We start from the raw sequence: 288,358 nt of genomic DNA on the forward strand, positions 1-288,358 counted from the left end.
GAGGATCCGAGGGGGCGGGCTCCCCTGGAAGTTCTGGCGCTGGCAATCCAAGTCCTTTGTGGAGGTCTTCTCCGTGTGCTCCCAAAAACTTGTCTCTATCTTCCACTGTTTTGATTTTGATCTTTCTCCCTCTGTAGGTAAAGGATAATCCTTGTGGAAACTCCCACCTGAAGATAATTGCGTTGCTTCTCAACAGTCTTGCCAATTCCGTGTAGTTAGATCTAAAGTCCAGCAACTGCTTAGGAATGTCCTTGTAGATTTCAATTCTCTTGCCCAAAATGTCTAGTGACTTTTCGTAGTGCAGGCCCAAAATCTTGTCCCTTTCCCCCTTTGATCTCAGTGTTATCAAACAATCTCTGGGCTTCTCTGTCCTTCTGACTCTGCCAAGCCTGAAAGCAGATACAATTTTAAAGTCTTTTTCCTCTAACTTCCAAAACTTGGCAAATTCCTTAGTTAGAAATTCAATAAAATTATCTTCTTCCACCTCTGGTATTGACCGTATCCTCAAGTTGGTCTCCCTGTTTCGCAGTTCTGTCATCAAAAAGTAAATCTGATGTTCTCCAACTTGTTTGCTGAGTGGTCTTACTTCTTTCTCAAGTTCTTCCAATCTTTGACTAGTATCTTCAGCCAGTTTACGATTTTCACCTACAGCCTCCTTTAATTCTCCAATAGACTGGGCATTCTGTGCAACTTGTCCAGTCAGCTTATTCAAGCTTTCTGTGTTCTGTTCAATTTTAGCTGTATGCAAATCAGCCTTCTTGTCCAGAGCCTCCAGTTTCTCCAAAATTTTCTCCAAGACAGAGCTACTTGTCCCTGAAGCCATATCTCCCAGGTGCAGCTCCTCTGTCTCACCCTCCCCTGCCTGTATTAGGGAGGCCGCCTCTATGTCTGGAGGCAAAGTGGAAGGCAAGGCCGGCACAGAAGATCTACGCTGTGAGGCTGCAGATAAAGTTAGAGTTGTTTGTTTAGTCCTTCCTCTTCTCCTTGCGCCACTCATTCCAAAGTTATCTGTAATCCAAGGTCAATCCAAGTTGTTCCCATGAGAAAGCAGAGTCCCAGATGCAATAGTCAAACAGAGGCCGGGAAAGGGAAAGTAAAACAAAGTCACTGCTGTAAGTCCAAAATCCTCTAGAGGGAGCTTAATACGTCTTCAGGGAAAAGATCAAATCCAAGTTAAACTTATAAATTTAAATCCATGTCTATCGCCTCCACAATGTATTATTTTTAGCAGAGTAAAACTTAAAGCAAAACAGTGTTTCTTACAGTGCCTTGACTGCAACAGTTTCAAAGTATCCAGTTCCAACTCAGAATTTTTCAAAACCTGAATTCAATGTATCCAAAGTTGCAAACTGGTGCTCATCCAGGCAGCTCCAGCACCAGAGATTCTTATTTATTTTATAATCCACTGGTACCACAGAAGAAGGATATCAGTGCACCCCGAATATGACCAGCAAAAGTCAATAGCTCAAAGTCTTTCACTCAGAAAACTGCTTTAACAGGGTGCCAGCATTTAGTTAACGCATAACTTTTTGTCTCCACTCCTCCTGCTCTTTGCTTAAAGTTCAGTATAGCGGGAGATGGGCTTCCTGCTTATCCTCACTCCGTTTTCAGCCAGATTTCAACTTTTTAAAAAAGTTTTAAAAGTTTCATAAAGTTCTCAAAAAGTTTCAGAAAGTTGACAAAAGTTTCAGAAAGTTTTCAATGTCCAAATTTACTCACGGGTTGTAGTTTCCAAAGTTCAGAAAAGTTGCAGGAAGAAAGGACAGCGCTGACCGGCAACAGCAATGCGGCTTCACTTCGCTGTTTGCGCAACGACCCACAGCGCCGCTACCCCCTCCGCGATCCGGAGCCCCTTACGGGGTCCCTTCAACGTTTTGGGGGCTGCTTCTGGCGCCCGCCGGGTCCCGAGACCACAGGCTTCTGCCACCTGTGGTTTTTCTAAATGGGTCTCCGCTTCGCCGTAGCGGACGACCCGTTTACAGCGGAGCTCCCTTCTCCTTACTCGGAGAAGGCAGCCATTACCGGTCGCGCCGCCTCCGGAATGGCAAAATAACACGACAAGAGATTGAACAGGCCATCCTGAGTCTGAAACAGGGCAAATCACCAGGGCCAGATGGACTGACCTCTAACTACTATAAGACATTGAAGGATTATTTGATACAACCTTTGTTGGAGGTCAGTAATGAAATAATGGAGGGGAAGAAGGCGCCTGAATCGTGGAAAGAAGCATTTATCACATTGATTCCAAAGTCAGAAACTGAAAAGACACAACTCAAGAATTACCGTCCCATCTCCCTTTTAAATGTGGATTACAAAATATTTGCAGATGTTTTGGCACGAAGATTTAAGAAAGTTTTAAGTGAGATAATCCATAAAGACCAGGCAGGCTTTCTCCCGGGCAGACATATGTTTACTAACACAAGGAACATCATAGACATATTGGAACTTTTACAAACAAACATAAACACTAAAGCAGTTTTAATTTTTATAGACGCGGAGAAAGCCTTTGACAACATTTCTTGGAAATTTATGAAGGGGAATTTAAAAGAAATGGGAGTGGGACGGGGGTTTGAGAACGGGATTGAGGCAATATATTCAGAACAAAAGGCTAAACTGATAGTTAACAATGTGGTTACAGAAGAGTTTAAAATTGAAAAAGGTACACGACAAGGCTGCCCGATTTCCCCATTACTGTTTATTTCGGTTCTGGAAGTGCTCCTGAATATGATTAGGGGGGACCGGTTGGTGGAAGGGATTCAGGTCGGAGCGAAACAATATAAACTTAAAGCTTTTGCAGATGACCTAGTTCTGACATTACAGGAGCCGGAGTCTAGTTTGAAAAGAGTACTACAACTGATTCAAAACTTTGGTCGAGTGGCAGGATTTAAGTTAAATAAGCAAAAAACTAAAGTTTTGGGGAAAAACATGACAGATATTGAGTTGGAACAGCTTCAGAAAGAGACAGAACTAAATGTGGTTAAAAAAGTTAAATACCTAGGGGTAAACATAACAGCAAAAAATCTGAGTTTATTTAAAGATAATTATGAAAAATGTTGGTCAGAGATTAAGAGAGACTTGGATAGTTGGTCAAGACTAAAACTTTCTTTGTTAGGCCGAATAGCTGCCATCAAGATGAATGTATTGCCAAAAATGTTATTTTTGTTTCAGACACTGCAGATTGTAGACAAGACAGAGTGCTTCCGGAAGTGGCAGAAAGATATTTCTAAATTTGTCTGGCAGGGCAAAAAGCCCAGAATCAAATTTAAAATATTAACAGATGCGAAAGAAAGAGGGGGCTTTGCCCTGCCAGATTTAAGGTTGTATTATGAAGCTGCAGCTTTCTGCTGGTTAAAAGATTGGTTACTTCTTGAAGATACGGATGTCTTGGATTTGGAAGGTTTTAATAATGCGTTTGGATGGCATGCATATTTATGGTATGATAAAGTTAAGATAAATAAGGCCTTCAAGAACCATATTGTCAGAAAATCAGTTTTTAATGTCTGGACAAAATATAAAGACTTACTGGAGAATAAAACTCCGAGGTGGCTGTCACCCCTGGAGGCTAAGGCTCGGAAAAGAGCCAATATGGAGGCCAACTGGCCAAAATATTGGGAGATAATAGAAAAGGATGGTGACAACTGGAAATTGCAGAGTTTAGAAAAGATGAGAGACAAAGTGCGAGACTGGTTACACTATGCTCAGATTAAAGAAGTGTTTAAAAATGACAAAAAGCTAGGATTCCAAGTGGAAAAGTCAAAGTTAGAAACTGAACTGTTAGAACCTAAGACTAAGGTACTTTCAAGAATGTATAACTTGCTGCTGAAATGGAACACACATGACGAAATGGTAAAATCAACAATGATAAAATGGGCGCAGGATATTGGGTATAATATTATGTTTGAAGATTGGGAAAGGTTGTGGACCTCTGGGCTGAACTTCACTGCATGTAATGCGTTGAAGGAAAATGTGATGAAAATGATGTATAGATGGTACATGACCCCTGTTAAACTGGCTAAAATATACCATTCGTCTGATAGCAAATGTTGGAAATGTAAGGAAAATGAAGGAACATTTTTTCACCTCTGGTGGACCTGCCCTAGAGTGAAGGCCTTTTGGGAGAAGATATATAATGAATTAAAAAAGGTGTTTAAATACACCTTTACTAAGAAATCAGAGGCCTTTCTCCTGGGTATTGTCGGCCAGAGTGTGTTAAAAGAGGACAGAACATTCTTTTTGTACGCAACAACAGCAGCAAGAATATTAATTGCCAAGAATTGGAAAACTCAGGAGCTACCCACTGTGGAAGAATGGCAGATGCAACTGATGGACTATATGCAATTAGCCGAGATGACCGGCAGAATTCGAGACCAGGGAGAAGAAAGGATGGAAGAAGACTGGAGGAAATTTAAGATTTATTTACAAAAATATTGTAATTTGGCTGAGTGCTGAATTGGATGCCAGTGCAGACAATTGTCTACCATTAAATTAGATTTAAGGCTGAATTATATGTCAAACCAAATTAAGATTATTAATTAAGATGAGTTAAATGATAATTTGTTTGAAATTAATTTAATAATGATGTAAGTGTATGCGGGAGGTGTGGGGGAGTCCCATGTAACAATTGAGAGATGTTAAATGGACAATGATAAGTGCTTATCTAATATATGCTTTATTTGAAAACTTTAATAAATATATTATAAAAAAAAAAAAAAAGAATGGATAGGTTTGATCTTCTTGCAGTCCACGGGACTCTCAAGAGTCTCCTCCAGCACCATAATTCAAAAGCATCAATTCTTTAGCGATCATCCTTCTTTATGGTCCAGCTCTCACTTCCATACATCACTACTGGGAAAACCATGGCTTTAACTATACGGCCCTTTGTTGGCAAAGTGATGTCTCTGCTTTTTAAGATGCTGTCTAGGTTTGTCATTGCTTTTCTCCTAAGAAGCAGGCGTCTTTTAATTTCATGACTCCTGTCACCATCTGCAGTGATCATGGAGCCCAAGAAAGTAAAATCTCTCACTGCCTCCATTTCTTCTTAGGCTCCCCTTTAAACCTTGTGACCTATTCTGCATGTTGCTGAAATGTGCACATCAAATTCATTGATTTGTGTGCTAGTCATTTCTGAAGCAGTGGATCATGATGAGATAACACCTGTCTTGTATCTGAATTGTTTTAATGTTTAAATGTTTTATTTAACTGCAGTAATGCAAAAGTGCTTTTCCCTTTATGCAGATTTCACACATCACTACATGTAGTGATTGTGCAAACAAGTAATGGATTATCTCTCATAAGGGAACGGTGGTAGCTCAGTGGTAGAGCATTTGCTTTGGATGCAGAAGGTCCCAGTTTCAACCCCTAACATCTGCAGAGAGATGCCCCATGCCTGAAACCCCAGAGATCCACTCCTAGTAAATATAGACTGTATTTGGCTAAATAGACCAATGAGGGCTAAATCCAACCAAAGTTAACCTCTTTCAAAGTTTTGCTGGTTTCAATGGGAGAAATATAAATGTGTGCCTAACTCTTCAAAGTAAATAAACAGCACCTGAACCATCTGAATTGTGCTCTGTATTTCATTTCTACATTGGCAGTTGTCTTTATGACTAAGCAGAATATGACATCAATTGCAAACATCACTATTGTTAAAAAGTACCACTGCTGGCTGCAGAATCTATTATTAAAAGAATACTCAAAGTATAGATAATATACAGAAACAGCCAGACACGTTTTTCTCAGTGCCTCAGATATTATACATTCCTGTCTGTTTCATGCATTTTGAACTTTGCTTTAGAGTCTAAAGGATTGCCTACCCAAGTTCTGACATTTTTGCTTTGGGAAACAACATTTCTCAAGGAATCTTTTTACTGTCTTCATCCACCATTGATGGTGGATGTTAATAGTAACAGAAGTAGCAGCTAACATTTTAGAGCCTCTATTTTGTAGTGTAAGCATCCCTGCTGATCTGCTTTTGGAGCAAAGAGGCCTCCCTTACCCATAAAAAATAATCCTCCATTTTCAGCTGTCAAAACAGAGTGAGCTAATGGGCCACTCTGATAAAGGAGAGGAAGAATGGTCCCTTTTTCACATTTATTTTTATTTCTTCTACTCTTCCTTGGCCTTTTACAGGCAATAAAACACATAACAAACCTTTTTCTGGAAGTGCAAGAAGTTTTAGAGGTTTTATTTGAACCAAAATCCATGCTTTAACAAGAAAGGTGTTACTAAGTTTCCCTTATAGGTCAGGCTTACTGTTCAACTAAACACATGTTGTGAAGGATTAGTAAAGGTGAACATAGCTGTTTTCTCTTCAATTCTGAAATAGTTTTAAATTTTGCTTGTGGCTGAAGAACCCTAGTATTCTATGGACTGAGAAAAGAAGCTATTCTATTTTGGTACTATTTGTCCCACTTTGAGACGTGATCTTCCAAAAGTTACATACTTAAAAACCAATAGAGAGAAACTGTTTAGGTGTCACTATCAACATTCAGAAAGAATTAAATACAGATTTTAATATATATATATATAATGAGAATGATGGAATGCCCATTGGACTCCGCAACAAATTCTCATCGGACAGATGTAGAAATATAGTTTGTGTGCCTTTTACCAGCTCCATCTGGTTCACCAACTGTGGCCATTCCTGAACAGGGATAGCCTAACTGCTGTGGTACATATGTTGATAACTTAAAAGCTGGAGTGTTGTGATGTGCTCTATCTGGGACTACCCTTTAAACACCTGCTGAAAACGTTTCTATTCTGCCAGTGGAGGAAACTTTTTCTATTCTGCCAGGCCTAGGCAGGCAATTAAGAATACATCTTTCCACAATAGTTTACCAATGTCTGGTTTTAACTTCTTTATTGTAAGGTTTAAAGCTGTTGTGATACATTTCTATGAATAGCAACATACAAATATTTCTTATACATAAATAAAGTCTATTGAACATTCTTTCACAGACATTCTACGGACATTTGGGTAAGATTTCTTCCTTTTATTTTAACAAGGAAAGAAGAGAGAAAAGCACATGTATGTGCAAAGACAAAACAGAATCCCAGATTTGTGATTTGCTTAGATTTTGAAGACAGAATTAGATATGACATCTACATGCAGCTGGTGATGGAAACATAAGCTGTGTCTCCCCAATCATTTTCTCTAATACAAATTATCCTTGTTTGTGTGCTTCTCCGGCCCATTTTAAATCATTGGCTACTAACAGAATGTGGCACAGCACACAATGTTATGACATCTGAACATGAGTATGTGTACCAGACATTATGGAAGAATGGGGAAACCAAACACACAGCTGCTATTTTTGGTGCCAGATGCTTGTATACCATCATGTTTAGTTCCAGCCTACAGTGCTTTCAAGATCACAGTTTAATTTAATTTGCTGAACTTCTAACAAAGACTAATTAAACAGCACAAAAAAACTTATCTATTCATATGCATCTGAATATCATCCACTGCTCTCCCTCTGCTGTTCGTTGCTGGCTGAATGATGTACATCAGAAAATTAAATTGCCAAAGTACTTGATATAAGAAGCACTGTAATGTAGGCACAAATCATAAAGATGTTTACCCTGGAGAAATTGTGTCCTAGAATGCACTTGAAAGTTATATGCAAGCTGACCCATAGAGTGAAATCTCTTTAAACACTGCCCTGGGCAATGGCATGACCTTAAAGCATATTACAGCTCCAATAACTTGCTTTGCATTTTATGGAACTGCTTGGAAGAAATAATGCTCTTGGAAGAAATAATGCTAAAACAAAGGATGCAGTCTAGATTATAACAAGCACAACACTAACAATGAGAAATAGGAGGGGAATTTTGTTTGGTTCACATTTTAATTCAAAACATCCTAATTCTCACACTTTCTAATACAATATGTAAACTGGCACACAGCTATCCTTTGAAATTCACTTTTCTCTGAATTTGTGGTGCTGTTCTCCAAATAATGTGTACCAAAAAAAATGTGTATATTAGGGAAAGTCTACATTAAAACTGAATATTTTGGTGAAAATAACAGACAAAAATGCATATTTGGGGAGTTAGAAAAATGTGTATTTTGGTTACCACACTCCTACTTATGGGCATAGACATTGCCACTTGAGTCAAAGTGTACATGTATCATAAACTATCACAGAATGGATTTACTGGGAAAATCCATAATCAAATTCTGTAGAATCCCTTCCAAAGTAGTTTAGAATCTAAAAAAGAAGTCAAAACAGAAGTAGAAAATAAAGACAAATAACAAAACTCTGCAATTGATGGAACACTTATACATTATTGAGTTTGGGAAGTGGAGTACATCAACCACAACATTATCTTTAGATTCCCCCATTGTTGCTGGGAAATGTTTAAAAACACAAAGAAGAGAAAGGCATCCTATTGAGTATAAGCCAATTTGATCAGCAGTAAATAGAAAGGTATTATTAATAATGTGAAGAGGTCTGCATGCTCAGGGACAGATGAGATTTTATTTGTGTAACCATTGTGAGAAACTCCTGGGAGAACAATGAAGAGGTCCTCAGAAGGCCTTGTTTACGCACTATCACCATACCATAGAAAGAGAAAAAAGTGATGTCAGATGGGAAAAAAGAAGCTTTTGGAACTTCAGAATACAGGAAGATTTGGGTTTATTAACAAGCAAGAATCATGAGCCAATTAGGATCTTGATGGAATTCTGTTCTTCAACAGAAAATGAACAAGTAAAGAAAAACAATGATGTGCTTCTCAAAAATAACATGCTACATAAAGGAAGGCACAGATCTGATAAATATGGATGTACTCAAAACTGGAAGGAATAGCAGTATTTTTCTCACACACTCCAGAAGTAGAAACATAAAAACACTTGGTTATGCACAGCATAAGCTGATGCCAATGGAAATTTGAGCATTTCAAAAAGGACTTTTGCTTCCATCTTTGGAATATACTTCTTTGTTCCTCTGCTCTGACAAGATATTACAGAGAAGAGAACCACTGGCATGATTTATGTATTTGGAGGGCATGCTTATTTTAGAAAATAAAAAGAAACAACAAGAAGCCTGGTTTCCACAGTAAATTGAGATAGGGAAACAACCATATTGGATGAACACCTCAGGGAAATGATTGAGCTATCTGAATTTTAGTCAAGGAGGAAATAAGGGGAAAGTTGGGGCTTTTAAGGAAGGTTACAGCTGCACTGTGAACAAACCTCTGTACAGTATACAATAACAACTATATGAACCATTTCAAAATGAGGCATAAAGACTTATTATCTGAACCTTCTCAGAAACAGTCATGTTGGGTTTTGAGTGTGATTACTTCATCCTCTCTTCTTATTTAAAACAATAGCATCTACTGGTAGCACCTGTGTCGATCACACAGGGTCCCTGGATGTTTCACCGTCTATTGATCCCTGTGCCACCACTTTATTTCTCGCTGCCACCACCCAGGCCCTACCTGGTACAATACTGAGTCCAGTCAGGGTTAAATTGGAACATAAACTTCTGTTTATTTATTGCAGTTTAACAAGCGTGTGGTTTCATAAACGGTATCAGTCAATTACAATCATAGGGTGCCTATCCAGACCTATAACTTCCTGCTCTCACTCACTAAACCACCTCTCAGATATTTACTTGTCTTCCTTGCCCCAAACTGTTCCTGACTCAGCTTATTTCGCTACACTAACTCAACCTACCCACAGACTCTATCCCAATTCACTCCCACTCCAACCAACCACCCAACTCCCAATGAACTCCCCCTTTGGCCCTCCCAGAGCTGGTTTTATAGTCCCTCTGACTCCACCCCCCTGGGTTCTGATTGGGTAACCTGTTTAACTATTTCACCTCCAGCACTCTCATATGTTAACATCACAGCACCCTTCCGAAAAATTGTTCTAGCTGGTTATAAGCTTAAATGATGAGCCTGATGCCTACTATTTAGATGTGAAGTGACCTCACCAGATGCTAAGTGACCTTGCTCTTTCTTCACTGAGGTAGCTAGCCTTTGCTGCCTTTTTCTTCCTCTCCCACTGCAGTAAGTCTTGCCCATAGCCTACCTCTTTACCCATTCTTCCGCTGTTCCTTCCTTGTTCCCTTGTTCCCTTCCCGCTTGGAACCCATACTGAATGCTCTGCCCTCCACACCTTTATACTACTGCTAGTTGAAAGTGTCCCCTCCAGTACAGTTCTCAGCCCAGCCTTTTCTGGTCTGTTTGGCTCACTTCCACAGCTGACTTTTGGACTGAGAGCATGGGCAGGAGGCTGCTGCACCACCAACCACTCCTGACCATCAGCCATGATGCCCACTGTCACCTAACCTAACCTATTTCAATAAAGCTGTTGTCAGGATAAAATGACAAGGGATGAGAGTTTATGAATGGACGGATTGTAGGCCCTCCACCTTATGCTACAGTATGGGTTATATGAAAAGATCATCACCAAGATACAAAGCACCCATGCTTTTTTATTTTCTCTTCCATTATCAGATTTTATTACTACTATATCTCTATTAATATGAGGTACAGATGATAAGAAAGCAAGGGAATTAAGATCAACATTTTTGTTTGATCCACCATGTATTCGGTGTATTGGTGACGACTGTGGTATTTTCTTTTTCAAATACGTAGAATTTGTGAAACCACAACAATGTTTATGCTCTCATCATGTTCCATGTCTGCACTGATGCTTCATAATGCTTTTCCTCTGGTCGCTTCTCTACCACTCTTCAATTTCTTATTTTATTTTCATAAATCTTTCATTTTCTTCTAATTTTAAAAACCTCAATAAAAAATTATATGAAAAAATGAAAGGGGTTGGAGTGAATCACCTATGCCACCTTGAGATCTTTGGAGGGTGTACATGATAAAAAATTATGAATACTGTAAATTAGATTTGTCATAATATGGCAAAGTATACCTGAAGGGCTAGCAAGTGAGAAATTAAATTTCTGGGGCCCTGAATTTCTTGTTCGTTGGACCTTGTCTTGTTCATTTACACCCTCTTCTCCCCACCACCTACTAGTAGAAACACATGCAAAGTTGTAGTCACAGAAAGAAAAGAAATCAAGTAGCTGTAAGCCCACTGTTTGAGAAAAAGGGAGATCAAAGGAAAATAATACTTAGCACTTCTTAAGTACTTAACATGTCCAAAATACAGTGTAAACATTCAATTAACTTAAGATACCTCCTTTTATTTTTATTTTTTTAATAATGTGGAGGAAAAAGTAGGCTAGAAATGCTAATGTGTACATGTGTTGCACCGTCATTACCAGTTGTTAATTAGCAAAAGGAGGAGGCGAAATCTTTGCTACTTGAAAAGGTTCAAGCGAAAAGGGGAATCCTCTCTCAAGGATACTGAAAGACCATGCATGTGAAGAAAATGGCTATTTTTAATCCTTCCAAATTAGTATCTTAGCAAGAAGAGGAAGAAAGGAAATCACTAGTATAAATTCCCCAGTAATCAGCTCTGCCAGCCCACACTGTCATGCCTTAAGTTACAAACTGCACAGACATCCCATGAATTTGCTGAGATATGACAAGCATGGTAATTATCTCCTTTCTATAATGAACCAACAAAGGATCTCAGTTATCCCAAGTTATATTTGAACTATATATTTACCATGGATACAGGACATTCTTTAGGCACCATAACCCTTCACTAAAGGCAGGCCACATACTAAAGAGAAAGCCCCCTCCTTATCTTGACTACAGAGCCAATAATTACTTCCCAGGACATCTTCTTTCTTCACCCATAACCAATAGCAGGTTTATCCTTTCATCCACTTAATGTGGAACCCATCAAATGTACAGGCATGCACTGCAAATGTATGTTTCAATCAGAAAATGGCAAGAACATTGCTGTAGTCCACACATTTTTCGAATGTTCATAGAAGAACCCTAACATGTGAAGCAGGCTTAAAGGTAAAGGTAAAGGTACCCCTGACCGTTAGGTCTAGTCGCGGATCACTCTGGGGTTGCGGCAGTCATCTCGCTCTATAGGCCAAGGGAGCCAGGGTTTGTCCGCAGACAGCTTCTGGGTCATGTGGTCAGCATGATTAAGCCGCTTCTGGAGAACCAGAGCAGTGCACGGAAATGCCGTTTACCTTCCTGATGGAGCGGTACCTTTTTATCTACTTGCACTTTGACGTGCTTTGTTGAACTGCTAGGTTGGCAGGAGCAGGGACCAAGCAACGGGAGCTCACCCTGTTGCAGGGATTCGAACCGCTGACCTTCTGATTGGCAAGCCCTAGGCTCTGTGGTTTAGACCACAGTGCCACCCATGTCCCCAGCAGGCTTATTTCACACCATTTTTCCAGTTAGGAAGAGGGGGGCCTCCTGCACCTGCAAATAACGACAAAAATAAATTCTGCTCCAGAAGTTGCAAAATCTCTTGAACGCTCTCTTCACTATTCCTTCCCTCGTCTTCCCTATTGTAAGTTATGAAAAAGCATCAGATGATGTGATGGCTAATAAACCGAGCAACATCATTTCCACCACCACCACTCCAACATAACTTAAATGTGGATGTGGCAAATTACATTTGTGTGAGATAACCCGTGAGGTAGACTTGGAGATCTTGAGAATCCTATATGCTGTAGAGTCACTATTTGTTTCAGTTTAGCCAACACCTTCGGGGTCCTGATGAACAGTAGAATAGAAAATCTTCTCTGAAATCCTGCAAAGTGTCCTTGATGAAACCTCTTGATATCATGTACCTGTGATTTGATTGGCAAGACAAGGGATAGGTTACTTGGCTTCTGCGCTCAAGCATGGGTGCTGATAAGTTCACATGATTGTGTATAAGAAGGTGGAGATGACTCACATTAGCCTTTGAAGCCCACTCTTAAAATTATTTCACAGAGCCTTCCAAATAAAAGCAGAGCAAAATAACACATGAGGACAAGGAATCTTAACCAACAATAAGAGCTAGTGGAGGCACCCACATTCATGTAGGTAGATAACAGCACAATCATCATCATGGAAACACGATTTGTAAGCATACCACTCTATTCTCTCTGTCCTATTGATCTTGAAGGGCCATTATTTCTTCCATGCTTACTAAAATATAAAGTTTTACAAGCTCATATTTATTCACAGTTGTCAACCACTTATGCAACTTTAGGTATGTGCCATAGAACAACCTCTGTTTATGGTGACTCAAGAGTACAGAGACCTATAATATGAAGATAGCTGAAGTCACTATTTCTCAAGGCAATATTCAAGGCCTCTTACAAGTTTTGCTCGTCTGTTGTTATATTTTCCATTCAATTTTAAAAACAAAGCAGACTGGAAGGGTTTGGAATAGGTACATTAGCTTTGGAGGAATTGTCAATTTGACTACGGTAAGAGAGCAAAAGTGATTCTACCCCACCTAAGATCTTGTTTGCCAGACTAGGGAGTAATTTTAACGATATAATTTACTGAGATTTCTTGGTATCAATACACCCTGGTATCTAAATAATTCCACTCAAGGCAGTCAAAGGCCTTGAGAATGTCTGTCATAGAGGACCCTTTTTCCCCCTTTCCTATTTTCAATGACATTTAACAATATCTAATTGGGTCCATTATCTATTGGCATGAAACAAAGCCAGCCTCATGCAGGGCAACCAATTTCTTCGAGAAGTGTTTTATACGATTGGCTAGCAGAAAAGTAAATATCTTGTAATCCTGATTTGTAATTATCCTTGTAATCATCCTTCTTGATGGTTGAAAGGATAACATCTTTTTGAGGACTTTATGAGTATAGTAACTATTCTAGAGAGAAACCAGGTTCTGGGAATTTGAGTTTCTTTTAATCTATCATTAAAGAGATGGAGTATGTAAGGCATTAATATATCCTTGAATCTTTTGTAGAATCCGGAGCTAAAACCATCAGGTCAAGGAGTTTTGTGTAGTTTCAGGTTTTTAAAGATGGCCTCAATTTCGTTTAGGTAAATAGGGCTATCAAGAAATTGTTGTTCACCGCTGACAACTTTGACTAAGTTGTCAGAGATAAGTCTGCTAAGAATTGATTGTCTTAACTATTTTGACTATGCAAAGTATAATGATTGAAATAAAATTTCGTTTAGGTAAATAGGGCTATCAAGAAATTGTTGTTCACCGCTGACAACTTTGACTAAGTTGTCAGAGATAAGTCTGCTAAGAATTGATTGTCTTAACTATTTTGACTATGCAAAGTATAATGATTGAAATAAAAAGCAGAACATTCAGAACATATATCTTTTGATGAAAAGGTTATGCTACCATCTTTTTGTGATTCTATGTACTTTTGTTTCTGATTTCTTTTTTCTACATCTATTAGCAAGCAATCTTGAGGTTTTTGTTTCCATATCCATAAGAACGCCTCTTACAAGTTGGCAGCACTTATTTTGGAGTTTGTTTATTTGTTTTTGCTTCTCTCGTTTTGCAGCTGTTATTCCTATTTATTGAACACATTTCTCCCGACTCTCTTATTCGTTCCTTATGATCTGCATTACATTTCTCCCTTCCTCTGAATATATTCAATGACAAACCTCAGCTGTTAGCCCAGGCAGAAGGATCATTAGTGATGAAAAAGCTAATCCGTCACAGATATAATGCACTATGTATGTTTCATACGTCTCATAAATCATCAATTAGTCTAAAGAACCTGAAGTCCTCCCTAGAGGGTAGCAAATTCACAGGATGTTCTCAGACGGTTCATTTAGAACTTTAAATGAGAATGCGGTGCAGTATGTGTGCTCAGCTATGCAGCTTCCACGGGATTTTTTGGAGGAGTGGGGGTCATTTACCTGCATATTTTTTTCTGCTGCCTCCAATGTATCTGTCTGTGTCTTCAGAAAGGTACATCACGGCCACCAAGGTTTGATGAACAGGTAGTTAGAGTCCCAATAGCAAGGTCTCATGTGAACTTCACAACCCACCAACCAGCAGTCACCAAATTACCAATTCAGATGATGTTAAAATAGCATAAACTGGCAAATAGCCCTTCCTATTGAATCAGCAAAGAATCAAAGGTAAATGAAATAGTAAAAGTAGCATCTCATGTTCCAAAATTCTTGTCTCTCACTTCCATGCTTGAAGCCTGTTGGGAATGTTTATATGTAGAAGAATGACTACATGTCACAGCCTGCAAGTTTCTGCTGTTTCAGTCAAACTTCAGAAAGTCAATAACCCAGTGCAGCACATCACTCATGACCACAGACAGTGTTCTGGATATTGCCCATGGTATCAGTGGAGAAGCTTGAAGACATAATTGCCCTGCATGTTCCAAAAGGTTATCATATGGGAGGCTATCATATGATACAGGACAAGCAATTTAGATTACAGCTCAGGTGCATTTTAGCTCATTGTACAAGCTCCCTTTTACTCATTTTTCTACCCCTCTCCGCCCAAAAAAATAAAAAATAGAAATGGAGACATATAATTAGATTTCAACCCGAACACACACCCTAAAAGCATGCCTTTACATAATAGCCCTCCCTTCCTGTGCCAAGGGAAAAAACCCAAATCCATAATGCTCCAAAATGATTATTACATCTATTCTGCTCAGAAATATTGTACTTCCAAACAATTCCCAGTCTCCCTAACAGTAACTCATTCATGATGCAACTTTGAACATATGGTTCAAAGTATATAGATACAGAAAATATTTTTATTTAAAAAATATTTCAATTCAAAATCCACATGGTCTATATTTCAAGCCATAATTTGGTCCTTATCACTTTCTTCTTGCTTTTTGCAAACTTAATTTCAGATTGGGGTAGTATTGGTGGAAGATGGGCTGTTGTGGAATGGGGGTGGGATAACTTGCTTATTTTCCAGCCCTGCTCTACTTCATAACTGAAGTAAATACCTAGTAATATAAGCCAGTGAAGCCTGGAGGGGAAGAAAGCGGTGGCAACTGTCTGCTGTGATTTCTAAATGCTATTTTCCCAGAAAGGCAGGCTTTCGAAGAATGAACAGGAAGATCCTCAACCCCCACCTCATCATTGATGGTTCAGTGGTAAAAGTATATATATGGTTCTGACCTTTAGATGACTCCCTTCAGGATTCCTTCCTTGCCAGTTCTTTTGAAATATGAAATTAAATTCTGAGTTTAGCTGTTGAACTCTTGTCCTACAATTGACGAGCTTGGTTCGGAACAGTGGCGGGCAAACTCATCTGCTTTTACTGGCAGCCCTTACGCTTCCGGGTGGAGCAGCTGGGAGTGGGAATCCCCATCACAACTCAAGAGGCGTTTTGATGCCCTGCTTCAGTCTGATCCTCCAAGAAGACACTAAGAGAGGTGCATTTCAATTCTACAGTGACATGAGTGGAAAGAAACTGATCCATGCCCAAGGCTACCAACTATGCTGCGTAGAAGAGAAGGGATTTCAACCTGGTGTCCCCACTTTCAAACTCAGCACATCACCCTCGGGGGGGGGGGCAGAAACCTTTCTGTGCCTATAGGTCACATTTGCAAACCAGAGAAACTGTCTGGGCACCATACACAAACTCTGCAACCAGTGTGCGGCAGTGTGATGTAATGGTTGGAGTGTGGAGCTCAGACCTGGAAGATCAAGGCTTTAATCCAATGTAAAGCCAGTGTAATACACTATTTAAGAATAGAATTAGAACAGAATAGAATTAGAAGGGACCCTGGAAGCAAACTATTTAATTAAATCACTAACAGTTTTATATATTGCCCTTCGCTAATAAGGACAACATTGGTTTACATCAATAAAAATATAATACAATTAAAATCAAGTATAACTTTTAAAAAGCACCACAGTTCTGCAACTCCAACAAACAGAAAAATGCTGCATTACTTTTATTTATAAAAGTATTTATAGATCATCTCTCATAAAATATTATGGCAGTTGTACAGCAGTTTAAAACCTAAAAACCATTAATTGCAGTTCAACAGAATTGTGAAAATGACTGGCTACTCAAGAAAAGTTCCTCACTTCTGTATGTATCTAACTGTGAAAATAAATCAATTAGCAAATCTTTACCCCCCACTCCTCCTGTGTGTGTGTGTGTGTAATGTATATATGTGTGTATATGAGACCAGAGATACCTCGGTGGAGAGAGAATTTCACAGAAGTGGAGCCATAACCAAAAAGGCCCTTTTCCAAACCCCCTCACTGCATACTTCACCCTGCACAGGGACCACCAGGAGGGTCTCAGAAGTTAGTTAAGTTCCTGCACAAGGGATGGGATTACTTGCAGAAAACTAGATTCTGTAGCTAATATGCTGTGTGGCTCCTTCGCTGCAACCATTTTGGAGCATCTGGACTTAGAATGTAGTGTCTACCCCGGCCCCGGCCCCACATTTTCATGGAGGTAGAAAATATATATATGGTGATGACACTCCTTTCGTAAAAGCTAGTTTATGAAATATTACAGGTTTCAATGTGTCAAGGTAGAATCTTCCTAGAGAACAACTCCCAAGCGTTTTGTTGTAACTGGCAGCTCATTCTCTGAAAGATTTTTCATGGAAAAGTAGTGAAATCAAACATATGGGCAATGTGTTTGCTTGCCATCTGGATTCACAGGTCGGGTTTGGATTCAAAGGCTTTAATAGGATTAGGTTTCTCTGTTGATACAAGAGATTATAGTACAGAAGAACAGCCCACAATCATCATCGCAATCATTATGAGCTTGTCAGGGATGGTCTTGTGTTGGCTGCATCTTAACCTATTGCATGCCCACTCTTGTATCTTAAGGCCAACAATATTATTAGTCTTCTCACATAGAAGCTATTCTTTGGGTGCCGATTTCTCACCACTATTTTACAGAGCAGAAAGTAGAGCAGAGGAACTGCCAAGCCCTACAACGTTCGGGGGGGGGATTTTATGTTGAAAGGCAATGGACAGAAACCCCTTTCCCAATATGACTCTCTAGACTAGGAATGGGGGAATCTGTGGTTCTCCAGATGTTGTTGAACTACAATTCCCATTACCATTATTGACTCTGTTGAGTGGTGTTGATGGATGCTGAACACCAACTAACATTGGGGGCCACAGGTTCCCCAGCTCTGCTCTAGACTATATCATATGTATAAGCACAAGTCACACCATTTCTAATTTTATGAGGCTGTCACCCTTATGTGAATGAGCATGCTGAAGTCATCAGGTGTCTGAGAGGTCTGAAGGTCAGGTTCACTGAGAATATATTCAGAAGATTCTCAAATGCCCAAGTAATGAATCCATTTCTCCTGTAGATTGATTATTAATCAAACTGTGCTCCACACATCATGATCTTTAAGGAAAACCTAATAAAATATTGTAAACTGCCTTTTAATTTGATTATGGAATTATATAAATATTTAGCTTATAAAGAACAGAGTAAGAGATAGCTCTAAGTACAGTAATACCTCTGCGAATGTCCGCCTTGTCTAGCGTCCATTCTGGCAAACGTCCGTGGCAAACCTGGAACTACCAGAACGGGTTACTTCCGTTTGCTGCTTGCACATGCGCAGAAGTGCTAAATTGCGCTTCACGCATGCACAAAAGCACAAACCGCTCCGCACGTTCACAGACACAGGGCTTTGCCCTGTGTCCTTTTCGGCTAGTGGCCGGGGTTCCAGAACAGATCCCGGCCGCAAATCAAGGTATGATGGTAGAAGAGATTCCCTTAGACCTGTCATGTGTATCATGTTAGGGAAGATAGAAGTTACTGTTACATTTCAAGGGTCAATTCAGAACACACTGACCATAGGCAGTGTATGGTGGTGACCTTGCAATTCTTGTGTGTAACAGCTAATATTTAACAAATTGAGAATGTATTTGCTAAAGATTTACAATACCTTTGTAATCATTCCTTTGGGAAAAGTTCATAAATGAGACATGCCCTGGCTGTTGCATTCCAGTCATAGTAAATAGTAAATATACTTTGAAAAAGTTATTAATTCCGACTTATTAGAGTTTGTTCCACTTAATAAGTCCCCAGTTGGACTCAAGCAATTATGGAGGAAAGGGATCCCAAGAGGCACCTGTATTACACTTGAAAGCTTTCTCCAGATAGTGACATTCACTAATGGATGAAAAGTGTGATTCAATTCCTGTGCCTGGCAACACAAAAAGTTGAAATTTGAGTGGAATGCTTTCTTTGAAATAATATTGGCTAAAACAAGAATCCCTCTATGTGAAATCAGCCTTGCAAATACTTAGCTGGTCACATACAGTGAACAAGAATTGTTCCCAATTGATTAGGATGTGTCGGGGGATGAGAGACAGAGACAGAGACAGAGACAGAGAAAGACAGACACACACACATACACACACACACACACAGAGAGAGAGAGAGAGAGAGAGAGAGAATCTTTTGAGGAACTCAAAAGACTGTTTTGTTGGAATAATCAGATTGTGGATAATTACTGCTGGGAAGGACATTAGGATTATAAAATTACAGTGGTACCTCGGTTAACAAACTTAATCCGTTCCTGAAGTCTGTTCTTAAACCAAATCTGTTCTTAAACCAAGGCGCACTTTCCCTAATGAGGCCTCCCGCCACCGGTGCCCTTCCACTGTTCAGCTTCCGTTTGTAGACCGAGGTAAAGTTCACAAACAGGAACACTACTTCCAGTTTTGTGGAATTCATAAACTGAATAGTTCGTAAACAGGACTGTTCTTAAACCGAGGTACCACTGTATTTTAATATCAGTAAGAGAAGTCCACTATTCCATAAGAAAACAAATTTGTACGGGGGGCAGAAGAGGCAGGATTTCATCACCTATATCAGGGGTAGGGAACAGAATACAGCCAGCAGGCCACATCCTGAGCTCACGCCCTCATCCCCCACCACAAACCTCTTTTGTAGGTGGCTTGGGCCTCCCACCTCCAATCACCTGACATCACCATGGTGTCAGATAACCCAAATTCAAAGGAAAGAATTAGCAGTCCACTTGAGTGTACAGTCGTATCTTGGAAGCCGAACATAATCCATTCCAGAAGTCCGTTCAACTTCGCAAATGTTTGGGGGGGAAAGCGTGGCTTCTGATTGGCTGCAGGAAGCTCCTACAGCCAACTGGAAGCTGCAGAAGCCCCGTTGGCATTCGGCTTCCAAAAATAGTTCACAAACCGGAACAGTCATTCCAGGTTTGCAGCGTTCAGGAGCCGAAACGTTTGAGAACTAAGCTGTTTGAAAACCAAGGTACGACTGTACTCCCAATTCTTTCCATTCTTCTTTTGCAGCCCAGCATGAATTCAAGCTGAGCTCCAAATGACGATCACTGCCCATCAGTACTGACTGAAAAGCTTGCTTTTGGCAAGGGACTGGCCACACTTAGGAAATCCTTAAGATTGTACAATAATGCTATGAAACAAGAGAACCTATATAAGGGATGTTTCTTTTTCAATGAGGCTTTTTCAACTTACATTCTCCATTTCAGGTTTACGGTACTTCTTTATTCTATGCTGCAAAGAAGGCGCTGTTTTGCATGCCACTTCCTAAATGCAGCCTTGTTTAAAAAACAGGAGTGTTCTTAGAGCTGTGAGTAGTTCTTTTTCCTTCAGGATGTGAAGTTAGGAGGAAGGGTGACCTTCTTTCCAATCTTGCACCTAGCATATCCGAAAGGACCCTCCTCAATAGAAAACGGTATGGATGCACAAATTGCAAAGGATTCCATTACCAGACTTGGAGGAATTAAGATGCAGAAGGCTGTGTAAAGCTATATAAATAGCTACATAAAGGTGTGATATAAATAGCTCCATTAAAGGCAAATTGTCCTAGGTAATGCATGGTTAATGGGCCCAAAAGAAAATTTGAATTCAAGAATTTCTGAAAAACTGAGGGACTGATGTCCATTAAGCATCAAGCAGTACAAAACATTCCAACATGAAGATACCCAGGACTCCCCCCCCCCCTCAGATGGAACTCACAAGAACTCAGTTCTAGCATCTCTGAGGTGGCAGCCATTGCTATTATAAGAGAACAAGGGAGGTGTTCATGGTGAGTTCCGGCACCTCTTTTTCCATAAAAATAGCACTGAAGATACATTCTCCTGAACTATAGCCTAATGCAGGAGCTTCATTCAAGTGATCCATAGTCTGGGTGTAAAAAGAGTGTTAAATCATACAGCATCTAGCACAGTGTGCTATAATTGCTGCAACGGACAGAAAAATTAGTAAGACCACTTAAAAGGTTTGGGAACCACTGGTCTAATGGATAACACTTGAGTTTCACTGTGTTACAAATCTCAGCTCTGTGGACAGAGTGGCATTGGGTGCACCATTCCAAATAGTCTTCTTCTTCTTCTTTGGCAATCATTCATAGCTGAGTAAGAATGCCTTCCATGAACATGGTTTTAACAGTGAGTCCATAAGAGACTGTGCAGGCCAATTCTGGATCCGCATGTCCTTCCACAGTGGGGACATAGGTTTCTGGGTGGGAGCTGATCACAGTGAGGGTTTGCCAAGTGTGTCTTCCTCTTAGCACGTTTCTCCCTTACATCCTGAGTTTGTGCTTCTTCAAAGCCCATGACACCTTTGGTAAAGGCTGTCCTCCAACTGGAGCACTCGCAGGCCAGTGGTTCCCAATTGTTGGTGTTTAAACTATATTTTTTAAAAATTTGCCTTGAGGGAGTCTTAAAAGACTCTCTCCAAATAGTACTGACCAAGGACCCTATAATCATGTAGGTGAGAAAACAAATGTATAAGCTTTAGGGTACTGAAGTTTTCAGTTGAGGTGATCACACTTTGTGATTTGGTATAAGGCACAATATTGTAACATCATAAAATCTACAATCCTTCTCCCCTCTTAAAAAAAAAATGCCTCCTTTTCTTTAGCAATAAGCTCGAGAACATGTGGGTGGTATCAGGTGAACTTTTAAGAAGCCAGAGCAGGATATCCAGGAAGTGGCCCTCACCACTCTACCTGGTTCACTGTTCATTCTCTCCAGGATAGCAGAAATGGAATTACAGAAAAGAAAAACAAAAACAAAAGTAAAAATGCAAACACTTTGATTAGCAGAATTTATTTAAATCCAATAATTTGCTTTTTCCTGATAAAGAATTTGAATACGGGTCAGTGCTAGGTACATACAATTTTGTTTTCCATGGGCAACATTGCAGATGCCATCTCGAGACATGTGAGGATGGTGCAGTTCTGATCAAAGCATCAGAAAAGGCAACAATGAAAACATCACCCAGCAAATTGAATCTGAACAAATGATGCAATCACGAAGTCACCAGACCAGGTTAATCAAGATGAACAGGGAGGAGGAGAAGTAGAACTGTTTTGGCACTTAGCAGAGGGATCCTGAAGCTAGCAAGAGACCTTTTCTCTACCATTGGCACTGCTGGGAAAGGAAAAAGCACAATGAAAATAAAAACAGAACAGCAAAGGAACATGGCCAGTCTGTGCAAGCAAAGACAATGACAAGAGAATATTCTGTTGGGCTGGTAGCAACTGTATAAAGGAATTATAACCACACAAGTAAAACAATTACTTTGAAAGAAACGTTCAAATTAGCAGAGTCCTGCCTGCAGTCTTACAACCTGTTTGTCTGGTTTTGATCCAGGCAAGTAAGAATTTTGCAACAGATTTTGTATCATGGGCTTATAGTACATGATATCCCCCAATCAAGATGGAAGCCAGAACATTATAGAAATGTGGAATTTCAAGCAAGGCAGAAAAAAACCAAGACATAATTCAAGGCCCATTTAGACACAGTAAAGGAACGTGCATATACTGCTTTTCCTTATACTGCTTTTGGGCATGAGGGAGTAATTGATTTGGTTTCTTGTTTTGTTTTTTCGAATCGTCCAATCCAACCTGACGCACCTGAACTTGTGGGTGGATCGGAATGCCAGGTCAGATTTTCTCCAGATTTTGCAATGCATTTTCTGTGCACAAAAGTACATAATTTATGTAAAAGATGTGTACAAACTGCATATTTTACAGATGAAGAGCACTGAAAAATGTGCACTTAATGTAAAAATGGCAGGCAATGTGTACAATGGGACAGAATGAGTCTGAACAGATGGGCTAGACCAATGATTGAGTGCCAATGAGACCTAAACAAAATGGAAATAGTTGCTCAGCCAATCTCTAACTCCATGATGGCCTATGAGGATTTTCAAGATCCCAATGACTGGTACCAATGAGAGCTTTGTGCCTAAAGCTAACTGCTGTCTGGGTGGGATACATTGCTGCAATCCTTATGAAAATCTACCTCCTGTGTTTAGTACTGGGTGGGCCTTTTGAGTTCCCATCTAAGTGGCTATAAGTTTCAAGGGCAAGGGGTCTGGTGTACAATCTTTCCATCTGGGCAATTTTAATAAATGAGATTTTCAGCAAAGTCTAATAATAAAAGTGGAACATATGATTACAATAGTCTAAAAAGCCTTTTTTCCTGAAATCAACATGGCTAAATTAAAATGTTTTAAAAGTTAAACTATTCTCAATCAAATGGTGGTAAACCAAACAATTCTGGTTTGAAATCAGCCATCGACTTGAGTACTAGAGTTGCTTCTTTCGTAAGATCTTTGTTCAGGTTTTCATCTGGAATCATCACCACTTGCATTCCCGCTGTCAGTGATGCCTTGACTCCATTGGGGGCATCTTCAAAGACAAGACACTGAGAAGTAGAAAGAAAACAGAGTACCATAATCAGAAAATTGATTCTGCGTATATCCAGAAAATGAAATTATTTGGCTTTAATTCCTTTTTTTAAAAAATAATTTTTATTAACAGGCCAATCACATCACATTATCCTAATCACATTAGTTCCAAATTATACAGCCAAATTTTAAATTTTGTTGGGGGTACCCATACATCAAGCTCCGCACGAGTCCAAAACTCCGAACGAGTCCAAACATCACTTATATTACTGCTTTAATTAGACAGTTCTATCCAGTTCAATCCAGATAGTCCTTTATTACTTTCTTTCTCTTCTTGTTGTTATTGTATATTCCTTTCTTTGCGATCTCTGATAATTTTCACAAGCAGATTGAAAACAGGCATCTATTTGGCTTTAATTCCTAGGTCATATAGACATTTTTTTTACAGTCTTCAGGGAATACTTTACTTAGAAAATAGTTTAAGAAAAAATGTTAAACATATGCATATACACCAAAAGAGACTTCTTCACACAAGTGCATAGTTAACCTATGGAAATACCTGTTGAATTGTGGAACTGTGGCTTTTTGATCAACATACCGCAATGTCACACTTAATTTCATTAACATTTAGTGGCCGTAGTGTGACACAAAAGCGGACATCATTCAAAAAGTCACCACTTCCTTTTCTGTGCTTCTTCTTCCCCCATGATTCACCCATGAAAATGGCAGGAAAGAACTATATGCCAAGATACTGCCCCCAATATCATCCTCCAATTTTCCTTCTTAAACGGGTTGCAAACAGATTCCTTTGGGAAGCAATTAACATGGAAATGAGCACTAAACTTTTCAGATTTCCAGACGTGGAAATTATCCGCTAAGGAAACATTGGGAAAATGGTGTCTGAATGCAGTCACAATTATGGCCACCAACTTGGATGGCTTTAAAAGAGGATTGGACAAAATCACGGAGCATTGGCTACTAGCCATGAAGGCTATGCTTTGCCTTCATGGTCAGAGGCAGCATGTTTCTGAATATCAGTGGCTGAAAAGTGTAGGAGGGGATAGTGATGTTGTGCTCAGGTCCTGCTTATAGATTTCTCAAAGGCATGCAGCTGGTCATCGTTAGAACAGGATGCAGGACTAGATAGGCCATTGGCCTGATCCAACAGGCTCTCCTTCTCTTCTCATCTGCAGGCAATGATCCACCAGAAGCAGGGAAAGGCGGAGAGTAAAGTCCTTCAGACTCATTTGGGTAAACAGCTTCCTTCAAAGCTCACTAATATGCCAGTCCTACATGCCAGTTCCTCATAGAATCGTAGAGATGGAAGGAGGAGGAGGAGTTTGGATTTGATATCCCGCTTTATCACTACCCGAAGGAGTCTCAAAGTGGCAAACATTCTCCTTTCCCTTCCTCCCCCACAACAAACACTCTGTGAGGTGAGTGGGGCTGAGAGACTTCAAAGAAGTGTGACTAGCCCAAGGTCACCCAGCAACTGCATGTGGAGGAGCGGAGACGCGAACCCGGTTCCCCAGATTACGAGGCAACCACTCTTAACCCCTACACCACACTGGCTCTAGATGACCTTAAGGGTCATCTAGCCCAACCGGCTGCAATATAGGAAACCTGCCCACAGCTAACCCTGGGTGGGCTCAAACCACCAACCTTCTGGTTAACAGAAGCACTGACCCATTTCTCTACAGGCTCTCGTGCCAATTACATTGCTGACTCTGACTGCAGCCTCCACACTCAATGGTGTTCATGGGCAATTATGACAGATTTCACCATAAAAACATTTGATCCAGTAAGACAAGCAGCTATTTCACATAATATTATTGCAGTGCTGTGGCTAGAACTGTGCATTATTGTTGTCATTACAAAACAAGAACATTATAGCCAAAATATTTCTTATCCGTTTACTTATGTATTCCTCAGTTCTCAACCAGATACAAATTTTAAGGGGGGGACGATGACATTTTATTTCAGTCATTCTTATTCTTTAATAGGGAACCAATTCTTTATTAAGCAATAAATACACATCAGACCTGTATTGTGAAAATTAAATGAGCTCATTTTGTTACTAAAATATCACTGTTCTGTATCCTCCCCCTTCAGTTAAGTTGTAAATATTAGAGATTTATATCACCATAAGAGAACAGAATCTCTTGGTCTACAGTTTGTCTCAAATGATGCGTTAGGACTTTAGAAAGAAAAGGTCAGAATAAAACAATTTAAGTGCTAACTCTGAATTTATAAATTGAAAATGCAAGGCAAATATTTCAGTAAAACTTACTACACAATTATGGTTTTTTAATACAACAGTTTAGCTACCATTGCATACTACAATCTGAAGAAAAACATTCCATATTAATAGACGTTTCATCTTAATGCGACAAGATTTCAGTGTCTATTTTTCTTCTGATTTCCTGAAAAAAATAATAGAAACCAACAAATGCATTTGGTCAACAATCTTGTGGAAGGTTTGCATAAAATGTAGAAGTCCATCAGAAACCATTTCGTCATGTGTTGAAATGAATTTTTGCAGGGGGTGGGGGCCTTGGTTTCAGTTCCCCAATTCTGGTTTCAGTGCTTGCAAGAAAAGAGCACAAAAAAGAGAAAGCAAACTGGGGGAGGGGGAGCCATGCACAAGCGCTTTGAACATCTATAGTCAGCATCCCTCAGCCTTACCTATTGTGCAGGGCTGCTGAGAAAAATAGGCTAGCTCCAAGTACACTGCTCTGAGCTCCTAGTTGGAAGGCAAGTAATGCATGAGATGATAGATAAATTGATAACCTTGTTCAGAAGGCATCTAAGGAACTCTGGTGGTTCGCCTCACATTGATTTTATAGAACAAATTAATTATGTCAGTACAGGAAGGTGTAATATATTAAGCAGTAATTAATTTCACTTAAATGAGGAAGTTTCTAAAAGCTTTATAATATTCCCTGAAATACTGAATTCCTTAATAAATTAGTAATCAAACCAACATCTAGTATTCAAGCTTGCCCATTCAGTGGTTTGGTAGGATGTTTGCCTGTATCTGTGCATTGCTAAAAGGGTGTTCTGTTCTCGTTGATAACGATATTTGCCTTTTCCTTTCCACAGCCTAATGTGGCACAGTCAACAGTACCCTTAAGGATGCAAAATACTGATACATGAAAGTATTTTAGTCCTGGATCAAAATTAAGAAACACGGCATTTCCCTCACAGACTTTAAATTGACTCCTTTGTGAATAAATGTAAGAAGTGTTTTCCTTGCAGACTGTAAATTGTCCCCATTGTGACTAATTATTCATATAAAAAATTCTTGGAGAAAAGGAAGAGGACATCTGGGACACTGATTAGAATCCATATGTATTCGGGGCAAGCATTCTTCCCAACAGGGAAGCCAGACTTCTGAACGGCATTGATAAACGGGTAATAGGATGTCTGAAGGAACAATCATGCCCCCTGCCATTAAAAGATTCCTCATGCTTCTACAAAGCCACGGCACAATGAATCTTCTGTTTTCATGAATCCTGTATCACAGGTGAACCTGCAACAACCTAGCTCCAGTGATTGTGCAGCCTGCTGTAGGGATGCAGCAATCTGTTCATTTGCAGACCATAATAAGGCAGGGCCAGCACTGGACAAAATTCAATTCCTCTGAGTTGGATGCATATCAGAGTCTATCCAGGTAGAATCTGGCCCTTAAGCTTCTGCTCATGTAAACATGTTGGAAGGAAGGAAGGAAGGAAGCTTTGCTTCTACCACCCAGGTCTAAAATTTCCAGAGGTTCAAACTAGGAGTAGAATATGCTCAGTAACTGGGAACAGCAGCATACAGTTAAACAAAACTACAGCTATAAATCTATTTGGTTTTAAAGTGGAAGGGTGATTCCTGGCAGTGACACTAGGGGAAAGAGAATTTTGCAAATCAAAACTGATGAATTTCCATGCAAACTTTGAGGATGACTCAATACTAACTTGTCTCTGAGTTTGGCTGGCAATACAAATCTGAGCACAAATACAAGGACATGGCTTTAAGTGATGAAACATCCCAAGGAGATGGCTAATCAGAGAAGCACAAAGGAATTTAGAAGCATGCACTCCAAATAGCCAAAGATACTGAATACAGAATAAACAGGATTTTAGTTCACCATCTTTGGAAATAATACTTTATCCTCCAGTTGGTGAGGTTACCATCAGTGGTGAAGCTGCATGGTCCGGCGCAGTGGGGGGTGCGCGGCGCATGTCCGGGGGGGGGCAGCCACGATGGTACCCCCTCCCCAATGGTGCTGGGGCAATGTGCTCCCCCTGCCCCACCAGTGGTTACCATATGGCGGCTATGTCTACTTAATCAAGCCATAGTATGGCAGAGTTTCACTTAAAAGGTGCATGAATTCCTGACCCAGTAATGACCTTAAAATATATATCTCCCATATTGCTCAAACATGGTTTTAGCCCAACATCTAGAAAACCTGTAGAAACTGCAACTGGAGCTGCTGAGGGGGAAAGAGAGAGGCATAAAAGAAATGAAGTTTGAAGGATATGGATGGAGATGTCCTCATGCTATTTGCAACCACTTCATTTAATGCCCAATCTTTTTACATGGACTTATCAAGGTTCAGTCTTGCTAAGGTGTTCCCCCAGGAACTTTCAAGTATCTAAGCCAGTCTTCCCCAGCCTGGTACCTTTGATATTTGAATTTCAGCTCCCTTCAGCCACTGGCCAATGTGTACAATAGTCAGGGATGGTGGATCCCCTTCCCACAGGAGACAATGATGGCCACCAACTTGGATGGCTTTAAAAGAGGACTGGAAAATTCACGGAGGAATAGGCTATCAATGGATACTAGTGGTGAGGACTATGTTCTGCCTCTGTGATCTGAATACCAGTTGTCGAAAATGCTCTTGTGCTTGCAGGTTTCCTACAGGCATCTGGTTGGCCACTGTGAAAACAGGATGTTTTTGGACTAGATGGATCACTGGCCTCATCCAGCAGGCTCTTCTTATGCTCTTATGATGGTAGTTGAAGTCCAAAACATCTGGAAGACACCATGTTACAGAAGGGTGCTCTAGGTGCTCTTGCTATTAGTCTCAGTTGACAAAACTCTCAGGAAATTATTTAAAGTCACCTGTTTCTAAGCAGAACCCAGGATTATCACATCTCTTCTCCAGGCATTTCCTGTTCCCTGCCATAACTTGGCACTCTCGGACAAGTGCTTCTTTTGCTCATGCTCAGATTACAATACGAGAAACAGAAGAAAAAGGCCAGACCCATACCGACACATTTCTTAATCATCAGGTTTCAAAAGTATGCATCTAAATGGATATAAATGCTATAGAATCATAGAGTTATATAATTGTAGGGCTGGAATGAACCACAAGGGTCAACTAGTCCAACACTCTGCAATTCAATAATCTTTCGTCCAACATGGGGCTGGAACCCAAAACCCAGAGATTAAGAGTAATCAGAGATTAAGACTCATTCTCTACTGACTGAGCTATCCCATCAGTGGTTATCAGCCCAAAAACTGCACACAGCACATTTATTTGTGCCTTATCCATCTAGGGACTGGCCTCTTGTGTCCATCAATATATCAGCGAACAACAATGAAACAAAATTGATTTCTAAAGTCTTCTAAAAAAATACAACTGAGACACAATACCTTACAATCTGCTAATATGAATTCTTTTCAATTTCTTAACTTCTCCCTTCACAAAGCATCTTTTCATTTTCACTAAATTCTCTTACTTAGTTTTCATTTCAAGTTGAAGATTAAAGACATTTTCACAAGAGATACTAAGAATGCTTTAAAAATATCTCAAATTAGCCACTAGCAAATATTAATTTTAAAATATTAACATACATTCTGGGTAATGTAGGGTTTTAATTTGAATTACAAATGCCAACCCTCCCTACCAACACCCCTGGAAATAACGGAAGAATTCCTTGTGATAATGCCTTAATATTCTTTCAGTCAGAGACTACTGACTGTTGGTATTGCCAGTAATAAGGACCCAACAACATTGCTAGGCTTTGAACAGCTGCTGTAAAATTCTGGAAGAGCTCTCCTGTCTGTGGGCTTTGTGAACAATCTAGCTAGTCTGAGACATAAATCCACACTCTTCAATTTCCCACTGCATTCAGAAAGCAGAAAAGGGAACAACTCTGACATACTTGGCCTTTAGATCCTTCTGCGTTGCACAAAACACCATTATCAAGGCTGTTCAGAAACTTTTTCTTTAATCCACACAGTATAAATAAATATACTTCAGTACGTCCCCTTGAAAGATCTAATTGACTTCCATGATGTCATTAAGCTTATTGTATGAAAAACGACAATGACTGTGGAATGCAATATGCATAATGGAAAAGCTTAACTAATTCTTTGGAACCGGAGGCAATTAAAACACTTAATTACCAATAAGCTGGGAAAATGACCCATAATTATGGTGGCTTTAATGCTGCAACAAATAAATGTACCTAATCTTCCTTTAGTTTTTATTGGTACTGACACCTATTGTCAACATCCCAGCAGTATTTTGAATCAAATGATGGGAGTCTTGCAGAGGTCACTAAAAAAAAAAAAGGACTCACAGTGATGACCAAGTGCCCTTTCCCCCTCCCTATTAATATACTAAATCCAAGGATATGAGAATACTCCAGCAGTTATTAAGAGTGCGAGCTGGAATGCCACTTTGCCTCTCAAAAAGACTGATACACTTATATTTTGTTTGTTGTTGTTTTCTTTCTCTGTACCTGAATCCAACACGACTCCTTTGTCTATTGTAAGAATAACAGTTGGGTCTAATAACATTTTTTCTTATAACAACAAAGCACAGAGACAAGACAATTAAGCATCATTATGTGGTATCAAATATGTCCCCACATTGGTTCTTTGCTCCAACTGAGGCTTCTGTCACTGGAATGGAGAGGGAGACAAGTTCTGCCAATTCCCCCTGCTGCCACTGCAGCACCTCCAATGCTTCCTGGAACAGATTTTGAGGAGACAGAAGGTGTGCTGAGCAGCTAATTCCATCCCTGACACTTTATCATAGATTTGTCCTGTCCTGTTGTGTGCCACAACATTCAATCTACACAAAAGTCAGGCGTTTCAGGTTTGACTCTGAACTGTATCCTGCCTGACTTCAGACTTGGTTACTTGAATTGACCCTGAACCTTGTTCCCTGACCTTTTGACTTTGGATCAAACCTCAGATTTTGAACTTTGGACTTAGCATACCGACTTGCTGCCAGGTAGTAGGCCAGGGGTTCAGGACAGAGTGCTTTAAGTGAGTATGCAGCCGCATATCTTTTTCTCAGCTAGTCTATATGTTCTGAGTTTTTCTTGTTGATAAAATCTTCCCACTTCCAAAGCAGATTCTATTGCAGTTGAAAATGCAACATCTAGTGGGACTATAAAACGAGTAAAGCATCTATTGATTAAAGTAGGAGTCCCCAAGCTTTCTGGGCCAGTGAGCACATTTAGAATTTTAAGAAAGTGTTATGGGTGTGGCGTAACACAAAATAGCTGCCACGTCAAAAAAAGCAGAAGAAAGTCAAGAAAACAAAATGCTGTTTGTGTGTTTTTTCATTAGCAGCAAAAAGTTGCCTACATAAACTACTGCTTCACTGATTCGCCCAGCCTTTGCTCAGAATGGAAGGAAGGTGGGTGTCTGATTTTGCATCCAGTGAAATGAGAGCATGTTAAAGAGGTTTGAGACATGTGGAAGAGACAGAGCCTGTGCAAATGGGACCTCAGCAGGAGCAAACAGTTTCTCACGCACTGTGAATTCTGAGATGATATTTTCACAGGAAATACTGGTGGCACACTGGCACTCACAGGTGACAAGTGGCAAACCCCCACACCAGTTTTTAAAACATGGAATTTGATTTTGAAATAGAACTAAAATAATGACAACAAAAATAAAAGAAGAAAAATTTGTGACAGTATAATAGGGCCACTGATTAAGCAAGAATGTAAACCCACTGATTACAGATCTTAGTATAACATTACAGTGGACCCTCCGTATACAAACTTAATTCGTTCTGGGGGTCCTTACATACCCTGAAAAGTCTGCAACATGAGGCGCTGCTTCTGCGCATGCGCGGTGCAATAGGACGCTTCTGCGCATGCGGCGAAACCTGGAAGAATACACTTCCGAGTGTGCCACGTTTGCAACCTGAAAGTTACGTTACCCGAAGGTAACATAACCCGAGGGTCCACTGTAATAAAGTTGTGGGACAATTAGAGTAAAATCCTAAAGAGAATCACTGACCATTGACAGAGTTTGAATGTATATATTACGCAGCTAAAGCATACTCAGAAATAGGTATTTAATTTAGTAGCTATGTACCTCCCGTTTTACAACTGCAGGAGGATATAAGGAAGGAAAAATGCCCAGTGAAACCTAGCAAGGCTAGTTCCTCCCCACAGCAATTTATAAACACTATTTTCCTTCAAAAAATATTTTGCTAGGCTTTCCAGCATTGGGATGCATGGGCTGTCTGTACAGAAACAAAATGAGAAAAGGTTGATGTCTAGTTTATTGGGACATTCATAAATGGCTTAAGAGACTCTTAAACAGAACAATCTTACTTTCTTAGTAATCTTACTCTCTTAGTAATCTGACTCTTAATTTTATTTTAGTGCTTTCTAGACAAGTTATTCATCTCTAGTATCAAGAACAATCTTAGCTTTCAGTGCTATCCTTCACTGTGGAGAGAAAGAATACTGCAATAGTTTAACTGGATTTCATCTAGTCCTGCTTGAGTGCTACAATTAACAGCTATTATTTTTCATAATTTGAAAAAAAGCAATAGGAGATGCCTAGAAATGTAAATGTAAAGCCAGGGAATGGGTGGGGAAAATGGTTTTGGTATACAGAATACAATATGATTGCATCTTATGCAAGGGGATGGGTGCATATATGCCAAAACACATATACTAAAAGTGCCCCTTGGAACTGCCCCCATGTGAGCATCCTCATTTTCTGGAGCTGGCATACCAAGCGGGCTCAGGGATGCTCTCACAAGATCTCACAGGGTCATCCAAGTTCCCACAGAATCTCACGAGAGCATTCCAGAGCCCGCACTCTGAGCAGGACTTGTGTTGTAAGCAAGGAGGAAAACTTGGACGCTCTTTCTGTGCTGGGAAAACCCAGCCTCAAAAGAGCTTGTAAGTTCCCCACCTTGCAAGCATTTAATTTGCCCAATTTCAACCAGCTGGCTTTCAACTGCACAAGGTTGAAATCAGGCAAGTTAATTGTGCCAAAGATGCAATTGTACTATATACTGCAATAATTGCGGGATCGTGGATCTATAGAAATCAGGCTTATTGGCTCAAAAAGTGAAAAATGTATTTTTACATTTTATTATTACTACTACTCTTGATATCATAAATTAGGTACAGAGCACACAGCTTTTTTCAATAAGCCTAGTAGCTACTTTCTATAGAGCTACACTGCTGATATATATTAAGCTCAATAACATGGTTTGATGGCTATGAAAGCTAAGATTGTTCTTGATACTGGATATGAATAACTTTTGTCTAGAAAGCATTAAAATAAATTAAGAGTGAGATTACTAAGGAAGTAAGATTGTTCTGCTTCAAGTCTTTAAAGCCATTTATGAATGGCCCAATAAACACTGAGAAGGTATAGTAGACATTCCATTAAGCTTTTGATAAGAGTGCAGACACAATGAACATCTCTATGCAGCTATGACAATAATTTGGAAGTACTGCATCAAAGCAATTTTGCAGTGGGGAAAATTCTTCCAGCTGATTCATATCTGAAAATTGGTTTTAAACCTGAAGAAGTTTTAAAGACACTTTGGAAAAAGATGAATTAAGCACTGGCACAAGCAGTGGGAATGAATTTTAAAAAGTTCCTAGCTTCTTTCACCAATTTTATACCATTTGTGATCATAGAAGCAAACAAAAAAGCCGCACCCAGACACATTTGTTCTTGTTGCTGCTGCTATAATAATAATAATAATCTGTTTCCATCCCTGTTCAAAACAGCATCAAATAGTGTAATCTTTTAGCATAAAAAGTTATCCCTTATGAATTTTTAACACTGTCCAAGGAGAATAAAATTAGCATTTAGCTGCCTACTGACAAAGCACCTGGTGCCATTCACAGATAAACTCCACAATCTGCCTTGCAGTTCATGGATTAACAGGTAAAAATTGTACATTTCATACATCACCAATATAAATTTGCTATACTGATACGAAGACCTAAGGATATGTTGACAAGGACTCAACTTCAAAAATACAGCTTGTTCACCAACCATGATAGCACACTGATAGTACGGTATGTATCATTTTCTATTAATCACTGAAGTACTTTACAACAAGAGCTGTATAAATAGTGAAGTGTGGGGAATTGGTGAATTCTACTAGCGCAGTACCCTACCTGTTGACTACTATGTCACCTGCAATTCTACAAAGAACCACGTATACCACCTTGAGCCCCGTGAGGTGGGTTGCTACAATCTAGTCATCAAAGCACTTTTTGGATCTTCTGCTGGGTCCAACTCTGGAGAAGTAAAAGGGGAAGGGTCAAAATGCATTTTTTACCTTTTAAATCAAGGATTCCATTAAGACAGAAATAATCAGCTGCCTAGATCCTGTAACTAAGACTACATCAACAGGCAAGGCATCACAGTATGACTTCATATGGGCGCACAGTTGTAGAACACCCAGTATATGTGTTGTGGATACACCACCATTTGTTGGTCTAGCTATTGATCATCTCCCCTCAAATAGTTTGTGGATACCAGCCATTAGACCAAAGTCACAATCTTCCTGCAGAAAATTATTCAGTGCCCTTTCCTTATCACATATTCACTGTGAAAACCATTTTTTTAATGCCAGTGCTCTGCAACCTATGGGCAATTAAATGACTAGTTAAAACCATAAGCTCCCACGCACATACAGACTATATTTGATATTTGGTGAGGAGATAGTTCAGAGCACTCCTACCTAAAATAGAATCAGGAGTTTGAAGTTTAATATTCTCTATAAAATTCTTTAAAAAACATAAAAAAGACGACTTTGGAAACAGCAATTTCAAAATGAGCCTATACAATCTGTTTCAATCTAGAGCTGTGCAAGTTTGTTCCTTTAACTGCTTGCAATGTTTTGCTATTCAAAAGGTACAGACATGTGCCTGGGTATCTTTTCATTCCTCAAGAGCAACTACAAAAATGCTTGGCCCAGTTCCATTTGGTCAAATTTCAACCTAAAAGATGCAACACATGGAGGCTATGTAATCCTAGACATATGACAATAGATTAAAATGCTATTTGAATGAGCTTTGGGTTACTGTTAAGATAGTTTTGAGATAATTTAAAAATAAAGAGCTGTGTGCTGTCAAGATGTGCAAAAATAGTTATTTGTACATTATTTAAGAAGATACAAAATGGAAATTCGAAGTGCACAGTTTTAGTAATGTCATGATAAACCTTTTGTATTATTCAACTTCTGCTTTTGATGTACAGAATATCTAGAAAAAAGGGAGAATGTGTTTGAGTGACCCACTTAACAGCAGTCCTATTGAAGTACTAACGAATAAATGAATTTTAAATAGCTACAATATTTGCAATTTGGGGCTCCTGCTGTGTAAAGCGTCTGAAGAATTAGGTTTTAAAGGAACAAAAATGCTGCTTATTTTGGTTCCCCAAAGGGTGCGTCTCTCTGTTTGTGTGTGTATATATATGTGTGTGTGTTTGTTTCTGAACTTTCTCCCTGCCCAAGAGGAGTCTGTAAACCCATATACAGTGGTAGCTCAGGTTACATACGCTTCAGGTTACATACGCTTCAGGTTACAGACTCTGCTGACCCAGAAATATTACCTCAGGTTAAGAACTTTGCTTCAGGATGAGAACAGAAATTGTGAGGGGCCACTAGGGGCGCATCGGAAGATGGCTGACAATAACATCTCTCCGACCCACACGAGGTAATTAGGAGGCTGTGATGGGAGTAAATAGCCTCCCTACCCCCCCAAGGTTGTGGGGGGGCTGCCCTTGCCTGCTGTGCCCTATACCACCCCCGAATTTGTCAGGATGGGGACACTAGGCAGAATGCCCTCCTGTGGATCTCAGCGCTCCTGGACGCTGTCTCTGATCCGCGCCTCTAGCTGCAAGAACTTCAAAAGAAACAATTAGGAGGAAGCGAATGCACATATTTCAAGGAAGGAGGGGGAGTAAAGAATGCTAATTGAAGAGATCTCTGATAAACAAGACGGGTCGGAGGAACAAGATAAATCATGAGAAGATACGCCAAGGCAAAGGGACTGGATGGGGGAGGGGAAAAAACTTTCCTTTCCCCCCTCTAAGTGATTAACCAAGAATCCCCACCCCCCACAAGTCAGAAATGTCGTTTTAATGACTCAAGTTGTGGATTTATGACTGTGTGGAGATAAATTTTCTAACCAAAGCATGTTTTAAGAAGATCGTGGAAAGTATAAGAGCTTTGGAATGACGCAGTTAAAAATACCGTCGCCATGTTGGCAAGTTCTGTCGGAGGACTTAAGTCTGGGAGGAGAAATAGAGCTGTTTTTATATTGTGGGTGAGACTCCTCAGAGGGACTTAAGAGCGACAGTTTTGCGAGATTAATGATGGAAAGAGCGATGTTATTTATGAAAGCGATGATATATGGAAACCATCTCGATATGAGGATTGGACGAACGGAAAAATTCACACAGGATTATAATTGGTGTTTATCTGCTTAAGGAGATTATCAGAAGAGATCATAAAGAAAAAAAGAAAAAAATATACGAACAAGATGAGATGTGGAAACAGCAAGATAAGACTGGATAGAATTATGAACTTTATTTGGACTGATTTGGATATTAACGCAGTAGCAAGAAGATGATCGGAATCCCCCTTCGGAACTTGAAATATGGGTCCCCTCAACAAAAATTTAAAATTCGGCTTTGTAATTCGGAATTTATGTGATGTGATTTGATTTGATTTGATTTGATTGGTCGGTTAATAAAAATTATTTTTTTAAAAAAGAGAAAACAGAAATTGTGCCGCTGCTGCCGCCGCGCGGTGACAGCACGAGACCCCATTAGTTAAAGTGGTGCTTCAGGTTAAGAACAGTTTCAGGTTAAGAACGGACCTCCAGATCGAATTAAGTACGTAACCAGAGGTACCACTGTAAAACTAAATGTGTGTTCCTGAACATTCTAACAAGGGATTGAATATTAGGAAGGAAGGAATAGCAAGAGCAACCCATATAGAGCTTCATATACAGATGGACAGAACCAGTCTCTTGAGTTTGTGGGAACAATCCTATAGACTTTGGAGGTGGAACGCAATTTCCACAGAACTGCCAAGGGACCTGTCAGATTCCAAGAGAATCTATAAAGAAGCTGCATGTTCCACTAAAATAACCCCGAAGTGGAACGTTGAACAAGGGGGTGAGTGGAGTCTTGAGTCAACTTAGAAGGTGAAGGCTTCACCTTAAAGGCTTAAAGTTTGAAGAACAGTAAGCTGTGGAAACCTTGAGTTGGCTACAGGACTCAACTTGTTTCTTTCGTATACAGTGGTACCTCGGGTTACATACACTTCAGGTTACATACGCTTCAGGTTACAGACTCCGCTAACCCAGAAATAGTGCTTCAGGTTAAGAACTTTGCTTCAGGATGAGAATAGAAATCGTGCTCAGGCGGCCCGGCAGCAGCAGGAGGCCCATTAGCTAAAGTGGTGCTTCAGGTTAAGAACAATTTCAGGTTAAGTACGGACCTCCGGAACGAATTAAGTACTTAACCTGAGGTACCACTGTACTCTGTTAAGTTATTGCTGAAGCCTATGTGACTGTCAGGGGATATTTTCTATACCATTGTCCATAGCCGTCATGTATGTATAAAATGTAGCCTGGTTGAATCAGGACATTTTTGTTGTGCATTTGGTGCTCCACAGATTGCACAGAACCATTGTTGTCACACTGCCCTTTTTACCATCCACTGGAGCTGCAGCACTCTCTTATCTCCAGGAATACAGCCAATCCTTTCAGCCAGCAGCTCAAGTCCAAAAAATCAAAATGCACACTTCATAGTCAAAAATGAGGAATTCCTATAATCAACTCATAATGTGTAAATCATAGAAAGGTAAAATGTTTCATAACTGCTGGATTACTCTGATATTCAGATGTTTACATAAAGGTGATATTTAGGTAACTGCACACAGGCACATCGTTCTTTTGATCTCTATATTGAGTTACTGCCACTATACAATGGGAAAACTCAATGAAAACAAACTAAGCAGTAGCGCAGATGCAAGGTTAAGGTGAGCATCATTTGAAGAAAACAAGTCAGCAGCACAGAAATAGAAATCTTTACATTTGCATGTCTTGAATGCCCTTCAGTGAGCTGTTAATTAGAATACTCGGCAACATTCGCTGTTGCATAAACACTACTCCATTTTGAGGGGAAAATAAGCAGCTTTTTTTTTTTGGTACAGAGGAATTCACAGAATGTATTTTTACCAAGGTGTAGGGAGGGAGAAGAAATGATAACTTTATTGTGTCTATTTGGGATGTAATCAAGTGAAAGGATGTATTTCTTGAGCGGCAGTTGGATAGAAATGATGTGATTCTAAAGTAACGAGGTCATATTACAAACGAGGTTATCCCAATTCTTCCAGATGGTTGGCATGTATTGCTTAGAAGACAGTACTCTCAAATTTATTTGAGACATTGCGTGTGAGGAGACCCTGCAATATTGCTATGACTTTTTGGGTCAACATTTAATTATGCCAGTAGCTCTCCAAACTCTTTCAGGAAACAAAGGGGTTTCTCAGGAGCATATGGGGCAGATATGTTTCTCTGAAAGGTGCCTTGCTATTGCTCTTTCCTTGGAATTCACATCTGCAGGGCTGTATCTATGACCAGTTCAAGAATAACTACAATGAGGTCCAATGGTAATGGCTATGCCCTAAATGAACTGAAAAGGGCATAAGAATCTAGCTCAGTGGTAGATATACCAGCTGGAAGCAGTCATAGCTACTCTTATCCCTTCACAAAGCTACATTTCCCAGAGTCTTCTGGAAAACGGACTTGATTGTTAAACCACTCTGACAATTGTTACTCTGTGAGGGGAATAGGGATATCCTAGCAACTCTCAGTTTATCTCTTGATAAACTACCACTTCCTAGGATTTTTTGGGAGAAGCCTTAACTGTTTAAAGTGGTGCTGCTTTAAATGAGTGCAGATGAAAAGCTACTTTTAAAACTGAGGGAAGATTTGAAGGCCAGTTTGTGATGACTGTGTAGAAGGCCTGAAGAAGAATTAACAAATCTCCCTGGGCTCTAGATCATGGCATTTGTTCCACTTACAAAGATACTGGAAAACGTAGGGACTCTGAAGTGAGGAACTGAAAACTCTGATCAAGACAAGGTTCAGGCTGCTAGCATGGGTGGCTGGGGGAACTGTCTTGTCTGCAGGGCTCTCCCTGCCAGATAACACAGCTGATGCAGTACTTCAGTCTCCCTGGCCTTAAGAAGGGAAAGATTACAGAATAAGTCAAAGGCCCCTTAACAAGCCAACCAAGCTTTTCAAAGGAAACAGAACCTTCCACATTCCAGGTCTTGTCTGCCTACATCAAGTTTCCATTTCTACACAGAGAAAACATATCCTGTAGCTGCCTTAGCATGGCCCTTTGGAGCTGTCCAAGGTACTGTTCCTTTTTGGTCTCTTGCTTCACTGGAATTTTGAGCAGAACATTGACAGCTTTCCCAGAAAACCTCAAGCTCTCACAAGAAACATCTCCCATAGTTCAGTGTGTGTGTGTGTGTGTTCAGAAGTCTGCATTTTGGGTAAGCCCCTCCATAATCAGCCTCTTATTCTCTCTCTCCCCTGCCCTTTCCGGTTTTTGGTGGAGGAAACTTTCAGAAAAAGACAGACTGTACACAGTACAAAACATGACTTTATTTAAAATAATTTGCCCATATTCCTCTGATAATTAACATTTTATGAGAATTTCCCCCTCCCCTGGGTTTCTATTATTTTAAGTTCCGAATTCACTTACAGAATTTGCAAGACTGTTAGCACCTTCGAACGCGATGGCTTAGAGGCAGTACCACTGGTTTAGGTGAATAAATTTTCGATGTTTGCATGGTGACAACTGCTTCATACATTCTGCTTGCTTTGTGGGAACTAATTCAACGACAGTGTAACATTCTTAAAATATGAAGCGTTCACAGAACTGGCACATATAAAAACTGCCATAGATGAATCCTTCTGATGCCTGCAGGAAATTAGATTCGAACAAATACATGCTAATATTAGTATGAGATTTATAAACAAATGTTGTTCTCCATCATTCACATCTTGCTCTTCAGAAAATGCTTACTGCTAAGTATATCAGCTCTTATGCTTGACACACCAAGCCTGCAGACATAATTAGAATCTATTACACAGAAAGAAATATTGTTTAAGAAGTACATAAAGTTGTGTGCATACAGAAAGTTATATCCCTCTAAAATTTTATTTTCTCATCCTTGAAACAGATGCATCAAAATGCCTTTCTATAACTACACCAAGCTATGGCATTTCATTATTTATTTATTTTCAGATACGATTTTATTGTGCATGAGGACAGTGGCCTTGAAGAACCAGGAGCCTGGATCTAAATTTGCAGCAAGGAAGTCATGGGATTTCCTGCAGATATATTGACTGACCTTCACATATTTCTCCATTCATTCTTATATCATTTTAATGTCATGGTGCTAAAAAGCAGTGTAATTTTCATTAGTTTCCTCCTCTAGCATTTAGACGACAATTATGTTCAGTCTTCAATGTTTTGGGTTTTCTTATTACGAAGTCTATTTATTGACCTTCCCAGCTGCTTGTCTCAAAAGAGATTTGCTTCCTTGCAGGGGATTATTAAATTCTTATTCTCTTTTATAGGTGCATTTATTTTATGCTGCCTTTACGGCCAGTTTGAAGTCAGTGAGCCATTAACAGAGGGCACAAAGTGCATTTCTTTCAGGATCAAGGACACAAGTTTCCTTAAACATTTACAAGGGCAAGCTACCGAAAGGGACAAAATGAATAGGAGATAAAAGGTCTTAACTCTTAAAGCAATGGGTGTCATGCCATTTGTTGAGGTGAAATGGAAGCATTCAGAGACATGCGAATATCAGGTACTGGAAACAAACTATGGGGAAGAACTGTTGTCATGCCACTCTTCTTGAAGGCATCTTGTTTGTCACTGTCAAAAAGAGGACCTGATGGATCCTTCTTGAGAAGAGGTGAATGTTTGCTCATCTCCAAAGAGCAGGTTCAGCTGTGCTTTGAGTTGGAAAGCTACCCCCAGAAGCATCTTACCCAAGCAGGGGAAGTTAGCAATCCATAAATAGGAAAAATGAAAGAAAGAGACTTGCCACCTGCCATAAGCAGAGCTGAATCTAGCAGTCATATATATTCCCAACCAAGAACACTTCTGTCTTGTTTGACTCAGTATCAGTTTATTAAGTCACGTGATTCAGTTCATTAGTGACTCCAGGTACCTGTTTACAACATCCGCAGCTTCATGTAAATTAGACGGAAAAGCGAAGTAGCGTTTATCAGTGTGGAGATGGTACCTCAGTTAAAATCCCTAGGAAGACGCCATCTCTGGTTTCATGTAGATGCTAAACAGGATTATGATAGAAGTCAATCTTGTGACACCCAAAATCTTGTGGCAGACGACCAGTAGGACTTCTATAGGAATATTCCTGTAGGATGGAATGGAAGTGAAGTGCAGTGGGCCCAGCTTCTATCTTAATCTAGAAGCATAGCTGTCAACTTTTCACTTTTTTTAAGGGAAATTCCCTTATTCTGAATAAGATTCCTCGCAAGAAAAAGGGAAAGTTGACAGCTATGTCTAGAAGATACTAGAATTGTGTTGAAAACTACCCAGAGAGATACAAAATCACCATAGACATGTTCTCATTGTCATTCTTCCAATATAGGATACCCACCCATGGTGGTCAAATATAGATGGATATTTCCCCAAATATAGGTGGGGGGAAATTAGCTTAGATAAGGAATGTTTGATGCTTGATGATTAGCATTCACTGAAGTAGGAGCAAAGGCTAGCAAATTCCACAATAAGGAAGATGGTCTGGGTTCAAGAAGGACATATTAAGGAAATGACATGTTGTTGAATATGAGAAGCTGTCCAGCAACAAAGCATATGATTTCTTTCATTATTTAAAACCCTACTTATCATACAAAGTTTTAACTCAACAATCTTGAATTGCAAGCAGAAAACCGGGCAGGAAACGGTAGAATAAATATTAGAAGTTGCAAGAGAGGCTGTTTTACTAACACTATTTTCTGAAGAGCAAATTAAAACTCAAATATCAGAGTTGACAGGTTCGTGCAAAAGCTGCTGAAACAAACTGTGACTGAAAAATTAACATGACTAGCCTTATTTTTTAAGCCCTCAAAAACGTGAGGTTGCCAAGGAAATATCCTTACTCCCAATAGCATTATAGGAATAGCTGTGGAAAAGGGGATGAGAAAAAAGAAATTAGGCACGTGATTCCCTGGAACTACAAAAACAGTTCTGAGATCAATGAGGCTTTACATTTCTCATATAGCAATCCCAAAATTAAATAGCCATGTGTTCTGAATCTAAGGGGAGTCTTCAAAAGCAGCAAATATGCAAGTCCCATGTATGAGTATGGGCAGCAAACTAAATCATGCCCCTTGATATCAAGTAACTGAACAGTGCAAAAGAATTTAAGATGAAAATTCTTAACCAATAATAAAAAGATAGGGACTTTCAAACACACAAGGGGAGAATATTGAAGCAGGCCTTGATTATCAGTCACTTTAGGTAGACGGCTATGAAGATTTTCCCCAAAAGCTTGAAATATATTAATTCTACCACCATGTCTAGCCATTTTAAAGGGCAGAAAAGCCTTGTTTTCAAAAACATTTACAAAGTAAATGAAATATTCTTTGGCTAACAAAAAAATGTCTATATATCTATAATGGAAAAATGCAAACATTCTCTTTAAAAAGCTAACATACTGACAATTGGTTATGAAAATGATCAAGTTGTTCCATAGCGATTTTTAGAAGTATTCCATGTAAAAAGCTCAAAGGTTTAGATATTGCTTTATATATCTATAAGCTTCTCAAGGCCAGACCTTGTAACAGTTGGCTTTTGCAGTTCCAGAGGTGGGGAACTCAGCCGTGGGCAGCTGTGGCAATGGCAAAAGATAAAATCTGTGATTACATACAGGTAAAGAGCAGTGCTAGTGTTTCTGTTCTTAAAAAAAAAAGTTATCCTAGCAGCATTTAAGGGTGGAATTTTTATCATTTGAAAACAAACTTTTCCAGGCTGCAGTGTATTTAATCCGATACATGAAACAAAACAGTTAAAGCTTGTAGCAAATAATATTATGGATAAGCTTTTTCAAGGAGAAAGCAAAGCATGAGCTGGATAGCTCAGTTGGTTAGAGCTTGGTGCTGATAACACCAAGGTCGCTGGTTTGAATCCCCGTATGGAACAACTGCATATTCCAGCATTGCAGGGAGTTGGACCGGATTATCCTCAGGATCCCTTCCAACTCTATGATTCTATGATTCACATGTGGAAGCTTCTTTGTGAGGTTTGCTTTGTGTAAGAAGGGATGTTTACACTGTTTGGGCTAACCCAGCAGAGGTTTCCCACCACCAAAGCTACAGTTTCCCACAAGAATGACGCAACCTAGTATCACTGTGCAGTTTACCTACAAAGTACCGTATTTTTCGCTCTATAAGAGTAAGACGCACCAGACATAAGACACACCTAGTTTTTGGAGGAGGAAAACAGGAAAAAAAATATTCTGAATCCCAGAAGCCAGAACAGCAAGAGGGATCGCTGCGCAGCGATCCCTCTCGATGTTCTGGCTTCTGGGATAGCTGCGCAGCCTGCATTCACTCCATAAGACGCACACACATTTCCTCTTACTTCTAAGGAGGGAGAAAGTGCGTCTTATAGAGTGAAAAATACGGTAATTCAGCAAGATTCTTCAAAGTAACGATACATGAGCTTTGACCACAGTGACAACATCAGTTGCCTAGGATTTCTTCTATGGCCAGAATTGATAAAAAAATGACTAAGAGCAAGGTGACCACAAGGCAGCATTGTCCTGTGATTACACATTCTTATAAATGTACCACTATGCAAGGAAATATAAAACCACAGGAGAAACATTTACTGAACACCAACTTTGCATTTCCTGTACTTCTGTCTCCAACATATAAATCTGTTTCATTTCCCAGCCCCAGATATTCTGCAGTGCAATGTCATCTCAAAGAAAGATTTCCCCTGGGGGAAACCGATTGTATACTCATGCTCTAAATAATAGCAGCAACAGAAACTGGCCTTGTTAAAGCAAGTGATTAGATCACACTTTTTAATACGAGGTGCCTAAATCATGGGCAAAACTTATACTGGTTTAACACCTTGGGCTAAGGGTGAAATCCTATGCACCCTCACCTGAGAGCAAGTCTATTGAACTGTGAGTAGATATGTACAGAATTGCACTGTTAATTTCCTTTAAAGCTATATTAGGTTAGTAGCAATCATGCAGCACTGTGTGAACAGTACTTTTTTTCTCAATTAGTCACTGCCACTATTTAATTTTTTTTTTTTAAGCTTTGGATTAATCTAATCAATTTAAGCATGCAATCATCACCAGTACAACCCTATAAACCACTTACATATAGCATTTCTTATTTCACTAACCTTCTCAAGCTGCTCTATTTCTGGTGGAAATGAAGTGTTTGTAGCTAAAAAAAAAAGCAACCCCAAACAAAACAACTTCTTGCAAAGCATAAATGGAAGCAAACATTGGTGCAACCTCCCCCTTAATAATAATAAAAACTCCTGATCTATTCTTCTATTCCACTCAAAATGTGTTACAATTCCATTCCTACAGATGCATACGCAGTGACAAAAACAAATCCTTTGGAACAGGTAATGTCAAATTCTGAAAGGTTGGTAGAGTTAATTTTTTTTACAGTTCACAACACAACTGATCCTGGAAAGACCTTATAATGTCAACAGAAGGTCAGCATTTGAACATCTGTACTGAGTATGTGTGATCTGGGTGTTCAAGAACAGCAGTATTTTTAAGAGAGTTTGCCAATTAATGTCATCTGGTGTTCTGTACCAAAACTGCAAATCAGGCGGAAGCTCTGCAAATAGTAATGGAAACGTTATTGTGTGGTGTATTTATTAAGAAACACAAAAAGAGTAGCAAACATTGTTGTTTTGTCAGGCTATGCAAGCTTTTAATATCTCTAGTCATTCAGACTTTCAATTGAGATTTATTAACCTGTCAAAACAAAAAGCAATTTTAGAACATACACAATTGCAGTTCATTTTAGCACATTTATTGCTCTATAAACAGTACATCCAGTCTTGTCTTTTAAGGGGGCTAAACTCAGGTTTCTCTTCTTGAAACAAGCAATTTCTATAATAGGAAAGTTCTGAGGGGGATGGCAAACACAAAAGCAATGCAATCCACAAGGTACATATTAAAATAAATTGAATTATATTTTTCAGAATTTCTAATACAGCATCCACTCTGATTTTAGAGGCCTGCTTTCAGGGCATATTAACAATGTAATCCTAAACATACCTACTTGGAAGAGAAATCAATAGAACCAGGGAATCTGTGTCATATAACTTTCAGAGTATGGGAAAAAGCCAAGTGATAGCAATTCTTACATCACAGAAGCAACTCAAGTTCTTGCTTCTATGTAAGCATACAGAGGACTGAGGCTAAAGTGATATATTGAAATAGGTACCCACAGGCCATCCCTAGGTCATCATGCAGCAATTAAAGAACATCATACACAGTATTTTGAATACAGAACATGTATATCAACTATACTGAAGTACAGGTATCCCTTGTTCTTCCAACACCTGCTCTGCTCCTAAAGCTACTATTCTTATACGCCAAGGTTTTGTTCTGTGCCGACACCAAAATCCTTTTATTAGAATATAAAACTTTCACAGATGAATTTCTTCATCCTTGGAGTGACATTGAGCCTGAAGTGCTTTCCCAGTAATCGCTTTACGCAAAGCCAAAAAATCACATACTAGTCTCACATGGTGAATCGAAGGATCAGTCATAGCGATTGCTTCTGTTTTTAACAACTGGGTGAAAGAGGAACTTTAGATCTTTTAAAAACTGTTTTGAGAAACAACACTTTCCTTGCTCAAAAACATTTATTGTTTAGAAAGAGGTGGTTTAAACCATTTCACGTCTCTCTCCTTCCTTGTGTGTATCTTAACAACTCTGATAGGAAAGGAACAGCTCGATAGAATTTTAGAAAAAATTATCTAAAATACACAACACAAATACGACCCAGCATAACCAAAATCCATATATTTTTGCTTGTTTCAATAATCAACATTTTTTGGTTGCCACCCACCCAGCCCCCACATTCCCTGGCATGCATATACTTGCTGATTGAGAGAGGTCTTTCATGCTCTGTGATACTTAGAGGGGTGTTTTTCGTATTCTGCTGGGCTTTGGGGCAGGTAGCAGCTGCACTTCTGTTAGCTCCAAAGCACAGCATGACATAAGGCAATTCAGGGAGTCAACAGGCCGGGGCTAGGAATTGGTAGAGGTTTTCTATTTGCAAATAGAAGTCTTGCAAATATTCGTTGAGGCATTTAGCTCGTCCAAAAGGAGCTAAAGTATCAAATCAATCATGGCCACAAAGTTATGTTCAATTATGCACAAAATCAACAACAGACTTCAACAGGAAAAGTCAGAAAATTAACCCTTCAAGTCACCAAAGTCAAAGCGAAACAGAATTTAATAGGCTGTGCACAGCTCCCTGCTGCAACAATCTGTCTCATGGCTCCAACAGAGTGGGGGTGGGGTGGGGGTGGGTTAACCTGCCCTGGGTTGACCTGGGAACCAACCCCACCCTGGATCCTGTTCCTTGTATCTCCTCCATCCCTCCCAACCAAGATCAGGGGTGCCGCCCTGCTCAGAATCGACCCCCTGCTCAACAGCTGCAGAGGCAAATAATCTGTAAATTTTCAGAAGAATGGGAGCAAGGACTAGACTTAGTTGTGACTCTTGGTGACAGTTGAGGAGAAGCCCAAAGCTAATTTGACTCAAGGGGATATAGAGGCATGTGACACAGAGGCAGGAGACTTGATTATCTAGCACAGGCTTCCTCAACCTCTGCCCTCCAGATGTTTTTGGCCTACAACTCCCATGATCCCTAGCTACCAGGACCAGTGGTCAGGGATGATGGGAATTGTAGTCTCAAAACATCTGGAGGACCGAGGTTGGGGAAGCATGATCTAGCATTTGCCAAACAAGCAGTAGAACTAGAAAAAAGAAAAAAGCACAGAACAGACAAGAACAAGTTGATACCTTAACATCCCTTCCCCAAAGTTCTATGGTGCGAAAGTTCAAGATACGGTCCCTTCAATTAGATGCTAGGTCACTAAAAAGCATTCCCTCCCCTCACTCTTGTGTTTTCCTTATAAAGTAAGATTGAAAAAAATGTTCCGGTTTTTCAGACTCAAGATACGCAGCATTTTTAAAACATACAAATCTCTGCAGCACTTTGTCTCAAGATCCCACTTCAGCTCAGATAAGCCCCAAATCTTTCCTAAGTGGCCCTGCTTCAGTTCTTGATTCCGGATTTGTACAAATATTTTGCATATACAACTATACAGATCCAGATATTTATGTATACATCTATATACAAACACAAAAACTGAATAATGGATAACAATGCAAGCAGAATAAAGTAGGGTTTAGGCTTAGTGAAGGGGGCTCCAATCCTAATCCTAGTTACTTGGATTAAACCCCATTGAATTCAATAGGATTTAGGTCTGCATAAAGGTAAAGGGAGCCCTGCATAGACATGGTTAAAATTGTGCTGTTATTTATTTTTTTATATTTAGAACTATCTAACACAAAAGAATTGTTCGGGTGGGAAAACCAACGTCTCTACACTGTCAGCAAAACTAAATAAAGTTTAATATAATTTAAAATCCATGATATTTATTCCCTGTTTTAACCCTGGTCAAACAAGCAGGTTTCTTTAGCTTGGATTTTGGTGGCCCAAGAATAGGAGAAGGTTCCATAACTGGGGACCAGCCACCCAAAACACATTTATTATGGCCTTTCTGCTTGAATCTGCTTCACAGGTAATAGTATTAAGGTGAAGGGTTTGATGCATCAGATATTATTATACAAATGGGAACAAGGAAAATCTCTGGGCTCTTCAGTGATTATTATAACTATTCAAATTATTATTATTATTATTCAAATCCCATTATGAAAAGTTTCTGCCTTTTCCCATATATACAGTACATAGTAAAGAGAATATCCCAGGTTTCATAAAACTGAAGCCTAGGACGCATTTGGCCGTCAAACAGTACTTTATAAATTACAAATTTACAATCAGCTTATAATTGCACTATATTCATGGCTGCTGTCTACTGAACTAATATAAGATAAGATACTTTGCCCTCTTTACGCAATAAATAGTTTGTTAGTGTTAATAAACTATACCATGTATGCGGCTTTGTTGCCAACTGAGAGACAGTAATATAGAACAATAATAATAAATATAGCCCTGGCACCTCATAAACTGCAGACAAGTTAGAGAGAAACATGGAAACCCAAATATCAGGATACTTTTAAAAGCAAATTTTTGCAATATGAAATCGTTTGGTTTTTTTTTAAAAAAAAGGTCTTAAAATAAAGGCTACGGCAACAAAACAAAATGCATTTGGCCTTTCTGAGTTTTCTGCAGACCCCTTTGGAATAATAAATTAAGAGAACAATAAAAATAACGCTTACAGAGCAATTCCTTTGTTCTAAACCTGTGGAGATGTGCAGTTATGACAAGCACTGGGGCAATTAAAAAAGCATCTTCAACTATAGAGGTAAGATCAATACACTGAATCTTTTTAAGAAGAGGATTAATTCATTGCTTGCCACAACCCAGAGCACCTCTTAAAACATTTTATGAGAGAATTCCTGTAAATTAAACCTAACTATTCAATGATTGTTCTGTTGGCAATGCCAGAAGTGCTAAGGGCCTTGGAAAGAGGAAAAACACAACTCAGTGAGTAGTTTATCATGAAATAAAGTTCTTTTTTCTCTTTTTTTTTGCTTTCCCCACCCTCCCTACACAGCTTCCTATGGATAATATGCGATAATACATGTAATGAGCTCACTAAAACAATTAGCAGTATATCTCCAGCGACCTGCTAATCTGAATATAATGTTTTTTACCAAACAACGCATGCTTTCACACCCACATCACATAGAGGGGGGAGAGGGTTACAAAATGTAATTTAGTATTCTGCCTCATATTTCATGAAGTCCCTTACCAGCTGCTTGATATATTATCAAGACGAGCGCAAGCACATTCAGCCCCCTTGACAGGGGCACCCCAAAGAATATAAGCAAATTGTAACTCTTTCCTTACGTCACCACTAGTACCTAAGAGAATGGCAATGTTGACCATATTTTCGCTATAACAATGGCTGACGTGTTGTGGATATATAACAGAACCTAGGCCAATGGTTAAATTGCTTTCAATACAGGCAATATCTCATCCCACCACTCAAATAAATAAAAAGCAGGCCAGCTGGAGGTGAGGAATTTTGTAGCTGAAAGTCTTATAATCGAAATAAATTGCAAATGCCTCCAGAGTCAGGGTGTTAGATCAGGGTGGTCCAACACATGGCCCTTGAGACCTTTTTTGGTGGCCCTTGGCAACATTCGATGGCCTCACGTTGTCTTCCCAAGCTGGGTAAGCGAGCTGCTGGGCTTTGGGAATGAGGTGTGAGTAGTAACAATGATGATGAATGCAAGCTTTAAAACACAAGTCAATGCCAGGTACAAAGATAACCTACAAAGCTTTGAATAACTCTTCTGTTGGGCATTTGGTTGTGGAATTGGAAAAGGGAAATAGTCTCAAACTGGGGAGAGAAACTTTGCACTGACAGCTCAAAACTGGTAGGGTTTTTTTCTCCAAGGGGAAAAGACATGGGGCTTTCATATCAATTCCCTATAGGTGAAAAAAACCGCTTGAGGTGGGAAATTTTAAGTTGAAAAAGGACACAAAATGTTTCAAAAGCCATTTTCTTCAGCTCATACACAGCATACCCCAGGTTGCTTTGGGCTGGAGTAGAGTATCCAGAACTCTGATATTCATGTGGTTTAAGCCCAAGTGCCTCAATTCTTATCTTTAAAATGGGAATGAATACAACCAATTGTCAGTTTTATGCTGAATACGAATAAGGTAAAAATAGTGAAGGAGCATATGAAAATGCAGATTTCTGCTCTGCTACCAGGTTAGACAACTGCTTCTTCCTTGCAGTGCCCTGCAAGGTTTACGATTTGCCAGTTTCTGCTAATTCTTAGTACTCAATAGTGACAAGCTCTTGTGAAACCGAGGCAGTGAAAAATACTGGAGGAAAACATTCCATATTACAAACCAAGCCTTGCACTTGATTTAAAATTTAAAGTGGGAAATGTATTTGTAAGGAAGTTTTAATGGATACAACTAACGGGAGTTGCATTAGGGCAGCACAAGTTACCCCATTATACACAGCTTGCAAACCATGCATCCAGGGGCATATAAATAAAGAGGTTTGGAATGGAGAACATGCCTTTATTTAGTGCCAACTTGCACTCAAAAGTTCAGTTCAGCTCTCTGGTCTAATGCAGAGTTTCCCAAACTTGGGTCTCCAGCTGTTCTCATCATCCCTAACCACTGGTTCTGCTAGCTAGGGATGGTGGGAGTTGTGGTCCAAAAACAAATGGAGATCCAAGTTTGGGAAAATCCTAGTCTAATGCAATCTATTCAAGGGATTATATAAATAAGTAAAATGAGTTTTAGACTTAAGCTTCATACTGTTTCAAGCACTGTGGGGCAGGGTTGACATGCACAGGGCTCCCTTGTTCCAATTATAAGTAAGAAGCCCCAAACCAGGGACAACACCTGCCTAGAAAAGGGTGAGGAGACTTGGTTCAACGTCTTGAATTAGTGGTAGCCAGCCTGGTGCCCTCTATATACTGCTGTTTTAACCACCCACCCACCCCAAAAAAATCCCTGACTACTGGCCCTGCTGGTAAGGGGCTGATTAGATTTTTCAGTCCACCATGTTGAGAGTACCATATTGCCTTCAGCCAACTGAAACCTACACTGTAGAACAGAAATTTAGTATCTATCATCTAATCAATCACAAATACTTTAAAAAGTTACAGTTAATGAAGTTGTTGCCTAGTTGAAAACCCAATTTTGCATTTTGCTTCTTTACTACTGGGCTCAGGAGGCAAATGTCTTTACTCTGTTTCAGATAAAGGACATACAGAAATAATGTCATGTTCAACACTCAAAACAAAAACATCATGAAACGTGTTACAAAATGTCCTATTCTGAACATTTAGAAGAGATTGCTTGCACTCATAAACAAGAGCTCAAATGTTGCAGGTGGAAAACTCGGTGTCCAAACAGTTAGCACCCAGATTTATAAATATATTGGACACACTTAAAACACTCCTGTTCATTTGTAGTGTACAGCAGCAAATCGATACACATTTGCATTGCAAACCATTATACACAATGAAGAAATAGAATCTTTGCCAATACTTTCCCACTTGTTTTTTTTTTATAGTTGCTATCAAATCTCACATAGAACTTACTATATTATATAAAGAATGAAAATCAAAGCATGACCTGGGATTATACACTGCCGCTTTTATTAATATGATTATTCCTACCTTTTCTGGAGGCGGAGGAGGGTTAAATCTCTTTGCACAGACTAAAAACACATCAGGCTCTGGCTTGCCAGCCTTCACTTCAGGGTCATCTCCCAACACAATATGATGAAATAAATTAAAGAAGTCTTTGTGTCGACTTGTTTTCATTTCAAATGTCACCCGAGATGAGCTGGTGGCAACAGCTATGGGTATGTTGTGTTGATGTAGATGGTGGATTAGTTTTTCAACACCTGTGAAACAGAAATATATATATATATGAAAGTGTTAAAATACACTTGTTTGAGCAAAAACAGAGGAACTAGATTTAGTGGAGTTGTTCACCCCACCTTCTGAACTTGATTTAGTTAGTTCTCTTTCCTGCCTTCATCAAAAGACTAATGGTTGATAATAGACCTATTTGGGTGTTTCTACCTTGTGTGGGATGGTTTTCGTTGCTACCTCCTGTATAACTCTTGAGAGTCCCACGGATTGCAAGAAGATCAAACCTATCCATTCTGAAGGAAATCAGCCCTGAGTGCTCACTGGAAGAACAGATCCTGAAGCTGAGGCTCCGATACTTTGGCCACCTCATAATAAGAGAAGACTCCCTGGAAAAGACCCTGATGTTGGGAAAGATTGAGGGGACAAGGAGAAGGGGATGACAGAGGACAAGATGCTTGGACAGTGTTCTCGAAGCTACTAACATGAGTTTGACCAAACTGCGGGAGGCAGTGGAAGACAGGAGTGCCTGGCGTGCTCTGGTCCATGGGGTCACAAAGAGTCGGACACAACTAAATGACAACAACCTTGTGTGGATTTTAACTGTATGAGGGGGAACATGTGGCTGCACCTTCTGCCACTGACATTACATCCTCACTGGTTGCACCACCCATTGCTCATCTATTTTAGTCCTTGTCCATAGAAGTTCTATCTCTCTAGTCTTGCATAGCTTTAAAAAAATAATTCTGTGGTCCCCAGGGCTGCAAGTGGTGGGAAAATGTCCCCTCCACAGAAAGAATCCTGTTGCTATAACAGGTCCTTGGTGGTGGGCTGCATTTCTCATACATGAGTTAGTCCCTGTCTAAGCCAATGGAGAGTCTGTCTCAATAAACTTGCACAGGGGGAGGGAGTTTGTAGCCCAAAAAATGGCGCAGCAAATGCTCCAAGGACCTTTAAAGCAACAGAAACCTTCATCCCTACAAGCTGATTTCAGCACTATAGTATCGCTTCTGTTTAGCAAGTAGAAATACACAGTACAAATGAACTGAATCTGAACTTTTTTTAAAAGGTGATGGATTTTTTTATGAAAAAAGAAATAGCAAAAACAATTTTGAATATGAAACAGGAAAGTAAAAAAGGAAAGTTTTCTACTGCACATCCTTGCAGGTGTATAGAAACCACAAAGTGCATCATACTACATAAAATCAAAATAGTATGTAGAGAAGACATCTGTAGAATAAAAGGAACTGTGTTGTAATACATGAACTTCTGGCCAAAAAAAACCAAATAAAAGGAAGGGACGTAATGCATATTTAGTAGGTCTGATGTAGTTAATAAAGCTGAAAGGATCAAAATATATAAACCTCAAGAACTTTAAACAATAATTAGTCACATGCCAAATTTAGAACTCTGAACACAGATGTATTTTTTTAAAAAAATCCTGACAGAATTGAAGTATTTCTCATGGGACAATAGAAGCTTTCAGAAAGGAATAATTCAGCATTTTCCATTTGACAGCTCTGAAAAATACATAAAATAACACAAATTAAACTTTTTCTTGTGGCTTTATTTTTCCCCTGGTGCTTCTGCTCTTTCTAGTCTGCTGAAACTCAAGTAGCAGCAATTATTTTGGTGAGAACGATTCTCTTATTTACATATTTTGCTTTCCACAATGTATTTGCATTTATGCTCTGATATTAAGGATACATATGGGGCTCCTCAATTCAATGGGGCTTTCTTTTGATTTGGAATGCACAGCATTACACTGCAAAGCATGCACAAAAAACGTGTGTTCATTTATGTATTATTTCCATATACAGACAGCTTGCTACCTGAAAATCTTGAAGCAGTTCACAATAGATAAAATACATATATAAACCACAGTACGTACAATAAAAACTGTGTCAAATTATTCACATAAAAACTGAAATATAACCGTAAACTTAAACATAGTAACACTATAAGATCGAAGAGCTTTACACAGCAACAAAATGTAAAATTCCAACAAACCAACTTTTTGCACAACCACTCATGCAATCTCATTCACCACTACTTTTGCACAACCACTACAATCACTCACTGCTTCAAACATTATGTCTGTTAACCAGCCAGGACATTCATATACCACTTGTACTCAACAATATGCCATACAAATTTATTGAAATGCTAGTATTATAAGCTTTTTTTTCTAGCAACTGGTCTGTCCTTATTTTTAATGTTGTAATGTATATCAGTATGCTTTCTGGGACCCTCCAAAACAGCAAAATAAGTTTAAATCCAATTGCACATCTTGACAGTAGAAAATCCAGGTCCCTTTTGTTTAAAAGGGAGGGGGGAATGTTTAGGAGGCATTTCACCCTCTCTGCAGACTATAATTAATGCAGTGACACTTTACAGAGGTCATTAAACTTCCTTGCCAACCATTATTTTGAAAGAAAAACTATCACTTTTATTCAAAACAGCAATAGTTTAGCAAATGTTTACCAGTCTTTCCACTTGGGACTTTGCAAACCCAGGTGAAAGGATAAAAGAATTACTACATAAAGCCTCAGGATACATACATGAAAAATGAAGCAGTCTGCACATCACTTAGAATTTATTTAAACACTTTTAAACCCTTCCACCTTTTTTCTTGTCAAGCGGGTCTGTGTTAAACATTTAAGGTATTTTCAAATACTGTGGTATCTGTGAAGCTGTTGGGGATAAAACATAACTGATTAATGCCAGGGTGGGTTGATTTAAATCATGCCCTTTTAAATAAATGATTCCAGTCAAGTTTCCCACAATATTATTTTTCAACCAAGTATGGATACTAATTAGCTCCTGTAGCAATTTTAGAATATTGATATGCAACTAAATATATCCTGTATACTACCTAGGAAAATAATGCAGAACTTTAATCATATGGCCCCATGTGCCTTTTGCATTATCTGGGTAGTTGGGGGCAGCTGAATTCTGAAATGCGTGGATTTCTGAGCAAATCCAGGAGCCAAGAGATTTCTAGAAAGGGCTTGTAGTTATTGGGCATAACATGAGATCAACAATCAATAGTTCGCTTGTTTGCTTAGCAGTCACAAATAATCAAAACTGATTATATTGCAGACCTCATCTATTTACAGGGATCTTCCAGGTTTCTCTTTCATTTTCTTAAAAAACCTGGTTTTGACCAACTTTCTTTTCTAATGTGTCAATGATTCAAAATAGACTTCAACATGTTTCCATCAAATTTAAATTTCACTGCAGGCGGCTGGGGACGGACACAGTGGGTTTTTTAAAGAAGGAAAGCAGGTTTTGTTTTGTTTTTACAAAAGCAATTCTGATTTCCAGTGCCAGGTTTATGTATAAGCTAAACAAGCTATAGCTTAGGGCCCCACTCTGTTGGGTGCCCCCAAAATTTAATATGAATATACTTCTTAATTGCATTTCAGTTCAGCAATTACTTTGATAACATACATATTTTGTTATGTGCAAATGGCATTTAGATACCTATAAGGTCCATAAATTACCATATAGAATATATTCAACACAAAAAACAGTGAAAATTTGCTGTTGACAAAGGACAGCTGGACATATAAAGGGACCCATTATCTTCAGTAGCTTAGGGCCTCATCAAACCTAAATCCAGCCCTGCTGATTTCTGATTGACATGAGCTAAGAGAATAGCTTGCTCTATACTTTATCAGTTTGGAGCATCAGTGGAAGTGGCTATGAAACTAGCATCACATCCCACACTATAACTAGAAGGGCTGGGTATCTCAGATTTTAGGATCACAAATGCAGTACTCCAGACTTCTGTAATTAGCCCTTTGGACTCTTCCCAGACCGTACCCCATCTCCTTAGAGAACTTCACTGGCACTGCTCCATTCTTCTGCCTGGCTAGAATGTGTCCCTGAGCTATGATAATGTCCCTGAGCTACGAAAATGCCTCTTCTTTAAAGGGATACTGTTTGCACAAGGGTCTGGATGGGGGATCTCAAAGTTTCAGTGAAAAACAAAGTAGATTTGGCACACCTTTAAAGGCCATATTCTGAAAGATCTACAACAATTTCTACAAGCTGATGTTATGTTAACAATACTAGTTTACACATATTTTCCCTTTCTTATACCTCACATTTACACCTTTGAATTGCATGGAGCATAAGATGTGTACAAGTCATGTATTTTCAGTCCACCAGATGACCCCAAATCCTGCCACTATAGCATTAACATTTGATGCTTAATTTTTCTAATGCTTAGATTCTCCCAGTTACAGCAAACATCACTATGAAACTTTGCTTACAGGCATATTCAGCATTGCACTGACTTTGGTAGAGGGTCGATTTTTTCAGCTAGAGAAACAGAAGTGGAGATAATATTGAGAGGAGTAATTTTTTTCCGACACTTAAAAACACACCATTTACTAGCTTTACTTATGATCCAACTGGGCTGAGCAAGCAGTCCTTAAAGGGTATTCAAATCCTTTAACATATTAAAAGCAAGTCTCTAGCACAATTTTTGACCAGACATTAAGTTAAGATAATGTGGCACCAGGCGCTGTGCAGTTGGTGCTGACCCATGACAGGGCCTTTTCGGTGGTGGCTGTGATGTGCATATGTTTCCAATATTGTGGTTCGAGGACCTGATCCCTGCTTAGTGAAATGAAGACACACGGACACGTAATATAAGGTTAATGGGCAAGAAAAGGCCACAACTTTATTGATTACAGCAAGTGAAAAGGTATTGGCTTAGGCATTGGATCACAACAATTGACTCCACCCACTCAAAGAGGGGTGAGCCTAAAAAGGGGGTTTATTCACCAGTAGGTGGAGCCTGTTGATGCTAATACAACTATAAGCTCTCCCCTGATGTCACCGAGGGTCGTGCCATGGCCCCCCCCCACACAGGCATCGGACAGGATCCACAACCACCGGATTCCTTTAACGGAATACCCAAAATTGAAGGCGTAGGCGATGGCCACACCTAGCCCTTCCACACACCACAAACACATTCCAATGCCTAACCTACCCACCAATACCAAGAAAGTTGTGACGATTGCTACGAGGTAGGCAAAAAAACCACAAGGCCTAATGCCAAATGGAAAAATTCCTACCAGGCCCCCTGGACAACCTGGGCGACCAACCTAAGGTCCATAGCAAGGCCAAGAGAAAAAACCAAAACCCTGAGCTCTAGGGGAGTGAAGGGTGGGTGACTCGCGACGGGAAGGCGGAAAATGAGGCCGCATGGCTGGCACAGTAGCAAGTTGAGCTGCAAACCCCGCCCCCTCCAAGCCACCCGATTGGGGGCTTACCTGTGGGCGAGGTGCGCCAGCCAGGTGAGTGGGGGGAGCAGGGGGCAACGCCCCCTGCATGAGGCAGACATCGGGTCCCGCCCACAACCCCTCCCCTCTTTGCAAGAGGAGAGGCTTTATCAGTTTCAGGACAAATACTCAGGCATTTGGTGGCTGAATAATGCTGTTCCTGGCAACACTGTAGGATTTTAAAACTGTTAACTGTTTTAGTAAGTTTTTAAAGAACAAAAACATGGATGTGTTTGCTGCCCTGGGCTCCTTTGGAAGGGAATGATATAAGTTCAATAACAATATCTATATAGGAAGGCCTATACAAAATATGGGGACGTGGGTGGAGCTGTGGGTTAAACCACAGAGCCTAGGACTTGCCGATCGGAAGGCCGGCAGTTCGAATCCCCGCAACGGAGTGAGCTCCCGTTGCTACCCGGTCCCTGCTCCTGCCAACCTAGCAGTTCAAAAGTACGTCAAAGTGCAAGTAGATAAATAGGAACCGCTCCGGCGGGAAGGTAAACGGCGTTTCCATGCGCTGCTCTGGTTCACCAGAAGTGGCTTAGTCATGATGGCCACAGGACCCGGAAGCTGTACGCCGGCTCCCTCGGCCAATAAAGCGAGATGAGCGCCGCAATCCCAGAGTCAGTCACGACTGGACCTAATAGTCAGGGGTCCCTTTACCTTTTTATACAAAATATGGGAACACTGAACTTCCATCATGTTCTTACTTGTTGACCAATCAGACTTACTTTCTCTGTCTGTCCCTGTCTCTTTGCATTTCCTATCAGATAGGGCTGCTAGGCTAAAATTAGCAATCTAGAGAATATTGTGTAAGAGGCACTTAGTCATTTTCTGCTGCTTAAGACAGATGATTAAAAACTGTGTCTTGGTGGGGCAATAGCTCCCAGGGATTTAGACATCAGTATAACAGAAAATGTAAAAACTGTAGAATCTGTTATGTTTTGGTCTTAAATAGGAACAGATGTACCAGAGATGGATTCTCAATAGGAACACAATCAATTATCTATTTCTTCTGTTTCTTTTAAAGTAAAAAATTTTAAAAAAGTCTCCATCTACAACAATTCTATGCAAATCCCTAGAACTGCAGGCTCAAAGCAGAGAGCCTCCATTTTTAAATGTGTGACAAAGTAGCACAAAGCAGTTCTTGGAAAATCATTAACACATCCATTTGGAAAGTTACTCACATTTCAACAAGCAATATAAATTAAAGCATTATTCCCAGTGGAAAATCCAGTAAGCAACAATTGTCTTTTTAACTAGCTTAGGAAGTAGAACACAATAAACAGCAGCAACAGAAAACATGGAAAATGATGGCAGTATTGTGGTATAGCTCTCTGCTATATCCCGTAGCTTGCCAAACACCACTTTATAGGACAATTACAGGTTCAAGCTGGGGGGGGGGGCACTTAGGTTCCCATCATTTTGGAGAGAGGCAGACTAGTAGGTGCTGAGTTGCATATTGGTTTCCCATCACCAAGGTAAAATAAGCTTAAAACTATTTGGAATGTGCAATGGCCTTAAATAACCATTCCAGAAATTCTGTATTTTCTGCTATTATTATTGACATCGTCATCATCATCACAAACTCCCATTAAAAAGTCAAATATAGGGATATTATTGGATATTGTCTTTTTTGCACCTTTCGAAAAGCATTACTTTATTATGCATGACTCTTTAAGTGAAGGCAAGCAATGGCCATAGCACTGGCTTTCAGATTCTGGTATGTAGAAACTTTGCATAAATGGGGAATTAAGAAGAATAAATGCTCCATACTGTTGATTTCCCAATTCTCCTGTAATGAAGAGTGGCTCTTGGATATGACAAGAGTTAATTATTTGTATGTAGGGGTCAATCCACAGACAGGCTATATGGCCTATTTTTGTCCATGTGATGATTATGCATGTGAATGCATGGCTGAATGGGGAAACATCTGAGTGAAACAACTGGAGCCATTTTCATGAACTGGAAAACATGCAGAAAGGGAGAACAGAAGCAGCTCCCATTCCATCAACTTTCTTAACATACACTTAACATATCTGCATTCATTTTATATATAAATTGATTTTTTATGAAAGAGCAATAGTTTATTTGCTTAATATAGCTATTCAACCCCTAATTAATGCATGGTGTGGATTCAAAGGTCTAGAAACTTGAGTATGGCATACTAGATGTGCATTATTTTTACTCACTACTGATGCCTTCCTTCTTCCAAGTCCTCTGGCATAAGCAAAGAGCTTGTGCAAGGAAAGCTCAGGTGTCTCATATTATGGCAGGAGGCAGAAGCCAGGGGCAAGAGGACTTACACCACTGGTCTTCTCCAATGCCCAGCACAAAGAGAGAGATTAGACACTCTCCTTCTCTGAAGTTCTTCTCCCCCCACCCCCTGCAAGTTTGTTCTTTGTTTTTAAGAAAGCAGGAATGATGCAAGTCACTCTTGTTGCTTCTGCAAAAACCCAGCCAATATTTGTTGTGTTACTGCTGTATTCTGCCCAGTTGGCACTGACCCTTAAAAGGACTTTCTCATTGGTGGTTTCCCATTTGTGGTGAGCTGAACCCCTCATTGTTAACATTCAGGACAAATTTAAAAACATTCTTTTTCACCCAGGCATTTGGTGGCTGAAAGAGACACTGTTCCTGGTAACTTTGAAAATATAAATTGTGAGAATGTACAACATGTTGTTAAAAGTTTTTAGAATGCTTTTATTGCACTGTTTGCTGATTTGCAGGTCCCCCCCCCCCGATTCCTTTGGGAGTAAGAGCGATCCAGCACTACAACAATAGTCACCCCTCCCAATGCACATGCCAAAACACTTGACAGGGGGGTCATGCCTGACAATGTGGAAAATGAACACAGACACACATCCTAAAGACAGTATTCCCTTTAATAGGTAGAGGGTAGGGTAACATTGTTTCTGGGCATCCATGGGACACTACAGAAGGTGTGGAGAGGCCTGTGAAAACAGCTATCAACAGCTTAAAAACACACGGCAACTAACCATACATGCATTCAGAGCTGTCAAGTAGAACAATATCACATGTTCTCTCCCCCATATGCAAGAGACAGATGGCATTGCTGAAAAGTGCATCATATTTATTCTTAGAAGACACCGCAGTGGGTTTTTTGAGAAATAAAAAAAAAGTTCAATCTTCCAAGGTGATGAGGAAACAACCAGGCACCAGAGAAAAGCATTTTGTGAATGTAACTATTCAAATTCAAACTGCAAGATTTAATTGGATATGCACACATTTGATTAGAGGAAATACAACCTGGCATCAATGCAGCTGTGGGGAACACTTTTTCTTGCTTCGTTTTACTTTCATGAAGTAGTTCTTCTATGGTTATCGGGAGGTCCAGGGCATCTCGCATAATGGTTAATCCCTCCAATGTCTTTTTACCCATTGCTAAGGATTTTACATCCCAGGTATAGGTTTTTCCAAAGCGGTTGCAGATTTCTTGGAACACAATAGTATAAAGACGTTCAGTATCTGAGGAAATAAAAAACACACAATATTAGTGGCATGATGTCAGAATGGGGCGTAATTACAAATTATGTTGCATTCTTGGAGGGAAAAGACAGCGCTCCTATTGGTGAACATGTTGGCAAGAATAAAAGACAATACAATAGGGTCTTGAACTCTTGGCCATAAGAAATTCATCTTGAACATCATGTAAGCCTTTTCTGACAGGCAAAACTAATAACTTCTGACTTAAGGTCACAGCCAGGCCACCCAAATCAGGGTGCCACATAACCTTTAACATTAAATACATGGCAACAAGATTATAAATTCACATTCACACTGCTATAGAAGACAAACCCTCATATTTTCAAAACACACTATTGCAGGCTGCAATGCACAATTACGTCTTTGGAACATATTTGTGGAAGAAAAAGAATGCCTTAATTGGGAGGTAATCTTTATCTTGGAACTGAAGATAACAAATGAAGAAGGAAATCTAGTACTCAAGGGATGTCATTACATATTCTATTTAAACTATAAAGTAATTTATTTTGCAAGCCTTTGAACAGGACTTTAAAAGTTCTTCAAAAGATGCCACAGTCTGCATTATATTGCCAGTGGCACTGTTACATTTACATCTGACTAGATTTCAATTACAACCCTATAACCTATAATCAAGGGGGTTTAAGAGCAAGTAAGTTCTCTTCAGGGCACACTCATGCATATAAAGTTTCAGCCCAAGGAACCAACCTTCTCCTGAATTCATTAGTTTAGAAAAAGGCAAGCAAACATAGCCATTATGGTACAGTTTTATTGCGGCTCTTAAAAGCAAAGTTGTTGAGCACTTGTCCCCCAGTAAGGTTAAGGGGTCTAATTTCTTTAATTTGAGGCCTACTACACAAAAATACAAAGGTAGGTTGACACCACTGGTTCACGTGATGAAGATTCATTGCTATCCATTAGTCAATCATCATGGCACATTTGGCCATAGCATTCTTGACTTCTTTTTTAGCATTGCCTTAATGTACCAGTAAGGGTTCAATTATACCACTGCAGCTGGGAGTGGTCAGTTTCCAGTTCTTGAAATATGAAATGACATCACAGGATGCCAAAGGATCTCATTACCTTCAGCATCACCTTGAATGGTGACAATGTAGACCATTTCTTATACTTCCTTGGAGGAAAAAAAGATAGTTTCCCCAAAAAGCATGTCCAACTAATCCATTAACAGTCATTCCATTTGGCTGCAGTAGAGCTGAAGACCAGCTTAGATGAAGTGTCATTTGGCTCTTCCCCTTCTCAAACTGTCTCCCTCAATGGCCATATAACTTTAACAAGTATTAGTTCCTGAATTTGCCTGTCTTCCTGTTTCCTTCCCATCTTCTCCTCATCTCTGCTGTATTATAATCTATTTATCAAAAATCTACAATAAGCAACAACAACAAACAGTAGATGAGCACCACCTGTTTACTTCATGCGAGTTTCCAACTCCCAAGTGGCTCGCAACTCAACATTTCTAGATTCTGCATTCTTATCATGAACCTGACTTTAGCTGCAGTAATTTCATGCAGTAAGCATTTGAGGTCATTTCAGCAGGTCAGTTTGCTAGTGCCCAATGGAAGGGTGATCCATATACCTCACAGAAGCCATTACATCAGACTATGATAGAGGAGTGAAAAGACAGAAGTGCAGGGCTACTATCAGCTCTGCTGAGAAGCTGTCATCTGGCAGCAGACATTACATCAGGCTGCAGCAGAGGGAGGAAGAGAAGGGATGCAGCCTCACTCTATCATCACAGCTGAAAAACCAGCAATTCTTGAATCCTCTCCCTGAACTTTTCCAACTTTTGTGATCAGAATCATGGATTCCTCAAAAGCTCACAAAGTCTCAGTCAGCACTATTCCAGTGAATAGGCTCGAAAAGATGCCATGACTGATAGCCTGATGATGCATGCAATACACAAACAAACTCATACCCTGTTCATTTGGCACTGCATGATGCTCACAGCAAGCTTATGTGAAAAGGAATTGGCAACATAATTAAGATGTGTATCCTTATTTTTAGTGCTGAAACAAGTTCTGCTTCTATCTTGGTTCAGGGAATCACTGATCTACCAAGAGATTGAGGATGACTCCTTTCTATTCTTATACCCTTCAATAATATACCAAAATATAGTAGAAATAATGATCACACAAAAATGACAATAAAACCTAGATTTCATATTAAGTCTAGTTGCAGGCCTATTCATAGAAGCAAAATTCCCACAATGAAAAGAAAAGAAAAAATCTCCTGAATCTGGGCTTGAAAATAGATGGGCTATAATTTTGGAAATTTGTTCAGAAGCATCTTCTGCTAGATTAAAACAATTACACCAGAGAGACCCAATAGGCACAATGATTAACACTAATTTCCTCAGTTGGGTTGTGTGATAAACTGTCCCCAGTGTAACAAGCATATCTGAATTCTGAATATTGTTTCAAAGTTCCTATAGCACATGCTACACATATATTGGGAGTGTAGTTTAAAACCATTAAAATGGATGGAAACTCAAAACAATTAGCAACCTCTGAATGATGAGTCAAAATTCTTCAACAATATATTAAAAGACAGGCGCAAGCTACACATATTGCAGCACTTTTTTTTAATAAATCTCTTCTGAAATAAAAATAATAATGTGATTGCCAACAACTAAGGATTGCAACTAATTTAATCAAGCAATGATTTGAAATTAAGTTTTTTGATTACCACTTAACATAATTCAATGAAAGTATCTATAACTCATCCTAATGGGGAGCAGGTATTCTATTCTTTTAGGCTTTAGCTGCTGCAAACAAGTTTTTTGCCATATTATTCAAGACAGCATAAGTACTTGCTATAAATGGATGCTACTGTATGCACATTATGTTTACTGTTGGTTGGGTGTAAAAAAAAATGCTTGTAGTTTGCTTCTTGATTAAAAATGTAATTCACTACTGCAAGAGTTCGGTTGTTCAAACACTGTAGTATGGTCACAACTGTTGTCCCAAGAAGGCTCAAGCAGAGAATTATTATTCTTATATAGTTAATCCTTAAAATATGAAGCATAATCACACAAATTTAAAGCGTACTCACACTAATTCATTTAACAATTTTTACTGTATACAATGGTGTTTGGCTAAGGAAGTTTGTAAATTTAAGAATTTTTCAACCAGGCAGCTTTTTGAATAGTCAGGTCTCTTAAAAGCCAGAATGGGGACTATTCAATACTTTTTCATACTTGCATCTCCGGAAGGGGGTATTGGTAACGGATAGTCATGATTCTGGTATCATGAAGGTTCAACTTTTGACTTAAACCCTTAAGCCTATCTGCACCACAGATGAACTTATATCTGAGGGTTGGGACAAAATCACACAAAAAATATTTATTTTCAGTAGGATAAAAAAATTCCCACCACACCCCCAACAATGACAATACTGGTTACAAAGTAACCAAAGAACAAAGTAACACATTGCAAACAAGCCATGTGCTTCAGTCCCTTAAATCTTTTATGCAGTTTGGTGAATTTTCCTCTCTCTGGTCCCAGAGAGAGATCCTAAGCTTGTTCATCATTGCAGACCTTTTCTGTTACTAGCTGCCTCTGATTTCAAGTTCTGCTATGAGATCTGCAGCTCAGGTTTTTGGGGATGAGTCATCATGAACTCTTTAGCACTGCAGGGAGGTGAACTAGATCAGCCTTGTGGTCCTTTTCCCACTCTATAATTCTATGGTTCCAATATTAAGCTGTGATTATTAATCATTTTAAAAGATCTATAACGCCTCAGTGGTGCTTTTGATTTAGTTATCACTTTAAGGATATAGTTTAATTGTACAATGATTGCCACCCTCAAATCCTTTTAATGAAGGGCAGTGTAACAATGTTTCAAATAATAAAATGTGAAGCACATTCTACCCATGTATAATGGGCTGCTTCAAAATCATCTTACCCAGTCCCCACAAGCTGCAAGCGAAAACAACCAGTTTCAGATTAATGGGAACCAATGATTCATCCACCTTCACACAGAAGTAAAAAGAGCCAAGTGAGAAAAAGGAAAGCAAGACCACAGTTTTTACAGATATATATTAACACTTAGATTCAGACGGTGGTGCTGTAAGACAAGGAGAAGAACTGCGAGAAGTCTCAAAAGCTAGGTTTACAGCGCTGATTTGCCCTAGCTCAAAGCACACTGGGGAACTACTGTAAAGCTGAATGTCCACAAGTTAAATGTGCACAGATTGCAGGCTTACTCTAGAAACCAACCAAATAGCCACCAAATAGCCACTTGAACCACTGGATAACAATGCACAAAGGAGGATAGAGTGAATGGACAAAAACTCAATGTTTATCTTCATCTTGACAGAGGTTGGAGAAATACCCATATTATAACTGTTGTTGCAGAAGGCAATGGAGGGATTATATCAAGCTAAGATGAAAAAGAACTTGTGACAAAACCATATCAATACATTTCCAGACCCATATGACATTTGTTCTTTTTATTTGTCCAAGCCTTTTAGATGAGCTTTATTTGAAGTATTTTTACCTGGCTCTTAAATATTAACAAAGAGCAGCAGGAAAGTTATTTGACATTGCTGAATTTTGTTATTCTAATGTTTTGTTTTTTAAAAAAAACCTGTTAGCCAACTGGAAAGGCTATTCCCCCAAATTTAATATATAAAATAAATAAATGATATTCATACATTCTTAAAAGAGAGATGAAATCACTTGTAATTTTAAAAAGGGGAAATTTTAGCCAGCTAACTTACTACATGATTGGAAGTTAGCTTAAGTAAAATGTACTATTAAAATGTGCTTGACACGTTTTAAATGGATCGCAAACTTAAGAACAAATTATCCCATATTACTAACATGTTGATATTCTTTTGAGTGTCAACATGTATGTATGGAAGGACAATGTGGTATACAATATATACTTGCAGAGAGTCCTTCACCAAATGCTCCTAAGAAGACTTAGCACTCAGGCATGGGATAAGAGGAGAGAAAACTGGATAATGAACAAGAAGCAAAGGGCTTCCTTTTTTCTGGGTATGTGAGTGAGTAAGTGACCATTGCAATTGTTTCATACAGCCTTACATACAGTTACATTAAACACACTAGTGTTTAAGACCCTAAACAACTTAGGCCCCAAATATTTGAAATACCACTTCTTTCTGTACTGACCCCACCAGGTATTAAGAGAAGGCAGAGAAGGCCTTCTTGGTAGCTCCGCTGTTCTTAGAGGTTCAGGGTGGGTGGTGGCTCAGAAGAGGGCATTGTCTATGAAAGCTTCTAAATTGTGGAATTCCTTCCTCACAGATGTATCTGGCACCTTTACTACAGTTTTCAGCAAATGATGGAAGATATAAATCTTCATTCTGGCCTTTGACTCCCAGCATGTGCGTTTTTAAGAACTACGCCATTCCCGTGACTGCAATTATTTTTAGCTGTTTTTAAATACTGATTTTTAAATTGTGGTAACCTGCCCTGGAACCTGCTAGTGAAGGGCGGGTAATAAATTGAATACTACTACCAATAATCCCTGTTGGATCAAAGGTCCCATCAACTAAGTTCAAATTATGCACTACATTCCTTTGCAGAAACCAAATGAATGTTCTAGAAATATTTTGCATGTACCCACCATTTCAAGGAGGCCCCTCTCTAGTATCTGCATGCAAACATAACCTGAGGGGAACAGTCAGTACAAAAAATTACTCAATGAAATACGAGAAAAATATTGCAGCAGGCACCTTTTTTGCTTCAAAAACAGGCATGCAGAGCTTTTACTGGCCTAACCTTAACAAGATGAGAGTCTCATAGGCCATCTATTTCCATTAATTAGGCCTCTAGGCAGCAGTTCTCAGAGAGAGATGGGAAACTGAAGCACAAAATAATTATAACAAATTCCATTAACAAAATTGTTCGGTGTGAGGGCTTTTTCCAACTGCAGCTCTAGATGATATTAGTATACTCTAAGGAACAAATGTCCACAATACAAAGAAAGAATACCTTAACATTATGGAAAAACCTTCTACTTTGTTCTCCCTACTGCTATATAAAGGATAATTTTAATCACCATTTTTGTTCAAAGCTTCTAAAGGTATTTTTTTCTTTTACAATACAGACAGTTTCATGTAGTTATCCTTGATGTTGTGTCAGCAAGTCCTTTATAAACTGCTATTGTATTAAGATGTTTATCACTTGGTAATAAGAAGCAAAACAACATTTTTAAGAGTATGAGGAGGCATTTAAGACAAGCTAGTTAATTCAGAAAGGTGTATTATTCTGCCATCACTGCATTTTTTTAGTATAGAAAAAGGGGAGGAAAGATCCAATTCATAGATCTGATTTAACTGGTACTTATTACAATGGGAGTCCGATTAAGGGCTCAATGGATGATAGCTGGATCGCCACAATAGACAAAACCATTACACTGTACCATTCAACAACCTTCAAAGAAAAATTTACTGGGCAGCGTAACTGATCAATAAGCTTCATTTTAGCCAGCCAGCTGAATAACCCTTATGGCTTTGCTTTACTATAACAACTCTCTATCAGATATACTCCCAACAAATAGCTTCTGAAGTTATCTGCATTTACTAGACTGGTGGAGCTCTGCTTGTCTGCTACTGTCAAGAACTAATTCTACTCTGGGCGACATTTCAAACCACCAGAATTTCTCAGTGTGTGTCAAATAAAATTTCAAAACAACTTAAGACATAACTCTGTAATTTCCTACTTCAGCAACCCTCCACTGTGATAGTCCTTTGAAATTCCTGCACCTTTATACATAACAGGCAGGAAGTCCGTAAGATATATAAGGAAGGCGCCAGACGAACCTCACTGGGGAGAGCATCCCACAATTCTACATTCCTGTTTGGACAAAATGGACTGTTTCAAGAAGTGGCAGAGAGACATTTCTAGATTTGTCTGGCAGGGCAAGAAGCCCAGAATAAAATTTAAAATACTAACCGATGCAAAGGAAAGAGGTGGATTTGCCCTGCCAGACTTTAAACTCTATTATGAATCAGCAGCATTTTGCTGGCTGAAAGAATGGCTGCTCATTGAGAACACAGACATTTTGGATTTAGAAGGCTTTAATAACGTTTTTGGGTGGCATGCATATCTGTGGTATGACAAGGTTAAAGCACATAAAGCATTTAAAAACCATATTGTCAGGAAAGCATTGTTTAATGTCTGGATAAGATATAAAGACTTACTTGAAAACAAAACCCCAAGGTGGTTATCACCGATGGAAGCGAAGGCTCAGAAAAAGCTCAATATGGAGGCCAAATGGCCGAAATATTGGGAGATTTTGGAACAAGAAGGAGACAAATTGAAATTGCAGAGTTTTGAGAAACTAAAAGATAAAGTGCGAGACTGGCTTCATTACTATCAAATAAGGGAGGCCTACAATCTGGACAAAAAAATTGGCTTCCAGGTGGAAAAATCAAAATTGGAAACAGAACTGTTAGATCCCAAAACTAAGATACTATCAAGAATGTATAACTTGCTGTTGAAATGGAATACTCAGGATGAAACGGTTAAATCTGCTATGATTAAATGGGCACAAGATGTTGGACATAACATCATGTTTGCTGACTGGGAACAGTTGTGGACCACAGGTATGAAATTTACGGCATGTAATGCCTTAAGAGAGAATATTATGAAAATGATATACAGGTGGTACATGACACCAGTCAAGCTTGCAAAAATCTACCATTTGCCCGATAATAAATGTTGGAAATGTAAAGAGACTGAAGGTACATTCTTTCACCTTTGGTGGACATGCCCAAGGATTAAGACTTTCTGGGAGATGATCTATAATGAAATGAAAAAGGTATTTAAATATACATTTCTGAAGAAACCAGAGGCCTTTCTTCTGGGCATGGTCGGACAATTGGTGTTAAAGAAGGATAGAACTTTTTTTATGTACGCTACAACAGCAGCAAGAATACTCATAGCAAAGTACTGGAAGACACAAGATCTACCCACCTTGGAAGAATGGCAGATGAAAGTGATAGACTATATGGAATTGGCGGAAATGACTGGCAGAATCCGAGACCAGGGAGAAGAGTTGGTGGAAGAAGATTGGAAGAAATTTAAAGATTATCTACAGAAACTTTGTAAAATTAAGGAATGCTAAAATGATGTCGGAATGAAATGAAGCGGTTTTAGCAATAATGTTAAAAAGGAGTATGTAAAAATGGATTCCTAATAGATGAAAATATAAAGTTATAATATGTTAAGATAAAGAATTAAGATAAAAACAAAGAGGGAAAGGATTTGCTGAATTAACCATTTGAACTGGAATACAAAAAAGGGAGGTGTGAGGAGGTCAGGGAAACAAGTAAATGAAAGGCAAGGTATGGAAAGATGGATTTATTTTTAACTGTTTTTATTCTTTCTGTATTTTGTATTTTTTGTTTTCTTTTTTCTATTTCTTTATTACTTTTGTAACTTCTTCTGAAATTTTAATAAATATTATTTAAAAAAACAACAACAATTCTACATTCCTGTTCTCGTGTTACCACCTTCTGGACCTCACGTGGAAGAGACACACAAAGAAGGGCCTCAGATGATGAATGCAGAGTCCTGGTTGGTTTATATGGGGAGAGGTGGTCCTGAGCCACTTATTGCCAGTGCTTGCAAACCCCCTTTGGGCCAAGCAAATTTTTTCTCTGCCCCGCAACTGGTGACATAAGCAGGACAGATGGATGTGGCTTGGCCAAAATAGCCTTGCAGGCCAAAAGGGGAAGACTGGGAGGTCTAATTAGGCATCAGGCCGGAGATTCCACACCCCTGCTCCAGAGGATACTTTTCACCGATGAAGTTCAGATCATCAGATGTTTTGTTATAGGACTGGTTATGTATAGAGTAGACTTTTGGGGCTGAATTCAACTATTTAGGTGTGCTAGCAGGAGCCAGTAAAATGAACTCTCCCCCCCCCCCCCATGAAATGTTTGTGTTGGTGGGACAATTCAAAGTGTTGGTGGGACAATTCAAATCATTCCCTTTGAAATCAATGTGGCTTATAACATATTCTTCTTCTTTGGCGATCATTCATAGCCAACTAAGACTGTCTTCCATGAATAAGGTCTTAACAGTGTGTTACTCACAACTAACTAAAGTCCCGATGATTTCTGTGGGTCTTTCCTAAGCATGGCTAAGCCTAGACTCAACTCATTCTGTTTCAAGAATTTATTCAAAATCCCTTCTTGCATGAGATGAAATGTAATTGCCCACAGATAATTAGCCTATTGTCAACATGAACTTCTGCCTTCCCTTCCCTCCACACAATGCAGACTGTCAGCCCAACAGTTCCAAACCCATCAAGCCAAGACAGGTATTTGAGAAGGCTGTGGAAACAGAAGCATTATTGTTGCTTGCTGTAATGAGCCAGTGGAGAGAGCACCTTTGCCCTTTAAAGCCAGGAGAGAATATGTGCTTGGTTCTTGCAGTACTACTATGCCCCTTTCAATTTACCACATCATAAAATTAGAGCTACCCAAACAAAAAGACTGCAACAGTGACAAAAAGATGTGAACCTTTTTATCCATTCAACACAGTGGTTAAAGTCTTAAAACTGTCTCCAGGTTTACATTACAATTAGTTTTTGCTACCAAATACGTGCTTTGGAAAGCAGAAGCTTCTTACTTCTGAAAAGTTAAGAGACAGAAGCCCTAGTCTTAACTTTTCTTTCAAGGAAGTGGGATTGAGTCACATGGCCTTGTATTCCCAACCTGCACAATTCAGGGTTGAAGGTTAGAAAAGGATATACACATGTCACTGTTCCTAACTACTGTGCATTTAGTAGTATACGCAGCCTTCTCTCACTTTCAGCCTAACCTATGGAGGTTGGAAGGTCCATTTTTTAAAAAAAAAAAAAACCACACAAATATCCGTTAGGCGCATTTCTAACCCACTCTTCATCCTAGGGTACCAGAGTAAAATATAATAATTCAGCAAAAAAAATAGAACAATTAAAAATTCAATAAACAACCAACAAATTAACATATGCCATAAAACATTAATGCATTGAACATGATGATAATGAAAAGTTCAGATAAGAACTAACATTCCTCTTTAACCAGGTCTTTGGCTAATTAACATCTGATGCCCTTTTAAATGTGCTGTGGAATGAGAAATAATTGGGTTGTCTTTGTCCTTATTCTTATTGTGCACTTTTTTGGTTTTTATATTGTAATTTTATGTTGTGAACCACCCTGAGATCTAGAGGTATAGGGCAGTATACCAATTTATTGAATAATAATAAGAGGCAATTCACACATTTATGACAACAGGAGTGACTGCCTGCCTCTATGACAGGTAAAATGTGGGCTAGATTATGTTAATGTTAATTTGGCTGACTGACCAAACCCAGAGTACTTACTAATGGTTCCTCATTATCCTGAAAAAAGGGACAAGTGGGGTGCCACAGGGTTCTGTCCTGGGTCCAATGCTGTTCAACATCTTTATAAATTACTTGCATGAAGGAATTGAGGGGATGCTCATTAAATTTGCAGATGACACCAAACTGGGAGGGGTAGCTAATGCTACAGAAGACAGAATCAGAATCCAAAATGACCTTAACAAATTGGAGAACTGGACACAAGCTAACAAAATGAATTTCAATAAGGACAAATGTATGGTTCTGCACTTAGGCAGGAAGAACCAGATGCACAAATATTGCATGGGGGGCACTAGCAGTAAATGTGAAAAGGATCTAGGGGTCTTGGTGGACCACAAGCTTAACATGAGTCAACAGTGTGATGCAGCAGCAAAATAAAAAGCCAATGCTATTCTAGGTTGCCTCAACAGAAGCTTAGTGTCCAGATCAAGGAAAGTAATAGTAGCACACTATTCTGCCTTAGACCACACTTGGAATACTGTGTCCAATTCTGGGCACCACAATTTAAGAAGGATGTTGACAAGCTGGAACGTGTGCAGAGGAGGGCAACCAAGATGATCAAGGGTCTCGAAACAAAGCCTTTTGAGAAGCGCTTGAAGGAGCTGGGTTTAGCCTGGAAAAGCCTGCTTTAGCCTGGAAAAGAGGAGAGTGAGGAGATATGATAGCCATCTTCAAATATCTTAAGGGCTGGCACACGGAGGAGGGAGCATGCTTGTTTTCTCCTGCTCTGGAGGGTAGGACTCAAACCAATGGCTTCAAATTGCAAGAAAGGAGATTCCTACTAAACATTTAAGAGCTGTTCAGCAGTGGGATAGACTGTCATGATAAATAGTGGACTCCACTTCCTTGGAAGTTTTTAAGCAGAGATTGGATGGCCATCTGTCATGGATGCTTTAGCTGAGATTTAGCATTACAGGAGTTGAACTAAATGACGCTTGGTGTCCCTTCCAACTCCAAGTTTCCATGGTTCTATGATTCTGTGTATTGTTTCAGAACCACGAAGCCAGGAAAAGAAAGCGTTACCACACAACTGTAACTTTTCCATACAAAGCAAATTTCTCAGGTCTGCCCTTTACAAGCTAGAAGAAATCAAAGAGATAGCCATACCTACAACTTAGGACTGCAAGTGTAAAAAGAATGGCAATGTGGGCAAACATAGCAGGGTGGCCATTAGCAACTTTATTATTTACTTCCTGAGATATATGCATAATGGCAAGGTGGAGAACTATGGAAACATGCAATGCACTGCATTTTCTGTACAGTAAAGGGGGCAGATAATTACGATTACGGATGGAAAAGGTGTGTGTGAAAGGACTGAATAGCCCATTCTGGATCATATTAAATGAAAATGCCTCACCTGAAAATAATTACCTATGCTGTTTAATTGCATCATTTGTAAACACCAAGAGAAAATCAAGGGCTTATTCAGTTACAAAGAACTCTGTTAAGTACAGGGTCGATGTTTGTAGTTAGGACAAGTTAAACTTCACTGTCAGTTTTAATGCCTTTGATTGTCACGGTGAAGGTAAGCTTAAAATCACCAGAAAGGAAAAAAAGCAATGTGTGAAAAGTCCCTCAGAGAAGTATTCAGATTAAATCAAAATGTAAAAACTACAGCAAAAAGAGCCCATAAGTGGATAACTGAGGAGGGTCAGATTATTTATTGATTGGGGCTTAGGTTCATTCTCTTTCATTTGCTCTAATACTACATTACAGCATTTTCTACTCTTTTGATTCTTTTCACCTGCTGACTACAGTCTCTTTGCAAATCTATACCCTTCAACGGATTTCTTTAAAAAAACAAACAGGTAAGGCAATCTGTCAAATCTTCACGAAGTATAGAAATATGCCTCTTAGTCCAAAATCAAATCAGAGGAAAGCGAAACTATGATTTACAAACCCCTTAAATTGATGCAGTCACGACCCTTTCAATGGATGACACTTTATTTCAGTGGAAGCCAGGACTGCTTTGGACATTACTTGTCCCTACGTATATCCCCACTGCCGCAGGGCCAACTGCTATCAGGGATTTCAAGTTGTGCTGCTGTTACTCATTAGCAACAAAGGTTTGCCTCTTCAGAACATTAAACACTGTATCCATTCCAGCAAGTCACTTGCCCAGGGTTATCAGCAAGGCAAGCAGCATGCCAGGACTATCATTCTCTGACAAATAGGTCAGCATGGACGGATGAACTGCTAACGTTTTTGATCATTTTGTTTTGTTTTTGTCAGTCGTTGCTTAAAAAGTAACTGAATTTTCTGCTACAAGTGCAGAAAGTCAACTAACTCCATTTCCCATGCTTATGGAAAATACCAGAACTATCTTCTGATTAGAGCTGGGAAGGCTTGGGGGGGGGGGGAATGGAAAAATTGGGGGGGGGGAATTCCGGGGGTTTTCCAGGCCTTCCCATCTCTACTTCTGATACAGAAAACTGGTTGCTCTTCAGAAAAATAAAGGCTACATAGCATAATATGGCTGTTTTTTCAAGTAAGGGAATCCCTTACAATTAGAGAAATAGGAAGTGTTTTGAGATAGCAAATGTAGAGGAAACATGGAAGACCATTGTAATTTTGAGGAGTTCGATGACTTGTCTCTTTCCCTTTTACATCCCTGGTTTAAGGTTTGCCGATTCATGATACAGCGGTACCTCAAGTTAAGTACTTAATTCATTCCGGATGTCCGTTCTTAACCTGAAACTGTTCTTAACCTGAAGCACCACTTTAGCTAATGGGGCCTCCTGCCGCTGCCACACTGCCAGAGCACGATTTCTGTTCTCATCCTGAAGCAAAGTTCTTAACCCGAGGTACAATCTCTGGGTTAGTGGAGTCTGTAACCTGAAGCGTCTGTAACCCGAGGTACCACTGTAGTATAATTTGTTTTTCACACACCTGTGTCAGAAGTTTCCTGGGTCCCCTGTGTTCTAAGTGCTGATTGGCTAATGGGGAGGATACCCAGGTGTAGGAATTGAGTTGGAGACTCTCAGCTGCTCCGCATTCCTGTTGAGTCACACCCCTTGTCCTGCGCTGATCATGAATGACGCCTGCTAACCAGGTGCAATCAATCAGATTAAAGTGGGCTATAAAAGCTGTAGGCTGAAGGGGCTCAGAGAGCTTCTTCACAGATTGGGGTACCAGGTGCTGTGAGACTGTTGGCTGGGGTCTCTCTCATTGCTCTACCTGGAGCTCCGGGCAGCTGAAGGGGAGGATGTGTGTGACTTCTGTCTGGTATGCTATAACTTGTGTTTTGTATACCTGCTGCTATCTGTTAACCTTATGCAAATAAAGCATTACAGTGGTACCTCAGGTTAAGTACTTAATTTGTTCCAGAGGTCCGTACTTAACCTGAAACTGTTCTTAACCTGAGGCACCACTTTAGCTAATGGGGCTTCCTCCTGCTGCCGTGCCACCGAAGCACAATTTCTGTTCTCATCCTGAAGCAAAGTTCTTAACCTGAAGCACTGTTTCTGGGTTAGTGGAGTCTGTAACCTGAAGAATATGTAACCTGAAGCATATGTAACCCGAGGTACCACTGTACTTATTCTTCATCCACTGGTGTGCTTATTGGCTACAGATCTGGAAAGAATGCTGCCTTTGGCAGAACAGCAAAGAGGCCTTGAAAACAAAAAATATGGCAGGTCACATTGGCCTGTGGATCAGAGGGTCCTCACTCCAAGATAAGGAAAAGGGACACAGTTATGTTATTCAGTCACCTGAACAGGACAATGAGGAACACAATTTATGAAGACTGCTACTTTAGAGCTTAACAAGATTAATTGCATAATAAAGAGGAATTTACACAGAAAGGTGAACTTAAACTGAATTGGTACTATTTGCTATGCTGCAGGAGAAAATTCACCTAGGAACCAAACTCCCACATAGAAACGCATACTAACTCGATACACAATAAGACTGCTATCCATTTCCTTTTTAAACAGCCTCCAGCACAAGTTCCGTAGAAGAGGCCTAATGAAATTTATTCGTTTGAGCCAAGTAGGGTAAGTGTATTGATAAAAGAAAAAAGAAAATGGATAATTCAAATTAAGTACACATGCAGAAGAGAGCTATTTCTGTAAACAAGACTGCTGTAATTTTTTTTTCCATTCTGGTTCTTTTCGTATTATCTGTGGCAACAAAAGTGAGCTAATAACTTGAAGGCCAGGCTGAGCTCTAAGCTTAACCATAGGGCACTTACACTTTTCACCAAAAGATACAATAGCTCAATAAGCAAAGCAGCTCTTAATGTCCAGAATTTCATCTCCACCCTAGGGAGTACAGAAATGTTGGCTTGGTTTACCAGCTGATTGTTTAAAGCTAACTCCTCTGTTCTGCAATGCCCATCAGAACATGCAGAGGACTTGGAAATAGGTATGGTCTTCTTTAACTTGAGAAGGTAAGCACTTAGGGAGTTCCTGACTCTCATTAAAGACACATCAATTAAGAATAAGTAGCTCTAAGCAGGAAACTAGAAGAACTTGATCAGGTGCTCTATTACTCCAGCTACAATCCTTTTATCAACTTCATAAGAGATTAGCCAACTAAGTTATACTCACTCGACCTACTAAAATCAATGGATAAGTGAGCCATGACTAACTTTGATTTTAATAAGTATATTCACAGTATGAATTAGTCAGATATTACCTGAAGCTTTTGGGGTCCTGCTGTATTCCTAAAGTAACGTGTTTGCAAAATTACCTTTCTTTTGTATTGTTCAAATATACATTAAAAGCAAATGGCCCCACCTGTCCTCATCAGGACTCCAAAAATGATTTACTATTGATGCTGCCACAGAGACTGTCACTTTACAGATAGGTCTCTGCACATTGGTGGGGCATTTAGCTCCATTCAAAACAATTTTCAGTCACCACTGCCAGACAGTAAAACTACTAATAAATATATAACATCTCCCCACAGTGTTTCTAGTTCACACTAAATACTTTGAAGAACTCCAAGTGAGTCTTTACGCTAGATTAGGGTAGGCAATGTGGTTCCTTCCAGATGTTGCTGGAGTCCAACTCCCATCAACCCATCCCATCATCCTACTGTTTATGCTAGCTATGGCTGAGAGAAACTGGGATTCCAACATCTAGAGGGCACCATGTTGTCTATCCCAGCACTAAATAGGTTTTCTCATTATTAATTCCTCAAGATTCTCTAGTTTGTATGCAAGCATTAACTGCGGACAGCAGAAAACCGGTTCTGATTACTCTAGCTCTACGTAGAAAAGTGTTCACAGAACCAACATTTAATGTCATGCCCTCTGCTTTTTGGATAGCCGCTATACGAAATTACCCTTGGAACAGCATTGTTGTGCCTTTTGTAAAACTAGCACAGAAGATGTTATCCATTATATTATTCAGTGTCCACTTTACAAAGGTCCCTATGAAAAATACTGGCCGGAGTTTAGTTGCAGGAAGAACTTTGCATGTCTTTGATGTTTTGATAGTTTTCATTATATTACATTTTGTGCTTCTTAATTTACACTGACAGCCAGGAAATTAAGACCTAAATTTGAGACTCAACTCCGGTTTGTTTATTTTGCTTCCTATTTTGCTGAGGTTTATAGCTAAACAAATATAATTAGTACTTACTCACCACTAGACGCTTGACACTGATACCACTGACAGAACTATTCCCTCCAATTTGTCATGGGATTGAATGACAGCATGTTTCATAACATTAAAAAAATGAAATTTAGATTTCCATTCACTTAGGGATTTTGAAGAGCAGTTGCTGTGCATCATTATGTTGGTCTGTGCAGCCAGACACATATACCAAGTGCTAATTTCATCATACTACTTTCTAGCCAAATCTTCAATGTCAGTTTCACAGACTCATTCAAATGTCTAGATTAGCCAGAGATTCCATAAACCCCAAGTGCTATACAAAAATATGTTGCTGCAAGCTTTGGAAAGCTCCAGCACTTACTTGGGATTCCATTTTATCCAGGCAGCCCACAGAGTAAAAGTGAACATACAGATATGCTGTTAAATTTAATTGTAGTACAGCCTAACAATTTTTTCCTCGGTTGGGGGCTGCTCTTGTAAATGTAACTTACCACCTATGCTACAAGTATTTACTAAGAATCGGAATGTTTGCCTTTCTTCTTCTGCCCCTTCTCTCCTGCCCACACATACATAAAGATCAGCTTCTCTTCTTTAAAATTATTCAACAGTACATCAAAATTTTAATTCAGTTATTCCTACTCCCCTGGCGTTGTGCTACACAGTAAAGTGTGCTCTGCTTTTAAGCTGCCTAGCTAAATCTTGTTGCATATGCATTATAGAAATTAGACTTTGAACAGAATTTTAAAACAGCATATTAGAATTCAGATAGACTTGTTCTGCAATTATAGAACTATTCAGGTTTCTACTAGTAATAAAACACTAATAATCTTACAAAAAGTGGGAAGCTGATGTAGCATGTTTTCTTAGCTCTAAAAGTTTAAGGATTTTTATCATTTAATCCAGTGTTCCTTCTTATTGCTTATAATGAGAAGGCTGCAATCCGATATCTTAGGGGTAGTGTGCCTCATCTAAGGAGGGAGGGAGAAAGAGAGAGAGATCTGGCTTTTCGTGGTTTGAATGTGGTCACAACATTTTTCTCCTGTATCCAAAGAATAAGAAATGTAATATTTATCCAGGATGTTCAGGAAGAAAACCCTATAACGAAAAGAAGTCCATGTAAACACAGAGCAGCACCAAGTCTGGAAAACAAGTCCAAAAGTATGGAAAGATCAGAAATCAGTTTGAATGAAAAAGAGAGATGCTAGCTTAAATACAGAGAGCAACCAAATGCCAAACAGTTATGGAACCCCTAGCAGACTGAGCTTGAAGAGAGGGAAAAGGGAGGCAAACACCAGCTAATGAGAAGATGGAAAATGTGGACTTTTCAATCAGCATCATATTTGGGAAGCACTGGGTCTGTATAAATTCAGTAAGAAAGATTAAGTGATATTAGGAAATAAAATAACTAATTTATCCAAACTGCACTCCCACAACCACAAGGGAAACATCTGTGAAAAGCATATCTCATTCTCTGACAATATAGCACTCTCTTCAACAGTGGATTTAAACAATGGGGTTGTTGTTTTTAACCATTAAACATATTGTTTAATGTATGCAAATATTTTTGTTAAATGTGCATTCTTTATGGAAGAATATGCTGCAACACTTGCACTAGATTCACTAGAAACCAGCTCTCTATAACATCCGAACAACTGGATAAAACAAGTTTTCACAACACTGGCAGTGTCCAGGATGCACCAAATTTTGCAAAAACATCAAATCCTTATCTTAGCTACTTACAAATAAATACTTGGTTGAAGTTGTTAAAGAGCTCAAAACAGAGGCTGAAATAATCCATATGTTATTCAGTACCTGCTTAGGTATATATTTAAGTCATTATCACAGCATCCCATTGTGTCTGTGTATTTGGGATCATGTGGTACATTCTAACCCCAGTTATGAGAACACTCATTTCCCCATCATAAATATTGGTTTAATTATGTTTATAATGTATTTTTGGTAAATAAAAATGGAAAAACTAGAGAATCAGTTGCTCAAACATAGAACCACCCAAACAAAAGGAAGAAAGAACACTATTTCAACCTAACCTATGTGTTAATTCAGGCTTCCTCAACCTCGGCCCTCTAGATGTTTTTGGCCTACAACTCCCATGATCCCTAGCTAGCAGGACCAGTGGTCAGGGATGATGGGAATTGTAGTTTCAAAAACATCTGGAGGGCCAAGGTTGAAGAAGCCTGTGTTAATTCATACAATGAATGAGTAGGAAGTGTCAAGGTTTATTGTGGCTCAGTGTGTTTGGGAAGTTATGGAGGAAACCAATATGAATAATGATCATTGTTTGGAATTCAGGATTGGCATAGACATGGTTTCTATGTGGATTTTTAAGAAGGCTGGTTCAGAACCATTTAGGCATAAATAACCAGAAACTGTTGGGTCTTGAGCTGAGTTTCAAGATCCTGAGCAGATTTCTGAAAACGTTGGTATAAGGTATACTAGAAGCAGCTTTTCAGGCTACTCCTGAATAGGAGAAGTAACTGGAATACAATTCCATGGTGGACAGATTAATGCAGTAAGGAGCACAAAGCAGCCTTCTAAAAGGTCAGGCATATGTTGGAGGGGAAGTTTTAATGGAATACCAATGACAAACAGCTATAGTTAAAAGTGTTCTCAAGAAGGCTAAACAATATAGCTGGAGGCAAGTTTGTGGAAGCCTCTTTATAGATACACCAATTGTGTTGCTTTACAGGCAGATAAGGAAACTGAATGTTATCCAGTATTTTAGCTTTGATTACTGAGGATAAGAAGCTGCATATAGCGAATGTAGAGAAAACTGAGGTGCTGGTGGCTGCTAGAATGCACAAATGTCTGCATACACACTCAATAGGAATGTGTTCATAGCAAGATGGATAAAGTGACCAAGAGGAAATTAAATTGAAGATTTAAGTAAGTTAGGAGAAATTGGGAGGGTTGTGGGATTCTAATTTTATCAGCGCAAAACTGTGGGTATGGTGTTTTCTAGGGAGATTACATTCTAGGGAGATTACATTGAATCTTTTTTGGAAAACAGATACATATAGTCTCAAGTTACAATTTTCTAAGTCTCATATATATACACATACACACACAAACACACACTTGGAAGCAGCGTATTTTGTATACAATAAATAGATGTAAAGTGTTACCAAATCCAATGAAAGAGCTTTTTAGGTAGTACATGATGGTGGATAGGAAAACACTATTGATGTTCTAGTGTGCATTTATTATATCTATTAAGAAGTACTGCTGTCAGGCACATGTATCTGCCTCAGGGTCCTTATTGTGGAAACTTAATGCTATTCATACAAAGACTGTGGTATAAGGTGTGATATAATGTGGTGCAAAATCAGAATGCTCTTTAAATGCCTGGTTGTTTGCTTTATGTGTGGGAATGGGTGCTTTTGATCTGGGTTGTGAGTTGAGAGGTAAAAAGTCATTGTAGACCAGTAGGGTCCAAGAATAACCATAAAGAATATTTTTTCCTGGTGGGATGAATGGTGATTAACATATACAGAAGGGTCCTGGAAGCCATGGCATGCACAGATGAGTATAGCTTTTCTATGTCCCAATGTTTAGGATTCAACTATCCAATTGAGTTTCAATAGCAATGGTGAGCATGGTGGTTATGAAATATAATTTGTTACTTTTTGGGGGGTGGGGGAGATTCTGAAACACAATATTACCTTTCAAAGAAAAAGTTGGCTTTTAGTAATCTAAGGATGTGAGACCCAGTAGGGCACTGGGCTTAAGTCACACCTTGTCTTGGTTGTTGGCGATTGAGAATAGGAGTATAGGATGCAAGTGCAATCTGGGAAAGGAAATATGGTTGCCGAATTCAGAATTACAGTTAATGGGTCTTTGAGTCTGTTAAACTTCTGTTAAATTCTAACTCACGTAGCATTTGCTAGTAATGAGATAGCAGATCAGACAGCCAAGGACACTTTGGGGTATAAAGACTTGACACTGTGTTGCCTTTGTCCTCTCTGAAAGTAAAATGTTGGGTCAAGCGGATGAGTGATGATCAAAAATTATGGAAAGCAGATCTCACAAGTGAGAGGTAATTTTCTTTGGGGAGATTTCTGGATATTTAACCAGCAGCAAAAGATGAAACAAGTGGGCCTGTTTAGGATTTTGGCATGGCACTGTACGTTTTTGGAGTAATTTATTCAATGTCAGATAGACTGACACTTTTCTTGTGAAATCTGTGAGTTGGAAGGAACAGTTGACCATGTGGTATGGGATTGCTTGAGATACAGGGGATAAGAAGAAGCCTATCCCCTGGAAGCTGAATGGCTTGGGCATTATACATTCATCTTTAAGACTTTTGCAGGGGAGGGGGCAATATTTGAGGTCCAATGCTATCAATTTTGTGGACATTCTTAGGTGATACAGTACTATACTTTTTGAACAACTGTAACTGAGTATTATTATAGCAAGAGTCTGGCAATAACAGACACTCTCCTTTTTGCTATTAAAATCTGAGGAGGAGAGGGAGATTTCAAGTTGTTTGTTTGCTTCTACTGTCCTAAGTTTTGCACCCACCTTGTGTTTGTATCTCTGGCAATGAAGATGACATATCATTTGGAACCTGGAAGGATTTTTTTTAAAAAAAAAATCAACCAGCTAATTAGCACTGGACACATCACATTTTTCACCTTTCCCAGGGCCAAGGAGGACTCAGTTGCACTTGGTTGCCTAATAATTCATCACAACTTGGCAGATGTGCTGGTGGTGGATGAAGAGCCAGGGAGCTGATTAAAAGGCAGGAAATATCACTTGTGGCATATAGAAGAAGTTAGGACAGCTAGCTGACCTGTTGTTGCTTTGATAGTGGGGAAAATGTCAGACAGGTAGCATTGCTGGGTGGCTGTCATATCCTCACAGAATGTTAGCAGACTTGTCAACAGGAGCAGCTCAGCTCTGTGCCAGCCCCTGGAGGCCATTTTTGGTGGGACAGCCAGGCCACAGGGGCAAGAGCTCCATCAATGGCCTAAATTGTTTGGGCAAATCTTGTGTAATTAATACCTTGCCTATTTAATTCAATTAATAAAACTGTTTCCCATTACAATCCAATTAATTTGTGTGTCTTCCAATGGTACTCACAAATCACTAGTAATTATACACCCAACATGGGTTTACCCAAGGCTTTTTATTTGCACTTGAGCAGATATCCTCAAGCACAAAACAAACATACATTGTAGCATGTACAAAAGGGAAAACCGGCTCCAAATGCAGCTGGTCTTTCAAAGGACAGCAAGAATTAGCCCTATAATTTACCACTTTAGAGAACTTTAAGCCATATCTGTAAACCATGTGCTGCAGCCTTCAAACCAGACGCAATGTGTAAAAATCTTGCAGTAATTATGAATAATCAAGTACGAGAAATACTCCTTTGTTGCAATACTGCTGCTTCCCCACTTTGAGATTTTAAGGCAGAGCGGGTCAATAAATTACCTAAATAAATAACATGTTAATACCATACTGACACGTATCGGCCATAGAAAATTTCTATCTTCCGCAAACAGCTTTGCTAATATTTCCATGTTAAGTATTTATGGGGAGAAACTTGTTTTCACTGTATTCTATGGGCACAACATACTTAATACAGGAGTCCCATCCAGCAAACAATTACACTAATATTCTATTCCCAATGTGAACCAATGCCTTGGTTACCACTGCAACCCTGAAGGCCATTTAATCACAACTGCAAATTTTTCAAGCAAGTGCTCTCATTGTGATCAATACCAAACAAATGCAAGACTATCCTTCTGTTTACAACTCTATAATCAAATAATAGGAAACAAGCTGCCATTGCTGCCTACTTCACAACCTTATGTGAACAAGTGAATACAGTATAGGATTACAATATCCGTTTAGAATTGCAATCCTAGACACATAATTGCTATCAAAAGTCCTGTTCATTTCAGCAGAACTAAAACTACCATATTTAAAGTCTAAAGTCGCCTCCAGATGACTCATTTATTTAATATTTTATTTCATAAAATTTAGATGCTGCTAGATTGTAAAAAAAACTCAAGAGTTTACAAAAGGAATAAAATTATCAATAAAAAGAGTTAAAAACATTCAAAAGAAAATAAAATCAACAATAAGCTAAAAACAAATTAAAACTTGTCAACAATCTACATTTATGAGTAGGCCTATATAATCAATAATGTTTTAGCAGGTGCCGAAAAGAGTATAGTGAAGGCAGCTGCCTGATGTCAATAGGAAGTGAGTTCCAAAGTGTGAGAGCCGACACACTAAAAGGCCGATTTCTTATAAATGCAGAACAAGTATTATGTGACACCTTTCCGGATCCAGTTTATCATGCATTTATTAATTTGTCAAACCTTGCGTTAAACCAGCTCTTTGTTGAGCCTCCATTCTGAGGGTCTGCAGGGAGGTGAGAGGGCACTGCATCATGAATCATTGTTACCCGGTGCTACCTGCCCACCCACCCCCATCACCTTTCTTTGCTATAAAAAGACCGATTTGGAGAGGGAGGCGGGGAGCAGGAAAGAGACAGCAGCTCCCTTTCATTCAAGTTCATTCGTGCAAGCTGCGTTTGCTGCTGCGCGACCGAATCCCATCCAAAAAACAAAACCATGCAAGAAGCACCCCAAGTGACCAAACCGGGTTATCCCCATCCACACCACCCCTGTCAGCGTGTGCACCGTTCTCCAAAACCTGCCCTTCTTTTGATTTCCTGTTTGCGGAAGTCACGCTCTAAATAGGCGCGCGCACAAGACACATTTGCACAGCCCCTAAATAAATGCAGTGAGACGACGACAGCCTGGGCAAATGCATTCAAATTCCTGGAATTGGGCACGCGGGGGGGGGGGGAGCGAGCATGTCCACACACTACTCATCTGCGTTTTCAGACCAGCGCCTAAGAAATGGGAAGTGGGTGCGGGGTGGGGAACTGAAGCACCACATGAGTAGGGATATCGCCGCCCTTCTTTGCACTTTTGCTCCGTGACCCCGCCGCCGAGGGCAGCCCGAAAGCCACGCGCCCGAGCTCTCCACAAGCCCCGCGGCGGCGGCGAGAGGAAGCGCGCACTGCTTAAGTCCCAGTTACTATTACTATACCCGGCAGCAAGAGTGGAGCGGGAAAGGGAGAGGAGGGCGGCGCGCTACACACCCAGGAGGAGACCGTCCATGTCAAAGATGAGGTGAGTGACGGGCTGAGGCGACGTCGGAGGAGGAGGGCAAGCGGGCGAGGCCATAGCGCTGCAACAGCGACCCCCGCAAACAGCAGAGCGATAAAAGACAGCGCCAGGCTCGCGGAGGGAGGGAGGGAAAGGGGGCGGAGCGCTGCGGCGAGGAGATGGGCGGCCGGAGAGGCTCTGCAGTGCGCGTGCGCCTCTGGCGGTTCCACTCGCGTCCCGCAGATTGTTGGGGAGGGAGCGGGGGACAAGGGAACACCGAGCGGTGGTTTGCTGACTTGTTGCGCATGCGTGCCTGCGCTGCCCGGCGGCTCTGCTTTTTCCGAGGCGAGGAGCTCAAGCGTCGCGGTGGCAATTTCAAGATGGGGAGGAACGGGAAAGGGCGTCCGGTTTCGCTGCGCGCGTGCGCACAGGATGGGGACCATTAGCATTTCGGCGGCCGCTGCTGCAAACGCGCCTTTGGGAAGCGAGGCTGCGGGGGAGAGGGATAGATAAATAAATGAATAAATGCTGCGCTGGAGAAGGAGGGGAGGGGGGCTTCGCCATCGACACACAATGCACAAATGCGTAGTGCACGCCTCAAATGGAGTTGCGTCGTATAAACCAGAAGCAGCCCAAGGAGGCATAACAGGTCGACGCTAGGGCATGGATACAGGGAAGTAGTAAGCGGCGTTTTAGATCCCGCACGTTTTAATCCCAAGTAAATGAATTTGGGAACGCAGCGCTAAGGTACAATAGTGTTTAACTTCGGGGTGTTTTCAGGTCAGCGTGAAGGCAGCGTGTTCCAAAAGTAGTAGTATGCAAAGGGTGAGAGCCGCGGCTGCTTACGTGGGAGCAGGTGGAGCTCTCTAACCAGGAGTGCTAATGTGGTTTGAACTATGTGCTTTTCTTTGGGTGCAGAGTTGCTACCTAACAGTGCAATCCTATACATGTCAGTTTAGCAGTAAAACCCAGGTCAGCAAGCTTAGGATTTCACTTTTGCATGTCAGAAATTAACGATAAAAGACTTCCAAGGTTGCAGTCCTAAATACACTTCTCAGGAACTGAGTTGAACACAGGCATGTGTCCTTAGGAGCAAACGTGCAATCTGCTCAAAAATAAAGTTGCCTAATTTCACACACACAGCCAGCAGCTCCCCACCCCCACCCCTTCATTTCGTTATCTCACTATCGTCTGAATCCCATCTTTGCCCCCGAGTAACTCAAGGCATTTATAACGGGGTGTTTCATTTATCCACAAAACAGCTAAATATTGAGATAGGTTGAAAGATTGTGAAATGAACTCTAAGGCTGCAGTGCTAAAAAACCTCATCAGTAAGTCTCTTCAGTGATGCTCCCTTTTGAATGAACTGTAAGCTACCCAGTGAGTTTTAGAGCTGATCAGGAACTTAAACCTTGGATTTGTGTACAGACACACACATCCCAACACCACATCTACCTTTACAGGAGGATGGTCTTTTATTCTGAGAGGCACATTGTGTGGTGGATTGAGCAGCAGTTGCCAGCTTTTGGGGTCCTTGGGGCACCGTTGCATACTGAAGAAACTGCCATGATGAACACCACACCCCACTACAACCAAGGACACACTGCAACCTATTCAGCCTCCAATGGAATATTTGTTCAAGTCTGATTTTAGTGGTGGGAGAGGACCCCTCAAGAAGCAGGGAAGACTTCTGTGGGTATTTGAGTGCCTGCAGGTACCTCACTGGCAACCCCTGGTTACTGTGATGATTGTGATTACATTGTGATAATAAAATGGGCGGAACTCATGAGCTCCTTGGGTGGAATTCATGAGTGCATTTAAAGCACTATGATACCATTTAGCCATAGCTTCCCCCAAATAATTATATGAACTCTAGTTTGTTAGGAGTGATGAGGGTTGTTAAGGAGACCTCCTGTTGCCCTCCCAGAGCTACAAGTCCCAGAATTCACTATGAAGAGGGATTGATGGTTAAACCACTCTGGGAATTGTAGGTCTTTTAGGGTCTCCCAACAGCTCTCAGCATCCTTGACAAACAACAGCTCCCAGATGTATTTCTATCAAGACTTTATGTGGTATCATGGTGCTTTAAATGTATGGCATGAATGTAGCAAAGGATTGGCTGAAAACGGTGCAGGTAGAAAATTAAATGCATGTGAATGAATTCTCTACATGCAGTCGGTCCTTTTAGAAGGTGTCATCTGTATAAAATTGCTTGGGGAAACAACTCCCTTCTGCACTATTCTGTTAAAATAGAGATGGAACATAATAGGTTATAATGTAGCACCCTCTCCCTCACCAAAATATCTTATTGAGTGTTTGCTACATAATAATTATATGTTTTGGATCTTGGCTTTGATCCAGGGAACAAGGGACATATTTATGGGCCATTGCTGCCGCCAGGAAACAAACAATCACGAGTGCCTGCTGTTGCATAGTAGTAACATTTATAGGTAACTACTAGCTTCATTTGTGGAACAGTCAAATTGGACTGTGGACTTTAACCACTGTATTCTTCTTGCTTCCCTTTTTTAGAGGGAAATGTTTTTAAATGTGTTTGTTTTCCTCTGGAAGAATGCCAGTCATTGCTTTGAGTATGGGCAGGGCTTGCCACAGAGAGAGAAGGAGAGATTAAATTGGTTTCCACAAGTTCAGGTTGGCTGTGTGGGGCTGTTTTCACAGAAGAGGTAAGATAATGACATCAATGAAGCTTCAAAGTGTGCCGTGTGCTATTCTGTCATTTCAGATTCTGGACTTAATGGTCTTACTGGGCAGGGAGTAGGATAGGGGAGTCTCTAAGTGGTAACGTATATTACTTTTTTGTTCTTCAAAATGCTTTGTTTTTGGGATGTGAGGGCGATCTGGCTGCGACATCTGTCACCCCATTGATCGCCAGGGTTGATTCGGCTGATCTGGCTGGCTAGGTGGGTGTCCCCTTCCTCCCTCACCGCTCCACGTGCGTCCCTCCCAAAGCTGTGCGCTCGGTGGAAGAGGACGACCATCCCAGATAGAAGGAGTGTACCGTTCTTCGGTCAAGGGTATACGATAGCTGCGCTCCCCTGCTAGAACCTCCAAACAAGCCCAAAATGCTTTGTTTTGGGGCCCTCCTCATTCTGCTGAGTGAGGCCCAGGACATCTTCTACCCAGGTCTTCCCTTGATGGCACCACTGAAAGCATGTTTTGTATTTGCTGCTTTCACAGAAAACAGCCCTCAGGGTGAAGTAAATGCAGCTGCCCAGCAAATGAGCCCCAGACCTGGAGGTTATCGCTAGAAAATTCTTTTATGTCCAAGCAATCCCGAATATGTCATCTAGCTTTTATCGGAGCGATGCCTACAACTTGATAGCATGGCACGAATACAGAAAACTTTTCCTTAGGATATAATGAGGCATGACCTGTTTCAATAACAGTTGTGGGAACATTCGGTGTAGGGAGAGAAGTAGAATAACATCTAATGAGCTGTAGCTAATGAGCCATACCCCTTTACCTGTTGTGTGCTCGGTGAGATAGATGGACATGAGCTACAGAAATATAATCTTGTATTTATTCTCTATTGGCAGGTCACATCTGGAAACTCATTTATATTTTGCCCCATATGTGCAATGCTTTAGAAGTATCTTGCTTTAAAGCATTTAAATTTTATCTCATCAGCTTTCAACATGTAATGTGCAACCCGATCCTATGCATGTTTACTTGGAAGTAAGTCCCACTGTGTTGATTGGCATTTTCCTGCAGTAAGAGGATTGAAATCCTACTTGGCATTTAAATACCACCTTTCAATGGCCAAAAAAACCACTAGCCAGGCAGTTTTGGAAGAAAAGGAAAATTTTCTTTTTTAAAAAAATATGCCAAAAAACGCTTCTAATAAAATCAAAATAATCAAGGGAGATAATTAAATCAGAGGACAAGGAGAGGAAAAACAACACCAGGAATAACATAATCTTCCATGCCTATTAATTTAGCTAAAGAAAGATGTCTTGCAGTACAATATTATGTGTTCCTACTATGCCCAATGAGGCCATACACCTAGTTAAAATTACAGTCTGAAGAAGCCTTCTAAAGATTCTAAGATACTAAACTTGGTAGACCCTACTAGAGAGCCATTCCCTAGAAATTCCCATAGCTGTTTTTTCATCACAATAGGACATGGGTACACAACATGGTGCTCTCTGGTGGTTGGACTCAACTTGACCAGCATGGTCAATAGTCAGGGATGCTGGGAGCTATCTCTGCAGTACGACATGTGCTGAACATGCATCTGTCTAACAGACACTAAAGACAGTGAAGATGACACAAGGTGAAGGTGACATAGGGGAACAATGTCATCTTACACTATTTAATGGAGCAAAAATACAGACTTATTTTGGAACAGGTCTTCTATAAGATGATGGTGATCACAACACAAAAATACAAAATGAGAACACAAAATACATGTTGGCATCCATCTGTCTCAAAAGACAGTGGAGTGTGCCTCTAGGGGCAAAGTCAAACCGCTGGAGAATCACAGCACCCACCATGGCTGCCGAGACCCATAACTCATAACTGCTGGCTCCCATGTTGCTTTTGCTGCAGGGCAATGTGTATGGAGCTCCTGGACTGCCCAGATGACAATACCGTTTTCTGGCCTCAGTGATGTGCTCCAAAGGAAAGCAGACCAATACATTTGGCACCAGGTTGGGTGAAGGAGTTGCCAGAAAGAGGCATACAAGACACCACCCAACCATCTTAGGGACTCCACTCTTGTGTAGGGTTTACTCCTTTGCTTTTTCTTCTTCCAAGTATGTGCCACAAGGCTGTGGGTACAAATTTTTCCTTGGGTTTACTCCCAAAGCCTTTCTTACGAAAGACTATAGCCTCAAGGCAATGGAGGCTTAGAATCAGAGTTTTCCTTTTCCTGGGCTACCTTCCCAGGTTTACAAGCCCCATCTGCTCCTCATTTCCCTTTACAGCACATGCATCAACTGCCTTCTTGACTCTTGGAGGCACTGTTAGTCTTCTACTGTCTTCACAGGCAGAGGAAGTTCTTAACTCACCGAGAGTTTGAGACTCATTGGCTATCCAGTCAAAGCTATTCCCAGGGTGTGGCTGCTGTCACATGCTGACAGCTTCTAGGAGCCAAAGGTGAGAACTGAGTGCATGTTGAGGAGCCAAAGGTGGACAAACTTTCAAGAACTTCTGTATGTACTGATGGGCTAACACAGCTTTTGGGTGTGTAGAGGCAGTTTGGACCTGTGTTCAGTGTAACATGTGAACAATCCTAGAATTATGGCATATCAAGTGGTAGTTTCCTCTTTGGAGCAGATCCAAAGCTCATAGAATCATAGAATCATAGAGTTGGAAGAGACCACAAGGGCCATCGAGTCCAACCCCCTGCCAAGCAGGAAACACCATCAGAGCACTCCTGACATATGGTTGTCAAGCCTCTGCTTAAAGACCTCCAAAGAAGGAGACTCCACCACACTCCTTGGCAGCAAATTCCACTGTCGAACAGCTCTTACTGTCAGGAAGTTATTCCTAATGTTTAGGTGGAATCTTCTTTCTTGTAGTTTGGATCCATTGCTCCGTGTCCGCTTCTCTGGAGCAGCAGAAAACAACCTTTCTCCCTCCTCTATGTGACATCCTTTTATATATTTGAACATGGCTATCATATCACCCCTTAACCTCCTCTTCTCCAGGCTAAACATGCCCAGCTCCCTTAGCCGTTCCTCATAAGGCATCGTTTCCAGGCCTTTGACCATTTTGGTTGCCCTCCTCTGGACACGTTCCAGTTTGTCAGTGTCCTTCTTGAACTGTGGTGCCCAGAACTGGACACAGTACTCCAGGTGAGGTCTGACCAGAGCAGAATACAGTGGCACTATTACTTCCTTTGATCTAGATGCTATACTCCTATTGATGCAGCCCAGAATTGCATTGGCTTTTTTAGCTGCCACGTCACACTGTTGGCTCATGTCAAGTTTGTGGTCAACCAAGACTCCTAGATCCTTTTCACATGTACTGCTCTCAAGCCAGGTGTCACCCATCTTGTATTTGTGCCTCTCATTTTTTTTGCCCAAGTGCAATACTTTACATTTCTCCCTGTTAAAATTCATCTTGTTTGTTTTGGCCCAGTTCTCTAATCTGTCAAGGTCATTTTGAAGTGTGATCCTGTCCTCTGGGGTGTTAGCCACCCCTCCCAGTTTGGTGTCATCTGCAAATTTGATCAGGATGCCTTTGAGTCCATCATCCAAGTCGTTGATAAAGATGTTGAATAAGAGCGGGCCCAAGACAGAACCCTGTGGCACCCCACTAGTCACTCTTCTCCAGGATGAAGAGGAACCATTGATGAGCACCCTTTGGGTTCGGTCAGTCAGCCAGTTACAAATCCACTGAGTGGTAGCATAGTCAAGACCGCATTTTACCAGCTTCTTTACAAGAATATCATGGGGCACCTTGTCAAATGCCTTGCTGAAATCAAGGTAGGCTACATCCACTGCGTTCCCTTCATCTACCAGGCTTGTAATTCTGTCAAAAAACGAGATCAGGTTCGTCTGACATGACTTATTTTTCAGAAATCCATGCTGACTATTGGTGATCACAACATTCCTTTCTAGGTGCTCACAGACTGTTTGCTTAATGATCTGCTCCAGAATCTTCCCTGGTATTGATGTCAGACTGACTGGGCAGTAATTATTTGGGTCCTCTCTTTTCCCCTTTTTGAAAATAGGGACAACATTTGCCCTCCTCCAGTCTGCCGGGACTTCGCCTGTTCTCCAGGAATTCTCAAAGATGACTGCCAGTGGTTCTGAAATCACATCTGCCAGTTCTTTTAATACTCTTGGATGTAGTTCATCTGGCCCTGGAGACTTGAATACATCTAGACTAGCCAAGTATTCTTGTACTATCTCCTTAGTTATTCTGGGCTGTGTTTCCTCTGCTGAATCATTTGCTCCAAATTCTTCAGGTCGGGCATTGTTTTCTTTATCGGAGAAGACTGAGGCAAAGAAGGCATTGAGGAGTTCAGCCCTTTCTGTGTCCCCTGTTTGCATTTCACCATCTTCTCCTCTGAGTGACCCCACTGTTTCTTTGTTCTTCCTTTTGCTACGAACATACCCATAAAAGCCTTTTTTGTTGCTTTTAACCTCTCTAGCAAGCCTGAGTTCATTCTGTGCTTTAGCTTTTATGACTTTGTGTCTACACGTGCTGGCTATTTGTTTGAATTCCTCTTTGGTGGTTTCCCCCCTTTTCCATTTTTTGTACACATCCTTTTTTAATCTTAACTCAGTTAAAAGTTCTTTAGATAGCCACCCTGGCTTCTTTAGGCACCTTCCATGTTTCCGTCTCATTGGTATTGCCTGAAGTTGTGCTTTTACTATCTCCCTCTTAACAAACTCCCAGCCATCATGAACTCCCTTTCCTTTTAGTATTACTGTCCATGGGATCTCACCCAGCACTTCCCTAAGTTTTATGAAGTCGGCTTTCTTAAAGTCGAGAAATTGTGTCCTAGTATGCTTGGCTGCTCCTTTCCGCTGTATAGTAAACTTCAGAAGAGCATGATCACTCGCACCTAATGATCCTTCCACTTCTACCCACTAACCAGGTCATCAACATTGGTTAGGACCAGATCTAAAATGGCTGTTCCTCTTGTTGCTTCTCCCAATTTCTGGACAATGAAGTTGTCTGCAAGGCCAGTGAGGAATCTGTTTGACCTTATGCTCTTGGCTGAGTTTGACATCCAACAAATATCCGGGTAATTGAAGTCCCCCATTACTACTATCTCCCTTCCTTTTGCATGCTTGGCCATCTGTTCCAGGAAGGCATCATCTATGTCCTCCGTTTGGCTTGGGGATCTATAGTAAACTCCCACAATGAGGTCACTGTTATTCTTCTCTCCCTTAATTTTGACCCAAATGCTCTCACTTTGGCTTTGAGGTTCTAAATCTTGGATCTCTTCACAGGTATACACATCCCTGACATATAACGCCACTCCTCCTCCTTTCTTGTCTGATCTGTTTCTCCTTAAGGAAGACAAACGTCTGAGACTAGAGGCTTCCAGCACAAGCTGGACATTCTCTTTACCAAGTGCTCATACTTCAACAAATTGCTATTGTTCATGACATAGGCTCTGCTGATGTTGCAAATGCTGATGGCTAACTACCATGGTCATTAACATTATTAATTGAATATTGCCCCTTGTTAAAAGTGATCACAGTTAACCAAGCACTTAATGTGAAATATAAAACAATTTGTTTAAGCATCAAATATGATTGATGAATTTATCATCAATATCATGATGTAGCTATCTCTCTCATACCCAGAGCTGCTACAATAATGATTTGTTGTATAATTATTTCATAAATGTTAGACATGCCATTTAAACCAGTCCTTACCAGAAGCTGTAACAAATTAGTGTTGTGTTTAACAACTATATTTGACAGCTTTCTTTCACATTCTAACATAATAGTTTTCAATAGAACATTTTAGCCTAACAACTTTGCCCTTGTCTGGAGCAGAAACAAATTAGCTTAATGTAATTTTAAAAAGATGAATTAAATAGCAAGATGTTCAACATTAATATTGATATATGTTCTAATGAAGTAGGAAGACCAACATCCCGAGGCCAACTTCCTGTATTATGATTATCCTTTCTTATATTGTGAACTGCTTAGAAAATAGGAAAATGAGATATTTTGAAAAGGAAATTTCAAACCTAAAAACAGGCTCTTCTATCAGTGTTACCAGACGTTTTCTGGCAGACATCCTATTCCTTCAGAAGCTATATAACCAACAAAAACATCATGCTTTCCCAGTTACTGTCTATCCATGCTAGAGAATGTTTTACACATCAAATCTATGTCTCTCATACTGTCGTTAAAGATATTTCCTTGTCAGAAATTGTTACTGATGCATGTGATCTGTCAACAGCAGCAGCAGTAAAATCTTGCTGGTTCATTTTAGGCAGGAGGTAGATGTTGTTTTTTACAGAGAAGTAGTTTGAGAAGAGGCATCACCTCCTATAATTTACAATGCACAATTGTTTTGTCCAGCTGTTGACTTTGGTTAAAAAGATTTTTTTTCAGGGTTTTGCCACAATTCAAAAACTGTTTACCAGAGCAAAGGTGGTTTGAATACATCTGCCAGATTAAGATGAATGTATTGCCAAAAATGTTATTTTTATTTCAGTCAATCCCAGTGATAAGTAACACAAATTGTTTTAAGGATTGGCAGAGAGACATTTCAAGATTTATCTAGAGAGGCAAGAAGCCAAGAATAAAATATAAGTTATTAATTGATCTTAAAGAAAGAGGAGGCTTCTCGCTACCAGATATAAAACTATACTATGAAGCCTCTTGTCTGTGCTGGGTAAGGGATTGCATAACATTGAAGAATGTAGATTTACTAGATTTAGAAGAACATGACAATAGATTTGGATGGCATGCATATCTGTGGTATCAGAAGGCCGAGGTACACAGAAGCTTCCAGAATCATATAATAATAAGAGACAATCTTTAAAGTTTGGGGAAAATATAAATATCTACTAGAACAAAAAACACCATTGTGGCTTTCGCTACTGGAAGCAATAGCATTGAAAAAAGTAAATGAAACCCAACTGGGGAACATATAGAGAGCTGTTGATGGAAATGGATAATAAATTAAAATTAAAACAATATAATGAAATAAAAGAAGAGGTAACAGATTGGTTACAATATTTTCAATTATGTGAAACACTTAAAAATGATAAAAAGAAAGGATTTGCGTATGAAATCTCAAAATTTCAGAGGGAAATAATAGAAAGTGATTATAAATCATTATCAAAAATGTATAATATACTGTTGGAATGGGAGACAAAGGATGAAGAGGTGAAATGTGTAATGATAAAGTGGGCAAAAGATGTGGGACACAATATACAGTTGACAGACAGATTATGGAGAAATGATATAGTATTCACAGCATGTACAACACTCAAGGAGAGCTATATGAAAATGATGTATAGATGGTATTTAACACCAGTTAAACTATCAATAATGTACGAAACAAAAGATGTTGGAAGTGTAAAGAGGTAGAAGGTACATTTTACCATATGTGGTGGCAATGTAAGGTCATAAAAAGCCTTTCAGAAATGATTTATAACGAATTGAAAAAAAATGTTTAAAATAACCTTTGTTAGAAAACCAGAAGCGTTTTTAATAGGTATAATAGGAACAGATATACCGAAAGAATATAAAGCTTTATTTATGTATGCAACAACAGCCACATGGACATTGATAGACCAACAATGGAAAGAAGAACAAGTCCCAACTAAGGAAGATTGGGAACGTAAATTAATGGAATATGCTGAAATAGCCAAATTAACTGGAAGACTAAGAAATCAAGGGGACAGCAAATATAAAATAGAATGGAGAATGTTTATTGCATATTTACAAAAGCATTGTAAAGAAGTTAACACAGGAGCAGGTTTTTTAAAATCACTTGTAGTACTAAGTACAATGTTTGAATTTGGAAATATTTAAAGGTAAGAAAATTATAGACATGTATAACATAAAATAACACAAAAGAACTGGGGAAGGGAATGGAGGGAAGTCAAAGGATTTGAGGAATCCCAAAATATGGATTTAATATGGTATGTAATGTCTTATTTTTATTGCATTTGTTTATTAATGTATGTGAAGATAACGTTTGATTGTGAAATATATATATGAATAGCTCTGCCAGAAGCAGCAATCTTATGTTTCATACAGTGGTGCCTCGCAAGATGAAATTAATTCGTTCTGCGAGTTTTTTCGTCTAGTGAATTTTTCGTCTTGCGAAGCACGAAATCCCATAGGAATGCATTGAAATTCAATTAATGCGTTCCTATGGTCAAAAAAAGTCCAAACAAAGCCAAATTTGGTACAACAAGAGTTTATTAACTGCTCTTTAAAGTCACACATACTGTAAAGAGCATTTCAAAAATTGAAGGAACAATAAATTAAGTTTCTAAACATGACAGAAAAACATTTAAAAATCAACAAAGTGTACAGTACATTTTCTAAGACTCTGGGGGACCACTCGAAGAAGGTTCCTCTTCCACTCTTTGCTTCTTGCTGAAGAACCTGTCCATGGTCTGCTGCTTCATCCGCCTTTTCAGCACCTCCCTGAAAGGCGACATGACCGTCGTATCAAAAGTGTTCGCAAGGTCATGTGCCACGTGCTTGTCAGGGTGGTGCCGCTGTGCAAAAGCCTGCACATCCTTCCACTTCATGCAAATGTCCCTCAGTTCTTTGGAGGACAGCCGTTCCTCAGTTGCTTCCTCCTCTTCCAGCGAGGCCTGCTCCTGCGCAGCCTCTGCCTGCAGTTCGACCAGCTCCTGGGTGGTCAGCTCGTGGTCGTGCTCCTCCACCAGCTCACTGACGTCCTCCTCTGTGACCTCCAGGCCCATGGTCCTCCCCAAGGCAACAATGTCCTGCACCACTGTTGACTCTGGTGCATCAGAGTCACTTGGTGCCACACAGTCCGGCCACAGGCTGCGCCAAGCGCAATTCAAATTTCTCTGGCTGATCCCGTTCCAGGCCGTGGTGATCATCTTCAAGCAGGTGACAATGTCGGAGTGGTCCTTCCAGAATTCCCGCAGGGTGATGGTGGTGCAATCAGTCACCTCGAAGCATCGCCTGAAAAACTCCTTGGTGTAGTTTTTTGAAATTGGCGATGACCTGCTGATCCATCGGCTGGAGCAGTGGCGTGGTGTTAGGCGGCAGGAACATGATTCTGATGAAGCTGAACTCCTCCAACAAGTCCAACTCAAGGCCTTTAGGATGAGCAGGAGCATTGTCCATCAGAAGCAAAGCCTTCAGCGGCAGGTCGTTGTCCAGCAGGTACTGTTTGACAGCAGGGCCAAAAGCAAGATTGACCCAGTCCACAAACAGCACACGTGTGACCCAAGCCTTACTGTTGGATCGCCACATGACACTCAGCTGCTCCTTGTCGACCTTGTGTTGCTTGAAGGCCCGTGGGTTCTCCGAGTGGTACACCAGCAGGGGCTTGATCTTCAGGTCGCCGCTTGCGTTGGCACAGAAGAGCAGGGTCAGACGGTCCTTCATGGGCTTGTGGCCAGGCAACTTGGCCTCCTCCTGTGTGATGAAAGTCCTTTTGGGCATCCTCTTCCAAAACAGCCCAGTCTCGTCGCACTTGAAGACCTGCTGTGGAATGTAGCCCTCCGTCTTCACAACCTCCAGGAACTCCGCTGCAAAGTCTTCAGCCGCAGGAACATCAGAACTGGCAGCCTCTCCATGCCTGACCACGCTGTGGATTCCAGATCTTGTCTTGAACCGGTCAAACCAACCTCTGCTTGCCTTGAAGACTTCTGGCTCGCCTGAGGTTCCTGGCTGTTCCTGGACGAGGTCTGCGTGCAAGGCCTTGGCCTTCTCACAAATGACGGCCTCAGTCACTGTGTCCCCTGCACGCTGCTTCTCTTCTAACCAGATGAGCAGCAACTTCTCGACCTCCTCCAGAACAGCTGGGCGGTTCTTCACTATCCTAGTGACTCCCTTGGCTGCATCAGTCGCAAGGATCTTCTCCCTCATCTTCAGGATGGTCCCGATGGTCGATGGATTCCTCCCATACTCCCTGGCGAGGTCTGTCACACGCATTCCACCGTCGTGCTTCCAGATGATCTCCTTTTTCATTTCCAGCGTCACCTTCTCCTTCTTCCTCTCGCCGGCCTCTGCAGCAGCAGTCTTCTTGGGTCCCATGGCAGCACAGCTCCTACCTTCGCAAACTCAAAAAAAAAAAAATAAAAAAAATCAGTGCTTCACATCCAAAAAATTCAAAAACACCCAGCCACCCACCACACAGAAATTCAAACCCAGAACCAAGTCCTTGAATTCCAAACACCCAACCCAAAATCCAAAAAACCCCAAAAAAGTTTTAAAAGTTTAACTTACCAAATGGCTGCAAAAGAAGTTTTGGAAAAGCTTCAAAAATCACCAAAGTCTTCAAAAACCTCAAATGGCTGCAAAAGAAGTTTTGGAAAAGCTTCAAAAATCACCAAAGTCTTCAAAAACCTCAACTGTTCCCCCAGCCACCCACCCACCACACAGAAATTGCAAACCCCTCCCCAACTGTTGCAAACCCCTCCCCAACTGTTCCCCCAGCCCCTCCCCAACTGTTGCAAACCCCTCCCCAACTGTTCCCCCAGCCACCCACCACACAGAAATTCAAACCCAGAATTATTATTTTTAAAAAAACAACATGGCCCAATGGTCACAGAAAATCATAAAAATGCAGAAAAAACCACACAAGCTCCCAGATTCTTGCAAACCCCTCCCCAACTGTTCCCCCAGCCACCCACCGCACAGAAATTCAAACACAGAAATTTTTTTAAACAACAGCAGAGTGGCCCAATGGTCACAGAAAATCATAAAAATAAAAAAAACCCCACACAAGCTCCCAGATTCTTGCAAACCCCTCCCCAACTGTTCCCCCAGCCACCCACCACACAGAAATTCAAACCCAGAAATTTTTTTAAACAACAGCAGAGTTGCCCAATGGTCACAGAAAATCATAAAAATTCAAAAAAAAAAAATCACACAAGCTCCCAGATTCTTGCAAACCCCTCCTCAACTGTTCCCCCAGCCACCCACCACACAGAAATTCAAACCCAGAAATTTTTTTAAACAACAGCAGAGTGGCCCAATGGTCACAAAAAATCATAAAAATGCAGAAAAAAACCACACAAGCTTCCAGATTCTTGCAAACCCCTCCCCAACACCAAGTCCTTGAATTCCAAACACCCCAACCCAAAATCCAACCCCCCCAAAAAAACTTTTAAAAGTTTAACTTACCAAATGGCTGCAAAAGAAGTTTTGGAAAAGCTTCAAAAATCTCCAAAGTCCCCAAAAACCTCAAAAAAGGCTACCACACCGCGTGCTATGAGTTGCTCCTCGAAGTCGCAACTGCACCTCTTCAAGCAATGCACCCTGGGTATTAACGGTTTTACGAAAAAGGAAACAAACTTGCAAGACGTTTTCGTCTTGCGAAGCAAGCCCATAGGGAAATTCGTCTTGCGAAGCACCTCAAAAAACGAAAAACTCTTTAGTCTAGCGAGTTTTTCGTCTTACGAGGCATTCGTCTTGTGGGGCACCACTGTATTGTCTTCAGCCATTGGCTGTGGCAGCACAGGAACTCTCTGTCTCCTGCCCAACATGACCAAATTGTCATGCTGATGGTTTGTTTTGAATGGTTCCAGGACGAGTTCAGCTGCTGCCAGGACCATATAACACCAGTCCTAAAAGATCTACATTGGCTCCCAGTACGTTTCTGAACACAATTCAAAGTGTTGGTGTTGACCTTTAAAGCCCTAAATGGCTTTGGCCTTGTATACCTGAAGGAGTGTCTTCGCCCCCATCATTTAGCCCAGGCACTGAAGTCCAGTTCTGAGGGCCTTCTCGGTAGTTGCAACCGCCCTGTGAAATGCCCTCCCATCAGAAGCCAAGGAGATAAAAGACATCTGAAGGCATCCCTGTATAGGGAAGTTTTTAATATTTGATGATTTACTGTGTTTGATGTTTTAATTATTTGGATGCTTACTAAAGTGGCAGGGGCAACCCAGTCAGATGGGTGGCATATAAAGAAATGATGATGATGATGATGATGATGAAAGGTCTATGATTATTTCATCATTTCACATGTTCAGTTTCCAACTCAGCCATATTTACTAGCCTTTTTCTTCTTCTCTCAAACCAGTTTTGGTAATTTTGCAACCGTGTTGTAAATATGAAATGAAATGAAATTTATTATGGTCCTAGACCAGATTCACATACTGTACTAAGCGAACATAAAACACAATAGAGTTAAGTTTGAATTAACAATTGGATATGACAATAAACAATATGAATATGACAGCCATTGGAAAAGGCTACGTGTTGTAAAGATGGGTTCAGAGCAATAGGCCAAAATCTTCATGGATTATTTAACTTATATTGGAAACAACCCAGTTCAGTCTTGTGGATCTGATGCTTCCTTCCACATGTACAACCATCATGAAAGTGGCTAGGTGCAACACAGTCCATCAGAGGCTGCTCCATGAGGCATATCATCTCCTTACATACTTATGGTTTTATGACACCACTTGCACTTTCCCCCAAAGGTGATTATGCCATGGTATGGTGACACTGCAATACAGAAACACTTTATGAAACCAGGTTGCCAGCTGTGTACTATTACCTTGCCATGATTCTGTGTGTCTTGCTATGATTCTATGTGATCTTGAATGGGGTCATTATTTCTGTGAATCAGTCATAAATGAAGCTGTGGGGAGGTTTTATGTGACTCTCTTGTTTCTTTGTTTTGTTTTTATATCTGGTATCCATAGGACCTAGGGCCCTCGTACCTGTGGGACCGCCTCTCCTGGTATGCCCAGCGGAGGACCTTAATGTCCATAAATAACAACACTTTTGAAGTCCTGAGCCCCAAGGAGGTTAGATTGGCCTCAACCAGGGCCAGGGCTTTTTCAGCTTTGGCCCCGGCCTAGTGGAATGCCCCACCGCAGGAGATCAGGGCCTGTGGGATTTGACATCTTTCCGCAGGGCCTGCAAGATGGAGCTGTTCCACCTGGCCTTTGGGCTGGACTCAGTCTAACCCCCCCTCTCTTTTCTTTATTTTTGATAGAACCCCTTATATGGGATTTGTATATAAATTCTCCCTCGGCTCTTTTTGCTGGCCCATGTAGGATCAGCATGGATAGTTGGCCCCGGTGAATATTTGACGTTTTCTCCCCTTATGGCTTTGATCTATAGGCTACCACTAAAATGAAGCTGCATTTTAAACTGTATTCGAACTTATATTTAAATAATATATATGTGTGTGTGTGTGTGTGTGTAATGTTTTTATGGTATTTTATTCAGTTTTAGCTGCCCTGAGCCCGGTCTTGGCTGGGGAGGGCGGGGTATAAATAAAATTATTATTATTATTATTATTATTATTATTATTATTATTATTCAGACTAAGTTCAGGAATCCTGATCAGCTTTGAGCTGAAACTGATGCTTTCAATGAGTTCCCTGCACTGCAGGAGATTGGACTAGATGACCCTTGGGATCGCTTCCAACTCTACAATTTTATGTCAGAAAGGTGGCTTGGGGGGTGGGGAAGCAGGAAACCCATTTCTTTGCCTCCTTTCTTTATTTCTTTCAACTAGTAAAGTTATGTGATGTAAACAATCCCCTTTATTATCCCACTAATGCTGCTACCAAATGTGGAAGATTATTATAGCTACCATTATGTATTGCTTATTATATTCAATACCATTTCTCCACTGCCACCATATATTTAAAATACCATCCAATAATAAACCTTAGTTCACTCACCGTGGGCTATGATTAACTGTGGTACAAAACACTACAGGCAGACCCAGATTAAAGCACAACAAAAATGTAAGCTGTATGTTATTATTGATTAACTGAGAATATAAGCAGATGGTTATGTTTAACTAGGAAGGTTACTAATCGTTTTATCTGTATGCCATCTTTCCACAAAAGAACAGTGCTCAAAATGGCTTACAAAGGACAGAAGAGCAATATTAAGACTAGAACATAATAGCCACACACATAACAACATACAAAGATATTTCAGTAATATAAAGGTAACATTAGACCTCCAAGCAATAGCAAAAATAACAAAGGAGCTGGACAGTTTCATCTTACATGCTCTCACCTTGGACACTGATTCTGGGCCAGAGGAGCTAGGATATGGAAGCGATTTTGCAGCTCCAAAGACAAAGTGTGGCTCATGACTGTCCTGTGCATCACATTCCTCCAGTGAGGTTAGTCTCTTGCAATCTTCCTCCTCCTCCCTAGGGGGCACCCCATCTGTGGTGTTGTTCCATCACAGTCACTCAGCTCTTGAGAAATGCTGCATGTTGTCCTGTAGCTCCAAGTGTGACTAGGCAGGCCTCAAGTTGCTGTACCTTCTCTTCCAGCAAGACAACCAGCTTGCACTTGCTGCAAGTGTGCTGTTGCATGTTCTCTGGCAGAAAGACAAACATAGCATAGGTGTTTCAGGTCACTGGAGCAGCTCCCTCACCCTCCATGTCTCTTGGTCCTATACACTGTGAGACAGTACTTTGGACCTCCCTTAAACTCCTTCACAGTGAGTGGAAGGGGACCCTCTTCCCATCCTTTGGATCCCCTGGGAAATTCAACAAGCCTGTTGTACCTGGAACTGGGTGTGGAAAGTGCAGCTGAATTGGACACAGCTGTGGACAACCTAAGTACTATCCACCTTGGGCCTGCCCATAAAAAGCAAGTCTAGAGTGAGAACCTAAGGTGATAGCCACTGTTCTCATGAACTATTCTTCTTGTGAGACTTTTGTGAGTGACCCAAGGGTATGTTGGACCCTGGGTGACAACCTGCAGGCTGAGAGGGAGGGTGCATCAGAAGATAATGAATTGATATTTATAGACATTTAGTAACTTTGTACAGTCGTACCTTGGAAGTCGAACGGAATCCGTTCCGGAAGTCTGTTCAACTTCCAAAACCAAATTGTGGCTCCTGCAGCCAATCAGAAGCTGTGGAAGCCCCATCAGATGTTTGGGTTACAAAAGAACATTTGCAAACCGGAACAATCACTTCTGGGTTTGCGGCGTTCAGGAGCCAAAACGTCAGAGTTCCAGAGTGTTCAGGATCCAAGGTACTACTGTATTAATGTAACCTTTTTAAAAAGCAAGAGATCGTTCAGCCTGCAGTGGTGGAATTCTTGCCCATACATGCAGAAAGTATGTGCTTTTTTGAATGGCTTTTTAGCCTGCATTATAAAAGGCTTTTATAAAATAAAAACAACAATATTTTGCTTTAAAAGGTACTTATCATTGGAAATTTTCCCAAAGAAGAATTGAACAGAAGGTAAAATTTCAATGTGTGATATCTCTTGTCACTCACTAACGTGAGGGGAAAACACATGTAATCTGGTACAATTCATGAGGCTAAAATCATTGGAGAAATGCCCCCCGTTTGGATTATTTCAAATGCCTTTCTGGCCAAGGTTAATTGCTGCATGACACAAATTCAACAGGTGCAACTTGTAGGAGCAACAAATCTTACATTAGCTGAATTTTTACCCAACATGCTCTTCTTAAATTCATGAAGTCTCTGTAAAAGAAGAAAAGCTTGACAATCCTACCTTAAGGCTCTGAATAAAGTCACCATAAGTACTCGAGCACATAAGCAAAAGTAGGATACAGCTGTCAAGGTGAACACAGGAACTTTCAAGATAAAGTATTATTTCCTTTATCCATACCCCTCAGCGTCCAGCTGACAGTATTTTCCCATACCTGAAATTTCCATGAAAGTTCTTAGCTTCATGCTCAAAAGCAAATTTATATTACTATCCTGTAGGTGCAGGTGATGTCTCTCCACAGAAAAAGACAACGTCTGGAGATTACAGTGGAATCTAAGCTTTTGCCATATTTACTCCTAGGTGGACACAGGTGGCTCTACGGGAGTTGTAGCGCATCTCAGCTTCTGAATAAACTGGGAGAATTTTCAGCTTTCTTACTGGAGTCTTATGTAAGATTTCCAAATCTGTTGGCGCTCGGGACAAAGGGAGGGGTGCAGATGTAGCACAGCCTGTATTTCATTTCCTCAGGGCCATCCTAAGTCCTGTGTAATGTAGACTCATTAAAACAACACTGTAATTAAAACAGGAGACCTGGGTTGTGAGATCACGAAATGCATGTGTAAACAGATACATCTTCAAAAGCTGTTCAAAAATCTGAGTACAACTACAGATGGGATCCCCCATATTTCAGCAGGGAACACATTCCATAACACCAGTGAAAAAGCCATGTGTGTCAGAATCTGTTCAGAACCTTAGAATCAAAGTCTGAGAGAAACATTAAGCAGACAAGGCAACAATGAGAATTCAAAGAGAGGGCTCAGCTAAACTGAGGCAAGTATAGGCCACTGAGTGTAAGCTTCCTTTTTGGACTAGTGGCCTAATACTTGGCAGGGGGGGAAACCACTTCTCTCGGTCTGTAGAAGCACCAGCCTTCACTATCATTTCTAACCAAAGCCACTGGTATAAAAAATATGGCTTATAGAATTTGTGCAAACATTGCATTTTGTTATTGATTACAGCTTTATTCTTATACTTAATTGTCTAAGAATAAGCCCTATGGAACTCTGTTGTACTCACCTTTGAATAGACAAGCATAAGATGTCTACAAAGCAAAAATGTATGATACAATTCATCACTGCTTTTATGTTTACAAACTATTTTTTCCCTGCTTTCACTTAGTTCTAATCCTACAGGTAACTTGCAAATCCTAGATCAGATCAGATCAAATCAGATACAGTTTGGGAACAGGTTCCATGAAAGATCATGGATCCATCCTTTTGTAGGCCACCTAGATAATTGTATTTGTGGACAGTTATCTAAAATGAAATAAGAGTAATTATAGTAAAAGACTTCAGCTTGTGAAAAATCAGGTTTGGGGTAATAAATAGTATCTCTAGATTTTTGTTTTGTTTATTATTTTAAATTGGACATTAATAATAATAAAAACCCATAGAAAAATGTCTAGAAGAAAAGCACTGAGTACATCCCAGTAGTTCCATCTGTTGGGAAGTTTTCAAATTATCATCTCAGAAACTTCTCCTATACCCCATGGCAATTGTTATATGGAATGCCACAATTTCCCATCCTGTCTCCAAAGCTATTTAGCATCTATATGAAACTCCTTGGAGAAATGTGTGGGATTCTGAAGTGTCATCAGTATGCTAATAACACCATGCTCTGTTAATCTTTTTCATCTAATCCAGGCATAGCAGCTGACATTCTGAGCAGGTATTTGGAGTCAGTAATGAACTGGGCGAGAAAATAAACTGAAGCATAACCCAAACAAGACAGAGGCGTTTGTGGTAAGTAGTTCAACAGTTCCGGATTTTTGTTTTCACTTCTGGATGGGTTTTGCTCTTCCCTTTAAGGATTGGGTTTTGTAGTTTGGGAGTGCTTCTGGACCCTGCTCCATGTTGTTCAGGTGGCCTCCGTGACCAGGTGTGATTTTAATCAGCTTTTGTTGATTCACCAGCTGTGTCCTCTTCTGGGAAAAGAAAATAGTCATCCATGCCTTAGTAACTCTCGGTTAGAATACAATAACATGCTTTCTGTGAGTCTGCCTTCAAAGCTTCTACAGTTCCCCACACCTGGTCCAAAATGTGGCAGCCAGGGTACAACAGAGAGAAATCATTGCTTTGAACATATTGCAATAGTGCTCAGAGATCTGAATTGGGTATAAATTTGTTTCCAGGCACATTTCAATTGATGCCTACCCTAAGCGGAGTGGGCCCAGGTGCCTGAAGAATCACCATATAAATCTACTGGTGTGTTAAAGTTGTCACTGGAGGCCTTTAAAAAATATTCACCTGACATCGAAAGTGAGGGGGATAGCCAAAAGTGAGGGGGATAGTGATACAGCCTTCTCAGTGTCTGGATGGAAGTTACTTCCTAGAGATGTAACAAAGGCACCTTCTTTCTCTCCATCCAACAATAAGATAAGGTTGCATGCCAAGGTCCTGTGCCCCGCAGTTCCCTATTGATTAATAACACAGACATGCGTATTTAGGTTAATGGTCTAAAACAGGCCACAACTTTATTGGTTACAGATGTGAGTGGTATGGCTTAGGCATTGGGTGAAGCCAGGCTATATCTTGACTCTTGCCCATCTGCAGGGAATTGAACTAAGGGTAAACGACCAGAAGGGTGAGCCCTATGACTTACATCAAAGGGGCACCCCGAGGGGTTCCCGTTGGGGTCGTGGCATGGCCCTAGCCCGTGTTTGGGCTTTGGACAGGATCCACACACCCAGATCCCTTTGACAGGATACCCTTATCGAGGAGGTGCAGGCAGAGGCTACAACCTCCCCTCCCTTAAACAAAGGCTTACCCAATGCCTAGCCTTACAAAGTTGTGACGATTGCTAGGTAGGCGAAAACCAATGGCCGGTGCCAATTCGCCAAGTGGGAAAATTCCTACCCGGCCCCACCAATAAGGCAGCTGACATTTTTCCATAGCAAGGTTGTGTCATACCAAAGCTTAAAAAGAGGGTGGGTGGCTTGGGAGATTTGGTGAGGAGGCAAGAGAGGGAAGCCCTCCTGGCTATGCCCCAAGCCAGCATAGATTGGCCGGGTGGGCATGACACGGCTGGGAGTTGGTGCGAGGGGGGCATCAATCCCCCGCCCCTGAGCCGAATTACCGCAAGGGCCTCGATGTCCAGCCTCGATGCTGCCCAGCATGAAAGGTGAATGGTCCTATAAAAATTTATCAGGCCTTTAGAAGAGGGTGGTGAAGAGATAACTGTCAATAAGCTACAACCTGCTGCATTTTCAGGCCAAATTTGGCTAATTGTTAACTAATGGGGCCTTGATGGATTGGTTTAAGTTTTGTTTTTGTTTTTTTGATACCGCTAAAATATTGGGGGGGGGGGTTCTGTTGCTGTCTTGGGTACCATTTGTGGCAAGGCAAAATACAAATGTTTTAAAGAAACAATTAAAACTTTGAACATGATAACTTTATTTCCATTTTAATCATGTTTCTGGACTTTTTATTCTTTAAGGGACAATGGAAACAGTTTGGAGAACTAGCATGTAAAAAAACAACAATTTAAGAATGTAGGAAGAGCTTGCTGGATCATGCAATGATCCTTCTAATCCAACACTCTGTTACAGTGGCCAACCAAAAGCCTATAAGAAGCTTAAAAGCAGGGCATAACTGTACTCATTTCAGTGACTGGCATTCAGAGACGCATTGCCTCTGATATGTGCCCTGTAAAATTTCATTTTACATTAATTTTGTGGTAAAACTCAGTTTTGGCAGTTAGAATCTGAGGGTCGATGATGATGATGATGATGATGATTGGTAAGTTACTTTTTAAGTTACCTTGGCTTGCCCTGGGACCTTATGGTGAAGGGCAACAAATAAAGAATAATTATTTCAAAGGTTTTCTAATGGTAACGTGTCAAAGTGGAAATAATTCCCATGTTCCCTTCAAAAAGTCACATCATAAAAAGCATTGATCATCAAAGTAACTTTCCCAAATAAAAAGAGATTCTAACAGCCCATTCTTGTGCAGAATTATGCATGATCAAGTTGGTTGTTCTAGAGCAAAATAAGGTAACCGGAGAAAATTCCAATACAAAACATTATTGGGTTTGTTGTGTGTTTTGTGTTACAAAAGGCAGAAAACCCTTTCATAACTTTTTAGTCTGATGGTATGGAAAAAGCAGTGGGATTCCCAAGAACAGCCTTTGCCTGCTGTGAGACACTGATTTCTTTCCAGCATTTATACCATGGTATGCTCAAAAAAGGGGGAAAGAAAAGTTAAATTCAAGAAATTTGTAATTTTTACCTGGAGATTGATTTTCCTCAGAGTGAAAACTAGTAGGTTGTAATGTGTTTTCTTAAGATATGCTGTGTCACAAGCCTTAAGTTGTGAAATATGTAATGTTCCTTGATGACATATGTTATATAACAAAGTTAATGTGTAATTTGACCTACCCAAGGCTGTCTGGTCATGAACTGGAAATAAAAAACAGACTTAACACTGTTACATTATGTGCATGGTTTTGGAATTTGGACTGTTCTTTCTCTTACAGGTCAAAGCAAGATAAGTAACTGTATTGAGAAATTGTCCATAAAATGTGTTAATAGAGCAGAAGATGAAAAGATAAATAGATAAAAAGAAAGAGGATGTTTTAGTACACATGCAAAAGTACCAAAAATACTTTCATATATCTTTCATCAAAATGGAGAAAGAAGTTCTAAAAGAAAGCACAGTGTATTTTATCATCTTTAGGGAAAAGTGGAACCAACATTTTGCCATTTCAAGTAGAGTGACTCCCATGATGTAATCAAGATCTTAGACACAAAAATGACATAATAATGCATGTAGGTATTTTCAGAATGGGATTACAGTGGTACCTCGGGTTAAGTACTTAATTTGTTCCGGAGGTCCGTTCTTAACCTGAAACTGTTCTTAACCTGAAGCACCACTTTAGCTAATGGGGCCTCCTGCCGCTGCCACACTGCCAGAGCACGATTTCTGTTCTCATCCTGAAGCAAAGTTCTTAACCCGAGGTACAATCTCTGGGTTAGTGGAGTCTGTAACCTGAAGCATATGTAACCTGAAGCGTATGTAACCCGAGGTACCACTGTATATTACTTGGTTTTGTTTATTATTATTTTTTATTTTGATTATTATTTATTAAATTTGTATGCCACCCTATACCCATAGATCCCAGGGTGGTTCACAACATAAAATTACAAAAATTGGTTAACCTTGTTGTTGTTGTTGTTGTTGTTGTTGTTGTTGTTGTTGTTGTTATAGTAGTAGTAAAACCAGCAGCAACAACAGCTCTAGGATGTATCTAGAATGACACTAATCAAAATAGGTGCCATGGGGGGGGGGTGAGAAGCCGAATGCCCCCCAAATTTTCAATGAGGATGCCACCCCACCCACCACCCCGATATTTTGCTGCCTGTGGCTGGCTTCCAATTAATCCCTCTCTCAAACATACATTCATTCACAGTGGCACCATAGCCAATTTTCCCCCTTACTATTTCTGAACTATCATTTCAATATACGTAAAGGCCTATTTGTGTCATAAAGAACTGATAAAACTCTCTGTTGACTCTGTCAAACTTCTTAATGAGAGAAGTGAAGCAATGCATTTTCACTCTTGAATCTTCCAAAGAAATATGTAAATCTTAATACCATAAAGATATTGTTCATTTCTAGATAGAATTGATTTTGTTTTGTTTTTAATATGTTTTATTATGGCTTATTTCTTTCAGGCTTTGTAAGACCTATTTGGCCTTTCTTCTGATTCTTTACTTATGGAACTTATTTATTATCTTAAAGACCTTAATACTTTAATTCTTGGGTTTCTTTTCCTAATCCTATTATGTTTTCATTTTTATTTACTTAATAGTTTGCCTAGTTAAACATATTCAGTCGTTTTATTATTCATAAATAAGAGAGTAAGCCTATGAATTCATTTTTTCTCCAGTGTTCTATACATAGCTGTCAACTTTCAGATTTGAAAATAAGGGATCAGCAGCCTTGAAAATAAGGGATCAGCAGCCTTGAAAATAAGGGATCAGCAGCCTCACCTGTCCCGGGGACAGTCTACGGGATATCTAACAATCCGGGATAGCAGCAGGAAACAGCGCTGGAATAAGGGAATTTCCCTCAAAAAAAGGGAAGGTTGACAGCTATGGTTCTATAACTCGGGAATATGGAGTTCATTTAGGCGGCAGTCCTGCATATACAGGCACCCCCCCAAGTTACACGGGGGTTACGTTCCAGGGCCCTGTGCTCATAAGTAAAATTGCAGAATGTGGGGAGGACACTCTAAACATGCTTTAAACACCCCAGCTGTTGTTCTATCTTCAATCCATAGCAAAAATACGGCATCCATTAATATCCGCAACTAGAATTGAAGCTCTGAGGCTGGCAGAAGGCTGGAGGATGCATGGGAAAGTGGGGGGCTGCTGTTAGGGAGAGAGGCTGAGCAGCCTAAGTAAAGCCCCACTGTGCCTCTAGTCTCTTTGGGGCTCCCTTCACCCTCACAGATGTCCTCTTTGGGCTCCATGGAGGGTCTGCTCGTGAGCCATGAGGACTCTCCAGCTCTCTCCCACCATTGGGGGGGCGGAATTGAATGATTAAATTATTTCATGGCACAGCACATATATGTGGTCATACGCAAGTCGGTCGTGTGTAAGTGGGGGGGACGGGGACGGCACGCCTGTACTTATCTCCAGAGAAAGCCACACTGAATTCAAGAGGATTTACATCTGAGCAGGCATGTATAGGATTGTGATCTTAAATGGGTTGGATCTATTCACACCCAGCGTAGATCCACTGAAAGCAATGGGTCTTGTCAGTCATGATTGGATTCAGCCCAGTGTGTTTATTGTAATCTCAAGGGTCTTAAGTTAGTCACAACCAACAAGGATCACTGCTTTCAAACTTATTTTCCAAAAAGCAATGCTGCCATCTGGGGGTTGGGAGTGGGGTGGGAAGAGGGGGTACCAAATCCCCAGTTTAAATATCTGGGCAAGTCCTAGGTAATAGAACAATTTTACATTCTCAAACATATGTTGTGTTTCTTAGATGGCAGACTCAAATTTATTGCTACAGTTTTATGGATTATTGTGTGGCTTTCCTTGTAAGTCTCTCTCTCTCTCTCTCTCTCTCTCTCTCTCTCTCTCTCTCCCTCTCCCCCCCAATTTTAAGTTATATTTCAGGTGTGGGAAACCTTTGATCATGCAAATATTGCTGAACTTCAACTCCCAACATTCCTAGCCATTAGCTATGCTTGCTGGGACTATGGGAGTTCTAGTTGAGCAATATTGGCAGGACAGGTCAAGTCAGTTTATTGTGTTTTAGCAGACAGTCATTATACACATGAAAACAACAACAACAACAACAACAACAACAACAACAACAACAACAACAACAACAATAGAGATTTGCAATTCTGCTCCATAACCTTTAAATGTTCCTTATATCTGTTATACTTCATGCTCTTAGAATTTTGTAACAAGTGACTAAGAAATTAAATGTGTTGTTATTGGTGGTGGTGTTTTGAAATTCTTTCTACCCACAGTTTTGTTGAGCTCTTTGCAATTGGCAAGTTGAAATATGTATGTCTTAGGTAGTTTAACATTTGTTTAATTAAAGATTGATTTAAAAGCTGACAACGATTTCTTCCTTGGATATTTTCCATAATATAAAACAGCCACAATCTCTTTCCTAATGTATATATGTAATTATTGCTGTAGTTTACAGGTAATTAATAGTGTCTATGTTAATTGGGCTTCATACTGTCTACTGAAACATTCTTTTAGTAGCTTTATTTGTAGTACCAGGATATTAACAGGACTTTTAATTAAATTGTGCTTTGATGAATATCAAATTCACATTTTATTTGGGCAACACAACAAATGATTCTTTGCTTGTGGAAGGCAGAGGTTGAGTCTCCAGTTTTTCAACCCAGGACTAATTTGCACTGCAAATAAACATACTTGGATTAATGTATTTGGTGTTTTCTGAGAACAGGTTTTTGTTGGTTTTGTTTCTTTTGCATTTTGAATCAAAGTGGTGCACCAGCAAAACATGTCCACTTGTGTCTTGAATTAATGATGCATCTCCTTTAATGGAAGCATGCAAACATTAAATGTCTAGACAGATTACAATATTCTGTATTATTGTAGAATTATGCAAGCCAATTGATGCCATTGCTTTGACTATACGCCCATCTACTTTGGTGAAGTTGTTTAAGACATTAAAATTCCCAGGACGTCAAAGTAGTATGAGTCCCTTGTTATTCATGTAAATCTGCCTTTCCCAAGCTGGTGCTCTTAATGTACTTTGGACAACTTCCATCAGCCTCACCCAGCAAAAGCAATAGACAGGGATGGTGGCAGTTTTAGTTCAAACAAGGTTGGGGAAGATATAAAATCTGAGGCTGCCCCATATATCTGATTAAATGAGCATTTGTTGATTTATTTATATAATAAATGTTCACTCTTGTCTCTCTTGATACCACAGTGTTGTTGTACAACTGTAAATCAGATCTAAGACATTCCATATAGCCTGGAAGTTCAGTAGGTGCATGGAATTTCATTTGACTTCTCCATCATGGATTCTTCTCCTTTTCCCTAAGAGTAATTTAGTATTTTCATAAGATTCTTCTTTTATCATGGAATTCTGTCCTTTAGCAGTCACAAGCCTGACATAAGCACTCTTAGGATTCTCCTCAAGGCTAGTTTCCAAACCTTATATTCAGACACTGGAACCAGACTGTCATGAGTGAGAGGTGGCCAACAGCCCGGAGGAATATGCCAGGGCCAGAATAAGGAGGTTATTAATTTCAGCCAGATGCTGAGGCAATTACATTGGAGAAGAGAGCAGCAGGCAGTCTCTTACAAGGGTAGAGACTGTGAGGATAAGCTCAGAGATTAGCTATATCCAGAATTTAAACTCTGTCCTGCCCATAGTATTTTTAGAACTGGATGACCTGCCGGATACGGACAGAGCCTTCTAAAGGTAGGATTGATCAGCTCCTATTCTAGAATTCTGAAGGATTGAATGTTTACCATCCCTGTACTCTATGCTCACCAGAGCCACAAAATGAATGAAATTGGCTCCTTCTCAGCCAAGACTTACTGAAGTGTCCACATACAGTAGGGGTGAACAGCATGCTGCTCTCCAGATGTTAGACTACAATTCCCACTTTCCCTGACCTTTGGCCATGCTGGCTGGTGTTGATGGGAATTGTAGTCCAACAGCTATCTCTGACACTGGCTGATCTGATCTTTTCAACTCAGTTCAGAGAGAAGTGACAATGTACAGGTATTTTGAAAAATTGCTGATGCTCATTTGTTTTGTGGGATGGATTAAAACACATACACAAATGTACACTCACCCGAATGCTTTCTACATTTGTTACCTTATATTGTAACGTGCTCCATGCTTCCCTGAGTATAATGTTTGTAGGTCAAGGCTTACCTCAGTGTGGCCTTCTGTGGAAGGAGATGCTCACATCACTCCCCTCTGACATGGTTTTGCCCCAGTGCCTTCTCTATGAGGAAAAGAAAAACACTATGTTTGTATTATGGTGATGACATTGGTTGAAGCCACATGTGAATCTTGAAGGAGTAGACCAGTGAGAAGATGGTCCCTCCTACGTCCTGCCCCAGGATGCTATCTGTGTCATGTGATTGGCATCTGAGGTGACTTTGAGTTACAGCACAGCCAGATGTCTCAGGGATCTGCCACAGATCATGTATGGGAGACAGTCTTCTAATTGCTTCCTTCACCACCCCACAAAAATAATAAAATGAACTACCGAAATAACAGGATACCCAGAACCTAGCTTCACATGTCCCAGTGGGCAGAACATAATAAGCATATTTGTTCAAACACACAAATGCCCATTGTTGGGTGTGTGGCCCAATTCTTATTCACTCCATGTCACTCCATGTACATTTTTAAATTCAAAAATTAATTATATGCGATTGTTAGTTATAGGCGTTCCTAGTGTAATATGGAATATTTTATTTTGTCAAATCTGACAAGTTTAATACTTGCCTTTCCTAGATACTCTTGATAACTCCTTGAACCAATTAATTTCTCACGGTTCCTTCTGTATTTATATGTTGATGTATTCCTCTGAATATTGATTCTCTTAGTAATAACATCTTACATGCTAAACAAGAAAGCCAGGAGCAACACATCTAAAACACTTCTGCGGAATATTGAATTAAAGAAACATTGTAAAAATCAGGCAGTTATTCATTGTTTTGAAAAATGTGTTAGGGGGTGAAAATGGATTTTAAGGTTCTTCAAAACAAAGTGGGCTGCATCTGCTATGTGTTTCTGGAATGATCAAGTGATGACAAGCAGCTAATAGGTGAGAAGACTGAGCTTACTACTTTCTCAGCCTGTGAAAGTATGTGTACAGGATTGCAGATACTAATGAAGTGTCAATTTATTGTGTAGAAGACCAGAGGGGAGTGGGAAGATAGCAAATATTAGAGAGATCATTGTAAAGGAAAAAATAATATAGTGTGGTGTGATGGAATCAATCTCTGAGCATTCTTAGGCACAGGAGAAGGGGGGAAAGGTTTTGTATTATAGGTTTAAACTGTTCATTCCCAGACAGGTTGAACATAACATTTCCCGTGTAGCATCTTGTATTGTTTGTGCTCTGTTGGCTCAAGGGTGGTTTCTATCAATGGGTGTATTTCAGTAACTGATGCTGGGCCTATACAGTAAGATTCGTTTGAAAGCAGGTTTACTGTCTCCGATGTCAAATGCATATTCAACAGGTTGCAATAACATTGATCCCTCCTGCCCTTATCCCTGGGCTCATAAATCTGTTTGGGCTATCAATATCCTTTATACTAATAGCAGACCCATTCTCTGAGTACTGATCCTTATCAAGCCAACATCTGCACACAAGGGAGAGATAGCAACAGGCTTGGAGAAAACTCAAGCTTTGCACAACAACAACAACAACTTTAGAAAAATATTGAATATCATGGGAATCATATTTGAACAATATGATCCTGCTTTGCAGGGATGCTGTGTGAATAATGTTATGCAACCACATGAACAGGACGGATTATGTGGCTCTTTCCCACTTGATTGGCAACTTCCTTCCCTGCATCCCTTCTCTGCAGGGTCCATATTGCATGAAAAAAGACCCACGCAATCATCCCTTCTATGTGTTCATGTTATCTGCACGCCTAAACCTGAATGGTGGGATAGTACTACAAAGAATAGATGCCCCATGCACTGGAACATGTGTGAAACAGCAGCATAGTCTGCCTTCAGCTGTGGCATTCTCCCCCCCCCCCCCCCGCGTAACATTTTATTAAAACTGGGAATCCTGTCCACCACCAGAAAAGGGCATTGCTTCTGGTGAAAGTCTTACACTAAAAGTGAAGCTGAACACTTAAGTCGGTTTCGTTACAGGATAAGATAGCAGCTAATGCTTTTGCTTGCTTGTGAATGTTTCATTTTGCTTAGAGTGTGGCAGACGTCAATTATTTTTAATTAGACTGGCAAGCCCTTTTCCTTGAGGCTGACACAGTGACACCTACGAGGAATATTGTGCTTCTCAAACAGAGGCATTCTTTGCTGTCATCAAGTATGCACATTGGTTTATTGTTATGGAACATTGTGCAGTACTGTGCAAACTGTACTCTTCAAAAGATCTGGCTGGTCTTCAGGACTGCAGTTTTCTTCCCCAGAAAATATGAAAGGAAAAGGCAGATGAAGCAATTGCTTCTTGCTGAATCAATGTTCACTGCCAAGAGCATTTCAAGCTTTTCATTCCCTTTCTTCAGGCACAAACACACACCCAAACTTGAATCCCCTTCAGGTGTTTGTTTATTATGTTATCCATCTATCATGTGCCTCCCTTGCTTCAGCCTGAATTTATGAATGGATGTTTGACTAGGGAAAATCTGCAAGTTGGATCCTCCTAACAGAGGGTCCATGTTGTGCTCGGCCCTGAAACTCTTCCCTAACCGGCTTGTGGGTGGGGCTTGCTCCACTCGAAATCGGTGGTGCCACAGTTATGCCAGTGGCCTTCAGCCAATCAGCAGAGTGGCAAGGTTGGGGGTTGGGGGTATTTATTTGTCAGTGTGACGTAGGGACCTCCTTTTGCTTCACACTGCCAAACACCCGCCCGCCCACCCACCCATTAATTAGGTCATGTCTGGCCTTGCTTTGGACTTCAGTTGGTCGCCTATTTTGGAATTGGGGCCGGGTAGGAATTTTTTCCAAAGTGGCAGATTGGCTGTGGCCACTTGGTTTTTGCCTACCTCTTAGCAATTGTCACAACGTTGTAAGGTTTGGTGGTTAGGCATTGGTTTAGGGGAATGTGGGGAGGGGAGGTGTGGCCATCACCTACCAGTCCAATAAATAGGATATTCCGTTAAGGAATCTGGGGGTCTGGATCTCGTCCGAAGCCTGGAGAGGGGTAGGATCATGCCAGGACCCCCAGGGGTGAGCACCAGTCAATATACACTGACGGAGATCCCCCTGCTGGTTGTTTACCCTTCCAGGCTTCCTGCAGGGTGGGGCAGGAGCCAGATATAGTTTGAGACCAATGCCTAAGCCAATACCAGTCACATTTGTATATTTTAATAAAGTTGTGGCCAAAATATGCCCATTAACATTTAAACTAAATTCTGTCTCCACTATGTCTTTATTTCCATTGGGGATGGGTTTTGGGGCTCGAAGCACAAGCATACAGCTGTAGGCACATAAACTTTCATGTGATCTGAAACGCTATATACTGTAAGTGGAGCCCAGTTCACATGGAAGCTGACACATGTAGGTTTTTTCCCCCTTGATGCCTCTCTGTTTAATTTTGCAAGCCTTCTGTATGTCTCACATATGTGACCCCGATCACATCTTTAGTACAAGTTCAGTGCACAGTGTAAGTTTTTTCGACTGCCGTGTGCTCCCTACTCTTCCACTCCAAGAGAATGGTCTGTTTAGGTCTTCATATCCCGCTCCTGTGTTTGGGGTTTCACAATTTTATGGAGCTCTCAAGAAGCTGTTTGTTCACTAGTTTGGAGTGCACTACTTTGGGCTTGGGCAATGCCTTGCGTGTCAAGGCCCCGAGACCTCCCCCCATCTGCTGAATATTAAAACACATGGACACCAGTATTTTAGGTTAATGGGTGAATTAAGGCCACAACTTTATTGGTTACAGAATGTGAGTGGTATTGGCTTAGGCATTGGAACTGAACCGACTATATCTGACTCCTGCCCGCCATGCAGGTAGTCCAGTAAGGGTCAATCACCAGTAGGGGGAGTTCTGTTGATGTTCATCAACTGAGAGCTCCTCCAGGGTCCCCGCTGGGGTCGTGGCATGGCCCTAGCCCATACCAGGGCTTCGGATGAGAGCCACATCCGCGGATCCCTTTAACGGAATACCCTTAAAGAGGAGGGGCAGGCGATGGCCACAACCTCCCCTCCCATGAATCAGGTTTTACCAGTTCCTAAACCGCCAAACCTTACAAAGTTGTGACAATTGCTACGAGGTAGGCGAAAACCAAATGGCTGGTGCCAATTTGCCAAGTGGAAAAATTCCTACCAGGCCCCCTCAACAGGTGGCCAACCGAGGTCCATAGCAAGGCCAAGGTGTCGAACGCATGAAAAGAGGGTAGGAGGGTGGTTGATACGGAAGCAGGAACCAAGAGGAAACTCCCCGGCCACATGGCTGCTTAAATGCTGTAAGCCACCCCCACCCTGGCCAACCAGATTGGTCAGCCGGGGGCCGGGACATGGCCGGCACCCCTCTATGATACGGGGGCACTTCCAAGCCCCCACTGTGCACAGGGAGAGCATGTGGCCTGCCCGCAACACTGTCCCACAGGGAAGTGGAGCGGCCTTCTCAGCTTCCTTAAACAGACTGTCAGTTTCACCAGCATAAACAACTATTGGGTTCTTTAGGTATCCTAAAATCATGTCCTCACCTTCGCCTAGATGGAAAATGTGAATATACCTTAATACTACTTTATGTCAGATGGTAATTCCACAGAAATTTTTTTTTGCCAAGAAAGAACATTTTGGAAAAAAATATTCAAAAGTCCTTGAACATCATCTAATATGTGAAAGATTGACTCCTATTGTTTGCTACATTTCAGCTTTTCTCTTTCAGCAAAACTATGAAAGGAAATATATTAAAATGTTTTAAAATGCGAAAGGTTGGACTCAACAGGCTGCTTCTAAACTTTAATAACATGAGTAACTGCTAGAACTGTGTTTCCTTTTCATGGTGTTCTCATTGTAATGGCAAGGTCAATTATTATGCCGATTATGAAAATAAATATAAAGCAACATTTTACATTGTTTTATATAAACAACAAATGTATAAAACAAATTTCTTTTATCAAACAGGTAACTTTTTGAAGCATCCTTGCCCTAAAGCAGCAGAATGATGATCCTTCTTCCTGTGATGCTTTATCTGTGGCCTGTAAGCAATGCTATTAACGAAAGGATTTCAAAGCCCAATATTGTATTATTCATGGCTGATGATCTTGGCATTGGAGACCTGGGATGCTATGGAAACACAACTTCAAGGTTTGCCAACATACTTGATGATATATATGTACATTTGGCTTTAGCTTCGAAAGAGATTGTTCTGGGCAGAAAGCTTGTGGAAGATCACAACCACAATTGTATTAGGAAATAGAAACATGTCCCATGGTTTGGTTGATTCATGCAAGTGCTGGATTGGTGGTGTTAGTCCCATCCTAATCCAAGTAAGGATTAGTGAAACTGGTCTCAAGGGGATGGCTTTATGTCTCTTTCCCCCCACTTGTGCCACTACTCATAAGAAAACAACAGTAAAAATCCAAAGGGCAGCTACCTAAGCAGCAGAAAATAGCACAATCTTTTTTTAAAGGTGTAGCAACAGACCCTCCAAGTGTCCCTATATCCCAGGGACAGTCCCGAATTTATAAAACCCACCCTGGTTTCTGATTTGATCCTGGAATGTCCGCTTTTCCTTAGAAATGTCGGAGAAATGTTGGATGTGCGCACCGACCCCTCTCGCTCTCCAGGCTTCAGGAAGCTATCAGCAAGCCTGGGAAGCCCGCGGCAGTTCCCGCAGGGCTCCCTAGGCTATGGATAGCAGCCTGCTGCCCAGAGTGCGGGGCGCGCTGAAGCAGAGCGCCCCGTGCTTCGGGCAGATATCTACAGCCTAGGGAGCCCTGCGGCAGTTCCGGAGCACGGGGCGAGCTGAAGCAGAGCGCCCCGTGCTTCGGGCAGATATCCTTTTCTCCTCTAAAAACAATGGTAGGTGCATTTTTAAAAGCTCGGGCTTCCCCCACCCCAGCCCTGTGGCTAGGGGGGGAAATATTTTTTTTCTTTATTTCCCCCCAAAAAAACTAGGTGCGTCCTATGGGCCAGTGTGTCCTATAGGGCGAAAAATACGGTAAATGCAGAAATTCCAAACAGTCCTCAAAGATAACCCCATGTACATTACAGTAGTCAGAGCACAAACACACACATATAGACTGAGAGAACAAAACTATCATGAAAATACATCTTTCTCTCCCAAATATTTGAGCATAGACTAGAAGAACGAAGAAATACAATGGATTGGGATATATGAGTTGCAGTTTGTTTCAGAACACATAGCCCTTAAAATTTAGACTCACTTCATGCATCAGGTTGCAAGATTAAAACGCAGACATGTTGGTTCTTAGTGTATTGATTTTGATTTGATGATTGAAATGTTAAAAGAAAAAAGGACTATGGACTCAGCTATAAAGCCGCAAATAAAAAAAATAAAAAAGTGTGTTGTAAAGTTCAATATACAAATGTGAAACTAGATGGAGACAGTGAGCTATGCCAAATTCAATGTATTTTTCAAAATGTATTTTTTTTAAAAAAAAGCATTTTCACAGCATTTTTTATATGTGTGTAGATTCCACCTATAACTGGCTGCAACCCTAGACAAATGTAGATACACCTAATTGCATTCACTCCAATGATCAAAGGTGCACTCAATTCACCATAAAACTTGGCTTCATGTTGGATTTGTATGACACCAACTGATGCACTATAAACCATAATGAGAACTTTAAATAGTCTGAACTCACTCGTGTTTACATATTCAGAATACATGCCCTTGAATTTGTCTTCTTTTTTCCCTCCAGGACTCCTAACATTGACAAGTTATCTAAAGAAGGAGCAACACTGACTCAACACATAGCAGCCGCACCACTATGCACCCCAAGCAGGGCATCTTTCTTGACAGGCCGCTATTCTGTCAGATCAGGTAAAGGATGTTCTTACGCCATTGTTAGATATCAGGGCACAGCAATTCAACGTAGACATGGAGAGGAACAAAGCAGAAGAGCCACCACTGCACCCCTTGTACTGCTGGGTCTTGGCCAACACAGAAGGCAAGGGCACCTTAACTTGTCCACCACACCAGCTCCAGGCTGGCATACCTGTGGAGTCTGATGATCAGTCCCTTGGGGGATCTGCAGGGCTCTTTGACTAGACTTAACCATTCAGGGTGCTTTACTTTTACCTTAGACATGCATTCATTGGTTTCAGTGCGTCTCCTCATCTGACTATGACCAGCGTTATATATCACTTAAAGTGTGTGCTAATGAAAACTGGTTTGCCTCCTATTTGAAATTATTTTTTGATTCCTTCAGGAATGGCTAGCCTGCACAAAGTTGGGGTCTTCTTGTTTTCTGCTTCTTCTGGTGGACTCCCTATGGAAGAAATAACATTTGCTAAAGTTCTCCAGCAGACTGGTTATTCTACAGCTCTCATAGGTATGGCTGATTAATATGGTTCTTTTATCTATTGGTCTTAAGAAATTTATATCCTGCTTTTCTGACCCAGACTTGTCCCTCAAAGCAATCTACATGTTAAAGATGGGCTATCAACTAAGTAAATGAAGCAATTAAGAAAGAAAAAAAAAACTGGAAATGCCTACAGCAATTCCAAACAATAAAATGCAGTCACTGAGACTTTCTGAAATAACTCTTTTTTTGAAAATGACTTTTCAATGCAGGAGACAATTCTTTGGGGTGAGGTTAGCCATTAGTGTAGGGACGCAGGTGGCACTGTGGTCTAAACCACTGAGCCTCTTGGGCTTGCTGATCAGAAGGTCAGCGGTTCGAATCCCCATGCCGGGGTGAGCTCCCATTGCTCAGTCCCAGCTCCTGTCAACCTAGCAGTTTGAAAGCACGCCAAAAAAAGTGCAAGTAGATAAATAGGTACCGCTCCGGCGGGAAGGTAAATGGCATTTCCATGCACTGCTCTGGTTTTGCCAGAAGCAGCTTAGTCATGCTGGCTACATGACCCGGAAAAACTGTCTGTTGATAAAGGCCGACTCCCTCGGCATATAGAGTGAGATGAGCACGCAACCCCCGTGTCATTCCTGACTGGACTTAACTGTCAGGGGTCCTTTACCTTTACCTTAGCCATTAGTAGTAACAGCAGCCCCACACCTTGCCTAAACAGGAAATGGCAGCATTGGATCTGTGAGATGGTTATAGTTCATCTGAAAAGAAGATAAGAAGCATCACACCCCACTGTGATCAGTGATCAGGAATATCTAAGCCAAAACTAAGCTTAATGGGAAACAGAACATTCAGGGGGACGACAAACCCACCTAGGGGCTGTGCCCCCTTTTGTAGGATCAGATACATTAGCAACCAAAAATACTGGCCTAACTTATCCAACCTGATTTACTTTCCACCATGAGGGTAAAAATAAAAACAAAATAATGGCATCTGCATTTCCAAATGCTTTTGAGGAAACTAGGCACAAATTTAAAAATGAGAATGTTCACTGAAAACAATTGATAGCCTTTGCATTCGCTTGTAAATTCAAAAGTGCAATTCCTGAAAACGAGATGCTGAACACATTCTGCAGTTTCCATGGATATTATGGTCATGGAATAAAAGGGGGGGGGGGGGGAGAGCGTGGCAGATATAAAGGTATTGGATCCATATGTTTGTAGCCCTAATCTTGAGTCACTGTTTCAAGATCCCATATTATTTGTTTGCTTTTTTTTTCATTTGAAGAGTTTATACATTGCTCTCCAAACAGTAGTCCTTTAGCCTGGCTAACATACCTCTCAGTCAACATGACAACAATAAAACATTGATCGCTCACATAAAAATAAAACAGAAGAACCAGAGAATAATAATAGCAAGATTAAAAGAATGGTTGTTTCTTGCTACATTATTAGATAAATATCTGTAATTTATCCTATTTTATTTATGAATCTTTTCTAAAGCATTTACAAACTGCTCAATGTTTTAAAATCCCTACTCAGTATGCAACATGAAAAACCCAATATCATTAAAACAAATGTGCAGCATAAAAGCAGTAAAACAGTAGTATAAAAACAAAGAAAAATAATGCATACACAGGGTCTGATCTAGTGGGTCAGCGAAAGCCTGGGCAAAATGTATGCCTTTACAAGATTTCTGAAGCAACTAATTGTAATATACACACATACACACAGCTTGATTGCAGCCCATAGAACCCAAATGTATCACATATGGAAGATGGAAGGGCATTCCATTGTATAAGGGAAACACCAGGAAATGCTCATTTTTGATAACTGCCCTATGATGTTCTGTAGGGTGCTGTACTGCAAGTCAAATTTTCCCCAGAATATTCTAATTTACTCTCTGGAAGCTAAATAGATGTAATGCTCGAGTTGTCCTTGGGTTATTAAATCATGTGTGCTTTCTTGATGGGAAAACTATAGCACGGATCTTGAAAGCTCTGTTAATTTCATTATTACAGTCATCTACATTCACTTCAATTAACTTATTCATGGAAGCAGCTTACAACTCACCTTGCCATCTAGCCGGCTTTAAATTTACTCGCACAAAAGCAGTCATTTTAACTTGAAATGTAATGTTGATATAGCGCTGCACTTTGATGATATGAGGCCTTACCGCTCTGCCTGGCACCCTGTGAAATTCCAAATTAATTGTAAGAATCGGAAAATTCTCTGAAGAGTAAGAACAAAGAACAGGAGCATGAGAAGAGCCCTGCTGAATCAGGCCAAAGCTATCTAGCTCAGGATCCTTCTCTCACAGTGGCAAACCAGATGCCTGTGGGAAGCCAGGAAGCAGGACCTGAGCATAGCAGCTGTGCAATGTCCAGTAGAGTGATGAAAACTTGCACAAAAGATGCTTTATTTATTTATTTATTTATTTATTTATTTATTTATCTATTTGTTTGTTTATTTATTTATTTATATCCAGCCACTCTGGGCAGCTTCCAACAAAGTATTAAAATACAGTAGTCTGTTAAACATTAAAAGCTTCCCTAAAGAGACCTGCCTTCAGATGTCTTCTAAAAGTTTGGTAGTTTTACATCTTTGTGAGGGCGTTCCACAGGGCGGGTGCCACTACTGAGAAGGCCCTCTGCCTGGTTCCCTGTAACTTGGCTTGTCGCAGTGAGGGAACTGCTGGACCTCAGTGTCCGGGCAGAACGATGGGGGTGGAGACGCTCCTTCAGGTATACTGGACCAAGGCAAAAATTGCACAAAATTTGCACAAAAGAGGAAGGAGGTGTACCAGTTGTATAGATATATACATACAGTGGAAAAGATACAAGTCTACATTTTATTTAAATACCTGTTTGAAATATGTGTCTTTCCCCTGCATTTAGGAAAATGGCATCTTGGGATTAACTGCAACAGCAGTGATGACTTCTGCCACCACCCTTTAAATCATGGATTTGATTACTTCTACGGGGTGCCTGTGAACAATGTTAGGGACTGTAAACCTGGTCATGGAAGTGTGTTTAGTGCTGGACTGAAGATGCACACTCGTGCAGCACTCCAGATCATGGCAATTGCTCTGATCTCCTTGGCGGTTCTGAATTACATTGGCCTTGTCAGAGTTCCCTGCAGAGTACTGGGCTACTTCTTCTTAATAGCTGCAGTGATAGTTGGAGTTTTGCTGCTCTTCTTTTATAACTTCCGGAATCTTAACTGCTTCTTGATGCGAAATCACAGTATTATCCAGCAACCCTGGAACTATGAGAACCTCACACAGAGATTCACAGAGGAAGCCAAAAGATTCATAGGAAGGTAAGGGTGTTCATTTTTAAAGTGTTCGAATTTCAGAGTGATGGCTTGTTTACAGAGGTGCCTGTGATTTGGCAGGTGAACAAAGCACTACTCATTTCCCATCCCTTTGTGGCATTATTGTTGAGAGGTAACAAATTGAGCGTGACGACAGGAAAGAGCCATATATTTGTAGACACCCTCTAATTCAGCCCAGAACTTCATCTGTGTTCATTCAGAAATCTCTGAGGTTCAGCTCCTTGCATGAATTCTTACTCTTCTCTCCCCATCCTGCCTACAAACTACTGTCCAAAGTTCCAGTCCTTTCCTTGAATTCCTGCTCTGATCTCTAGGCCCTGCCTACACATTCTACAGCTCAGGATCGCTGCTCAGCTTGTTGTCATGAAGTCAAATGGCGGCCATCAGCTTACCAGGGACACAGAAAATCTCCTGGATCTGCTGTCTGTGTAACACCACAAATGCAGGCCTCAGCACATGGCTGGTAGTTAGTGTTAATGGTGGTGACTCACAAATTTTGCAGCTTGCTCTATATAATATAGAAAGATGTATTGTATGCTAATCTATTTGTTCACCTAGCCAAATATTGTCCACTCTTGACTGTCAGCAGCTGTCCATGTTCTCCAGCAGAGGTCTTTTGTAGTCACAGTGCATGAGTTGGGGGCTGGGTGGGTGCTACCCTCACAGCTGTGGAGGCTCTGCTGCTTGCCAGGACCAGGATGGTTTAGTGAAGTGGTGAGGAGAGCACTAGGTTGGCAGTGGCTCAGGAGGGTGGGGAAGGATCATGTGGTCTCTTGTGCTCACTCTTCCTTTCATAATTGGAAGTATTGCTAATGATAATTTGATGGTGCAGTGAACCGGACTTTGAGGGCCAACTCAGACTTCCTCCAAAATTTCATGGGAATGCACTATGAAGGGAGATACCCTGAGGAGAAGCAACCCCCTGTTTAGATATACAGATGTGGGTCCCCAGTAGGCTTGTCGTTTTTATTTATGCAAGGAAAAGAGGTCTAGGACAGGCGTAGGAAAACTTGGCCCTCCAGATGTTTTGGGACTAGAACTCCCATCATCTCTAGCTAACAGGACCAGTGGTTGGGGATGGTGGGAGTTGTAGTCCCAAAACATCTGGAGGGCTGAGTTTGCCTATGCCTTGTCTAGGAATTAAGTGTTGCACTCTACTCTGCCAGAAAACTATAATTTGGAATAGCATTCCACCCTGGAAGTTGTGTTTGATATATTGGTGTTGACTCTGGCACTGAAAAAAAACAATAATGAGGTGCCTCTGAGCATGTGCAGAGTACTTTCCCCTCTGTACTGCAGAACCACAGTCAACCCTCATACATCTGCAAGGACTTCAGGAAAGGACTTCTGGGATTTGACTTCCCAGCTCTGGGTCTCTGGGAGGTGTCTTCTACCTGTCTTCTACCTACACATTTGTGTCCACAGTCATCAACCTAAATCTCCTATGCCTTCACCACCATCCTGACTTGCCATCCCAGTCCTGTAAGCAGCAGCACTGCTGCACCCAGCCTCATGCGCCATGGCTGGTCTTTTGTATCACCTGTTTTGCTAGGCATTGAACCTGGGGTCTTCTGCATGCAAAACATATTCTCCAGGTATGGCCCCACGCTGGGCTGGCTGCTAAAAGGCTAGCACGGTGAAGATGCATTTTGCTAAAGTGAGCACCTCTCTAAAAAGGAAGACAAACGAGACATACATGAGTCCCAGTTATATCCAACAGAACTTATTATTTTCCATCTATATAGCACATTAATTTCAATTTACAAGTGGTTAATGGTGTAAAGACAGCAGCCCTCATGTGTTAATTATTTTAATTAACACTATAGTCAGTGCATTTGACACTCATGCCTTACTAGAGCAGTCTTTAGGAGATGTTACCACTTTTAAAGGGAATTTACTTCTTTCAAATTAGTCTAGAAGCTATTGTTTTCTCAGTGCATTTCTGCACTGGGATGACGAGCCACTACTGTTGGATAAAAAGAAACAAAATCACATTCACCTAACTCTAAATAGAAAAAAAGAATGCTTCTTAAGCACTTTTCTTTTAAAAATTGGTGAAGCTTCTGATTTCTCTGAAATTTTGTGTGGCAAAAGCTTAGAAAACCGTCTGTGGGGTAGCCCACAAGAATTATGAGTGAAACGTTTGTTTTATATTTGGGATAATAGAGAATGGAGAATGTGTGCATTTGCAAGAAGAAGAAAAGTTGGACATTTGCTTGAGACTGACAAAGCCTGTTTATAGTCTCATGGATAGCAAAGCATATATCATTCTCTGATGCTGTATATCTGAAGATTTAAGGCTGTGAAATAGGGATGAAAAAGTAAATGTCAAAAATGTATGTAGCTGTTTGAGGGCATAGAAAAATGACTCTGCATAGGAATAGATAACTGAGACATACAATTATTTTGTTTAAAAATATATAAATCTTAACCTTTGAATGGAAGCCAAGCTCTTCTCATTTCTATTCTATATTTGAACAAGATAGTAAAACTCAGCTTTTATTTGTTCCTGACACTTCAGGTTTTTATTTTACACTCATGTTTAAATTTAGTCCTACTTTTAAATGCCATTTTGATATGACACACTTAAAGCTATAAAATGGGAGCTGTACCAACATCAAACTCTCTTTGGCTTAAATAATATTTTGTTTAAATGGCACACTTTTCAGTTTTATAGTTACAAGCAGGGCATTTTTTCAGCCGGAACCTGCCAGAAGTCCTCTTAGGTGGGCGCCATTGCCATTGTAGGAGAACAAGGGAGGCGTCCATTTTGAGTTCCGGTGCCTCTTTTTCTAGAAAAATAGCACTGCTTACAAGTATATGTAGTTTACTAGTGAGAAGGCCATAAAGCGTTTCTTTTTGAGGTATGAGCTTTTAAAAATAATAGTATATAACAAGCAATTCCATAATTAAAGAGTGCAAAATGAGTACATAGGTATGCAGAGAGGGCATTATTGGAACCTGGCAAGTCCCATATCCTGGCCTGCTGTTCTTCTGCTTTGCTATTTCTGCCTATTCACCTGCCCTCTATGAGGGAGAGAAAGAAACAGAGAGAGCAGTAGGATCCCCATGTATTTTCTTACTATGTGACATGGTGACAACTGAGCCCATTTGCAAAGAAATAAAGAGAAGGGGGAGCAGTAAGGAAGAGGAGGAGCCCAAACAAGGAGAAGGTGTACCAACAGCATCCTATGGTACCCTCCAGTTGGCATGGTAGAGGCATTCCATAAGTCTACAAATCTGCATTAACCCATAACCAGTGGACCCAAAATCCATTTTTTCCAGGTACTTACTTCCATCCCTTGCAAGGCCTCCAAGTATTTATCATGAGGCATTTTAATCCAATTCACATTTTATCAAAAGGGAAATGGTCAAACTTTAAAGTTTGACATTTAAATTCAATTCAAGGTGGAATTCAGAATGTATCTGCAGATTTTTGACTTTTTGAGAAAAATTAACAGGATATTTTTTACTGTTCTTATTTTATTTATATTTGTATTGTTTTGTTGCTTTGCTGTTCACCAGCCTGGTGTCCTTAGGAAGTATGCTAGATTGAAATGTAATATTAATAAGGATAGCAATATGGCTCCTGGCAGATTATGCTTGAGGGAATGCAGGTCTCAACAGAAGAATTGTTGCTAATCTCTGTTGTAATGCCACCTTTATTTGGTTCAAGGAAGCCTGGCGCCAGTTTCAACAGGCCTGGCACTCACTAGGCATAAGCAGTATGAGGGAGAGTAACTACAGCTACTTGCTGCAACAGCTGAAGAAACAAACCTATGCTGCCAATTCTCTTATTGGTCTACTTGCTGAAACAGCAGCTTGAAGGCTCCTTTCCTCCATTCAAGCTTTGGGATGGTAATAATAGGAGCCATGTTGGACACCAGAATGGTACAATTCTCAGAACCCTTAACAAACACAGTTCTCAGGATTCTTTAAGGGAAGCAATGCACTTTAAATGTGCTTTAAAGGTATGGTGTAAATGTAAACAATTGCTAATGGAGGCCACTCCATTTCAAGCATATTGATGCTTCTTTCCTTTCCATAAAACAAGACATACATGAGAAAGGAGGATGGGGGGTTACTCAGGTTCTTTTTATCTCAAAAACTGTGACACACACACAGAGAGGAATATATTTAACCACCATGAAGAAGAATTATTCATATGTTAAACAATGTTGTATTGGACTTCTAAGGTTTCATGGCCATATGAATGTGTATGATGTTTTCTTTATTCAAGCTCAGAGTTTACTTTATTGTCCCCTCAATGAATAAAACTTAAGGTGTGTTGAGAAAGGAAGGTCTTGGTAAATTGTGTAGAAGGGAATGGCAATAAATTTTCAAAGGAGCTGTTTGCTGAAGTGCTTCAGTTAATAAAACAGGACTTTAACTGTTATTGTCAAATCTCCCTCCCACTTACAAGCCGGTGCGCCATTCTATTTTCAAGGTTACAGAAGAGGTAATCAGTTATGATCCCCACCAGGGTTTGGTGTAAGAAAAATAGCCATCTCTGATTTTCTAATCGAAAGGATATTAATAGGTGAGATTCTTTACCTGAAAGCTAGCTGTCAATCAGTGCTGGTGGACTGAAAAAGCAAAAGCAGTGAATGATTTTAAATCCATTGGTATGAACCATTGATTAGATACCTGTTCTTGGAGTAAGAATTCTGTGTTGTAGTGGCATCTTTTATATTGCTTCTGGGGTTGTTATCTCCTGAAAATGGGCATTTGTAATAGAAGTGGTGACTTGTACCTGTCCTGTATTTATCGCTCTAATCCTATGTTCCCATTAGATGCCTGTTGCAAGAGATATAAGTTCTCCTTTGCTACTGTTTTTAATCAACCTGCCTTAGTTATTTGGTCCTACTACATGGGAAATGGGATTGCTGTCTTGCAATTTTAGCTTTGGGCTCTCAAGATCTCTGTTTGATTCATTACTATGTGGTAGATGACAAGAGTTAAGCATTTCCATTCCCAGTCACAACTTCTTGCATGGGAAGGAAGATGACAGAACATCGCTGTCTGGATAATATGTATAAAATGATTTTTTTTTGTACAAGACAAATTATGCAACATGTAATTGTTTGTGTATTGTGTTTATTATGATTTATAGTGCAATCCTACACAGGTCTACTCAGAAACAGGATTCACTAAGGCTTATGGGTATAGGATTGGAATCTTTATCAACTAATAAAATGTACTTATTTTCAAAATGTATGCCCTGCATTCTCAAGGCAAGAAACCCTTCCACTGGTGGCTGGTGTGAGAAATTCAGGTCTTGATCCTCGGTGCAAGTGAAGGGATCTGTTACGAATCATTGTTCTCACTCCTGACACTTTAGAGGACATGGTTTTACAATGAGAAAGCCAAATTTTGTTGCACGGAACTTGTTGTTTTGGGTTCCTTTGGGAGGAAAGGTTGGATATAAATTAATAAATAAATGGGAGTCAAGTCACAGAAATGACCTCAAATATATCTGAATGGTGGAACCAGAATGACCCAAGAATTCTCTAGAGAAGGTGACCAAGAGAAAAGCTCCAAAAGCTGTTTTTTATTTGTATAAGGGTGGCAATGGTTTTTATGTATGCCTTGCATTGCAATTCACTGCATATTATATTCTCTCCTCTCTCTTTTTCTGTTTCAGGAACACCAATGCACCATTTCTTCTTTTTGTGGCTTACACTCAGGTCCATACAGCTCTTTATGCATCCCAAGCTTTCAGAGGAAAAAGCAAACACGGATTATATGGAGATGCCCTGGAGGAAATGGACTGGAGTGTAGGTATGTTATGTGGCTTTATATCACCTGAGTTAATTGCCTTTTAGAAATATATGTAGCTTTTTTATTTATTTATCTGAAAGCATTGCTAAACTGCTTAATATGTCAGAATTCTCCAAGCGGTATTTATTTCACAACATGTATACAGCCCTTGGTCATAATAAAACGTCAGAGTGCTTTTACGAAAAGAGTAAAACAATAAAATTATCAGTAAAAAGCAGTTAAAACAATTATTCGGAATATTAGAAAAATAATTAAAATCAATAATAAACTAAAACCCGATAGAAACACAGGACAGCTTCTGAACTTGTCTGAACAGGCTCACCTGAACAAAAATCTTAAGCAGGTACAGAGAAGGTGACTGCCTGATGTCCATAGGCAGGGAGTTCCAAAGTTCCTGTGCTGCACACTAAAATATCTGTTTGTTACAGCCTTCCCAACTTTATCCCTTTTCACACATACAAATGAAACACTGGCAGCCAGCTGGTAGAGACTGCACAGGTCTCTGCCGGCACTTGCAGCATCTAAACCTACTGTCAGCCTTGGTTCCCTTTTGAAATCAATGGCAGCTAAGTGTGCTTCTCCTTCTGCTAGACTGTATCCATTAGTTAATGCTAGTTATTATTTTGAATTCTAACATACAAAGTGGTGACTTTTCACAAAGGATGGCATAAGACAAACAAGAAAGAGCAAGAAATTGCTCAGGGCACAGAGTCTCGCAATGCCCAGGCATCCAAGGAGTGCTAATCTACCCGTTTCTGCAAAGGGTCCTGATTTATTTGTCAGCGTATTGGAACGACTCTCCATTTCTAGAGGTAATCATCTGTGAAAACAAGTTCGTGCTTGAAACAATCAAGCTGAAGAGCAGCAACACTAAAAGATAATATTCACCTTTCATTCCTCCCACCCGTTCACCCCCAACTCATTTCTGGTTCAATAAAGCAAAGTACAAAATTATTTTCAGTAAACAATGCCACATTTATTAAATTACCGCAAACTGACTTTCACCTCTGCAGTAGATGCCTGCTTTATAAGGAACGCTGAAATGGCACGCTCTGATTGCAAGTGTACAGAGTTCAACCTCATTCACATTTCTAGTCCAAATTTAGCACCAAACTTCCGCTTATGAATTGCAAGAGCAATACAAGGCTACAGTGATGGGTCTCTCCCCCCCCCCCAAGAATGTAGTTTTCTCATGGCAACTAGTATTAATATAGGAATGTAGGAAGATGCAGGAACGTAGGAGATGATGAGGATTGATGCTCTACCCAAAATTACTGTGTAATCTTTATTGAAACACAGGAAATAGTGGTCTACCACTCAGAATTCAGTAATTTTACCAATAATTTCTCCAGGATTTAGTTGGCTAATACCATAGATCTTCTCCTAACTCATATGTTTATGGTGCTCATTCTTTTTTAGCCAGGAAAGCAGTGGCACTCATTATCCAGTTTTTCAGGTAAACCCATAACTATACTGCAAGGTTTTGAATACAGGGACCTGTGTGCAGTCTTTCATTTCATTGTAAAATCAAGTTACAGTTTTTGCATAGAAATGTAATGATACCAGTTCATTGTGGAAATATATCACTCACAAACATTCAGGCTTACTGATTTTTATTTTTATTTTGAAATTCCTCTATAGCATGTGTGATAGTAAAAAACGTATACTGGGCAGTTTTGATACCATCACTGAGTACTGTGGTAGCAATTAATCTTGAACAAATCCAACAAATAGTTGTATTGTTCAGAAAACAATGGGAGGCACTTTTTTGTTTGCATAGTCATTTATCACATCAAGAGACACGCGCAGACTTTTTGATACAATTGAAAACAGCCAGTGAGTGATGAGATGACCAATAAATTGGAAGGGAATAAACCAACATATCCAAAGCTATGATGGATGTTCCCACTCCCTGACTGTTAAGGCATTTATGAATTGCTATTTGAAGTAGTTTGAAAAGTGAGGCTACAGTCATCAAACACTGACTCTTGTAAGCAGTGCCGGATTTACATATAAGCTAAACAAGCTGTAGCTTAGGGCCCCACTCTCTTTGCCCCCCCCCAAAAAAAAAATCAAAGTAAAAAAAACCTGGATGTACATTTCCAAAATATAAGATAAAAAACAAATAATATAAAACCTACATACAGCAACAGTGTTTTGTGTTGTGTTGGCTCCTATGATGTAAGTAATGCCCCTACTGCTTGCCTGCTCTCTAAAATATCACTAGTTTGCTCATTTCTATATATAAGGTGCCTACATTCTGCATGTGCAAATGGCTTTATATATTAGGTCCATAAATGACCATATTTCATATATTCAACACAAAAAACAGCAACAATTTGTTGTTGACCAAGGACAGCTGGACATATAAAGGGCCCCATTACCTTCAGTATGGGATGCGGGTGGCGCTGTGAGTTAAACCACAGAGCCTAGGACTTTCCGGTTAGAAGGTCGGCGGTTCGAATCCCCGCGACGGGGTGAGCTCCCGTTGCTCAATCCCTGCTTCTGCCAACCTAGCAGTTCAAAAGCACGTCAAAGTGCAAGTAGATAAATAGGTACTGCTCCGGCGGGAAGGCAAACGGCGTTTCTGTGCACTGCTCTTGTTCGCCAGAAGCGGCTTTGTCATGCTGGCCACATGACCCAGAAGCTGTATGCCGGCTCCTTCGGCCAATAAAACGAGATGAGCGCTGCAACCCCAGAGTTTGCCACGACTGGACCTAATGGTCAGGGGTCACTTTACCTTTACCTTACCTTCAGTAGCTTAGGGCCTCATCAAACCTAAATCTGGCCCTGCTTGTACGACTACTGAAGAGCAAGTAACTTGAATATAACTATTGCTCAATACCGTCATTCATCATTGCATTAATATTTGGTTAAAACTTTCATTGACTGTAGATCTGTTTCTTTAAAAACCCACATTTCTATGGCTAGAAATGAGCGTACTTGTGTACTATGTAGCAGCACTCATGACATTGTTCTGCCGGTATACATTTTCCCTCCTTTTCATTCCCTGAGAGAAACTAGAGGATTAAGCAGTCTCTGATGGTGATAATCTATTCTAAAAGTGCTAAAGTCTGTGACAGCCCCAGTGGTATCCATTCCAAAGCTGTCAGCTTGAACGCCTTTGCTCAAGCATGCTCAGTTTTTCCCAAAGAATAGCAATGACCAAATTCAAGTGAGTGCAATCTGTAAATGTTGTGAATGCTGATTTTTGTACTGGGGTAAGAAACAGTGCACAGCTACAGGTCCGATGTACCATCAACCACCTAAAACAGTAAAGCACGTAGAATCTGTTGTGAAGGCCAGCTGTCCACCTGATATGCAATCTGAAGTTCATAGACAGATAGGATTGCAGATATGACAATGTTATAGGTGTTTCTACTGTTTCAATGGCAGTTACACCTCTGGGTTGTGCAATATGGTATTGGTCCTCTGAATATTTGTGGCCTGTTGTTTTATTTAAAGCATTTGAACCTTTACACCATAAGATATTTGACAGTTACATTTTTTAAATGATTTTTTCCAAACAACAACACCCACATACATTTAAAGAATTATAGGGATCATGCAGTCATGAGATAGTCCTTTCCACAGCATCAACTTAACAGTGAACATAAACAATGGTTCCACGTACAGAAAAAGTGAATTGGAGGAATCCCTTTCATGGGAAACAAAAGCTATTCTTGTAGACCATTAAGGGCTTTATTCATCATGCATCCAAGTCAGCAGAAAAGGATAAACTTTGGACAGCCAATGATATCTTAGTTCTGAACATCAGAAACTTGAAGTTAGAATTTGCCTGTCAACTAGTTTGATATACAAGGCTATTTTTTCCTGACAGGTTGCATCAGTGATAATGTCCTAACAAATATATTCATACATTTGCTTTTAAAAGTTGGAGGTTTTTTTTAAGGACATGTAAAGGGAATCAAAGCAAGCTATTATGATACTGCCAAAAACATCAAAGCTGTTTTGTAAGAACCGGAGCTTGGGGGTGGAGGATTGTATTTAAGATTCTTTCTTGACACAGCTTTGCTTTTGTTAATTGAGTTAATCTGTAAACAGTGGACAAACTGAATCTTCACTTTGCTGCATCAATAATGTAAAAGTATGGGTCTTTTTTTAAAAAAAAAAATACAGAACCTTTGCAGTCCTGTGCACGCTTCCAGAACCTGATGCTTCTTTGGACTGTACTGAATGGTTCAGTGAGCATTTCCTGGAAAAACATTATGTGCTGCATGAGGGTGGGGAGGATGTGTTCTGAAAACTCATTGCTCTTACATTTCTCCCCAGCATTATTTGCAGATGTTCATAGCTCAAATTTCAGCAGTGCCCTGTGCAACAGTCAAATTTGGTGCCCACCCCCACCTTCCCTTCTACATCATAGTTGTGGCACCCGTGAGACTCTGTACTCGGCAGGTTTTGTTGTTGTTGTTTAATCATTTAGTCATGTCTGACTCTTCGTGACCCCATGGACCAGAGCATGCCAGGCACTCCTGTCTTCCACTGCCTCCCGCAGTTTGGTCAAACTCATGTTCGTAGCTTCAAGAACACTGTCCAATCATCTCGTCCTCTGTCGTCCCCTTCTCCTTGTGTCCTCCATCTTTCCCAACATCAGGGTGTTTTCCAGGGAGTCTTCTCTTCTCATGAGGTGGCCAAAGTATTGGAGCCTCAGCTTCACGATCTGTCCTTCCAGTGAGCACTCAGGGCTGATTTCCTTCAGAATGGCTCCCCTTTATCACATACACAGCCCAACAAGACAATGACAATAATCCACCAACAGCATACAAATCAATATGGCTAACCTGATCCAAAACACCCACCCACCCACCCCACTCACACACGAAAGAAAGATCACAACAGCCAATCACAAACAAACAACCACACCCTAGGCCAACCCCAACCTCTCTCACCACCAAAGAAATACAAATGAACAGCAGAGAACCTGCACGAGCAACGCTGACACCAAACCCTACATATATTAAGCAAACTAGAAACATCGCCACCCGACCCCACCCCCGCCCATCTTTCCCCCCTTCCCCCCCCAATGCCTCAACAAATGAAACTGTTTTGTAAAAATGTTACATGGAAAAAATACGAGAGACATTACACATACTTCTGTAAAACAAGAATTTTTTAAATAAAAAAATAAAAAAGAATGGATAGGTTTGATCTTCTTGCAGTCCATGGGACTCTCAAGAATCTCCTCCAGCACCATAATTCAAAAGCATCAATTCTTCAGCGATCAGCCTTCTTTATGGTCCAGCTCACACTTCCATACATCACTGCTGGGAAAACCATAGCTTTTACTATATGGACCTTTGTTAGCAAGGTGATGTCTCTGCTTTTTAAGATGCTGTCTAGGTTTGTCATTGCTTTTCTCCCAAGAAGCAGGCGTCTTTTAATTTTGTGGCTGCTGTCTCCATCTGCAGTGATCATGGAGTCCAAGAAAGTAAAATCTCTCACTGCCTCCATTTCTAAATCTGATTCTGTTAGCATGAATTGGAAGTACATATATGTTGAACTAGGAAAACAATAATATGTGTATTGGACAAATTTTTGCAAATATTGGTTTGTTGCTGATATCTGTAGAATTAATTGTTGCCATCTCTGGAAAATTAGATTCCGATTGCTCCATTCCCATTGCTGAGGATTTTTACTCAGAAAAGCTCTTTCCCCTTTCAGTCAGCACACAAGGATTCTTCAGATTGCGGAGAACACATATGTGTTCTATGGTACATCCTGTAGGCTACTCATTGCCCATCTGAGGAAATTGTGCCCTGTACAGAGAACCAACTATAGTAATCAATCTGTTCATGCATAGATGTTTATTGGGGAAAAGAGTAAGATGTATTTGAACTATATGCCTTAAAGCAAAATGATCAGATCACATAAAACTAATATAATACCAGTGATTTGGGATGACTTGTCCCATCTCAAATCTGGCTGTCTTGTAAAATGCACAGCATTCCTTTAAGAGAGCTTTGAAATGCATGAGGCATGAGTGGTGCATATTTGGCTTCGAGGTGCAGCAATAAAGTCAGCGGTGTGACAACCAAGTAATGTGACCTTCCAAAAAATATGTCCAAGATTGTGCAAGGTCTATTTCTGTCAAGGATTGGCGAGGAAGATAAAGCAATACACGAGCAGCTTTTTGTGGATAGTTTGCAAGAAGCAACACACATATAGCTGCCAAATCCCTTGTCATTAGAGGATGAAAGTATGCTACTTAGCTCTATGGAGAAGTATGTGCTTTGCATACAGAAGGTCACAGGTTCAAATCTCCAGCATCACTATTTCAAAAGATATTTTGTGGGAGGGCTGGGGCAGAACTTGATCAGCCGGTGCTGTCAGTCAGAGTTGATGTTTCAGACAGAGTTTAGCAGCTTCACATATGTTTGAAAAGGGGGCGGGGAATAGAAAACTGAGATCAGAGGAGCAGAGGTGTAGAGGTGTAGAGGATTCCGTGGTCCTGAATGGGGTAACTGTGCCCCTGAAGAACCAGGTGCACAGCCTGGGAGTCATTTAGGACTCACAACTGTCTATGGAAGCGCAGGTCAATTCTGTGTCCAGGGCAGTTTTTTACCAGCTCCATCTGGTACGCAGGCTGAGACCCTATCTGCCTGCGGACTGCCTCGCCAGAGTGGTGCATGCTCTGGTTATCTCTTGCCTGGACTACTGCAATGTGCTCTACATGGGGCTACCTTTGAAGGTGACCCAGAGTGGCTGGGGAAGCCCAGCCAGATGGGCAGGGTATAAATAATAAATTATTATTATTATTATTACAACTAATCCAGAATGCGGCAGCTAGACTGGTGACTGGGAGTGGCCGCCGAGACCACATAACACCGGTCTTGAAAGACATACATTGGCTCCCAGTACGTTTCTGAGCACAATTCAAAGTGTTGGTGCTGACCTTTAAAGACCTAAACAGCCTCATTCCAGTATATCTGAAGGAGCGTCTCCACCCCCCATCCTTCCGCCCGGACACTGAGGTCCAGCGCCGAGGGCCTTCTGGCGGTTCCCTCACTGCAAGAAGCCAAATTACAGGGAACCAGGCAGAGGGCCTTCTCTGTAGAGGCACCCGCCCTGTGGAATGCCCTCCCACCAGATGTCAAAGAGAACAACAGCTACCAGACTTTTAGAAGACATCTGAAGGCAGCCCTGTTTAGGGAAGCTTTTAATGTTTGATGCATTGCTGTATTTTAATATTTTGTTGGAAGCCGCCCAGAGCGACTGGGGAAGCCCAGCCAGATGGGCAGGGTATAAATAATATGTTGTTGTTGTTGTTGGTTCGCTGCTACTTCAGCAATGGCAGCATATTTCTGTTATTTTTCCGCACAATCCTGATGTTGTCACCTGCCAACACACATATTAACCCAACATCCACATAGCAATAGCTGCCATGCTCCCCTAAGGATCTCCTGGGAGCAATCTGGAGCAGTTGGAGTATGCAAAGTGACTCTTGGTATACGGATAAATGTGGTACAACGAGCATCTCCCTATTTCTATCTGGAAAATATGTGGAAGGCATGCTTCTGCCTACCTAGACTTCTGCTGTCTTCTTTATGAAGTCCATTTCTTTCCTACTCCTTCTTCCCTAGATCATATTGGCTGCCCTCTGTGATGGTAGAGAAGCTTGGCCAATATCTGCTGGAGTGTCACCATCACTACTGCAACCAAATCCTTTAGCACATATGTTGGAGTGCTTTGGCAGATAAGAAACTAAATGCAGCTAAATCTATTGCTGCTTCTTGCTGCTTCCTAAATCCAAATGTCAACCAGAAAGACAGAGAGCAAAGTTTACCTTCAGCAATGTGAGACTCCCAAGAGGGGAATTCATAATTAGGCTCCGTTTTCTTCTTCTTCTTAACAATGTCTGCAAAGAGATTCATTCACAGCTTGCATTGTATACAGATGGCAAGTACAGAACAAGCTTCAAGTGTCTTAACAGCATTAAGATATACAAAGCTAATAGGGCAGTGTAGTGCAAGGCAGAGATGCAACAGTGCCGGCACCTTTGTGAACAGAAGGGCAAATTAAGGGAGGGAAACACAAAAGCTGGCCACAGTTTCTTCACCAGAGTTACACATTGATGGTAACGAAAGTGATAAGGAGAAATAGGGAGGTGGGATGTAAACTAGCAGCAAGATTCCATAAATTATATAAATATTGGATAAGTTGTTTGCATATTCAAAGCAGAATCTTATTTCTAGATATACACACAACAAATATGTATTACACAGCGATTGCAACAATAAATATTCAACCTGCTTCCCCATCTCTGTATTACCTTGTAATACTGTGGATATCCTCATCGGTGAACATCCCCTGTGGGTGTTTTCTGTTGCGTATTGATAGTCAGTTTGGGTGCCACTGTGTATTAGGCCACATATAAGACCACATATTAGACCTATGGAGGACTGCTCAGTGCATGCTGCTTGCTTTGAGATAAATAAGGATCATAATAGATGACCTCCTAAATAAATAACTGACATGCACAGGATGCCTTCATTATGTCAGTAGGCTCAGTGTTGTCGTGACTTAGCAAGAAATTAATGTAAGATCTTCTTGAATTCACCTTTCTCACCATAACCAGGTATGATAGAGTTGTAGTCCACCTGGAGGCTAATAGGTTCCCCATCCCTGCTCTAATACGCAAGGAGCCATGACACATTCATGGAAACACAGGAACAGCCAGCACTTTCTCCATTGATTCTTATACAGAATTATGCAGGCTGGAGGCAGAGGAAGCTTTGCTAAACTGATTTCTTCTGTTTATCAGCGATTTGCATGCAAAGATGCTGACATTTATGATTTAGAAACCTGAAAAGCAACCACCGAAGAAAGGGTTGTATCTTTCAGAGGTTTGTGTTGTAGTTGGGGTTTCTGTTCCTTGACAGGTTCTAATCATGGAAGAAATGGACAACCTAAGCTGGGAAGGTCATGTCTTTGGGGGCAAATCTTAAGAACAACTAATTTTGACTTATGTGTAGGGGAGCCTTTATGTGCCTTCTCAAGAGGACAGTGAGGGGAAGAGTGGTGTAAACTTTGGCCTGCTAAAACACTGCCAGTTTACAAGAAATTGTGCTGAATCACAGAACTGTGGAGTTGGAAGGGACCCCAAGGGTCATCGATTCCATCTCCCTGCAATGCAGGAAGGTCAAGTAGATCATACATGACAGATGGCCATCCATCCTCAGCTTAAAAACCATAAAAACCTCCAAGGAAGGAGAGTCCACCACCTCTCACAGGAGTCTGTTCCACTTTCCAACATCTCTTACTGTCAGAAAGTTCCTCCTGATGTTTAGTCGGAATCTCCTTTCTTGTCACTTGAAGCCATTGGTCCAGTTACAGAAAAGGAGATCCATGATAGTGGTTCTGCTATTGGAGCCAGTGTCTCCCTTGAGAAAAGTCTCAGTGAGCTGCCTCTGTGTTGCAAATATCCTGCCGTCTTCCAATCTCATAAGGAGATTGCCATACTCAAGGGCATTTCTTCACTGTACTTTCCTTTCAAAAGCATTGTCCATCTTCCCCCCTGTAATTCCTCTTGATTCTTCAAGAGATACTTCAGAGTAGATGAAACCGCAAAGCTTTCCACTGAGGGGGGGGGGATCAGTACTAGAGCTTATGTGCATCAAATAGCATTGAAGAAGAAATAATTTTAGTATGTGCTTCTCATCAACTTCCAGTGCTATGGTGCACTGAAAAACCTTACTGGCCATAATTCCAAGCTCTGGTATTTTGCTTGGTATATCTTTCCCCCTTCCATATGCACAGGACTGAACTCATCTGTATATATCAGGGATGAGGAACATGCCTTCCAGATGTTGTTGGACTCCAGGACTCCGCAACAGCTCCAGTGGTCAGGGATGCTAGAAGTTTCAGTCCTACAACATCTTGGGGGCCAGAGGTTCCTCATCTTTGGCACATATTCATCTTTCCTCTCTACTTCAAGTGCATACATCTGAATATGTTAAGTTTTTGTTTACAGCAGCTGATGCCTCAACACATTTTTAGCTAGAAAGTTCTTGCATGAAAATGAAGTATTTAAGCGTCAGTAGTTCTTCTGTATCAGTGCTGGGCTTAAGGAATTTTGCCTTTCTTATTCTTAGCATGCAGATAGAGGTGCCATTTAGAAAGGTAGCCTTTCCTCCCCTTCCCCATCCTGTCACTGTGTCATAGTCTTAGGTCTGTGGGTGGTTATTTCCCAGGAGCGCCCCAATCTCTAGGCAGTTCCACAAAGTGCATAATGATAGTAAGGATTTAAATGGGCCAACAAAATAGCTCAGTTGGTCAGAACATGGTGCTGATAATGTCAAGGTTGCAGGTTCGATCCCCATATGTGGAAGCTGCATTTTCCTGCACTATAGAGGGTTGGACTAGATGATCCTCACGATCCCTTTCAACTCTGTTGTTCATTGATTTGACACACAAAGAATCCTAAATGCAGGTAGGTAGCTGTGTTGGTCTGCCATAGTCAAAACAAAATAAAAAATACCTTCCAGTAGCACCTTAGAGACCAATTAAGTTTGTTATTGGTATGAGCTTTTGTGTGCATGCACACTTCTTCAGATACCATGGACTTCCATTTCATGCAGCTCAGTGTGGTGCCTTCCATCGTTCTAGTCCTAAATGCAGGTAGGTAGTTGTGTTGGTCTGCCATAGTCGAAACAAAATAAAAAATTTCCTTCCAGTAGCACCTTAGAAACCAAAGCTCATACCAATAACAAACTTAGTTGGTCTCTAAGGTGCTACTGGAAGGAATCCTAAATTCATTAATCATTTTGCCCACAAAGAAAACTGTGCACTTTGCACTTAAGCACTGTGTTAAGAAGACTAATGTAGTTATTGTTCAATTGTTGTTTTAAAACTATTTTATTGTAATAGTTTTAGAGCAGGGCTTTCATAGCATTATATCAGAATCTGGACAAACTATGGTTACTCTTACCTATGGTTGAAGGAAGCCAACTTCAAACTACGGTTTATATGAAGCTAGCTTGTATCAATAGAATCTAGTTTAAACTAGTCATAGTTTAGCACTATGTACAAACCCTAAGCTAATGTGAACTGAAGATTGCAGCAAAACATTCTGAGCTCCCACTTAGAGCTGCACCAGAGGTGGAGAGAGTAGGTGTGAGTGCAAGAATCTGAAGCTCACTCACAATCCATTAAGGTTAGATCATAGTTTATCATTATCTCAGAATGAGGCCATAGAGTAACTTGGCCTATGGGCACCTTTCTGAATTGCACCCACTCTACCTTTGTGCCAACATCTTTGATATAGATTGTTGTGAGAAGGGCCAGTGGTTAGATGATCTGGGCTTGCAGCAGAATGTCGGACTTTGTGGTGTTTTCTTCCTCCAGTCCAATCTTTGAACGTATCTATTTTTCTAGGTGTATTTTTGAGTGTATTACATTTCTTCCTTGGATAATAATGTAAAAGTGAAACATTCTCCAAGCCATCCCAGAGGCCTCTTTAGGTTCTATTGTGTCACAGTTCTTCACTCTAAAAATTAATGAAATTCGGGCACAAAGAGACTTTTCATGAAACAGCACCTGCAGGTCTGCCACCTCGTCATAATTTAAGCAAATGTGAAGTAGGATTTAAAGAGACTGCAGGAATGATATTTTCTCCTTCAGCGCTTTGAGAAGGGATGTAAGTGGACTTTAATGCTTACTTCTATTACTGACATCAAAGTCAAACTTTTAAATAACCAACCCACTCCACTAATATATCTACTAATTAATAGAACCATAATTTAGTAGAATGTGCTCCAGTTTGAGATATTTAAATCATGGGCTAACTACTCAAAGGAAAATCTCAACGTTACAACTTGTTTACTCAGTGAATTGTGTCCTTCATGATGTGTGCCTTGCTCACATAGGGTGTGTGTGTGAGGAGGGGGAGAGAGATTTGCAACTTTTTTGTTTTCAGAATTTTTGCTGAAGAATAAGTGCTATTCACGGATGGAATAACACAACTGCCACATCTAACACTTATTCCTTCAAATTTGCATTTGGTCTTATCTGTATTCATTTTAAGTTTTATACTTTAGAACGTAGATAGCATTTGTAACTAAAAAAGTGTTAATCTAATAAAAACAAGGGAGGAAAAACAAGATGAAATACAAGAAAAGACAGGGGCGAGCATTTTATGTCAGTATCATATATATTCATAAATATATCCTGGATGGTCCCCACCACCACTACCACCATAATATGGAAAGATGTAAAGCTGTCATTGAACACCTCTCATTGGACAATTTGTTATACTGCACCACAATCCTGAATTTGCATGAAGCCAGGATGGGATAAGGGAGCAAAAGGGAAGGCAGACTGCACAACACTAGTGGTCATGGTATGGGAGTGAGGAGGGAGATCCATAGAGGGGAAAGTGCTGGTTTAAAACAATGGCAGAAGTTTAATCAAAACAGGTGGAGGAAATTGAAAAGAAAGTGGCAGCTTTAAACATCAATAGATATTTAACTAAAGCAGGGATTGGGGAAATTGAGCAGAAATAAGTGGCAATTTTAAGCAATGACAGAGGTTTGAGCAGAGTGAAAAGGGGAAGACACTGAGGGGGAAGAGGTTTGAGTACAGCAATATGGAAGTTATGAAAGGCTCTGTTGCATGACCTTTTTGGTTTTAGCTTCTGTGTTGAACCCATTTCTGCTATTTTTCCTTGATGAAACTGGTTTTTTTGTGTTTTGTTGGGCCTCCCCTACTACACTACTAGTTTCAATAAACACCAGCTACCGCTGGCCACAGCTTTTCCTATATGTTTCTCCCCATGCAGGATAGCCTCTTTTTTCTCCCTTTGTTGGGCAAAACTATAGTCCTCTTTACTTCAGCAGGTGGAAGGAGAGGCTTTCGAGAGAAGCTTCTGGGTTGTACCTGCTTCAAACCTATTTTGACATCTTCATAGTGACAGGAAGAATGTGACTGTACTTTTTCAGGAAGCAATTCCTTTGTGATTTGAAATGTGAGAATTTCTCTTAGACTGCAAACAATCCATGCCCACTCCCCTGGGGGCAAGCCCAACTGAAGTCAGTGGGAATTACTTCTTAGTAACCTGTATAGGTTATTATACAACGATTGTGCTATCGCTGACAGAGAGCTTCCTTAGCAATTTATTCTTGAGAAAGAGCCATATGAACAAAATACATTAAAATCTACACAATTGTAAATGTTGTAAAATGACTTTATTTTTATTTTTAAGTGAACATAAAACATTTACAATAGGACTATGAATATTGTTACTGGTATTGTGTCACAGCCATGTAAGTAAGAGTTGTAAAAGCACTTAAAGGGCATTCCTATTGTGTGTGTGTGTGTGTGTAATGCATTTATCGCACTGGCTCATGTATTACATTTCTATAATGTTGCTCATTCCACCTGTCACCTCTCAATACTTCTGAGCTCATTGTATATAGTATGATCATAAAAACACCCATTAGATTTATTTTCACTTAAAAGACGCAGACATTGCCTTATTTGTCCTTCATTCATCCATCCCAGTCTTCACAAAGGAAATAGAGAGGCAAGTTCTATCTTATTTTCATGACACCTATTTCTGAGGAGCAACAAAATGTGCAGTTTTGAATGTCGTCACATGTCAAATACAGATGAGAAATGATTGCTTCTAAAAATAACTTGTCATTTTATCAGGTTTTGTTTTTTTATTCTTCACTCTACTGCATCATAACCAGTTCACTTGCTTCTTTCTTGTGTTACTGGGGCCATTGGTAAAACAAATATAGAAGCCAATAAATTCCCCTTTGATTGTTTTTCATGAAATACTGAGGTCCGGAACAGGTCATACTTCACCAATATATTATTTCCGCATCTGTAACATATCTAGAATGTAGAGATGTGAAAGAAATTTGTGTCAGTTTGTACCTCAGGGTAAATCTGCCTAATTCACACTTTCTGAAACAATAGTCCTCATGAATATTCACCAGCATTTTAGCACAAAATTGTGCTAAAATGCTGATGAATGTTCATAAGGACTTAGAAAAGAATAAGATATGCAAATGTGGAGAACTGAATTTAAGATTCGAAGAATGAGAACAAAGAGAAACCAAAATTGACAGTTTCTCCCATCCCTACTAGTATGCTATGGCCAAGCCAATACAGTGGTACCTCAGGTTACATACGCTTCAGGTTACATATGCTTCAGGTTACAGACTCCGCTGACCCAGAAATATTGCTTCAGGTTAAGAACTTTGCTTCAGGATGAGAACAGAAATTGTGCTCTGGCGGCGCGGCAGCAGCAGGAGGTTCCATTAGCTAAAGTGCTGCTTCAGGTTAAGAACAGTTTCAGGTTAAGTACGGACCTCCAGAACAAATTAAGTACTTAACCCGAGGTACCACTGTATTGGCAACAGCATCGCTGCTAAGGAGATGTAATGATCTCCATTCAGGGAAGGAATTTCATCCTACACCTTTTCCTCAGCACCTGGATTATTATTTGTTATTTATTTATTTGTCGCCTTTTCCACAAAGTAACCCAAAGTGACTTACACAATAGTATAAACATTAAAACCAATTGTAAGAAACCAGAGCAGAATAAAAACCTAAATAAATAGGTAAATTCCATACATATAAATGACAGGTCTAATGCATACAAGCCTGAATTTGACTGAACACTAATGGGAGCAAGATACACTTCCAGACATCAAATCTGCCTGATCAATTACAGAGAGATCCATCTAGCTCTTGTGGATCCATATCAACCAGCTACAGAGTGTTTCTCTTTTCGCGTTAAAATAGATATATATGAAAAAGCTGATGTGGAAAGTGTCGCTTATTGCTCATCTATGGAGTACTTGGTTTTTGTTTGTTTGTTTTTTAAAAAATAAAATCTATGGTAAGATAAGTGTTACCGGTCTCCACCGGAGATGCATAGTTCCACAAAACAAGGAAATGGGTGAATTGAGAGAAATGTAACAAGTCTATGTGACAAGGAACTGCCTGGCAGAATAAAAAGCGAAATAGCTATTAGGTCTGCACTCTTCTGTGAGGAAGAACGCTGGGCTCTGAAGTTGGATGGGAACTGGCTTGAAATGGAGTGCAAATGGAAATGTCATGATGAATCCTGAGAAGTCTGAAGATGCACTATGTTTAAGCTGAAACAATTAATAGAATTGTGAATGTAGCGGTGAATGCAGAAAAAAAAAAGGGAAGGATCTTGTTTGGGCATGCAAAAAGACACACACACAATGAAATACTATATAAAGTTGTACTTTGGAAGTCGAACAGCCTAGTTCTCGAACGATTTGGCTCCTGAACAATCAAATCCTGGAAGTGACTGTTCAGGTTTTTGAACGTTCTTTTGGAAGCCGAACATCTGATGGGGCTTCTGCACATTCTGATTGGCTGCAGGAACTTCCTGCAGCCAATCAGAAGCCACGCTTTGGTTTTCGAACGTTTTGGAAATCGAATGAATTTCCGGAACGGATTCCGTTCGGCTTCCAAGGTACGACTGTATATCTATTTAAAAGTAAGTCTCATTGTGTTCCTTGGGGGTTATTCCCAAGTAATGGGGTTGTAGCCTAAACATAGATTACAGGAAAGACTAAAAATTAAATAGATTTGATTCTCTCCCCCCATGTATTAGAAGTAGTGTAACTACTGGCTGGAGAGAGCAGGTGCATAAAAAGGCTGCTCTCTCAATCAGATACTTATATAACATAATATCTTTATTTTCTGGCTACATGTTGTAGTGCCTAGAATACAGGCTTTACAGCAAGGTTCAAATGTCTTCTCAGATATATAGCACTTATTTACTTCATGGTGTATCTTTTTGGCCATTTTATTTCTAATCAGCTTATTACAAAAGCCTTCATCTACATTCTGTCATCTTAAACATTGTCATCTAAATTATGGAGCTTTATCCTGAGATGGTGTTTGGGCTGGTGTTTGGGACTGGGATGTTTGATCAAATGCTGAGGCCCCCAAACCAGACACCAGATACTGAATCCACCCATCTCCAAATTTCCTGAGATTTTATTACCTCTTTCAGGATACTAGAATCCAGGGTCATCCAATGATGCTGAATGTTGAAAGATTCAGGACTAACAAAAGAAGGTAGTGCATGGTTAAACTATGGGATTTGCTCAGTTGGTTACTGTAATGGCTTTAGGGGTTGCTTGTGCGTAAGTTGCCGCCGCTCTGGGCTAGGTTGGCTGGTTAAACCATTTCTCGCTGGACAGCCATCCACTCCGTGGCTGTTCAGTCACTGGCAGAATCCGTCAGTGGGCTTTTCTTAAACCTTTTCCAACATAAAAGTTGTTTGACGCCCAGTCTCCTCCTACTCTCCCTGCGCGGAAGTCTTCTGCGCAGGGAGGGCGTGGGTAGCGGAGGACCTGTGCTCTCCCCGCTGGTGTCCAGTGAAGAGTCCCGGAGCCTGCTCTCTGCTTCCCCCATTGGCCCCCCTCTATCCCTGGTGTTGCGCTGATTTTCTTCCCCAACAGGAGACCTGCCTCTCTCCCTGCTTGGCCCCTCTCCAGCATCGCTGTGGAGCCTCGCCTCCTCCTCTAGTTCCGATGGCAGTTCCCTGACAGTTACAGTGTGGTACTGATAGCACCAAGGTTGCAGGTTCAATCCCCATAAGGGGCAGCTGCATATTCCTGCATTGTAGGGGGTTGGACTAGATTATCATTAGGCTCCCTTCCAACTCTGATTCCATGATTCTAAGATGTATTGATGTTATCAACTTGGATGGCTTTAAAAGTGTATTAGACAAATTCATTAAATTTCAGGTTTTCCATGATGGTTATGTTCTTCCACTGACAGAGGGATTTAATAAGTTTTTATCATCCCCCCTCCTTTTCCTTATATTTTTAAAGGGCAGATTCTCCATGCATTAGATCAATGGCACCTACGTGAGCAGACCCTTGTGTACTTCACATCTGATCATGGGGCACATGTGGAAGAAATATCAGCCAACGGAGAAGTCCACGGAGGTTACAATGGAATATATAAAGGTATGAGCCATTTACTGTTCTTACTATTGTGTTTTACAAGAGCTGGGGGGAAATGTACGATTATAACCTTCTTCTTCTTCTTCTTCTTTGGTGATCACTCGTAGCCGAGTAAGATTATCTTCCATGAACACGGTCTTAATGGTGTGTCCATAGGTGACTGTGGAGGCCAATTTTATCCTTCCAATTTTATCCATATATCCGTCCACAGTGGGGACATGGGTTTCTAGGTAGGAGTTGATCACGGTGTGGATCTGCCAAACGTGCTTTCCTCTTAGCACATTTCTCCCTTTTGTCCTGAGTTTCAGCGTCTTCAAAGTCCATGACACCTTTGGTAAAGGCTATTATGCAATTGGAGTGCTTGCAGGCCAGTGTTTCTCAGTTGTTAGTGTTTATACTACATTTTTTAAGATTTGCCTTGAGAGAGAGTCTTTAAAACTCTTTGGTTGACCACCAGCATTACGCTTTCCATTTTTAAGTTCGGAATGGAGTAGTTACTTTGGAAGACGATAATCAGGCATCCGAATAACATGACCAGTCCAACGAAGTTGATGTTGAAGAATCATTGCTTTGACACTGGTGATCTTTGCTTCTTCCAGTATACTGGCATTAGTTCGCATGTCTTCCCAAGTGATATGTCTTCCCAAGTGATTTTTTTGGAGACACTGTTGGTGGAATCTTTCAAGGATTATAACCGTTCTCAAATGCTCTATGTTTTTTTCATGAAAGTGAATATACATTTAGTATAAGACTGTGAATGTTATTGCTTTTGAGATGTCACAGGCATATAAGTAATAGTTGTAAAACTTTAAGAACATATATTAAGTATGTGCATTTACGTAACACATTTATCACTGATATTCAAGTGATAAATTTTATACAGTGTTGTTTATTTCAACCCAGTGTCTAGTAACCTTATTGTGTAGCTTCTGTTAACATGCATAAAATCCTAAAAAGACACCCATTAGATTTACTTTCTCTCAGAATAAGCACATGCTCTCTTACAGTGTATTCCTAATGACCTCCACTCAGAAAGAAATCCTATTAAATTCAATGGGGCTTACAACCATATGAGTGGGGTTAGAAGTTTAGCTTTATTTGTGTCTCACTTATCCATCCAACTCTCATTCTACAGGAAGGAAATAGTGATGCAAATTCTGCGTTATTTGGGGAGAATGCCTTGCCTAATGAGACCAGCTGTCCAAAGAACTGCAATCTTGAACAGCCTTTTCCTAACTTCAGGCCCCTAGATGTTGTTGGACTACAACTCCCATTATTCCTGACTACTGCCTCTACTGGCTAGGGATGATAGGAGTTATAGTCCAACAGGATCTGGAGACTCACAGTTGGGAAAGGCTGATCAAGATAATAGCATGAATTCGCATAATGAAACAGGCTCACATTGCAAAAAACATCATCAGTAACAAAAACTCTTGACTTGAGAGGACTTAGGCCAGCCAGTAGCCCATCAAGTCCAGCATCCTGTTCTCACAATGGCCAACCACATGCAGCTTGGGAAACCTGCAAGCAGGATTCAAGCAAAAGGGCACTCTCCCCTCCTGCGATTTCCGGCAATTGGTACTCAAAAGCATTACTGCCTCCAACCAGGGAGGCAGGACATAGTCATCATGGCTAGTAGCCTTTGATAGCCCTCTCCTCCATGTATTTGTCTAAAACTTCTTTAAGACCATCTAGGTTGATGGCAATCACTGCTTTCTATAGGAATGAGTTCCATACTTTAACTATGTGCTACATAAAGAAGTACCATATTTTTTGCTCTATAAGACTCACTTTTTCCCTTCTAAAAAGTAAGGGGAAATGTGTGTGCGTCTTATGGAGCAAATGCAGGCTGCACAGCTATCCCAGAAGCCAGAACAGCAAGAGGGATTGCTGCTTTCACTGCGTAGCGATCCCTCTTGCTGTTCTAGCTTCTGAGATTCAGAATATTTTTTTTCTTGTTTTCCTCCTCCAAAAACTAGGTGCGTCTTGTGGTCTGGTGTGTCTTATAGAGCAAAAAATACGGTACTTTCTTTTACCTGTCTTGAGTCTTCCAACATTCCACTTCCTTGGATGCCCACGAGCTCTAGTGTTATGAAAGAGAGACAAACATTTTTCTCTATCCACCTTCTCCATGTCGGGCATAACTTTATTATCTTCTATTTTGTCAACTCTTACTCTCTTTTTCTCGAACTAAAAAGTTCCAAACACTGCAATCTTCATAGGGGAGTTGCTTCATCACCTTGATAATTTTGACCACCCTTTTCTGAACATTTCCCAACTTACCCTTTTTGAAGCGACACAACCAGAACTGTATACAGCATGGCTATTTGATATTTAAGAAGCATACAAAAATCACAGTAAACCACACACGTTCATCCACTATTATAAATTCCCTTTTCACTTCTTACATTATTTTTTTACTGTAACATGTCATACTTTAAAATTCATAAATTAATGTAAGGCTTGTTCTTCTTATCAGAAGAAGCAGAACTACATCAGCATCTGAATTGAGTACCTAATTAGTTTAATGAGCTTCCCAAGCTTGAGAGAAAGTTTAGAAAGCTATATTAAAATCTGGTTGTGCCTGTTTATAGAGTATTTTTGGAATTAAATTTTATTAAAAAATTAAACAAATGAATGGCTGTGTGATTTGTATGATTAGGTAATTAAAAAGGACATTTTGGAAAATGTGATCCAAATGTTTGAATAAAATTATTAATTGCTGCTAGAAAAGTAAAACAGAGGGTCCCATCTCTTAAGTGTAGATTTGTATGTTACCATAGTGACACGGTTGCTGTTTCCCTGTGGAAACAGCACTGCTCCGTTAATGTCTATAAATAAATAAGAACATGAGTTGGATGAATTACACTATTCCTTTCTATACTAGCTTTGCTCCTCTAACAACAAATGAGTTAGCCCTATAGAATTTTGGATATCATGATAACAGCTGCCAGAATAGCATAAGAAGGCCCATGATAGATCAGAACAAATGCCTATCTTTCCCAGCATGCTGGTCTCACAGTGGCCAACCATATGACTATGAGAAGCCCACAATCAGAACATTAACTCAAAGCATTCTCCCAGTCAGGTTTCTGTCATCTAGTAATTAGAGGGTCATATTGCCTCTGTTACTGGAAGTAATATGCCCAATGTGTTGTTGGATGACTAGAGTGGAATTCAGCACCACATTATCATTGTTGTTCCAATGATGATGAAACAAACTCCACTCACCCTTGTGCTGTTCTGGGAGGTTCCCTCAACCCTCGAGAGATTATTTGGGGTGGGGTGGGGGAGGCAGGGAAGCCCCATTGAACTAGTGGAGCTCATTGTGCTGACTCCTGCTAGCGCAACTGTTTAATTGAATCCATCCCAAAGCCCCAGTATCCCTGATCATTGATTGGCCTTGCTGGCTGGGGCTGATGTGTATTGAGTCCAACAACAAATGGAGGCCCATAGCTTCATCACCTCTATCATAGGTGCCAACTCCCTGGGGCCCCGGGTACCTGAGCACCTGCAAAATTCCCCATGAAGGGGCCGGGCACCCACAAATTTTGGTGCCAGGGCAATGCACGCTGTATGGCACCCACAGCCCAGGGCACCCACAGTCATTGGAACTCCTGACCTCTATCATCCACAGGCATCTATTCTTCTGCACATTTTCTGGCCACCCAGAGTCAGGCATAGAGGGCAGGTTTTGCAGCCATGTAAAGTCCATGACTTTACTTTTCCATGAAGATATGACTGCCACCCATTCCTTTTACAGGAGAAAGTAAAGGATTGCACACTATTCGGTTGGGGCTTAAAGCTGATCTTTGCCCCTGGTGACTACAGATCTGCTCCTATATTATTATTTATTAAATTTATCTACCACCCTTCATCCAAGGATCACACAGCAGTTTTCAATATAAAGACAGAAAAATACATAACATATTAACAAACGAAACACACACACTCACAGCAGTTTAAAAAGGCATAGATTATTTAATTAGCTAAAGGCATGGGAGAAGAAGAATGTTTTTGCCTGGCACCTAAGATGGTGCCAGGTGAGTCACCCTGAGGAGAGCATTCCATAAGTGAGGAGGCACTACAGAAAAGGCTCATTCTTGTGTTTCCATCCTCTAGAACTCTTGTGAAGGAGGGACATGTAGGAGGGCCTCAGCTGATGATCACATAAGCCAGCAATTTATCCCATTCTGTCCCATTCTGAGTTATTTTCTTGGTCATGCTAGGATGAGGAAGACTGCTGGGAGCCGTTTAGCTACTCATTCTATTTTCTTTGCTTTGAATGATGTTCACCAATCCTGGGAATAGTCTCTCACCACACATTTCTGTTTAAATATTCAGAACCATATTTACCTTTTCCTTTGTCTTGTACCGTTTGCTCAATATCAAAATATAATTTGATCTTCAATGTTTAGATTAAGAAGATTGATTTCAGAAAGGTCTCTGCGTGTAGTTAAATGTTTAACTAAGTATGCCCAAGTTTATCCTGATATGTTTTCCTTTGGAAATAACGATTATTAAGGCCTAAGGTCCAACATATCAAACATTTTCTACTCTGGACTATAGAAAACCAGAAGAGAAAATAAAATAAAATATTGCATGTGTATTGTTCGTGAGTTGAACCATGTGGTTATTGGTTTGTCTAAACAGAAATTGTAGCATAATTTTCTATAAATATAGTGTTTGCGATGAGGATTCTCAATAATGTATCTTCCATATATGAACATGTGAAGATCAATCCAACCAATTAACCCTCTCATCAGAGATACCACTATCTGCTCAACAGTAATTGGCACTAGCCTAACTCGAAAGCTCTCAGTGTATCTTCACAATTTGAACTCAATCATTTATCATCATGCACAGCCAGATCAGAACCAATAATGAAGCATAAGAGCTTTTGGAAATAAAGTGCCTGGCTGCAGCTAGTGGGAATCGGATAAAACGAAATGGCATCAGCTGTGTGGACTGAAAACTCTGGTTGTGAGGATAGTCTCAACAGAACATTTTCAGCTGAATTTATTTATTTGTAAAATCAATTATATCTTGCCATTTGGCTCCCAAAGGGTCCAAGGAGGCTTGCAATTAAAAGTGCAATTTATACATGGTTAATATAATAACCATTAGGCTCTGTGGTTTAACCCATAGCGCCACCCGCGTCCCATTATAATATATTATCTGAAGAAGTGTGCATGCACACGAAAGCTCATACCAAGAACTAACTTAGTTGGTCTTTAAGGTGCTACTGGAAGGAAATTTTTTTTTTTGTTTTGAATATGAACATTACTTAAAAATGAATTCCTTCTGTCCTTATGAAACATTGTTCATCTTGAATTTCTATTTTGCACATTTGGGATACACTGAATACTCTCTAGTCTGCTCAGTCTCACTTTCAAAGTCTGGTTAGTTTAGTTTCAATGCTGCTGCTGTTGCAACTGCCGTTTTTATTGCTGCTGTGAATATCATGCCATTATCATCTTTGTTCTCTTTCATGGTTATTCTAGTACCTGCTCACGAGACCGGATATCCGAAGTATCTCTATGTTAGTTGAATCAGAGGTTATTTAGACATAACCTGGCCATAAACACAATTATTGCCAATTTTATTTCCATTCTGTTGAATCCAATCATGGTTCATTGAACCTGATCAGATCGTTAGAGCTTAGTTAAAACAGTATTTTACATTTTATTTTAGCTTACTTTGTGACTGAAGAGCAACTCCAGCTGTCCCTGTCCCTGTATTCTTTTGAATGCCTTGCATTGCGTGGACAGGCGGAGTCCCCAGATCCCGCGCAGTCCCCCCCGTCATGTGGAATAACGACTCAAGACAACGTGCTATGGGATTAAATTGGCCACAGCTTTATTAAATTTCAAATGTGGGTAGACCTTGGCTCAGGCATTGGGTGTTCTCCCTCCCCAGTCCCCAGCCGGGGACCTAGGGAGCATCAGGGTTATCCAGTGTGTGTGGGGGGGGATGGGCCGGCTCTGGAGAACATATGTTCAAGCAGAGATAGCCGCCCCCGTTACGCCGCCGCCACAGGGGAGAGCAATGACGACCTTTCGGCGTACGGTCAAAGCCTCCCTTCAGAAACCCCTTAAACGGGGAACCCTGGTATCGCCGCCGCAAAGAGGAAGATGGACAAAGGATTCCGCCCAAGGCCTGATACCGCCAAAGTTGTGACGTTTTGCTACGGGAAAGGCGAAACCTGCCAATGCAGGGAAATTCCTTTCCGGCCCTTTAACAGAGACCTTAACGTAGCAGCGCCCGCATACCTGTGAAGAAAAGTTAACCTGCAAAACCTGTGAAGAAAAGTTAACCTGCAAAATAAGACATTAACTGAGGGTGGGTAGGGTGGGAGAAGCTCTGGAGCCAAGTGAGGATTCCCAGGTAAGATCCTCCCTCTATTGTGTGGGCAGGTAATCCCTCCCCTACCTGGCCTGGTCTCCTTGGCAATGCTTCCCCCAGGTGGGATTGGACAACTGACTGAGGTAGGCAGAGACCTCCAGGTATCCCACCTGAGGGAAGGCAAAGCCAAGCCTATGCTGTTGGAGCCGCTCCAGATCTAGGGGCTGCACGCGTCCACGCAAAGGGCGCCCCCCGTTTTAAGCGGGGAGCGGTCATTATCTTTCACGTTCTGTACACTAGAATTAAGTGTTCAAAAGGCCCAATGGCAGGACTTCTGGGTTTCATGAATTCCCTGACATAGCTCAGGGATGACCCTCCCATCAGGTAAAACTGTGTCAGATGCTGGGGCAACAGGAGAAGCTCCCCTGTCATTCCAGTCTGTTGGAGGAAAGAGCTGGGGATGTTAAATGACCCATATGTGCTAGGCTGCTGTCACAAGCACACCAAAGAGCCCTCTCATGTCACCAGTGCTGAAGTAATATTGCACTACCACTCCAGTGGGCTTTTGCATGTGGAATGCAGGGAAACGATCTTGCTTTTTGCCTCAGGCAGCAATATGTCTTGGGCCACCCTGACACAGCTCAAGGGCATTCCTGAGACTTGTGAGCAAAGCAGTTTGGCATTCCATGAGCTTCTCAGGCCACGCTCAGGGTAGATTTATGTATTTCAACATTAGTGTGCTGTCTTTCACATCTGACCCTGCCAGTGCAGCTCGCAACATATTAAAACTATAAAACTCAGCAGAACAATAAGGGTCACCATCTACAGTACCACACACATAAACACCCAATTGCACCAGCAGCCATTTAAAGCGTTATATACCTTCAGTCAGCACAGCGATAAAATCTCCAAACCATGGAACTAAAAGTATGACAGATATCATATTTATGTATTATGTAAACCTGGCCCTGCTAACAGTTTTGTCTTACCCTGACACTAAGGCTGGGCTGAGGCATGTTACAGAGTGCCTAAACTCTGCCAGAAAAACTCTGGAATTACATAGCTCATTTGTCCTGAAAACATGGCAGCTTCTATGGGCTGTGGGCTTTGGACTACCTCAGGATTCCACAGTTCCCAGAGCAACAGGGTTGTGTTCAGCTAAATCAGGCTTCCTCAACCTCGGCCCTGCAGATGTTTTGAGACTACAATTCCCATCATCCCTGACCACTGGTCCTGCTAGCTAGGGATCATGGGAGTTGTAGGCCAAAAACATCTGGAGGGCCGAGGTTGAGGAAGCCTGAGCTAAATCATGGTGCACATGAGACAACTTCTTCAAGCACAATGAAATGTCCCCTCCCTCTCCTCTTCCTGTGAACCTCCACTACTCCCAAATATCCTCCAGATACTTGGGGGAAACCCCAGAGCAGATTTGAGCAGTTGCAAGTGGGGGGGGGAGGCTGGGGCGGTGTAGGGGAGGGAAATTCTGTTGTGCTTGTGGAAGTTGCTCAATGCACACAATGATTTAGTTGTATTCAACCATTGGAACCAACCTTTGAACATTTTTGTCTGAGCTATGATTGGTCTTCAGGACTTTGGCAAGAAAAAAAAATGCACAGCTTGATTCTGATATGGCTTGCATAGCTGTTCGACAATAGCTTCTCCCTTATCAAACAGGAAGGTTCACACTGAAATTCAAAGTGAAACTACTAAATATTCAGTGCTTTAACTGTCCAATAAGAGAGATTGAAAGCAGCTGATATTTTAACATTGGGATTTTTTTTCCTTTTAAAACTAGTTTAGATTTTTAAAGCCGTTTTTATGGGTTTGATCCTTAACATAGTTGTCATCTTCAAACTGCACACAGTATACTATTTGTGATCAAAATATAACAACACAGCTGAAATGAAATAACGTGTGGACTTCATCGGCCCTGATTTATTCTTTTGAATTTCCCTGTTCATTTCTACTGGGCTAGATAATAGAGTAGTTGAACATTGCTTTGAACTTTTTTTAGTGTGGTTTTAACTCCTAAACTTCTCAGCTGTTTCCACTTGTGATAATTGCTATATTGACATGAAATGAAAGACTGCCCTTGATCCAACATTTTAATTCACTGAAGAATATTGCATTCCTAACCTCACATTCAGCCGCAGCAAAAAGAAACACAAACTACTAGCATATTGATTTTAAATTTAATTCAAATTATACTGTCAAGAGGATACACCTATTGTTGCTATCACTTGCTGAAAAATATGGCCTTTTCATTTCCTGAAATAATAGATCTTTCTACCAGTTCTTTGGTTGCCTTTCATGAAATTCTGTTCAGATTTTTTCTGGCCAACACATTCCAAACAGATAATATATATATATTTTTGGAGCCTTTGAAATAATGCATATTCCATGTCCATTCTACATTCTCATACTGTGTTGTTGTCTGCCTCACAAAAGCATGCTTGCTATTCATTCTCACTCATGAAGTGGGGATTTTCAGTTTTGCTTCTTTCTCTCTTCACCCCTCATGGGGTGTTGACACTGAAGGTGACATGCTCAAGGAATGTTTGGTAAGGTACAGAAAGGCAGCAAACAAAGCTGTTGACTGCAATCACACGCCAGATGAAGAAAGAGAAGCATTAAATAATGTTAAGTGTGCAAAATGCATTTACCAGTGTTTTTGGAGACTGCTTTACTGGTTCAGACCAAAGGTCCATTTAGGCTGCAATCCTATACAGTGGTACCTCTGGTTGTGAACGGGATCTGTTCTGGAGGCCCATTCGCAACATGAGCAGAACGCAACTTGCACCCGCGTGTGTGTGCGGGTCACGACTCGACGCTTCTGCGATCACACGTGACATCATTTTGTGCGCATGCGCGAGTGGCAAAACCTGGAAGTAACCCTTTCCGGTACTTCCGGGTCGCCGCGGGACACAACCTAAAAATACTCAACCTGAAGCAAAAGTAACATGAGGTATGACTGTACTCATGTTCCTGAGAGTAAGTCCTATTGAAATCAATGGTGCATACATTTGAGTACACATAAGTAGGATTTCACTGATAGTCCACTATTATATCTGACATCTAGTTGGTTTTGGAAAGTCAGAGTCTGACACTAACATATGGAATTAAGAGGTATAGTAGCTTTGTAAACATGGACAAAGTTCTTTCTAATCCCCTTTCAACATGGTTTAAGTTGTGTTTACTCTTTCCAAACCATCCATAATTTTAATAAATCTCTAGTATATTGCCTGTGGGTTAATTGGCAGAAGGCAGCTCATGCAACTATGCCTTTATTGTCGTCATCTCCTCTAAAGTACCCTATACCTCCCCCCCCCAAAAAAACCCCCATCTCTCTGTCAGGATGCTGTCAGCAGCTCCCAGCTGGTTGCCCAGGAAATTATAAAGACAAGGAAAACTTTCTTACCATCCTTTTTTATTTCAGTCTTTACAGAAAGAGGCTATAGAACCCAGCCTCTTGGATAATGGTGTTGTCCAAAGTGAATCTCCACTGCCCCCCGTCTCTCCCACTTCCTCGTTCATCATTCTCATCGTCTCCTCTATGAGTGCTGCTACGTGCCCTCTGTCTTTGAGTTCTTTGCTCGCTTACTTTTAAGGCTCGCCAGGTTCTGGGAGATGGAAGGTCTAGAATGCTTTTTAATAACGTGTCAGCTGGGTGTTGTTCCAGCTGTCCCATGATTTCCCAGCTTTTCCCCTCATCTGCCTCTCAGCTGCTACCTCCCTCAACCCCCTGTTGTAAATCTATACTGTCTTCCTCTTCCTCCTCCCTGGAAGAGTTAGGATGGAGAGGCAGTCTCCACCATTCCTCCTCTGCCCAGTCCCTGACACTCTCCAAGGTCAGTTCCTCACCCACCCAGAAGTGCATCATACAGAGCTGCAGTGGGAGGTGGGAATCGCTAAACACTGGACAAAGGGATCTTGTGTCAGTAGACAACTAGAGTAAGATGCCTTCTCCCTATTTCAGGCAATGCTCTCCTTGTATTACAGTCTCACCCTCTCTCCTGATAAGCACAGCACTGCTGTTGATGTGGTACCCTTCCCTGGCAGCTACTTTCTTGAATGTGGATGGGGGGAAAACCCCCGGAGAAGGTGTTCCAGAGGAAGGAAGGGGAAAGAAAGATACACAGCCATCAAATACCATCTCTGAGCAGGGCCCCGGCTTACCATTAGGCAGAGTGAAGCAGCCACCTCGGGGGGCAGATACTGGGAAGTGGGCAGCAGCCACGAAGGGTTGAAGAACAGAGCTGCCTTGCCGCCCCTGAGTTGTTTGCTCACTGAACTGTCTTGGAGAACACTGTCCCATCATCAATGCTTAATTAAGGTTCAATTAACAGTCCAATTGGCTTGTTTATGTAGTGTGTGGGAGAGGGCAGACTCCATCTTTTCCTTCAACGCAGTCAGCAAAACATATTGAGCTTGCCTCGCCTCATGGTCATCTTTATTCTAAAGAGCCACAATTTCTTGGCAGGAAAAGATCTCTGTCTCCTCCCCACAACAATCATCTTCTCATTCTATTATATCCTTTAAAAAAGAAAAGAAAAGCTGGTGGCCGCAACTGCACACAGTTCAGTGTTCCAAGTGTTGCTGCAGCATAGATTTATAGAATGCAATTATAATACTCGCTGCTTTATTTTTCCAAACCATTCTAATATTTCCCAACATTTTCAGTGCTGCAGCACATAGAGAGGTAATTTTTGGTGAGCTAATAGCATCACAACCCTAGGATTATTTTTGTGTGGGGTCACGGACAATTCAGTTCACAACAGTATTTAAGTTAAATAAGCATTTTGTGGCTCTTTTGGGAGAGATGCAAAATAAGCTGGAGTTTATACTTCAGAAAATAATAATTCTTCAGTTGGGCAAAACTTCCACTTTTTAAAGGACATAATCGTGCCATTGCTTCCTTGCTTCTGGTACATAGGCTTGTGTCCTTTGGCAAAAATCATCAATCAGGGTTGCAGTAATGATGAAAAACTATCTAGCTCATAAGGTGGTGGAATCCATTATCTTAAATATTTTTATTCAAGATGCTGCCAGAATGGTGGCCTTACTTATGTGAACAGAAATTTGGATCATATAGCCTTCATGAGGGATGGACATGAAAAACCCACCCATCCTGTTCTGGTACTTAGACTTCTCTCTACCTGGTGATGTTGTTGTTGTTCTGAAGTATGTCTCACTATGGCTAGTCTGAGAAAGATTTATCAATTAGGAAACAATACAAAAACCAGAATCCTAGTTTCCCCTTGAAATTTCAGCTTTCCACTACAATTATTACAATATCAGTGGGTCCACACTAAATAAAACTTAGTTGACTACCATCTTTTGTGCCCACTTGCAGATTGGGCAAGCTGCATGTGTTATCTTTTCAGAAGAGATGTATAAGAGTGCAACCTGATTCAATAGATCATGAATTTATTATTCATGTGAGTTTGGGCTGATTTGTCTGTTGATTAAATTTATGCAAGCAAAAATAATCACTGTAAAGCCAAAAGTGTACATCCTTTGTTATTAGGCAGTGTACAGGAAACATTTTCTTCCTGTGTGTGGGTGTGGGAGAATGTCTCTTTTAAGGTGGTGCTTGCATCTTCAACTTTCCAAGGACTTTTATTAAAAACAATGCTGTTTTTTAAAAGATCTGCTCCATGATTAATCATGGTGCTGTATCTAATAATTGAGACAAGAGTAAGACATCAAACATTTTACTGTAAAAGCTCAAAGACAGCAACAACAGCAAGACTTACTTCCTTGGTCTAAACAGTGTTTCATAATCCTGTCCTTAAACTGGCGAGGCTCCCAGTTGTGCTAAAGGTAGGCTGCCTACAAAGTTAACAAATGGGGCACCATTTGGGTTGATAACAAGGTTAATGGATCAATCTGGCAAATTGTTTGATTGGACTATTACAGGGATGGAGAACCTGTGGCCTGCCAGATGTTGTTGGACTACAACTCCCCTCACCCCTGACCATTGGCCATGCTCTCTGAGTATGATGGGAGTTGGAGTGCTATAACATCTGGATGTCTTCAAGTTGCCCGTCCCTAAATTTTGTAATCCTTTTTCTCTAGGTGGAAAGTCTACAAGTTGGGAAGGAGGGATTCGAGTACCTGGTCTTCTCCGCTGGCCTGGAGTGTTTAAGCCTGGCACACATATTGATGAGCCCACAAGTAATATGGATATATTCCCCACAATAGTTAAACTTGCTGGAGCATCACTGCCCAGTGACAGGTATGGAATGTTGTTTCATTTGTCATAAAAGACATAACATCCAAAAATAACAAACCTCTGCTGCCTTTGAAGGCACTTTTAACAGTCCTAAGGATAACTTGTTCTCAGTATTATTTATCATGTCTTAAACTAGTATGTGTCAGGCATTTCTTCAAATAATAACTGGTTCATAGTTGCCACTTCTTTCTTCACATTGTATCGAAACCTTCTCCATTGTCTCATTCTGAACTTCGGTGTTTCAGCTCCACAATAATTGCTTTACTTAAAATGACCCCAAATCAATTGCTCACCTTAGATGTCTCACTACTAACAGGAGCTGATGTATCCTGTGAGGCAAGTGGTCATATATAATGTGTGAATATCTCCATATTCGTAAAGTGGGCTGAATGGCCCTGTGGAATGTTCTATGCACATAGGTCATCATAACTGCTTCAAAGGGGGGTTTTTTTGGGGGGGGGAGTTGTTACAGTCAAGCTGCCTATAAATTTTATTAAACAAGCAAATACAATCAGACAGTAAAACTTTTTCTGGGCTTCAGCAAGCAGGTATTGCTGAAATTCCTCCATATAAATTCCTCCACATTTAGCATGGGACGTCAAGGACAAGAATTGCAGTTTACCTTTCTCTATGATGTGTTGAATTTCTAAAGAAATTGTATATACATTTTACTTTCTTATGTCTTTTACTAGTATTTGCACAACGTAGCAGTCAAGTCATTACTTCATTATAACTATCATTTCCTCACTGTGGCTATGATGAGTAAAGGAAAGCCAGTTTCCATATTTTATTTTATCGGTGGTGGTAGTAGTAGTAGGATTTTCCTAAGGGAGCAGTCACTCATCTAATTAACCCAGCTTTTCCCCACTGAAGTCATTTTGAATGCTGCAGGGCTATTCTAAAGTGAAAGGTTATCTACTGCTGCATTATTAGTATATTTAAGCTGCAATCCTATATCCACGTACATGGGAGGAAGCCCCGTTGAGCTCTTTGGGACTCAGATCTGAGCAGTCATGAATACAATTGCTCTGTTAATAAGCATGTTGTAGTGCATACTCTTAATACATGATGTAATGCCTAGGATGTTGGGTTTAATTTTAGTGGTTTAGGTTCAAATGCTTCCTGATTCTGGATCACACATGCAGGTCTACCACTGGTTGTTGTTGTTTAGTCGTGTCCGATTCCTCATGACCCCATGGACCAGAGCACATCAGACACTCCTGTCTTCCACTGCCTCCCACAGTTTGGTCAAACACATGTTAGTAGCTTCAAGAACACTATCCAGCCATCTCGTCCTCTGTCTTCCCCTTCTCCTTGTGCCCTCAATATTTCCTAACATCAGGGTCTTTTCCAGGACATCATTTGATGATTTTGCGAACATTGAAAAATAAGGTTGACATGAAGCTTCTATCTGTACTGTATTTTCTCTGATGGCTCTTTCATGCAGACCATTTGCTTGATTTTGTTCTCGTCAAGTGCTTAGGTTGCGTTTGAAAATTCATCTTTAATCATTAAATAGAAGGAGTAAACATTCAACAAGTCACTGTCTCAGGCCAAACTATGTTATAGGGTTGATGTGAAGATAAAATACAATAAGGTTAGGTATGCCATAATGTTACCTGAACCTTTTGTACAGGACATCAAATGAGAACATGCTGCATTAGACCTGCCTTTAACTTTGCTACGACCATATCATACGTAACACTATTTTTAAAGCTGTTCTTGCCGACTGCAATGATTTGTCATTTCCACAGCATGCTAAATAGCTGAACTTTCAGGTTCTCCATAAGCCCTTCAGGTGCTTTGATCTTTGAGTTCCGTAATAGCATCAGTAGGAGTGTTTTAATTACTTTTTCTCTTCGTGGCTGAAGAAGATGGGTTTTTCTTCCTGACAGTACTCTATACCTACCTTACACGTTCCTTTTGATCAAGTCATAGATACTTGGGCGTGATGCCAGCATCAGTCTGCTCTTTCTTATATACACTCAATAAATCACCAGCTGTGAACTTTCCCCCTGCAGATCTAAAGTAATACTAGCCTGACAACTGGTGTTCATTTACATCATGCAAATTTAAAAGTCACCCCACCCCCCTGATCTAAATTCAGAATATCTTTTCTACTCTTTGCTTCAGCTAGCAAGCTTTTTCAAAGCAGACTTGCCATATGCTGCTCTAGGCTGTTTTTCGGGTTCAGTCATTTCTCCAATTACCAGTGCACAGATAGGCAACATTTGGTTAGGGCTCTAATAGTTCATGGCAGAGTCCTGGGAATCCCAGCAATGAAAGCTTTGTCAAGAGGGTAGAAATGTAGCTCTTATGGTTGTAGGTGAAAAGTGAGAAAAAATGTGTTTTAAAAGTTAGTTTGCTCTTGTGATGAACCCATTGTCCTGCCTGACATGGACATAATTGGATCTAAAACTTATTGGGTACTATTCAACTAAGTAAACTTTATAAATTCTTAGACCTGACTTAGTAATATTGAATAATTTCAATGGGTCTTAGGTGAATACCACTGATGAGAAATGGAAATCTGCACATATCTGGCACATTCTATTTTTGAAGTCCCCTGCCAAATAATTGACAATACAGTTCCTATTAACTCAAATATTTTGTTTAAAAGATTATCTATTTATTTCTTATTTACAAAATGTCAGTACTCAACACATCTTAGGAGTATTTTCTTACTTGTAGCCAAGTAAGATTGTCTTCCATGAACACAGTTTTCATCCCTTTTCGCCCTGAGTTCATTCTTCATCAAAGTCCATGGCACCTTTGGTAGAGGCTATTCTCCAGTTGGAGCTCTCGCAGGCCAGTGTTTCCCAATTTTCTGTGTTTAGACTGCATTTTTTATGGTTTGCCTTGAGAGCGTCTTTAAACCTCTTAGTTGTCCACCAGTATTTCTCTTTCTATTCTTAAGTTGGGAATAGAGTAGTTGCTTTGGAAGATGATAATCAGGCATCTGAACAACATGACCAGTCCAACAAAGTTTATGTTGAAGAATCATTGCTTCAACACTGTTGATCTTTGCTTCTTTCAGTACACTGACTTTTAGTTCGCTTTTACTTAGGAGTATAGTAATATAGGTGAAGGATGCCACTCAGTGAAAGTTAGGCTTCCTTGTTCTACCAGAGCCACTGGGAGTTAAGCATGCCCACTAAGTTAAGCTGGATAAGCTTAGTTTTTCTATAATGTAGCAGGATCAGCCCCAAAATATAGAAGATTACAATTCTATGCATGTTTGCATATTAAGAATCAATCTTCATATTACTTTAATACCCTTTTAGTTTCTAGAACATGGTGCTAAAGATTCATGTACTATTCTATTCTACATGAACATAATCCTACAGAATTGAGGGACCATTTCTTTGGGCTGCCGTTGGTCCTGGCTCTAATAATTGAGCTGCCTGGAGCAGAGTCCATAGGATGCTCGCCTTCAGGCTAACACAATTGCTCTGAGAATGCTCCACTGTTCAGGCACCAATTAATCTACCTTCATGGTATCACCTGAATCATACCATTTCAACCTGATGCATAGCAGGCTGCTCCTAGACAGTATCTGTATCACCAGCTGCCCCCAAGTCCATCTGCAGCTCTTTTGCTTGCTCTGTCTAGAGGGCGCAGCCTGGAATCTGGACCATATTGCCAGAAACTAGAATAGGCTGCCACACAAATCTTCATATTCTTTTAACATATAGTGCTCCTGTTTGTGGATTATAATTGCAAGCTGCTTTGTCTGAAATCTTGGCTAAAAAGTGAGATAATAAATATAATGACTAAATGAAGCATAAAACACACACACAGGGGATATTGCAAAATCCATTATGGACTTGAACACAGTATTCTTGAAGTCACTAGCTCACAGTGAAGAAGTGGGTTGATGCACCACTATGTGAAATTTTCAGGGTTTATGTTAAATTGGTTAGGGCCATTCTTTACACTTGCTTATTTCCCTTTTGCGAATCACTGACTTGCATTCTCACCTATTGTTGGTGACATGTTCAACCAAGCATTCTGAGCGTTTTCTCCCATTGCTTTTCGAGATAATAGGCTTTGAATCACCCCTCTTCTTCCCATTTAACAGACTGAAATATTGATTCCAATCCAGCATTGCAATGGGTTGGACTAGATGACCATTGGGTCCCTTCTGATTCTACAGTTCTATATTTGATAATATAGACTGTGCTAAACCTGCCAACCTAGCAGTTCGAAAGCACGTCAAAGTGCAAGTAGATAAATAGGCACCGCTCCGGCGGGAAGATAAACGGCGTTTCCGTGCGCTGCTCTGGTTCGCCAGAAGCGGCTTAGTCATGCTGGCCACATGACCCGGAAGCTGTACGCCGGCTCCCTCAGCCAATAAAGCGAGATGAGCACCGCAACCCCAGAGTCGGCCACGACTGGACCTAATGGTCAGGGGTCCCTTTACCTTTACCTTTACCTAAACCACATAGAGAATTCTTGCTGATGCTTAAGCACCTGATCATTACAGAGTACAATCCTTTGTGATGGTTTACTTCTTTCAGTGTTGATTTATTATAACACAGTTTTAATGACTCCAGACAAATTATCCAAGCATTGGCAGTCCTTCTTCATCCCCCTCTCAAATGTGATTGCTCCAAAAGCTGCTTGCCATGCAACCAATTACAGTATAAGATGCCCACTTCAGCAGCCAATTAGCTTTCAAGCGACCTAGTCCATCCCATTTTGCCAGGGTATCAAACTATACCGAGGGCAAAAAAGGCAAGGTCACTTTTACTTTTATGCAACACACACATATACATAGCACCAGCTGACAGACCAGACAGTGGCATTTCAGCAGAACTGCAGTCAAGAGACACTCTGGTACAACTGATGATTTATCAAATGCCTGTGGGAAAAGACAGGACTGGAAGGGTACAGGATGTGAAAGATTAGATCCATCATTGCCTTGGGACATCCAATATAAATAGTAATTCTGTCATGCTTCCATTTGTCCAGTCGTCTTGATGTGTACAGATTTCATGGAAATACAACCCTTTGGAATGCCTTTCTTCTTTATGCTGCAACACTGTAGTCGTCACTCTGGTTTTTTAAATAGAGGCAGTTGCAGCACTAGAAGAAAGTGCTTTCCCTATTCTTTGTTCCATGCATTTGTTAAGAATGCAGTGATTTAATTTGAGACATTTGGGCGGGGCTGGCATTGGGAGTAGGCATTCTTGGACACCTGAAAAGGCCCACACCCATGCAGAAAGCCCACTGTCGACTCTCAGAACCCTCATTTGCGTGGACAGGGGGACTCCCCAAAACCCTGGGCGGCCCCTGTGTGTATTAACAGCTCAAGACAACGTGCTATGGGATTAAAATTGGCCACAACTTTATTATGTTTCAGATGTGGGTAGACCTTGGCTCAGGCATTGGGCGTTTTATCCCTCCCAGTCCCCCTCCAGGGATCTGGGGAACATCAGGGTTATCCAGTGTGGGGGGGGTGGGCTGGTTCTGGAGAACATATGTTCAAGCAGAGAGAGCCCGCCCCCATTACGCCACCGTCACAGGGGAGAGCAATGACGACCTCTAGGCTTACGGCCAAAGCCTCCCCTCAAACAACCCATTTAACGGGGAACCCTGGTATCGCCACCGCAAAGAGCAGGGGGGCGTGGGTCACTGCTGCATGCCCCCCCATTCAGGGAAGATAGACTAAAAGATTCCGCCCAAGGCCTGATACTGCCACCTGAGGGAAGGCGAAGCCAAGCCTGTGCTAATGGTGCCATTTAGGGTCCAGGAACACAAAGGGAGCCCTCCATTTAATGTGGGGAGCGGTCATTGCAAAAGTAAGGAGATTGAGAAGGCTCCTCTTGCTCTTCTCTGGGCAACTGTGCTATCAAATGGGCATCCGTCAGTGACAGTGGGATGGATCTTGGCCCACTGGTGGAATTTGGCCAAGGTCACCCAAACCTGAAGCCAACACCACATATATATATGAAATCTATTACACTGGTCCTGGGGTGCAAGCCCTGAGAGCACGATTTGCATCCAATATGCTTCAGAGCATCTTCAGATTTTTAATATACAATACGCTTCAATCAAAACATGCTCCAGATTGAGTTAATTCTCTGTAAACAGTTGTAAATGTTGTGATTCACACCATGCCAAAACTGTAGCTTCATTTCCGCCCTGTGAGTAAATATGAGATATTTGAGAATTTAATGAATGGAAACATGTTTGGTTAGCTTATAACTTCAACTCTTACCTTCTCTGCCAACAAATTGAATGCTGTACTCTCTTATTGAATGCATGAAGCAATTTGTTATGTTATGAATTGCATGGGCCTTATGCATGTGTATGGGTTCTTTTTTTAAAAGACAAAATGAGCCCTATAATCAGGAATAATCTCTGGAAACACATGACTTATACTGATCAAAAAGAATCAGGCTTGGCTAACAGTCCCTACAAATTATAAGATACCTCCCAGCTACCTATTTATTGAGCAGCCATCCTGATTTTCTTACAGAGAGGTTAGATTATATTTGGACTTTATTGAGCATTCATTCTCATTTGTTTGAAAGATGGTTATGCATTCATCTTGATTTGCTTGTGGGATGTTTTCACATCTTCCTATCAATCAATCTCTTTATTATCAGTCTTTATACAAAGAAAGTTTGTATAAATGCATAAACAATACCAAGCAAAACAAAATAGAGAGCCACAACAATAAAATGGCTAATGACTGTATTATACTATAGAATGCCAGGAATATAAAGCAAAATTACAAGTTTGCTAAAATTAGTCCTTGGTGGGGGGTTTTTTACATGCAGCAGCACAAAATTTAGCTAGCCTGGAAGAAATGAATATGTTCTGATGTGAAAGGAACAACAACAACAAAAACTCACAAAATGCATCTGGGAATTTCCATAAAAATGGTTCAATAAAAATCTTACGTATATCATAAAAAAGAGCAATAAATAAGGACATGAGCAGGGACATTTGCATTGATAATAGGGGAATTTTGGGGGGAACTTCCCTCCAGAACTGCTGACATTTTTAAATAGAAATACTTGTGAGTTATAGATTGGCCTAGGATTTAAATACGTGAAATTGTATAATATTAAGGATAGAAGTCAATATGAAAAGAAAGAAAGATGTTAATTGACTAAGTAAATTTTATGTGAAAATAGTTTTGGAAAACTGCTATAATGATTGATATGGAAACTCAGCTGCGGGGATTTGAGGAAGTCACTTAACAATGTTAACAAAAGTGGAATTATTATAGTTAAGATAAATGTTTCTTTGTTTGTTAGTTTGTATTTGATGTTTTCGTTTTATTTGTTTGTTATAAATTTGGAAAACCAATAAAAAAATAGGGGGGGGGACTGCTGACATCTTCCCATTAGTCGTTCATCGACCCCACACTTTTAACTACATTTCCCTTTCACTTTACAAACTGGAAAATGTCTGGAGTTTTTTTGCTTATTTTTTAAAAGTGGACTTGTTTAATCCACTTGAAATGTGCAAACTGAGAGTTCTTGCTTGCATCTGAATCACATAATCCTGATAGACTGGAGGTGACCTAACTTGGAGCATGAAACTCAGGTTTGCTTTCATGTAATGTGATAACTGGTCATAACACTCTTGCTGCAGTGGTATCTGTGAAAAGTATTTCTTAAGAAATGGAATTGCATAGTTAGAACTCCTTTTCAGCCAGGCAGCTTATGGGTTCTGCTCCCTGATTTTGAAATGCTTTCTCATTCAGAATTATTGATGGACATGATCTGATGCCCTTGCTTCGAGGTATTGCTCTCCGATCCAAGCATGAATTTCTCTTCCATTACTGTAATGCATATTTAAATGCAGTGCGCTGGCATCCAGGAAACAGTAAGTAAAATTGTCTGATCCCATTTTAAATATTTTATGCAATTTTTATTGCAACTTGGAAAGAATTGGGGGCGGGAGAGAAGGAAGGCCTTGGGCTATGGTTACAAATAAATTGCTTGAAGTGCCTAACCCTTCTCCTTATTTCCTTTATCTCTGCTATTCTTTTATCTTAGTGAAAAAGCCAGTTTCTATAAAGGAAACAATTTGGTATTGGATAATTAATTTCATGCAGTATAACAAAGTTTAACATTGTCACTGTGCTAAAGCCTCTAGTATCAGAACAAATTTTAAAACTTTGGGCAGAGTCTGTTACATGGGAATACGGGAAGCCGCCCTATGCTACCTTAGCAATGAAGAGGCCTTCTCCACCTGGAAATTTTGGTTCCTTTCTAGTATATCCATAAAGGCCCGCTAGGTGTGATATACTTTTTAGTCTGGTTTATTTTGACCTCTGCCTTTCAACCTAGAGGCTTCCACGGCTAACAACAAAACAAAACAGCAGCAGCAGCAAATAAAAAAAAAGGGTAAAACCGAATCATAGTTAAAAACTAAATTACAGTGAAATAAAAGCAAAAACAGCAGAGCAGCAAAACAAGAGCCATAAATGCAGACGACTACAATGACAATAACAACAGCAAGAGCAATCAAAGCACAAGGCAGCATATAAAATATCATGCATTAAAAGAGAATGGGATTTAATTTTAGCTGGCAGCCAACATGGTGAGCACCAGCTGGATGTTCCTGAGCAGAGAATTAGTTCCCTGGGTTCCACAACATTGAAAGGTCTATATTCAGTCATCATCTGCCTAACCGCCAAAGGTGGGAGGATCCTCAGAAGATCCTGAGAAGATTATCGTAAGAGCTGGACAGGTTTGCATGAGGGCAAGTGATCCTTCACATACCTATCCCCAAGCCATATATTAGGAATGCCTTCCACCAGCTTCAGATGGTAAGACAGCTACAGCTGTTTCTGGTATAGCATCGAGGCTAGATTATTGCAATGTGTTCTATGTTGGGACGCCCTTGAGGTTAGTCTGGAAGTTGCAACTGGTGCAAAATATGGTGGCTTGACTGCTTGTTGTGTCAGGATATCACCAACACATCAATCCACCATTGAAATAATTGCACTGCACGCCAATTAGCTAATGGGCTTAGTTCATTGTGCTATTTTTGCCATATAAACCCCTATACAGTGGTACCTCCAGTTGCAGACGGGATCCGTTCTGGAGCTCCGGTGGAATCCCAAAGTTTCTGCAACCGGAGGGACCACTTCTGCGCATGTGTGAGCGGCAAAAACCTGGAAATATACTTCCGGGTTTGCTGCTTACGTATCCCAAAGTTTACATCACCGGAGGGATACGTAAGTGGAGGTAGGACTGTACAGCTTGGGATCAGGATATCTGAAAGATAATCACTCCACATGTACTCAATCCATCACTGCACTCTGCAGTTGAGGAGTTGAAGATGTCCATTCTGCACAATGTAGGAATTGTGCCTTTAGTGTTGTGGCACCAGCCTTTGGAATCCTCCGTTGTATTTCTGGTGCTTACTGAAGACCTTTCTCACACAACAAGCCTTTTAACTCAAGTTCTTACCCATTCTGCATCTGTATTGTATTGTAATTATTTTTAAGTTGTTTGTTATTGTTTTATCACTTGTGTTTTGCTGCCCTAGGCTTCTTTGAGAAGGAGGGTGATCTATAAAATGAATGAATGAATGAATGAATGAATGAATGAATGAGTAAGGGCTTGGCAGTCAAAGCTAGCACATTGAATTGTGTCTATAAAATAATAATAATAATAATAATAATAATAATAATAATAATAACAACATATATTCCAATTACTGCTTAAGCAAAAGTGCTGGCACCATATTCCCACCCAGTTGGTGGTTTGACTGCATTGTACATAAGTCTTGAATGGTCACCCTATGTCCAATGCATTTCAATAATCATATGGATATTGCCAGGGTGTGGATAATTGTGGCAACCCTACTTCTGCCCAGGGAGGACTGCAGCTGGTGTTTAAAAACTGTTGAAAACTACTTTGTACCAAAGATGTTGCTTGACTTCCAACATTAAGACCAGTTCTAACATGATGCTCATGCTGCAAATTTGATCTTTATGGGGGACTGAAGCCCACCCAGAATACTACTGTCCAGGTCCTTTGAATTATCTGCTGTTGTCTGGGTTAATCACTCCCTCTCCAGTTTATTGCATTTTAGCACCTATATAAAGCTGCTGAGAGACATCAGCCAGGGAATTTGGAACATGGTGTCCCCAATATGTGGATGACACTCAATGCTGTCTTTTCATACTCTTTGCATATTTTCATAAGCATCTGCCTGGCCATCTGACTGGCCACTGTGAGAACAGGATGGTGGATTAGATGTACCAGGGATGAGGGAGATGGCCAGTTCTAGACTGAGTTACATTCCCCCTTATGCCAGTTAGGGTCTTCTTGACACCTGTGGCATTCTCTCCTCTTGAAAGTTTGGTTGTCACCCTCACTACTGAGTGTTCGATGGTACCTTAAGACATATCTCTTCACTCTACCCTTTGGAAGTATTTTAGGTCAGATATGTTGCCTTCTGCTGTAGTGGTTTAGACACTGCTTTACAGTAATGATCAAGGTTTAAACTTTTTAAAATAAATAAATAAATGGATGTGTATTTTGTAAACTACCCAGGAATCTTAAAAGTTGAAGTGTGGTTTAAAAACTGAACAAATAAATGCATTATTGATCCTAGGCATCTGCTTAGCACTTCTATAGCCACACATGTGTTGGATGAAAAGGAGTGAGAGAGTTGTGCAAGCTTGGAAGTGAGATGTCATGAATATCAACAAGCATGCTAATGACATCTCACTCCAAATCCAAACTTGTCATTAGGCAGAGCCAGGTCACCAGTTCTCACAAGTTCACAGAGACTGGGAGAGAGAAGTACAGGGACCTAGGAAGAGGAAAATGATGGCAGGGTATGTGTAGGGGTAGAGATTTAGCCTCTCAAAAAGAACACAACAAACAGATCCAGGATTCAATCATTCTCCTCCACTTCCCTTTTTGATTCCTCTGAATGGTTTCACCATAAGTACCATTTGCTGCGTGAGAGAGAGAGGGTTCTTCAGACATCCTTCTGAGTTCAGTAATATGTTTCTAGGAAGAATGAGATGCTTCCTTTGAAAAGCCACAGTGGGGAAAAGAGCCTTTCCTTGGCCTCGTCTCAGGTCTTTTGGAAAGACATAGCAGATTTCCTCCCAGCATGTTCCCAAGTGCAGAACCTGCTATTCTTCACTCCTGTTGCATCGTCCGCTTGAGCTTCTTCACACTGTGTAACAGATAGATGCCTGGCCGATTGCAGCCCTGATATTTTCACATTGCTTTATCTGGGGAGCAGAGGCAAGCGGTAAAACATTGTTCATGCCTCTTTCAAGCTGCTAGCCTCCAGAGAGAACTTGAGCGACTGGTCTCTTGTCCAGTACCGATCTTCATTTTTAAAAAAACCCTTTTCCCTGTGGACACAATAGAAAAATGTTCACAGAGAACATTCTCAAGATACCCAAAGGTCCTCCATGTGGGCTTATCTCCTTCCAGCACACTACAGTTATACAAAGAAAATATCTCTGCAGTTCTTTAGCTCTCTTATTCTGATGTGTGGTTGATTTTATCAGGCTGGGCATTCACAGAATTGCTTTTTGTGATGGTTTTGTTGTCATCTCTCTGCCTTTCCAGTTTTTCAGCTCCTCTGTACAACACCGCTCTCATGCTGCAAAATGCTGTTGGTAAATAATAGGAAAATCGCAGCATAAAATTTTGGTCAAGGAAATGCACTGCTAGCAAGTAAAGGCACTGAATAGATATGGTACCAAATCTGTTGTTGCTGTCAAAATGGCAGCCATGCACTTCCTTCTCCCAACCTCACTCTCTTTAAAAACTGAACATCAATACATTGCCTTTCTGTTGGTTTTTGTTAGGGGCCATACATTTAGCATCTCATCTACTTTTGCCCCCACCTCTAAACACATTTACATCAAAGTAAACCTTACACTGATATCAGCAGATGTTATGTCCAGCTAAAGTATGTTTAGGAACACACATCCTTAGCTTTTCAAATGTGATGTACAAGTTTCATCGTCATCTGTTTATTTCAGCACCATCTGTTTATTTGTATATTACGTCCCTAAAAAATTGTGCTCCAAGTGGCTAACAGGCAGCATATCAAATGAAGGATAATAATAATAATAATAATAATAATAATAATAATAATAATAAATATAAATTTAAAAAGACCCATTGAACAGGACTTTCCCAGATAAGCATGTATTTCAGCCTTCAGGTTTTGTTTTTTTGTAACTTACCAAATGTGTGGTATGCATTCTGTATATGATAATGGTTTTGAAAATTATCCAAGCATCCTAGAAACATGTGATCCTCTTCATTCTCCCTTGAAATGTAACTTTTAATTTATCTATTCCCCCCCCTAAGTTTCATTTCATTTTATTTTTAAGTTAACTGTGAACACAGTGGACTTTCTGGCCAACTTACAACTTACATATATTACATCAAATTTCATGTTATGGTAAGCATTCAAAAGTGGCTGACAACACATACATCTTCCACCAGATCTTGCTTTTAGGCATGGTCATTTATCATATCTAATAATCACAGTATGTGTGTCATACCAAGCTTGCTCAGGATTCCTTTCACAGGGTACTGAGAACACATGTTCCTTAGGCTACACTCATGTTCACCATACATAGGAGGTTGCTAATTTCTGCACCAGCTTCTTCCCCAACCCACCCCGCCTGGATGACGCAGATGCTTTAGGCTGTAACAGTTCAGAGCCACAACAGGAGAATTTCAGAGTTCCTATTAGAACAGTGCTGGGGCTAAGACTCTACCAAATAAGGAATACAATAATAAGTTGTTAGCGCAGATCTGCCTGAATGATTCAACTTGTTCTAAGATGAGAATGCTTCCCCCATTTTCATTGTTCTCTCTTCAGTGCAGATTGCGCCATTGTTGTATATGCTGTGCTCATCGTGTATCAGAAACTCAGAGACAATCTTTTCCTCTTGTGGTATAATATAGGGTGCCCGAGGCTGTATGCACGCCTTTCCATTTGCAGTGCAAAGAAATCCTTTTCCTTAGTATGGAATTGTGCCTGCGGATCTTCAACATGCTGCTTTTAATCTAGATTGGTTTTAGATCCTGGCATCTACCAATGATGGCTGTGGTTACTTGATATGCATATGAAAACAGTCCCCTTGATTAAGTTCTCCACACCACTTCCTCCTTGCATGTGCCCCAGATGAATGAGGAAGGAAGTGGTAACTGCGACTGTCGTATACACCCACCCACAATGCCAATGGGCAGTCTGGATATACTCCTCCATCTATGTTCAAATAGACCCACTGGGAATCAATCTGCACTGACATTTTATTTTTGGACAAAACTTTTTTTTTTAACATGCTATTCAGGGGCATAAAATGTGCAACAGGTCCAGATTGTGTGTGGACTAGGTAGAAGAAAAGATATTCATGTACACTAAATGTGGAGTGTAATGTCATGTATAATGTCTTCCTAGTGCCTCAATGAAAGGAGAAACTGCATGTGGTAATTCCCCCATACCTATTTTTTCAGCCTGTTTTGGTACCCGATCCTTTTCAAGGTCTGCATTTCTCTGTTCTCAGATGCGATTTTTATGTTATGGTTGGAAAAATTAAAATAAAGGAGTAGGGTTTTAAAATACCATGAGCAAAAGCTCTGGAACTTTATTGGCCTATGAATCAGAGTTATTAAAAATGTATTGCTTTGACAACTTCATTACAAGGAGAGCAGTCACCCGATAAGGAGCAGATCTGTGGTTACGTGGGACATTTGCATCACTCAAACTCAGGGGATCGTTTAATGGCCATTTACAGAGTTGTAGTCATATTGGAGCAAATGAGTCTATACTAATGTGTATGGCCGCTGAATCTCATTTTCTAAGGTATTTTTTTCTCACTGAAGACAAACAAAGTTAATATAAACAGATATACCCAATAATTCCTTTGTGTCTTGTAAACATTCTTTGGAACTATGCATCAAAAAGATTTAATAAGTCTAACATTGGTTTAGTATTCATAAGAAAAGCATTATTGTAATGCTGATAAATGCCAAGACAATTGATTCATCAACAACAGTATATCTGGGTTTATGTTACCTATCAAGATTCCTTTTCTATACTACAAACTTCTGTTTTATTAAGAAGAAATAAATATATTTCTCTTTTATAGCACATACTTATATCCTTTTGGGGGGGAAAAACAAACAACACAAATATTTTAAAAAATCCAGCATAATGTAATCATTAGTGCCAAAACAGGATTGGGTAGCCTTGGTTCAAATTCCTACTCAGTCTCAAAGCTCTGTGTGTGTGTGTGTGTGTGTGTGTGTGTGTGTGTGTGTGTGTGAGATTTATTTAAAAGAATTATACTCTGTGTTTCCCTTCCAGAAAGGAGTTGCTCTAAATGGCATAAAGACATAAATGGAAATGCAAAAACAACCCTAATTCCACCCAATAAAACACAAATTATCAAACTAAGGACAGCAGTGGAACACAGGAACACAAATTGCTGCATTCACAACCAGTACATTAAGCAGTAACAGAATCAAAAGCTTGTTTGAATAGGATTGGGTTGTATCCAGGGCTTTTTTTCAGTTGCGACTTACAGAAGTCTCAGGTGGGCGCCATTGCCATTGCAGTCATACCTCGGGTTACAGCCGCTTCAGGTTGCGTCTTTTCGGGTTATGGACCGCTGAAATCCGGAAGTACCAGAACGGGTTACTTCCGGCTTTTGGCGGTCGTGCATGCACAGAAACACTAAATCATGCTTTGCACATGCGCAGAAGCGCCGAATCGCAACCCACAGATGCACAGGTGCGGGTTGCGAACACTGCGGGTTGCGAATGTGCATGGATCATGCAACCCGAGCGTCCCCTGTTTTGGAGGGGTCATGGTATGGAGCTGCTATGAACCGCCCTGAGACCTTCAGATATAGGGCGGTATATAAATTCATTCATTCATTCAATCAAGCAATCAATCCATCAATCAAACAATCAATTAAAATATGGAGTGTGCAGAAGGGGCTCAGGGGGATAGGAAAGAAAGTGGACATGCCAACCAAAGTGGAACCACATCAGTGAAGCCATATGGGAAGCCCAGGACAATACTCCATACACACTGCCCAGACTTGTGCCCCAGGGAGGTCACTTGGTTGCTGCTAATGCAGCGGTTTGACTTCTCCCCTGGAGGCACACTCCATTGTCTCTCAAGACAGATGGATGCCAACACAACTGAGGAATGCTCCCTGTTGTTATTAGATAGCAACGCCATCTCTCTCCCTCTGTGTAATCAATATTATGTGATTTCCACAATCAGGACATAGCTAACATCCTATGGTAAAAAGATGGTTTTCAGATTTGGTTGTCTCTCTAATTTTGTGTTATGCCATGTTCTCCCTGGCAGCAATTTTGGGTTATACCATGCCCCCATAGCAGCCTTAGCTTAGGCCACACACTGCATGGCAGCCATTTTGGGACTCCCTCCCTCACAACCTTCTGCCCAAACTTGAAATATTCTCACTGGTCCAAAACAATTAGAGACACCTGACATACCAGGTGCCACCACAAAGAAAGACTTCTCATGCATTGCCACCAACTGTGCCTTACAAAGCAAAGGTATACATGAGTGGGGCACAACAGCTGATCTTAAATGACAGATTTCTTGAAGGGGAGAGAGTCCTTCAAGTACCTTGGCCTCAATCTGTATAGATTGTATAGAGACATACACATGCCAGTGTAGCCAAGAAATATTCAGCCCGCACACTATAGCTAGCCATGTTATCTGTTTTCGATTACCAGCAGTCACTGGTAACTGCTAGTAGTACTAGTTGCAGCAAGCTGATAAATTCCCATTTCTGTCTAGTCCAGTTCAGTTCTTCTGGCTGACTTTTCATCTTGATAGGAAAAACACAGTTACTAGAGCATACTTTTGCTTCCTTGAACTTTATCTAATATTTTGGTCCTTCAAATGCAGGAGTAAGAAATAAGGAAGCAGTACATTTGATTCACAAAAAATAGATGACGTTCTAAGCATATGATATACCAAAAGGTTGTTAATTGTACTCGCTGTCATCTGGCAAATGAATGCTACAGTAGTTTCATATGTGAAATGTCAAATGTATTCATTATGCTTACATTACTACACAACACAGCAGAACGGAGCAACAGGCTTCTCAGAATGGATATTGCCTCTCTCTCTTTTTCTTTCAGTTTTCATTAATTTCTTTTAGAGAAGCAACTTCTCACTCCCCTAGCTCAGGACACACTATAGTACAACCTAAACTAGTGGAATTGCATGTGAACCCTCTGCTGTTTAGATAAACAGGATTCTTGTTACACTGATGCTGGGCCACTGGGGATGAAGCACACAAACTATAGAGCTTATTCGGTTTTCGGGTGTCGGTTAGGGCTCCACATGTAGCCAGAGATAAGCTAGCAGGTGAAGACAGGAAAGGAAAGGGAAAAGACTATGGACTTTCCATTCCACTTCTGGATCTTCTGCGTGGGTGAGAACAACAGAACACTTGGCTTTTTAAGTTTTGTAGCAGAAAATTTCTGTTGGCGTGAGTTGTTCCTGTATGGTAGCACATTGTTCAGGGGCCTATGCATAGGTCATCTGGCTGTGTACTTCCTGGAAGTACCTACAAAATGCAGGCATGTTTCACTTGCAATAGTATAATGATACTCCAGACTGTGTAAGTTCACATTCCCCTTCAAAGTTGCCACCTGGATACACTCTAAGGAGCTTCCAGGAGATGTTTTTCTCCTGGGTAGCTACAGGCTGACTTTACAGCTGGCCTGGAGAAGCTAACCAGGCTTCCCAGTGTCTGTTCCACATGGCCAAGAGAGCATATCTATAATTTAAAATATGGGTAGTCTGGAAATGGCCTGAGATAGTCCCACTGTGCCATGCTATTTCTCAACAATTAGAAACAAGTAAGAATAATGAAGGTGGAGATGTACCTCAATAATATGAAGAGGATCTAACACATCGGAGAAACAAAGTGGAACATATTATATACAACCTGGCAGGGTTCTTGATGACAGCCATACAGCAGTGCTTTAAAATTCATTTATTAGTGATATTTACTGATGCACTGAATGGGTTCTGAATTAAAACAGCATAATTAATTGATTAAAGTTTAACGCAGTGGGGAAGTGCGTTAGAACTAAATACTGTTTCTAGCATCAGTTTGAATTAAAACCATCCTGAGCTAAAACCATCCAGAGCTAAATTAGGAATGTCTGTGAGGAGAGAGAAATGTTGACAGGTCTGAATTATCATATATCAACACAGATGTTTTAAGGAGGCTAATTCATTTTTTAAAAAAGAAAAACATCGGCACTGTAAAATATATTTGTGAAATCTTTTTTCTTTCTTTCTACGTCCAGCCTGTTGAATTATGGATTTACATAATAGAGTTTAAAATAAAGTAAGTCATTCACACATGTTTGTTGCAAACCAGAAGGGACAACAGACATAATTAATAACTGTGTAAATTATTTATTTTACACAATTAATTATATCATTGTTACATTATTACTTGAACAATTTATATACCACTTTCCACTCTGAGTTCCCCAGGAACAATATGCTGGTATGTTAAATACAAGCGCCTTATTAACAGCAGAGTTCAGTTCAGGCATTTGAGATGCAGATATTTACAAGTGGAAATCTCCCACTCATTCCTCTTTCCCAATACAGATATGTTTAACCTGACATATTGCTCTGTACACAGTTCTTCCCTAGTGTAATCATCTGAATTGACTCTATTAGTACCATTTTTAAACTTAAAGTGCAGTAGATCCTGTGCACTTTTCCAAAATATATTTAATATTTTTTCTATAAAACCTTATCTAATACCTGAATACTTTTCTATATAAAAACAAGTTCTATGTAGCTGTTGATTTTGGAAAAATTGTTCTATTTCCACCAGGTTGTCACAACTGCCACAAAGTATACATCAAAACCTATATATTTTAGGAGAAAATTACATGCTGATGAATTTGAGGTATATTTTAAAACAAAAAAATAAATTGCTGCAAAAAATGTGGAGAACCAAATCTAGATTTAGAAAGATGAAAAAATAAAATTGTTCAATTCAGCCACCTCTGCTTCAAAAAATAGTTTTGTGCACAATCTACTTTTGTGAACGGAGGATGGAGTTACTATAGATGAATATCTTCTCCATGGTCTAACAGTTGAATTAAACAGGGTTTTAGTTAAACCTATAAATTCTTCCGAAGCCTTGGTTCTCAAATCTACTAATTTGGAACTTACGAGATACTAAATTAACCAAATGGCTTTTAGTTGCTATATTGGCCGGGTGGGTTTTTCTAAAAGTGCTGCAGGAATTCATGGAGATGAGGAAGTCCACTTTGAGCATTTATGAGATTAAAGTGAAATGAAAGAACTCTGCCAATAAAATGTAAGCACCACTGTCTTCCACAATAAAAGGAAAAGAAATATAGTAACCTGAAAGCTTTATTAGAAATCTCCATCCATCAAGGCAGAGGACTAGGCAATGTAGTGTGAGAACTGCAGGTGGGATTTACCAAGGAAATAATAGTGTGTTCCAGTTCTGTAACCCTTAAAAAATGTATAGTGTATTTTATTTACATGCATAGTTTTAATAAACTAGTAGAACATAACAGACAGCGGAAAATGGGGGCAGAGAAGGCTGTCCAAGGAATGGATTCTTGCATGCAAATTTTAATTTTTGGTGTGGGTTATGTTGAGAGCGTCAAGTTCAACTAAATTTCAATCAGTATAGACCCATCGAAATTAACAAACATGACTAAGTTAGGTCCATTCATGTCAGTGGGTCTACTCTGAGTAACACTTAGTTGAATGCTGCCTACGAATTGCAAAAGGGACAGTAGCATTTAATGCCAGGCAATTCATTTAACCTAAGTAATTTCGTTGTCCCTGAGAGGGGGCAATGACAATAAAGATATTATTATTAATTATTATTATTATTATTATTATTATTATTATTATTATTATTATTATTATTGTTGGGGTGGGTAAATAGTAAAAAGTTAGGGAGAGGCTGTAGCTGAATGGCAGAGCATCTGCCTTGCCTCCTAATGGTCTCATGTTCAAAAATTAAAGCATCTTTCATGGCTTCAAATTATATTCATATATTAGGGAAATCATGGACATAAATGCTTATATAAACTTATTTAGTGCAATATTATTGTTTAAAGAGAACATTGACTGAATTACAGAATGTCTGGGTACACATTCAACAGCATAGTTAGTAAACCATGGAATGAAGAAACTTAGAGATTGTGTAATATCCCTTTACCACAGCCACACCAAGAAACAAATGAGTCTTTGGGTGCCTGCTGTGTTTGCCTTCAGTTGCTTGAGTCACCTGGGCACCACTCATTCTACAATTGATTTTTATTGTACTTTAAATTGAATACAGTTGTACCTCGGAAGTCGAACAGAATCCGTTCTGGAAGTGTGTTCGACTTCCAAAACGTTCGGAAACCATGGTTTGGCTTCCGATTGGCTTCGGAGGCACCCAATTGGAAGCTCCTACCGCCCATAGGAAGCCATGGAAGCCACGCCAGACATTCAGGTTCCAAAGAACATTCACAAACCAGAACACTCACTTCCAGGTTTGTGGCTTTCGGGAGTCAAAACGTTCGACTCGTAAGGCTTTCGTCAACCAAGAGATTTAATGGTTGAAAGTTTGGCACTGAACTTAAAAGACTCTCTCTCTCTCTCTCTCTCTCTCTCTCTCTCTCTCTCTCTGTGTGTGTGTGTGTGTGTGTGTTTGTTATGTGAAGAGCTATGCCAGTGTAACCTTATATAATTGGAAGTTTCTTATTTCTGAATGTCTGGTTATCCCATGGGCTATTTTGAGATAAACGAGTTCCAAAGCTTTTGTTCCACCTCCACAGGCATGTCTGGTCAATATTTTTCTTAGAAACATGTTCTTCTCGTTTTCTTTTCTTTTTGAATTCTTTCCTTGACCCCACAGGAGATTAGTTTTAGTTTTCCTCTGCATGAGAGATGAGGACCCATAGCTCTCCAAATGTTGCAATCCAGCTCCCATCAGCTCCAGCCAGCATGGCAAAGAGTCAGGGATTATGGGAGTTGTAGTACAACAACATCTGGGGGACCACAGGTTACTCATCTGTGCTCTGGACCTTGACCTCAGCCTAAACATGTCTAGAAAACAGAAAAGTTGGCATAAGTATCAGAAAACCCAAGCATGACCCTGACTGTCAGAACAGCTAAAGGAGGCAAAGCAAATGGGAGTGCAGCTCAGCTAAGATTCCTTATTATGCTTTTTAATTTTTCCATTTAATGGCCACCGTGAAGCAGCCATGGAGGAATTTGTGTGACACATTTTGGATATTTGACTTGGTAACTGTGAAATTACATAACTGTCAAAGGGGAGGAGAGCATTTCTAGTTAAGCAGATATTGTCAAACTGCTGAGATGGAGTCTAAGAAAAATTTCCTCTAATCAACTGATGCATACTTCTTCTCACGCTATTTTCTGTGGAAATGTGTTTCTCTTGACAAGCATGAAAAGCCGTCATATGATAGTTTATTGACTTTGCTTTGTGTTATCAGAGGCATTGCAATTGTTCAGCCCTGAGGAAGACTTATTTATATCCTGATGCATTCTGGTCTTGTTTGACTGCTGGTCATCTTCCCTCTGTTTCAGGAAAGTAGCCTACCTAAAAATAATTAAATTGTAGTTTAATTATGTGGGTGCCAGTTATATTAAAAAAATTAGCAGACCTCAAATAAATGTATTTTTTTCTCCATACTAATGCTGTTTATTACCATCTTCGACTTCAAACAAGCAAATGCAAGGCATTTTCCTGCTTTCCATTTGCTGATCTTTGGATGCTGAATATAATGTGTGAATACTATTAATGAGTGACGAGAGAAGTGGATAGGGTAGACCCAGAAAATTTTGCTGACATCCTATAGGTTAGAGCAAGCCTGGTTTTGTTTTGTTTTTTCTTTCCTGAAAGTCTGCCTAAGTCTTGCCTGGGAGTAGGCCCCATTGAACTGAATAGGACTTATTTCTGAGTAATGTGGCTAGGATTGTGTAATCAGTTTGCACCTATTCATTTAAGGTGGTGCTCAATGAAGTAGTTCCTGCACCGTCCCCAAATTTTCTCTGGAAAAAGCAAAGAACACTTCTAGGGAGCACACAGGGAGACAAGTGTGCCAGCTTGCGCCCACAATTAAGGGGGTCGGGGCTGTACGCACGCCTTGCATGCTGACATCACTCGTGCATGCTGCATGGCATCTTGACATGTCGTGTGCACAACTGCCATGAAATTTTATGGGGGTGCTGGTCCCCTCCTTGAAAATTGGGAGGCATGGTCCCCCGCCCCACTAGATGGCGCCTTCAGGGAGAGGAGAGGAAGGGACACTCTTTAGCACATCCATAAGTCCTTTCACTAATAGAACTACTTTACTGTATATTATATATGCAAATTTGTGTCATGGGCTTTGGCCCCAAGTCTTTGACTTAACATGCTGGTTTAAGACTCTTATGGAACAACCTACTGAAAGCCAGGGATGCCCTGATGCACCTGATCCCATTTTCAAAACAGAGAACATTTTTCTATTTCTTTTTTGCAGACTGCAACGGCACACTGGGAAGGAAGTCTATGTGTTAAAATAGTTTGATTCTTCATTTACGATTGCAGATTTCATTAAATAATGGCATTGAACAATTCCAGTATCTAATGAAGCCTCACTCTTAACAGGAATTTACCAGAACAAAGGGATTATTAATTGCTGGAAGATTAATTCAATCCTTGCAATGATCTTCTGACACAATGAGATTATATACCAGCTGGGAGACGTACAGAGAGCAGCCTGCCTTTTAATGACCGGCCTTATAACAGTTCATCAAATTTACAGATTACAATTCTGACAGCTCTTTGTGTCTGACAGCGTATTATATTGGTCATTCCACTAAAGTAGCATCCAGCTAATGCATTTTACTTTTCTATAATGACGAGAAAGGCATCTATTAATGCTCTGTTGCTGTTGTCAAGCATCACAGCAGCATTTCACAGTCACATAATGCAGTGGAGCATTATGACATTGCTGTGGAGCTGAAATTTATTTCCCCCTCACACTCCTTGTGCGCTGTTTTGATGCAGCTCCTTCCTAAACCAGTTTCTCTGGGCTTTTAGCATGCTTCTTACCTTCCCTCTTGAATCCCTTACGAAGCTTTATAGATTGTTTGCTGCTTCCTTTGACTCCACTTATGGGCATGCTCAGCCTCCTTTATAACTGTCTGGATTATGAAGACAGTTCGAACTCTGGAGAAGAGAAAACTCAGAATAACACTGCTTGTCCAACACAACAGTACTTTTCAATGCATTGCCATATCTCTGTCATTGACCATCTAGATGTTTTAATGGTTTTTAGCAAGTACTGTACAAATGACAGGTTGAGAAGCAGCATGAATTGCCACGCAGTGAAGGATTCTCCAGCACCCGCACACCCCACTCATACCTTTTGAGTTGCCATAAAGGGGGTAACACAGGACTGAGCCTTCAGAATCGGCTCCTTGAAAAGGAACAGGCTTGCTTGGCATAGGAAGATAAGAACGGGAGAAGGGGGTTGCCTTTTATTTGTAGATAGGCTGTTTTCGAACCTAATTTGTTGTTGTTGTTTAGTCGTGTCCGACTCTTCGTGACCCCATGGACCAGAGCACGCCAGGCACGCCTGTCTTCCACTGCCTCCCGCAGTTTGTTCAAACTCATGCTGGTAGCTTGGAGAACACTATCCAACCATCTCGTCCTCTGTCGTCCCCTTCTCCTTCTCTGTCGTCTTTCCCAACATCAGGGTCTTTTCCAGGGAGTCTTCTCTTCTCATGAGGTGGCCAAAGTATTGGATCCTCAGCTTCAGGATCTGTCCTTCCAGTGAGCTCTCAGGGCTGATTTCCTTAAGAATGGAGAGGTTTGATCTTCTTGCAGTCTATGGGACTCTCAAGAGTCTCCTCCAGCACCATAATTCAAAAGCATCAATTCTTCAGTGACCAACCTTCTTTATGGCCCAGCTCTCACTTCCATACATCACTACTGGGAAAACCATGGCTTTAACTATACGGACCTTTGTTGGCAAGGTGATGTCTCTGCTTTTTAAGATGCCGTCTAGATTTGTCATACGCCCAAGAAGCAGGCGTCTTTTTATTTCGTGGCTGCTGTCACCATCTGCAGTGATCATGGAGCCCCAGGAAGTAAAATTTCTCACTGCCTCCACTTCTTCCCCTTCTATTTGTCGAACTTAATTACAGTGGGAGAATGTTTCTAGTGGAGGGTTTAATGGGGGACATTAACCCTTCCCTTCCCAGATATGACCCCCCCAACTCCAAAATTTCCCCACACTTCAATTAGGCTTGCAAAAACCTTCCTATATGGCTTTCCCCCACCACACACCCCAAGACTAAAATCTGCACAGGGGCAGAAAAAGGATCTGGTACTGTGTAGCTGGTTGGAGAGGCACCAGTACTGCATCACCCCCAATGTACTATCAGTTTCCCACCCCTTCCCTAAGATGACTGCTATTGTCAAAGCTGACCTTACTGGCAGTCCTGTTTTAGGATTTAGGATTTAGGGTCCACCTTCCCCACTTAACCATCTAATAAGTGAGCATTGCTTTTGAAGCAATCCCAATCATTTATTTGGCGCTGCATTGCATGTGGGGGTCGCTGTTTCTGGACCACTGTCTGTTTCACCTTAGTACCAACTTCTTGGTGTCTGCATGGGCAGGAATACAAAAATTACCCAGTTTTCCTTCTTAGGAAAGTTTTAAAGGCACAAAGCAGCACATAAAATATACTTTTATCCATAGACATTTATTTCCTCTACCTCCTGTTATTCTGAAAGTCTCTTGAACAAAGAAAGAAGATGAATTAATATGTGGGAAATAGTCTGTCTCGATGGCCTGGTATGCTTTTTCAGAATAGTAGGGCAGAAGAGAATGCTGCTTACATTTGTTCCAGCAAGGCAACAAGTGAAACCTTGTTAATGCCCCTTAGGATTTTAAAAGTGTGATTTATTGTCTGCGCAGGCAATTCAGTCTCAGAGATCCTCTGCATTTTCAGATATCCAAGCTGCGCCCAGGGCTTTTGTTCCCTCATCTCCTGTAGCCCTCTCACCCACAAGACCTTGATTATTGAGTGTAAGTGCAGAGCAAGTCAACGAGAAATTTCCAAGCTCTGTCAGCTTGCCACTGAATAGCTTTCCCATAGCTTATATTGAGAGCAATGATGTATGATAGAAAAATGTCTCATGTGGAATTAACTCTTGAAATACATTCACTGTCAGTATTCGGAGCTCACGTTTTCATTTGATTAAAAAAGAAGAAGGCAGTTTGCAAGTCTAATGTTAAAACCAGCTCCAGCTTAATCCACTTCATCTGTTGGGAAAGGTGGAGACGTGGTGTTGTGATGTTCCCAGTTGTATAAATACCGGTAGTTGAAGGCACAGCTTAAACAATGCATTTGTTTTCATTTTTGATATAAATATACAAAACACAAAAATCCATCTAAAATGCCTCAAGTACAACAAAAACATATTAAAATAACAATAGATTAACTGGAAAGTCAAAACCATATTCACCTGATGCTAAAAAGATAGTAATGTCGGTGCCCAGGCACACTTCTTTGGGGAGGAAGTTTCATAAATGGAATGCAGCCATTCTCTTTCTAGTCACCATCTAGATCCTCTCAAGTGGTAGCAGCACCTGAAGGAAACTCCCAATTGAACTCCCAGTTTCCTATTTCCTATTCTCTGCCATTTTGTGTGTTGCATAGTGAATCATAATTTTTGGACAAGAGCATTTAGAAAAAAATATTAACATTATAGATGCTTAGCAGATAATAAGCATGCATTATCTGTGGTGCTAGTAGTATAATGCAGGGTTCCTGTCTGTATAAATTTACACAAGTAACCTTACTCTTTGGAGATCTTGAAGTACAAAAACAGTTACTTGGGGAGATTGGAGAAGTTGTGATTAAAATGTGATATTCATAAATGTGACTAGTAGACATGTGTCAGAGCCGCCCGAGGTCCCAGCTCACAAAGGACCAACGCTGCTTCGTTGTTAAGTACAAAAGTCTTTATTGAAGTTCAGTTTCACTTCCAGAGCCACAGCGCGCAGCTCTACGTCTCAACTGTCAGACCGCTGATGCTCCGTCTGAGTCTCCTCCCCCCTGACACCAATTTAAGATTCTAGCCTTACTCCACCTCTTCCTCAGTTCCTTCCGCCTCTGGTTCCGCCTGGCCGTTGGGGTCTCGCCCTTTCTAGACTCTTCTGACGCTGAGTCCCCTGAGCCTTCCCCCTCCCTCCGGCGGGCTTTAGGAGCTGGTTCCCCATCCGGGTCTCCTGCTGTCCCCCGCGCCTGTACATTTGAACTTGGTGCGCGCGCCCAGCCGGTAACTTTTCTCCTGACCGTTTCACTGCTGCCGTCACTGCTTCCCCCTCTGGGGGGGCTAGCTGCAACTGACCTCCCCTCCTTTGGAGGTGTGGTCAGCCCTGACTCACTTTCTCTCCCCGCTGGAGGAGACGCTGGCCCTGACACATGTGACTCTTCCCCCCCACTGCGCTCTGGTGGGGAAACTGGTCCTGATCCCCCACTGCTGCTTTGGGGTTCCCCTCTGGCTCCTTGTTTCTGGTGCGTCCCCCCTGGGACCCCCCTTGCCCTGACCATCGGCGCCCCCTTCTGGGAATCTTCTGATTCTCTGGAGAAGCTCATGGAATCTCTCGGGCCACTGTCATACTCCCCTACGCTGCCCTCGGATTCTTCCCCTTCGCTCTCCATTTCCTCTCTCCCCAGTGCTCCTGCTCCTGAGCCCCTGACAACATGTTATTCCTATGAAGACACCATGGAGGGTAGATAGGATTAAGTGCAATGGAGTTTGAGATTCCAAGATGGTAATATATTACCCCGGTTAAATTAGCTAAAATGTACAGAGTGAGCAACAAAGCCTGCTGGAAATGTAAATTAAAAGATGGTGAACTCTTCCACATGTGGTGGACTTGCGAAAAAATGAAAAACTTTTGGGACCTGATTTATAACGAAATGAAAAAAACTGTTTAAATATACATTCCCAAAGAAACCAGAGGCCTTCCTGCTAGGGATAATAGGAGATAAAGTAAAAAAAAGAGGACTAAGTTATTTATGTATGCTACGACTGCTGCTAGGATTCTCATGGCCCAGAAATGGAAATCCCAGGAGATCCCAATGTTAGTGGAGTGGCAAGTGAAGATGTTTGAATATGCGGAGTTGGCGAAAATGACTAATAAGATTAGACATCAAAAAGTAGCAAAGTTCGAAGAGGAGTGGAATAAATTTGTAGTATATATACGGAATAATTGTAGAAGTTTAAAAACTGTAGCAGGATTAACTTAAATCTTGTGATGTGGGTGGAGGGTAAATAAGAATCTGTGGGGGTAGGTGTTAATGTGTGGAAGCTGAAGCAGGGAAGAAAGGAAGTCTGAGTGCGAGAAAGCACAGTGTAAATAAGAAAACACTAAGATGCTGGATGCAAGAGTTTATGTTTAAGTGGACTTTGTTTTTGGAAATTTGACTTATGTGCTTTTTTGAGTTTGCTTTTGAAAACTTAATAAAAAGTATTTTTTAAAAAGAGAGAGAGATTCCAAGATGGTGAGGGAAATCTCTTGCAATAGAAGTGGAGTAAGATGTTTTGGGGGAAATGTTTTTTACCCCAGTTTGATCAGGTACTTTATCCCCACCCCCACCCCCTTTTAAAAGAAACAACAGTTTTATGAAAGCACAGCCCCACTCACCTTCACTGCTGGTGCCTGCATGTACAGTCCTGACAGCAGTGTCAGTAGCTCTTGGGGAAATGAGCATTTTAGAGGACTCCTGGCAGCTACCGAGTGTCAGAAGCGGAAAGAAGAGGAAAGAAATATTGATCTCTCTCTCCCCCCCCACCAGAACACCATCCTATCAGTGACTAGATATATGGTGTTGGGAGGCAGGGAGAGGGGCCTTGGAGGACTGATCAATGGTTGGGTTGGGGAAAGGGGTTCAAAGTGTCCAAGAGGATCTGAGGAATCGCTGGTTTCAGATTCATTCTTCATTGGCCCAGATAAAAATCTGAGCTGCAGAAAAACAGTTGTAATGCTTTCCTTTCCATCCCCAATGACAATGTTCTCTCAGGATATGACATCTGTGTGTTCAGTGGAAAGGAGATTCTATGCACATGCAAAGGATTGAGCAGTCCCGTAGAGAGATTTTCTCACGGAGATGTTTCTGTTCTTTCTGAGTAGTGTTGTGGGAGCAGATAAGAGCATAAGAAGAGTCTTGCTTGTTCAGACCAAATGCCTGTCTAGTTCAGTATCCTGTTCTCACAGGTTGTGAGGGCGAACACACACAAAGAGGTTTGAAGGGGAGGTTGAATGGATAGTTCACACAGCTTGCTTTCATGTGTCAAACTGAAAATCTGCCAAACATCCCTTGAGTATTTTCAAGAACTGGTGATAACCAAATCATAGCTTCACATTGAAAATCGTTGTTTGTTTGTCAGAGTGAAAGATGCACACGCCAGAGAATTTTATAAATGGCTACTGTGTGTGTTCTTTCATTTCTGATAGTTCACATTTCTGAATATAACTTTGTGACGTATCTTCTACGGTTATTTCTCTTTTCCCCTCCTCCATTCTTACAGGTAAATCTATCTGGAAAGCATTTTTTTTCACTCCAAATTTCAGTCCAGGAGATTCCAATGGCTGCCATGATGATCACGTGTGTTTTTGCTATGGAAAATCAGTCACGTACCATGACCCACCGTTGCTTTTTGATCTTTCCAAGGACCCAGAAGAAAAAAACCCACTGACACCAGAAACTGAGAGTCATTTCCATGAAATCATTCGAGTCATTCAACAGGCAGTGAGCAACCACAACAAGTCTCTGGCCGTGGTTCCGAACCAGCTTTCCCTGGAAAATATGTTGTGGAAGCCCTGGCTTCAGCCCTGTTGTTCTTCCTTCCTCCAGTTTTGCTATTGTGACCATGAGTCAAGAGAAAACAAGAAATTGCCAGAAGCATGACATCGCTAATGTACAATCTCACCGATGCTTTGGGGATAAACAAGATGAGGGTGGGGAGCAGATCATACTTTGGCCTAAAAAAATGAGCCTCCTCGGTGGTTTTGCTCAAATAGTCAGTGATGTGCAGTGATACTAGTGCTGTGCAAAGATTGCTCTCTCAGATTCACAGTTCCATAAACAGGCCGTGCATTTTCAAGGATGCTTGCAGAGGGATTGATGAAAGTGTATATGTTTTCAGAGAAAAGCAGGATTCCAAGGAATGGAGCAAGCAGCAGCACCATTATTAACACAGTGGGGACACCATCTTTTTTTATCCCCAATGCTTTGGTGTCATGTCATGATGTAGCATCATTCCCAACAAGTTCTTATAGGAATATATGGCAGCCTGGCTGACTGGCTGCAGAGCACAGCTGCTTCCACCCTATTAAAATGGCCAAGACATTGGCTGAGGGGACGGTGGGGGGCAATTAAAGGAAGATGCTGATAAACCCCCTCTTGCTCTGAAAATGTATACACTTTTGTTGGGCCCTCAGGGAAAAAAATGCACAGTGATGCTGCAAGCTCTAAATCAGGGGTCAACAGCCTAAGGCCCATGGGGCACAAGTAGCCCACAGGGATCATTTAACCGGCCCACGAGCCGCGCCCAATCTGAGCCGCCCACTTGGCGAGTCCCCGCACGCTGTGCTAAATTGGTGCAGCACGCCGTGGGGACTTGCTTCTGCGGTGTCAGAAATCGTGTCTGTGCAGACGCCGAAAATTGTGGGCGCTCGCACGCAATCCAGTCCACAGAGGGATCTCTGCTGGAGTGAACTGGCCCAGGTAAGGTAAACCTTGCCTTGCCCTGCTCTAAATGATACCATGTTCTGCAAACATATTATAGTTTAGTTTCAGAACACTTGTAGGTTACTAACTTCATAGAGACATTACTTTTATTTTAAGTATCTAGTTGAATACCACCCCATCCCTCCATTTAAGCTAGGTTTGGGACACATCTGTATTTCCCCTTCATGTGTATTTCCCCACATGCTCCAGATATACATGGCACAAAGTGGTTTACACCCATTATTGTTCTTCAGGGTTTCAGATGACAAAGACATTGACATGTTAGGAACAAAGGGAATGTTCAGATGTCACTGCAGTTGCACTACCTACATGGACATCTTGTGACTGGAAGATTGGGCAAGTATAGAACAGCATCAGAAGAGCCTGCTGAATGAGGCCCATGGCCCATTTAGTCCAGCATCCTGTTTTCACTGTAGCCAACCAGATGCCTTTGGGAAGCCTGAAAAGCAGGATCTGTTCAACAGCATTCTCGCCACAGCCCCCTTTAAGGACCATCAACTGCAATGGACATGTTATTATCAAGCGTTAGGTTCAAAGGGTCAATGCAACTGTCTTTGTGGTGGCCAAATTACTTGAAGGGATGTTCCTAGATGAGTCACCCAGATTCCTATTCCCTTGTTACCATATCCCTTCTACTAACTTCTGTGTCACGCCACCCAATGGCATCTTATATAAAGACAAGGGCTTGCCAAAAAACATTTTTTACCTGAGGCAATGGACAAGATGCTTCGTCTCCCTAATTCCTGATCACACAGGCAGCAGAATTTTATTTCCACAGTGATGAAAGTGGAGAGCATCCTTCACTGAACTTGAAGGCAACAGGACAGTTTAGGGTGAGCAGGGCAGGCTGTGTGGCACACATAGCCCCACCACCCAGGATTTGCCCCCAAAGGTGGCCACCTCATTCTACCTAATTTTAGGGTTGGCTTTGTAACTTGAAAATGAACATACGTACTTCCTTCACAGTTTGAAAACAAAATAGGGGAAAGCATCAACTTATGACTAGGATGAATAATATCTCATTAGATGATTGGCGCTGTTGGAGAATGGCTGATAATATTAATTATTCACAATCATCTCTGAACAACGTTATAATAATACTGAAGCACTTTATGTTACAACATGAGGCATTTTAATTATTTTGTAGTGCAGAGTGCCAAAACGCATAGCTATTTGTAAATCTCTTACCTTATTAATGTAAATTATTCAAACTATTGGGTCATATTCAGTGGCTTTTGGAAATGAAATTCTCAGGACATGGACAGTGCATGGCTACTCAGAAGTAAGTGCTATGGAGTTCAGTGAAACTTGCTCCCAAATAAGTGCACCTAGGAATTCAGCCTGAGAGAAAGGCAAAATTAATAAGCACTTATTTTAAAAGTCTAAATGTAAAACTGCGCATTTTGTTGAAATTAAATAATGGCCATATCATAATAATTTGACAGATGCTGTGATTATGAAGCATCTCTTAATAGTTTACAGAGAAATATCATGGTAGACAAACAGGTTGCTATTGGATGAGTTGTTCTTATCCAAGATAAAGGATGGGAGAGGATAGGAGAAAAGAAAGGAAGTAATAGCTGAGAAAGTGGTTGCAAAAGAGAGCAAAACGGCCTAAGAAAGTGAGGCTGGGAAGGGGTTTGATGCAGGTAACTGGCTCATCCAAGCTGATCAGAGTCATTGCTGCTCCTTCATAGCCTAATCTTTCGCTGAGATCTGTATTTAATAAACCATGGGCCTAGTTCATCCCCACATACTTGTGTCTTGTGCCTGCTCTGGCTACAAATCTGTGCCTTTAGGCTTCCAGTAAACAGTGTTATGTACAGAGGCCATGTTGCTCATCGAAAACCCAGTGCATTTTTGCCCTTGTGTAGTTTCCCTTATCCCTTAACCCAGTGGTTCTCAAGCTTTTTTTCTCTGTGCCACACTTCCAGAAGAAAAATTTTCTCGCACTACACCAACTTTTTTATTGATAAGAAATTGGAAAACATAAAGAATCAGCTCCTAGCAGTGCTTGATTTATAACACAGAACACAACTACTTTATAGTTTTCTCGTGGGACATCCATAAAAAAATAGAAAGCAATGCAGCTACATGAGAACATGAATCATTCCCAAAATATAATTATAAATGAGTCTCTTACATTTTTATCTTAAGTATGTATACAAACTCAAAGAGCTGACTTTTGCTGTTTAATCTCATGTATATTTGGTCTGATTTGAGACAAACAAATTCTCATTTCTTCATCAACACAAAGAAGCTTTTCTCTTTTCTGATCTTGCATGTTTTGTCAGTGTTGAAAATCCCTATTCAAAACAATATGGAGAATTGTAGAAAAATAGCCAATGCTATTGAAGAGATGCATAGATACTGCCCCCCCCACTATACCATACCAGTAAACTAAATAAAAGTAAAGGACCCCTGGACGGTTAAGTCCAGTCAAAGGCAACTGTCAGGGGTGGCACTTATTTCTGCTTTCAGGCTGAGGGAGCCAGTGTTTGTCTGGGTCATGTGGCCAGAATGACTAAACTGCTTCAGGTATAATGGAACACCTTGATGGAAACCAGAGCACTTGGAAATGCCAGTTACCTTCCCACCACAGCGGTACCTATTTATCTACTTGCACTGGTATGCTTTCGAACTGCTAGGTTGGGACAGAGCAACAGGAGCTAACCCTGTTGCGTGGATTCGAACTGCCGACCTAATCAGCAAGCCCAAGAGGCTTGGTGGTTTAGACCACAGTGCCACCTGTGTACCATACCATACTATACTTACTATACTATACTGGAATGTTTAAATATTTCTTTGATTGTCCTTGAATCATCCCACCACACTTGTCATCCTCTCCCACCACATCAGTGTGGTGTGTCACACTTTTGAGAATCACTGCCTTAACCTAAACCAAAGCTTTCCAAACTGTGTGTCATGACACGTTAGTGTGTCAGCTACAGGGTGTAGGTGTGTTGTACAAATACTCCCCGCGCTCCTCCTGGGGCTGGAAAGGGGTTTGTTTAACTTCTGGTTTGCTAGGAAAACTGAATTACTGTGTCGCAAAATTATGCATGTCTAAAAAGTGTGGCACCAACATGAAAAGTTTGGAAAGCTCTGACCTAAACCCTTGTTGTTCCAGATGCATGCCAGGCATGTATGTATAATATCACAAAATAATAATTCTGGGATAACCAATGCAGTCTTTTTATACATTGCTATTGAAACATAGGTGATGACCATTCAGCTTGCTTGAATGCTTTATTTAATCACAGGATCCATTGACTACATGGAGCCTTGATGTTTGTTTTCTCTTCTTGCCAGAATTGTAAGTGCTTTCCTGCTGTTAAATGTCTATAGATGCAGTAGATGTTTTAAAAAGGCATTGTGCACCTTCTTAGCTTATTGTGCTTACATCAAACAAAAGTAAACAACAACAAAAGCTGTATATCTTTCGAAAACCCACTTGCACTTCTTGAAGCAAAAAACAAACGTTTTGTGGATTCTCCCTGTGGTCTTCCTGACATCCTACATGGAATAGCATTTCTTAAGCATTGTTTTCAAAGGCCTCTGCAGTACCCTGTCCTGAATAGTCTTCCCAGCTCCATGCTAGAGATTGTAAGCCAAGAAGAAAGAAATTCTTGTTATGCTGAGAGAATCATGATAGTGCTGACCTTTAAAGCCCTAAACGGCTTCGGTCCTGTATACCTGAAGGAGCATCTCCACCCCCATCCTTCAAACACTGAGGTCCAGCTCCGAGGGCCTTCTAGCAGTTCCCTCACTGTGAGAAGTGACGTTACAGGGAACCAGGCAGAGGGCCTTCTCGGTAGTGGCGCCCACCCTGTGGAATGCCCTCCCATCAGAAGTCAAGGAAATAAACAACTCTCTTACTTTTCAAAGACATCTGAAGGCAGCCCTGTTTAGGGAAGTTTTTAATGTTTAATGCTGTATCATGTTTTTAATATTCGGTTGGGAGCCACCCAGAGTGGCTGGGGAAACCCAGCCAAATGGGTGGGGTAATAATAATTATAATATAGGCTGAGGGGTCCTGCTTCTTCTAAAGGGTTATCATGGTCATGGGAATTTGGATGAAGTTGTTGCTTTTTTCCGTAGAGGACTGCAACCACTTCTACAATGAGCTTATGCAGCCAACCAAGTGACCTTTCTTTTTCCACCTAGAACTTTGAAAGCAACTAAATAATGGGTGATGTAATGGTTCTAGGGGTTGCTCGTGCGTAAATCGGTGCCACACCTGGCTGGGTTACCTTGGTGAACTCTTTCTGTCCGGACAGCCACTCACCCGTGGCTGTCTCAATCGCTGGCAGAATCCGTCAGTGGGCGTTTCTTGAACTTCTTCCAGCAAAGAAGCTCTTTGACGCCTAGTCGCCGCCTACTCTCCCTGCGCAGAAGCCTTCTGCGCAGGGAGGGTGTGGGCAGCGGAGGACCCGTGCTCTCCCCGCTGGTCTCCGGTGAGGAGTCATGGAGCCACCTCGCCGATTCCCCCATCTGCCCCCCTTCTCCACTGGTGCTACGCTGATTTCCTTCCCCAGAAGATGGGCTGCTTCTCTCCGTCCCGGGACGCTCTCCGGAATCCCTCTGGAGCCCTCCCTCTCCCTCTGGCTCCGATGGCAGTTCCCTGACAGGTGAGAACCAAACTTAGCCATACAGCAGGGCCATTGAAATCAATTGATTTAAGCTATTCCAATACGACTTAGTTAGATATCACTCAAAGTGACTAAATAATATTCTTCAGAAACCTCAATTTCTTTTTCATTGCTATTATAAATACTTTTTTTCTCACCTTGTGAAATGCAAACTTATAAAATAAATTTAATTGCCATTTTATTGGAATGATTTTTCTTCCATACACTCAAATAATTCAAAACCTTCTATGTCTAATGCCCTCCCTTGTGCTGACATACCAATATAATACAAGTATTACGAAGAACTAGACAATAAAGCAAATGCAAAACACAATATCAATATTTTAAAGAGCAAGTGGTGTGGATTTGTGCTGTGGTGACATATTCAACATGGAAACATGAAGGGAAGAAATAAATTAAATATTAATTAGTCAAATAGAATAATGATAACTGGTTTCATGCTTCGCCACTGTTGAATAAATCCAAATTTTTAAAAGGATGTGTATGTTTGCATATGTGTTACCTGGTTTGATATGAATAAAATGATTATTCTAAGGGTTTTTGATATGCAAATGTTTATGTCTTCAGCAGTTCCTTTTCATTTTTAGAAAAGGAAGAATTGTAATGGAGGCTAAGAAAACGAACACAATCTATTGCTACTTGGCAAGAGTCTGCAAGAGTCGATCTTAGATAACATGTTGGGAACATTTGATAAATGCCCTTGTCCATGTAAGTGTTTAAGCTCTGGAGAGATGGTTAGGAATAGGAAATCCAGGCCATAGCACCCCTCTGTCAGCTACATATGAAAAGTGCAGCAATTCATTGTCATCTCATCATTCACTGGGCTTTTAAGAGACATATTACTTTGCCGAAGGACCATCTCGGTGTTCCAGCCGTCTTCATTCTGATGATTGCTAAAAATGAATGGTGATCCTTTCTGAGGCACTGAGATTTATGCAGCTGAACGGCAACCCTCTTTGATTATCTTTCAATGAGATGCTGTCATGAGCAGGCGTCCCTGGAAGCTAGATGGCATCCTGCCCTCTCTGGAAATTCATGACAATGACAAAAGTGTTTCCCCAAAGACCGAACAACTGCTTTCATGTGAACTGTGCAAGCAGCGAATTATATTTCGTTCCCCCCACTTCACTGTTTAAATCAACAATTGCTGGAATATACAAGAGCTCTATACCATAGATGATGATAGATAGATAGATAGATAGATGATAGATAGATAGATAGATAGATAGATAGATAGATAGATAGATACAGATAGATAGATAGATAGATAGATAGATAGATAGATAGATACAGATAGATAGATAGATAGATAGATAGATAGATAGATAGATGATAGATGATAGATGATAGATAGATGATAGATAGATAGATAGATAGATAGATAGATAGATAGATAGATGATAGATGATAGATGATAGATGATAGATAGATGATAGATAGATAGATAGATAGATAGATAGATAGATAGATAGATGATAGATAGATAGATGCATATATATCCTGGATATATTTTACTTTTACTTCCAGGCACAAAACCTCAATGTATCAACAACCAAATTATATTGAAAAAAGCAACTTCAGTTGACTGTTCCTCTTCATAAGAAATAATATGAAGAAATATGCATCATTTCTTAAAGTGTTCCCCCACAAATACCATTGCACGAGGGGAAGAGTGGAAATACACTCATTGGGCCTTCACTATATAAAATTGGAACAGTAATAGTATTTGACATCCTAATGAATGAAAACATAACACAAGTTGTCCTAGACTTTCCTTCTCCAGTTTTGTTTTCTAGCTGTATCCGTTCTTATCAGTTTCCTGTGAAGTAATTTGGACTAAACTGATTGAACATCCATACCTTAAATTTTATAGTCTGGAGACTCTTAAATGCTGGGTGACCTTGGGCTAGTCACACTTCTCTGAAGTCTCTCAGCCTCACTCACCTCACAGAGTGTTTATTGTGGGGGAGGAGGGGAAAGGAGATTGTTAGCTGCTTTGAGACTCCTGAAGGGGAGTGAAAGGCGGGATATCAAGTCCAAACTCCTCTTCTTCTTAAACCCTAGCAGAGATGAGGAACCTATAATCCACCCAACGTTGTTGTACTTCCACTGGAAACATGGCCAGTGGTCAGGGATGATGGGATTTGTAGCCAGCAGCACAAAGAGATTCACAGATTACTGCCTCTGGTCTAGGCATAGCAATGCTATCCCTGAGGATTAGGTCTTGGAAGCTTCAGTATCTGCTGCACAATGATAAAGGAACATGGTTTCCAGTTGTCCCTGTGCATGTGCACCCCTTAATGTGGCCTTTAGCTCCACAGTCAGTGTTTCTCTGGCCATCCTGTGGAAGTGGAGAGCTCAAATGGGGAAATTAATGCTTGTAGAATTAAAGGACCATCAGGGCATGAGGCCTTTCATAGGATCAACTCATTCTGCTTGCATGAGTATTCACCGGAGAAATGGATAATCTCTTCTGCATTTTGGTCATGTTGCAATTGAAATAAACAATGGGTTTTTGTCCAACAGAGTTGTCCCTTTACTGCAGGGACTTCTGTCTACCCAATGGGACTTCCTCTTCCTTTTCTCTCTCCACATGCCCCATGAGCTCTCCCCACTGCCCACAATCTGTTCCAGAGTGTTGAGGGAACTCCCAGAAGAGATTTCAGGTTACACAGGGAGAGAAGAGGAAGACATAACTCTTTGCACTAACAAGACTGTCAGATACATCTTGAAGAATGTAAGTGGCAACAACTTGACACATAAATGTGCTATATCTCTGAATAAGAAATCGGGGACTTTCCCAGTATGATGTGTTCAAAATACTGTTTATGGAGAAGATAAACACACCAGAATATATTGGCATAACCTGGCATGGTGGAACAGAAAGGACTCAACCCACTACAGTGGTACCTCGGGTTAAGTACTTAATTCGTTCCAGAGGTCCGTTCTTAACCTGAAACTGTTCTTAACCTGAAGCACCACTTTAGCTAATGGGGCCTCCTGCTGCTGCTGCACCACCGCTGCACGATTTCTGTTCTCATCCTGAAGCAAAGTTCTTAACCCAAGGTACTATTTCTGGATTAGTGGAGTCTGTAACCTGAAGCGTATGTATCCTGAAGTGTATGTAACCCGAGGTACCACTGTATTCGAATAATCATAGTATTATTAACTTCAATGGCACTAGCATAGAGTAAATTTGTTGTGCTTAGCTGCTTAAGGATCTAAGAAATTATACTAGCTCATGTGCCTTTGAAATCATTATAGAAGATATTATTGACAGAATTTTAAATAAGGGCTGCAATTATGTAGGTCAAGCAATTTGTTTTTAAGGTCATTCTAATCATTCAGTATGCCAACATTTTAATTGGGGCACTAAGATGAGTTATTTCAGACAGAATAGAGTTTGGCCAGTAGTAAATTAAGATCTTTTCAAATTTACATTAGCTGTTAACATTAATTATAAACAGGAGTCGTAGTGATGCCATCCATTCATCCATGCAAACAGACATTTTGTTCCTTAGCTGACTATTTTAATTTTTTATTCTTATCATAGAAAGGGAGATTTATGTTTTCAGCCATCGACTAGATGTGCTGTGACAAAACCCAAGGACTCATTTCACATTTCTATTTTAGGGCTCAAAGTCTCTACGCTTGTGGTAAAGTAAAATATAGATGTCATCCACTATGATAATTTGATTTAATGATGGAAGATAAAAGTCTTCATTAGACGCTGAAAAGAAAACTGAGATGATGCCTGTCTAATATTGAATGGGAAGGAATTCCAAGGGGTAGGTGCCACAACCCTAGAGGCCTGATTCCTATATTTCACAGAAAAGACCTCCTAATAAGGCAATAGATACTAGAGGCCCTCACACAGCAGAACACAGTGATATTGTTGTAAGGATGACTAAGACAATATCTGTGAATTGGTTTGAGCACCCAGAAACTACTATATAAATTTGAAAGACCGCTTACCTTCTCTCGAGGAAGTGGCTATTGTGGTATGGTAAGACTTGCCACCAGGGCAGGGCAAGGGATTAAAATGGTTGGTGGGGTATCTTGTCCTCCTATGCTGGCCCTAGGGATTATGGGGCCACCATGCAGCTTTAGCCAATCGCAGGAGATGGTGGTGGTGTCTTTGTGAACGAACTTTGAGAACGAACCTGACTGGAGATTTCCCATCCAGGACATAAATAATGAGCACATGAGGTCTTGGCAGCCCGGTTGGCAGATAAAGCATTGGGATGGATTTAGACAAGGCAACGGTGAGGGACCCAGAAGCCTCAAACCCCACAAAGAATGGGTTATCCTGCTAAATGGGTCTAGAAGGAATAAGCTTCTGTCTAGATGCCCACACAGGGGTTGATGGGCCATAGCAATCCCCACTGTGATGATCCTGGTGTGTCACACCTATTTAATGCATGCTATAGGATGGTCCTTAATCCAGAATCAACCTCACTGAACAATCATCAATTTTTTAATGGCTTTTTTACTGGTTCTTCTGGTTCTTCTGCTGTGCCTCTGCATGCAAATGCTTCATTTTATGAAACAGGCATGTTTTATATAAATATACAAGTTGTGAGCATGGGGAAGCATTAAAACATCTGACAGACAGTGGACTATACTTTGAATCAGCATCTGCTGAACTTGCACCTAAAAAGGGGTGAGAAAAACAGAATGCATGTGCTTAGAGCCCATCAATGTACCTTCTTGAAAGTCAAGTATAAAACTCAGAATTCTGTGTCTTTCATTCAGTACATTACAACTTCCAATCAGTCTCTCTCCAATCTTTACTCAAGTATGTGGGGGTGTACCTTAGATAGATGCCACCATATAATAACTTCAAGCCATCAAAAACAAACATTTCAACTGAATTTTAGTGAGCAGTTAATACTGAATCTTAAACATGTCTACTCAGAAGGAAGGCCCATTGGATTCAATGGAATTTGCTCCCAAGAAAATGAGTCTAAGATTGAATATTTATTTTCACTTGACATAGTACAACAGGATTTGTGTTACAATATTTTAGTGTGTTTTTTCCTCTTTAGGGCTGGCTAAATTGGTCTCATATATTTCTGTTAAATCTGTGGCATTAAATTTTTGATATGTCAAGCAAATAAGCACATACTTGACTTATAGCATATTTTGCTTTCCACTTTATTGCTACCCCAGACAATCAACAATCACAAATCAAACAGTCATTTTTCTTTGTATTTGTCGCCTGTTTTTGGGGGGTGGGTTTGTTGTTGTTGGGAGTGTGTGTGTCTGTGGTTTGCAATTAATAGGGTTGGGTTGTTGTTGTTTTTTTTAAAAAAAACTAAGGTAAAAGCACAAGGCATTGGAGGGGCAGTGTGGTGCAGACTGAGGTTTGAACACCCTGGTTTCTAAAAAAACTTTCCTCTGTACTTTTCACAACTGAAAGTAATGATCCATATTATTTTTGCCTCATGCAGAACAGAAACAGATATACCCACAAGGAGCCTATATGCTTTTCTCAGTAGATCATCTGCCTAAAAAACAAGATCTAGCCCCCTTAGGGCACATGTATAAAAGCTACCTATACCAAGAGTGGAATTTCACTTCAATCAAATTCAACACTGGTGTCAGGAGAATGTCCATTGCACCTGAGGGCGGTAGGCTAGTACAGAGTAGGCTGTATTGGCAAACCAATCTTTGTCCTCAAACCCCTTGCTGCTGCTCTCAACCATCTAGTATCCGATGCCTGAAGTGGCTGCCTCACTTTCCCCTTAAAGGTAGAGCTGGGCTTGACAGAGCAAAGAGCAACTTCTAGGAATTAAAATCAGGAAATGGTGCAAAGAAAACACCTTATTTATTTGTTTCAGGCTTTTAGTTATCTGTACCTCTTAACATTCAGAATGTCTAACTTCTTGATCCAATTTGCCCTGGCACCTCTGTTTCTTTGATGGTTTTATTTTTAAAATGTCAGGATTTTTAACGTATCTGTTGTTCCTTATGAATGTAATGAGCCACTTTGAGGTCAAAACAAGAGGTGCAAAGCGAACAGATCAATAGATCTTGAGTGGTCTGTAAGAAGATTCAGGTGCCTGCAATTTAGGCATTATGTTGTAAGCAGGGATTCAGAAACATGAAAGATTTCCACTTCTACAATTTCTGTTTCAATGCAATACCTGAGTCGGTCTACTCTGTAGGACTACAGAAAGAGGAGGGGGAGTCGAAATCAGGATTACTATCGGAAAAAGCACTCTATGCATTGCTTAGAAAGGAGGCCTCAGGGAAGGAATAGCTTATTGTAAGGGGAAAGTGATGAAACCTGACTGAAACTATCACTAAGATATAATTTATATAGCTGACTGTTTGATACAAGTAAGTAGCTCCAGATACAGAAAACCTGAGTGTCAGTTTCGCACTGCCAAATCCACCCCCTGCATTTATTTAATTATTTGCTACTTCATTTTAAAAGAGCATTAGACCAGGGGTCAGCAAACTTTTTCATCAGGGGGCCGGTCCACTATCCCTCAGACCTTGTGGGGGGGCAGACTATATTTTGGGGGGGAAATATGAACAAATTCTTATGCCTCACAAATAACCCAGAGATGCATTTTAAATAAAAGGACACATTCTACTCATGTAAAAACACACTGATTCCCGAACTGTCCGCAGGCCAGATTTAGAAGGCGACTGGGCCGGATCCAGCCCCCGGGCCTTAGGTTGCCTACCCATGCATTAGACAAATCCATGGAGGATAAAGCTGGCTACTCGCAAATGGCTATTTTCTACATCCACTGTTGGAGGCAGAATGTTTCCGAATACCAGTTGCTGGAAATCACAATTGGGTAGAGTGCTGTTGCCGGGCTCTGGCTGGCTAGTATAAGAACAGGATGTGGTACTAGATGGGTCTTCAGTATTTTCAGAGGTAAAGGAAACAACATATTTGTCTCCAGTGCTTTAAAAAAAATATGTTTAGAGCTACTCTCATTTTGACTCAAGAAAATCACTATTTTATAGTTCAAATTGGGAAAAATACAGTCAATGGAGAAAAGTACAAAGATTCACAAAATGTTCAGGGGTATGCATACCCCTGCGTCCCCACAGAAAAAAAAGCACTGTTTGTCACTGAGATCCAGGAAGCAAGTCAGGACTTAGAGAAAATTGTTAAAGCAACATAGTAGGAGAGGTGTTTCCAGCAATGCCACCCAAGGAAGTCTTATAAGCAGTTGCTGCCCCACTAACACCAGTTCACCCTCAGTCAGACTCCCACCCCCCATCTGTCTGCCTTCTTCCTCGCAAACAGTCTAAGGGATGGCACTGCCAATCAGTACTCTACCTGTACACAAAAAAGTGCTTTTAAAAGGAGAGTAAGAAAAAGGAGCGCCAACTCATTGAAACAAATCACCCAAGGAAAACAAAGGGTGAAATGAAAAATGAAAAGACGTTCTTCTATATACACAGTTAGAAACTTGCTAAGATGAGCATTTGCCGCCATCAGAATAAATCCTTGTTCCATGAAAATAAAGCATATTTGACTTTATGGTGGAAAGATAAGGACATCAACACCAGGAAGATAAAAATACCCCCAAAATGGCCAGAGACCTGAACAAACAAGGAAGAAAACATATATCTATATGAATGAAGAGAGACAACTTAGAATAAAATATAAGCCAAGCCATACGGACTTCTGTATGCAGAAGATGATCTAAATTTATTGAAAAAGCAAAGCAGAAGAGCAGGGTGAGGAGAGAGATGCAAGCAGTATCTGCTGTGACATCCCAGGCACAACTCTTCATTATCTTCTTGTACAAGCCACAAATTCACAACTCTTGCTTGCGGTTTGTTATGCTTGTTGTTTCCTTCTATGTTACTGAGAACATTATGGAGGATCGTTGAAGAACTGCCAAGAAAATGAAGACATTGTTTCTTAGCGCATTACAATAGAATATTTATAGAATTTGGTAATTATGCATGAGAAGTAAGATCCAGAACATTTTTCCGTGTTACGTTTCAAGGATATAAGGCTATAGTTGACAAGCATCCTGACCTCTTAAAACATGTGAACACCATCCATGAACACCATGTGGCATTGATGTCATAGGCAGTGAAAGTGTCACATTCATGGCATCTCCTGCAGAAGATCTAGAGCAGGGGTCGGCAACCTAAGGCCCAGGGGCCGGATGCGGCCCAATCACCTTCTCAATCCGGCCCCTGGATTGTCCGGGAATCAGCGTGTTTTTACATGAGTAGAATGTGTGCTTTTATTTAAAATTCATCTCTGGGTTATTTGTGGGGCATAGGAATTTGTTCATTCCCTCCCCCCCAAAAAAAATATAGTCCAGCCCACCACATGGTCTGAGGGACGGTGGACTGACCCACAGCTGAAAAAGGTTGCTGACCCCTGATCAAGAGCTATGCTGTAAAGTGAAACCTGTACTACCTACAGTACCTACTCTAAGGTATTGCACACCTTTGTATAGGTGTGCTCACAGTTTCATTTCTATCCATTCCAAAATGAATGCAGGGAAGAATTAAGGAATAATATGTCAAGGATTTCCAATCATACAATTTAAGAACTGAAGGGCTTCCCTTATTTCGGTAGTGGTAATAATACTAACTTTGGTAGGCATTTCTAACTTTGGCAGCCATTTCTGGTGGCTGCCATCCCCTTCCCCAATAATAAAAATGGGACTTTCATTGTTCTGTGGCATTTTGTTGAGGAAATATTTTGTTGAGCAGTCACCATTTTTGTGGTGGCTGCCATTTTTGATCTGAAATGCCTCACACCTAGTGTTATTCTGTGGCATGGGGTACTTAGAAATGTTGATCAGACAACAAACTATCATTTTTTTCTGGCAAACACCATTTCTGGGGCATTCGGGAGAAAAACTGTGCTGCTGAGAATCCACCATCCTTTTATAGACTGGAGCTGCTACTTTGCTTCGAGATGACTGCAATTAAATGGTATATATATGTCTAAATAAATAAATAAGGTAATACATTGCCTTCTTTTGCCAACACTGTTGCACATGACAGCCAGAAAACTGTGAAAGTATGACAAATGGAAGTACCAGAATGAATGCAGTGTCAACGAATGAATGAATGAATAAATGAATAATAAAACAAATGAAGCTTTAGTAAATTACTAACAAAATGAATATTATGAAAAATGTGTAGCACTCCAAGAAAAAAAAAATCCTTGCACAAGTCTACTGTTTGTCTTCTCCCTGGCTAACTAGGCTAGAGGCACAACCAGTTCAAGACACAATGGACTGCATAAGTTAATTGTGTGCATGCTAGAGTAGCAGTAGATCTGGAACCACAACCACAACCACACACACACCCCACACCTCACACATTGGCCACCCATGATATAGAAAACAGCTAATTTATAATGGCCACACAAAAAGTGTACATTGTTAAGACAATGCTATGGTTCATGATGGTTCATGATGACATATTCCCCACCACCACCACCAAATCATTGCTGCTTTTGTGTAATCTGATATTTAACTGTTCTATATATTTATAGGTGTATTGGTTGGTTGGTTTTAAAAAAAACTGCAGTTGAGACTATTCTGGGAGGACTTGTGCTCAGAAAAGTGAGGTATAACCCTTGCAAAAATAAATAAAGCTTTCCTGTGACATCTTTTTTTTAAATTATGTGAATACAGACCATGATTTTAGCTGGGATAGCTGGATTAAACAAGAGCTTGTATTGTAACCACTTTAAGGCCTTTTCCCTGCTTTTTTACTCAAGAAGAGGTAAAATCCATTTCATTTATTAAAAAAAAAAACTAGAATGAAATTCTATTTATATTAGTCCACATTAGTGTCTATTGTGTCAAGAGTTCATCTATATTTATAAGCTGAAGTCAGTTCTGGCACATAACTTACATTCACCAGGGAAGGGGGGACACCCTGCATAATTCTAAAAGCTGGCACAGAAGAGCAATAACATCACGTGTCGTATTTTTACATTGCCTGCATTATTTTCATTGCAGAGGACAGTGAATTTAACAAGGGATAGCACTGTGGCTTTGAGGTTGCAACCTGACCCAGATAAATGATGCTGGAAGGACCATTTAGCCCTAATTAACCACATAAACTGGCTGCTTTCCTCACTAATCAATCCTAAAGATAGTAAATGCAGATGGAGAACCTGCAAGATGGGAGCCTTGGAATAATATGCTCAAAATGTGTGTGTGTGTGTGTAATCACTTTTTCATAAGCTCTGAAATGGAGAACATGGACACACAAGGAAAGTTGAAGTTCCCTCTTTCTTATGCATTACTAATTATCTTAACAATAATAACACGGGCACATCAAGTTTCATTATAAAGTTTAGCAGCATATTAATTTATTTAAAGATTGTCATACCATGAAGCTTACCCAATGTCTCTGATTGCTTAGAAGAGATAATTCACTGTCTACAAGTTCTACTAATTGCCTCGAATGAAAATCATGTCTAATGATGAGAGACACAGCACATGGGTACGTTGACTGTGTTTCAACATTCATTTACATTTGCTGCTCCTAATTGAAATTAATTGTAGTAAATGTGTCAAACTGTGAAGCTGCCAGCACCCTGATTCCAGCAGAAGGATCCAGCCACCATGCATACAGAAACAATTGTCCTTTTTTCTTCTTCATACCATGGCCTCATCATAGAGCACATAGAATCAGGCAATTGGTCACAAGCTCTCTCTTGCGAAAATGAAATGCTTCCTAGAATGTGGAAACTGGAAACCTTGCTATGTAGTAAGTAAAGCTTTCCTCCACCTCCGAAAGGGAGAGAGAAAGGTTCCGATAAAATTGATTATATGTGTATTACATTAGTGGTCATCTTCACAATATGGGGGCTGGAACCAGCTTTTGAATACATTCCAAACATTTCCTTTCCAATGACAGGACTGTATGGAGTGGTGATGCCACAGAAGGTCAGAGGCAGATTTAGGGGAATGTGACTGGTTCTGTAAGACTGGGTGCAGAGCTTCAGGGTCCCTGCAGGAGACACAACAACAATAACTAAAAATGGAAAGCAACAGGTGGGGAGGGTGCTGAATTTTGAGACTCCAAGGTCCGCCACTGCAGATGGTGTCCAGGGTGGAAGGTGTGAGAAGACAGTAAGCAGATGAATGGGCTAGGCTAGACTTGATGCCCAGATCAAATCCCTTGCCATCACACATGGGCAATGAGACCAGCTCAGGTCCCAACAGATTCTGGGCCAGATCAGTCCTGGCCACTCCCTGTCCTTTGAACACTCCATTTGGGGGCTTTCTGCTGACTCCCATCAGCAAGAATCCCATCAGCAGAACTACATGCCACCTGCATTATTGCTAGGTGGAAAGGAGAGGTTGGCACCAATGAAGCAATTCTTGTGTCACTCCATTGGCAGCGGCTGGCAGAAGGTCAGCTTAGTTGGAAAAGCTGGGCAAAGAGACACCTCTGCCCGTTAGCAATCTGATGTGTCGCCTCGGGCAGCCAAATGTATTGGGGCAGCACTGGTGATTCTCAAGTAGGCTCATATTGTAAAACGTGCCAATGTGAGTCCCTTGGAAAAAACCTGAGTTGCGAGCAGAGGAAAAGTTGGTGTCCCCCACAGAACTGCAGTAACAACGAAAGCATTCTAGTCATATTTCACCTCAAACAATTCAGCTTTCTAGAAATGTTTAAACCCGCCAGTGCAGAGCTTTCTCTTCAATTTGTACTTCTTCCACAGTTGTTCCTGGAGAAGTCATCTTTTATATGTTTGGAATTATGTCCTTAAAACTGTCAGCCCTGATGCAGTGGCTGTCAATAAATTGTTCAATATCTTTAAATGCGTATGGATTGCAATGATTCGGCAAGCATTTGAAGAGGATTTATTCCCTCAACTTTGTGCTCAGCATGTCAAAAACGTTGAGTTCTCTGTAATCAGAGTGCCCTAGAAATAGCTTTTGTGTTCATGTCGGCAGGATTCAAATTCTTAAAGAACCATGGAAAAAAATGAAGTTGATTGATATGACTTTGTATGCTTGAAATGAGAGGTTATTTTTGTCATTGTCAGTTTGATTGACCAGAAAAGTTGCAGAGTTAATGTATCTGAAAACAGGTATTTCTTACAAAAGGAGCGGGTGGTAAGCAGGGCATAAAAGAGAGGTCCCCCCCCGCCCCATGTTCTAGAAGTCCGGGGCATTTTGCAAAAAATAAATGCCTTTGTTCTATTATCAATGCATTCATTTCCTTTAGCAACAATATGCACATTGTTTTCCTCAGTGATGGGAACAATAATGAGGATTGGGGTGTTCCTTGAAATGTTCTCTTGCTCTGCTGGAGCCACTTTGTTAACTTCCCAACAGGTGGGTTACAACTGCTTACTGAGAAGAGTGGGGCAGGGAGGGAAGATGGGGAAGTCGATGTGGTGCACATGTGGTGACTCCATTGGTTTATTTGCACTGTGCCAACCTCTGCACTGCATTGGGACCCAACTGACAGGAAGCTAGTGTTGTGGCTTTGCCTTACCTGGGAGCCACTTCACTTGCAGCTGGCAGAATGCAGCTGAAGGGGGAGGTTGGCACCAATGGACTGGTGCTTGTGATTCACCAGATAGGTAAAGGTAAAGGGATCCCTGACCATTAGGTCCAGTCGTGACCGATTCTGGGGTTGCGGCACTCCTCTCACTTTATTGGCCGAGGGAGCCGGCGTACAGCTTCCAGGTCATGTGGCCAGCATGACTAAGCCACTTCTGGCGAACCAGAGCAGCACACAGAAACGCCGTTTACCTTCCCGCCAGAGCGGTACCTATTTATCTACTTGCACTTTGACATGCTTTTGAACTGCTAGGTTGGCAGGAGCAGGGACCGAGCAACAGGAGCTCACCCCGTCGCGGGGATTTGAACCGCCGACCTTTTGATCAGCAAGCCTTAGGCTCTGTGGTTTAACCCACAGCGCTACCCGTGTCCCAGTGATTCACCAGATAGTTCCCCCATATAATTGCACAGACTCTGTGGCAAGTAGCATTTTTAGCCGCTACCCTAACTGTGCAGCATTCTTAACATAAAGAGTTAACATGATTTCCTGAGTGACGTGGTATACTGTTAAATAGAGAGGGGAGTTCTAAGGCCCACCTGGAACACCCAAAGAAAACAAGAAACACCAGCCTCAATTTAACATCTATGGCTACATCTGAGAAGCCATCCCAGTGTTCTTTAAAATGCTGCATGACAACCCGATCCTTTGAGCTGAATCTGTAATTGATTTTGCACCTCTAGTTGCCATGACACCCAGAATGAAAGGTTTGCATACTTTCCCCTGGGGGCAAGGCATCAACTAACACATTCGAAGGACGTCACCCTGGTTATATAGTTTGTTTCTGGCATATTGATGGGAAACTCTTCTTTTTCAGAAACTTCTCTGTAAGTACAGTTCTCCCAGGTATTCTTCCAGAACCAAACATATGAACACTCCAATCTCTCCCAAGCGGTGCACAAGATTCCGAGGGGGTCTCTGCACTCAACCAAGGTCTGTGTTCCTTTGGGGGAAATGAGGCATGGTGGAGTCTGCAGTGTCTTTGAAATATGATTTATTTACACATATTTATACTAGAAGCTTTCAAGTGAGAGAGATTTGACAGCATTCACTTATTAGGAGGAACCCTGGTATGTGGTAGCTGCTTAATAAAACTAAGTTTCCGCATACCTGTTGCAGTTATTAAGAACTGAAGATCAGCCATATTGGATCTGACCATCCAGGTCATCATTCAGTTTTCTGCAGTAGCCAGCCGCATCCCTGAAGTAGCCATCAAGACACAAGTGCAATAGATAAATGGTTCCTAGACATAGTTTAAGAGTTGTGAGCCATTCCTTCCATCTGATTCAGTAAAAGAGTGACCCTGTGCCACAAAACCGCCCACATATTATTGATGGTATCAGCCTGACTTCCTCAAAAAATGTGGGTGGGTAACAGAATTCTGAGTGTATAATCCCTTGTTTAAGCATTCCACAGTGCCACCCACTGCTTGGATTCTGGAACAGTCCATTAAAATATCCTATGTTAATTTTGGGACACGGGTGGCGCTGTGGGTTAAACCACAGAGCCTAGGACTTGCCGATCAGAAGGTCGGCGGTTCGAATCCCCGTGACGGGGTGAGCTCCCGTTGCTCGGTCCCAGCTCCTGCCAACCTAGCAGTTCAAAACCACGTCAAAGTGCAAGTAGCAGTTTCCGTGCACTGCTCTGGTTCGCCAGAAGCAGCTTAGTCATGCTGGCCACATGACCCGGAAGCTGTATGCCAGCTCCCTCGGCCAATAAAGCGGGATGAGTGCCGCAACCCCAGAGTCGGCCACGACCAGTCCTAACGGTCAGGGGTCCCTTTACCTTTACCTTATGTTAATTTTGTTTCAGCCTTTCAGAAGTGATCAGTGTGAGAAACGGTGATGTGTTTGTGATGTATGAAATCTAATCTGGAACAAGCATGGAAATATTATTCCTTTCTTTTTTACTTAAAGAGCCACAAGACTCCTTATTTTCCTGAAATAGATAAATACAGCTACTCCATTCAAGTTGCACTTAGATGACATTTTGGCACAAAGTGAAATTTCCCTTTGCATCCATTGAGATTAACAATGTATATAAGGAATTGGGATAATTTTTATTCAGCGTAACTGTCTTCTGACAATGTCATTTTCATTATCACCCCTTATTGCTGATAGTATATAAAGCAGATAATTGTTTTTAATAAACTGCTTGTGCCAAACCTGAGGTTTATTATACTGAAAGCCTGTGTTTTCCAAAGCCGCACACTGATGAATCAGCTGTGACCGTCTCCCCAATTGAGTACAATTTACTTGAATCAATTAGGGTTGACATAATATTTTGCATGTCACAAATGCCTCAGTGTTTATCTCCCGAAAACCATGTTTTTTAGCCAAGCATCAAATATGATGCACATATGGAAGCAGGTTTCCATGGACACATCTGAGATGGGATCAGGAATGTGCACAGGTGTACACACACAGCTTCTAGTCCTGGAACCCCCCTCCCCCCATTCACTGAAGTCTACATGTGCAGTTTCAAATTTTGGATCACAAAATGAGTCAGTCCCAGTTCTGGCATTGCTAATCACTTGTTAGAAGATAAAGGGAGCCTCCTTGTAAAACAGTGGCAGCATTAACCCTTGTTCTATTTCATTTTTTTTAAGTGTGTGTTTTGGGGCTGGTTGTTGAGGATTTTCCATTGAAACGTCACTTAGAAACAGAACAGACTGGACTTTAATTGGTCCATTCATCTCTAGAGGAAATAAAAGTCTACTGGCCTAACAACCTGCTGTTACTCAGTAGCAGTGGCGTAGCGTGTGTTGCCACTGCCCGGGGCTGAGTGAAGGGAGGAAAACAGACAGAGTACACATGCACATTCAACTGCCAAACACTTTCTGCATCACCCAGGAGATCGTAGCTGCAGAGATAACAAAAGAAAAGTCTTTCTGTTGTCTGGAGAGGTCACTTCCTAGTTCACATTGAGAAGCCATTTTCAATGGAGCCTGGCAACAGAAGCGCACAGCTGTATTGAGGTAGTACCGGGAGTTTAATTTTTGTGCCCCTAACAATTTTGCACCCATGACAACTGCCCCTGTGGTTCTGCCCCATGCTATGCCACTGCTCAGCAGTAATATCAAGACCCCCCCCAAAAAAAGAAGGCCTGGTATGGGTATACCACAGTTGCCAGCTAGGTCTGTCAGTTACCTCCATTCTAAGAAACCTTAGTGATTTGTTTCTTGACTTTGTGTGTTTGAAACATGTATCGTTAAACCAAAAAATTCAGATTTGACAAGCAATCCTTGAAACAAGTTTTAAGGCTACAGCACAATCCTAACCATGTCTATTGAGAAGTCCTATTGGAATTCAATGGGGCTTATTCCCAGGTATATGGGGTTGGGTTTACAGCCTTTTGCTCTTTTGCAATCAGGCTTTCCCCCCTTTGAAAGCTATTATTTAGAGATAAGTGAAATAAATGTTGCCAAACAGAAGCTTGCCTATAGTAGATTTTGTCCTTGGATAGTTTCCATTTGTATTCATTTTAGAGTTTACACTGTTAATTAGAAAAGGTTATAAGATTAATAACTAGCCATTGCTAATATATGCATTGGACTGTAAGTTTGAGTTGATTATCCCCCCCCCACCTGCTCCAAAGAGGCTTTAATGATTATTTCATACAAATTAGAGCAAGCACATCTTTGTTTCCCTTCAGTTCCAGTATTCTGTTACTATTCTTAATCTTCGATTGAGCCCAAAATAAAGAAAGCAAATTATGGTGCCGTTATTTCTATGGAACAAAAAACCTAATTGTTCAAGGCAAATTTAATAGGAGACTGGAGTATAACTTGATGATTGGAGCCAGCCTGTCCCTAGGATAGCAGTATATTTTATTTTGGTGTCAATCTTCAGGATGTACCTTGATAGCCTATATCCTGTCCTGTTTTCTACACAGCCAGGTAAAGCTGCTATCAACAGGACTTAACACAGGGCTGACTAACCTGTGCCCTCCAGATGCTGCTGGACTCCCACCACCGCTGACAGCCATGCTATCTGGGACTTATAGGACTTGAAATCTAACGATATCGGAAGAGCTATCAGCCTTCCCTGACTTAATGGCAAGTATTCAGTATATTAAAACTGGGTTGTGTTAGACTTAGTCTTACTCAGAGTGAAGCTACTGAAATAAATGACTAAATTACCATATTTTTTGCTCTATAAGACTCACTTTTTCCCTCCTAAAAAGTAAGGGGAAATGTGTGTGTGTCTTATGGAGCGAATGCAGGCTGCACAACTATCCCAGAAGCCAGAACAGCAAGAGGGATCGCTGCTTTCACTGCGCAGCGATCCCTCTTGCTGTTCTGGCTTCTGAGATTCAGAATATTTTTTTCTTGTTTTCCTCCTCCAAATACTAGGTGCGTCTTGTGGTCTGGTGCATCTTACAGAGCGAAAAATACGGTAAGTCCACTTATTTCAGAAGGTTTGCTCTGAGTATGACTTAGTCTGAGAAAACAAGGGACTTTTTTGTGACAATACTCACTGGTACAAAGTACTGGCCTCCTTCGCCCCCCCCTCTCTCTCTGGACTCAGCTAGACTGGTAAAAAAACCAACGATTTATGTGTGATATAACATTGTGCCACCAGATGATGACGTGGAGTCCCATTTTTCTCTACCCCTTTTCCCTGTTTAAATTTACAATGCTTTAAACTGAAATGCTTCTTTGATGTGTCTCGATCCAGCCTCCCTCCCTCCCTCCCTTCCTCTCTCTCTCTCTTTCTCTCTCTATGCCCATGGCAGCCATTTTGTACTGGAACCCATGACACTTTTATCCGTTCCATTGCCAGAAACACATGGTGGATGAGGAAGGGGATATCTGCATCAAACGTAATAATATGTAGGTATTCTTGAAATAATATCTGCTTATCCAACCCTTCAATCTTTAGATATCTGAATATAACCAACGATAGGCTTTGTTTGTAGCTCCATAGCCACACCATCGCCACACCCAAACAGTAACAGAATCATCTCCTTCTGATCTCAGCTTCCTGGCAAAATCAGGTCTTAGCAGACCTGGAGCTGGCCCTGCCATCTGCTGATCTGTACACACTTTGATGCAATGCACATTATTTATTTAATTCCTGCTTCCTGTTAGTGGTGCATTATGAGCTGCATTGTGTATAATATACACAATAGGAGGAATTCAGCATAGTGCGAAGGAGCATCATTTCTGCTTCCCTGATGAAACAATCCCCCCCTCCTTCCCCACATTCAGGAGGATGCCCTGTCCTCCCCCACCAAAGCAATGGGGGTGTCATGGGGGAGAAAGCCCCACTGCTCCAGCAGAAGTCATTGCTTGGGCTTCCACTAGTGGGACCCATTAGTTGAATCTGGCCCAATATGATATGCTTTTTGGACTGAATTGTGTATAACATAGCAGCATCTACACATAAGCCTGCCAGAAGTTAATGTGGTGTGTAAATGGTGCTACCAGCTATGCCAGGGGTGGGGAACTGGATCTGACTGGTGGGATAGATCTTTATCTCCCCCGTTCTAATTGTGATGTCACAATGACCCCATTCATGGTGCTATGTAGGCCCTGTTGATCGGTGGGGCTTGCAAAGCCACTTGTACAACATTTTGAAAACCCTTACAACTGATTGTAAATGATGTCAGATGTATAGCTAGTGGGCACAGCTTGGGCAAACCACTTGCAAGCCAAACTGGAAAGCCCATGCACACTTTGCTGCAATATATGTTAAATTTGAATCCTAGGTATGTTACTTCAGAAGTTAATCACATTAACTGGACTTACTTCATCCAGTGAGCTTCATGACCAAATGGGGATTTGAACCCTGGTTTCCCAGGTCCTAGTCCAACACTCTAACTGATATGCCACATTGGCTGTCAATATTAATTTGTGTTGGTTTGATTATGCCACCCTGGAGAGGAGATTGAACTTCCCACCACAAGTGTTCAAAGGCATACAACTGTCCTTCTCCACAGTGACAATGGAATATAAATATGTGTTTTCGTAAGTGGAAGGGAAAACAAAGTCCTCTTTGTTCCATTTCCATGAAATTAAAAGACCAGCATTCTACCCTGCTTGATGGGAAAATTCAGTCTGTTCTCTCCCCATTATAATGCCATTAGAGTTCTCTAAATTTAATGTGTAAAAATAGCTTGTATTAAACCATCCCCATTACAGTACTGAACTATATTACAGTTTTATCGAAACTCAAATAACTTTGTCATAAAACAGGAATATTAGAAATTAAATATTCATGCTGCTACGTCCCAAATATACCACTTCTCCAAGCTCCAAATAAAACCAATAGATCATCAGTGACATCCCGGTGGCAATCTCCCATGAATACAGTCAAATTAGCTAACTCACTGCTTGCACGAGAGAACCTCAGCAACAAGGCATCACAACACTTGTGATTCTCAACAGGTAATTGGAAAAACCACAATATCTGAACTTCACATCATTTAAATAAAACCACTTTGAAAATAAAAACCCTAGAAAAAGACTGGAACGCATCCTTGTTCTCTTATAATGGCAATGGTGCCCACCTGAGAGGTGCCAGAACTGATTTTGACGAGTGAGTTTTGACTCAAAAAAGCCATATATATACATACCTCTCTCTCTCTCTCTCTATCTATCTATCTATCTATCATCTATCTATCTATATCTATCTATCTATCTATCTATCTATCTATCTATCTATCTATCTATTTAGCTACACATACAGTGGTACCTTTGTTTACGAACTCAATCAGTTCCGGAAGTCCATTCTTAAACCAAAGCGTTCTTAAACCAAGGCATGCTTTCCCATAGCAGTGGGGAACTCAGTTTACAAATGGAGCACACTCAACAGGAAGCTGTTCTTATTTCAAGGCAAAGTTCACAAACCAAAACACCTACTTCTGGGTTTGCAGCGTTCTTAATCCAAGTTGTTCATAAACTAAGCTGTTCTTAAACCAAGGTACCACGGGGGGGGGGGGGTTTGAGGAACAGATATCATTACATCCCAAAGGTGAGAAGAGTTTGAGGAGTTCTGGCCATGGTAAATTTCTTAGCTATATACACTGGTGGAGGAAGAGGAGTGCAGGGGGAGCACACTGCCCCCCGGCAGCGCGATCCTGGTGGGGTGCCATCGTGGCTTTCCCCCGCCCACGCTGGGCGCCACACCCCCAGGACATTTGCCAGCCCTGCCCCCGCCTGCTCTCCAACCCCCGGTGCCAGAGCTATATGGAATGTTTGTGATTGGGATGTTAACAACATGGTAACTTTCCTGCTTGCTGGAAAGGTTATGAACATCATATACTGTGCAGATAGGGTGCTAGATAATGAAGTGGGAAGAGAGTGGTTTATAATCCCTCAAACATTACCTTTCTTTGCAAATAACTAGTATTCTGAAAATATCACAGGAAAGTTTGTGCTAACAATGTACACTAACAAACCAGGAGGTAAAACTACAATTGAGGAAAATTAGTAGTATGAAACAATATCCAGGGCAGGATGCAATAGGTTTTCACACTATTTTCACAAATCTCTCTCTCTCTCTCTCTCTCTCTCTCTCTCTCACACACACACACACACACACAAACAAACAAACACAATGAGCTAATGATAACATACCCCGAAATGCCCCAGAATTCACTCGCCATTGTATGTTTGCAACTGCTGGTTTTCAATGTGACAGATTCATTTACTCAGGGCTGCAGACAATCTCTGTCTGTATCTAAAAATAGCTTAAACAGCTGTACACAAGGAACAATGGGGAAGGGGGTAAATGAAAGTAAAAGACATCTGAGAAATGAACTGGAGACAGACATGTTCAAGGGCAGGTTTCTTTCATTAAGAAAAATTGTTAGGAGCATCTGGTAGCTGCTGCTGCTGCTACTGAATTCCACCCAGTTGCTTTGTTGCATGAGTTTTCCCATTTACAGGGGGATACAGATGATACCTGACTACCACCACCCGCCACGCGCCATGGGACACATAAAGGCAGTAGCAGGACCCCATTGCTGTGAACCACAGGCACACTATATTCTATTCAGACTACATCTGAATGGCCTTTACTTGCATATTAACCTACATTCAAGAAGCCCTCCCCATGTGAGGTGCTGACCCTGGCCCAATCAGACAATTTGCGTAGAAGAGTCCTAAGCACACCTTTGCACACCAGACAAATATGAAGATGTGTAGGCACCTACCAGGAGGTATATGAAAAGGCAGGTAGTCCACACAGTCTGTAATGCCCATACATGTTATTTCAAGGAGGGTCATCTGATTATCCCTCATCATTCACAGGACACAGGCTAAGATGCAAGAGGTTCACAAGGACACCCAAATGCATGCAATTAGGAAAGGGGTGGGGAAATGTACTGAAAGGTGTTGGATGAACAGGAAGATGTATAAACACCACACAAGCATATCAGGGTGTGTTCTCATTGTCCTATAACCTCCCCGCAACGCTCAGTGAATGAATGCTCAATAAAGACTGTCCATAGTCTAAACTGTGTAACTTTGTGCAAGCAAATCAGGTTGAATGCTCAGACAGCACATGGTCTAGAGAAGACCTCTGTTTTGGTTAAAGCTGAATCAACACTTTTCAAATACTGATATTTTGCTTGATAATCACTATGGGGTGGATTACCGGGGGTGAAGGGTGAGGGCAAACCTGGGTGGTGGCTTTGGGGGGCATCTCCATGGGAATGGTGACATTTCTGAAGATCTCAGGGAAGGCTTTCTGTTGTGAATAGAAGCAGTCGCAGCAAGTCTCTTCTAAAAATGAATGTTTTATTTTATTTTATTTTATTTTATTTTAGTATCATCAAGATGGTGGAAAAGTTAGCCTAACCATTCAGCAGAGTAGGAAGGCTAGCACAGGCAAATGATTTTGAGTTTCATGCAAGGGCAGCAAATATCGTAGTTGTTTAACTAATTATTGCTGTTATTTTTACTGCTGGAGGCACTTTGAGGATTTCCAGCTTCATGTGGCCTTCACCTTGATGGTGAAGGTACAGAGGAGCTACAGAAAGAATGTGGTTGGTCAAAGGCACTCTGGATTCGAAAAGGTTGAAAACCACTGTTTTAATGGGTCTACTTTTACACATGATCTATAAACCTGGTGAAAGATTCCATATAGGCCTATATTATGATTATGAATTCTGCAATGATGACATAGGGTGTAGGGGTGATTTCTGAGTAGGGTTTACTCTGAAGTTAGACAGAGTGAGGCAACTGCCTCAGGCTGATGATTTCCAGTCATGAAAAGCCAGCAAATGGTTAGATAGTTACTGTATTATCAGTATATTTTTAATGCCATAGACGTGGAAACACACTTGTGGATTATTCTGTCTCAGGTGCACTGGGTACTACCATGGACCATAACTGGCTGGGGAAGGTTGTAGTTGTTGCTTTGCCTCAGGGAGCAAAATGTCTTGGTCTGACTCTGCTTACAAGTATAGTGAGCTACCCTTCCACTATCTAGTAATTTCCTTTTCACAAACAGAATACTTTCTTCCATGTGTTATCATGCCAGTGAATATATGTGGAATTATTAGCAAAAGGTCAATCGAAACAAGAAGAATCAAGGTGACAGGAAACAAAGCGCATCACACTGGTTTAAAGGGTATATCAAAAAGGCAAAGTTTAAAATGCCATATTTATTTATTTATTTATTTATTTATTTATTTATTTATTAGCTTTCGTAAAAAACAAAAAGGCCAAGTCCACCTGTTTGAATTCAAGAGTTAAGGCTGCACTGTTATGACTTGATGGAATAAATCTCTTTACTTTATGAATATGTAGCGATCACCTACACAATAAAGCTCACAATATTGCAAAAAGATGCACATTTTAAATGAATGTCATACTACGAATCCTCCTGAAATCTCAGAATTTTTATTTTCGGAATGGGTGGTGGTGGTTGGGGGAGGGGAATCACCTATGATGGGAGTGTCAGACTCAAGTTGAGGAAACACTGTTTGCAGAAATAAATCTGATCATAACACGATCCTTGGCTCTTTGGAGCATTTGGGGCAATCCCACAGCTTGTAGTTAAGTAAAGAACCTATAAGATACCATAGCTACAAGAAAGCTAGTAGTGAAACATTGGAAATATTTAGAAGGTGTAAACAAAGGGAGTTCCTGCATGGATGCAGAGAAATTTACCTATAAGCCCAGATTCAGCAGAGGCCAAATGAATATATATATATTCTGACTACTTTGCAATACTTTATATTTCATGTAAATGCTGAACAATTGTTCACATTATTCCAGTACAATATGCCAACATCTGGAACTCATAACCGTCTCTCAATACCGCACAATTTGCATGTTACATTTGCTTTTCCAAAAGAACTCCAAATACCCAGGTAAGAAAGATAAAAGTTTACCTGTGAATTCTCATTGATTTTCCAACTCGACAGAATACTTCTGACTTACCTTTAAGGCTTTAATTTATTAATATTTGTTTTGCAATTTGTGAATTTTAGCCCAGGTGCATGCAAAGGACATTAACTGTATTTTTCTTTTGCGCATTCTGTTATGTCTTATTTCATTTATTGAATAAATACATTTAAAAAATAAATGAACTACTATAAAATAACATTCTTACTAAACCAAATACTTGTTGGGAGCAAAACTCACTCTGGGGGGAAAAAGAAAGAATTCCCTTAGTAAACGAGAAGAGGGATGAAAAACTTTGTGACTAAAAAGGGAATGAGAGGTATCCAATTATTCTGAAAGCTTGCCTTTAAATGTGTTAAATGTGGTGCTCTTAGTGTGGTGACGTCTGACACACTGTAAATGGAGTTTAAATGCTGGAAGTGCCTTAACATGGGTACTTCAATGATTCTTCCTTCTATCAGAAGAAGATAGTTCACCGGATCTCTTTTTATAGCACTGTATGACTCAACAACAGCATTGCATAGAATTTAGAGAATTTGAAGAAAGAAGAGACTCAACACAAAAATATTATTATTGTTGTTGGCAGAGGCAGAGATGAAGAGAAAAGGTAAGAGGTGAGCTTGTTTAGATGTAACATCTACAATTGTGAGATGCAAGTTTTGATATCCTTGATTCAACACTCATGTCAGCCATGAAGTTCTGGGATGGCTTTCAGAAAGCCACTATTGGCCTTGGTTTTCAATTGCAGTGCAGTACAACAATGTAGGCATACTAATTTGTCATAAGGACCACTATGATTCAGTAAAGAGAGAAAATGCTCTCCTACTGTTGATATTTTCAATAATCAAGGGGACATTTTGAGGATGGGGAGCATTAAATTCAGGACTTACGTGGCTCCTCATGGATACTATCTTCCACTTTTAATTCTCCCAAATGCCACGGAATGTTATTATAGCATTTTAATAGCAGTATGAAGCCCACTTCCCATCAATTGACACTGAAACATTTCTATATGTGATGAAACAGGAGAGGCAGTTATACACCTCTGTTGATGCTTAACATCCTAAATATGAGCCAATAGTTTGGGTCAATACTGCATCAAATAATGTATGTGAAATACATTCCTTTTAGGCTACTCTCAAAGAACATAAAAACATATGCACATTCATTTTTAGAACTATAATGTTATAACTTGGGTACCAGAGTGAATATTAGAAACTAATAAATGGTAGCATTTAGATAATATTTGAGATATGAAGGGAAAATACAAGCTGCAGAACTATGGCAGATAATAAATTCTTGGTTTAGCTTATGAAAACCAGCCTGGGCAGGTTTGCTAAGTGCAGAGCCATTAAGGAACAATGGGGAACCAAGCACTGAGCCATTAAGGGCCATTGAGAATGCAAAAGAACTGTCAACCTGCTCTGAGCAGTGGACAGAGACAGGAGAGTTGGCAGGTTGCCAAGATGACAAGGGGGCATGATGTCACAGGGGGGAAAAGTCCTTTTCAAATCTAAAGGTTTGTTGGGAAGGCTGGGGCAGAATTCCATGGGCTGTAGTGGAGGTGAGAAGCAGAAACAAAGAGATAGTGAGTAGGATGGCTTTGAATGTAATGCCAGGTGGCAGGGAAGGCTAAGCCGCTCCTGAGATGGGAATGTTGCACTTCCTTCATCTACACTCAGATTGTACAGATGTGTTAATAAACCGTATTTCAAAGACATTGCTGACTCCCCCATGCCTTATTTCTCCCTGAAAACACCCCGGTTGAATGCTAAGCCCCTGGAATCTCATGCATGGCTCGGCCGAGACTACAGTGGCTTGTAACAAAAAGATTGAAAACAGACCTTGAAAAGAAAAAAAAACCACCCCATTGTTTATCTCTAAACCAGTTCATTAATGGGCCCAAGATGGGCAAGGTTGTCGGCACGAACTTTTCTCCTTTAATTTTGATATCATTGTAGTTGTGGATAGTTTGAAAGGCAATCAAATGGAGATGCTCAAAAGCCCAGGAGAAATTTGATAATCTTATCAAAGCTCTTTCAGCTTTCCTCACATTTGGCAACAGATAAAGTAAACGGTAGCTGTGAACAGGATCAGTCAATGAGAATATTCTCGCAATAGGATTTTGTTGTTGTTGTTTCTTTCAGCTCCAAAATTGAAATGGGATAACATTTAATGCAGCCCTAGTGCATAGCAGACTCACTTTACTAAGCAGACTGAACATATTACACAGTTTATTCATCAAGTTTATAGTTTACAGAAATGGAGGAACCATCTGAGTTATTGCATTTAGCTCCCAAGAAAGCCAGGAAGCTGCTTTAGCTATTGTCAGTAGAAGAGGTCACCCAGAACAAATTGTGTCACACACTGTAGTGAATGCTAAATTCCAGAAGTCACCTAAACCAGGGATGTCCAAGAGGTTGATTACGATCTACTGGTAGATCCCCAGGAGGTTTTGGTAGATCGTGGTTGATCGCTGTCTCCCTTTCCTTAGCGTTGGTAAAATCGAATCTGGCCCCAATCCCTGGCCTGGCCCTCCAGTGTTGCACAACCTGCAGAATGGAAGATGGAGTTTATTCAGTGAGGCTGTTTGTTTCCCCAGTGATTTGTTGGTGAGTGGCTGTTTCTCCCCCAAAACCCTTAAAAATGTGGCTTTCCTCCTCCCTAAAGGGAGTTTTTAATCCTGTAAGTAGATTGCAGTCTCTTGGGAGTTGGCCACCACTGACCTAAACCACCTTCAGAAATGGCTGCTTATATTCTAGCTGGAGGGGAGTGCTGGTTGTGGGCAGGCAAGGGAAGATGTTACTTCTTCCTCTGCTGGCCGTGTTGATGTTAGAGCTTGACCTCAGTTGCAGCTAATCATGGGCAAGTTATCATTTGATAGCTGTCATTTGATCCTTGACAATGATTAAACATTAGATCTATCTTGGGCCTCTCAGCTTAACCCACTGAGGAGAAGTTCAATTGTGCAGCATAGATACATGCAGCAATTCCCAAACTTTGTGTTTGGTGGATAGAACAAGAAACAACTTCCTAAATAACTATTCTGCAGAAAGGTAATATACAAACAAATGACTTATTGCAATTACATGACATGAGTTAAAAATGCAAACAGTCCGTCAAGTCTTCATGGCTGCTGAGTAACTATCTCAGCTCTCATTAATTCCCTCGGTTTAACAAATTAAGATGTACTGTCCTTTCACAGGGGCACATAAAAGAACTTAAGCAAATGGATATATGTGGCTGTCAAAATACACACCCTGACAAATAGATACCTTGCCGATAAAGTCTAGTGTGGCATCAGTCTCTTCACTTGTTTACTTAAGGCTCAAGGTACATTTCAGTTTCTTCCCCTCCCCATTCTTCAACAACCATTGTAATCAAATGATAAAATAGTAGGAGAAAAGTAACATTTGGCTGGTTTTGACTATTCATTTTTTAAAGTGGCATCTCTCAAGATAAACTCAATACTGAAGATACAATCCAAGAATTCCAGCATCACAGAACACTTGTCCCTTGTTATATGATGGCAATCCACTTCACATATTAACGGCATCATTGGACCTGCTCACATTTATTCATTGCATTTTAAACCATCCTTCACTCAAGGTTCTGATAGGCAGTTTATCCCGAAATTGTTGTGAAGTAAATTAGTTTAATGAGCAGTGACTTACCATCAGCTATTCTGGCTTATTAAAGAGTTGAAGACCGTTCATCCGTAGCCTCTTGCTTAGAATGGGAGGGAGTCTTCTGAGAAAATTCACTAGTCCTACTGAAATGCTTTTTCGGTTCACTCAGAATTTTCATTCTTTTTCCAAGTCAGAACCCACACATTTGATTTGACATATATTTAAGCAAAATCAGCAATAACTCTTCTTGAAGTGCTATATAGAAAAAGCCTATAAAGAAAATAGGTTGATCCAGACACCTGTCACATCCACTGGTTTCAGCGGGTCTATTCTAACCATGACGAAGTCTGGATCTAACCTGAGAAGAAAATGCATTAGAGTAAAATGAACACAGAGTTATTCTGCCAGAGCAAAAAGTTATTTCTGTTCATTCAAATACTAGTGGGTGTCCTCCACACTGGTGGCACACAAGAAAAAAAAGTTGCCATTTTGGTGGCATTCACATTGTCCCAGATCCATGAAATGACTACAATTATAGAGCAAGGCAAGTTTAATAAGTACATTCAGTCAAATAAACTAAATATTTGTGCACCTCACCTCAGGCAACGAACTTCATTTCTTGGTGCTAAGATGCATTTCTGGAGTGTTCCCAGTAGAGGAGAAACATCTGGTACTCTAATCGTAAGGTCCTTGATGTTAATGTACTTCCTCAGGCATTTCTAACAGGCAGAAAAATAGGCCAGAATGGTGTTCTGTGCAAAATCTACCGGTATATATAGTGTGTGGAATTCAATACTAGACCTACTCAGAGTAGAGACACCAAAATTAAGGACCAAGACTAAATTGGATCCATTAATTCCAGTGAGACTACACTGAGTCAATATTAGTTGAATTCCACCCTGTTTTTATAACAACACTATACTTGAAACAGGCAGCTGTGTTGCTGTTAACACAATGGAGGCTGCAGTGTATCTATAGATGGAAGAACCAGGATTAGAAAGAGTAGCTTAGCATCTCCTGGGTAGGGAGGAATATGTTTCATTGCAGAGGTCAGGCAAGATTACTTTAAGGTCAGTTCTAGCTTGGTATCGGGACTCAAGCATCCTTCTGACATTCCAATACGTAGTTGTGAATTTATTTGCTAACATAGTTTACTGTATATCAGTCCTGAAAAAGCTGCTCTGGCTGGAGGGGAATAATTTATTTTGATGAGCAATTAAAATCTCATTAGTTTTTCATTATCATGGTAAGGGTGACCGAGCAAATTCTGTACCTTGGCTGGTCAATTTCCATGTTGATATTGCAAGACATCTGTACCTGCCCATTGGCCTTATTTTGGTCATGCTGGCAATCAGGTCTGTGAGTTCCCGGACATGCTGGACTCGTGTTCATGCAACATAAGCACATTATTGCAAGTCAGTAGCCTTTGTAATAAAGCTGTCAGGGCCCATTCTCCACACGTCATGCTTTTTCACAAACAAGGTGAAGCCTATAACTAACTATCCATTTGAGAGAATATCTAAGGTAAGGTGTACTGGGAAAGGCTGAGCCAAGAGCCGTGGTCTGTGCTGATTCATTAATGATGAGTAGACTCTCACCAGTTAGAATTCTTTAGGTTTCTGATGAACAATTTATGCTTTTCATGCAACGTCTTTGTCTGGTCATCAGCAGAAGAGAAAAGTACCCTTTCCCCATTACATTGCGTCAGGAATAGCTGGTGTTGGGCGGGGTGGGGGGTGGTACTGCAGAGTCACCCTCCCAACCCAGATAGATGATAGACAGATAGATAGATGATAGATAGATAGAGATAGATGATAGATAGATAGATGATAGATAGATAGATAGAGATAGAGATAGATGATAGATAGATAGATGATAGATAGATAGATGATAGATAGATATAGATGATAGATATAGATAGATAGATAGATAGATAGATAGATAGATAGATAGATGATAGATAGATAGATAGATAGATAGATAGATAGATAGATAGATGATAGATAGATATAGATAGATGATAGATAGATAGATGATATAGATAGATAGATGAGTGTGTGTGTGTGTGTGAGAGAGAGAGAGAGAGAGAGAGAGAGAGAGAGAGAGAGAGAGATGATAGATATATGACATTAGGGAAAAGGTGCAATAGTTTTCTATGGTTTCTGGATAGAAAAATATAGCCCATGATGTGCCATCTCCTTGCATAATTTCATTGTATTTTTTCCTCTATATGGAATTTATAGATGTTGAATTAACAAAAGCAAATCTTTTGATTTCTGAAATATTTGTCATGTTGCTCTTTTTGACTAGTTTGCATGGATTCATAAAGCTATTTTATATGAAGAGTTAGTGGATGTCAGGGAACTGCCATCGGAACTAGAGGAGGAGGCGAGGCTCCACAGCGATGCTGGAGAGGGGCCAAGCAGGGAGAGAGGCAGGTCTCCTGTTGGGGAAGAAAATCAGCGCAACACAGGGATAGAAGGGGGCCAATGGGGGAAGCAGAGAGCAGGCTCCGGGACTCTTCACTGGACACCAGCGGGGAGAGTACAGGTCCTCCGCTACCCACGCCCTCCCTGCGCAGAAGACTTCCGCGCAGGGAGAGTAGGAGGAGACTGGGCGTCAAACAACTTTTATGTTGGAAAAGGTTTAAGAAACGCCCACTGACGGATTCTGCCAGTGACTGAACAGCCACGGAGTGGATGGCTGTCCAGCGAGAAATGGTTTAACCAGCCAACCTAGCCCAGAGCGGTGGCAACTTACGCACAAGCAACCCCTAATGCCATTACAGTGCAGATGTCACTAAAGCTGGTTTCCCCATGACATAACTACTCCCACAACTCGAGTATTGCTGCTGTGCATTCTTTACGCCATGTGCAGTAAAGCAAAACAACAAGACTGTGGCTGCTTGGGCCCCCTCTTACGATATGTGAATCCTTAAGAATACACAATATTCTCCATGATTGGGCATAAGTCAGGTTGCCTGGATACAGGAGTGCAACTTTTCATATGTTTTGAATGGTCCTCTCATCTATCTCTAGCTTATGAAAACAAAAACATAGACTGCTGTGCTTCAACACCCATAAACAAGCCAGCAAAGAATTTAGATGGTAACCTGGGAGTAAACCCCATTAAATGCAATGGGACTTATTTCTGAGCTGACAACGCATAGGATTGCACAGGGAGAAGCTTAATCTACTACTACTGAAGCATTCAGTAAGAAGCATTCAGAAACCTTCAATATATCAACTTGATGCAAAGCATGGCCTTTATACCTGTTGCATAAAGGATAAACAAGAGAGTATAAAATAATTACTATTGAACCAGCCTTTTGCCTTTATTTTACCACTTTCTCTTTGTGTGGCGGGGAGGAATACACTTCAGATTCCAAATAAGGGAGTGTTTCTGTTACACATTTAGAGCCATCCTGCTCCCCTTGGGTAGATATGCAAATCAGCTTCTGCCTGCAACAGGGAGGTAATTATCACCTTCATACCTAGTTGTTGAGCACAGCACTTGAAGAGCAAGGGATGAATAGTAATAAACTCCAAGCATGCCACTTTGAACAAACAGAAGCCTACAAGTTTGCTATCCTGCCTGCTAAGGATTGCATATGCTGTTCTTTGTTTTGCTTGGAGTAGTTTTTGAATGTGGGTGGGTAGAGATTCACCCCACTACCCCTCTTTGACTTTTTCTCATCCCTAGCCCTGTTTTAAATGAAATGATAGCTTTCCAGAGACATAGCTACAGGAATGGGCTCCCAAGACAGGTGGTGGAGTCTCCTTCATAGGATCATAGAATTGGAAGGGACCCTGAGGGTCGTCTAGTCCAATCCCCTGCAATGGAGGAATCTTTTTGCCCAATGTGGGGCTTGAATCCATGATGCGGAGATTAAGAGTTGTTGAAGGGTGTTCAACACCTTCCCCATTGCCTTTCGCCCCTTCCCATCTGCCTCCCTCTCGTGCCCACCCAGGGACGCCACGGAGAGAGTCGGCATGGGTTGCGTGAGACGCAACCCATGCCGACTCTCTCCGTGTGCGACTAGGCTCACACTGCGTGCGTCTTTCTCTCTCTCTCAGAGATACTGGCCACTCCCAGTGTTCTAAACCCGCCCTCAGAATGTGAGGCGTCATCACTCAGAACTCTTAACCCTGTAAGTTCTGAGCCACTCCCAACACCCCCTCTCGAATCACGTTCTGAGAGGACTTCTGAGTGTTCAACACCTTCCCCATTGCCTTTCGCCCCTTCCTGGCATCGTTGTTAGGCTGAGGTTTGTGAGGTTCAACAGGTGCCTAACAACGATGCCAGGAAGGGGCGAAAGGCAATGGGGAAGGTGTTGAACACCCTTCTGAGTGTTCAACAAGAGTATCATGGGAACACAGCAAATGCTTTCCTAAAAATACATAGTTACTATGTCTCCCCCTGTTCCTGTACCTTTGTTCTGGAGTATGAAAAGGAACCTACAGGTGTGATTGACTCAATTTCTTTTTCTCTTTGCTTTTTAATACCTCACATTCCCCTTCTCTTGTTAAAATATTGGTGTGTTTTGATTCTCTATGTTATTGGCTCTATTGTTTTATGAGATTAGGTATTTCTTAAGATGGCTTTTTGTCTGAATTTGTTTTTAGATGTTCTTAATTGTTTAAAAATGCTTTAAATATATTTTCTTTTATTTTAAAATGTATTGTTTTAAAATGTATTGAAAGCAAACCCAAAGAATCCTGGGAACTTTAGTTTCCCCCTCATAGAAGTACAATTACCACTACCTTTAACATATGCTTTAAATGTGTATTGGATGTGCTTTCAGTGTATGGCTTGTATCTACCTTTCTTTGCAGGGAAGAGTGGGATTGAAATAAGTAACAAAATGTTCTTTTGTCTTCGGCTTTTTGTCCTTAAGAACACTTGCCTCTAAGTAAGTTCTGTTGAAATAAATAAAACTTATGGCCAGATAAACACGCTCGGAATCACAACAGTTCAATAGTTTCCCCTTCTTGTCTTCCCGTGTGACCTGCATTAAATTATTATTATTTTCTGCACACATACGCAGCAGACAAATCTTTCACACTGCTCTTAGGAGGTCATCCTTCACAGCTGGTAGCAGAGCATCTTTAAAATGAAACAAAAACAAAGAGTAGCCTTTGTCATTTCCAACTGTTAGTAGTCTTTGTTACCTTGGTGCTGTCATGTCTTTTCTAGAGCTGTTACCCAACAAGCAACAAGGTGAACTTTGTGAATTCCTAAAAAATGAACACTCAGATTTCTCCTTCTCAGCTGTAACACCGCCATTTTTAATCTGGAAAATTCTCTCCCCTTGTATGTGGACCGAGAACTCCCAGAAGTGCAAGCTGGATTTAGAAGAGGCAGAGGAGCCAGAGACCAAATTGCAGGGGGGGCCACTAGGTGGCGCATCGGAAGATGGCTGACAATAACATCTCTCCGACCCACACGAGGTAATTTGGAGGCTATGATGGGGGTAATTAGCCTCCTTAACCCCCCCCCCCAGGATTGTGGGGGGGACAGCCCTTGCCTGCTGTGCCCTATACCACCCCTGAATTTGTGGGGGTGGGGGCACTAGGCACAAAGCCCTCCTGTGGGATTCCGGCACTCCTGGACACCGTCCCTGATTCGCGCCGCTAGTTGCAAGCATCTTCAAAAGAAACAATTTGGACGAGATAAATTGCACATGCTTCAAGGAAAAAGGGGAGTAAAGACTGCTGACAGAAGAGATCTCTGATAACAAGACAAGAATAACATATGAGAAGATACGTCAAGATATGGTATGACTGAGGGGGGAGGGGGGAAAAAACCTGCCTTCCTTTTTCTTATGTGATTTAACAAGAATCCCCTCCCCTAATGAGTCAGAAACTAAGGACTTAAGCTGTGGATTTAAGGCTGTGTGGAGATAAACTTTCGAACCAAAGCAATGTTTCAAGATGAAGCTGGAAAGCTAAGAGTTTTGGAATGACGCAGTTAAAAATGCCGTCACCATTTTGGGAGGCATTGTTGGAGCTCTTGGGTCTGGGAGGAGAAAGAGAGAAATAGAGTTGTTTACATATCGTGGATCAACTTCTCGGTGGGACTTAAGAGTGACAAATGCCAAATTTATGATGGAAAGAGCGAGGTTATCTATGAAGGAGATATATGGAGACCATCTGGACTTAGTGGAGGAACGGGAAATCCACACAGGATTATTATTTTGCTTATCAGCTTAAGGAGACTAACAGAAGAGATCGTAAAGGAAAAATAGAAATTATATGAACAAGATATGATGTGGAAACACCAAGATAAGACTGGATAGAATTATGAATTTTGTTTGGACTGATTGGGACTGATTTGGACATTAACGCAGTAATAAGAAGATGATCTGAATCCCCCTTTGGATCTTGAAGTATGGGTTCCCCCAACAAAATTTAAAAATTTGGCTTTGTAATTTGGAATTTATGTGATGTGATTTAATTTGATGTGATTGGCCAGTTAATAAAAATTATTAAAAAAAAAAAACAGAGACCAAATTGCAAACATGCGCTGGATTATGGAGAAAGCTAGAGAGTTCCAGAAAGACATCTACTTCTGCAATTGCAAACATGCGCTGGATTATGGAGAAAGCTAGAGAGTTCCAGAAAGACATCTACTTCTGCTTCATTGGCTATCCAAAAGCCTTTGACTGTGTCGACCACAGGAACTATGGCAAGTTCTTAAAGAAATGGGAGTGCCTGATCACCTCACCTGTCTCCTGAGAAATCTCTATGTGGGACAAGAAGCTACAGTTAGAACTGGATATGGAACAACTGATTGGTTAAAAATTGGGAAAGGAGTACAGCAAGGCTGTATATTGTCTCCCTGCTTATTTAACTTATATACAGAGCAGAATTCATCATTGATGGCAGAAAGTGAGGAGGAATTAAAGAACCTTTTAATGAGGGTGAAAGAGGAGAGTGCAAAATATGGTTTAAAGCTCAACATCAAAAAAAGAAGATCATGGCCACTGCTCCCATCACCTCCTGGCAAATAGAAGGGGAAGAAATGGAGGCAGTGAGAGATTTTACTTTCTTGGGCTCCATGATCACTGCAGATGGTGACAGCAGCCACGAAATTAAGAGACGCCAGCTTCTTGGGAGAAAAGCAATGACAAACCTAGACAGCATCTTAAAAAGCAGAGACATCACCTTGCCAACAAAGGTCCGTATAGTTAAAGCTATGGTTTTCCCAGTAGTGATGTATGGAAGTGAGAGCTGGACCATAAAGAAGGCTGATTGCCAAAGAATTGATGCTTTTGAATTATGGTGCTGGAGGAGACTCTTGAGAGTCCCATGGACTGCAAGAAGATCAAACCTATCCATTTTTAAGGAAATCAGTCCTGAGTACTCACTGGAAGGACAGATTGTAAAGCTGAGACTCAAATACTTTGGCCACCTCATGAGAAGAGAAGACTCCCTGGAAAAGACCCTGATGTTGGGAAAGATGGAGGGCACAAGGAGAAGGGGACAACAGAGGACGAGATGGTTGGACAGTATTCTCGAAGCTACCAGCATGAGTTTGACTAAACTGCGGGAGGCAGTGGAAGACAGAAGTGCCTGGCGTGCTCTGGTCCATGGGGTCACGAAGTGTCGGACACGACTAAACGACTAAACAACAACAAATGTTAAGATTGGTTGCATTGCTGAGAATGGTGAAAAAGAGCAGGGTGAATGGGTAACCATTTCCACAGGAAAAAAGATGCATTTCTTAATGCATGCTCAACACAACTGCTTTTGTGGCAGGATGAGATGAAGTAAGAGGAACCTAAAAAAAAATAATGACATGGATCATCAAGGCTGACTATATTGTGAATTCCTTCACTATCACACAATTACCGTAGATTCTGGCATATTAGGCTACTGGGCGTATTAGACGACCCCCCAAATTGGCAGCTGCGGTGGCGGCAGCTTCAGCAGCTTCCGAAGCAGTAGTGGGCAGGCTCTGCGCCGGGAGAAAGCTGTGCCCGGCGTATAAGACGATCCCCGACTTGTTAACCTCTTTTCGGGGTTAAAAAGTCATCTTTTACGCCAGAATCTACGGTATGAGGGGTTAAAAAAATTAGTGGCAAATTGATCTGAAACACAATACAGACTAGAGTACTTCCTGTACCCTCAGCCCACTTCCCAGTGAGCTCTGGAGCCTCTGAAACTCTAAACTGAGGGCCAAATGTAGATCTCCAGGTGCTCATAACCCCCTCCTCCTCTTGAACCCAACCCAGTTCTTTTTCTTCCTCTACATTTCCTCACACTACTGCATCCTGAAGGTTAATTGGGAGGGGGGAAGTGTAGACCCCCAGAGATTCAGTGCAATAATTTGCAGCTTACAAGCTGCCTGCACCATCATCATCATCATCACCAACAACAACAACCAAAAGCTCTGTCACCCAGCTGGCAATTCAAGCCCTCCACCTGTCACCTGGAGGAAGGCAGACAAACTTGGAGACTCCATGTTGGCTCGGGAGGCCTGTCAATCCAATAGTGACCACCAGTGCTATTTTTCTAGAAAAAGAGGTGCCAGAACTCACAATGAACCACCTCCCTTGTTCTCTTATAATGACAATGGCGCCCACCTGAGAGGTCACTCCCTGCCTTCACCACTGCAACACCAGGGTAGAAAGCAAGAAGCCTCCTCCCCTATATCATATCAGAGCTGTCAGTGGTTTTGCCCAGTAATCTGCCCAATAAACAGCTCTCCCTGTTTCAGTGTCAGAGACAGGGTGAGAGGTCAGCATCATTGGGTACCTGCCAAGGGTCACAGGAGGGATAGGTCAGCTGATGTCAAGACAACAGAGGAGAAAGCCATATTAGCTACAGTATCCCCAACTGTGGCACCACATTTCTTTACCCCAGTTGTTCTAAAGTAGTGAGCATACTAGCTACCCACCACCACTGCTGTTTTCAACTAACTTGTGGAAGGTGGCTGTGTGTGTGTGTGTGTGTGTGTGTGTCACAAGTCTTTTGCATCTGTGGAACCTCACCACGTGCTCTGGAACCCTGATATCTCCCGGGTCTGAAACACATGAGGAGCCTCCACAGATTTAAAAAAGGCAGCACATTGTGGATAGTCACCTTCAGTGAGCTGGAAGGTGTTGAAACAGAAATGGTTGGGGCAGTGGAGCTCACACTTGTCCCCCACTGCCCCCTTGTGTTTTTTTTGTTGCCAGTTTGGAATACTTCAAGAAGGCTAGAGCTATTCATTTATAAGTGAAACATTTTAAAAGGTATACTCAGTAGACAACAGAGATGGAGCTATATCTGTCTCCTGTGCCAAATGAAAGACAGGTTCAGCACCCTCTCAACTACATGAGACATTTGAGTTGTTTGGTCACACAAGAGTATTATGGGGTGTTGGGAAACTCTCCTTTATAGAGAGATTCAAGATGGAAAATGCAGGAGGACAGTTTATTAAAGAAGAGAAAAACAGCATCCAAAGTCCTTGAAAGATTCATAGAAACTTCAAGGCTTGCTATTATTGGAATTTGCTCTTGCTGTTTCTTAGTTCTTTTCTTATTTCCAAACCACCTTCATCTTCTGGGAGCACACTGAGATAGTCATGCCTCCCAACTATCACTTATGTGGCATTTTCCTTCTAGAGGTAATGGTGATAAAAAAAAGATGAAGCATGAATTGAAATGTGTGTATTGTTAACATACTGATAAAAGAAATGTACCAAACACCGGGACACCATAAAGCATTTAACTGGACACTTCAGCAACACTGCCCCCTAAATTATAGCTGCCTTTCAACCACACTTTGAAAAAAGAACAATGATATCCCCTCTGACCTCCTGAATGTGAGGCTACTCATTCTTTGCAGAAATGTGTCTTCATATAAATAAAGCAAGAAGGACGGAATAGATCCCAATTCAGTCATTATTCCTGAACATGGCACCCCATCTCTGTAGAGTTGGGGTTGCCAATACCAGTCATCCACCAGCAAAAGTGTGGTTATTGATCACACATATTGCTGTCTCTATGACAAACTAGGTCACCTAGGCTGTTCCTAGGTACTTATGGTTAAGTTTTGCTCTGGCCAGTGATCATACTGTAATGGCTTAGATGCCAATAGAATAGTTATCCCCAAACACCTGTCATTTCCACTAGCAAAGTCTCAAGAGAAATTGTCCCTAGACTTTTATTACTTCACTTGTTTTGATTTCCTTAACAATAAGTACCCTGCCAGATTGATTTCCAGTTGACTGTTCTGTACTATAATAGAGCATGTTCTTATGACCACTGGAGAGCAGTCTTTTGTTCAAATTCATGATTTGAAGGCTGCCCCTCAGTCCATGGCATGGCTGAAAAGGAAATATTCAGCAAGGCATGAATGCAAAGCTTTCTCTCCCTCCCAATATGGATTTTTCTCCAAATGGAGTCATGCGAGCCATTAGAGCTTAGTAAATTGCAGGCCACAGTAAAATATTCAAAGCAACATCAGCTGCTGCTGTGAAGGTGATGAGGTTGAGGGGTGAGTCTTAGAATGGCACAACAGCCCAAGTTACGTCACTGCACCAGCTGGAGCCAACAGTATCGGAGAGCAGCATGGAGCCTTGGCAATCACTTTCTTATGTTATTCTCACTCCTTTGGCATAGGGGGAGCAAAATCATTTCAGGCATCTCCCCCACCCTTGTTAAGTTAGAGAAATGCATTCCTTGGGACTGAATGTTTATGTTGCAGAAGTCAAACCTGCTTGAATCTTTGAGACACGTCATTTTATTATTTGTGAGGAAGGAAAAATACTTGCAGGGAAGTGTTTAAGTATTTTAAAAAGGTTGTTGTTGTTTAGTCGTTTAGTCGTGACCCCATGGACCAGAGCACGCCAGGCACTTCTGTCTTCCACTACCTCCCGCAGTTTAGTCAAACTCATGCTGGTAACTTCGAGAACACTGTCCAACCATCTCGTCCTCTGTTAAAAAAGGTTATCACATCATAAAACCAAATGTTTTCAGTCCCCTGTCCCCAAAACATGGGGTAGTATAAATACTTTAAGAGTGCAATCACACAGTAGAGATCTGCTGGTGGAGGGGCTGTAGGAATCACCGGGTGCCCACAGAATGCCCAATACATTGCCAAAAGATGCTGGCAGAACATGTCAACACCAGGGAGGCTTTCGTCTGGCAGAAAATCTGAAACAGGGTGGACTTTGCCCCACCTCTGAGTGGGACAGGGGTGAGAAAAGAGGAGATGCACATAACCAAATCTGATAGCTTAGGTCACATTTTGATAGCATCATGTTAAAGACATAGCCCCTGATTAGCTGTGCTTGCTATTGAAACAAAGAAAAAATAGCACTGCAAAATCCAGTGGGAAGGAGTGATATCTGCAAATAGCCACCAAAATGTATGGTTAAGGAGGATGTGTGTTTTTTTAAGAGTGAGGAATCCCTCACCATGATATTGCTGCCTTTTTGTTGAAAAGCAAACTGATGGAACATTCAGTAAAACATTCAATACACATACCCCTAAACATTTTGTGAATCTAAGTTTGCCCTCATTGAGGGGCAGTGTTTCAATATGAGTAGGAAAATGAGAGTAAACATTTTTAAGGAAAAAAAGCACTGAGTAAAACCTTTGTTTTCCATGACTATAAAGGCATTTGTTGTCTTTGTCCATGGAGTTTTTTTGGCAGGGATACTGGAGTGGCTTGCTGGTTCCTCCTCCAGGTGGATCACGTTTGGTCAAAACTCTCCACTATGACCTGTTCATCTTGGGTGCCCTGCTCGGCATAGTTCATAGCTTCTCTGAGTTATTCAAGCCCCTTCGCCACGGCACGGCAGTGATCCATGAAGGGGAGGCAGTGATCCATGAAGGGGACAGCATCTTAAAAAGTAGAGACATCACCTTGCCAACAAAGGTCCATATAGTAAAAGCTATGGTTTTCCCAGTAGTGATGTATGGAAGTGAAAGCTGGACCATAAAGAAGGCTAATCACCGAAGAATTGATGCTTTTGAATTATGGTGCTGGAGGAGACTCTTGAGAGTCCCATGGACTGCAAGAAGATCAAACCTCTCCATTCTTAAGGAAATCAGCCCTGAGTGATCACTTGAAGGACAGATTGTGAAGCTGAGGCTCCAATACTTTGGCCACCTCATGAGAAGAGAAGAGAAGACTCCCTGGAAAAGACCCTGATGTTGGGAAAGATGGAGGGCACAAGGAGAAGGGGACGACAGAGGACAAGATGGTTGGATAGTGTTCTCGAAGCTACCAACATGAGTTTGACCAAACTGTGGGAGGCAGTGGAAGACAGAAGTGCCTGGCGTGCTCTCGTCCATGGGGTCATGAAGAGTCGGACATGACTAAATGACTAAACAACAACAACAACATAAAGGCATTTGTAGTGATATTCCTATTGTATCAATATCTAATATCATAATACCAAAAGGTTCAGTCATATTTCTGTCACGTAAACACTCTGCTTTCTGCAGAGTCCCCCCTCCCCACATATGCCTGAGAACTAGTAGAGATTCCTTTTCTTTGCTAGAAAATTGCCTATTTATCATAGTTGTAGATACGAGATTTTTTTCCATTGACCTTTCATTAATATTAATCTTGGAAAGGGAAAGTTAAGTTTTATGAGCAGTTGTAGCGTATGCTTGCAAGCTGTCCTAGTGGAATAGTAAAAATTAAAAATGTATGAAGCAGCCTTCTGGATACCATGTATTTCTTGTACACACCAAAGTTGTATCAAGGTTTCTTCAGATTCAATAAAAAGAAGTCAATGTTCCGTGACAGGAAGAAATATGCTAGCATTTAGAACATGGGACAACACTTACATGTCCCTGTGTGAGTTGAAGACGTCTGGAAGCTGCCTTGTGGTTGATGAAAGAAAGGCAGGGGAAATCAAGCTCACACCAAGAGTTTCTAAGGTGTGCCTTGAAATAAGCTGCTTGCAAGTGATGATAAGAAGATCCAGAGTCAGAAAGTTTAGCTGCAGTGAATGTTGGAATGGGTACAGCTTTGAGTCATTTGATGTTATTTATTATCATTAGTATTACTTCAACAATTTGTTTACTGCTTTATGATAGTTGCCTCTAAGCAGTCTATAGGAGACTAAATACAATATGACTAAAAATTAGTTAAATATATAAAATCAAATTTCAATTAAACAACCTGCTGGAAGAACAAGAAGAGGAAGAGGAAGAGGAAGAAGAAGAAGAGGAAGAAGAAGAAGAAGAAGAAGAAGAAGAAGAAGAAGAAGAAGAAGAAGAAGAAGAAGAACAACAACAACAACAACAACTAAAACTACAACCTCCTCCTGTAATGAGCTCTAGAAGTTCATCAGGGAGGAGGCCTGTCTGACCTCAACATATCCTTGTGAATTTGAGGCATATACCTGAGCCATGGCGGACACCAATGACCGATCAAGGATATAAAGGATCAGGAGGTCCTGAGGTATTTGTTAAGGGGCTGAAAATTAATATAAGAACCTGAATCTAGTTCAGTAGCATATGGCCAGCCAGTGCAAGTTTTTGAGCATGAGAGTTATGTGTTGGCCACTGTCTGCCTGCATCAAGAGTCTAGTTGCAGTGTTTTGCAGCAGCTGGAGTAATTTCACTCTTTTTTGGTCATCCACTCTCACATCCAGCCACACTCAAATTTGAGCTGAAAGTTCTCAGTTAAGAATTTTGGGGTAACATTTCCCTCAGCGGAAGGGTTAAAAAAACCCCAAACCTTTACCTAACTATTCTATTTAATGAGCAATTCGCTTGGGGAGGGAGTGAAGAGAAAAAAAGAAAATCTATAGAATCCATTCCTCTCTCTTCCTTTGCCTGCAATTCCTTGTGAGTTCCAATTTCTTTTCCATGTTCACTTTCTTTATAACACCCATGTTTAAAAACCCATGATTTTAAAAACCAGCATCATAATCCTGTCATGTTTCAGAGACATTTTCTCCAAGAGGTTACATTTATGTCAATATTTAGAACTCCCGACATGGACTGAAAATGATCCCTGAGAAGAAAAGCCCATATGAAGATGATAGAAAGTTAGGAAGTGTTGTGGCCGAGGACAATTTTATTCTCATCTCCTTTGGCCATCACTTCCCTAATGCATGGGCCTCCCCATTCATTTATATAGTGCAAGGTCAAGGCTGGGTTTTAAACATTTGAGTTTCTCATATAGACACACAGATGTCCCCTTGCCTGCTGATGGCATCATAAAACAAAGTAGGAGTGAAAGCTCAAAACTGATATGGTGATACCTTTTCAGTCCATTCATGTTCCTCAGTCAATTCAATGTGATTTATCATATGCCTCATTCTTAATTAAGGAAGTTCAATTACTTGCCCTTAAGACTTAATGCCAGTTTTCTTCTTCCCCACTTCTCCACACTTACTACATCTCCTTATGTTTTCCATCACAAAATAACAGACGCCTTCCCCCCTTTATGTTTCTACTGCAGCGGTATAAATCTTTCTGTTATCAGCTCTATGAAGTTGTTTGATTGTCTCATTCAAGCAATCTCAGAAGCAACAACATGAACGTAAACCAGTAGCCCAAGGCTGTAAATAACTCCATTTTCTGGCACAGACAAATTAACATAACCATTGTCCTTGGTAATGTTCAAAGACATCTCATCACATAGCATTTTTTCTTGGCGATCAAAATCACTTGCAGCTTCCTTCTCCACCTTTTTCCCCTTTTATCTATTCTTGTAAATTTTCCCATGCAAGGATAGATTGCCATATCAGCATCTTAGGAGATTCTTTCTTATCGTCATCATCGTCATCATCATCATCATCTAATTATAAAATATGCTCTGGTGCGGGAATGTTGTATAATTTTTGAAACCCCAATCGCTAATTAAGAGGCCCCTCTAGGGAGAAGTGAGTGTTGTAATTAAAGACAAAACATACCATGTGGTGATACAAGCTGATCCATTTCACTTTATTTTTCTTACTACTCAGCTGCAATGGCATCAGGCTGGCCAAACCTATGCCTCAAAAACTTAAACAATGTCCATCATGTTAAGTATAGTAATTTAATTAACTAAAATTGTAAATGCTTGTATGCATTACTATGTGTTTGAATTTGATAGGTTGGTAACTGAGTTCTAGAGAGTTCTCTAGTAGTCCTCATGTGATTGGATAACGTTGATAACATGGGAGGAGAGAATCCATTTTATGTGAAGGAGAGAATCCATTTTATGTGAAGCAAGATGAGTGTGTTTTAGAATCCACTGTGAACACTGCTAAGTTGAATAGAGTGTTGGAGTGCTTCTTCTCTGCTGAAAGAAAGCAAAGTTGCATGAGAAGGTAAGAGAGGAAATTTCTCTTAGGAGCTGCAATTGTTTAAAACTTAGAAGAAACTGTAAATCTATGCTTGGATGAGCTTGTGACTGTAAATATTATGATGATGATGATGATGATGATGATGATGATAATAATTTATTATTTATACCCCGCCCATCTGGCTGAGTTTCCCCAGCCACTCTGGGCGGCTCCCAATCAAGTGTTAAAAACAGTACAGCGTTACATATTAAAAACTTCCCTTAAGATGTCTTCTGAATGTCAGGTAATTGTTTATCTCTTTGACATCTGATGGGAGGGCGTTCCACAGGGCGGGTGCCACTACCGAGAAGGCCCGCTGCCTGGTTCCCTGTAGCCTCACTTCTCGCAATGAGGGAACCGCCAGAAGGCCCTCGGCACTGGATCTCAGTGTCCGGGTTGAACGATGGGGGTGGAGACGCTCCTTCAGGTATACAGGACCGAGGCCGTTTAGGGCTTTAAAGGTCAGCACCAACACTTTGAATCGTGCTCGGAAACGTACTGGGAGTCAATGCAGATCTCTCAGAACTGGTGTTATGTGGTCCCGGCGGCCACTCCCAGTCACCAGTCTAGCTGCCGCATTCTGGATTAGTTGTAGTTTCCAGGTCACCTTCAAAGGTAGCCCCACGTAGAGCGCATTGCAGTAGTCCAAACGTGAGATAACTAGAGCATGCACCACTCTGGCGAGACAGTTCGCGGGCAGGTAGGGTCTTAGCCTGCGTACCAGGTGGAGCTGGTAGATAGCTGCCCTGGACACAGAGTTAACCTGAGCCTCCATGAACAGCTGTGAGTCCAAAATGACTCCCAGGCTGTGCACCTGGTCCTTCAGGGGCACAGTTACCCCATTCAAGACCAGGGAATCCCCCACAACCATCCGCTCCTTGTCCCCCAAAAACAGTACTTCTGTCTTGTCAGGATTCAACCTCAATCTGTTAGCCACCATCCATCCTCCAACCGCCTCCAGGCACTCACACAGGACCTTCACCGCCTTCACTGGTTCTGATTTAAAGGAGAGGTAGAGCTGGGTGTCATCTGCATACTGATGAACACCCATTCCAAACCCCCTGATGATCTCTCCCAGCAGCTTCATATAGATATTAAAAAGCATGGGGGAGAGGACGGAACCCTGAGGCACCCCACAAGTGAGAGCCCAGGGGTCTGAACACTCATCCCCCCCACCACTTTCTGGACACGGCCCAGGAGGAAGGAGCGGAACCACTGTATGACAGTGCCCCCAGCTCCCAACCCCTCTAGATGGTCCAGAAGGATGTTATGGTCGATGGTGTCAAAGGCCGCTGAGAGATCCAGCAGAACTAGGAAACAGCTCTCACCTTTGTCCCTAGCCCGCTGGAGATCATCAACCAGCGCGACCAAGGCAGTTTCAGTCCTATGGTGAGGCCTGAATCCCTATTGGAAGGGATGCAAATGGTCCGCTTCTTCCAGGCGTGCTTGGAGTTGTTCAGCAACCACGCGCTCAATCACCTTGCCCAAGAATGGTAGATTTGAGACTGGGCGATAGTTGGCCAAATTGGCCAGGTCTAAAGATGTTTTTTTAAGAAGCGGTTTAATGACCGCCTCTTTCAGCGGGTCTGGGAAGGCTCCCTCACAGAGGGAAGCATTCACCACCCCGCAGAGCCCATTGGGGGTTTTATCAGCCAGGATGGGCAAGGATCAAGGAGACAGGTGGTCGGTTTCACTTGTCCAAGCAGCCTGTCCACATCCTGGGAGGTAACAGATTGGAATTGATCCCATGTAACAGGACCAGACAGAACTCTAGCACTCTCCCGCCCTGGCTCTGCTCCCACGGTGGAGTCTACCTCCTTCTGAATCTGAGCGACTTTATCTGCAAAAAACTTTGCAAAAGCATTTCAGGAGATCTTGGGGTCCCTACCAGGCCCCGGTGGTACAGGTGGTTCCGATAGATTGCGAACCACCTGAAAAAGTCTCCTGCTGCTGTTTTCTGCAGATGCAATGGAGGCGGCGAAGAAGGCCCTCTTCGCCGTCGCCATTGCCACTTGGTAGGCTCGATGTTGAGCTCTAGCCCGTGTCCGGTCTGATTCAGAATGAGTTTTCCGCCACCGGCGCTCTAGCCGTCTCAACAATTGTTTCATTGCCCTCAGCTCCGGGGAAAACCACGGGGCTGTCCGGGCTCCATGCAGTCGGAGAGGGCGCTTCGGAGCCAGACAGTCAATAGCCCTGGTTAACTCCGCATTCCAGCGTGCCACCAGGGAATCAGCTGTAAGGCCATCAACTTGGGATAAAACATCCCCTACCACTCTCTGGAAGCCAATTGGATCCATTAAGTGGTGGGGGCGGACCATCCGAATCGGTCCCACCTCCCTGCAGAGGGGAAGGGTTGCGGAGAAGTCCAGTTGCACCAGGAAGTGATCTGACCATGGCACTTCTTTTGTTTCGCTTATAGTTAGTGTCAGATCACCAACATCCGTAGAGGTAAACACCAAGTCTAAGGCATGTCCACGGCTATGAGTTGGGCCAAACTTATTCAGGGACAGCCCCATGGAGGCCATGCTTTCCATGAAGTCCCGAGCGGCCCCTTGTAAGGTCGTGTCAGCATGGATGTTAAAATCCCCCAGGACAACCAAGCTGGGTGTCTCCAGGAGCATATCCGCCACGACCTGAAGCAGCTCAGGCAGGGAATCCTTGGTGCAGCGGGGAGGTCGGTACACCAGTAGGAATCCTGTACTGCCCCTATTGCCCAACTTCCAGAACATGCACTCAGAAAACTGGGTCTTCCCAATAGGATGCCTGGTGCAGACTAATGACTTCCTAAAAATCACTGCAACCCCCCCTCCCCGCCCACATGACCTGGGTTGCTGTGCATAAGAGAAACCTGGTGGGCAAGCAGCGGCAAGGACAGGCCCATCTGCTTCATCCAACCAGGTCTCTGTCACACATGCCAGGTCAAATCCTCCAACCACAATCAGGTCGTGGATGGCAGTGGTTTTATTCATCATGGACCTGGCATTGCACAGCAACACTTTCAGGTCATGTGGGTTTCCCTTGCTGATTCCTGTAACCTTCTGGTCAGGACCAGACCTGTTTAAATTCATCTATAAGTTTCTGCAAGTAAAGCTTTTGAATGTTAAAGTCTGGACATTGGTTTTATTTCCAAAGAAGAGTGGTAGTCATATATATGATTTGAGCTTCCTAGCTGTGTTTTTGCTACTCTTACTTTGACACATCAGCCATACATTGTGGTGTCACCATCCCTCATGGGGCTTCTACTTACGTTTGCTGGAACATTTGTAGAGTGCGTCACACAAATCAAGGGCCTTGCTTTAACAGGGACCTCAGTCATTCAGGGGGTACTACACAAATTTTGGCGAATGTGTGTACAACCCCCCCGAAGACCTTCCCTGCTCAACAAACTGCTGGTTGGGGACTAAGCATGCAGAACGACATGTATGAAGTGGTTGTAGGCAGGGTTTGCATCTGCACCACCATCCACAGATAGAGTTTGCATAGCCATGCCGAAAGTTAAGCACTTTTATGCCCTGTTGATGTCAGTGAGAAATCTATGGTACCTAAAAAGTGCTTAACTTTGACTTGATCATGACATTAATTAAAGTTATGCATAATTCTTCCCTGAATTCTTTTGGAAGTAATTGATTTACAGGATTCAGTCTTACTCTAAATGACACTGCCTTTTCAAATTTAAATGGAACAAATGAGTCCTAATGCTCTTCTTGGAATTGGCAGCAACATTAAAGGAGGATAAATTTAATGGCCAGTGTGATCAAGATGTTGTAGGCTTTTGTACTTTTATTAATCTTTTCTGCTAGACCAGTTCACTTAAATGTGAATCAGCCTGATCTTACCATCCGTCTCTGCTTTAACGTTATGCATACATTCATTAATTTTTCTAAATGAAGTTTTTAATCTATTTTGTGTTCTAGTATTTCAGAGTTGCTGATATTAACAGTATTTTTATGTCTTAGGTTTGCATTTTGTTTTCAGAATTTACTAGTCTGTAATGTGCCGTTTATTATTACTTCACAAATGTTAAACCATTGAGACAGCCCTTTTATGGTTTCTTCTATTGACAAATATTCTCTGCAGATGCCTTATACTTTAATGATGGCTATAATGGTTGGCAGGTCCTAAATTTATGCACAATCAAGTTCCCTTTGCCTAGGTAGTTAATTGACATACAAATATATTTTGTGACAGGGCTTTTGATATAAGACCTGACATTTGCCTTTCAAATCTTTAAACACCAAAATGAAATTAATTCGTTTCTACCCAAGCCCCAACTTGCATATGACACAATATTGTGAAATTTAGCTGTTTTAGCAGAGGAGCAAGCTGTGGATCTAATGGTTGATGTCCCCGCTATCTTCATGTGAGAATCTCATATGTGGAACGTGGAACGTGCATGTGCGTGGATACATGCCTTCATCAGGCACACAGTGTAGGGTTCAATGCATTGCCCAGGGGACAGCCGTGTAAGTGGGCCAGCTCTACCCCCATCTCTGTCACTCTTTGCATGTTCAAAGGTTGATCACCTTCCATGGGGGTTTCCAGGATTCCAAAACATGTGGGAGCCTCCACAAGTTCAGGAGGCTTCCTCGCTGCAGTCATCATTAGGGTTGCCACCCATACCTAGAAAAATGTGATCGTCCTTTTTTGGAGGAGGAGTGTCCCCTGTCCTGTTTGGACTTCAAACCAGACATTTTTTCATGTATTTGAGCTCCTCCTCGTCCTCAAAACTTCATGGAGGAGGAGAGAGAGTCTGAGCAGGAGTTTGTGTGGGTGAGTCCATGAGGAGGAGAGCAAGAGTTATCGTGGGATGTGGGCAGAGGGTGGGTTGCGGAGAGTGAGAGAGGTTGTTTGTAATGGTCCTGAACCAATGGTGTATTTGCATTCACAATGTGTTGGGGTGGCACATTATCATGTATGCCCAAGGCAGAAGCCAAGAAGGACAGCTTGTGTTCTGGTTTGTATAGTTTTGCCCAGCAACCTTTAGAAAGGCAACTGCACTATAGGAAGTTAGCTGTGGATTTTTTCTGTGTTCTGTTATTATGCATGCCTTTATGGAGTCTGTTTTAATTCCTGATCATGCATGATAAAAACTTTATTAATTATAATTATGTTTGGCTCTGTTTGTATGCTAGTTGGAATATCCTGGTATTCACAATATAAAATGCTGGAATATCATGGATTCTGCAGGAGGGTGTTCGGGATTAGCATAATTTATATGGCTTGCAATGTGGTGTTTGTGACAGATGGCTATTTCTGGATATCTGAGTTCTAATTTTGTCTTCAGTGACTGAATCGTTATGTACTAGTTATATGCATAAATTATTATTGTGTTCATAGGCAAACAGCTCAGTGGGGAAGCATTGGGGAAGCTGTCCACTTCCCATCCTTCTTGGGTATTAATTAGAAAAGCCTAAGCATGTAACTAAGACCAGTGGAAAGTGCTGCTAGAAAGGTCATTAAGCTAATGTCCAAAGATGACAATAGAAGGATATGGGGAATTAATTATACTACGAAGCGAAGAGAAATTACTGGCCATATGATATATAGTCGTACCTTGGAAGTCGAACGGAATCCATTCTGGAAGTCCGTTTGACTTCCAAAACATTCAGAAACCAAAGAACGGCTTCTGATTGGCTGCAGGAAGCTCCTGCAGCCAATTGGAAGCTGCGGAAGCCCCGTTGGACATTCGGCTTCCGAAAGAACGTTTGAAAACCGGAACACTCACTTCCAGGTTTTGATTGTTCAGGGGCTGATTTGTTCAGGGGCCAAGGCATTCGGGATCCAATATATGACTGTATAAGAAAAACAAAAGACTGCTACCGACAAAAACAGAACTTGTGAGAAGCCAAAGACCTTTCTAAAGCCTACCCTTTCCAGGAGTCTATTTCACTCATCTAAGAACATAAGAAGATACTTGATGGAGAAAATGAAATGCCCACCTACCTCTGCCCTCTATCACAGTGGCCAATCAGATAGCTCTGAGATCCCCACAAACAGGACATGAAGGCAATAGGCCTCTACCATCATTTCTCCCCAGAAACTGGGAGTCAGAAGAAGCCTGCTGCCCGGAACCATTAAGGCTGCATATAGCCATTGTGGCTAGAAGCCATTGATAGACTTTACCTCCATGAATCTCTCTCATTGCTTTTGAAGTCATCTAAGCTTGTGGGAAACGAACCATTAAATTGGGCTAGTGGCACCAGAGGGTGGGGAGAAGGAAGAAATTCCAGATGCTACAAAATAGCATTTTTTGTGATCTCAATGCATTTTAGAAAATTGTTTTATGAAGAGCATTATAAATGTACATATAAGATAAATAAGAAAAAGGATAATAGGTATAGAATAGTGTGAGATATAGTCTGGTTATACATTATCTGAAACATGTTGGGCTCACATATATGCTATTTTACAAAGCCTGGAGTTTCTTACCCCCCTTTTTTTCTAAGTTGGGGGCCATACATGCTGCCTGAAAGAATGCTTTCTTTCATCTGTCATGAATCTCCTGTATCTCAATTTTGTCGGATGTCCCCAAGTTCTACTGTTGTGACTGCCTGTCTTTCTAAAGCTGCAGTCCTAAACACACTCACCTAGAAGAAAATCCTATTGCACTCTCTAGGACCGCCTTCCATGTAGATACGCATAGGATTGCCGACTAGCCTGATGTAGAGAAAAAACAAAGAATTTTCTCATGTCACTTTTTATACGATTGAGGCATAAAGAAGGTGTTGCTCTCCAAATTAGGCATGGGAGAGAGATTTGATTCAGTTCACATTTGAAAGCTGCAGTTTTCAGATCCTCGAAACATAACCGAAACATAACCATTCTTCAAAATTCACACTTATCTGAATTTTGTGATGCAGTTGTCCAACGAACCAATATTTACAAAAATGCATGTATTAGAGTAATGTGTGAATAAAAATGCAAATTTTAGTGAAAATTACAGTCTATCAGGGGAAATTGCTTACAAAAATGTGTATATAATCAAAATTGCATATATTTGCACTAGTATTCAAGAGGAGTTTTTTTATTATTACAAAAATTCACAAATTGCCTCAGAATTGTGGAGAACTGAATTTAAGATGGGAAGAATGAGAAACAAAGCAAGCCCTACTCCAGATCTTGTTGGACTCCATCTTTCATTAGCACCAGCCAGCACAACCAATAGTCGTGGAAGGCGGAAATTGTAGTCCAATGACAGTTGAGCGTAGGTGACTTATGGGGTCACAAGGATTGTCTTTTTCAGACCCCAAAAGGTCTTCACTATTAGAGAACTTTGCTCCGTGTTCATTTTGAAGCAAAATAGAACCTTAAAATCCTGTTTTTTTGTGGCTTTTTACATTTTAATGCACACAAAGCTCAAACGTATGCATGTGTTTTTGAAAAATAATAACAAAAAAACATTCTACACCAGTAGAAGAAAATAATTTTATTCTGAGAGACAGTGGAAGTAATATGCAAAAAACAACACTTAGCACTCCATCTGGGGCTATATTTAATGTTTTTATGTAGTCATCCTCATCTCTAGAAGGTGAAGAAGAGGACCTGCCTTATAGGATAATAAAGTTCAGGGATTTATGTAGAATGATGGAACGAAATCAGACTGCTAATTTATGATGTGCAATGTGGCATAACTCCAGAGGAGCCGGCTGAGGGTGGGGATGCAATACTGTGGCTGGGCAACAAGCCAGTTTGCAGCATCATTTTAATTGCAGATGAAATAATAATTATTTGTGATAGCTTGCTAATCAGGGAAACCTTGGAAAAGGCTGCTGACAAGTGCTATCAAGGTAATTAAGGTGAAGCATTGCATTTGCATAAATTTACACTTTGATCATTGTTCACCAGACAATCTTCTCTCAAAATGAAGTCAGCTGGTTTCAAAAACAAGCAGTAAATCAAAGGCAGGGAAAGCAGCAACTGAGAAACATCAATACTGGCAAAATAAAATGTGTATCCGCCTTACATAGGCAATTACGTAAAAAAAACCCAACCAACCCAGCAACACTGTTGTCCTTAATCAGGAGATCATGTTCAACTTACTTTATACCATTAGTAAATATTCTTAATTAATATATGCTTCCCCACTTATAATGCTTTAATTAAACTCTGAAATACACTTAAGCTGGGGCACTAGGAAGAAAGCACTCAATTTGCTTCTGCTGCCTATAGCTGAAGGCTGCTTCACACAGGCATACACACACATGCACACATATATATATATAAATGAGAGAGACAGTTCCCAGTGTCATTTCTGACAAGATTGCTATATGCTCTTTAAGGGTTTTTAATAGTAGCCACATCTGTTCAGGAGAAAACATATTGAACTGGTAACAGTGCAGCAAACAGGCTTCATTTAAGATCCACCACTTTTCCATCCCTTTCATCATCTACTTACATTTCTCTCCTCCAGTTCTCAGCACTGGTAGATGAAATGTGCAATCTTAGATATGTGTAATATATTGTTATAGATGTATTCCAAACAACTACTCTGTCTCAGCTGTGGTGTCAAGGAGAACAACAGGGAAGCAGTAAGAAAGGGGCTGTGGAATCTGAAAAAAGAGATGAGTTGTATGAACCCCAGGGGAAGAATCAGCTGCTTTGCTTGACCCAAGTCACTTTCTTATACTATAAGGATGTAAATTGTGCCAGCAGGCAGACACGTCTGGTGTGTGTGCTGAGGGTGGGGACTAGCCCAAGTTTTTCTACACCCCTCTCATGCTTGTTTTTAACACACCAGAGGAGTCTTCCAATATAAACTGTGGCCATTTCCTAGACATCTTCCATACAAAGACTTTGAAAACGTGTCTGCATAATGTGAAATCATGTTTGGAGATGTATAAGGTGAAGACCTCTAAATTCTTCTAGTTAAAAAAATGAAATAATGAGATTCATGCACATATGCACATTGACATTTTTTCCCTTTGAAAATGTCTTCTGACAATGAGATTTGAGGCATGATCATGGAAGGAGATCAGCTTTCTTCACCAGAGCCCTTTCATCATAGGCATGTCTGTTGGCCATTATTCAAAATGTGAAGCCACTGTATGCTACTGGTCCACCTCTTTCCTGCCAAGAGCCCAGTATTCAAGTTGCTCCTGGATGGCAGAGAGAAATATTTAGGATGGGACCCTGTGGAAGAAGGGATGACTTGATAATTACATGTGAAACTGTCCTCCAGTCTGAGTAACGGGTGGTGTTGGGTGGTACATAGCAGGTGTTGATAAATCTGTCAAATTCAGTTTCTCTTTGATTTATCCTAACCTTAAGATTGGTTCATCCCCTTTCCACATGGGTTTGCAGATTAGTAGGGAAAGATCTACATGAAAATTTGTACAATTTTTTGTGCCTTCTTCATAACACACACATTTTTGGATGCAACTTTGCCTATTATATGCATTTTTACACACAATTTCCCCCTAACAGAATGCATTTTTGAGAATTGCATCACAAAATTCAGGGAAGTGCACATTCTTAAGAAGAGCTGTGTTTGGTTTGCATGTTGGTTTAGGAAGGGGATATCAGGTGGATTTACATAAAAACAATTGAGGCAGAGCATAAAGGATCAGATGGATAAAGGTGAACCATCTTGAGTGCCAGAAGACATATCTGAATCCTTTGTTACTCCATGTATCCTTTGTAGAATAATTTACCTGCCATCTATCAGTCACTTTTTGAACATGTAATGTACAAGGACCCTAGAATCATCATCACACAAAAATAAGATTAAAAAAGCACCCATAAATTGCATGAACACAAAGTAAAACTCAAACTTGTGGCTTATTATTTTTAAATGTTCTGATCTCATGCTAACAAGCAAATAAGAATCTATACCAAGAACATTATTTTCCATTGAAGCTGGCAAATGTTTCCCAAGAGGTGACTGCTGTAACAATTTGTGTGGTATTTTATACAAACCCAGTATCAGGTAACACCATACCCCACTGCGCAACAAGAACAGGAATACGACCAAACACATGAATGATTCAAAGTGAGACAAAGAAAAAATTATAATGTACAAAGTGTTCTTTACACCTCCTGCTATTTAAGTTTATAAATAAAAATAAAGAGCTTGTCATTCCCATCACATTAAAGTGACCCTTTGTGCTGTTCCTTCAAAAGATTTTGTAGCTACGTTGGATCATTCCAGCAGGCTCTTTGGTTGACAGCACATGTTTTGTGGGCTTGAGGTGTTCCTGTTCAAATCCAATGAGCAGTCACATAACAGAAGCTAACCCCTTCCCTTAGACACACATACACAAACATCCTGCCTTTCGACTAATGTAACCAGGCATGACACAAATGTCATGATTCATCAAGCTGACAATATCTAGGGAGGAACAGCTTGTGAAAAGCTGTTGCTGCAAGTTAAAAACACATCATTTTTCATCTCAAGCTGACTTACAGAAATGGAACTTTAAAAGTGCTCTTTCCACCATTCCCCTGGTTCAAATTCAGAGCATCTCTCGTGACTTGGCCATTTGGTTCTATGATCAGGGAGCATCAGGGTGGGGTGCATCACTTCCTCATGCCTGAGCTCTTGGGAGTTCATGGCAACTTGTCAACTAGTGATATGCAAAGCCCCTAGGAGGAATTCCATCATCAAGAACATTTCCTCAGTCAAGAGACTTTTTTCCCTGTTAAAAATCCATTTGCCCTTCATGTTTCTGCTGTTAGCATTGCTTGCTTGTTTCAGTTAAAGGCCCAAGATGTTTGAATGCATGCTTATTTTGCTCACAGTCACAATGCATCATGATTTCTGTAGTCTTAATGTGCCTAGACTCTGGAACTTCCTCTTGAGGGTGGATCATCTTATCCCTCTTGTAATGGCTTTCAACTGTATGGCAAAGACCTTTCTTTTTATCTCCAGCCCTTTTTAAAGCTGTTATGTTGATGCTGCAATATTCCTTGTGTTTCTGTTTTAATAAACTTACATTTTTACTGTTGTTTGAACACTATTGGATTATAACTTTTTTTAAGGGAAAGCTGGACACATTTTAAAAACACACAAACTAGTCAAACACTATTAACACTTGGTGGATGAATACAGGAACAGAACCAGAGATAAACCACCTTTCCCTCAAATTTCACTTCCGACATAATTCAGGGTTGTATGGAATCCATTTTCTCCATCATTTGACAACTGAAAATAGACTGGTTATAATAGTTGCAACTCAAACACATCCAGTAACTATTTTTATTTGAATAGGTGGTCACAAGGAGGAAAATTATTAGCTCTAGAGACCGTTGGTGACCTAAACTTATGTTTGCTAGCTAAAAGGAATACTATTTTGAAGGATAAATTCTGAAATAACTATACACAGGGCTTAGAAAATTGAGCAAGATTCTTCTGTGCTGTAGAGTCATGGGAAGGTGGACAGGAAAGAAATGGGGCACAGAACTCAAAAAGAAATATACCAATGAAATACTATTTCATTGAGAGATACTTTTATGATGTAAAGGGTAAAGGGACCCCTGACCATTAGGTCCAGTCGTGGCCGACTCTGGGGTTGTGGCGCTCATCTCGCTTTACTGGCCGAGGGAGCCAGCTTATAGCTTCTGGGTCATGTGGCCAGCATGACTAAGCCACTTCTGGTGAACTAGAGCAGCACACAGAAATGCCGTTTACCTTCCTGCCGGAGCGGTACCTATTTATCTACTTGCACTCGTGCTTTCGAACTGCTAGGTGGGCAGGAGCTGGGACCAAGCAATGGGAGCTCACCCTGTCACGCGGATTCAAACCGCCGACTTCATCCCTTTTATGATGTACTTTACAGCAATATTGCTTTTTACATGAATATGGGCTTAGAAGCTGTTCTAACAACAGTAGTTTACTTCCCCTTGTCCAAACTAGCAGAAGTACTGTACAATGTATTTATTTATAAATATAGAATATAGAAATGCAGGAAACAAACTAACTGCTAAGAAGCATGATCTAGTTTTGGATATATCTCCTGTTACTAGAATCTTGTGAGTGTCCAGTTATAATAAATTAGATGTGTTCTACTAAATATGTTTGCATGCCCCTCAGTCGTCAAGTGCCTAAGTAGCATTACAATGATTGGGCCTAGGTGCTGTGTTTGTAATGAAACGGAAAATAACTGTCAAGCAGCAGCCTTATAATGTCTTTACACTTATACCCATGTGCCTATTATCATAATATGCCCTTTCAGTCAGGAATTTACATGTCAGCTCATCACTAATCAATGCCATTCTCAGAGTTAATGTCCCTTTGTTATAGAAAAGAGACGTCTTGTAAAATATTGTTCTTGGCTCAATAGAATTGATTAAGCATAAAAGCTGTTACAGTTCTGCACAGGGATAGCTGTTTCCTCGGCTTCACTCGAGTTTGCATTTCTAACAGTTCTGTCACTATGTTAAATCTTTAAACTGAACACTTTGGGAACTATGACTTAAGTAGTACTTTATAGGGGATCATCAATGAAGTGCAATTCATCATAATGTGAAACTTTTTGATGTTTGGGGCAAAGCAATCAACAATGGTGGTTATGTTCTACTTCTACTGTTGAAGGCAATATACTTCTTGAGTACCAGATGTTGGAAACCACAAAAGGGGGGGGAGCGTTGTTGTGCTCATGTCCTGCTTCCCACAAGCAACCGGTTTGCCACTGTGGTGGACTAGATGGGCCACTGGAGTGATTCAGCAGGGCTCTCATTATGTTCTTGTGTGAGGGGCAACCATCTTAACAAAACTGTTATGCAGGCTCAACTTTCTCAAACGGAAGAACAAAAAGGTTCTAGAAGGGCAGCGCTTACCTAGGTTTGGAAATGTGTTTCACCTATGTCATCCCTAATACTTTATTCAAGGCTCATTCTGATTCATTTATTTTTTAGGAATTCAGGATGGCATATATGGCAAACAAATTGATGTGTGTAGCTCAGATCTGTGTGAGCCACTTGTTCTTCAGCTGCTTTGAATCAGTCCTGGGTAGTAAGACAGTCAGGGGTGGAAATAGTTTCTGAGGTTTGTGATACCCCTACTAGTTCCCTGCCAGGAGCTGTGGGGATTATAATTCCTATGGCTCCTGATACCCCATTGATCATCTTAAGGTTACCAGGAGCCAAGTGAAAGGCAATGTTAGTATTTCCCAATAACCTAACATTCCACTGGATGATTCTGTCAAGGTGTGTTGTAGCAACTTCTGCTCCAAATTTTGGAACAGGCTCAAAGTTATTTGATGGCTCTTCATGGAGGGCAGAAGATATAGGTGGAATGCCACCGGGTTGATCTGTTACTCCACCTTGAAGGGATAGATACACTTCAGGTCCAACTTTGGCACCACCTTTTCCAAGGCTGATTGTGGGTCGAAAGCCACACACAGTCCTCCACTTGGATCACAGTCCCTGGTTGCCTGTGTCCATTGTCCTCTTGTATGCCACTTGGCACAGCTGAGTTGCCTTGCAGCAGCTGTTGTACTGCTTTCAACTCCTCTACCAATTCAAAGCAAGAAAGACCCCTTAGCCACTTCACTTGGGGTAAAGAAGTATGTGGGGGAAGGTTCTTTCTTTACTAACTTCAAAACATCCAATCAGAAATAAGATTTTACATTTGGCAATGGGCAACTGACAGCCTCCTCCTTCCCACCCAGCTATGCTGCACTTTAAATTAGGATCAAAAGACAAAAATAATCTATTCAGCCAAATCTGTACAGATTTAGCCAAATCAAAGTTTGGTTTTCCCAAGAAAATCTTCACTTGCAAATTTCCCATATTTATGGTCGGTTGAGAAAATATTGTGAGGCATAACCTGAGCCATACATTGTGGAATGTCATTAGCATCAGATTTTCAACCAATATTGTGAGCTGAAAATTCTGTGCCTGAATCAAATGACTAAATGCTTGTGAATTTTGATGACTGTAGAGTAGACAACATGGTTTTTTGCCTCCCAAATTGTCTGTTTTATGACCGTGGTATCAAAAAGTGGTTAAAGACACTCCTTCTTAAGAAGCCTTCAGCTCACTGGGCATTTGGCATCAGAAACACTTGTTTCGCTGCTGCTGCTGCTGCTGCTGGCTCCATTCTAGGGACACAGACTCCTGATGTAATGGTCTGAGCTTTTAAGATCTGTTTTTGTCAGGGATAATTTACAACCTGCTTCTAAATATGGTAACTTGGGAAGAGATGGATAAAACGAGAGTGCACAGACCTACAGCACCATCAAGTGTCAATTACCTCTGTCACTGTAATCCCAAATCCCAAACAGTAGCTCTTAAACATGGCTCTCATTTTTCTCATAACAACAGTTGGTTACATGGTAGGCTGACTCGTTCTTTTTTAAAAAGTGTAACCCTTATTGCCCAACCCTAAGCATATTTCTTCAAAATGTAACTTCTTCATATTCCTTCATACTGTAAATGTAAATGTAGCATGCACATTTCTTTGAAATGTAACCTCCACCTATTCCTTTGTAAATGTAATAAGCGTATTTCCTTTGAAATGTAATTTCTAATGCATTTAATGTGAATTGGCATACCACCGCAGCCTTAGGAAGCCAACACACAGTTTCTGTTAAATATTACAGCTGTTGATACTGCAAATGGTAAGTTTAATCACGACACCCCTTTCGCTATAGGGAGCTAATCTGTAATACCAACAAAAATACTTATGCTATTTTAAGGATTAAAACTTCAAATGGTGATTCAGCAAAGCAGAACCCTAGTGTTATGTTTTAGGGGGGAACAGGGATTCCCCCAGATCCCTGGGTGCCAGATTCCTCCCTCTAGATGCTTGAGTACTAGTGTTTACACTAGAACATTCAGGAAATGTGAAATGAGATATGTAACTACATTCTGACACACACATGAGACTGGGTGGTACAAATAAGAGCAGATTCTGTCAGAATTCCCAGCAATGTGATACAGTCAGAAAACAGAATTTATCAATCACACTAGATAAAAATGCACTGCCCTAACCCTCTAACACCAGAATGCAATACATGTAAGGACATTAATGTCTGTAAACTTAGGCTCATTGAATTCTGTGCTGGACTGTGGTCTAAAAAAATATGAGTTTTATTTAAAAAGTCACCTAAACTTAAATTAACTCAGTGGCAGGGTGAAGCAATAGAGATTTCCTTCCCCTCAGTAAATGGAGAACATGTTCGATGCTTTTAACATTTTAAAATTATAGTGAAGTATCCTGGCAATGGATCAGTGATAAGATATTCTCTGTCTGCCTCCCACAAGCCCATGTGTGCATCTCAGAAAGACACAGCTCCCCCAGATGCCCAATCTGCTAACGCATCTGGCCTCAAAAATGTATTTGTGAGTGTAATCTGCCTGGTGAGACAGTGGCTAAATATGCCTTTTCTCTGCAGGACAAAAAAGAGCTTAGTGCAAAAAGAACAGGGGAACGTACATGCCACCATATTTCCTAACAACAATGTAGAAAAGTGTCCAGGTAAATGACTTCTGGCAGTTGCCTTGTGAAATATAATGTTTTAATCCTGGCACCCTGCAGCTTTTGTTAGAGTATGTGGATATCTCCTTCTTTTTCTTTCAACTTAAAGACTTAGTACCTCAGGGTGTTAGGGGACGCGGGTGGCGCTGTGGGTAAAACCTCAGCGCCTAGGGCTTGCCGATCACATGGTCGGCGGTTCGAATCCCCACGGCGGGGTGAGCTCCCACCTTTCGGTCCCAGCTCCTGCCCACCTAGCAGTTCGAAAGCACCCTTAAGTGCAAATAGATAAATAGGTACCGCTTTATAGCGGGAAGGTAAACGGCGTTTCCGTGTGCTGCGCTGGTGCTGGCTCACCAGAGCAGCTTCGTCACGCTGGCCATGTGACCCGGAAGTGTCTTCGGACAGCGCTGGCCCCCGGCCTCTTAAGTGAGATGGGCGCACAACCCTAGAGTCGGACACGACTGGCCCATACACCTCAGGGTGTAAATAAGCATAGTCAGAAACATTCTGTCAATGCCAAACTTGAGAGGCTGGCTCCTGCTTGTTCAGTTTTCAGACGAAACTTTGATTCTTCTACAGTAATGTGTTTTTGTGAAATTTGGTGTGTCTGAAATAACTATGGAAGTCCTCTTAAAATTCAGGGTTGTTTTGTAATCGGATTCCTGAGTCTAGGAACTACGTCTAAAAACAGACCAATCTGCGAGCTGGGTTTCAGGTCTGGAAAAAGGAGTTTCCCTTCTGAAGGGAAAAGAAGGGAAATTAGAGACACTGACAGACTAAGGCTTGGAAGAAGGTCTGATAACTGCTCTAGATTGCTGTGAGAAGGATGAGGACTGGATGGTGGGACTGTTGAAATGAATGAATTGATATCTGCAGCTCCCTGTGCCCTCCTCAAGAAAAAAGGGACTGCAGAGTATCAACTTTTCTTTGACATTTGGCCATCTGTCCACCCTATCTTTCCTAGGGCTTCATCAGGTCCTTCAGAATGTAATTTTACCTCTCATTTATTTACCTAAGGAAAAATACCACAGGGGAACAAAGAGTAACTACTCAAAACTGGCTGTCAGAGCTCTCGGTCTGAAGCACACCCCCACACCCCAATACTTTTCTCTCACACAATCAGAAATGTTAGTTATCAGTGGCTTTGAAAGGACAGGTGTGGAAGATTTCTCAGCCTGAGGGACACAATTCCTTTGTTGGGAAGCTTCTAGGGGTGCATGCCAGTGGCGAATGGAGTCAGAGGTATAGATGGATGGAGCAACGGATGTGACACTTAGCTTTGTACAGTAGGCTACATTCCAGCCATGCAAAAACCAGAGACTGATACCTACCCTCCTCTCCATCCAAGCAAGCGATGGATGAAGGCATCACAGTTTGAGGATACTTTGCAGCCAGGCAAAAGCATGCACAAAAAACTGAGTAGGACTGGTGAGAGGGGTAGCCTGGAGAGGGGGCATGGCAAAGGAAGAGTCCCAAGGACCAGATAGAGAAGCCTGAAGGGCCTCACTTGGCCCCTGGGTCTGAAGTTCTTCAGCCCTATAAGATGAGGACATTTGACAACTTTGGTGATAGGCAAAACAAAAAAAGTTTTTCCTTCCAGTAGCACCTTAAAGACCAACTAAGTTAGTTCTTGGTATGAGCTTTCGTGTGCATGCACACTTCTTCAGATAACATATCAGTCTGTACCTGTGCAAGTTTCTTGGTGAGGTTGATGGACTTCCATTTCATGCGGCTCAATGTGGTGCCTTCCATAGTTACAGTTACAGATAGGTAGCCGTGTTGGTCTGCCATAGTCAAAACAAAAAATTTTTTTTCCTTCCAGTAGCACCTTAAAGACCAACTAAGTTAGTTCTTGGTATGAGCTTTCGTGTGCATGCACACTTCTTCAGATACTATCTGAAGAAGTGTGCACACACACGAAAGCTCATACCAAGAACTAACTTAGTTGGTCTTTAAGGTGCTACTGGAAGGAAAAAAATTTTTTGTTTTGGTGATAGGGTTTAAGTATGTAAGTAAAATAGGGGTGTATGTGCAGGTGGTACCTCTGGTATTTGTCCACCTTTTGTTCTCACCCTGCACTCAGCTCTCACATGTGGGTCCCTAAAAGCTGTCAGCATGCGACAGCAGCCACACCCTGGGAAATGGCTTCAACTGGACGGCTACTATAAGCCGGACGAGAGTAGCCAATGGGTCTCAAAGCCCTCGGTGAGTTAGGGACTTCACCTGCATGCAAAGACAGGCTCTGGCAGATTGAGCAGACGAGACCAGTAATGGGTCCAATGGTCAAGAAGGTGGTTTCTTCACATACCTACCAACCAACCCTGAAGGGTTTTAAAGATTTTTCTTGCAACCCAACATTCTGAATGAATGTAAATTTGGTAGTAGACATAAATATGAAGGCCAAACATACCAATATCTTGGTAGTTACTTGGATTCCACTGCTATCCACCTGGCCTCACTTGGCAACTTGCTGCTGAAGTTTCAGGAAGTAGTAGCTGCATTAAAGATCAACTGGCAAATGGAGCTGGTGTAGAAAGAATTTCACTTCAGGATAGTGTTTTAAAACACTGACATTCTTTTGACATGGGAAAGAGATGGTCCCAGTGACTAGTCTGCCATGGTAGTTAGATCAGACTTAACAGGCCTCCCACCACCATGGATGAAGAAAGTGGATAGAAAGAAACAGACTGGCGTGTGACAGATTTCTGACAAAAAAAAGGGGCTTGGTGAACTGGAAGAGACTCACATTTGTGAAATGTGTCAGCTGCAAACGGTGTAAGCAATGATTTCATGTCTCCTACCAAATAATTGATAAAAAATATATACCCCAGGGACACATCATACTCTCTTTATGTCAGCACCATCAAACAGCCCCATGAATGCTGTTTGCGGATTTTTCACAACCTATTTGCAAGGTTATATTTAGATATTGCTAGATATTGCATGGGTGCTCTAGGAATCCTTTGTCTTGTCTTTTCTGGATGTGTTGAAATATGCAATAAAATTTTATTGGCCATAATATGCTGCAATAATGCACACACAAAAGTGGTTGATTTGTTTTTTGAAGAGGCCATCATTGAAGAATTATAAATGACACACACACACACACACACACACACACACCTTAAACATGTCAATAAGAAGGCACTCCAGAATAGCTGGATTTTAGATAAAATACCTTCCTGCCTGCATTACAGTACCTATCTAGTATACCTTCTCCCGCTCTTCCCCTCACAATCCCCATTTTTCTATCATCCAGTTGTATTATTCATTATTGTTACAATTATTTCATTTGCACCTCCTGTGAAGAATCTCAAAATGATTCCACAGTGCAATAACAACACGTGTAAAACAACTGGATATATAAAAATAATTAAAAGCCATGACATATATAAAAACAAATTTCAATCCAACAAAGATCTGTTACAAAAATCTCGGCTTAAAAGGCTTGTTTCCAGGCGGCAGTGAGTGGCGTGCTCTTCAGAGCCAAGGAGGAGCAGGCGAGACTTGGCAGACAGGGAGCTGTTGAGGCTCCTGGATCTGCCCCCCCAACTGTTCCCAGCCTGTCACCTGAGGCAACTGCTTCAGCAGGACTCATGAATGGGCTGGCCCCAAGCCTGCTGACTAATTTCCATCCCCATCAGGGCAGTGGGATGGGCCAAGAGGTTAAAACCACTGGGCCCACCCCAGCACAATCTTCTAATCCCCCCTTTTTTTGCCCCAGCTGTTAGAATCAACACCAATGGAGTATTGGTTTGGGAGCTGAAATATTTGCTGGGGTGGTAATGTGGGGCAGATCAAGCCCCTGGGCTGAAGTTAGCATCCTAGCTCTACTTAAATGTGCACTTTTTAGGCTGCATGACTAACCTCAGTGAAATCAATCTCTAAATGAGAAGCGGTAAACAGGCCTAGATTGATTAAGCAAGGCATTTTAATCATGACAGTCCCTGGAATTTATTTATAACTCAAGCACAATGAACCTTAATGAAGACTTTAAAGGATTTTTAAGATACTATCATGATGTTGAATGTCAGCAGCCATCAATTAAGAGACTCTATAGCAAGCTTTTCAGTAAAAACAACCATCCTGCATCGTCCAAAAGCTGACTCCGCCTGTAGAAAAGCTACTTAAAATATGTTTAATTTGGGGAAAACACTAATAAATGGCTCTTTGCTGAGTGATGTTTGGAAGATTATGCCGGGACCTCACCGCACCAGTGGACTAGCTTCTGTATTTGCTGCATTCAGCCTAGGAGGATGAAAAGATACAATCATGAAAGACATATATTGTATATAAATCACAAGCATATCCCTCCAATCAGAGACTGAGCCAGTGATGTAACCCATGCATGGAGAGAGCCAATGAAGTCACTGTGATGAGGAAATGTTCACCCCTGCACCTCCACCCCCCATAACATGCCAAAAGATGCTACTTCAATTAGCAATGACTCCCCTACTACTAGTTCTCAGGCAGGTAGAAGGTTTAATTTCCCTTATGCTCCTTTCAACTGCTGTTCTGTGAGCAGAACACACCTGTCAGGGAACTGCCATCGGAAGAACAGGAGGTGAAGGGGCTCAGAGAGGTTGGGAGAGACTTATCAGCTGAGGAGGGAACCAGCAGGGGGAGAGAAGGAGTTCCAAGGGAAAGTGAGTCGGAGGGATGGCTCAGAGACACTTCCAGCGAAAACAGTGGGGAGGTTTCAGGACCTCCTATAGGGACACCCACTCCTCGCCGGAAATTGTCGCACCGAGAGTCCAGAAGGCGCGTTTCCGTTAAGGAGCTTTTATGCTGGAGGAAATTCCGTAAACGCCCACTGTCGGATTCTACCAGCGACTGACGGAGCCATGCTTAAGGAGCTCCGTTACAGACAGAGGTTTGTGGACTTAGCCAAACTCTGAGGGACTAAAAATTTCGCGCACAAGCAGCTCATCATCCCATCACAGCAATCCGACAGTCCCTGAAAGCAGCTTGTGCAGAGAGGCATCATGAGCAACCCAGCCGGAACCGGAGAAGCGGGAGGAGCTGGAGCGGGTCCAAGCCTGGAAGAAATGTACCGGGTGTTGGAGGTCCAGCTAGCACTGCAAACGGCAAGGCTCGAGGAGAGGAGGGCGCAGGATGCAGAAAAGGCAAAAGGCTCCCCACTGGCAAGAAAGATGCCAGGATTGGTGCAGAAGTTTGGGGGGATCCCAGGAACTATCAAGCCTTTAGGACAGAGATGCAGTATGCTCTCAATCTGCAGTTTGACGACTTTCCAGACGAGGAATCGCGAGTGGCGTTTGTGGTTGGCCATCTCGAAGGGGGGGCGAGAGACTGGGTTAGACCCCTGATGGCAGGGAATAATGACGTCCTGAGGGACACGAGGAAGTTTTTTCGCGCCATGGACCTGATGTTTTCCAGCGACATTGAGCAGGGAGTGGTGCGCAGACAGTTGATGGCTTGTAAACAGGGGAGCAGATCTGTCCGTGAGTACTGGATTGAGTTTACCATGTTGATACATAAATTGGGGTGGGATCTACTGGCGGAACCCATTCAAATGCTTTTCGAAGAGGGGCTTTCTTCGGCGGTGAAAGACGAACTTTCCCGGGCGCCCAGGGCGGAGTCTATGGACCAGCTGACCAAATCAGCGCTGACCATTGGAGCGCGCCAGGAGGCGAGAGCCTTGGAGAAGCGGGAAGGGAAAGGGGAGCGTTGGAGGGATTTCCACATTCCAGAGATTCCGGAGCCAACCTTCCCGCCAGGAGAGCCGATGGAAATTGGAACAGCGCGCGCGCGCAGTTTCAAATCCCAGTGAAGGGCGGAAGAAGGAGGGGAAGAGCGCCAAGAAATGTTATCTCTGCCAGCAGCCAGGTCACTTTGCCAGAGTCTGTCCACAAAGAAAGGAATGGCAAGGGATGGCGGGAGCTGTTGGGGGAAAGGAGGAGGAAGTCCAGGAGCAAGTAAAAGCCAATGCCTGGCTGACACCGTCAGGGCACAGCAGCCAGGCCAAGGAGCAGTAAAAGTGCCCACGCCGGAACCTCCAAGACCAGCCCTAGTGATAGAGGTGTTGCTAGAGCTGCCAAACGGACACCCACTAAAGATAAAGGCGCTATTGGACTCAGGCAGCTCCTGTAATTTTATGAGTAAGGAGTTTGCAGCTGAACACCAGATACAGACAATTCCTGTAAATAACCCCTTGCAGGTGACCACGATCGATGGGAGGGAGCTGTTGGGAGGAGAAGTTAGCCGACAGACCGTCCCAATGGTAATGAGGGTGGCCAGGCACACCGAAAGAATAGCGTTCAATGTGGCCACCCTGGGAGGGGCTCCCATCATTTTGGGAATGAGCTGGCTAGCGTTGCATGATCCGCTAGTGGGCTGGCATCAGAGAGTAGTCTCCTTTGGGTCAGCACATTGCATAGAACACTGCAAAGAGGAGAAGGGTCCGGAAGGGGCAAAGGCCTTTCTAGCAGGGACGGAAGTAACGGACAAAGGGAAGGTGCCCAAACAATACGCTGACCTGAGCAATGTATTCAGCGAAAGGGAAGCAGACAAACTACCACCGCATAGAGCCTTTGACTGCCAAATCAATCTAGTCCCTGGGGCCCGGCTCCCAGTGGGGAAGCTGTACGCCATGTCAGACAGGGAAATGCAGGAGTTAAGGGAGTTTATTGATAAAAACCTGAAGCGAGGTTTCATCAGAGAGTCCAGAGCGGTGGGGGGCAGCCCAGTGTTTTTTGTGGACAAAAAAAACACGGATAAACCGAGACTTGTAGTGGACTACCGGGCCCTAAATGCAGTGTCGGAACCAGTGGCTTTCCCTATGCCCAGAATTGATGACATTTTGACCAGGGTGAGGAAGGGAAAGATTTTTACTAAACTGGACCTGAGGGGGGCATACAACCTGATACGGATAAGGAAGGGGGATGAATGGAAAACTACGATGTTCACCCCTTTGGGGGCTTTTGAATATCTCGTTATGCCCTTCGGATTACAAGCAGGCTCAGCATGTTTTCAATCGTTCATGAACCACGTCCTGGGACCTCTGCTCTACAAGAATTGCGTGGCCTTCCTAGATGACGTGTTAGTATATTCAGAGAATGAGGAGCAGCATGTAAAGGACGTCAGGGAAGTGTTGAGCCAACTGCAAGCAAACCAGCTGTGGGTGAAATTGGAGAAGTGTCAGTTTCACACCAAGGAGGTGGAATTCCTGGGGTACCGCTTGTCAGACAAGGGATTAGCCATGGATCCAGGTAAGGTCCAGGCGGTGCTGGAATGGAAGACACCGAAAACGAAAAGGGATGTGCAAAGATTCTTAGGGTTTGGGAACTTTTATCGTAAGTTCATCAAGAACTTTGCCCACTTAACGGCTCCCATTACGGGCTGTCTCAGCAGCAAGAAGAAATTTGTTTGGACGGCGGAGGCGGAGCAAGCATTTGGAGAATTGAAAAGGGCATTCGCTTCAGAAGAACAGCTCCTGCATGTGGATTTACAAAAACCAATGAGAGTGGAAACTGATGCATCAGACCGGGCGGTGGGGGCGGTGCTTCTTCAGCCGGGAAAGAGTAAGTCGGAGTGGAGACCGTGTGCTTTCTTCTCGCGTAAGCTAAACAAATCCGAGAGGAACTACACGGTATATGACCGAGAACTACTCGCCATTCACGAAGCGTTCCGGAGATGGAGACACTTACTAATTGGTGCACAACATAAAGTGCAAGTGTGCACGGACCACAAGAATTTAGAGTATTGGAGAACGGCACGAGTGCTCAACCAACGACAAGTGAGATGGGCCCAGGAGTTCTCCAAATTTCATTTTGAAATTTGCTATGTGCCAGGTCCAGAAAACGTCAGGGCGGATGCTCTCTCACGCAAACCTGAATATTTGGAGGGGGAGGGAGCACCCGAAGAGAGACATATCATCCCAGAGGACCGCTGGGTGTGTGGGGCGGCATTGGTGGGGCAAAGGGAACTGGTAGAGGGAACGGAGAATGATGAATACGCCCATAATAAGCTCAGATGTCTAAGGAGAGAGGGAGAAAACCCTGGGGGTTTTGAAGAAAGAAACGGGGCATTGTATTACAAAGGGGCTATATATATACCCGAAGGGGAATTGAGAGGGACAGTACTCAAACAGCTGCACGACAACCCCACAGCGGGGCATTTTGGGCAACACAAGACCATGTGGTTGGTTACCAGGGAATTTTGGTGGCCCAAGGTGAGGGAAGATGTACGGGAGTATGTAAGAGGGTGTGACCAATGCCAGCGAGCTAAAGGAGAAAGGCGGGCGCCGGCGGGGTTATTAGAACCGTTACCCACACCAGAACGACCATGGGAGGCGGTATCGATAGATTTTATGACTGATCTGCCGAAATCCAAGGGCAAAACCGCCATCCTGGTCGTAGTAGACCTGTTAACTAAGATGTGCCACTTTGTAGCTTGCTCACATGCAGTCACGGTGGAAGAGACAGCTAAATTGTTTGTAGAACATATCTTTAGGCTGTATGGTGCCCCCTTGAGGGTGGTCTCAGACAGAGGCAAACAATTCACGTCCAGGTTCTGGAGGAAGCTCATGAGCTTACTGCACGTAGAGGTCAATTTTTCGACTGCCCGGCACCCTGAAACCAACGGGCAGGCGGAAAGAGCAAACGGTATCCTCCAACAATACCTGAGGTGTTATGTCAATGACAGAGAGAACGATTGGGTCGAAAAGTTGGCGCTGGCGGAATTTGCCTACAATAATGCGGAGAATGTGTCCACCGGGATGAGCCCCTTTTTGGCTAATTATGGGTGCCACCCCAGGGCATTTCCAGGGGGAGGAGGGGAGAGATGGAGCGTCCCGGCCGCCGAACATTTTGTAGAAGAAATGGAAGCGATCCATCGTCAACTCCAACTCAACTTAGAAAGGGCCAAAGAAGAATATAAGAGGCAGGCAGACAAGAACAGAAGGGAAGGTGAAACCATAAGGGTGGGGGATCAGGTGTGGCTGTCAACCCAAGGGTTGCCATTCAAGGGGGGTTGCAAGAAATTGAGACCCAAAAGATTGAGACCATTTGAGGTCATTCAACAGGTCAACCCAGTGGCTTTCAGACTCCGGTTACCGAACCACATGAAACTGCACCCAGTATTCCACAGGTCATTACTGTCACCGTATAGGGGGGGAAGTGAAGGGGTTTCCACACGGGGACCAGTCTTAGAAGAGAGGGAAAGCAGCAACCATGTGGCGGAAATCATCGACTCCAGGTGGAAGGGTAATCAGGTGGAGTATTTGGTAGCGTGGGAAGGGGAACCGGAGTCAGAAAACACCTGGGTGACGGCAGAGGAGGTCAAGGACGAGATCTTGATCGAAACATTTCATCAAAGGTTCCCCAGGAAGCCTCAGTCAGTAGCGAGGTTCCGGAGGGAGTACTTTGGCACCACCGACGAGGAGGAGGAACTGGAAGGATTTCCGGAATCGGAGTTGGAAGAAGGAATAGACTCCGATGAGGAGGAGTACTTAGAAACCAGAAACAGCAACCGGTGGAGGGAAATGTTTGAGACTTCGGAAGAGGAGGGAGGTTCTTTCAGGGGTTTTGCTCCCTCGCCGCCCGCAGAGGAAGGGAGGGGAGGGGGTGAAGGGGGCCCTGGAGGGGAGGTGGATGTCAGGGAACTGCCATCGGAAGAACAGGAGGTGAAGGGGCTCAGAGAGGTTGGGAGAGACTTATCAGCTGAGGAGGGAACCAGCAGGGGGAGAGAAGGAGCTCCAAGGGAAAGTGAGTTGGAGGGATGGCTCAGAGACACTTCCAGCGAAAACAGTGGGGAGGTTTCAGGACCTCCTATAGGAACACCCACTCCTCGCCGGAAATTGTCGCACCGAGAGTCCAGAAGGCGCGTTTCCGTTAAGGAGCTTTTATGCTGGAGGAAATTCCGTAAACGCCCACTGTCGGATTCTACCAGCGACTGACGGAGCCATGCTTAAGGAGCTCCGTTACAGACAGAGGTTTGTGGACTTAGCCAAACTCTGAGGGACTAAAAATTTCGCGCACAAGCAGCTCATCATCCCATCACAACACCCAATGGGTCAAAGGGAGAAGACACCACAACACAGTACTCGCATAGCTCCCTGAGCAAGGAGCCTGCACAGAGCACACGCACCTCTCATGTGGTGAAGATTCAGGGCTCACCCAGAGAGGGAAAGACCAACCAAGCAACCAAGGAGAGGAACCAGGACACACAGCCAGGCCCTAGACACACACTGTAGCACTAGCTCAATTCATACAGTGTAGGGTTGGAAAGCTCAGACTTGAGAGCTCAAGCCCCACAAGGGCAAGGGATGAATATGACCCCACTCACCTTTTGCACAGCCCATGAGAATTCATCCCCATAGGAGGTAGGGATGGCCACCATTTTGAATGGTTTCAAAAGAGGATAAGACATCTTCATGGAACTGCAAAGCATGATGGGCTATGTTCTGTCTCCAATGTCAAAAGTAGTTTGCTTCTCAAGACCAGCTACTGAGCATTACAGCTGGACAGAGTGTTGTTGCACTCAAATCCTGCTTGTGAGCTTCCCTTAGCCATCCGGCTGACCACTGTAAGAATCAGATGCAGGACTATATTGATCTTTGGCTTAATCCAGCAAGGTTGTTCTTATCACTGTTTCTGAATAACCTCAGGGAGAATTATGTGTGAGCAGCACTCGGAGCTTTGTACATCTTTAAAACAACTTCTTCTGGTTAATATCATCTCTCTTGCAGACACAGACCTAATCATCAGTGTCACTCAGGGCTCCCATTACTAAGCGGTAAGAGTTTTAGTCATGTAAAAGCACATCATCGATTTAATTTTGCATTCCCTTAATCCTACAAGTACTTAAGGTTTATTTAATGTCAGCAGTGTTCTATTTGACAGTAGCTCCATTTAGCGGCTGTGCTCATGCAAGAGTCGACTTTGGTCCACTTTTCCTGAACTGCATGGGGTATTGTGCCTAGAAGTGGGGGTTCTATGTACAATTCCCAGTGCCAGATTTACGTATAAGCTAAACAACCTATAGCTTATGGCCCCACTCTCTTGGTCCCCCCCAAAAAAATTTTTTTTCACTATTAATATGCTACTTCTTAATTGTATTTCAGTTCAACAATTACTTTGATAAAATACCTATTTTGTTATGTGCAGATGGCTTTAGATACCTATTAGGTCCATAAATTACCATATAGCACATATTCAACACAAAAAACAGCGACAATTTGTTGACAAAGGACAGCTGGACATTTAAAGGGCCCTACTACCTTCAACCTGCTCCTTGGGAGAAAGGCGATGGCAAACCTACACAGTGTCTTAAAAAGCAGAGACATCACCTTGCCAACAAAGGTCCGTATAGTTAAAGCCATGGTTTTCCCGGTAGTGATGTATGGAAGTGAGAGCTGGACCATAAAGAAGGCTGATTGCCGAAGAATTGATGCTTTTGAATTAAGGTGCTGGAGGAGACTCTTGAGAGTCCCATGGACTGCAAGAAGATCAAACCTCTCCATTCTTAAGGAAATCAGCCCTGAGTGCTCACTGGAAGGACAGATCGTGAAGCTGAGGCTCCAATACTTTGGCCATCTCATGAGAATTGAAGACTCCCTGGAAAAGACCCTGATGTTGGGAAAGATTGAGGGCACAAGAAGAAGGGGACGACAGAGGATGAGATGGTTGGACAGTGTTCTCGAAGCTACAAACATGAGTCTGACCAAACTGTGGGAGGCAGTGGAAGACAGGAGTGCCTGGTGTCAAACTGAAATCCAGTTCTGACAGTTCCCCATCCCAGCCAAGCAGCTGAGACTATACATAAATAGCTCCTTAATGGAAGATGAAACCCTGTCAATCAGCAACTTCATTCGTGAGGACTCCCTCGCTAAATTGCTGGTTAGCAGGATCCTGATACTTTTGGTGGGCTACACGCATTCATCACATGCCTGCTCTTCCATGTGTTCTGATGGATGAAGTGCCTGCATAAACATGACCACTCTTCTGATCTAAGCAGGACGAAGTTACTTAATTATTTGGCCTAACCAAAAGCAGGTCTGCAGTAGTTCCAGAAAATGCTTTGCAGAAGAAATTGCCTCTGAAGCATGAATTTGGAAAGCTGGGGCCCATGTGGGGCTGCAGACTGCACTTTAAGGCTGTTGCCCCTATGCTGAACTTTAATTCATTCACTAACTCACTCTGTGGTATCTACACATCCATAGAACACGTGACTATGGCCAATGGCTCTGATACTTTGGGGAAGGGAAGTTGTATTTTCCCAGCAATGCTGTATTGGAGTTTGCTGGAAGAGTGTGACATCTCCAAAACAGAATTGCTCCTTTGAGGGAAGAGATCTTGTCTTTGAAAGGGACTGCCCAATAGGCACGAAGGTAAATCAGAGAGCCGTGTTATTTATTTATTTCCTACTTGCTTGAACCATGTTCTTTCAACTTGTTAATTCACCCAAAAGCAGGGACCTTAAGCCATTAATCTTTCCCTTGTTCTTGGCACCAAGGTTTACAATTATTGATCCTTTTTCCAATGAGATATTTTCTGTTGTCCCTTCCCCTTTCCACCCCCCCACTGCATAAATTGCCATGCAAACTTCAGAGCTGCTAAGTGAATTCTATATCAAAGGTTTTGCCCTGAAGTTGTGTGGGGAAACAGTTCTCCAGTTGTTTCATTCCTTTTATGTGTGTGTGTGGTTGTTTTTTTTAAGTAGCATACATAAAATATTTGAGGCGGCATGACACACAACAAGCAAACCATCTGAGCTGCTGCTTTGACAGTCTAAATCCAAGAATGCCATGCCAGGGGCTGTCAAGTACCCTTCAGAGAAGAGTACTTTCTAAATCAAAAGTGTCTGTTAAAGGATTTGCTAAAGCTGTCAGTGTCCACTCTGTCATTCTTTTAAGAATCGTTCCTAGAGTTACCCAATAAATGGGAAATGACCAGGCAGAGACTCTGCTGTGACTTTGTAGAAATCACCTTCATGTATCATCTTTCATGTTCAATTTTTCAAGTCAGATAGAAATTAGGTCCAGCCCACCTCTCATGATTGAAGTTCATGTGCCAGTGTTTGCAACAGTAGGGATGACAACCTTGATGTCTTTCCGTATTCCAGCAAGACGTTTTCACATCAGCCTCACCTGTAATTTCTAGTCTGACAGGCATTTTTTCCCCTTCAAATGATTGCAAAGGGTCGTTTCCTCCATTTGCTTCTAAGCAGCAGCCTTCCCCCCCCCCCTGAACTGCAATACATTCAGGGATATGTGGAGCTGGAGTTTGCAATGCAGAATTTACCAAGTACTCTGAAATCCCTGTTGAAGTTAAACAAAATATCCTGAGGGTGCATACACAACATCCCACGATCACAGTGCTGAATCCCGATACCATCAAGGGAAGGTCAAACTCAAGAGATTAAAACAGCAACAACTTGCTTTCTATTGAGCCTCTGTCTGAATACACTTTCTGTTACGTTGCTTGGGAGACAGCGATAGGTTGCTAGAGGCCCACCTGGATTGTTAACCTATGTTATTGTGTGTTGCTTTTATTGTACTCATCTCCTTCTTCCATTTTAGACAGTTTAGAGCAGCTCTTCTAACGTGCTGCTCAAGGCAACGCTTGCTTAGTTTCGGTAATACTATACCAGCAGGTTCTCATGACTATTCATGGCTTTCAATTTTGGAGGATAAATTCATTAGGTCTGTATTTTAAAGTGAACTGGCCTAATTCACCAATCCTGTATTTATAACCTGGTGGGGTGGTGTCACAATGCAAGGTTGCCGGCAGGGACAGCACAATATCTTACCAAGAGGTGGAGGGGGCAGTCAGGGCTACCCAGAAACATTAGCAGAGCCAATATGGCACTCCTGCCATTGCACCCATGCAGCCTGACAGCACCTTGCACCTTCCTCTCTCCTGCAGTGTCACATTTCTGGGAAGCTAGCATTGCAGATTGCCCCCCCCCCCCCGCGGGGAATTAGCTCCTGTGTGTGGATCAAAGCAATCAGCTGAATACCATACTTTTCCAGATTTTGTGATATGCTTTCAGTTATTTTTTTAAAAGTGCACATAAAAATCGTATTTTACAGGGAAGTAAATGAATACAAAAATGCTTAATTTGGGGGGAGTTATATGATAAAGCATACAAATAACCCATATTTTAAGGGAAGAATGCATACAATTTACATGAGCGATTTACACAATCCAAGTGTGTACAATTTAAATGCTAATTTTCCATGCACCTTTAAAAAACTCCACAAAAATGGGGACAATGAACCTATGATTCAGCACATTTAGAACTGAAAAGGAACAGTAATAGGCTGATCCATTCATCACTACCATTCATCCCAATCTGTGGACCACCAGATGTTGCTCAGTAACAACAACAATCATCATATTGACTGATTGGCCATGTTGACTGAGGTCGATGGTTGTTGGAGTCCCACAACAATGACACAGGTTTCCCACCCCTGCTTTAGATACAAATGGAAAATCTTTTCTGCTGAAAACTAACCCCCGCCACCATTTTTCACAGCTCCTTCAAAGAACCATGACTTCCTTAGTTTATAAATGGGCTTCTCTAGGCCTGTGGCACTTCCCTTTTCTTCAGACACTGATGCAGAGTTGGGTAGCTGGTGCTTCGCCCATTCCAGCAGCTCCAACATTGACAGGATTCAGAGCTCCTGAAAACATGATTTGCTTGCATTGCAATTAAGGGCAGCACTCTAATTTACTCTTGTATCGATCACTTTGAATTTCCTTCTTGCAACATGTGCAAGGCAAGCTATTCCTTCCACAGATGGGAGGAAGAACAATGATTTAAACCTAACTGTGGGCAATTAAGAGCTTAAAATAAATTAACTCTTCATCTAGCCCAGCTTCTTGTTTGTTGGAGCAACCTGTGTCTTTTGGAAATGTCAGGGCATGTTCAATGGACCTCTGAAATGGTATTTCTGATGGTTGGTAGGAGATACCTTGAAACTGAAGGTCAGGAACAGCGTTCATGATATTCATGATAGCTGATATTATATGTTTTGTAAAGGTCATTTTCTAAGGTGGGTCCTAAGAAAATTCATGTGTTGTGGGGGCAGGAGCGGAGAATCAGTAACTATATTTTCTCTTCAGTAAGCACTAATGTATAGTATCATCAGGAATATTAATCTTTATTGTGGTACTCTTTTTCTAACTACCGTGAGGCTGGCTCAGAGCAATACAAAAACTCACATCCACTGGGGGAATCCCATCAGGGTTTGACCTGAGTGAGGGTTCAGCTGTCCTTAGCACTACCTGTTACTAGCTTTCAGCACCAGAGCTTGAGATGATTTATAGTTTCTAGTAGAAAGGCATTGCAAGGAGTCTTAAAAGTGCAACGTTTATTGAGGTGTATACTTTATAAGGTGGTCCAAATAGTTGACATTCTAGATTCTAAACTGGTTTGAATCCTGCATAATGATGTGGTTGCACAGATGTCTGGTGCCCATGAGAGCAATCCAGACCCTAGGAAGCCAGCATAATTTATACTGGGGCAAATTATCACAGTATAATTTTCCCCTATTTACCGGTAACTCTGCTCAAGAATGCTGATATTTCTTTGCCAGATTTGGGCTGGCTCAACCAGCAATAACAAAATTCAAAATAGCATTTTGCATACACCACCCTTTGCCAGTACTGCTAATCAAATCCCTGAATTGAGCAGAGTTTGGAATGGGGTAAGTTTCCAGCCATGCTCCTTTCTCAGGATTTACCCCACCCAGCCAGGATGAGGCACTTCAGTCAGCATAGCCCCAACTGAGCTCAGGCTCATCCAGAGACCTGCCTATTCCAAACTCTGCTCATCAATCCACACAGGTTTAGATTGCTCCCTGTGTGTCTTGCTTTACAAAGGACCAATTGCTTGTTCTCCTCAGCCCTTTTCAAGGGCTGTGGGCAGGAAGGAAACAACAGAAAATGTAACTCAAAATCTGGAGCAACGCTGCTTTCCTTTAAGCTAAGGTGCATAACCTGATGCCTTCAATCTATTTATTTATATGAGATATAATATCTAGAGATGCAAATGTTTGGCACTGCAGCAAACACATGCAATGAAAGACTTTTAAGATTTGCCACTCAAATCAGTAGGATAAGATTAACAAATATTACGACAGCATGCCAGTGAGGGGGATGGGACAAGACCTAGAACTTGCTCTTGTTTTCATACAGTGTGTTCACAGTTCCGTGACAAACCATTCTTTGGCAAGATTTACATGCAACAGCCATGAACGACAGGCTGCATTGCATTAGTGTAACACAGCAACATTATCCTCTGATAATATGGAAGGAAGGATAACATGTCATTGCTGTAACTCCGTGTTTGATTTATTTGACTGTCTGCAATTGTGAAAAGGCAAAACAGAATCAAGATGTAGCAATTTGCCCAATCGGCTTAGCTCTACGAAATGAACCAGTGACATTTGTGCCAGCTGTTAGCTTCTGTAGATTTTTGGCTCTCTGAGCGTATTCTTGAATTATTTTTCATCTCTGAGCATAAGGCAACAAAAAGAAATACCTCACTTCCAGAGCGTTCTGAAGTCTTCTCGTCAAAGCTGACATTACAAATGGGGGAACATAAAAAGCAATTGCTTGATACATCTAATGCTTTTCTTAGCCCACAGAGCAACAGTAATTCATAGTTATAAATCAAACCGTGTAAAACTAGTTTAAATGACTGAAGATGTAACACTTTTTTTTTAAAGTCACGTTTCTTTCCCTGCAGGATATTTCAGTGTACATTTTATGTAACATATGGGTGCTCAACTTCAATCCTTTCATGCAGTTTAAGTGGGAAATAAGGGAGCTTGGAAAACACACTCAAATGCTCAGGTTTTTCTTAAACCAAAGTTATTTGTTTACGTTGTTACACTTTTGCATTTATAATCAAAGATTGAGACCCCACCTGCAGTGTTAGTCACCTGGGTATGGCCATACATCCTACCTTAATTAGGAGTGAATGTCTACAATGAACAATTCAATACTCTTTACTAGTCACTGAGGTCTCTTGGGCCCCCAGGAACAGACCTGGATCCAAAGGCTTTATACCTACTCATTCAGAGCAGACAACTGATCAGTTTTTCCGACATTTTCATTGGCAGTATATAAATTGGGGTGGGGCTGGGTGGGATGAAGACCTTCCATTGCAAACCTGGAAGATGCTAACTAGACCAACACATAACCCTTTCAAAAAAAGAAGATTTGCATTGGTATGCTTAAAATGCATCCAAAGTGCAGGACGTGATGCTTATTCAAATGCAGAATTCCACCCACATGGTTGCACATAGGGTTGGTTTCGGGTTTAATGATGGGGAACCATTTTTCTGGGGGCTCATGCCAATGGTGGGCAGGGCCAGAAGCAAAAGGGGCAGAGGAAAAAAGAGAGTCAATTTTACCTCTTTGCAGCAGTCTAGTTTTTACATAAACTTACACACTATCATCCATTCAGACAAAAAGACTCCAAGGGTATTTTTTTTCCAGCCAGACAAAAAAAAAACACTAAAAGAGGATATAAAGTATAACAAGTGAGGAGTGTGATCTGGGGAAAGAGGGTGTGGCTGAAGAGGAGGTGTGGCCTGAAGAAAGTCCTGAGGGCCAGATAAATATACCTAGAGGGCCACATTAAAAATAGCAAGTTTCTCTCTTTACTGCTACCTGTTTTGGGTTCTTTTGGAGAGGGAGATAGACATGTTGGTGATACATTTCACGTTTATTTCCATTTGATTAATAACAGAGCTGTTACAATGGGCTAGAGCTAGAGGAAGGTCAATTACAGTTGCTATTATAGTGATGATGAATTTTCTGATACAATTATGCATATTTCAGTAATTTAAGTGGCATGCACATCTGTAAGGGGGAAATATCTTTGTTAATCTGAGGTTTACCCTTCCTTCCAGCATAAGGTAGTTGCCTAAAAGTCCCGTGTCTAACATTTTCTAATAGAAAAGGTGTTGATAAACTCTTGTACAAATGAAGGTCACTGTGGTCTGCGGGGGGGGGGGGGAATCAATTTCTTTACCTATTATAGAGGCAACATTAGGTCTCCTTGTAAAGAAGAAAGATTCTAAAGATAATATACATCATATCAAAGTGGATTTGTTTTGTTTTGTTTTTGTAATATTAGAACATTTGTGGTGAACGTCTGTAGCTTGCCCTATCAACTTATTTTTAAAGAACTGATCTCTATCTGTTAAATTCAGCTGAAATATCTTCAAAGCATTAACCTAGATTAATTCATACTTCCACTCATGTATCTAGGAATTAAGAGACAGCAGGCCAGTCTTCTGACCCATCCTAAAAAAGATGGTGGTACACTGGATTTCAGATTGGCTTAACTAGTCAGTATTCTATGCTCTCCCAGAAGCAATGCTCAAAGCAGAATGGTAGTAGAAAGAGAGCCAACAGACCAATGAAGATAGCCATTCCCACCAAAGCCCTAGCAACACTACCACCACATACCAATCATACAACTGTTCTTGAGGAGACCCTGTGTTGCCCATATATCAAAGACACTAGTCAGTAAGTTATGATGTTGGGAAATGACTATATGTCACTACTAAACTCATTACAGACCCTGGGGCAGACTTTGGTTATTTTCCCCAATTTTGTGCTCCCTCAGTTCAGAACCCTGTGTCAAGGAACCACCCACACCACCCTAAATCATGCGCTGAAAAACTTTCTCATGCCCAATGCACAATTATACCACCAGCCGAAGCTCCTTCATAAGTACACCAAGTGTTGTAGCTCGCCAGATGGGTTCTATTCCAGATTTGCAAGGCAGGCAGAAATCATTGTGTGCCAAATGTAGATGAAATATCAAATTAGGAATTGCTTCAGTCTAGAAAAGATAGGCATGAACACACAAGGGAAAGGAGCCTTGAGATAGGAAGAGGAACTAGAATGTTATTTGGGCACAGAACAATTTGGCCTGCCTGATTCTCCAAGGAGTCTACGGACCAGTCATCAGAGGCTAGTAGCAGAGGTAGATCTTTGGATTCAGAGGAGCAGATGCAGGCTCCATTCGGAGATGTAACCTGGAGTAGATCCACCTCTTCCATGGAGCTTCTGTTGTCAGAGTCTCTGAACCTGAGGACCTGTCTGGCCTGAAGCCATGACAGTAGGTTTTATTCATATTTACTTAACTGCATAAAGCCATACCTATGGCATAAGAAGTGAATGAGCTGTTTAATAAGCTCTGAAGAAGTGCTGAGAGAGGCCAGGACATAATGCTACACTTAAATTAAATGTTTTGGGTGCCCATCTGCACACTCATTCCTTTAATACGCTGCATATCTTATAATAAAACAGTTGTGCTCAAGTGCTTCTCTAGTGACCATTGACCACACTTTGGCACATCCTCATATCTGTTGATGAGCTTTTGTTTTCAGAACAAATCTGTGAAGTCTGACTGAACTTCCTTAGATATATGTTTGCGCTTCCCGGGGCTGCTGCATAATGACAATCTGTCACATTGTAACTAGCTTCCAGTATGAATTATACATCAGTGTCTGTCCATAATAACCAGGCAAAAAGTGTCCTCGGTATTTAAAAAGCAACGAGAGGACTATAAGGGTAGGATAAGGAGGTTACTTAAGGAACTCGGGTTCAAGCAAAAAAAACTGTAAACAACAAAAACAAAGTCATTCTAATCTGCACATCATAAAGCAGATGCGTCAAGCAGAATGCAAAAGCAAAACTTGTTTTTAGCATTTCTTTGAAAGCCAGCAACTGGCTGGCTTCTTTGATCACCTCAGCCTGTGGTAGTTGTAAGAAAAGGCAATCCCATATTGATATTTGCCCGAACCGTTGCTTAGCGTCAATGGTGGCTCAAGACAGCACTGGCCTCCTGGGGAATTGTAGTTTGTTAAGGGTGCTGGGTTAGAGGTTAGATAGGGAATGTCAGGCGCCTGGAGGCCAGCATCTTCTGCCTTTTCCAGCTTTCCAGAGCCTGCCACTCTGAAGCAAGCACCTCTACCTGCCTCATGAGCAGGCTGGCCCTGATTTGCTCCACATCCAGCTTGAAGACTGAACAACAGGAATCAGTATCATATATATCAGTATCAGTTTATATATATTAAAATAACAAGGAAGAACTTGTTCCCATCTCACTCAACAACTGTGGACACGTAAAAACTAATCTGCCTCCCTGCTGAAAAGAGCCCAACCACCCTAAGGAAAAACAACCCTTCATCATCTAGGCTGGCATGATGGAAAGCAAATGCCCTTTTCTCCTATTGGGAAACTATCTGTGTGTGACCTGACCAGTGCTAGCCGCTCATGCTGTGGCATATGCCAGGCCCCAAAGACACTGAACCAAGCTGCAAGCTAGAAGCCACCCATGATAGGGATGGTTAGTGATGTGCCCTCCACCCAGCATGCCTCAGAGGCCATGCTGTAAACCACTTAGCTGCCTACACTAAATACCAATAAGCAAACAGCCAGATCGAAACTCAAGCCCACCAGAATACAACTGAATTAAGAGCACTGTGAAGAAAGAGGGGGAAAGGTGTGCTCCAAAAATCCTATTCAGCAAAACCCAAAGAGTCAGGGGATGAGATGCACAAGGGAGAAGAGTTTGGGGGAGAAGCCACCATTTATAGGCAACCTGCATCCCCAAGCCTACAGGCCAATCTCAGCCTCATGAGAAGCCTTGGGCGGGCTTCTGCCTCTTTTAGGGTCGAGCAAAGTTGCTTCTAGTTTTTGTTTGGGGAAAATACTCAGAAAGCTAAATTGAGCTGGATTTCGTCCAAGGTGAAGGACACAACTTGACATGGAACAATGTGGCTAGAAATCAGCATAGGCTGACCAGAAGCCAGGATGGTTCCATAAAAAACAGTGTCACTCACATGCTCCTACTCCCATCTTTTATAAAGGACACATGGTAGTGGTGCTCTGAGACGGTTGCTCTTTATGAATTCTGGCATTGATGTTGTTTGATGACTTTGAGAATGGAGCTGATTTCTCTTGGAGGAGAATATTAGTACTGGCCATGCTGTTCTATAAAATGGAGATGTTTGTTTTATGCTGTTTCTTGGCTTCTTTGTGTTGATCACCTGGAGCAACTTGTACTTTCTGCAGAGTATTTGCTATCTCTTTGTGGTTTACTGTTGGAGTTGATTTATTGAGGGTGGGGTGGGAGGACTGTTTGTTGAGAATTGTTGCTTTTTTCTCTGGGAGTTGTTCTGACTCACCTTTTTGTTCCCTTTAACTCCATGATTCTGCCGATGCCCTTTACATTCCTCAATTCTCTGATTTCTATATGCCCATACTTTTGAATAGTCTCCTAGTTTCTGATGCTCCCTTTAAATTGACATCAGCTCTTGATATTGGACCCCTAGTAAAATTTAACCACACAACGGAGCACCATGCTTTGTTTGCTTTTTAAGCATAGTTTTGTCTCTTGTTTCAGTCTTGTCATCAACGGTCAAAGCGGGGGGAAATATTCCACTGCATAGCTGACCACTGTAGCTGGTGCTGCCACAAAACCTGTCATTTTTGTTGAAAACTGAAAATAACAGTTAGTGGCATCTACTTGACATTTAAAATCCCAAGAGGATGATGTGACCATTTGGATGCTAGGAGGGTGGCTCTTCAAATGTCAGACGGAACTTGTCCTCTAAGAGATAAAGGAGAGCGAGAACTCACATTTACCACTATGGCAATGCAGTTTGCTCTTTTCCAGCCCTTTACCCAAGGCTTCCTTGTCCCAGAGGTACTGCTGGATTTAGGTTTCATTCACTATTGCTGGTTTCCTGATCTTAGACACCAAAAAGCAGAAAGCAACATCTCTTACAGGTATCCTTGGGCTTCTGATGTGCCCATGTTAAATGTCCTGGGCTTACTTAGGTGTCACAGTTGTGTCAGTCACTTGTAGACTAAGCTTTCAATTAGCAGTCCTCCTTTTTGGGTGTGAGGAGAAATCAGGGCTAGTGAATAAAATTTAGTTTTTTATGTGGATTTATTTGCACATTATATATATATATACACTCTCTGGTAAGAGAGAGCAGAGGTTTGAAAACACAGAAACATGCAGCAAACTGAATATAGACTGTTAGATCTTTTTAATATCCTGTTGTATGTCAGCGACTTCCCCTTTCTACCCCCTTTGCAGTGATGAGATCACACAGTTTGATAAGTTTAAAGGAAGTTTACTTACAGACTCATCAAAGGTTGGATTCATGTACTTTTCCATATAGCAGCAAGAAAAGCACAGGTAGAAAAACTTACTTAAAAAATATGATGGAAGTCACCCCCCAAGGATTTCGACAAGAGTTTAATATGATGTGCAAAGTATATTCAATGGTTTTTTAATTTACCCCAGTATTTTGTGCATGTGTGTGTGACTGAACTCAGAGAAAGTAGCACAATCTTGATTCTGTACATCCATACAGACAAACTTGCATCAAATGTGAAGCACGTTGTCAAATTCTCTTGGCACATCTCTCCTTCCCAGCTTTATGTAGCTGCCTGTTCTACTCACCCATGGCCATCTCACCACTCTGAAATTCCATGCATGGCAATACCCTATCCAGCTCATATCCTTTAAAAAAAATTAAGGGGCAATGCTGAATGCACAGGGGGCAAAGTTCCCAACTGCATTACAGAGATTTCTTAGTTTTTTGGCAGCCTTACACAAGTAACACAGCACTTAAAAGAGATAAGGGGTGGATTCACTGGTAATGGCTCGAACACTTCCCATCCTGTTCTCTACAGCTCAATGTGACATTAGATAGGTTGATCTTATAACATTACTTGCAACACTGCACTACAGTGGTCAGAAGCTTTTCTGAGACCTTCTGCTTGGAAGAAGCAGATAATAAAGGGCTTTCTAGCATCAAAGTGGAGCCATCAATTCATGAGCAAAGGTTAATACATATACTTAAAGAGATGGGAACTGATGAACAAGATCACTTCTCAAAAGGGGACAACATATCGGCTGTAAGTTTGATCCAGTGACTGCATTTTAGAGCTGTGTGGAAATGGCCTCCCAAACATATCCACCCGATTTGTGGGCTGAGAACTGGGAAGCAACCAGTTCACTTGATTTTTCCAGGGGGGAATCCCAAACAATTTCTCAGTGGTGGGGCTCGCCATTAGCAGTGCCAATAGCACAGCTTCTCTCTCATGTTGGAGCCTTCTTTTCTGTCTCTGTGAGCAGCAGCCACAGAAACAGCAATGACTGTGGTGGCAGCCTGACCACCATCTGGGATGCTCCACTATGTACTGGGCCTAGCATCATACGAGGGCTGTGGGATGTAATCCATTGGTGCAGTCAAATGCAACATTCCTGATTTCCCTAGAGTGGGCACAGGCAGGGGGTCATCCAGTCAGTATAACTTCCTGTTCCACTGGTCTAGAACTTCCTCCCCCTTCATGTGACCTGGGAGATGGGCATGGCCCTGGCTGACTACATAAAAGAGCTAAGTCATGCAGCCATTCTCTCAGTCTTGTTCGTCTTGATACTGCTCTTGCTTTCTCTTCTTTGACTGCCATGCTGCTCTTCTGCAGCCATTTTGTTATCTTTATGTAAATTTGCTGTCTGCTGGCTCTCAGCCAGCAGCACATGAGTTCAGTCTCCATATGAGATGAACTCACAGTTTGTTTATGTAACTACCAAGTAAAGCCTGCCTTTCAGGGATCATACTGTGAATTGAAATGGGAGTAAACTTTTTGTTACTTTACTCAGAAAGACTCTCGTGTCTTTCTGAATAAGCATTATCCTGGATAAGTATTATCCTTCCCTCACTCACGCTAGTGAGTGACGCAGCAGAGCAAATTCCCCTCAATATAGCTGGAAGCTAGTTTGCAAAGGATAATACTTATTCAGTATATCCTTCCTTACCATTCTTAACATTTCTGCAAGGGCTTGGTAGGTGGGCAGAGGTGGTGAAACTTATCTAGATCCTTTTCAGTTTGGTTTTGGAACCAACATCATTCTTGGTCACCCTGGTGGATGGCCTGCACTGGGATATTGTAGATTAATCAATATGCAGATGATGCCTGCTATATTTCATTTACATCTGATCCTATGTCAGCAGTAGAAACCCTGGAGTGCTGTTTGTCTGAATCTACACTTCAGTGGGTTTCGAGTAGCGATGGGGAAGAAATTCATTTTAATTAAGAAAAGCTGCCCTAATTTTCACTCTCCAAAATAATATGTTAATTGCACTTCTCCAAATTTTGCAGTGCAGCTCTCCAACGAAGAAGAGTGAACAGACATGCACATACTATGGCAAAGTTTGCATATATGTGCCTACGTTACTTAAAACAACATACAAAAATGAATTATAAAAAATGTGTATAGTAGGAGAAGTGTGTACTAAAAGGCCGATAAATCTCCATGAGGACTTTTTTTAATGCATGCAAATTTTCTTACACATTTCTGTCCACCCACTTGCAAACTTTGTCAGACTGAATTTAAGACTGGGAAAAGAAGAAACCAAGAGAAACTTAAATTGGCATAACTACTCATCCCAAGGTTAGAGCCATTGGACACCCATCCCTAATATGCCAGTGGATTGTATTCAGCGTAGCACTAAGGAGATCCTTCTCTCAATCCAAGCATTTCTTGTTGCCCAATGGAATGATTTCCCTGCTGCTTTCCACACATGCTTTTCTGGGAGTTGCCCCACCCCTCTGGGGCAGATTTGAGGAGCGTGTAGTGGGAGGAAAGGGGGGACATTTCATTGCACTAGTGGGAATCATTATGCTGGCTTCTATTAGCACAACAATTTAGATGCATACGGCCCAACATCTTCGTATGTATCTTCCTTTTCTTTTTCTTTTTTTGAAAATATTTTTTATTAGTTTCCAATTACAATAATCCAATAAAATATTCATATGTATCTTACTAAACCCAGCTGAGGTTCTACCAGACATTAGAGTAGAATTTACACCCGTGCCAACATATATCACTCTTAGTATCCAATCGGGTTCCCCTTATTGAATACTTTCCAACTCTATTTCTTAAACCTTTTTTTTTGCTAAACTAAGATCGTTTTAAAATGAGGTCATTGCTGGTTGCCAAATACTCAATGCATTGTAAATCAGAGAGAGGGCAGAGGTTGGTTATGAAGCCTTAGGTTTGTGGTTTTTTAAAAAAATAAAAATAAAAAACATGCGGCTCTTATTTCTCATCCCTTTCTTGGCATCTTAATGAGCATTCCCCACATGCAACCCTCGCTTTTCCGCAGCACCGTTTACCCCTGTTAAAGTCCCCTTTCCAGTCTGTCAGAGTGGTGTCAAGCTATTTTAACATGAACCACTGCTATTACAATGTGAACTCCAGTCTCCAGATAACAGCAGTGCTGGCAGCACTGTTCTGAATTTTGAGGGCAGTGTTTTGTATTCCTTTCCCCTTCTATGGTAAACCATTGAAATCTGTGTGATCACACACAGAAGAAACGCAGCCTTTGGCAAGATAACCTTTAGCTTTTAGGCTGTACTTCTCCGTACATGATATAATTTTAGTACTATGTATCTCTTGATGTTTCTTAATGAGCTGTTGCTACTCTGCAAAGAAATCTTGCAGTTGTTGTGATTAGCCGACTGAAAACATCAGCTTAGTGTGTTGCACCCAAGCAAATAAATAGCGGAAAGTGAGAATCTACTGGTAGTGTTCTGGGTGATTTGCAATAGGTCAAAATGGGTTTCTGAGCCCCAAAATGGTTTTCCCCATCTAAATCAGGTTGTTGAAATGAAGAAAGCTAGCCAGAAGTAGACTTCATGTGAAAGTACTGGCAGCCCAGTTCCATTTTGGTAATGGAAGTATATTCCTAGGCTCAAAATGTGCTCAGAGGCACCTTGTTCTTGGGGTTCAGGTATAAACAATGTAGAGCTAATGCCTGCCTTCGGAAATGAATCAAGTCAGAAAAAGCTTTAAGAACTGGAAATGAAAGATGTGGTTCTCAGGTGCTCAATTCAGCCGCTATTTTTTTGTCTGCCATGGAATTGTCCTAATCATTGTATTATAAGGCAAAAGGCACAATTCAGCAGAACTAAGGCCTGGTCCTCACCAAGAAGGTAAACCAGTTTCAGGGCTATACCACATGGAACTACAGCTGGAAACTGATATTATTTAACATCCCTCCATCCAGTAACAAACAAACAAACAAATAATGACACAAACCCTTCTGGCATAGAAAAGTAGCTGTCTGGGAGAAAGAATGATTCTAGTCTAGCTTTTTCCTGACACCACCATTTTCAATGTGCATTAAATTTATTTTTTTGGTGATCCATACTGTCACATAAGATCCCCCCTGCAGTGGGATCCCAAACACAGGTTTGTTGTTTTTCACTACTCGCTTGACAACTAGATCTGCATTTCTTTGAAACCAATAGGACTTGCAATCCTATGCACATTTACTGAGAACTAAGTCTCATTAAGCTAGCCAAGTTATTTGACACATGAGGCAGATAATGCTACCATCCCCATCCCCAGCAGTAAAAATGCAATAATAACTTACATTTATCCTCTGAATTTTGCAATGCATATCTCCAGACGAACACTGTGAGCTAAGATGTTAATACTCATCCAGGAGTTCTTTACCTTTACCTTACTAGTGAAAAAAACATTAAAAGTTCATTATGTTGGGGAGAATGGATTTGCAAAAATCTGTATATCACTCAAAATTGCATATAAAAATTTGTCAGAGAAATTCTTGCAAGAATGCTGATAACTTTTCAGGAGGAATTTTTTATGCACTGATGTGGAACTGTGAAGAATTGAATTTATGATTATAAAATTGAGAAACTGAGATAAACCAGAACTGGCATATCCACCCATCCTGAGCAGATTCAGCACTCTGCCTAATGGTAGGGCTGTGCTGTCCTTTCACAATGGGTATGGCTGCAGTTCCTCCGCACGGCTCACTGAAGCAGAATGAAGTAAGTAAATATGCAAATCTATGCATGTGTCTTGGAGTTGTATAATGTGCTCCAAGCTGAAGTGCTCAGGGTTTTATGGTTTTGTAAGATCACCTTGGTAGAAATTGCCAATTTATTTTAAAACTGAAGAGTATACATACACAACTCTGTGCGTTGTGAAACTTTTTTGGAACCTTTCTTCAGATCTCCTGACAGCACCTCACTAAAATAGCTGGATTACAGTGTGCAGATAGGGTTGACAGATAATAACATGCTGCGGTTGCCATCCTTTTCCCCTTCAGTAAAGCCTATCAGAATCTCAAGGGTGAGTTAGAATGAAGTAGACTGTGAGAAATTGAAGCCTCTCCAATCAATCAATATATAATTGACGCTGGCGCAACAACTGGGAACTAATAGACGGAACAGTTTTTATTTGTCTGTCTTCTGCTCAAATTATAGTCTATTCATTTTGCACAGTGATCAAACCCTGGAAACCCAGTCCTGAAACCAAAGCATCCTCAGCAGAACATTTCTCTCAACAAGAGGCCCTGAAGAGAAATTAATTACTTCCACACATAGCCAAGAGAAGGCTGATAATGGAGCCCATGGGTTAGGTGCCACTCCTAAAACAAAAGAAACCATTTGTTAATGTAATCTTGGGAATATTTTTCACTCAGACTACTGTGAACAGCTCTCTGACCTAGTCAGGAACCATGTGAACTCCGCTGTGATAGACAGTGTCAGAAAGTGGAGGCGGGGAGGGAGGTTCACACAATCCAAGTTCAAGCTTGAAATGTTCCTTTTATAACCCCTGTAACTGCAAACTGCCAACACTTGGCAGATTCATTTATTCTGAACAGTTCTTTGCTAGGTTACTTGGAAAAACAGTTGGAGAAAGAGAACACAGTAAGTGGACAATGGTCCACTTTGGAACCTCATTTAAAGATCCAGATGACAGCATGAAGGGAAGAGTTTAAAATATTATTAATGTGGATGCAAAAGAAAGCATTTCTGGCAGTACTTGTGTAAAGCCAGTGCCAACAGGAAGCTATTTAGGATTTGAAAGAGAGGCCATGATTTGGAAACAAAATGAAACAAAACAAGGAAATTTCTACACAGGTTCAAGTCACCCTTAAATGTTTGAAGCAGACTGCAGAAAACCAAAATGGATATTCTCTGCATTGCATTGTTGTTGTTGTTTTAGATTTTATTAAACATTTCCTTTTGAAAATGTTTAAGTCCCTTTTATTTTGGCAGTGATACTAACCAACTCAAGGGTAGGGAACCTTTGGTTCTCCAGATATTGTGTGATCACAACTCCCATCATCCATAACCACAGGCCATGTTACACTGGGGCCAACAATGTAAGGAAGCAGTGATTTTCATCCCATCCTGGGTTTACCTCAGTCAGAGCTGGTTCCTTCTTGTATATATTTTTAAATTGTACATATGGATGTTTTATGATGGCCAGTGGCGTAGCGTGGGTTGTCAGCACCGGAGGCAAGGCAAGTAATTTCCGCCCCCTAACCCGTGGATTTGCGCCCCCTAACCTGTGGATTTGCGCCCCCTAACCCTAACCCCCAGATGTTGCGCCCGGTGCGGCTGGCCCCCCCTGCACCCCCCACGCTACGCCACTGATGATGGCCTATATTTGTAATGCTTAATAACGGTTTGGTGAGTAAGCTGGTTCCTTTCCACTATGGTTTGTCTTCCATTAAACTGACCTTGTTCATCTCACGCACCTGTGGCTAAAACTAACATAATTGCATACTTAACTACAGTACATAATCAGTTTCAGGACATTTCAGTGGAAGAGAAATGTTAGAAACAATAATGTAACAATTTAAATAACATTTGTGAACTTAAAATAAGGTAATGAATAACACCCATTTTTGATTGTGTGAGTTCCATTCATGACAGCTGATGAACTTGCAAATTACAGCAATTTCACCATTTCCATTTCCCTGGAGAGGAGAGGACTTAGACGACTGTGGGGAGCTGGAAACTTTCAGTCTTTGCATCTGATTCATGGGGTGAGATGTATCAAGGATACGCTGCTGTGCTTAATACTCAGCCAAGTCTATGAAGATCATGTTTTTGTTAATAAAGAGTTAACTCCAATTTGAGCGGTGTGATTTACTGCTGGCACACTCTAGAGAATACCCTAGTAGATGCACTTTTGTACGCATTACTTGTCTAGAGAACTGCATTGTAAACTTTGGAGAAGTGTGAATTTTGAAGGATACCTGTGTTCCAGTTTGTGTATTGTGTCAGAAACTGAATCCTGAGAGTTTGCCTTTAAATGTGAACTGAATCTAATCTCTCCGCCATCCCTAGGATCTGGACATTAGATGCTCAAGGGAATGCTGACATTTCTTCCCTCGGTACTTCTGCTATGAGCAAAAGTCTGTGGAACAAAAGACTTAAATGGTGAGTGCATGAAATATTGATTCAAGGTAGGTTTTCAAAGTACCTCCTTAGTGCCCTTCCAAGCCTATTAGTTTTCTGAGCTACAGCTGCTCTTTTTGAAGCACTCTCCCCCTCCCTGTGTTACAAAGCAGCAGCTGCCCCCATTTGAATCCTTCACATGAAACACTGTGCCGATCAGCCAACTTTTGTAAACGAAGTCTCCAATTACCCCATGGGTCAAACATACTTGAATTTCTACTGTGTTTTATTAAGGTTTTATTACGGAGGAAGGCAATGCTCTCAGTGTCCCCGAGGGCAAAACTGCCTCTGGCAGGGAGACAGGCAAAGCCAAGCCATTTGACCATAGTGTGACAATCATGTTCCATACTCTTTCATGAATAACTCAAGAGGCCGTGGTTTACCTGGTGATGAAACCTTTGCTCTTCCATTCTGAGGTTTGATCCTTTTAATTATTAAGACTAGCCTATTTCTTGTTTCCATTGCAGTGTAAGACCTGGATTATCACATACAAAACTGGAGAGTTATTCAGCTAGAAAAAAACTATGAGCGGCAAGGAATGGTGTTGGTTTTTTTAAGCCAAATAATATTTCACGGGGGTGTGGCATTTATTTATTTTTAATCTGTTTATAGCAACAGAGCAAGCCTGCAAATCTCAGGACTTGTTAAGACAGAAAAAAATATTTATTTACTCTTTATTTATCAAAATTTCCAAGCTGTGTACATAAAAATGCTAAAAAGCAAACAGTGGATCAGCAAATCAGTTGAAATGAACAATGGAAACAGGAAGCTTCCTTAAAATGCCTGCTAGAATAGAAAGGTTTTTGTCAGGCACCTGAAGTTCAAAAGGAAGGAAGACCCATTTGATCTCAACTGAGAGGGAGGTCCACAGAACTGGGCCTACAATGCATGGTGGATATGAACTGTTTATCTGAGCTTTGGGGGACCACTAAGAAAGACTCCTTCAAAATAATTGGATAAGGATGTAAGGGTTCTTTAAGGAATCCTGGACCCATCTTGTTATTGGCCTTATAAATTCATACAAAAACTTTAAAATTGGCTCAGTGCAAGCTGTAAAGCACCAGTGTTATGTGTTTTCTATTTCACTGAGTCTGGCCATTGGTCAGTATTGAGTTTCAGACAGGGCTTCTTCTCAGACCTTTCTTTTATTAGACTTGTTCCTTGCCTGCCAGGGGTGTGTGTGTGTGTGTGTGTGTGTGAGAGAGAGAGAGAGAGAGAGAGAGAGAGAGAGAGAGAGAGAGAGAGAGAAGCACGCAGAAGAACTAAATAAGTAAATCTAGGCAGATATAATGAACTGTATCCAGTTTGATTAATCATGATGTGTGCTAAGATTTCAATAGATGTGGTGGTTAATGATGTGAGCTGAGGACTCCAAAGTCCCTGATTCACTTAGGCTTGTCAGAATCCAAGTTAGGATCTCTCTGACAGAGTCTTCCACATGCCTCATGGAGATAATATACTGGCCTACCTTAAACTATCCTTCTAAGATTTACTGAGATGATGATGATAGCTGAATAATATTGTGACGACTAATATAACCCCACTAAATGAATTTGGCAAGAAATGGAAAGGAAGCCGAACAACTTCTCATAGATGAATTCTGCCTGATATCCTGTATTACAATGACAGGTGTGGAGAATCTCAAACCCAGGAGCTGAATGCTGCCCCTAGGCTCACACACCCTCACTAAACCACACCCTTCACCCACCAGCTTTCTGAGTGCCTCTTTGAAATGTGATAATGCCTCTTGCTCTGTTGAATGGGTATAAGATAATGGTAATGGGACCCTTAATCATTAGGTCCAGTAGTGGCCGACTCTGGGGTTGTGGCGCTCATCTCGCTTTATTGGCCAAGGGAGCTGGCGTTTGTTCACAGACAGTTTTTCCGGGTCATGTGGCCAGCATGACTAAGCCACTTCTGGCGAACCAGAGCAGCGTACGGAAATGCCATTTACCTTCCTGACGGAGCGGTACCTATTTATCTACTTGCACTTTGATGTGCTTTCGAACTGCTAGGTTGGCAGGAGCAGGGACCAAGCAACAGGAGCTCACCCTGTCATGGGGATTTGAACCGCCGACCTTCTGATCGGCAAGTCCTAGGCTCTGTGGTTCTCCGAGAAAGGGAAAGAGATTGTAGCCTGCTATACAAAGGATTAGGATCACATCCATTACTCCACCCACTTTTGCCTCTGGCTCCGCCCACCACTGGCATGTGACCTGTAGAATGTTTCCATGGTGGGATATGACCCTTGGGCTAGAAAGGTTTCTCCTCCCCTGTTATATGGGATATGATATATACAAATACCGTGTGAACTCTACTTGTTGAAACATATTACAACCGGTGCATATTTAATATATATTCTGATGAAATGTGTCTTTGAAGAGTTTTTATCTTTGATACAGTGCTGGATATATTGATTTTTAAAAATATTTTAATGCAGTGCTGAATATCTTGAATATTGTATTGAATAGTCATATCTTCAATAAATTATGGGTTAAAAAAATAATAACCCTGAAACAAATTGCTTTAATAATCATCGGTTCAATGATTCCCTCCCCTCCCATGGCCACAGCCTTGTAATGTAATGCATAATTTATAGCTGTAGATTTTGTTCACGGGGTTTCAGGGATTTTTTATGCTTTCACTGTGACATCACAGCTGACTGAAAAGGATAGTTTCACAACATCAGAAAAGACTTATTAAATAGAAGGGGGAGATGCTGAAGTGATTACCACTCCAAGTTATTTATTTGAGAGAGTTTGAGTATAACTTATTTTTCCAGGTATTTAAGATTCCTTTGATGTTCCAATCACTCTGATCTTTGCTCTTTATTCTCTGAGGACTTGTTAATGAAATGCTTTACAAAAGAACCTAATCTTCTTACAAGTACTGAGAACTGCCTGCAGAAGGTATGCTGTCCTTTATTTACACTGGCTAATATTCTGATATGATCCTACCTCTGAAGGGAAATAATAATAATAATAATAATAATAATAATAATAATAATAATAATCCAACCATATTAGGCTGAAAATTTGCTTGCAGGAAATGCTGTGTAAACCACTGCAGTTCAAATATGATATTTTATTGAGAATAGTATTAAGTCCATTTTCTTAGAGAGGCCTACAACAAAATTTATTAGCATTAGTCTACAGTTAGTTGACAATCATTGCAATCCAGCAATTGGTGGACAAAAGAAGGTTCCTGCATATGAATTGCTCTGCACAGATGATGTTTAGCTAAAGGGGGTGGTGGTCATGTGAGGTATTAAAGAACAAATCTGTGCCATCAGCAGCTAGATCTTTGCTCATTTGGGTCTTCACTTGTGCCAACAGCCAGAGCTGAGTCAGAGTGGTGTAGTGGTTAAGAGTGGTAGTCTCGTAATCTGGGGAACCGGGTTTGCGTCTCCGCTCCTCCACATGCAGCTGCTGGGTGACCTTGGGCCAGTCACACTTCTTTGAAGTCTCTCAACCCCACTCACCTCACTGAGTGTTTGTTGTGGGGGAGGAAGGGTAAGGAGAATGTTAGCCGCTTTGAGACTCCTTTGGGTAGTGATAAAGCGGGATATCAAATCCAAACTCTTCTTCTTCTTCTTCTTCTTCTTCTTCTTCTTCTTCTTCTTCTTCTTCTTCTTCTAGGAGAGCAATATTCATGCTACGATAGGAAATGGGTTAAAATCAGCCACAACTTTATTGCAAGCTGTATTTGTGTATTTTGAGCGAGCAATTTAGATTTTGGGAGAGTGCCATGGGATGGCTTCTCCAACCCCTAAAGGCTCATGAGAGAGAGAGAGAGAGAGAGAGAGAGAGAGAGAGAGAGAGAGCGCTCACACACATAGCATGGGGATTGTTTCCTTTGGTGTATTGCTATCAGATTTTCAATATGTAGTATGATTAATAAATGTTCATAATTAAATAATGCCTCATATATTGCAAGAAATTGGTGTACCCTTTGGCTGTCTAGGAACATACAAGAAGCAGCTGGCTCCACAATCAGAATTATTCTGATGTGCTTTGAGAATTGTCTCGTACATCATAGTCTTGAGTCGGAGGCTATTGAAAATCACTTTATCTGGCAGGACTCCACATTGGTCCTCTTGCTGCATTAATTCAAACCTCAGCATCCACTCGCTAGTACAAGTGCTCTCCACAATGAGTCCATAATGTTTGAACCTGTCTCATGAGTTCTGTGTAAGTTAAGACTTCCCATGCTTGACTGCACTCAGGTCCTGACAACCCTGTCAAACAAGGTCACCCTCTTCGGGAAAAATGAATCAAAGAGACATGTTTGATTTAACTTTCTCCATTTTCACTTTTAACTGTCCACACCATCATTCTCATATGGTAAGATGTGGGCTATTCATAGTGGGAGAGAGACCCCTCCTGGGCCTATACCCAACCAACTGGCCAACATAGCTGAAATTAAGTAGGCAACAAGTTGTGTATTTCCCTCCCCACATCATAGTGATGATTGACCGGGCTGGGCCATCTTCCCATCCCCTCCCTCACTTCCCTATGTCAATCCCCTGAATTTAAATACATGCTGTGGACAGAGATGGGCCAAGATTCAGCCTTCTTTTATTATAGTCATAGACATGGATGGACATTGCAGAATACCCTAAGTTGCTTCATCCTTGCAGTCATTGGTAAGTTGTAAAAATAAATAAATTCTCAACTGAGGAAGACTTTGGGGGAAAAGGCTGTCACATTCAAGACTCCTAGAGTACAAATACTATTTCCCCCCTCACAGAAGGCTTCTCTTTTATTTAGATCTTGTTGTTGTTGATTAGTCGTTTAGTCGTGTCCGACTCTTCGTGACCCCATGGACCAGAGCACGCCAGGCACTCCTGCCTTCCACTGCCTCCCACAGTTTGGTCAAACTCATGCTAGTAGCTTAAAGAACACTTTCGAACCATCTCGTCCTCTGTCGTCCCCTTCTCCTTGTGCCCTCCATCTTTCCCAACAGCATGGTCTTTTCCAGGGAGTCTTCTCTTCTCATGAGGTGGCCAAAGTATTGGAGTCTCAGCTTCAGGATCTGTCCTTCCAGTGAGCACTCAGGGCTGATTTCCTTAAGAATGGATAGGTTTGATCTTCTTGCAGTCCATGGGACTCTCAAGAGTCTCCTCCAGCACCATAATTCAAAAGCATCAATTCTTCGGCGATCAGCCTTCCTTATGGTCCATATTTAGATCTGCCCAGCCCATAATATTATGGTTATGACTGAATAGATAGAAGGTAGGGTGCAGCAGAATGGAAAAAAAACAACAACTCCATGGAAAATGGGGTGGGAAGTTGACAAAAATAAGAGAAACGACAAAATTGTGTTTTTATTATATATGTATAAAATGCTGAAACTTAATAAAATACAATGGGGGGGGGGAGAATTAGAACTCTTTACACATTCCAGCATTTCAGATCATAATATTGGTTTACTATTCCCCTCACAAACTGGTCATAATTTAAATATTCTCAGTCTCTTTATATGAAATCAGACATTATTTCAACAGTACCAGTTAGCCTATTATTTTCCTTCCACTTATAAATTGTCATTATTAATACGAATTATAATCTTAATTATTATTATTGCAGGGGCAATAACTCAATAATAAAGCATGTGGTTACATGTAGAAGACATACCACCCAACTGTCCTGTTTTGAGCTGGACATCCCAGATTGTCAGAAGCCACCCTGGCTTCTGATCCCAATCACGGATGTTCCATTTTGGCTTCCTCCACCTTCTTCTCCTCATCCTTCTCCATCTCTGCTGCCACCACCATGGTTTCCGCTGTCTCTTCCATAGCTTCCACCTCCATACTCCCTGAAGCTAGTACCACACTTCCGGAAGCCACAGAAGTATTGCGCCTGCTTCTGGAAGCACATTGGTGAGCGAGCGACACAAGGGAAAGGGAGAAGGGAGGGTGACAGCAGCTGATGCCACAGAGGTGAGCAGGTGAGTGGGTGGCGGAGGAGAGTGGCAAGGGCAGTGGAGGCTACAGTGGCAGAGTCTGCTGTGATGAGCGGCTGGTGGGGTGGTGGCGGCAACAAGAAGGCAGGTGGTGGTGGTGGGATGGTACGGGGGTGTCTTATGTGGTTTTGAGGCTGTGAAAGGCCAGCCAGTGATCTTAACCAGGAATATCCAACTTCCTAAACACTACATGCCACAAAGAATCTGTGCTACATCATAAGAATATAGATTAACATAAATACAATTTCCAAGCTTGTATTTCATTATCTAAGAAGACAAAAATACATATTTAGATATGATAGGCTTTGATTTTGATTGTTTCATTTAAAAAAAAATGGGTCTCTCTTTTTAAAAATAATTGTGCATGATTTAGCAAGGTGAACTTTTTTCTGAAGCAGCCAAGACAGAAATAACAATACATTAAATGGCTGTCATTTGAAATTAAGTTCACAGAAGGCCTCACAATGTATCTCCAGCTTAATGGAACCATATATCATAGGTGGTAAATGAAGTTTGTCATTGTTAAGTGGTCATTACTACCTGTGATAATATTCTTCCATAAGCTAAAGATTGATAAGCTTCATGCTGTGATGTATTAATCAAAGTTATTTTTCGTTGCAAATCATGATGTTCTAGAGACTGGAGTGACAGTTGCATTGTCTCCATTTAAGTTATGGATAACTATTGAAACTTTGAAAAGAAAGGGGGGAAAGCAATGCCCTTGAGATACAGATGACGCTCAACTTTGTTTATAACAAGATTTCTCCATCTTCAGTCTGATAAATGGAAGTTTTCATGACCTTCTCTGTGCCGTATTTGACAAACCACTGGATCATAGTAGGGGATAAGACCTTTGTTGACACAATAATCAAACATAGCTTTTAAACCTTAACATTTTGTAGCTGTTGCCAGAATCCCAAATGAGCAGCTCATGGTAGGATATAATACATTCCAGGACTTATCTGAATCAATCCCAAATCAATTTGTTTAACATATCACCATTCCAAATCAGTCTGAAGGAAGCTCAACCATCACTAATTCTGTGTTCTAGTTCTGACAGTAAGAGCTGTTCGACAGTAGAACAGACTACATTGGAAGGTGGTGGACTCTCCTTCATTGGAGGTTTCCAAACAGAGGTTGGATGGCCAGGGATTCTTTAGCTGTGATTCCTGCATTGCAGGAATTAGGGCTGGATGACCCTTGGAGTCCTTCCCAACTTTATAATTTTGTGATTTTATGTCCCCTGAAATCTCAGAATATCTTAATAGATAATCTGTTTCTGTTAAGTATTGTTGGCAGGGACATCCCAAATGCCGTTAGGGATGTATTTTTATATGCAACGGCTGCAGCTCAGACTTTGGTGGCAAAGGGGTGGAAGGAAGAAGAAGTCCCGACAATAACGGATTGGCATAACAAGCTACAAGAATTTGCTGAAACGGCTCAGTTGACAAATAGCCCGAGAGGCAATTCAAAACAAAAAATTATGGAAAAGTGGGATAGATATAAGATATATGTTCAAAAATACAGTAAAGGTTCGCTATCTATGCTAGCATTCGATTGACGTTGGAGAGAGACTGAGTTGAGAAATAAGACCAAGGGTACATATTGATATAGGAATGTATTAGATAAAATGTAAAGAAATATACAATAATAAGAGTACATTCATTTGAAAAAAGGAATATACAATGGGATAGACAGGAAGTCGAAAGTGTTGCTATATATGATTTTGGAATAGTTTTTTGCCCTTGTTTTTTCTTTTTTTTCTTTTTCTTTTAGTATATAAACTTTGTATACATGTTGAAAATTATAGTATAATAAGCCTTGTGGTGTGATATGATAATGTTTACCGATGTAACATAAGAACTTTAATAAAAAAATAAAATTCAAAAGAAATCTCAGAATATCTTAAATATCATATTGGTGATATGGGGAAGTGGTCTGACAGGTATTTATTATGGTTGTTGTGATTTGCTTTCTTCACAAAAGTGACCCAAAGTGACTTACAAACACACTCTAAACACTGAACTCAAGGGAACGTATGTTAATGGATGGTCATATAAATTTAATAATGAATGAATGACTGAATGAATAACAACCCCGCACCTCAACCTCTTAAGATCTAATCTAACCCAAAGGGAGGTAGATCTCATTCTCAGTCATATATAGTATAATTAGACCATGTGGAAAACCTCAGTCCTCATCAAGGAAATGTTATTGGTTTTTAAGCTCTGCTACCAATTGAAATCTATGTTCCTTTGATAACAGCAGTGGTTTGGACTAACTTGATTGTATTGCAGGGGTCATTTGCATGGCTTGCAGATTTACACTGCTGTTCCTAAAGGCTCCAGAGATGTGATGCTTTATTGCTCTTGTCATAATTACGAGGCTCACAGACAGAAGCCTGAAAATACGCATCTTAATTATTGAATGGTGGCTCATAATTGCTTTTGGTTGGCTTTCATTGCTTTCTGATTGTTTTTCATTTCTCTGCTGTTCTACATGCTTTCATTTTGTTCTGACAGCAAACTTAAAGTATTGTCTTGTATTTTAAACTCATTCAAACAGTGCATCAGTTTTATTTGCCTTCATCTTGGGGTTAATCTCAAGTTCAGTCTCTGCATCTTAAAATGACAGCCTTTGTCCCTCCCTGTATTCTTCACTCTCGCCTAGGAAACAGTGCCCTTTGTTGTCAGAACGCTTTCAAACATTTCAGCTCACAGGAGTAAAAGTGTGTGTGGGTGCTATTGATGCAGTTCCATCCAGGAATGCATATCTGGAGCCTTCTGTTATTCCTATGGCTCAGCCTGCCAGCGACTTACAATAAATTAAAGAATATAAATTCTGTTCTTCGCCAGAGAGTTCAAATAAGAGTCATTTTACTAGTTCTGCAATATTAGTCAATGTCTGCTCAAAAGAAAACTCCATTGAATGTAAAAGGACTTACTTCCAGTATCTAAAGCCTGCATCCCACCCACCTTCTCCAGATGTTACTAGACTCCAGCTCCCATCATGTCTGATCATTGGTCATGTTGGTTAGGGATGATGGAATCCAACAATATCTGGAAGGCTACAAGTTCCTCATCCTGAAGTATAGAATTGTTTTGTAAGTAGACAGTGGGTCCAAAATGCTTCAACTTTAAGTTTCTAATGATCTCTGTCCCTCTGACCTAGTCTTCCCATTCATTTCTGCTAACTTCCACCAGCTTGCAGTTAGGTAGAAGAACAAAGCCAGAGTTTAGAGTTGGGAGTAGCAGTGATGTGGACCAGGAGAAAAGCAGCATGCTGGAGAGAGATGGTGGATGATCTGTTCTAATCCAAGGCATTGACTATGGGAGAAACAAGACCCTTTGGGTGTGTTAATGCTGTGAACTCCTCCATCATATGCTCAGGTTGCGTAAATAAGCCATATATCATAAATATATCAACAGTCTCCACTGTGGCTCATTTCCAAAGGAAAACATGAACCCTGGGTAAGTGCTTGGGACCCCTGGAATCTCACACTGCTCAGAGATCTGACTTTTACTCAGCAATGACAGATTCATCATCTAATTTTCTACAACTATGCTGCATCCATCACCCCTCCATGAAGCCTTCTGCTGCTCAGGTCATTAGCGATGTTTCACTGGGCAAGAAATGGTAAAACTCAGCCCAAAAGGGAATGCTGTTTTGAGAAGAGTTGTTAATGGCTTTCTTCTTTCTTCATATTTCTAATCTTGTTAAAGATGTCTGTTGTGGGAGAGAGGGAATGATTTTGATTTTTTTTAATCAGTGTATTCAGTTAGGTAAATGTCACCTTCTATCACCATTGTGGATTTGTAGGAATTGCTGCTGATGGCATAGAAGCTTTTGTTGATTCCCGCCCCCCCTCAACCAACGTTTCTATACCAGCTGGGAAGAAAAGCAACCCTCTAGTGCCCTCCTAGCAAAGGGAAAATTTGTTACACAGTAGTCAAAGCAAGAAGAAAGGCTTTGAATAAGGCGAGACATTCGTTAAAATTCTGGATTTGATGGATTATAAAAGGAAGCATATTCATGCTTAGAGGGTTATTAGAAGATCTGAGAACTCATGCTGGCATAACTTCTGTAACCGTATTAATCATCGCACTTCAGTAGAAAAGACATAGAATAAGATTAAAAGGCTCAATGGCAAAGGGGTCAGATCTTTTGCAATACCTACTTTAATTAAAGGTGAAGAGACTGCTGATTGAAATATACAAAAATGTTAACATGCTAGGTGGGAGCCTGCAAAATGTTAAAAGTGATAATAACTGGAGGACATTGATTTCTCTTTCTCTGTGTTTGGGGAAAAAAAACCTTTTCTTTCAGTTTGCAAAAGTGGAAACATCTATTTATATTCTCAAAAATTGGCACGAGGCTTTAAGCATTGCAATGCAGTTCATTCAAGTTAGAATTCAAAAACGTGTTCTTCCTGTGCAGGCATTCCTGTCTCTTTTGTTATATGCACACAGAGAGACTAAAAGGCGATGGTATGATGATCCTAGTAAGACCCTGGATGAAGGGGTCTACCTATGGATTTATCATGTAATGGCTTCTGCTGTCAAGGAAGACATCAAACTAGAGCAGCCTTCTCCAACCCGGTGCCCCCAGGTGTTTCAGCCTGTAACTCCTCCTGGGACCGATGGGAGTTGTGCATCTAGAAAGCATCTAGAAGGCACCAGGTTACAGAAGGTTGGCATAGGCCACATGCCTGAAAAGACAGCCCGGTGGTGGATGTGCAGGAGGATTAACAGGAAGATGTGCTGTGCAGGGCATAGCAATTTGGCCACTTGGTTACTTTCTTTCACATATCTAAAGGGCTGTCACAACGAAGACACAGCAAGTGTGTTTTCTCCTGCTCCAGAGGGTAGGACCCAAACCAATGGATTCAAGTTACAAGAAAGGAGAATCTGACTAAACATCAGGAAGAACTTTCTGACCATTAGAGCTGTTCAACAGTGGAATGGACTCCCTCGGGAGGAATTGGACCTTCACTGGAGGTTTTTAAGCAGAGGTTGGATGTCCATCTGCCATGGATATTTTAGTTGAAATTGCTGCACAGCAGGAGGTTGAACTAAATGTCCCTTGGGGTCCCTTTCAACTCTGCAATTGTAGGATTCCAGTGTGCTCCTCGCACAGAGTACAGTACAGACTAGGGGCAAGGAAATATGGAAATGTTATGGGCCAAACAGAAGATCTGATGTGCATAGCATAACATATTACCCAACAAGTGGTCATCTATGAAGGGCACATTTATAGTGCTAATAACTCAGGGCTAAACTAGACAAAGCAAAGAAGATCCATGATCATAACTTCTAATTGCTTTAAGAATGTAAGACCAGCCTGCTGCAACAGGCCAATGACTCATCTAGTCCAGCATCCTGTTGTCACAGTGGCCAGCCAGATGCCTGTTAGAATTCCTGATCTATGATTGCAGTCATGGGAGTTTTGTCTATCACATGACGGTGTATGTTTTGACTCCACAGAGTGGGAAGTGA

The 288,358-nt window shown here is 41.2% G+C and overlaps 2 protein-coding genes across 6 annotated transcripts; one reads left to right on the forward strand and one right to left on the reverse strand.

Annotated features, from left to right (window-relative positions):
* Window positions 1-21,906: 21,906 nt before the first annotated feature.
* Window positions 21,907-83,606, reverse strand: PUDP (pseudouridine 5'-phosphatase). The gene is made up of 4 exons (XM_083612200.1): window positions 83,352-83,606; window positions 60,036-60,254; window positions 51,271-51,500; window positions 21,907-23,527 (listed from the first exon to the last, which is right to left on the reverse strand). The coding sequence occupies exons 1-4, from the start codon at window positions 83,434-83,436 to the stop codon at window positions 23,351-23,353; spliced, it is 711 nt and encodes a 236-aa protein (XP_083468326.1). The 5' UTR covers window positions 83,437-83,606; the 3' UTR covers window positions 21,907-23,350.
* STS (steroid sulfatase) lies at window positions 83,255-190,840 on the forward strand. 5 transcript variants are annotated; one of them, XM_083612136.1, is made up of 13 exons: window positions 85,705-86,042; window positions 101,782-101,870; window positions 103,125-103,223; window positions 115,789-115,971; window positions 117,555-117,676; window positions 118,065-118,187; window positions 121,057-121,480; window positions 127,140-127,276; window positions 144,130-144,267; window positions 156,688-156,847; window positions 164,568-164,689; window positions 184,491-189,905; window positions 190,345-190,840. In XM_083612136.1, exons 4-12 carry the CDS (start codon window positions 115,826-115,828, stop codon window positions 184,868-184,870), a joined length of 1,752 nt encoding a protein of 583 aa, XP_083468262.1. In that variant the 5' UTR covers window positions 85,705-86,042; window positions 101,782-101,870; window positions 103,125-103,223; window positions 115,789-115,825; the 3' UTR covers window positions 184,871-189,905; window positions 190,345-190,840. The 5 variants fall into 5 exon arrangements, with proteins under 5 accessions (XP_083468261.1, XP_083468263.1, XP_083468262.1 ...); XM_083612135.1 differs by lacking the exons at window positions 85,705-86,042; window positions 101,782-101,870 and adding an exon at window positions 83,255-83,382; XM_083612137.1 differs by lacking the exons at window positions 85,705-86,042; window positions 101,782-101,870 and adding an exon at window positions 83,255-83,382 and having other exon boundaries at window positions 103,125-103,220.
* Window positions 190,841-288,358: the final 97,518 nt, after the last annotated feature.

The sequence above is a fragment of the Podarcis filfolensis genome, assembly GCF_964270895.1.
Source record: "Podarcis filfolensis genome assembly, chromosome: 4".
Lineage (NCBI taxonomy): Eukaryota > Metazoa > Chordata > Lepidosauria > Squamata > Lacertidae > Podarcis > Podarcis filfolensis.

Bases quoted from the DNA above. Each gene is read 5' to 3' on its own strand.
- PUDP (XM_083612200.1), bottom strand. From the start codon at position 83,436: ATGGCCTCGCCCGCTTGCCCTCCTCCTCCGACGTCGCCTCAGCCCGTC. The intron at 60,255-83,351 runs GTGTGTAGCGCG...TTATTTCCTCAG, and splicing joins CATGGACGGTCTCCTCCTGG to ATACTGAACGTCTTTATACT. The intron at 23,528-51,270 runs GTAGGAATAATC...TCTACTTCTCAG, and splicing joins CTCCTCCGCCTCCAGAAAAG to TGTCTTGTCTTTGAAGATGC.
- STS (XM_083612135.1), top strand. From the start codon at position 115,826: ATGATGATCCTTCTTCCTGTGATGCTTTATCTGTGGCCTGTAAGCAAT. The intron at 115,972-117,554 runs GTTTGCCAACAT...TTTTCCCTCCAG, and splicing joins TATGGAAACACAACTTCAAG to GACTCCTAACATTGACAAGT. The intron at 127,277-144,129 runs GTATGTTATGTG...ATATTTTTAAAG, and splicing joins GGAAATGGACTGGAGTGTAG to GGCAGATTCTCCATGCATTA.